We start from the raw sequence: 288,358 nt of genomic DNA, 5'->3' as shown, positions 1-288,358 counted from the left end.
TCCCTCTCGTAACTTATATCCTGTCCACAACTCCCCACTTCCCATCTCATATCCTGGCACCCCTCCTCATTACAGAGCAATTTTCTGCCCCCGCATCAAATACAAACACTCTCCAAGCTTCCATCTCGTTCTCTTCATACATGTCGGGTCGTAATTCTCCTGTTATCATCACCTGCACCCCTTGGTACGAGTCTCAAGCTTAGTGGGGACCCTGCATAAGTTAATCCCGCAGTCACACCAGTGATTCATAAATAGCTGCTTCTTTAAAAAGTTTCTTTAAAAAAACAGTAAGGGTGAAACTTTTTGGAGCATATGAACTCAGCTGCAAGCCATGCACGGCTGCTGGGAAGGCAGAGGAGTATCCGGCATGCAGATAGGCAGTGTCCAACAGTCAGATAGACACAGGGATAGATAGCTGGATAGACAGACATTAGAGTGGGGCTTGGTTGCGCTATCAGGTTTCCTCCCCCTCTGTCTCTCTGCCGGGACAGCCTGGCCTCGGAGGCCCTGACACCGAGGCACCACGCAGCCAGCCGCGACAGCTGCCACAGCAGCATCTAATACCAACACACTCCACGCTACGCCACAACTACAAAGAGAAATATCATTTCAAACATGGCATACTTTGATGCTCCTGTAATGATCTTTGTGTTTTGAGAGAATAAGCGGGAGGATGGAGGGTTCTCATGGTGCCTTTTTTATGTTTTGTTTCTTAAGAACAAAGGGACCCCCCCCCCCCTCCCTCTACATAAGCAAGTATAGGACAGTGGCGATGAGACCGAGCAGGATTAAATGAGAAAGTAAGAGAAACACCGAGAGGTATCAGCATGTGGGTGTGTGTGCTTTAGCAACCTTGTATCAGTGTGTCATTGTAACCTTATGAACTCGAGTGCTGGTCTGGGGGTCTCTAATTAGGAACGGCTGATGAACGGCCATACATTACGTGAGAGAGAGGTGGGGGGGGTGGTGACTGCGAGTGTGTATCCCTGCATGTATCAATCTGTGACTATGTGCGGCGGTTGTCAGCGAGGTAGGAGAGTGTCTCAGCCTGGAGAAAGTGCAGGTCTAGCCTTGGTCATGTTGACGGAGGGGCGGCACTTCAGAGGCTCCAGGACCCCATGGCACCAGTCTCCCCAGTCCCCCAGACAGACTGGGAGCATCTGGGCTCTGTCAGCGCCTCTGGCCCCCGCAGACTCCGATCTATATGACGGGGGAGAGGAGTGGATTGGATCAGGGAGAGGGAAAATATGAGCCAGATTCCTCTGCCTGCCTTGTGCAAATGCATGCTTTGCCAGTTCGCATATTACATGTGTGTATGTGTGTGTCTGGTTGTATTAAGGCCTGATAACAGGTCATAGTGATTAATTTTGCATGATGGGAGATGGCGGGTTATTGATTAGCGACTAACGTTAGAAGAAGTCTCTCTATAAAGTCTTCAATTAAGCATTAATTAAAAGTGTGCAGCTAAAAATATGCAAAGCCGGTTCTGAGCGAAAACATCAAGATTGGACCGACAGATATCATTCCAGAGTTTCCTTATGAAAATGATTTGATCATGCACTACCACACGGAAACTGATCCGCACACTTGCCAAGACTAATTAATCCATACACTAAATTAGGAATATAAATTGTGGTCCCAATTTAACAAGGTCAGTCTTAACTTCTCCCTTTACACTTTATTTAACTGTGTTGGGGAGGGAGAAAAAAGGAGCCCTATCAATGTGCTTCGCTTATTATGATTGACGATTGATGATTAAGTCCTCCAGCTGACACACACCACCAAAGCCGGTGAGTTGGAATTGGATGTGACACATACACAGTTCTGCGTGTTAGGTAATTCGTTGACGAGGGGCCAAATTCATTTATGGAACAGCGGTATTGGCAGGCATGGACACTCTCTGCAAAAACAACGATAATCACAGAGGTTTGGCGCGGCGTGACAAGGACTCTTCAGGGAAAGGCCCTTACACGCTGCTTTGTTGGCCATTCCTCCCTAAGATGGAGGGAAACATCCGCCGCTGTTCTTAAGATGAGAGTCGCTCGATCCAGAGGAGGAGCGGAGAGGTTTCACATGAGGTGTGGAAGGTGTTTAAAGGGCTTGATTAGCATTGGAATCGCTGGAATTATACTAGCTGGAATGTGTAAATTTTTTAAAAAACATGTAAATTTAGCCGTGGCCTTCACTTTTTTTTGGTTGGAAGCAATAAGTGATTATTTCTCCTTTTTTTGTGAAATGGATGAAATAAAAGCTCTGATAAATCCTCTGTAATGAAACATGAGGGGGACCCTGTCTCAAGCCATTTAATCTCTTTTCACATTCTCAATTTTTTCTGCTAATGAGCCTTATTGACAATCAAACAGAAGCTGTCATCCCCCAGGATGCAACACTCCCAGCCCCTGCGTGTTTGTCATAGTGTCCTGGCAATCAGAGCTGCCTGCAAGACCAGGCTGGCAGTTAGTGGTTCTCACAGCAGCACTGCCTGAAAATGGCACACTTCCTGTAGAGTTGCAGCTGCCACCTCTGCTACTTCCATTACTTTCTATAGCATGCAGATGTTGTATCAACATTCCCTGCCAAGGGGACTGCAATAACTGTGAGATTCATGCCATGTTTCAGAGGCACGTCAATTTCTCAAGTGGCACAATTAAAGAGGGAAATACAGTACCAGGTTTTTCACAGGCGCTGAAATCGGAAAAGGGCTTTTTCACTTATTTTTTTTTTTCCAAAGGGGGGCTGTTTCATAAGGGTTCAGAAATCCACCCGAATTTTACTGCCCTTTTCCTGAGTTGAGCTGTTCTGTGAGCCTTTGTGCGGCAGACCTGTCGTGACCCACAGCGGATATGGAAATGGGGCTAAGGTTTTATGGGCCAAACGGATTGGACACAGTCAAGCTCAGGGGGCATGAATATTGGATGTTATTTCTGCTCCCTTTTTATGTAATCCATTGCCAATACATTATTAATAGATGATATCATATCCAGAACTACTGGACAAAGCACTACAGAGCGGTGCTATGAAAGGAGCTCTATGTGGTGGAGACTGTGGCAGAAAATACAGTTCGAGTGATATTATTTTATCGCTGTGGACTAACACTCTCTGACTAGGCAATCTTCACAGTGTAGTTTTTTTGGACAAAGCGAAGTTCATAGAGGGGAAATACAGTGGATTCTGTATGTCTATCAGAGGTGAATCCCGTATTTGTGGGTTTGAGGTGCACTGAAACATTGATGAAGTATCAAATGACACCCAAATACAAGTTTAATGGATTTTGAAGCACCAAGATACTTCGCTCATCCTTCTCTACTGCGGTGAGTGAAGTGGAAATCTTTCCAAGGTTCTAGAGGTTTCGTTGCACAGCAGACTCCCAGTGTACAGTAGCAGGGGAGCAGCTTCTTATCTGATGTACCAATTCACAGACAGGAGCCTAATCTGGGACTAGACTTTTTTTTTTCTTTTTTTTTTGGGAAAAAAAGGTCAGATTCCCTGTTTTTGATTCAAATGTGAAATTGTTCAAAAAAGGTCAGAATCCCTATATTGATTCATCGTGATCTCAAAGTTATGATCTCTGGTTGCCAGTGAAGTTTTTATGAGTCACAGCAGCAGTATCCTACTCGTGTGTAAACTTCACGGGAGTTGCAGCTGCCTTTTTTTTTTTTTTTTTCCTCCTGCACAAAACACATCACTCAGCGGTTACACAAATCCTGTCTGTCCGAGAGCAAATCCTTAAAAAGTACTTCTCAGCACTGCCCATCGAGCACAGAAGATAAACGACGATCCACCTTTTAGTTTTTACGGCCCGTCTTAACACTGTACGCGCGCTGGCACGAACATATTATCGCACAAGCATCAATTAAAGGTGAATGTATAAGTCCCCCCTCGATGAGAGTTACATAGGGAGTGGATGCGTAAGGTAATATTCTCTTTTTAAGGTCAGTTTGAATTGTTTTTCCTCATGGGAAACGGCAGATTGATAAAGAGCAAACAAAACCTCTTTTCTGAATGCTTGTCCTCCATGGCCTCAATGAAGGTTTCATTCCTTTATATCATCCAGCCCAATTCCCAGCATGCACGGCCATTGTGGCTCTTTCAACTGGAGCTCTCCATTGACTGGCTCATTGTCCGGCTGCTCTTTTGTGCGCACTATCACCGGAGCACAATCTTTCACCTGAACAGCACAGGAGCGCAGACCTGGACATGGTCACGTAAAAGCTGATTCGCCCCCACAGATGCCAGGTCACGCAATTAACACGCCACTAATGTTTTTATTGCATAAATATATATATCAACTTTTTAAAAAAAATCTTTGTTGATGCTTCTCAATAAGGGGGATATTAGTCATGCTCTGGCAGCCGCCGAGATGTTCAATATTAGCGCTCGGGCTTATATTTTTGAGAGGAGGTTTTTTTGAAATATAACAATGCACGAGCAGATGTTTGAAGCGTGGCCCTCGGCTACACAAGGCTAGTTAAGATCGATATTGCTTTCAATATTTCTTTCCTTTGACAGATAACCAGTACTGAGGAAAGTCTTGATAAGAGTGGCAACATATGGATGTGGCAAGCCTCGCTCTCTTTTGATTGCGTGACCCCCTGACCTTTGCCTGTGTTGGAGAGGGAGGCAGCCACATGGTACGGTGGGGGTCTGTCAGGCTCTGGTTATGGGGCATTATTGACCCAGGATTTATAAATATTTAATGCACACATTAAGATCATGGTGGAGGGTGGCCATTAGAGTTCTCCAATAAAGAGGCTCTCACGATGATTGAGTGGTGTGGCAGAGCTCGGGGCTGCTCGTCGGGTACAGTGAAACTTGCTGAGACGATAAACTGTACCTCCAGCCTGCCTGCCAGGCTTCAGAGCTCTTAAACCTGGCAACAACTGAGCAAACTTGTCATTTTTTTATTATACTTTTACCCTCAGAATATTATATCGTCTTTTTTTTTCTCTCTCTCTGTCAGTGTCTCTCAGTGTTGTTGTTGTTTCTGCGATGAGACAGTTTCCTCGGTTTCAGTTGCTTCACACTTAAGACTAAAATAAACTGCTGTTTGTCATTGAATAATACGGAGAAGGAGCAGTAAGCAAGGCGACAGAGCCGAACCTGTGTATGTGCATCTGAACAGATAATACAATGTCAGGAAGCAGATGTGTGGCTATTGTTATCAGACACATTGGATTATCGAGGGAATGATTTCAAGCACGAGGCGATCGCAGCTGAAAATTAAATCGCTCTTTTGAGTGTATCTGTCCTTTGCGCTATCAGCGACTCGCCGACTATCTCCCGCGCCGCGAGATCTGTGCATGCCGGCTGACATAATAAGCTGTGATATGTTGATTGCCACTCGGGCGGCTGTCGTTTAATTGTGCATTAAAGGCAGAGGTGGCCTCGGACAATGTTGCCTTGATGAGAAATTGACATTTTGTGACCTGCTCAGGATGCCAGATAAGATGCTCAGTTGTTTTTAAGGGGAACCACTATTCTTCCCTCAAACACTTCTATCCTTCTGTTTGACCCACTTGATGAGTATAGATTTCACTGGCCCCCCTTTCAGCGCTCAAACTATAAGAGGTTCAAAACGATACCAGCCCTTATAGACAAAGGATAACCTTGCTCTTTCAATGTATTGATTCTTTATTAACTAGGTGGCTAAATGCAATAAAATGAGGGATTTGAATGAGCCCCATTTGGGGTGCTTTGAATAAAAAGCTGGCGATGTTTATGAATGACTGCAATGACGCTTTGAAGCACCACAGATATGCTGATACAGAGACCAGTAGGAATATGCAACAGTGTCAGAGTGCTTTGTTGAAATAATGTGAGTGAAGAGCAGTTTTCATCTTTTATGGATGTTACACGTTTCCACAGGTTATCAAACAATTATCTCTATGGCAAAGTCATGGCAAACACGACAACTTACAGACGAATCACAGGTTTGTCCTCCCCAAGTTTCTACTGTCTCTGTCCTGATCGTCAGTTTGTCTGCCGGCCAAACTGCACTGGAAACTGAAGAAGTCCACAGTTGATGAGCTATTGTGTTTTTACTGAAAATTTTAATAAAACATCACTTATTCATTTCTGTTTCCATTCCAAATGTTGACATTTTTAAATTTTCTTCCCTGTAAACACATGTAAGCTATGTGGCAGAGTCATAAGTGGTGAGTAAAAATGACTTCTATACATTCTACAAAACAGAAAAAAAGTACAACCACAAATGGAGTGTTTTTTTTATCTCCAAGGTTGTCCCTCATGCACATTAGTCTCTATTGGATCTTAACAACTATCATATGGGTCACAAACAATTTATTTGACAATACAACCAACAAAGTTTTCTCCAAAATGGTCTGTATAGATAATTTAAAATCAATATAAAAATAAACAATGAAGTTTGACTTCCCCTTTAAAAAAATGGACAGAGAGTCTTGACGGAGTAACACAAATTTTTTGAGGATACACATGAAATATATGCACATTGCATTTCATCAAATACAAAAAGAAAACAAATGAAGGCAACAGTTCTTGGCTGAATTATCTGTGCTGCATCACTATATTAAGGGCATGACGATTAATACATACATAATGAAAAGCAATATACAAAATTTCAGAGATAAATACATTATTTATAGTTGATATGTTACAAAATTTCCCTCAGTGAGCGCAAGTGTGTGTTTGAACAGAAATATGACAATGAATTACTATACTCCTACATTCTCGATGGATTTTAATTTTTGTTTTTTAAATGTTTTTTTGTCGATCTAAAAGAACATGAAAAAGACAGATGTATAAATATTTAGCACAAGTTTGGCAATATCACAATAGTCTACAATTTTTAACCACATATAAAACACATAAGGGAGTTGGAGCTAGAAGGGGGAGACTGCTCCTCATCAACAAGAAACAGACTTCACAGTAGCCTAGGAATGCATTAATATACAGTGCTAGCAAAAAAGTTGAAAAACATGGCAAAACACACTTGCTTAAAAGGAAGCTCTAGACATGGAAGTACATCATATTCATCAACAGAGCAGTGTTTTGTACACGTCAGTGTGCTTGTTGAATCAAAGTGGATTTTTTTTTACTTTTGAAGATGATTTCTAGCTACAATAAATTACAAAATTTAAGTTAAAATGCAGGAATGAAACATGATACATCCTTACCCGCCCAGGCCCACCCCGTTGTTTTTTTTTAACTCGTATTTGTTGTACTTTTATGATCAATTTTTCTACATTATATATCTCATATATTTTTCCAGTTGAAATTCAAACTGTCTTGGCCCCTGTGTATTTTTCCTCACACATAAAAATACAAAAAAGTCACATTATAAAGACACACAACTGTTGTGAATCTATTAAAAGAGAGTTGAAACAGAAAAAGGAAACAAAAACAATTTCTGAGGCAAACAAGTTCATTGGCAAATGTACTGTACATCAGTGTTTTTACTTTACAACCAGATGGTGAGTCCACAGAGTCCCTTCCAGTATTGAATGTGTTGGATGATTGGACAGATCCGAGGCCGAGGCGCAACCCGGCAGGTATACAAAATAAACCCTTCTTCATCCCGCGTCCTCTTCAAGGGTGATAAAATTGAGGGAAAAAAATACAGACGACAAAAAAAAAAAAAGTCCCACAGAAAAAATATTGTTCCTTGTGAAATCCTTTTGTTCTGTAGGTGGGTGAAAGTCATTTAAAGGAAAAAAAAAATCTTCTCTTTTTTTTTTGTTCTTCATCTTTAAAAAAAACCAAAACGAGCGGTTGACTATACATTACACCAGCGTTTTTGTGGTGTGTTCAGGGGAGGGGGGGGGGGGGGGTTCCTCTGAAGTGGTAGACTGGTGCTTGAGATGATGAAAGTGCATTTACATTGGAGGGACAACCAGGCCGGACATGGCTGCGGAGAAAGAGAGAAAGAGAAGGGACGTTAACTTATTGGGCTAAAAGAAAGAATTGGATATAAATTAGAAAAATTATTGCATGCATGAATGTGCTGGTGCATGTGTGTGTGTGTGTGTGTTTGTGTGCATGTGTATGTGTTGCTATGTGTGTGTGCAAGTGCAGCCATCTGACAGTGCACAAGTGCGTGAATGCATGCCTTAATGTGCCTGTTTGCGTATGTGCCTGTGAGTGTTTGCCGTGTCCACCAGCCTGCTGCTGCACATCCTCCCTAACAGGCAGAGTTTGAAAACCTCCCTCCTGCTCTGACATTTCAGCCCCCAGCACGCCACTCTTGCCATGTGTGATATTTCTCCTGGCGTTGGGGTAATGGCAAACAGTGGCCCAGACTCCCTGGAGATGCGGCCGTGGTGACGGCAGAGCAACAACACGGTCACTTCCCACAATGCCACAACGCTACAGCACTAGACGCTCCTCAGATTCCTCCTCTCGCTGCCTGTTCCTCCCCTCGTCTCTTCATCCTCCGCTCTACAGCGCATTAGTCCCACACTTTCACATTCCCTAAGACGTTCCTCCGTGTCATTATCCGAGAGAGATTAGGCGAGATCAAAAGGTAGCTTCCGTTATTTTAGCAGGACCATCTGCTTAGGATATCATTAGCAACTGTACCTCACCCTGAGAGTTTATATATTCAGTATTTTCACACGTTTTAACAATTAGGCGACTAGTGAAGTGCTGGGATGATATATTATTATATTGCTCTGAGTATATTTGTAGAGTCATGGTTGAAATGCTTTTAAGTTTGCCAGCGCAGATGATGGCAAGGCATTGCTCATTAATTTCTGCACAACATGTATTAATAAGTATGAACGTGTAGCAAGATGAACTTTAATTTCCCACTTCATTAAGCCCAATGTTATTAATCTTGGGGCACACACTACGGCTAAGCTTGTTTTCAAAGCAATCATGTTGGTCATGACACATGCACAAAACCTAATAAACATAATTACTAAAACAATTCTGGGAAGGTCTTTTCCTGCGACATCAGAGATCATTTGTACGAAAGGGCAACAAGGATGCATGTGTGTTTGCACAGATGTGAGACGATGCTTGCAATGGTGTATTTGTGTTTGTTTGTGAAGACATGCTCAGTATGTGGTGCAGTGTGTGTGTGTGTGTGTGTGTGTGTGTGTGTGAGTGTGAGTGTGAAGTGAAAGGTGTAAATTGGCCTGTCAAAATGCATATATTTGTAATGATTAATCCCTCACCAAACCGGACAGAGGCCTGAGCAGCGGTATCTGACCAGTAGTCCGTGGGGAAGGGATGAGGGGGTGAGGGGGGCTCACCTTGCAGTCCGTTGCCGTTGGCGCTGGTGCAGGAGGGGGGTGGGGAGGCCTGGGGTCGGACCACAGGGGCGAAGGCGCTCTTTTGTTTAACTGCGGAGACGACAGGGGAGGGAAGAGAGAAGGAGGGAGGGCGAGAGTGAGAACGTGCTGTGAGTATGGTGCTCGGGAGGGAGAGGGCAGTTAAGGTAAGGCTGGGATAGCATTTCTGTAAGGGGGTTAGGGTGGGGGGGTACACAATCAGTACTCACAGGCCCCTACCGTTAACATCTTGTCCGGTTGAACAAATACAGGTGGCATATGTTGAAATACACATAAAAATGAATATAACTTCTATCCCAGGATACATGTGTGTCCTCCGAAGTACTAAAAACCCAACAAGCCCCGTCGAATGAATAGTAATATATTATCTCCATTAATAACGTTATAACTCTGTCACAAGTGATTCATAGAAGTGAAAACGAATGTGTGGAGCTGGAATTAAATCAGCTGCAGCTTAGTGCTACTACAGCGTGTGATAGTGGCAAGCTACTCACTTCCATATGGGGAGTTGGCAGAGGATCCGTTGAGGAACCCAGGGGAGCTTGGCACTCCCAGGTTCATACCGGCATTGCCATAGCCATTCATGCTGTTGCTGACGGTGTTGTAGCTCGACTGCTGCGGGGTGCTGCTGGAGATGTAGCCCCGGGGGGACACGCTGCTGGTGTTCCGGCTGTAGCCCACTGAATAACGCGGAAAGATGGAGAGAGAAACTCATTCATACCTTTCACTCTGCACAGTGTTTACCAGGGAAATATTCTCTGGATACAGTAAACGATCATGGACATTTTACTGCTGCAATCGGATGATACTAGTTTAATAATAAAAGAGTTTGGCACCTAATTGGACCCTTTAACTCCCTATATTGCCTATATTCTATCTTTTTCTCTTTTATTTTACCATTTTAATGAGTGAAAAATAAGTGAAATTTAACTATTTCTCATTTTGCTGCAAACCCCCCTGGAATCCCCTGAAGGAAGCCCTGAAGGTCCCTGGACCCCACTTTTGAGAACCACAGAGTTATGGAGCCATATACCCTAAATCACATACCTTGGTCATTCCCTTGTGACTCAGACACATTGACTGCTAGCTGGCTGCTGAAGGAGTTGACTCCCATCATGCCGTGGGAGGCTGTGTTAGCGAGCGAGGGGATCTGGTTGTGGTTGCGGGGAACGCTGTACAGGGCCTCGGCGATGTCAGCTGCCCTCTTCAGAATGATCTCCTGAGGAGCAAAGAGAAAGCAGAGGTTTTGTTATTTATGTTGTTTTTTTTATAGCTTTTGCTTTGATGCATGGTTCATGGCTATATGGTTAACTCACAGCGCACGTAGCCTACATTGTTCCAGATATAGTGGTGAAAATACCCTTTGGTGATGCTATCAGTGAATTTTCAATGGTTTCTTGTTTAGCAGAGGTGTAAGCGCACAGAGCAGCAGCTGTGTGGATACAGACCTGATTGTTGTGGGGCATTCCATACAGGGCTTCAACGAGATCGGCCGCCCTCTTCAGTAACACCTCCTGATGAGCAAAACAGGGAGAGTAAATGTTAAGACCTGACCACATTACGTTTGTGACCCCAGTTGTTGTTACAGTAACAAACAATATCAAAACAACATTACACAGCAGGGCCGCGGAGATATTTCCAAATGTTTACATGTTCAACCACCTCAATAAAAAGCCACCCTGATTTTAGAGGCTGCATTTTTACAGCGGCACCACTTTGCTGCTTCCAACCATGCAGAGCAGTGAATAATGTTCCCTATCTTAATTAAACTGGCATAGTCCTTTAAAAACAACACCTCACCCCTGATTCTAGGCTTCACGTTTGCTCTGGAGTTCAGCGCCGACTCTCTTCAGAACAATAAAGTGAATTAGCTCTGGGTTAATCTAGTTCTGTTGTAATGACATTAAGGAATTTTTCAATTAACCTCTTTGACTGGATGTTGCAAAGGACTTCACAAATGACTTCCCATCCAGCAAGAGCTGGGTGCTTGTGCCTTGGGGACACGGATGCTCAGGATGTGGTCTTATCCATGTCTGCATGCTTGCCCCCGCTTGACAATGCGGATTAGCTGTGTTGCTTTGGCTCTTAACACTGAAAATGAGTTGGCCCCAGATCCTGTTCCCCCCACTCTGTTTCAGGCTCTCAGCTAGGTGGGGTTTGGCCCGTTTGTGTGTCTTTATCTGCTCTTTGAATTCAGCACTTACAATTAAATCCCTCTCAAGCAAGCAGGCTGCTCTCTTTGTTTTCTATAATACAGAAGGCAATATGCTCTATGAAAACCCTCTCGTCCTTTTAGAGTGCATTTAATCTGACAAAGGCAAGTTGCAGACATGGCTTTTGCGTGTGTTTTTTAAAATGCTTGCTTGTTGTCACCTGCTGTAGAGCAGAGATTTGTCGACTGTGCTGTTAGAACCCTGGTTAAAAGCAATGCAAATCTGTCACCAGAAACATCTCAGATGGCGCTTGTTTTCTTCCCACATTCGCTATGTTTTCTTTTGCGGGCCTCGGTAATTTGTCTGAAGTGTTCCATCACTTGGCAATAGCAGTGTGGGATTAAGACGGCAGCTGCCGTAAATGAATGTAAACACAGCCTTCGCGCCTTCAAACAGCGGCCTCCAAGACTTGGCCTGCATTTCCAAGGCACGGCGTATGTAGTGTGTACGGAGCGTGTGTATGGGCCCTTTCATCCTGAGGAGCATATCTACCACAGCCCTTGATTTATCAAGATGAATCACTGTAGAAGCCACTTCCAGCGTATGCCATGCTCTCTTATAGAAACATATCGCTTAATCCACCCCACGTTACCGGATGGGTGGCTCTTAGAATGGGCATTTACCTCTGAAATTGGTGTGTATGCTCAACGTTGCATGCATCTAGTTTGCATACAAATAAAGAATTATGGTTGTCGTGAGGCAGGTAGACTAAATGAGAGGACCAGCTGTCTTGATGTGTTCTCATCAGGCAGAACAGATTTCTCTCTCTCTTGCTGAGTGAGATAAAGTGGTTTTCTTTCTTTTTGTCTGCAGTTAATAATTACCAATAATCTATTCTATCATATTTCAAGATCTCCTACATGGCTCTCAATTTTAAACAACAATTAAAGCAATTAAGACTGTCGCATTCGCAAGCCATGTTTCATTCTCTTTAAAACGTCCTCTCCCTCCTTGTCCATATGGTACTTTGCAGCAGTGACATAAGGACAGCTTGGAAAAAGGAGGAGAGAAAACGATATTGCCTCTCATCCTTAATCTGTCGTTTACCGCGTGGTGTCTTAACTAACCAAGCTGACTCGCAGGGCTATGCTTAAGTGGCAACCTAGTCATATCCGAGGATGATGAGAAGTGCTGCACCCAATCAAGGAAGAAGTTTGTTTTCTTCTGACGAAATGCTTTCATGCGTATCAGCTCATGCTGTGAATACGATTAACACGGAATAGTGTTCTGAGGGCATTTCCATGTAAATCTCAATACTACTCCAGCATAAGTGTAATTGGCTTTCTTGTCATGGAGACATATCAGAACGCACCATGTTAAATTGAAACAATTAAAGGCCTCAAATGATTTCTGTTGTTCTGTGACAAATGCGTGACAGATTTTCTGCTATTGTTTGCCTCGCTTTGCATAAAGGTCCCGTGTTCAACAACTGTTTAAACGGCGCCGCTCAGATGACAGATCACCTCAGATTTAGACGCCGTGTTACGTTATTGCAAATGGGGAGGGGGGGAGGAAGAGAAGGAAAAACCGTAACAAATGACGTGTTATGAAAAAATATCTAACAATAATAACGACGTGGCCTGACTGTGATTCTTCAAGCACTAGATTAACATGGATGTTGTATTTATATTATCACAGTTAATAAAAGAGGGCCTAGGTTATGTAGCTTGGAGTGCTAATGCCATTTTAAAACTGTAAGGCAATTACTCTGTTAGCTCTAGCCCGAGGTAATGAATGCATTTAGAAGCATAGGGCCATTAGATGAAGGTACTTCAAAGAGCACAGGAAGAGAGATTCATTTAAATACATGGGTAATTGCTTGACATGAACACATTTGTAATATTTTCTCCTTGTGGATTACACAAAGAATTGGAAAAGAATGGGCTTATGCTCATTTTGGGGGGCAAGAAAAGAATCCAAAGCAATCAGCTTAATAATAAAACAATATTGAGTTTCCACTTTTAATTTCATAATGAATCTAATTTGTTACAGAAGAGAGAAATTGAGTGTGATATAATGTGATATCCAGTCTATTTGTCCATTACTGCCAGAGGGCACAAAATGGTATTATAAATTGTCTTTTTTATATTATGAATAGAAAATTGTTTTATAACAAGATCTTAAAAAGGAGGGTGAATTCCAAAGTCTCTCTTCACTTAACGCGATGCCCGCAAACCAATCTCCCTTCTCATCACTTGACTGCTCACACTTATTACTTTCATATTCACCCTGGACTTTGCATTGAATTTTTATATCTCCACTCCTCCCACAGGGTCAGACTGTCATCTGCGATGTTGTCTTAGAATTACGAGGTAAACTTCAATCAGAGGCAGCTTCCCCCCTTTTTTTCTCTGTGTAGCAACAATATTAGCGTGCATCCCTTGCTATCCATGAGCACTCCCATATTGGCTTTCTGTCTCCTCACAATTACCACGTGTCTTACTGGTCCCAGGGAGAAGGCTGGTGGAAATCAATAGCGCAGTAATATTATCAACTGAAGGGTGAAGTCATGGGAGGGGGGGTAGAGGCGGTGAGTGGGCCTGGTGTCGATTTGCCTTTCCGCTAATGCACACCGCGCGTCCTCCAGCTTTATCTTCTTTTTATAGAGTCTCCCTACCTCACCTGCACCCTGTAATGGCTGTTCTCTATATGCTGTTTTCTGCTCTCATTCCAAATGTACATGCCAGCCGCTGCACGCCGCGGGCTGTTTTATTGGGAATGTGCTTTTGACCCCAAGAGCTGACCCTCAGATGGCAAGCTTAACAATGACGAATCACTTGGTGGGATCATTTACATGCCCCCTGAACCCCATATTTGGGTCCATTAGAGAGCAAATCAAATATTTATGTTGTTTATTGGAAGTGCAGGGTTTCATCTCACTCTGTGATTGTTTCATGCAAAGGCTGGGAGACCGTGCTATATTAAGTATACGCACACCCAGGAAACTAATCTTGGGTTCGGTGTCAAAATCTGTCTCGCAGCCAGCACCGCTGCGTATCCAAGGAAAGAAGTCAGGCTTACTCTGCAATAGAGCTGTGTTTAACATTGTTGTTCTCTTTGTTTCACAGATGTGGATTTTCGCAAAGACGCTGTGACTTTATAACGTAGAAATAGTGCGCCTAGATTGACCAGTGATGCCCGCGGAGATAGAGGGAGTCGTGTGGATATTAAAGGTAAGTGTACTCAGTTGAAATTAGAGTAACATTTCATGTCTGGGTGTTGTTTCCTGTCTCCACAGGGATTGAGTCTAATTGAAACACTTCATATACTGAACCAGGGACTAGCTGTGATGTTCCATTTCTCCAAGTTGCCTTGGTCAAACATCTATAGCCACCACACAGTCTGTTCTTTATTAAATTGTCCATTGGACCTTAATGATATTGCTGTGTTGCATGCTGGGATTTAATAGATAAGGTCTTTAAAGGTTTTACAATATTATTAAAACTCAGAGGTGGCCGCCACTTTACTACATGCCGAGGGGTTCCGAACGTACTAATCAGTCATATTATTACACCTCACACATCTGGAATGTCAGTCACCAAAATGGTTACTGGCAGGGTGGCAATTAGTGAAAACACACAGATAGATTTTATCAATAGGAAATGAAAAGAGCGAGAGAATCAAAGGGAATGATGAAAAGAATCAAAGAATCAAAGAGTTTCTGCAGTGGAAGGAAATAATAATAATGGAAAAGGGGAAAAAAAAAACCTGTGCACCTTATTTTCATGCTCCAGTCTTTCAATATGGCAGCCTATTTGTGTGCCACACCAGTGTGTCTCAAACTGATGAGGCTTTCAACTCCTTCACCCAGGTTCAAAAGAAAACAATAAGAAAGCCAAAGCATAATAACATGCAGTCTTTGTCTATTAGCTGCAGTAAGACTAGGGGGTTTACGGCACAGGGTTCTGTAAACAAAAGATTAAACCAAATCGAGCTGCAGAAAATGAAAGGAAAACATGAGTGGGGTAATGAGGGCGCAGACGTCGTTTCTGACCAGATTACCATCTCCACAGACTACTGGAGAGGAAAACGCCTGATTGAGCTATTTTACCACACAGAGAGTTTACGCCTCTCTCTGCACACAATACCAATACCATTACCACGCTGGTTAGCGGGTAAGCCACATATGTGAAGCAAAGCTGTTACGGTTTGGGGTCACAGTGCTCCGTGTCGATGGCAATGTTTTCTGTATTTGTCACATTGACAGTATTAAAGCCTCAGACAGCTGTGTCTCTGTCTGCCGTCCTGTGATTTTTTTTTTTCTCTCTCTCTCTGCTGCGGAGACAGTGTACCCACCTTTGGTAACCTCTCAGGATCGCCGGGGTGTCTGGGGATGACCTTCTGCAGCCTCTGGAAGCCGTAGTCGATGGTCGGCTCATTCAGGGCTGAAAGAAAGAAAAGGAAGATGAGAATTAGAAACAGATTATTTTGGAAGGAACTAATTGAGAAATCTGACTTTACAGTACAGAAGTCATTTCAGGATGCCTCATTTCAAAGAAGCCTCAGGGATGAGACGTTTTATGAAACATCAGTGGCAGGCGATAGAAAATGACACGGGATCCTCTGACACTTGTGTCACCGAGTGTTATTCCATTAACAGCCATGATGGCCTACATCGGTCTGAGAATCGTTCACAGGGACCCTCCCCCTTTTTATCTGCTTGGGAATATTGACTAAAAGCAAACTACATAGCAGGGGTCTTTTAATCTAACAGAGCTTTAATAATCTGTGAAAGGCTGTCCACACATTGATCTAGTGTAGGTTGCTGTCATTTCACCCGTCTGCACCAACTGTACTGCAACACTGGGCCTGTGAAATACGGCAACAGATCCCATGCAGCCATTAATCTCTCCCACCCCTCAAATAGTAATCTGGGGCACGAGGCATATTGGGCGATGAATCAGAGGCACAAAGTAAATGAATCATAACCCAGACTTTGGTGAGAGCAGGGGCATTTTATGTCTGACAGTCCTAATGGGTAATTGAAGGCTTCCTTACAGCTCCGCCTGATTCTAAACAATCATGTGTACACTCATAGGCAGGACGAGGCGAGGGCGGGAGGGATGGAGGGAGAGCAGGGGAGAGACGGAGGGGAGGCGGAGAGCAGTGTAAAGGGGGAAGGAACGACTTAATAGAGAACATCACTTCTCAATGTAGATATCATTTTCAGGAGAGTAACTCCACCGAGCAAGGCGCTTCATAAATCAATGGCTTTCTATGGAGACTAATAAGAGCTGCCTGCCTCTATTCATTGTTCAGCCTGTAATTTGGCCCATCACTCATTACTCAGCATGTAATTTCAGCATTAACACCGCACAGCTCGCTGAACCTGCTGAACACCAGAGAATGTGAAAGCAAGCGAACGCCCCCCCACACGCACACACAGGCAGGGCCACTGAAGCACAAGCCGGGCAGTCGCAGCAGGGAAATGAGCATTTACGTTTCTCAGTCTTTCTTTTGTTCCCTCTCATCTAAATACACACACGAGCATGCTCACACACACACACACTGTACCTGCTCACGCATGCATACAGCACACACACCATACACGTGCGCCACTTTTGCCAAAACCTGAATACAGTAATTGCCAGCTCGACCGTGATCAAATGGAGCAATTATGTGTTCAAGCATGGACAATGCAGGGTGCTAATCGATAGCGAGGATCTAGCTCGCAAATACAGTGGTATTCAGCCCCGTTACTCCAGGCACACCTGAATAAACACCACACCACAACATACACTGCTGGAAATCTGATTTGACATGTCATCATGCGTCCCGGAACGACAAAAGGCCTGCTTTGGAATGTGGTGGGGGGGGCGCCATCTTCTCCTTAATAAAGGATTGATCTGCAGTATTGATCGTACATGACAAGGCTGTAGCGAGGAATTTGCCCCCTTTCTTTTGTTATTTCCACCTCCTTTCTTATCTATGCACTGTGGTAGTCTCATACATGTGTACACACAGGAGCATGCATATTGGTGTGTGCGTCTGTGTGTGTGTAAGTGCATGTGCCCGGCTGTGAGAGTGTATGTGCATGTCAGCCCTGCCAGACCCCGCTGCTCAGTGTGATGTAAATTGTGTATGTGTAAAAAGCACTCCATAATCAGGCCATCCATCATCAGAGGCTGTCAGTGGGCTCTCTTAGGGTGATACATCACGCTCTCCTGTCCTCTGCCTCAGCTGGGGCCTACACAACCCGCCAGGCATGCTGGGAACACAGCCGGAGAGACGTACAGTACAGGACGACACCGAGGTTGGGAGAGGTGCTGTGTTTGATGCATCTCTCCAATGATAATGACACTCGACTGTAAATGTAGACCTGTGAAATTATGATCAATGTGATTTGGAGGGTAGGATATCCCGTCGTCTTAAAGTTTAGGATTAAATTCATCAGTTTTTTGAAGTTCATGTGTTGTCTGTAATGTTTGCATATGGGAAATTAAATACGATAAACTGAACAAATATGTTATTCACGCTCAATCTGGGTTTCAACATGGCTCAGGGTTCTGCAGTCGCAGTCCAAACGTCAGGCATGATCTCCACATGTCGACATGTCGCCGTCTCATCTATCATGGAGATGATCTTTGTAACAACCCCGGCGTAATGAAATTGGTGACACAGACCGCCATCTGCTATTGATTTCATGCAAATGCTTTTGACAGCTGATGGAGACTTGCATTAGCGCTAAACGGTGCTGTCAGTTGATGAGTTGACAGTTTTGTAGTCATAGCATGTACACTGGTGCAGACAGACACAGACAATGTCAATAATCCTGTAAGAGCCGCTGATGATATATACTGAGCACTTATATTCAATCTGGACAATAAATGCGTTATGTGTGTATTCATCGCATTGCTCCACACATTTTTTCTCGCGAGCAAAGATTTTCTTTCACCCTCGGAGCTTTTACAAGAATCATTGGGACGACTCCTCTTACACCACACACATTGACAGCACCCTGCCCCCACACACACACACACTTTTTTTATTTTACTTTCACCTCCTTGCCCCGTGTCTTTTTTAATCTTTGCCACATCATTATGTCCCAACTTCACACTCTGTCGTAAACTTTACCCTCCTCTAAAGATATAACGGGCAAATCCAGCTCTGCGATGCACTTGCACGCCAAAATTAGTTTGGCCCTCTCCCTCTCTCCCAACACAATACGGTGAAAGGGAGAGAGAGGGGAGGGGGAGTGAGGGCGTGGAGGGAGCATACACCCCCCCACCCCACCCCCCCTCACATTACCCCTCCTGTAAGGGTTCTCAGACGCTGCATGGTAACATGAAACCCTCCACACACATCCCATAAATCCTGCGCAGGGTGGGGAGTCTAGCCGAGGGGAGGAGAGAGGGACAGAGGAAGGTGGAGTGAAGAGGGGGGGTGACTGGGAGGAGGTATGATGGGGGTGGGGGGTCGCTGGCACGTTCCAGTCACGCCCGCTTCCCGGCCCGCGGCCAATCAATACCACTTTCCTGTTTTAGAGGCGGGTAATTATGAGGTGGAGAGATTGTGTGACCTCTCACCCCTGCTGCATTACTCGCCTGATATTAAGATAAATTGCCTGATTTTGGGTAAACATATGCTGCAATTCAAACTGTCAGCACTGGTTTGCTCAGGGATAATTTGTATTGATCTCCTGGCTTCTTCCCCATTTTGCTTACTGACCTCATGGATAATTAGAGAAAAAGACACAGGGAGGTAAGGCAGGGCTTGCATTTGAATACTTTGCAGGAGAGATGAAGAGCACATGCGAGGAGCGGGGGAGCAGAGGGAACATTATGGACTAATAGAATTTTCATTTTCTCTCATCTTCTGCTCAGATTTAGACAGGTTACATGTTTTGTTCAATTATGTTATTATTATATCTTTTTTCCCTGCTTGTGTTACATTCACAGAGATGTAATCGCTCATAGACTTGTTTTCGTGGTTTGATTTCCGAGATGATTCGAATTTAACAAAAGCGACGAGACAACAAAGTGGCAGCACATATGTTCCAGATTTAAACAGCAAAAGAATTGTTTCCACATATGAGCAGAATTAACATGATAGGTGACAAAGGAACAGACCTGCTGGAGAGTCTGACGCTTTTTTTCATGAAAGAATGAGGGGGAAAAGGATTTTATGAATATTTCAGTAATTTTCTCACTCTGGAGAATGAATGATCATGTTTCAGAATATGAAGAAATGTAATGCATGCCTCGGTGTGCAGCTGTGACCGTATCACTTCCAATTTTGAATATCGCGCATGCGCTCGAGCGCTCGTGGCAGGGCTTCAGTGGAATTCCTCGGCCTGGAATGTGCACTTCCCAGTCTTATTTTGATCTGATGCCTTAATCTGCCCGGCCTTTCATGCCACTCACACATTTTCTCTGAGAGCCCCTTTAGCCGCCTCAGTCCAGCCACTTTACTTAAAATGTAGAGTGGATGGCGTGTACATGGCATCTGAGTGTGGTCTGTTGCTCCTTCTCCATGTTCTCTAGAAATAGGACATGAGTAACCGCTCTACAGGAACAGTGTAACATGGCCGACGTTGGCAGCCAGAAGTGCTTACATTGCAATACACCGCTGTGTGCCCTGGGTCTATATGGAAGTGGATTGAACTCGTGTATTGACTTACAGTATCGGGGTATAAACATGGGGAAATGTTTGAGCAAAGCAGTAAATTTAAGGGAAATTGTTCCTTGTTAAGTCTATGAGCCTGAATGGAGGCTTGCACAGAGTACTAGCATTCCTGCCAGCCATTACAGCTTATTACGATAACTCTATCTTTCCAGGAGATAAAAACCTAGCCTTGTTGCCATTTGCCAGCTATTACTTTCGCTAATTATACTTAACTGCTTCGAGCTTATCTCCACTCCTCCTACACCATTGAGCAGTTATTTTTTTCTTCCCCCTTAACACAAATTAGAGGTGGAGTGGGAGTTGGAAAGGGGGAGACAGATAAACAGCACAGGCAGAAGTTCATTTAAGTGTTATTGCATTTGTGACTTGTCAAACAGTCTAACTGAAGCCTCCTAGGCACCTGCAGTCGGTTAGATGGATGCGGTTCAGAGCCGTATCAACACATGTAATGACCTCATCTGGCTGCTGGAGACACAGACAGAGCAAATCTCTGTCACTGTAAGGAGTTAAAACTGAATACTGTGAAAGGTGAAATACTCGGAAGTCATGCCTCAGCTGCACAGTATGGAAATGTTCCAGTTTTTGCTGAGAGAATAGAAAACATGCATGCAGATGTAGAGACCATCTTTACAGTAAAAAAACAAAAAAAACCACGCCAAATTGGAATTTTCACAGCAAACCCACGCAAAGCAAACCTCATCTGTTTCAACACTGACCATATCATCTCCATCCACTGCAGCCAGTTACCACTGAGTGATTCCATCTCCAGCAGTCTCAAGATGAACAGGAAATTAAAATTTCAAAGATCTGCAGTTAAGATAAATCAATGGAGACAGATCAATGATCATTGAAATTTCATGAACTTTGAGCCAATACAGATGAAAAAAAAAATCGAGACAGTTACAGTCTCCAGCAGATATTGCTCCTGCAACAGATAAAATGTAATTAACACGGTTAAATGGGAGCAATGTTACAGATTGCGGATCCATAATTTCAGCCTCCCTTCATACGGGCTGTATTATTAGAAAGGGCCAGAGACACCTGTTCAATCCTCTTAGATGACATCTAAAGTATGTGTGCCACTTCTCGAAGGACGCCTGCGGACTTTCACACATTACCAGCCAACAGAAATCAAATGGGTTCCCTTCACAGCTGATTGCAAGCGCAAATTAATATTGTAAAATGAAGATCAATACATGGACGGGGCACAGATCGATGACGGCTAAATTACGGCCACGTTTTCCCCCTCATTCAAGATGAGTTGTGTTTTCCTCTCAAAGTCAATACCGCGCTGCCTCCCTCATTCATTTCTCAATAAACTTGCCGATGAATTTCAATCAAAATGCGGCAGCGCGAGGGGTGGGTGGGGGGGTGGAATTCTTTTAAAGCCTGTTGGATGTGGATCATACTGAAAATGGGGCAAGAAGAGGAGGAAGGGAAAAGAGGAGGAGGGGAAAAAACTCGTCTATCAAGAGCCCCCCATCTCCCTGCCGCCTGTGTCTATCTTTCCTGTGGCAGAGGACTGATGCTGTGACTTAGTGACGACAATCCATTTTAAGAGCCATTACAAAACAGACCTCTAACAATACTGTGGGACAAAAACGGGGTCCAATTAAAATTAAATCAATGAATACCATTCCTTACTAGGGGGAGGAAGAGAAAAAAACATTCATGCGTACTTTCATTTTTCTTTTGAAAGATACCCAGAATACGTTTCACAGAGAAATGTAATGGGGAAAAAATACATGCTCAACTGCAAGTACTTATTTCAATCAATTTCCTGGAGCTGGATTTCACAGGTCACTTGCTGATAACACGCTGTGGAATAATGCCACAGTGTGCTTCTCAAAGCCTACCTGACAAGCTGCCTGACAGTGGGGGAGTGCGAGCACGTGTCACGTCAGCCCTCTAATTGGACACAAAGACCTTCCTCCGTGGAACCTTGTCGCGCTCCAAACAAGCTCGCAAGGCCTTCAAACCAGGCCCATCTAACTTGGCAACGAGTGTCTGCTCCACTCCTGTGGAGCTGCTGCTAAATACCAGGGTTGTAATGAGACAGGCAGGTATGAGGATATGGCGAGTGGATAACATGCTTTGACACATGCTAAAACTGTTGTGCCAACTGGTTACAACCCACTTGACTGTGGCGATGACATTTATAAATGCCTATGTCATCCCTTCTTATTGTAGTACTTCATACTGCAGGGGGATTGTTTTCAAATCTGCAGATAAAGTAAAATTGGTTTAGTGGGTGTATGAGGGTTTCTTAAAAAACGGGTAAAATCCCTAAAAAAAAGTGCGGTCAACCTCTTTCCCATTGGCAGTTGGTTCTGTTCTTTTCCCCTACTGAGTCTTGATCAACGCCAGGAACGCACCCTACTGTCTTATGCATTCACCCAGGTGTCATGTTTCTGATTAAAACCTGTTGCCTACTGTCGAGTTACTTGATCCTGGAGTGAATGCAGATCGCGTCCATTCCCATTACACATCAAAGCCAGATATTAGTGGGTGTTAGTGAGTTTTTTGGACCATTGGAAAAGGGGCTAAATCTGACTTGCTGTGTTTTCGAAATACACAGCTTGTGTACAGTATCTAATTTGTCTTTGCGAGTCCTTCTCTCTGATCTGTTTACATACCTCCTTGAATGCCTTTCATTATAGCCTATCTTTGCTGTTGGCCACACCCCATCACTGACCAGCGACCAGTGAAGTACCACACCCAACCCTGCAGGACAGGAAATGAAAAGGAAGCTTTCCATCTGATCTGCTTCTGAGTCTGAGACTTCAAAGTGACGACAGGGCGGGGAGGAGACCTTAGGACAGGCCCGATTCACAGGCCGAGCAGTGCAGGGTCCTATCTGATGTGCCCGATAAAGACGTCTGTGTTTATTTATTTCTTTTTTTTTCTTTTTTTCTTTTTTTTGAAGAGGAGGGTCCAAAACTACAAAACATGTTTTTCCTCTTTCTCACAGTGGAACAGGAAGTGAGTTTAATTTTCGATCTGGGAATTACCACTATTCATATCCATCATTTGCTGTATAAAAACAGCTGCCAGTTTGGATTTGTACAAAGACAGATACATTTACAAAATAAGTAATTGTAGTTGAGGCTTAACTAAAAAAAGAAACCTTACTTCTGCCCTATCATCATCTTCCTTTTCCATCCCTTACAGGACTGACATTTCTTGATCTCCACCAGTATTGAGTGAAGCACACATGACCTCTTTGTCCTTATGTTGATGAATGACTGCCTCATACCCATTTTGTCAGATTTTGGTGCAGTGGAGTCGATAGCGTCACCTTGACGGGAGAAACTTTGTGATCCATCAGCCCTCAAGGCTGTCTGGCCTCAACTACGGCCTGGCAAGAGCAGCTCACTGTATGGGGCATTTGCACCATCCAAAATCCTTCACCCAGTGTGCTGCTGCTCGTGTGAGGTCGAACGAATGGCTCTTATTACTGCCGCTTTACAGTGAGGAGAGCAAAAAAAATAGAAAAACACTTGACTTGTACTAATAGTCGAGAAGCCATGCTGGTCAACAAAGGTCTGAAGACGAAGCACCCTGTCAGTGCCCAGCTTGGGAAATTAGCAAATAATGTTCCCTTCCCCCTGACAAATGTGTGACAGCTCGCCTTCGCCAATCATTCTCTCCTAACGTTATGATGCATGTCCTGGATCCCCACTGGAGGATACAGGCGAAGTTTACTGACCCTCAATTTACCCATGACAAATGGGGTCCCGGTAAATGTGCGTTTTCTGGGGCGCGGAAGGGGTTCATTTTAAGCAATCCTGGTTATGTGGATGTCACTGATTAGGATAAATAGTGGCTGAGTGTGTTAGGACTGCTTGCAGAACCATATTACCAAGGGCCTGCATCGTTGCCCCTGGAGGGGAGCTCTCGTGGAAACTAGAAAACCAACAGCTCTGATGCAATTAGGAGCTTAAATTGGATAAATTGTACGGTCAAAGTTTTTATTTATGATTTACTCTTTCATAGAGTGCTGTGACTATGCAGCAAAAAAAAGGTTAGGAGGCTGCAAATGAGGGTGAAAACGGAGACTTTTCCCTTAAAGAATATCTGATAAATCCGGCATGTGCTGTTTGCAGGGCTTAATAAAGCATAAAGTATAATAAAGTATTGACTCAGTTCAACCAGGACTTTCTTCCTTTGATTTTCTACAACCTTGCTGACAGTTGGTTCTACCAGTTCTGTCCGGACCAATGGATAACCAATACATGGATTAGACAGAGGACAAGCTAGCAACCTCCAAGGGACAGCACTTTGTTAGAAGGTAAAAGGTAAAGACTGTAAAATAGCAAAACATAGCTGACATGTCATTCCTTTAAAAAATGTGGCAATTAAAGTCCAGATATAAGCTCCTTGAAGCAGTCAGTAAAGTACAGCCTAGTAAAGTTTTATATGTTATATCTGTTTGTCTCATTACTGTTTTAAACGTTCAATAGTCAATGGCTACAGGATTATTTGACGTACGCCTCTCTTTCTGAGAATGGATTGTGAGTTTTGGAGCCGTTCCAGGGTACTAACCCGAATGAGGACGTGTCCCTCCGCTGTTCGAATCGACTGCAGTCTACTCTGTGTTGACTCTTGGTAATTTGTGATAATTTCTTAAATTGAGCGAGGTAAATCTCCACAATTAGGGTGGTGGTGCAAGAAGAGTCAACATGAAAAAAAGCGGGGTCTAAAAAGGCCCTCCTCTCAAGCCGCGCTCTCAAGACACGCTTGAAGCCATATGCTTTGATAACTAAACCTTTGATATGCACATGTTGCTCTCCAATATGACACTCTGTGCCTTTCAGACGGCACCGTGTTGCTGCGTGCCCTTTTTCCAGCCCATGTAATTTGCTATTGTAACTCCAGGTCATTTTCAAATGCCATTTGTTCAAGTGCTGTATCACAGGCAGAAACGCTATGGTTTGAAATGAGCTGTTTCACTCTTAAATACCTGATCCACTCAATGTCTGCACTCAATGCATCAGCCCATTCACTTTTTAATGTGTGAGAGAAGTAGCTAACATCCTTTCACGTAGCAATTACTGTACATATGGAACTCAGCGATGCCCAATTCTGCCGTTATGCATTCTGCTCTCTTTAACTGCCTCTTTCTCTCGAGCGTCAACCTTCGTACAATCAGGGTGAGCCACACAGGGAATAACAGAGCAGAGGAGACGGACCTGTCTATTGGTGACTTTCTCTTTTAATTCACCGCACTAATCAATTGTACCACCGTTGCCTCCAGGGGTAATTGTATCTTTATACTAACTGGAAGTGAGTAGGAACCCGGGGAAGACAGAGAGGAAGAATTGGGGGGTGGGATCAGCAAAGATAGAGAGAAGGGGACACGTTTCCCCAGTAAAAACCTGATGGTAATCATCCCAATCCGCTTAGCCTCTGTGACTAATGGGGTCTGTTCTTAAGGGACCTGGCACTTTCACCAGGGTGCTATAGAAGCCATTAATGTCTTAACTTATACACCTTCTCAGGGCTGTGCAGTAACATATGTACACACACACACACAGGCGGAGCGCACACACTTCTCTCCCTCTCACTCGCTCACACAAACAGACACACATGCACTTAACGCAGCCACACTACACTCCTGTTTCATTATCCCGGTGCCTTGTTGGCCTCTGCTCCGCTCCTGCAAGGGAGGTTAAATGCAGGAGAGCTGGGCCAGACTGCACGGTTGGAGGAGAAGGGGACGGATGGCTGGGGGTGGTAGCGGTGGAGGTTTGGGGAGCAAAAGAAAGGGGGGACTTGATGAGAAACAGCTGCCCCAGGATGGAGGGGTCTGGACTTTTTTTTTTTGAGGGCTGGGGTTGGGGGGGGGGTTAGCCCTCACTTTGCAATTCTGAGGTGCTCAAGGCCACGGCTGCGCTGGAGGCCTGGGGGAAGTGAGAGTGCTTTGACTCGCCCCCGTTTCATTCTGCCCATCAGAGCTAGAACAGACAGAGGCTTCCAGGTCAGACAGGCTCTGACCCCTGCAACCTCTGTCTCCTCACCAATGATGACAGATAAGACCACCACTTCCTTCTGTTAGCCAAGATAATCAGATCCCTTACTTATAGTGTGACACACACACCCTCTCTCTCACCCCACATACACATCTTTGTCGCCTCCACTTTCCTTTGAATAACTTTGCCCACACTCATGCCACTTAACCTAGGTATTACTTTTCTAATCTGATTCATAAAAAAAAAACAAAACCACATGTTGCCTCAGAAAATCGGAAAAATAGCAGAAAGCATTATCTGTCTCACAACAGGGCAGATTAAGAAACTTGGCAGAATGAGTTATCCTGACAGCTTGAGTTTAACAGAGCTTGGCAGCGCCCTTGTACGATGGCAGGTCAGAGGGGGATCGAGTTGCACTTGTAGGAGCCCCTCCGCGAAAACACCTCTCTCGCTAGCCGTGCAGATCTCACACATTTAACATTCAGCAAGCAAGGCACTGGTTAGTCCATTAATAGCGCCTGGACTTGGGGCTGAGGGTTCCATCAGACGGGGGGAGGAGAGGGAGCCTGTAGAAAGAGAAGGGGTTTTTTTTTTGACTCACCAGTATAGACAAATCTCCCAGGGGCACCTTTGCAGAACTGCTTGGACTTGTAGGACAGCGTGACTTCCACAACACCGGGGATGTGCCGAGGTGGAGTCTGGACGCGGATGGCGTGGGGAGTTATGAGCTGTATTACAGAGGAAAAGAAATAATGAGCCTTCTGCAAAGAGTTGGCCGTTGTCTATGTTGGCTAGAAAGTTTGTCTCCGCAGTTTTGACAGTTTTTTGAATTTCAAATTTTCCGACTGGGTTTTAGTAGAATCTGAAAAAATAAAGTCATCATACCTCACTCCATACGAGCATGGTGCCGAACACGACTTGTAGGCCATCAAAGAAGTTGTCCCCTATGATGATGACAGTGGCTCCTCCGGTGGTCCATCCCTCACTGGGGCTGATAGCCTTGATGCACGGGGTGGCTGCTTATCCAAGACAAAGAGAAGAGCAAATTCAGCATCCAGACTTCAACAGTCGGGGCCCATGTCTCTTTCCACATAGACACATTGCTGCATCCCCTCCACATTCAGCCCACCATGTCTCTCTCACAAAGTCATATCATGGAAATTGCCCCCCGGAAAAAAAAAATGATGGATTTGTCCTTTAAGGCATGAGAATCAAAATCATTTATCAGCGCGCTCGAGTGGTGTAGTTAAGCAGACCCTTCAAATGGTCCACTTCACAAAGGCTAAACGCCGGGCTCGCCAGGAAAATGATTTGATGGAGCAAATTATGTGTCAGGGCAAATGTAGCTATCAGAATTGATTAAGCATGCACCGGCATGTACAGTAAAATTTCAAAGTTGAACACATCTTAAATGAGTCAAGGATACAGGCTGTTAAAGTGGAAATGACAAGCTAAAGCTTTGCTGGTTCATGTTATTTCATTACCTTTGTTCTGCATATGCTGTACAGTGCAGGCACAGCGACTGTAGTCTCAGGTTTCATAACGTGAAATGCACTCATGAATTATTCAGTTTGTTGGTTTTTTTCTTTCTTTTTGTGATCGATTCAATCCATTTCGTATTGTTTATTACAATGCTTTTCATCTGGCATGACTTCTGCAACGCAGCTCTGCCATTCATCAACAGTCTGGGTTGTTATTATAATCTAATTTGAGTGATCTGGTGCCTCACGTTCACTGTCATTTGATGCATTACCTTAATATGGTGTTCAGCACAACACCGTGTTTACAACAGAAATAGCATGACAGCCTGCCATAAAATAGCAATATCAAATTTAATCTATTTCCATCAATATCTTTTAACGCACTATGAATTGTGCATGTTTTTCCGGCTCTGGTAGAATGTGAGCAACTATTCTGGCAAGTTCCTTTTCACCTTACAAGCTCACTTCTAAACCTCTATTATCCTTTCCATCCAGTAAGTAAATCACAGTGGGCCATTGTTGTATGAATCACCTCAGACAAGACATCTCCCTTTGTTTGCCTTGCTGTTGGGTCTGTTCAGGTCATGTTTGCTCTCTCTCCCTGCCCATAAAGTGCACACACACTCGCACTGACACACACACACACATTGGTACTACAGGGAATCTGACTTTAACAGGCGCTGTTGACTTCATGCTAATCACCTCGTACAGATTTTCATTTGTGAGGCCTGGAGGAGTGACATTTGCTTTCCTTAATTGCGAAGCAGAGCGTCTGAAAGAGGACCAACCCTCTATGGGCATGCTGGGCCCCCTCTAAGGGCCTGACCTTCATCAGTGCGGACGATTACAGCAAATAATTCACCCTTCAAAATTACTGTAAACAAATTGACTTTGGGGATGAGAGAACGAGGGGGGCAGGAAGGAGTAGGAGGAGGAGGCAAAAAGAGGGCCTGATGGCGACAGCGACTGTTGGGGGGCAGCTGCGGCCTGAAACCTACGACAAGCATCCACAATCACACACACGGGCACACACACACACACACACACACACACACACAACCTCGGAAATCCCAGTGCCCCCTCCCACACACAGAAAGACCCATGGAGAGGCAGCAACTGAGGCCCTAAGCCGTCCACCCTTCTGCCTGGAAATTTGCATATGTCTCAATGCACAGACAGAGAGGGGAGCATGTGCTGAATGGGGACCGTGGAGAAGTGGATTACACAGTCAGCACAGGCGATCTGATGACAGACACGCACAATGCCCCCTCAGCAGATGATAGGCATCATGAGGACGGATGAGGATGCAAAGAGTGGGCCCGCCGCTCTGAGTGTTGCATCACTGAGTCTCTGCAAACTTTGGTCTACAGAGGAGAATGACACTATTTTGGATTCATATGTCTCTTCTGTGATGACGTGTCGCCTTATCTATTTGTCTGCGTGCTCGTGTTTATCTCTTGATCGGCAACACCGTGTAATGACCCCGGGCAGCTGATCTGTGATCTGTCCTAATCTTTTTCCTCTCTGGTTAGGGTTGGTTGTAGAGGACGTCAAAACTGATCCGAGATCTGAGCAGAGGAGGTTCCAGCTCTAGTATTGTGACACTCAAACAGGTCTGATGTGGCCCCACGAAGCCGTCCTTTGTTCTGCCTGCTGAAATGTGTTGTAATTGTGCTGTGGGATGTCCAGATGGTCGGTTGATAGTGCAGCTGATGGGATTATACCTTTTACCTCTCCCTGGGCCATCTGTTCCCTTTGACTCTCTCTCTCTCGCTCTCCCTGCCTCTCCCACACTCTCAGCCTCTCTCGCTCATAGTCTCTCCTTCTCTTTCTCCTTTCCTCCTCTCCTTTTCCCCCCTTCTCTCCTCCCTCTCTTTCTTCCTCTTAGGCCCAGCAGTCTGGATTCACTTGTCTTTATTGCATAAACCCTAACAGCATTACAGCCACTTGGCATGCAAATGAGGCAGGCGCTGCAGGCTCTATGCTGAGTCTCCTATATTGTCTGGGGCTCTATAATGGTGGAACTGAGCTAAGGAACGTGTGTGTGTGTGTGACAGTGAGAAAAAGAGAGGGAGAGAGAGTCGTCTGTGTGTGTGTGTGTGTGTGTGTGTGTCGGTGCTGTGCCGTTTGTGTGTGTGGGGGGTGATGCTGCATGTGTGTGAAAGACTCGACTATTTGTGAGCATGTTTATGCACCTTTGAGCCTGAATCTATACATGTTTGAGTGACAGGCAGCCACAAAGCACGTTCGTGTCTGAATGCATAATATGCTTGTTGTGTGACAATCCACACAAGTGAACAAAAATGTCACATGGTGGGGATTCGGTCTGTCATCTGAGGGGGGCTGTCCCGCCTGTGCACCAATAGGGGGCAGCACGTCTTGATCAATGCGAGGCAGTGGGGCTGCAAGTGCAGTGAAAGCTGAGAGGAAGGATGCCTCAGTCAGTCAGTCACATATCTGAGGCTTCTCGCCCAGTGAACTCCTGAGGAAGAATGTGTTGCTAATTTAAAGCACGCCGTCCGTCTGCCCGCGAGTTGTCAGAGCGCTACACGCAGGAAAAGGCTGCTATTACTTTTTTTTAGTGAGCGGCCTTTCTCGTGTGTCACACCTCTGTTTATTAAAAGGTGAATCAAACAAAGCGAGTGATCGCTGTTGATGCATGTTAAATTAGTTACGGAGCTTGAGTCACGGAGGGAGGCAGGGGAGGAAAAGAAATACGGTTTAGCAGAGGGAAGGTGTTTTAAAGTTATTAGACAAAGACATGTTCAACTGGGCGGTTGACAATAGCGTCTTTTTCTTGCTTTACGGGGCGTCACTCTGCTGCTTTGAAGAGTGTGGTGAAGAGAGGAAGAAAAGGATGGGTTGGGGTAACCTGTAAAGAACACACACACACACACACATACATTGACACACACATACACCAAACACTGGCGGTCTCGTGGGAGTGGGGGAACATGGAGGCGAGGGCTCAACCTCTTTAATTGCTCTCCTCATTAAGAAACTGGTTGCTAGGCGATCCACACCTATCGTGTCATAAACGTGAAACACACAAACAGAACGTCAGCGAACATAATGACTTTGGTGCTCCGGGCAGGACTTTAATTATTTGATTTTGTTCTCCAGTAGAGGAGTCATTAATAAAGACAAAAACAAATAGATTAGCTTTTCCCCCACTAGGACTGGAGAGCACTGAGATATATTAATTGTCTAGTCGTGTTTTTTTTTTCTTTTTTTTTTATTAGTCGTTGTTGTATTAAACATTACATTTGCTTTTGGTGATAGAACCATTAATGCCCATTAATGTGTAGAGAAGCTTGTTTTAGTCAGTGGTGTATATAAACTGTTTGCCCAGCCATAATTGGCTCTTGAAATCTGAAGATAAGCAATTTGCACAATTGGCCCAAGTCAGTTCTCTCCTTCTTTTTCTTTTTCTTTTTTCTAACAATCTTTCAGCTGTGTGTGCTCCCATCTGTGAGCGGAGGCCACCAGGGTCACAAGGTTATGTTTAGTGCATTTTACTTTTTGGATTTCCCATGGTTTGGTGGTCCGTCTTTTCTCTCTTTTTTGGCTGAGCAGGCAATCAGTCTATCATATGGAATCAGTTGGAGGAAAAACAGTAAGTTCTGTTTTTCTCATAGCGCCCCCCCCACCCCTCCACCTACACACACACACACACACACACACACCATCAACCCACCCTTCCACACACCACCCCCCCTCCTCCCTGTCTCTCGTTCTCCTTCCTCCCCCTGTTTCTGCTCTCTCACAGCTAAATCTGCAGAGCCCAATGACAGGAAATTGACCTCACAGCCAAATTCTTAAGCAATTTGATCATGTTTCACATCGGCTTTTAGGACAAATGTAGGTGCATTAGGAGACTGGAAGTAGTATGTATTTTTTTTTAAAATCACAAATGAGTCTATAGAGCATTATCATCGCCATCATTAGTGATATCGAAATGATACTGAGGAATGCATACTTTTTCCAGTCAAGAAAAAAGGCAGCAAGCATGAGAGAGGCAAAAAAAGCAACTTAAAAAGTTTAAAAAATGAGAGTGATGGAGGAAAAAAAGAGTCTAAGGAACTAAAGGCAGCTACGGTAGGTGTGTAGCTTGTAAAAAAAAAAAAAGTTAAAAAATGGGATGTCTGAGAGGAACTAAAAGAAAAAGCGTAGCAAATTATAAGATGTAAAAATGTGCCTACCATTCTCCAGATAAGGAGGCGTACCTTCTGAAGGGTCGAGTCTGCGAGCCCTTCGCCCGTGCTTGGAATTGTTGTGTACGAACATGTTGTCGGAGACAGCCAAGACGTGGCCGTCCACATTGACGGTCGTCGATACGACAACCTGCAACAAGAGTGAAGGTGAAGCATGTGATTAAGCACGTCGTAAAAGAGAAAACAGATATAAGCTGATATAGTTTCACAGATATCCTCACTGGTGTGCGGGGGTACAGAGGAGTTTGTGCTGTTGTGTCCAGATGCGTCTGTGCACTATTGATCGCTTTTGTCAAACCTTGTGAAGTGGTTGTTCTCTTTGGACATATCGCATTACAGTTACCCTGCTTCTCGGCCATTTTGTTTTTGCTTTTTAGCGTTGCACATTTGTGTACAGCTAATTGACTTTTCAATCGCTAAAATACCATTTCCGTTCACCCACTCTACCAACTGTCGTCCTCGCTGAGGCTCAGAATTATTGATCAGACTCGTCCATCTATTTGAGGACGGAAGGCTTCCCTTTTAAAATATTACTGGAGTCATTACCAGCTGCGCCATATTCCATCCCATCACTCAACAAACATTTTACCAGGATCCGATTCCAAGCCACACTCCATATTTCATAATGCTTATTTTTGTTGTTGTTTTTGCGGCCACCACATCTCCAAACAGTGAGCCGCGTGTGAATGGCCAAAGTGTTTCAGAGCCGGAAACAGAGAGCCCCTCTCAGGTTTGCTTCGCCGGTAAGTGACCTCGGTGTAGCAGTGGAATTTAGGGGGGCGCTTTTTTTTTTCTTTGGTTGGTTTGGGAAGGGTGTGGGGGGGGCGTAGGGGGGCAGAGAAGGGGAAGTGAAAGAGCTCCATTCTTGTGAGCAGGTTCAGAGCTGGGCCAAGCTGAGGATGATGGATTGGGCCCTCTCTGGCCTCCAGCTGGTTTTTGGGGGTAATAAGTGGAGTGGAAGGCATGCAGAATACACAGCTTTGGCCTGAGAAACACCTATGCTGCAGCATCTGGGAAATGTATTTGGGGAAAAATGGCTTACTAACTGTTGGACTGGAGACAAGGGATGATCATCAGCAAAAGAAAAAAATTGGTTGTTTTAATGTGAATGTTTTAGCTTCACAAAAAACAAAGTCAGATGCTACAACTTAGTTCTGACATTCCTTTTGACACATGGGAGTGAGAGGTGAGAGCCTCTTGGTGGCTGTCATGCATCAGTCCACATTCACCCTGAGGGAAGATGTGTGGAGGCAGGGGAGGGCTGATGGTGGTGACATCAGGAGGGGACACCCCTGTCTTGTCTGTTTCATGTCTGGGCTTCCTCCTGGTGGAGGAGGCCGGTTGCGTGTCTATCACAGAACAGTGCTGTCAGTGACGGACGCCTCCTGTAGTTTGTCGGTATCCTGATAGGACAAATCACACTAAACTCTCACTCTCTCACCTTGACCTAGTGGGCTGCTTGCGGTGAAAATGTCTGGGGCGGGATGGATGGATGGTTGGATAAATGGATCAGCGGGGGGGCGGGGGGGGGGGGGTCAATAATTTCAAGGCTCAACTACTTGACACATTAGAAGCGAGAGGGTTAAAGAAGCAGTAAAAGTGTTCAACGGTCATGTCCTCTCAGTGTAAATCGCAGAATTTTGTGAGCCCGCAGTAATGATGGTTTTCAGATGGCTTACGATGGGTTTTCACTGGCTATGCAGAGAAATGCATGTGTGACTTTAAGTGTATGCATATGTGGGTAAGAATGAGTGAGGGATATAGACAAAGCAAATATATGCGCTGCTAGCGTGTATGTGCATGCATCCATATGTGTGTGTGTCCGTGTGTGTGCGTGCCGGCGCATATGTGTGTATAAGAAGGTATGCGTTTCCGCTGCCAGACAGATTCTGAGTTAACACTGTTGTTACATGTGGTTGGATCGTCCTCCCCTCTGCGCTCAGGCTTGGAAAGCTGTCAGGAACACAATTGATGGCACTCTTAAATCCTATATCCTTATTTGTGTCAGATGGTACTCCCTAATAAATATTCTGTCCAGAGCGCACAGGACAAAAAAATATCCCTCGCTTTCTCCCTTTCCCCGGTTTTTGCCTCCTTCAGTGCCAATAATAGAATTGTATACATATGTGAATGTGCATTGAGGTGACTTAGTGAAGTGCAGTTGTGCATTTATACACCTGTACGTGTGCGTGTGGGTGTTTCTGCAAAGAAGAGAGTGAGAGACAGAAAAGACAGATGTGTGAAATAGATTTCAGTCACCTGGAATCTGCGCATATCTCGTGGATTCCCTGCATTCTTCAGACAGTTCTGATTGCACTTGAGAAAGAACTTTAGGAAGAATCTGGAAGAGAGCACAAAACAGAAGAAAAGAACACGTTAATTATACCTTTAAAGCTTAATTGTTAGAGACAGAATATTCAAATAACATCTCTTAAAGACGTCTGATCCATCCACGCACTCAGTCAGACACAATCGTTTCAGTTTGGGGACGTCGCGGTGTTTAATATTCCTTCAAAATCAAGAGCATCAGTCTCTTTGTCATCTCATCTCCTCACCTGAGTTCACGGGTCTTTCCCAACACCCATCTGCCACTAACATACAGGAAGTCACTTGATATTCCACCCACCTCTTTAATCCCAGGACACCCCCTGTGCAATTAAAGTTCTCCTGTTCAATAGGGAAGCAAATGAGGCCCACCTGTGACCAGGTCTTGTTTGAAGAGCATCAGGGATAAAGGACCTAACAAGGTGAGAGCGCGCCACAAAACTTATAGTCCTGTCAGGCAATTAGGCGGACACTCCTGGGACTGCCGTATGCCACACACACAGACACGCATACACACACCCATGCACTTGTGGGTGGGTGAGGCAATTATGCCACAAATTACAACCTGGCTAATCGTCTCTGAACAAATGTCACGTCTGAGTGAGATCTGGGCTTGGTTAGTTTGTAAGCTGCCTTTCTCCGCCGCTTCCTCCCAGGTCTCGCTAAATTTACCGATAAAACTCCTGGATTGAGAGCTGCACATGTGAGCTGTGGTCTCACAGACATAAAATAGTTAAAGAGAGGAAGATTAACAACAAGGCCCAAAAGAAAAATTGTCTCAGATGTTGCCTATTGTGTAAAATCTTACACAACCACCCAGAATAAACAATGAAATCGACTTGTTGTTTCTGCAAATTCTCCCCACAGAATCATGACTGATTGTTCCTTTGCTTTCTCTGATTCATTATAAATACCACGCAGTTATATTTATTTTTCATCACATTGCACTAGCATTACTATATGCAATACTGTGGTTTCCATTGTAATACGAACTTGGCTCGCTGAATCACAGCAGCTCATTGGATTACCATAGATTGCACCATAGATTGCACGGCCATTTCATTCAGATAAATACAGTGGCTTGTGTGGCCTGCCTGCGAGGACGCTCTCACAACACTTAAGACTTCTCGTTCACCCAGTGGGATCCTGGCCAAGCCATAAATCAGAGTCTGAATGACCCCTCTAACCCTGGCCACATTAACACATGCACTGGTCATTTAGAAGCGTTCTTCGATAGACTCCTATACCTTCACCACGAGGGCCCAGGAGGGAGAGGAGAGGTGAGAAAATATTTTCACTCCACATCCAAGAAGGTTTGGCTTGGACATCAATAAAAGGCGTTTTAACCCATGCCAGAATGCTGATTGCCTGTCGGTGTGCGGCGAGGCCATAAAAAACCTGACTTGTCATTAGTGCATTTCGCTTGATTGTGTTCACTGTGTTTTCGGGTTGCATCTGTTGGCTGATCATCAAAATGACCATTATGTACTCTAATTCCCTGACCCTGTTTTTATTTCCCCAAAGAGTCATAATGTAGAGCAGCAGACATCTGCGGAAAGCAGACCTGAAATACGACTTTTATTTGTCTGTCGCCTCTCATACAGATTGGGTAAGGCCAGTGTGTGCGTGTGTGCACGTACGTCTACACACTAGGGGCGTGCGCGTATGTGTGAGCCTGTGTATGTACATGCATCACCCATTGGTAGACAATTTACTGTATGTCAAAACAAGAGATAGAATACATTTCCCAGGCAATACGTTGACTTCATAAAAGAAACAAATTACTTCCAGAGTTAGTCTTGTGTCTTTTCTCAGACACTTTAAAGCTTTTACATACTGCTCCCACCACAGTGAAACCAAAAGTTAAGAAACAATAAACACGAGAAGCCGAGTGCCCACGCTATCATAAAGCAGCTCCTTTATGTTTACTGTTATGAAAGCAATTAAGCACACTTTCTCCGCTAAAAAGATAAGCTTAATTTTCATAGTCCACAGCAGCGGCAGTGCTATAGCATCCATTACATTTGAGTTGGTTAAGATTCTCCATGAGCACGGTGCAAATTGGTCCTTGGTGAAAAGGAGAGCAATTAAGACAAGGCCCCTCTCTCTCTGTTTTACTTCTTAAATATCTACAGAAGTTTGCGCTGGTGTTTTGGCACGCACGGAGACAAAAGGAGGTTGTTTAATTGTTTTTTAATGGGATATCAAGTCGTCGCTGCCATTAGATGTTGGCAATGGAGGGCAAAGGGGGATAGAGAGAAAGAATGAACTGCAATTAGGTTTGATTAAAGCTATCCTTCTCAATAATCAGCTGTTCTGACAGGACAGGGGGACCCTGGTGGCCGCTGAGATGGAGGAAGGTGTTGAGTGATATTAAGGCCAATGAAGGGGATATTAACATGGCTAATTAAAGCTCTTCCAAAGCCGGGAGAGGAGGCTCTCAGTGGACCGCACTGGATGAAATAATCGGCCAAGGCAGCTATCAGTTGGAGGAGAGAGAGAAAGAGAGAGAGAGAGAGGGAAAGGAGGGTGCAGGAGGGGTGGGGTGTAGTCCATCTGAGGGAATGGGGGAGTGGAGGGAGGGATAGTAGGAGGCGTAAAGGAAAACTATGAAGTGTGAAGAAAGACAAAGAGGAAGACATCGACAGGCATATAGAGAAAGACTTCCAGGGCAGCCACGGAAGCTCATTTTGACATCAACTCTTTCTGTCTGCATGCCCGAAGTCTGCCAGTATAACTAAGACCTGACATCGGCTTTTATCTCCGACAGCTCGTCATACAGGTCCACAAATCAACGCTAAAACAATCCTGCTCATGCCTCGGTCCATGGCAATTAATACGATTCTGCCGTAGTACCTCCATGCTCGCCCACTGCCGAAGCTACTAATCATGCCATAATGATTTCTCTCCCTCTGGTCAAAGGGGAAATAGATTGTCTCTTTAGTAATGCAGCAGGCTCTGCGCCTTCCACTCCCTGGCTTCACAGACCCGGTAATTGAGGAGAAAAAGGCCGACTTTGGCACTTTGACTGATTTGAGGGCTGCTAGACCCTCTTATCTTTACTCTGATCATTTTAGGCTGACACTCAAAGGAAGACCCATCGCCCTAATTCTATCTCACCCTCTCCCATCATCAAACGGAGGGGGAACAGAAAAAAAAGAAGAGAGAGAGGGGAAAAAAACAAACAGACGAGGTGAGGAAGGCCCTCTCTCATTTAAATGGCCAACTTAATTGCCGGGTTGATGTCACTCATGCATAAATGTCCATCCCTTTGATTTGAGTGAAGAGGGCAAATAAGGATAATGTTGTATTATTAAGAAGGCTCCATTGGCACTAGAGGCTAGCTGTCCTGTCCATTCCACTCCTGATTTTATCCATTTATTTTACGATTTTTATTATTTTTAATGACTTGTTTAAAAAAAGTTCGACTTGAACTTTTTGAAATACCTTAATGTGGGTGTATTTTTTTCCTTAATAGCACACCTTGTTCTTATTGTACAAAAGAGCTGCCCAACATTTGTTTAGGCCGTTACACAATACACTGACAGATGGCCACAGTATCTGTAAGAGTCAGGTATTGACAAGTCTAAGCTCCTGATTGGTGCCCCGGCACTAATGACTAGCATGCAGTGTCCACAGCCGGCAGCCATGACAGTGAGGTCATCCGTTGCAGGGCGGTGAGTATCGATCACCAACCAGCTCCAGCCCATCAGGCCCCAGCTGCTTCCCAGACTCAATGGGCCCCTGTTATAGGAGCCCTGTAAGAAACGGCTCCCAACACCAGACTACAATCTGCTGACACCAGATCTCTACGCTGAGATAGTAGTACACGGGTCAATAGCATATCGGATTTCCAAAACGCCGGGGTCTTAATGTCAAGCCTCCTGCCTTCCCTACCTACTGCTCCAGTTATTAGGCACTCCACTGAACTGCATTCAGATCCCTGTTGTGACAAGGCAGAGCAGGTAAAACGAGAAATAGAGACACTTATAGATCTTAATCTTCCCGTACACTTATTTATGCAACTGAGTGGGCTCGCATATATGTGCCAGTGAAGTCCCTGGGAGGCCGAGCCGAGCTGCACGGCCGCTCCTGCCATGTTCTGGTTCGCCACTGTCTTCTCTCGTCAAGCAGAGCTGTTTTTCTCGCCTTAGCTGAAGTAAACCACAGCACATTAACAATATTTGCTCTACCCCTGTACAAGCACCGAGGGACCAGACCCACAGATCCTATCACTTCTTTATCAGGGAACAAGTGCCTCACTATCCAACCTTATTGGGTTGGGGAGATTAACCCCTTCCACTCACGGGCTCCTGCCCATTTCCTCTGAGAGCAAGCAAGGCAGATGTCACTGTGATTATTATTGTTCGACATCAAATATCCCAACTACATGTCTCGCAGAATTTATTGAGTATTTCCAAGGCCTATATTTTGTTTTTATTTCTTTATTTTTCCAGCTGCTATTGTCAGTTCATTTTGTTGTTTCATATTTCATATTTTTGTTAGCGGTGTGTGTGTGTGTGTTGCGGAGGTGTCACAAATAATTTATGTGCTTCCTCTCCACCCTAAGATGTAGCTGTGTCCCTCCATTCATCCCTCTTTACCCTCTCCTCCACCATCCCCCCTTTCTCTCTAATGGGCAGAGTGGCATTGACATTATTTCACTTGAGGATCCCTCACTCTGTCAATCCCTCTTCATTTACTCCATGGCTACAGGACTCATTATGGTATCTCTTCCTCCTCCTCCTCTCTCTTGTACTCTCACTCATTCTCCTCACCTCCTGTCTCGCTCGCTCGCTCCCTCTCTCTCTCTCCGGACACTGTTAGTTTCTTACTTAAGAGAATCGCTCGTCTTCACAAATGGTTTCACGTCAAACCCACTCCTAGCTAGCCCCCACTGATTCCCTTCAGGCTTTGGCACAGGTTTACTGTAACAGATTAGACGAAGACTCTGAGCTCCTGCTAACTATCCATCACTTGCTAACGGTGGACCAAGGCTGTATGCGTTATGCAGCTTTTAGCTCCAGCCCGCCACATACTGCATGTTTAGCCCCGAGCTTTCTCTCTGCCTCTCCCATCCCCTCACATCCAGATACTGCTGAGGCTGTGTGCTGTTGCACGCTGTTCTTTGTTTTACTCTGAATACAGCTTTTTTCTCTACCAGGACTTTGAACACAATATAATAAGACACCAAACATAAATAATTCTGCGTTGTTTTGTCTTGCTCAGCCCCGTTGTAAAAAGCAAATCAAAATCGGGGTTGCCGCTGTAGAGCCAACATCATCTACATCCAAACTGGTGTTCATAAATATTATTGAATCATCAGCGGCACCATAAAACTCATATGATGGTGATTGCTGATAATGGCCATGACAGTCTCAACGATGTCAGTCATGAGGGTTGTTGACATTATGAAAATAATCACGTACATCAACAATACGGTTCTCGGGAATATTTACTCTGCTCGCCAGCTGGACGGCAGAGGGGTATCTCCAGGTTGTTTTTACGCAGGAGGAGAAATATGGTGCTTTGATTACTGGTCAGCGTTGGAGCTTGGGGCCTTGAGGAAATACCAGTCAGCACCTCCCTGCACTAGTGAGATGGAAGATAAGCATATGTCGGAGTTACTGGCGAGGGTGAATAGTTGTATTTAGGGTGTTGGACGTGGGGTTCTGGAAGGCCCCAGAGCTACAATGAGAGCCATACAACGCTGTCTCACTCCTGTGGCACCTTGGAGTGATCAGACCCAGGCAGGACGCAAAGGAACGCAGCTGTTCAGGGAAGGCCAGCAGGGGGGCTTTGACCGTTTACCGACAGCCATGCTGGATCTAGCAGGCCGGTGGGGGCTTATTTGCATGTGTGTGTGTGTTACACATAGGTCTGTGAGTCAGTGGTTTTGCTCTCTGTCCATGCATGCTCAAATGTATGTGTGTATTTCTACATCATATTATTACTAATGTATAATACATACATCTAAAGTGGCTGTCAGGACTGGTCAGTCATCATAAAACATGAGGCAGCCACTCTGACATGGCCGCCACATTAACGTGTTCTCAGAAGAGGGGGGAGAAAGGGGAAAAAAAAAAAACCCACTGTGGACTGTCATGTAGGCAGGGGGGGGATAGAGACAGAAAGACAGAGAGCAGGTCGGTGCTTAAAGCTAACAGGTAACCTTTCTGTGCACCTAGGACAAAGGCAGGGGGAAAAAGAAAATGTCAAATTAAGAGAGGCCAGGCAGAGAGACGTGGCTGCCATATTTGTGTGAAAGCCCAGTGCTGTTGGCAGCAGAGATGGCTGCTTTCTGATTCATCTGGGGCCGTATGGCAAAGCTTTGTCAGTCTGTGCGAGGTATAAATAATTCAGGGTGAGAGATGGCAATTACAGGGCCCTGCACAACCAAAATGAATATTTTATAAGGACTAAAACTGCCCTGGAATGAATCACACACATGGAGTCACACACACATACACACACTCTCTCTCACACACACACACACACACACACACACACACACACACACACACACACACACACACAAGCATAAGTGAATGTGTGCACACACACACACAAAGGTAGCACATATGAACCCTTAGCATTGCTGTTGTATTGTTGACAATATAACTATTATATAAACCCCTGCATTGTGGGTTAATAATTTTTAATATGCTTGCATGTGCAGTTTCTCACAATATTTGGTTAAGGGTGAGCGAGTGTGTACGACTTCATGTTCCGTTTTGTTATTCTCTTGTGGAAAAAAAAAGCATTTCATAATACATTTAACAAATAAACCCACATGTGATCTTATTTAACTATTAAATAGACCATATGAAATACATCAGAAGAAAATAAAATTAAAAGCAGAAAAAGTGTTGTCAAAATATAGTAAAGATTTTCAGAAAAAGCAGTCCCCAGAGACTCGAGCCTTTACTTTTGACCCTGTAAATATGGTCTTTGTGTGTGAGCAAGGAGGGTGGGGGCAAAATGCTAATGGGAAAAGATTAAACCCAAAAGCCGCCTGGAGCATTTACCTCTAAAGGGTTTTGTCTGTCAGGTTTCCTGCAAAACTCTGTCTTTATAATTCTGAGACAAAAAATAACATTGTTCCCTGGTCCTGAGGAGCGCTGTGGCTCAGTTGAATGGCCATTGTGTGCGCCAAGCTAATGATACCTTAGCTTTTGTGAGAGGGAGGCCAGGTAGGTCTGTGACATCAGCGCCACACAAGTGCCTCTCTGTCCGGATGTTTAGGGAAGGATTTCGTCCGTGGTGGGAAACGGGTACGGAGAATAAACAGGTCCTGTTTTAGTGGCAGCTTTTTGAACCCCTCTTACTGAGGTATCCTGAGAGAAAAAAAGCCTTTAAAATAGCGGTTTTATTCTGAATCATCACTGCTTCTTTTATTTAATTATATGAATATAATATATATACTCTTCTCTGGAAGATCTTCCTCTGCAGAGACTGATGTAATTTATTCTTTTTTTTCTTCCTTTTTCTTTATTTCAGCAGGAGTGTAGGTGTTTTATTTGTCAGTCCAAAGGGAAGATGGCAACCCTCTGAGGGAGAGGGAGAGACCCCAAGCATGAAGACACAGATCACATGTGTTGGAAAAAGTGACAGCGAGGCAAATGCTAAGAGAAAGCTGCTTCCTTACCGAACCGCACACTGTTAGCGATACAGCTAGCTGTTGTGAAGGCAGCTGACAAACCCGTAGCGTGGCATGTCTCGCCCCGTTTGTGCGTTTTCAAAGAGTGTGATTTGCAAATAACATGAGTCTCTGGGCATAGACTGGGCATGTAAGTACGGTGAATAAAGCCCCCCTGCTCTGCTGAGGGAAACCCTGACTTGTCAGCTCAGTTCTTTGTCAGGAACCTGACAGATAAATAGACAGTGTTTTGCCGCTCGCTCCTCCTGCCTTATGTACACAGGAGCGTGTGTCTGCCTCCACATACAGGTTGACTTGCTTTAGGGGAGGTATCGGTTGAAAGACGCCCCACCGCTTCTCAGGGCAATGACTGAAAATATTGTGGGCCACTTCAGACAGCCTCAAACAACAAACAATGGGGGTTGATGTGTAACCAGATAAAGCACAGATCGAATAGCTGGGTCTAAGCACCACTACAGGGCTTATTTTTCATGCAAATTACTACTAATGAGCTTCCTGAAATCTGACTAATTATATCAAAGTGATTTCTTTAATTAGTTTGTAATAATTCCTCGCATAAACATCATAGTAAACAGATTAAGCTATATAAAAATATCAATTTGTCACACTTTATATGAGATGCTGTGTGGCTGACGCTAATCTTGCTTCTCCAAAATGCCAAAGCAAACATTTATTGAAGAATTAAATATGTACTTGGGGAATGTTTGGTAACAGTATAGGATGTATATCTTATATAAGCATATTAATATACATATTATCCACAATTATAGCTCTAACATATAAGGAAGAACTTAATGACTTAATTGGTGCGCAAGCAGTCAAGTTAATAATTCAGTAATGCCATATAAAATACAATATATAATTCAATAATTAAAAGTTATAAATTAGTGTGTGACTATCTAAGTCAATCACAGCTCTAGTGTTTTTTTAATCCGACATCAGCGATAACGCCACTGAGTGACTGGAAATACTCCACGTCAAACCCAAACACCTATTTGAAAAATAACAGACAACTTCAGAACAGATAAGACGTTGCATTTATCTACCACTTTGCACCTCCTGTTAATCCAACATTTCACAAACCCCTGAAGAGCAAAAATATCTAATATACTACCAGTCACAGGAGAACTCATACGACCACCGATCTTTCTGATACCCTCAATCTGCACTGAGATGGATTAAACATTCAATTTGTTACTCACCAGACTACCACCTAGGTTCACCACTTACCATACAAATGGAAAACACGCTAGTAATCTATTAGCCTGCCCGGCCTGACACTGTATTATGTTGTATTTGTATTATATTTACTTCAGGGAAATTACGATTCAAGTCATATTTATCTTCATGTGGAAATGTGTGTCTAAATGGAAATCACCTATAGTGTGAGGGTGGATGCAGAGCAATACTAATGTGATCCATGAACCGTGCGATTTAGTCACCCTCTATGGATGCACTATGGGCTGATTCTACATATCAAACATGCTCTCCCCCTGTTAAAGCCCGTACCCAGAGCCCCCGATGCTGTTTGATAATTATTACGCTTACATTACAACACAAGACCTTGCCTGTGGAGCTGGAAGAGCCACCCCTCCCGCCCCCTTCCCCATAAACACACACACACTCACGTTCACGCGCACATGCATTCACGCACACCCTTTGTCATATACAGTAGTAAACAGCTTCCCAGTAAGCTGTTTGCACTTCACTGCCCGCTCTAGGAAATAAAAACAAAGAGCAAATTGGGGGTTTTGCGTCTCAGTGAATAAATAAGGTTGTTTTACTCACAGAATCCATTACCTTTTAAAACATGTGCCTAATGCGTTGAGCCTTTTCATTTTACAAACAAAGCCTAAATTAGGAATTAAATACATTCGTATTTAGATAACGGCATTAGCTTTATGACATCAATGTGGAAAAGTTGGACACCATCCATATCGTTCCCATGCTTCCATTGTTACGTTAAATTGCAATATTAATCCTGGCTCAAACCGAGGTACTGTAGCTTTTATGCGGCGCACTTGAATTATGCTATTGAAGTAATTGATAGTGATTCAGTCATTGAAGGTACTAATCCCATGATTCAGTTCATCTCTCTCAGTGCCATTTACCTCCAGATGTTTAGAGTTTGGGGTAATCAATAAAGAGGGAATAAAGATTGGCATTCACAATACTCCCCTTGACAAGCTCCAGCCGAATGTTTGTCAAGCAAATTAAACACACTTAGACTTTTCACCTGCTCCTACAACGACACCACATATGGCCGTGAAGTTAAAAATAAGAAACTGTGCATACATTACCATGCATAATGCACAACTCCCTCCATTTAATATGCAAATTTTGTAAAATATTACTGAATACCTTCTGTTCGGAATGAATAAATTTGAATTGCAATTAGAATAATCTTGTATAATTAATGAAAACTGTCAATTTTGGTTCCGAAGTAATTTGATTAGCATGTTGATAGGACACTTATCAAGTTCAGTAAACTGTTAGATTAAGAAGATGAAAAAAAAAAGATTCTAAGGATATTTTTCTCAACGGCTCTGACATTTTCCCTTGGCATTGTAAACAAAGACAGTAGCTGGCAAACTTCCTGAATCGAGGGGCGAGAGAGGGAGGGTGGAGAAACAGAAAAGGAGAAATGGAGACGAGGACAGAGATAGAGAGCCTCTTGAGATAATCTGTGAATCTCAGTCCGCAGATGAAAAGGAGTCTATCGTCGAGGCTCCTGAGTGAGCTACTCATCTCTGCCCTCTGCTCTCCAGCTAAGCCCAACTTTATGGGATTTATCTCGTGAACCATTTGTAGTTCTCACATCACATGATGAGTTAAAAACAGCACACAGCTTTTCTAAATGTTTCGAGGCTATAAATGTAGAGTTCTCCGCTAAAACCCACAGACAACTGATCCCAGTCTGCAATTCATCTGAGAGTAGCTATCTATTAGCGATCAACAAATTGATGTAACGCCATTGTTGTACTGTATAAAACAGAACCATCTGCACTGTCTACAGATGAACAGAGCTGGTGACCTCCTTTCCCCCTCTCTTTCTCTGCTCATTAGCTATCCTGAACCTCTTTCTCTCCTGCTTTCAGTTTCCAAACCCCCAAATGAGACCTAAATCGCTTGCAATACAGGTTAGCTCGAGGAAGGGGGGGGCAAACATCTGTCGCGCTAGGTACCCGCACGCAGCTCGGGGTATCTCCTGCGAGGAACTTTGGGGATGTTTAATTCATAAACGCTGTCATCCATGTAAACCTCCTGATTTCATAATGACTAACTCTTGGTGGTTTAATTAATTTAATAATGCCTTTCAGAAGCCATAAATGAAAGGGTCTCTGAAGTGGTGCATTAATTAGCCGGCGCCGATGCTAGCCCTGTCAGACTGGTGGCTGTCAAAAAGCGGGGCAAGGCGGAGGATGGGCACAGCTGCTGTCCCGGGGTCAGAGGTCATGCCAATCATGCTTCTCACCACACTTAATGACTCATAATTTGTGTCTCGTATACACATGTATTAGGGTCAACCTGTGGTCATGTCCATATTTCTCTCCCCCCTGCTAGACTACATGAAAATAACTGGAGGGGCGACAAGCTAGTTACATTCCCAGTAATAAGCTGTGGCATGGCCACATTATGTTGCTACTTGTATTTACATGGCAACCACCCCAGAAAATACAATCCATCAGAGCTTCGCCTTTACCTTTTAATAACGCAGATGTCGTTACCGTCTGCGTCTCTCGCTTTAATTACAACATTATGGCTTCGTCGCTCACAAGGTTATAACGTATAATAGATCAAACTTCATTAAAAGTCTCCGCAACTCAACGCATGAGCACACAAAATCATCACAGAACCAACCAGATTATATTCCAAACTAACTCCATGCATCTCATAAGGAGGTTGTTTTCCTTTTTCATATTTCATAAATATGAACCAGGGAGGTTTGTGTCTGTGCCTGTCCATTTATTACCATAAAAATCAGCTGACTGAAGTATCTCACTATCTGTGGAGGCAATTAACTGTTTTGAGAGAATGCGTAATACGGGACTTTGTAATGGTATCATTTGGAGTCAAGGCACAGATGCGCCGTGCGGAGCCATACTGTAATTAGAGAGAAACGCTGTACAGGTTTTCCACTAATTAGCAAATTATGCTGAAAATAGCATCAAGCTAATTAACAGTTATTATGGCATTTTTGAAAGTATGACTTTAATTAGCAAAGTCCTGACGCAGGCAATTTCAAACTCGTCTCCTAGAAGATGAGGGAAAAAAAGAAAAAGAAAAACATGGGGCATGATCAAGAAGATACCCAGATTATTATGATGCCATCAAAAACTAAAGGAAGGGGAGAGAAAAAAAACAGGAGGGGGAAAAGAGAGACTGAGTGAGGGAAGGGAGGAGGAGGAGGCAGAGGAGGACCGGGGGGGTAAAGCTTTTGTGTGTTGTGTCTGAATCTCCATCCAAATGAGGGGACATGTGTGCTGTGCCACGTTGCCAAGAGGAGCCCTGAGCCGTGTGCCCAGTGTCAGGTGGCAGCGGCTCACCCCTCAGCTACCAGGCGAAGACGAGAGTGAGCTCAGCTGGTGCCCACAGCCACTCACTTATTCTACTCCGCTGCACATTAAAGGAGCCCTCGAGTGGAGCCAAGCAACGCCAGCCAGCCAACCTGACAACAACACACCTCCTCCTCCTCCTCCTCATTTCCAACAGTTCCTCTTAGCACTTCCAGGGACCCACCTTGGACCTAATGATGGTCGCTGACAGCCGATAACCCTGAAGAGATCTGCATCCTCATAGTTAAAAAAACTATGCCTCTCCATCATTTTGGAAACGCTGTGTTTTGGAGGAATAATCATTCATTAGCATCACAATTGTTGATACTAGTGAGCATTGGGGAAGTGTTTCATGGAAAATGTGTTTTTTAAAGGCCTCTGTACAGAACCTTTTGAAGGGAGGAAGTGTCACCAGTGGAAGTGGGGAAAAGAGTAAAAGAGGAGTGGAAGAGATGGAGGAAGAGAGGAAAGAAGGAGAGGGGTGGACTGAAGGGTCTTTGAAGGCCCAGTGTGCGAGAGAGAACAGAAGTGTGCCTAGCCCCAGGCAGCCTACGGCTCAGGCCCATTAGCTAGACTGACCTTGCCCGCGCCTTTGTCTTTGTGCTCTCCTCCCGCTGCTTCCCCTTCTCAAGCATTCCCTTTTTGTTGTCTCCGAGCGAGATTGGGAAGGGGGCCATATCTTTCAGCTTTCTAAACCTCCCAACCCCCCATACCACTCCAACGCACCCCCCTCCCCGACACACACACACCCCCCACGTCTTGCCTGGAGCTCGTGCCCCAGAGGGTTCAGCACAGTGACACCCCTAGCCGGTGGCCACCTCTGCCCCCGACGAGAACTTGGCTGGAGTGGTCAGTGCCCCGGAGACCCCCAGAGAAAATGCAACATATCAGGGAGCCCAAAATCATGGCGCTTGTAGGCCTCGCGTACGTGCACCCACTCTGGGCAGCCTGCCTCTTTATTGCCTGCCTCTCATTTGAGAGGATGGAGCCTGGCTGCCAAGTTTTGACACCGCCACATATGGCCTCCTCCATCAATCGGACTAATCAAGCATCAAGGGGAGGCAGGACCAGCTTAATTGCCAGCCAGATATAGCTGCTCTCACTTGACGTGCAACCTGAAATAGAAACAGGTCTGAGGAGACATGACAGAAGATAAATGAATATGGCCATTGTTCTAGTAATTATATCAAAATGCACTTCCTTACACTTAAGGTCTTTGCGCACCAAGTTTGTTTTTTTTGTATGCATTTTTTAAAATCCATTATCCAATAAAAATCATCACACACAGAAACCTTGCATACTGACACTGTCCGTTGTATTGTTTTTGTTCTGTTTGAAAATTCTCAATAGGAGAAAAAATGGAGTCAAGCAACAGAGAAATTTTTTGGTCCACTCCTTGAAAAAAAGTAAACTTCGGGTCCATCCAAACCTGAGAAGCCGTCAGGAACAAGGAGAATTTCATCTTCTGATCAAGGAGCAGCGAAATTATCTCGATCGCTTCCAAGTCTATTTCAGGATGTCAGCGGTCCAGGTTGAGATGTTACCAGCACTGAGACCACGTATCAAAAAGACGAAAAACAAATTTCTGTGATCCAACTGATCCCGGACAGCTCAAACATCTCTCTGCAAGGTCTTTGACAGATGCAAAAAACGCAGCCAATCAAACCTGTTCCGAAAACTTTAATGATGGAAAAAAGTTTCGAAGTCTGTAAATATAAAAAAAATATGGAATTGGTGTGCGAAGACCTTTATTCTTCTTCTTTACTCTAATGCAATGAGCGTTCTTGCCTCAATGTGACAAATCAACACTATTGCAAATATTGCCTTAATATAGCATCATCCACTCATTAAAATGTGGATTATGTTCACATTTGTAATTTTTGATACCTCAGGACAGAGAAGTGTACAGTAAGTTTTTTTTTCCCATGCAGGCTGCAGCGCTCTGCTCCTCCAGAGTCCTTGAGGCGTTCTGTCTGCCTCTGCCTGCCTCTCTCAACTTCCTGTTTCCCTGCACCCCCCACTGGGGCAGCAGCCACGGAATAACTTAGCACATGGAATGAGGAGGCGAGATCAACAGCAGCGATCCATTCATCTTGAGTTTCTCCTGTCACTCTCTCTTTCCGTTTGTAAACACTGAGGGTCTGTGGTCAGAATGGCCTTTTGTCCACTGTGTTTTTCCCTGCGTCCCTCTCTCATTCACTTCAAAAGGTAACAAGTGACAGATGTCTGTCTTCTCTGCGGTCTTAAACGCCGAGGCTCCGCGATAGCATCTGGGCTGAATGTCAAACTGTGAATCTTCCCTAAGAATGTACTGTGGTTATGCCAAGCTCATTGTTATTAATGTCAGGGACACTGCCTACAGAAGTATTTAAGATACTCCCTGTAGTTCACAGCAGGGTGAGCGTCGGAGGGGAGGCGTGTGGGGGGGCATGTATGTAAAAATGATGGACAACAATTATTAGAAAAAATATTAAAAATGAAAGAATAACAACAAAGTAAAAAATAAATGGATGAATGGCTCAATTAGATCCATCACAATATTTCCTGGTGGGTGTGCGACTTCCCAAAGAATCTGACTCTACATGAATCAATTTAGCCACAGGAGATGACAAAAAAAAATAACGAAAAGGGGGGAATGGAATATATAATATGGTAAAACAGAAGTTTGGCTCGAGCAAAGAGTTCCTTAGAGTTTCAGGAACTAAAAATAAAAAAAGTGGCAAAGGTGCTGGTGTTTCCAGCTTGTAATCACAGCACGGTGTTGTGTTTATTTAACTTCCTCGTCTCCATCGCTGCCTGCTTTTGGTATTTACATGTTTAATTGAGAAGTGTGCTGCCGGTTTCTTCTGCCCATCTGCTGAGTCCCTTCCTCTTATCAGACTCATTCCTCAAACTGACAGCTCTCTCTTTCTGCATATCTCTCTTTCACTCCCCGTGCCACTACACTGCTAACTCTCTCTCCCCCTTATCCCTGTCCCTCCTCAATCTGTCAGGGCCAAATATGAGCAATGACAATGCATTTTCCCTCAAATCAAACCAATAAGTAGAAATATGCTCCTGCAGCGTCACAAGTAAATTCTCTACCGGGGGTTTCGCATCATGAAATTCAGTTTTTTTTATCCAGGTTTTTTTCTTCTTTTTACCCCACGTCTAAATCACCGCCTGTCAGACGCAACATGTGTGTCATTGTATCCCCATCAGCGTGTTTCATTGTACACACTACCACCTCTGAAGAGCTGCCTCTTATCAGTCGAGTGTCAGAGAGCCCCCAGCACCGCCACCTCCTCCCCGCTGCCTTTCTAAATGCTTTTCTATTAAGAGCAGTGTTGTGTCCCTGTGATAGCAGCAGCCTCTCCACTTCATCATTCATAATCCCAATGGGCATCAATGGACTCTATAGCCTTGCCATCCACACCAAAGGCTTTGTCATTCAGCGCAAATGAAAACAACCTAAATGAGAGTGAGAATCAGAGGAATTCGCTCGAAGGCCCAATAGACCCGAGCACTCCAGTCATGAATAGTCCACTTCACAGTGAGGCACCAGTGATACCTCACGTGTTTAGAGCGGGGTAATGGTTCATTGTAATTCTTCCTGAATGGCATTAACCCATAGAAGATATTTTACAAGAGTAAAATGGCTCTTAAGTGCTTTGTCAACTTGTACTTTAACCAAACTGTTCTATTTCAGATTTTAGTGAACTGCATGGTTTGACACAGAAAAAAAAGACACCATCAATTCCCAGAGGTAGACAAGCGCTCTGCAAATCAAGGAACGAGTGTCGTCTACGAGAAAATAAGCGTGAAAAGATTTCCTCTGCTCTACATCATAGCGACGGCGTAGGCTAACTTTCACCAGCTCAAAAAGTCTAAAATGATGTTCCCGCCCTTCGCAGCATGCAGAAGTCCCGCTGGGGGCCTCAATGTGATCAGCAGCATCCCCACCACGTCTCCTCATTATTGAGTAAATAGGTTTGGGCATGTCCTCAGTAAACAAAGCCAAGACTGACAGTTAAGGGAGTGAGGGGAGTGGGAGGCAGCCTCGTTCCCAATTAGAGTCGCCTCAGGCAAAACTTTAAAGAGGAGATCAATCCTACAGATCGCTAAACTGATCCTGTCACAGGCTGGGGATATTTAAACCGTGGTGTAGAGCGGAGCGGCGCGGGGCAGTTCTCAGTACAGTTTGACTGTGTGTGCTAATGACTTGGGGGTAGGTTCTCTCACCAGGACACACACCCCACAGCGAGGCGGCCGTGATTGACGGGTGAAATCGGACCTCAGCTGCAGTTCTCGGCACTGTAGGGGCCAGATGGGGAAATAGTGATTTGCGTTTTTTAGTATGCAGCTCCTGCACTTACGGATATTCCCTAATTGTCTCCCTTACTTACCTGTGAGGCTGTTCCCATCACAGATGCAGAGTACATTTCAAATTAACCCAGGTTGTTTTGATTTTTTTTTTTTTTCCCTCACCTGACACCTTTGAAGCAGACTTATTAAAATGTGCCAGTAGGGCTCATCCCTGTCCATCTCCACCAGGTAAAAAAAAATTGGTCTCACTGATGTTGAGACAAAAATAAAGGGAGTAACATGCGGGGAATGAAGAGTGGTGCGGGTGACACCTGAGTTTAATCGCAATGTCAATCGACGACATCCTGCCAAAGCAGCAGATACTGTATCTGTGACTACAAGTCAGTGGCTGGCACACTCCAACTCCCAGGCACACATGGGTAATGTGTAATGAGCTACCAAGCTCTGTGCAACTGCAGAGGAACTGAACATTTAAATGAGCGAATGATGCATTATGTATATCAGCGAGGTTCCTGTGCAGGAATTAATCATGATCATAAAAGTCAACGACAGAACAACATACTCAGGCCCCTGCAAAATTGTTGTGATCTAATGCAAAACAAATTCATTTTTCATGCCATTAAAGATAAAGAAAATCTTAAAAGGTTTGGTTTTGCTTGTCTGCGTCTCTTATTGAGAGTCATTCACTTTCAACTTTATTTGCGGATTATTGCAAATCCCCGGTACAAATCATATCATGAAATCATGTAGCTGGGACATTGGATGTGTTCTGCTAATGCTCAAGGAAGATCCCCTGAGGGAGCCATTGAGTGGGGGAGAAGGGAGAGAAAGGAGGGAAAGGAGCGAGGCAAACAGAGGGAGAGAAAGTGAAGGAGAGGTGGAGAGCGAGTTACAGGATGGGGGAAAGGAGGGAAAGGAGGGAAGGGCGGGAAAGAAAGACAGAGAGGAGGGGAGGGCGGCAGCAGTCAAGCTGCACTTTATCCTGACAGATCTCCTTTACACACTAATTTCCTTGTTAAAGAAGAGAAAATGGCACTCAATCCGGAGAAATCCTTTTCTCCTGGAGCAGGCCTGTCAGCTGAGGGATGAGTGGATACAAGCAGAGCTTTCCTCCTCAGGCTAGCTCCCCCTGGCACACAGCAGCCGGGCTACAGCTCACAGCAGAGCTCTCTATCTATAGCCGTAATTAATACACCATCGGAATATAATGAGCCATACCATGATACATGAATTTTAGTCGACAGCAGTCATTTCACAGCTTTCTGGAAAATCAAACGCAAAGTGAATTGATTTCTTGATCATGTCATCTCCATCACAAATGGCAGTCTAATCGTGTACAAACATTTCACGCTCAGTCGCTGTTTATAAAACATTCCCCATGACAAAATAGAACTCCACCCCCCCCCACCCCCTTCCTTCACAGTTAGTAGCAAGAACGATAAAATCCAACAATCTCTCACAGCAACATATTTATCGCTGAATTTGTAATTCACCAAAGTGTATTAGCTTGGATTTGAAGAAGGGGCAGAAAAGAAAAGCCTCTTTTATTTTAAGTCGGCGGTGTTAGCTGTTCAGTCTGGATGTTCTCATCTCCCAAGATTACTATTCGCAGGGTGTGTGTCAGGACTACTTTTCAGAAATCTCGGTAACAATTCAGATGCGATCGATAAGGAGTGACAGTTTATTCTAAGGCTTAGCACGGGCCAAGAAAAGAACGACTGAAGCATCAAGTTTAGAGGAATGAATTTGTTTTGTATTTGATTTTTCCATTAAATTTATCACCACTTTAACTCTCCCCTTTTTTTCCCACCCCTCTCCTTCTCACTTTCTCCCTCGCTCTGTCACTCACATCAACAACAAGGCTGTAAACGGCTGTCAGTTTCTCATCTGTGATTTCCATGTCTTCACTTTCATCCATTTTTGATTGCTTCACACCCTTTACCTATGATGCTTTTAGTGCTCATCTGTGACCTTGTGAGACGATGGGGAAAATTATAAAATACATTTTCAGTGGCAGAGTGCCGATGCCCTTTATAACACTTCATCATATCTGCAGTGGGCAGAAAATAGTTGAGACACATTTTCTTATGAAAACTGCCTGATGCCGGTTTGGCGCAAAAATCACATGGTAAATCTATTACCACTTTGTCAAGAGAAACCACTTGAGGTTTCCCACAGTGTAGCAGCAGACAAAGTGGGAAATAGTAACCCTGAAACTACTACTGTCCGATTTCCCTTATTAAAGTGTTTTCAAAATCTTCCCCCTTTTCCGGATTTAAGGGTCATTGAGAAAGCCAATCAGAGGGACAGGCCAGTCAGAAAGCCAGCGGCGTGAACAGGACAGGAACCAGCTGATGAAATTCATCCATACTTCTCACTTATGATGACATGATTGATTTTCCCTCAGAGTGCTCAAATGTAGGATTGTCTTCCTACCCCCATCTCCTCCTCCATCCCGCCTCAATCTGCCCACCCACCCGCCAAGCCAGCAGCTAATGGATAAAGCCTCTGTCTGTCTCAGGCATGGCGGAGAGTTGACGAGTGGAAGAACAACTGCAACGAATGAAGGGTGAAATCTGAGAGTGCAATTTTCCGTCTGTCAATCTCCCTTCAAGAGAACAAGTTGACCACCAATCAGCGGAGTCGATTCAGGCACTGGCGGTGGATGGGAGCCCTCTGAGTGACAGCGTCATGTCACTACATTAACACGGCAATGAAAGACGTAAAAAGGAATTTTTTTGAAGAGGCCGGTCAGTTATTCGATTTCTGGTTGTGTGTGTGTGTTGGGGGGGGGGGCATATTTTTCCGCCTTAACAAATGAACAAACTGACAGGTTAATGCATAACATAGCACTATATAATTCATGCTTCTGAATTTGGGAGACTCCTATCATCCACTCGGTGCTTCAAAATACAACCAATTAAACTTTACTTAATTATTAAAGGTAGAAAGTGAGGGAGAAACATGCCTTAAAAACTCCTGCTTGCAGTCAATTACGATAAAACTTTAATGAGGCTGGATAGAGAGCCATAAAAACTGATAGCCCCTCTGTCATGAATTATATATCCATATCGATTTTGTTTCTTTGCTATAAGAATTGCAGGTAATCGTATGTTACCACATGTAAAGTGCACTTCCCTAGCGAGGATAAATATTAACTATCAAATATATATGAGGTGTGTGTGCATTTATGACCAGGCTCATGTAGAAAATGAAGAGCAGAGATGTCGAGGCAAGGGCCATTGGGAATGGATGAAGGGTGCCATATCTGACAGTAAGAGAGACCCTTAGCGGTGCTGGCTTGATATGTTACCTAGTTAGCGTCACAGAGAGAGGAATAAATAGTTCTTTATTATTTGTGGTTGCCATCATGTCTCTCCTAATAGACAGGCTATACTGAGTTTAAACCACATTATCCTCTGCGAGACCATCGCAATTACTCTTGAGAGCTGGGTCTGATGTGTGGATAAGGCAGGTCGCCCATGTCTTAATGAACACAAACAATGTGAAATGGAGGAAGGAGCAGTGGGGGGAAAGATAATGGCAGGGGAGGGCTTGTTTTAATAGAGACAGCACTAAGTTGTTTGCTATGATCTATGCGAAGTCGGAGAATGCTGAAAACCCCCAATGTTAGTTTGTGGAGATCTTTTTTCATGATCCTATTACCCAATCAATCCACACCCTTTTGTCTGCATTCTGCTGGAGAGCAGCAGGCGCAAATCCTGTTTAGAGCAGCTCCGCTTGTGGACTTTGTGTGTGTCTTGCTGTCATTGTCACACAGTCCTGCCTCGTTGGACACTCGCGGAGGTTAAAGGGCACCAAACTGGATCACCGTGACACCCGGCGCGAGCATTATCCCCAGCATAAATGGCTCAGTGCTGGGTTAATTGATAAACTGCCGCTCCACTTCATTAGTCAGACAGACCGGGCTTAACGAACGAACACAGAGAGAGTGTCACTCTGAATATGTTAATCATGACTGGCCATTATGGGGCTCTTCCCTCTACCTTCTTGTCTCAATCGCTGGTGGACTACAAAGACGAGGGACTCACTTCAAACTCCGTGTACGCTTGTATCGAGCAAGGCTATTTATCAGTGACAATAGATAAAAAACAGGAGACAGACAGACGCAAGAGTGGTCCTTGGTGTTATTGAATATAAATATATAATAACCATGTAAAAAATGCATCATTTGGCCTTTTCACAAAGGCAGTTGTAATATAGCGCTAGGTGAGCACTGTACTTGACGTACACACTGGAGGTGAGGGTGTCAGGGGAGAGCTCGCTGGAGCGAGAGGAGGTTTTATTGTTGCCCAGCCCTTCCGCTTAAGTGCACATGGCTGGGAGGAAGCCGGGACCTCCAGCTCTGACCTCTGCGCATGTATATTTAATAGGCCATCAGTTGGCCGGGGCAGCGCTCTGATCAGGATTCAGAGAGGGGCTTTGAACACCCCTGTGTATTCCTGAGCGTGCAGCCTCAAGCTGCTCTCCCCAGCTGTGTCAATCCGACAGCACTGTTACAGGCACCCAGACAAGGCGCTGGGCACTCCACTGCTACCGCCTAATGACTACAGAAGAAAAAAAAAAAAAGCAAAACAAAAACAATAACATTTGGCGTATGGAGCTATGCTACCATCTAATGAGTGGTTTTAAAAACTGAAATATTACGCCAGCTGATATAGTGTAGGGTGTGTGGGATGTGTTTGGATTACATCAACTTCACTATACGATGCTATGTTCCCCTTAATAATAACAAAAAGGCAATCTCACGGTGACTGCACTACACACGCCGGTAACGCTTGCAGAAACAAGACGGCAAACAGAGAAGTGCCACTCGCGTGTCTTTTCTTCTAACAAGGTATCACTACTCTTTGAATCACATCGGCTCTGTGTGTGTGAGCGTATGAATGTCACAGTGCACGTGTGTGAATGTGTGAGTGTGTGTGTGTGTGTGTGTGTGTGTGAGCGTCTGTGTGTGTGAGGGCAGCTTAACGAGGGTGGTTCATTTGACAGGCAATTAGTTTGCGGAGCTGCTATTGACAGCCCCTGTGCTTGTGTTTGTTCAACAGCTCTGGGTGAGTTCCACGCTCCCTGGGCTACGTGACAAAGCACCTCCGACAGGGAGCTCCTGATCTCCACCGAGGCTCGGAGGCTCGCACTGTGAGGGGGGTGGATATGTGACAGCCAAGCAGAGAGAAGAGAGGAGAGAGAGACGGGGGGAGATATACAAAACCCACAAGGGTCTATTAGGGGGTTGTTGCAAGTTAATGTAGCTACAACACACTTTTTGTGTCGTATTTTGAAAGGCCTGAGCAATGATGTTGTCATTTGTTGTTTGATTGCGGGGATAGCGGAGGGTAATCTTAGGAGACACCCGGGCTCTCACACTACATGCACACACATAAAAATGCAGAGAGCGAGGAGACAAGGAGGTGGGGGAAAGCTAGAGGGAGATGGAGGAGAGGAAAAATATAACAAGATCCAAACACTCTTTTATCCTTGAAAATCCCATATTCTAATGCAGGGGCCCATCCCTCTTTTAGTTGCAACCGTTTCGTTTGTAGAGCCGAGCTCCAATCAATATCATTATTTTCACAGAGGATCGAAGCGCCTTCACCGAGTTAATGGGGGATTGAGGTGGTAAACGTTTACCCTCTCACTGTCAGCAGAGCAGTGGTCCATAGTGGGCCCAGATGACAGCACTGGCCCCGCTGTGGACACACTGTGTGGAGATGTCCTGTGGGTAGACAGGCTGCATGGACTGTCAACCGCCTGCCATGCCCTAGATGGCCTAACATATCAGCCACTTGAGTTAGAGCAGCAGCATGGGCTTCGACTTCTGCTGGAGCTAACAGAAACAAACCGGCCAGTGCTGGCAGCAGCATTACTGCTCTGCTAGAAAATGTTATTGTTGGTGCAGGAAAAAAATGGAAATACCCCGTTATTAAGTAAAATATTAAATAACATGCTGCGGCATCATAATAAAATAAAACAGCTTTTGGTCAATGTTGGCTGTCGTCGACTGTGGATCAGCTGTTCTGTTGGATTTTTGAGAAATGAAGACTAATCTGCAGCTGGCAACAGCAAATAAAATTCTCTCATATAGCAGCATATGCTAAATAGCTCTTCAAGCACGCAGATGCATTGCTGTAAAATACTTCTGTCTGCGTATCTGCATCTCCCAGATGGGTCCCAAGCTGTGCCAAACTGCATCTCATCAACTGCTATGAACTATGGCATCACATGACCGCAGCAGATATGTGGAGTCCTATTCTGTCTCGCCTTGGCACAACATGGTCAAGCGATGCATCATCAGGAAGCGCCGCACTTTGTCAAAATGGAGGTACCTAGTCGAGGGGGGGGGGCAGAGGAGGGAGAGAAGAGTGGCTTTTCTGCTCCGGGTGCTGAAAGTTCTCTTCAATAAACACGAGAAAGGAACAAGGCTCTTGTCCGATTTCCCTTTTTCTCACTTTGGAAAAAAGACTAATCAGCAGAGTTCGAGTTAGTTTGGGTTTGCACGAGGGTGTGACTAAGGGGTAAGAGATTTCATGGGACGTTGCCCCATGAATCATTGAGTTATTGGTTTCCGCCCTATTTTAATCGCTGGCGGGCCCGAGCCAAAAAATCTCAGAGGATTCCGAAGAGCTCTTTTCTCCACCATTCAGCAGAATGGAATTTGGTCTGCAAGTGCCTCACGTCATTCGAGGCGTCCTTCACAGTTTCAGGGGCCCTAATTCAAACCACATGGAGGCCAGCGTCCGGTTACGGACCTTTGCAAAAAAAAAAAGAAGGACACGTTCCCATTGGCTGCTCCGGGATGGGAAATGGGGTGTCTTGATGGAAAAAGATAACAAACACATCTAAGTAGGAGTCACAACATAGCCAAAGCACACACACATTCACATGCATAAATATACATACACATGTACATACATGAGGACATACGCAAATATACACGCATATACACAAATACACACACAGACTGAGAAACATACACTTATGGGCCTGCAAAAGCTGTTTGCTTGACATGATGGAAGAATGAGTAGCAGGCTCTGTAATATTGCTCCTATTCTTCATTGACAAGCATATATATTTTTGCTGTTCCCAACTGACTTTGCAGCGCTGAACTCCATTTATGAATTATCTGACATATTTCCTGCTATTTTTTTGACAGGAGTACTCAGAGGAAATTTCAAGGCACCTTTCTCCTGACAAGTAGAAATATCAATATTTGAATAAATTGCAGATTTGGATCTCCTCACATGGATGCTCTCCAGCAAGAGTGTGTGTGTGTGTGTGTGTGTGTGTGTTTGCATGTGTATGTGTGTGTTTGTGTGTGAGTGAAGTGAATGGGAAGGGGTTTGTTTCATTCTGTTACCACGGTCTTATCCCCCTGAGCCCGCAGGCAGAAATCTGTATGCAGCATTTCATTAGGAGGGAGCTCGACTGAGTGACATGTGAAGCACACCTCGCCGTCGACTTGATGAAGTTTACTTCTCTCAAACGACAAAAAGCCACTTTGTAGACTAGCCCTTTTTTTCCCACAGAGGAAGAGAAGGGGGTGATGGCTGAGCACCAATAAAAGAATCATGAATGTTGTTTCACAGAATGACAGGCCTATCTGTACACAAATATTTCTCTTCGAGAAAAATGTAAGCTTCAGAGATTTTTTTCCCTCTTCTCTTTTTTCAAGCAGATTTGACTTGATAGAACTGACACTGTTCAAAAATATGATCAGCTAAAATCTAAGCCTTGTAGAAAACAGCTGACACGAAACACAAAAGAGAGCGTCGGTTCTTATCTTCTAAAAGTGGCGAGGAAAGTAGCATTTCACCCAGTGAACTAAATAATTTACAAACAAATACACCATTGTCCTACAACCTTGATAAATACACCATCTCTATCTGAGAGGTCAATGTCAAGCATCCATAACACTCAGCACTGTCTTCTTAAAGCTCCTGGTGTTACGTATGAGAGACTTGTGCCTATCTGTCTCACTCTGTTTAGCTGCAGTAGCTGCCATGCTGTCTGCATGTCTGCTGCTGCCGCTGATAGATCACTCTCCTGCCTACCTCTTCAACCTCACCCCCGCCACCGCCACCGCCACTCCTCCCCTCTGCACCCTACCATCATTTCAGGGAGCCTGAGAAATGGCTTAGCCATGTGAGGTTACTCAGGTACCACAAAGGCTGCGACCCCGTGACCCCCAGCGCTGACCTTCCTGACCTGAATGTCATACTTTCTCCCTCTCCAACAGAAAACAAAAACAAATCTTATCATGCGCCTCCACGGCTCTGAGGGGGGAAAAAGAAAGCCCTTATATCAACGTGGTGCTTTGACAATCATCTATCCACATGACCTGTGATTTCTCCGACAGGGTCTGCTTGACACTTACAACAGAGAGGTGACGGCGCGCAGGTTGTCCATCTCTCGCCTCGTCTGCCCTTATCTCCTCTCTTCTCCATCGCTCCCCTCACTCCTCCTTGTGTGCACAACTTAATAAGCAAGCAAGGGGTAGATTCCCATTATGGAAACCCTGGAAAATGGCCCGGACATTTTCCCCCATATCTGGGATCTCCATCTGGAGAAGGCACTCGCGCTCTCACTGCCCCCCTCGTCCAATCTCTGTGTGTGTTCTGGTGATCCTATACTGCAGAGATGGCTTTCACTCTCCACTGGCTACAATGAGATTGGCCCACCAGGTTGACTCTATTCGAATCGACAACCCATTTCAATAACGTAACAAAACAGGACAGAGTGGTGATGTTGAATAAAACATTTTTGAGGAGTGCCCAGGGAGAAAGATGGGTATCTTCAATTATCTAAAGGTGTAAGATTTTGGAGCATTTTAGCACAAACGTGCATTTATCCAGACATAATATAAAATAATCAGTTTAGTGACGGCATTAAATTTGGTTAGGTTCCCCCTTGGTGTTATTTTAATCTGTATGTCTGTGTCACTGCTCCAACATCAGTTATTCATAACGAGAGTATATGGTTAACAGACTAATAAAGATTACACTGAGGTCAGCAAGTCACTAATCCCCGGCATTATTAGTAAAAACAAAACCTACAGCTTTACGCCATCCACCTCATCACATCTGAGTGCCTATGCACGTGCATAGGGTCCGAACATAATATGGTGTGATTCAAACCATACAATGAGAAGAGAAAATAAATATGCTAAGAGCAGCAAGGGTGGACCGGGCCAGGCCTCTGCGGACCTATGTCATCACTCCCTCTGGTCTCGGCAGTGCTCCCCACCCGAGCGAAGGCTCAATGATTACGGAGGCTCAGCTTCCCTCTAAGAAAGCAAACCGGAGCTGCAGTCCAAACAAGGCCAAGCCAGCAGCGAGGGAGCACTGCTACACCAGGCAGCTCGGGTTTACCGTCGCCTCCGACCTGGCTGGCCCCCGGGCTTGCATTAGTCCCCCAGCCCAGCCTCTCTAGGACAAACAAACAACCACCACTTACACAGTCAGGGACAAGCAGTGAGGCAGGGAGAGCCGGTGCCACCAGCACTGTGCGGAGGGGAACCTGACCCAATTGGATTTGCTTTATCACCCCATATAATGACTCCCAGACTGGTGTGTTACAGTGGTAGAAAATAAAGGATTACAAAAAAAATCTGCCTGCCCGCCATTCTGAGTTTGGCCCAAAATGGGCAGCTTCCCCAAAACAGATGGGGAGGCATCTCAAAAATGTTCTCTGCCTCTGGGGACATGTGGTTTTCCCCATCATTATATAACTGTAAACTCCTGGATGTCAGAGATTGGGGATAATAACTTTCAGATGTTGGCAGCCCAGGCCAAAGCTGGGACCTGCTGGATGGGAACGGTTATTTGGCAGAGGGGAGGAAGTCTGAGAGATTAAGACTAAGATGTGACGGAGAGAAAAGTGGATCTGGACAGGAGCTTGAATGGGTCGCCTTATTCTTTTTTTCAGTGTGTTCGGCGATCGCACCGGGCCCCGATAATGGCCGTATGGGAGGCACAGGCGCGGCAAGTGTGTGTGTGTGTGTGCGGGCAAGCGACACAAATTAATATCAAAAACACAGGAAATCATGTCATCGTGTTAACACGGCAAAATCAAGCTGAAGTGCTCCGGCTTGATCCACCACTTTTAGCATTCAATTTCAATTTTCAGACAGATTTGATATGACAGCTTTAGCACTCCCCATTGCAGTGCAGATGTGCCACTAATTCAGAAACAGACACACCTCCTTCAATAAATGAGTCCTTATAGAAGTGTCATCCCGTTAAACCATTTTTATTGGTTTGTCTCACATGGCGGGAGAGGATCATTGTTCACTGTGGACGTGGTCGCTGGTTTGCTGCTGTGGTCAAGGTTTGGTCACTTAAACTCACTGTCCTCTAATGAAATGAAGCATCTCCTCACATGTTTTTAAAAATTGCAGCTGGTCACTGTGGTAAAAAAAAAAAGCTTTTTTCTCCTCTTCTTTTTAATTTTTTTTTCTAGCTTTTGCTTTAAAGTATTGATCGCGGTGCTGAACAAGCAGAGGAGTGTTTTTTATTGTAAATCAATACTGATCGATCGGCAGCCTGGGTGTTGAATATGGATCAATATCACACCAGGCAGTGGAGGAGATCTGATTTCAATTGGCAAAAGAAGCCCACAGCAGGTTTCCATCAAGCGGTAATTCAAGACATGGGAACATAAGTCAGATGGATTGATATAGACTAGCCAGGACCTTTCTTGCCACTGAACCAGCACAAGGAAATTTCTGTCATATATCATTAACGCAGTCGGGGCAGGCAGTAAAAAAAAGAGGGGGAGCAGAGTACCTCAGTGACCCTCAATGAAGAGCAATGGTCAAACATTGAATAAATACTCCATTATTAGCATGAATCTTGTGTTTTTTCAATATAAAAAAAGACTCCAGAATAAAAAAAGTCAAACCAACACAAACACTAAAATAGACGCTGAGGCTCTGCTGTCTCTGCACACATGCTCCATGGTGTGGTCATGTTCTGCAGAACTTCTGGAACTGATTATGCGGAGGTCAGCTTGAGATTCATACTGTAAAAGCTGTTATTCATTTACTGAACAAATGTCCTGGAGAAAACTGGTGAATGGTGAAATATTTTTATTACACTTATCATGCAGTCCATCTTTATTAAACTTGCACATTTGGTTTAATTTAAGCAGCCCGACAACATTCATAATATAATTTAATGGCACACACGTCGCCAAAGTGCATCAAGCATGCGTATATGTTAAAAAAAAACCTCAGGTCGCCTCGTTCATTCATCACTTGTTTGTGATTCCTGAACAGAGGGGCACTGTTCCAAACGACAGCATTGTAAAACAATAAAAACAGAGCTATAGTTAGAAATAACTTGTCACTTTTAATAAATGACACTGGTTCAGGGCTCTTTCTCTGGGGCTTCTCGTCCGATACATCCCAGGCACCCCTGGGGCCAACAGAGCAGCCAGCAGACCAGCTCGTTTCCCCGAGGTAACTGATGACCCTCTCCCTGAATTCCCGCATCTTTGTCCTGTGACCTCACACCAGTGGGAGCAGGACCATGTCCGATGAAATCTTCAGACTGCTTCCCATCCTAATCTCGCCCGTGTCACACTACAAATTGCTACATTCAGAAAATGGAAATAGATGGAGGTGGAGATGGAGGGAGGGACTGACAGAGGTGGGGAGAAAGGGAAGGACGGGAAGGGGGAGCGGAGGAGTGTGCATCGACATCCAGTCCCCTAAGAAAAATACTTGAGGAAAGAACGACTCGGGAGATCCCGACAAGGAATCACATCTCAGCGAACATATTGATCTGATTTACAAAACCTCCACTCTAATGCGAAACAAATGGCGTGGGCGTGAACTGGTACTTAACCATAAAACCCCAGCATTACTCCGTCTCCGATGAAATACCACATATATCCCTCACCAGGGCCTAATGTGCTGTTTTACGGCCAGATACGACTGAGGTTGACCCAACAGTTTGTTTGACAATTAGGGGAAACCTAATAAGGATTGAATGGGAGTGAGAACATGCCAAGAGAAAGAAAGGAGACCCTTTTTCACGAGAAGAAATGGCTAAAAAAACACGGGTCTGAGTGACCTAAATGTGATTCACAGAATCAGGAGCCATTCGACAAAGCTCTTGCGTCATTAATGCTTCACGAAACCAAACAGCGTCTTCAAAACAGCTACAAAGTTTAATTATAAAAGAGAGCTGCTAAATATTTGAGAAAGAGTGGCATGTTTTATTTACCTCAGATTTAATTTCAATAATGTAAGGTTTTCTCCGCGGTGGCTTGTTGCAGCAGCGTGTCGGGAAAAGTGAATAAATCTTAAAAGATTGTTTTCTTTCATAATATCAAAATAAATCACTCACATTGCCCCACAGCCACATTTCAGTCACATTAACGCAGCGCTAAACCCAAGTGTGATGAGGACTGAAGATAGTAAACTTCAACAACATATAAAAACATACGCCAAAAAAATATTTGATAACCTTCGCTTATTTCTCTTCAGCATGGGTGTGTGTGTGCAACTGCGTGTATATACAAGGTCCGGTGTTGCTCTTGGCCCAGCATTCATCCCATCACCCCAGCTCTGGCCTTGTTTCTGTCAGCAGTGAACCAGGGGAGTAAAAGAGTGGTGGGGGGAGAGGAGAAGGAGAGGAAGAGAAGGAAAAAAGAGGGAAAGAGAAGGGGGTGGTGAAGGGGGGAGGGGTTGTCTCCATGGACAGATGGACTGCTCTTTCTCAACACATGTGGAACCATGTTTCGTCTTTCACTGCCGTCAAGCTGGAGCCGAATCCGTCGCTCTGTTGGCCCGCGCCACTCTTTCGTACTGCACACCTCTCTCTTTAGCAAAGCACACACACACACACACAGAGGAGCGCGCCAACACACACACACAGAAAGCACACACACCGCACAAACATCTCCGTCTTTCTCTGCACACATGTTAAAGTCATCACCCCTGCTCAGCGCTAGTAAAACACAACACCCCCGGCTTCTCTGCTGTTGTCAAGTCTTGCCATTAGCTGATGCCACTGGGGAATCCTACCCTAGTGAGGTGGGTCTCCCTCGGGAACGTCAGGCACCACGTTACGTTCAGCCGCCACTCATGTGAACCCAAACATGTGAGCATAATTTGGAAAATATCATTTATACTGTGCGTCTTTGTACGTGTCTTGACATTTACAAACTGCGATAAAACCGACATGAGGGAGGAGGGAATAGAAAACAGGGCGAGAATAATTTGAGGTAATGTTTTGCTTAGTGAACAGTATTACCCAACGCTGGATGTTGGAGCACTGGGAAGGAGGTTCTGGCTCCGAGGCTGCAGAGAGGGTCTGGGTTTCATTTTTCAGCAAGTGCAAGCCAAAGGAGAGCTGCCAAGTACAGCTTTCGCTCTCAACACTTCCTGCTCTTCCTACTCTGGCTCAGGAGGAGACAGGCTTCACTCAAACATCATGTCGATTTAGGCAGGGGTGGCCAGTTTATTCTCCCATTTCTCAATGGGAGTCAAAAAATCTCACATCTGTCTGGTGAATTACAGCGGCCGGGGAAGTAAAAACGCCAGGATTGACATATTGTTGAGCCACAAATTAAAGGTGTGGTGCACGCATGGGTAAATACGGGGAAAAAAACATTTCCTATTCAAGTTACCAGCTTTAATTGACTCACTAAAGCCTAGAAAAACACTGCAGCGTAGGTCCCTCAGCGTAAAGTAACGTACAAAATCCAGAAGAAACACCTGCAGCAATCAACTCTCAATCACAACAACAGTGGCCCCATCCACTGCATCATTTTCATTATGGATGGTGAGAGCACAATGCTAGATTAACACTACCTACTGAGTGCCATCTTAATTGCCCCTCTGCAGATGCAGTGAAAACATGTCATTTAGGTACTTCATAAACAGACTTCTCCTCGCAGGTTATCAAGACAGCCGCTCAGTGAAAACACACCCTCTTTTTCAATGCTGATGTGCAATTAAAATGGTTTTAGAAATCCTCTTTGACAGTCCAGGGCTTAGCCAAAAATGTAAATGACATTAAAGGAGACAATGAATTTAATTTTGTTTAATGTCCCCTTTCACTGATTCTCATTTACATCACATTTCCACATAAAGGGCTGACCTTATAAATACTGGCATTTGTTCAGCTTTTGGAGGTAATCACGGTTTTGCAAAAACCAGATGGGAGCGCACAAATTTTCCGATTTGTTTCTTAGAAGGCCGGGGGAACCACACACGAGGCGTTCTAAGACTGCAGCCTTTGTTTCTGGTAAACAACTTGACAACAAGTCAAGTGCACTCTGGGAAATGACCTCGTAGGTGTTCCGCAAATGAACGATAACGCGCGGTCGTTTAGAAAATACAGGCTCGCTAATGAGGGACATAACAGAAAGCTAAGCAAAATTTACATTAGGCCAAAATTTAATTGCATTAACACACGAACAGGTGCGGTGAAGCCTTTATAAATGAGCTAAATGAATAAAAGCATCCCACAGCACAGCCATGTGTGCTGACCAAAAACAGAGACAAGGGGAAAAAATAAGGGGAAAAACAAGTCAATGTCATGAATTATTCAGTGGCTGGGCTGCACTCCAAAGGTCAGTGCTCTTTGACCTTTGTGACAGGAAGTGAAAGGGAGCACCGCAGCCGCTGGAATAAATGGAGCTGACATGTTTAGATCTGGTCCAGAATCTGAATGGCGTGGGTAAATTGACATGGGATGTTAAACTGCATGAACATACATTAAATTCAAAATTCATACATGGGTAAGAATACACACGCTGATATCTCATTCCCTCCGTGTGTCCGTCTCAATTCTGCTTGCATAAATTTACCCGGCTTCCCAGAGTAAAATGTGACCTCTGAACTCCTCGACGCACAGAACGAGTCATTTTCCCTCCACTTCCAACAACATGTGCCGTCTTATTACAAAATCCATGCGCGAGCCCGGACGATGTATCTAATCTTTCACACTAGAGAAGACAAAGTCAATATGCGAGAGAGTGAAGACAGATACCAGACAAGTAGAGTCATCAGAAATTGAGTTATGTTTGACTATACACACTACATGCACTGTAAATGGGAAAACCATCTAATCAGATATTGGTGCCTCATTACTATAATTCTAAAGACTCAAATATACCGAGTGAATAAACCTGCACCCCCCACTTACTTTAAGGCACCATTAAGTTATAAATGTGACATCTGTAGCACTGCTGGATTTATACAGGGGGAGAGATGATTACACTGAACTGCAAAGTGCTGCGGTCATAGCAACAGTCGCAAAAAAATTACTGCTTCCTTTTACTAATGTGAGCAGCAATAGACTTTGACATTTCTAATCGGGTTTGATGTGGGAAGAGAGAATAACGTACCCTCACGCTACTGAGGACGATTTACTTTCATGCGAAAATACTTTCATGCAAAATACCCTGACTTTCTTAACAGATATTGAAATTTGAGTCACAACACATATAAAGCCGCCCAAAATGCAGCAAAACTAGGGCCTTTCTGCATCCAAAAAATGAGAATGAATAATGCAGGGACATCAAATGTAAGTGTTGAAATATTTAAAGACCAAGCAGTGCTGAAACTTTGTGACAGCTGTTGGGCCTATATCTAACCAACTTTTTTTTTTTTTTTTTTTTTTTTTTAAAGCGAATCCTTCCTCTTCAAAAAATCTGAGTGAAAATCTGTATCAAAACTCTGAGAGAAAATAGGGTAAACAGATGTCTGGCTTGACCGCAGGAAAATAGGACACATTTGGAATGATAAGTTTCCCAAACTCCGTTGGATATGCCAGATCCATGGGAACGCCAGTTAATGTCTCGCTAGATGCCAGCTAGCTGTGCGCGCTCTCCCCTCTTGCCATCTGGGAAAATGTTGCAGCGAACGAACGCCATCAATGATTCACTCCAAATCTGTTTCTTAAGGTTCGACCATGCTACTGTTTCTCCAGGAAATGTGGCAGTGCTAGCCCTGGTTCTCATACTGTAATTGTAGACAGATGAGACGTGCCTGATTCAACAATCAAACCTCTCCTCGAGGTTTATGTCACTCAACTATGTTCTACTCAATTGGAAATAATCAGTTTCTGCCAGGAGTGACCGCAGCACAGGTGCCTGTAATGATGTGCATGAGAAAATGACAGATGTAACAGAAATGGCTGTAAAACATGGAAGCTTTAACTAAAAGCTTACCCGTGTGCACAGCGGGACACACTCGGGTAATTGCAGTAAATAATCTTACGCAGCAAAACCTGCACCGTGCTCTGGTCGTGTCCGTAACTCACGCTAAACCCTGCAACCTCTCACAGGCACCCCTTCTCTGCAAGCCTCCTCCAGTCACTGGGAACCTGTGTGGGTCTGTTAGGGTGAGCTGACGGGCTCATAGTTACGACATGGAGACAATGGGAGGGTCTAATGAGGAACATATGCTTTTGTGTTTCAACAGAGCCGCTCATTGTGCAAGGAAAGGGATACTCCACTCCTATTCAGACTCATCACAATGAAAATTCGAGCCCTCCCTGAGCCAGTTGAGCTTACAATATCCATCCGCTTCTTTTTTCCCCTGCTCTTTTTTTTCCCACCCCTCTTCTTGACTTTAATTCTCCGTGCATTCATTTTGCTTATTGTACTTATGTTACATGTTTTGTGCGGCAGATTGAAGAACAATGGTGTGCGAAACCCTGAGCAGTAAAAGGCAGCAGAGCGACACAAAGCAAACATGAAAGCAGCGGAAATTAGGCATCTCAAGTTATATGTTAATATTCGCACTTCACTGATAAATGCACCTGACTGATAAATGAAGCAGCCCACTTGGCAGCGGATGAAACAAACAAAGAAACCTCTAACCTTACATGGTCTAAACACATCAGTACTTTTTTCATACAGGCACTGTGACTGTCATGAGGAATAAAAACATTCAGCCAGAGCAACAGCACGAGCAAAATACAAGCAGCATGCATGAGGACGTGCGTGCGTGTGTGTCAGCCTGTCTGCGTGTTTGTGCCCTCGTCCGTGTGTGTGTGTGTATCTGCATTTATCTACGTGTGTGTCTGTGTGAGTTTGAGTTCAGACAGCAGTAGCTCTGGTAATCCATCCAGGCTCCCAGGGCAGCCAGCTCCTACTTCCTGATGCATGAGAAGCCGCTGGAGTGGAGTGGCAGCAACAACTGCTCAGCCCTATTTGATTACTAATAAGAGAGTTGTCCCCTCTGTCAGATACCAGGCATTCTCCACTAAGCAAACAGTGATTCCGGCTAGTCAAACATTAGCATTGCTGTCTCTCCCTACTACGTGGTGAGAGTTACATTGAGATCGAGGCTCAAACGAAGCCCCCTACCTCGCCCTTATATCCACCACACGCACATGCACGCACATGCACGCCCACCTAAATATATTCACACTGACCCGGACATATAGTTTCACAGTGTGAGAAAAATGTCAATGCCGAAAAGAAAAACCATTTATTCTCCCTCTTTAGAAAGTGATGAAGGTAATATAAATGTGGCAGATGTAACTTTCCTGAAGGTGCAGAACAAAACAGCCGACATAAAATGTTTATCCCCTCTAAAGCGCAACTTTAATGGTGTCAAGCTCACAGCGAACTTGAGCGAAGGAAACAGTCAATGGAAAACAAGTATTGACAGTGTAAAGCATCACTGTCGTAAACAAAGAAAGGAAGCCAGCCAAATAAATCTGAAGTTGCCTAAGCTAATTAGGTGTATTCCCAGCATGATCCTCCAGTGATTGAGCCACCTGTGATTGAACAAACCCTATCCAGGTGGTGACCGCCCCTCAGTGCACAGGTACCTGGGAAAGACGCCCCTCAGCCGCTCACACGGGCTCACCCACGGTTCCCACACTGCGGGCCGCGGAAGATGCAAGTCAGCCCAACTGGGCCGTCTGGCACACCGGGAGGGGACTCATTTGTTCACCAGCTCACCCATGTGCCTGCTCATCCACTCAGTCAGTCACACGCTCACTCATTCATTTACTCATTCCCTCGTTCACAAACACAGAAGAAGGAGCTGCTCACGAGCCGCCTACCTGTCAATGATCACAGGGTCTGATGGAGTCTCGTTCCTGTTTCCACAGCTTTTCTTGTCACAGCATCGGCTATAGGAAGATAAGACACGTGTGTGAGTAGTGTGTGAAAGAGAGAGAGAGAGAGAACAAGCAAGACTTTGCTAAATAAATAAAAAAAAAAAAATAATGCACACAAAACCACATACATTTATGAAGTGCCTCGGAGTGGTTTTTGATATTGGGAACAAAATTGCCATGAGATTTCCTTCACTCAATCTATCCATTCCATTGATGCTGATGGCTGATAAAAATGGTGAAAACAACATGTTGTGTTGTTTGGCTTAGTGTTGGAGGGGAGGGGAGTGGGGATTGGGCCAGGAGGCAGGGGAGTCACTTTTCACAGCTTCAGCTTTTGTTTACCTCTAATTGCCAAGCTGCTATTTCTGAGGGAGATGCAAGGTGCCACCCTCAACCAATATTTCTGCGGGGCATTTATCAATTATGGCCTCAAAAGCACTAATCTATCTTCCAGCACATGTTTCAAGCATCTCCTCCCCGAGCCTATAGCTAGCTGCCTTTTCACATCTTTGATTAGAACTTGAATCAAAACCGCAAAAAAAAAAATAAACAAATACATCATCCGGCTTCCACGTGAAATGAAAACATATAAACATATGAGAATACGACTGATTTATGCCATATGGAGCAGAAAGAAAAACAAAGATTTTTGTGCAAAGCTACTGTCAGTCATCCGCATGCTATTTAAATATGTGTGATTTACATGACTTTCCAGCAGCAGCAATAAAGATGTGTTTTACAGCGAAGGTGCTGCAAAGTATTAGAGCAAATATATAATTCAAAGCCTGCTGTTGTACAAGCAGGAAAAAAACAAGATAAGATTAAATGATTATTCTTATTATAACTGCCCTTATTATGTATATCCACTTATCTGATAATAGGCAGCAGTTAAAGTAGTTCTTTATTCAGCAGCAAAACACACTTCCTCTTGACAAAAAAAAAAAAATATTACCTCCAGAGCACAAGCATATTCAACGTGTCACAAATAAGTGATGGATGCATGTATAAATTGAGCGTGAGTGATGAGTTTATGCATGGAAAAAGACAAATCATTCTCAGCTCTCATGCTGCACTTGCTCTCAGCCAGTAACTTGAACAATGCACCGGTGCAACAAAGGAGAGGTTAACCGACAGTATCCGAATTCAATGTTCACAAAGCTCATGCTGAGCTCGACAATAACAACAAAAGGCGTTTTTCCTTTTAGTATCAATGACACCGCTGAATAGCAGCGCAATCCGAGAGGTTGAGATTTATGTGGTTAAATGACGCTAAAAGGCTCGCTGATCATTGTTGACAGGTGGGATCAACCGAGAACTGACTCTCAAATTAAAAAAAGAAAAGCTGATACATGACATGCAACGTCTATGCATAACTTAACAGAGAGCACATTGTCTCTGGCAGGCATCAGTGATGACATGCAGTTGTATGAAAGACATGTATGAAAGATAAATACAGTGAAAATTAAAAAACATAACTTATGTACTGTGTCACTGACTGTTTATTATACATGCAGTGTCCCTTCACTGGAGGAGACAGTCAGTACGTTCTCACTGTCACATTCATATTCATATCAAAGTTGAATCTCAGCATATCAAAAGTTAGAAATGACAGCAGCTCTCTCTCTCTCTCTCTCTCTCTCTCTCTGTCAGTGTGTGTGTGTGTGTGTGTGTGTGTGTGTGTGTGTGTGTGTGTGTGTGTGAGTGTGAGTGTGAGTGTGTGGGTGGACCACAGGACAGTCTGGTTTGCTGCATCACATCATGAGTGTCAAAACTTGTACTTATTGAATGGGAGGGAATTACTTTTTGCCTGGATGTGCAAAATGGACAGAGCAATAATAAAAAGGAAATAAATAAATAACACTTACCTGCACATAATTTCATGAGTAAGAAGAACTCTGCACATTTCTGGATTCTTGTCTTGGCCCTCATAAATTATGGCCTTTGAGAGGAAATGAGATGGGGAATAAAAATAAAAATAAATCAAGTGAGAACACACTCATCTCTTAAACACATGTTAGTTCCCATGAATTCACAAATAATTAGAAGAACACAGCTGCTGTTTCTGACGATCACACAAAAAATAATGATAAATCAGGGCAGGAATAAACATGATGTTAGGACAATATAATATATTAGATGAGTCCTGAGTAAGAATGTGGTTAAGATCATTATATTAATTTATATCCACATCAATTATCTCCTCAAATAAACAATTACAACAATAATTATAATTGTAACAGCAGCAGCAATAATTTTAGTGGCACTGAGTATAAAAAATTAGTATCAAAAAATATGAGTATAAAATGAATTGTCGTGGCATTGATTATAATAATTATAAATTGTATTTTTTTTTTTTTGTATTAATCTGGATAATATCCCGTGGCTCACACAGACAGACAGGGAGGTTTTCATAAGGAGAGATCCAATAGAAGTGTCATCAATATGCTTATAATCTGGGGATATTTGGGGGAAAGTGTTAATGGGCAATCTGTTGTTTATTTTGAGCCGCTAACAATGATCTTTCTGTGGATAAAAAGCGGTGTCTGGCGGTACGGTTGAGTAATTTTTGAGCATTGGCTGAAACAGATGGCGTGGAGCTATCAGTTCTGCCGCTCTTCTCTCCCTCCCTCGATCCCTCCCTCCTTCTCCCATGTCTAAGGATAGACTCTTTACCTCCCCTCGCACTGAGCCGGCACCAAGCACAGCATCCCAGTATTGACTAAATACTTAAGGAAATAAAAAACAGGACGAATAACAAATAAACAAATAAAGTGTGACGTGTGTTTGTGTTTTTGATGGAATAAATAAATCCTATAATTATTTTATTTTTTGTTCCTGGCACGCTTCAGGCCAATGTGGGATGAGAAAGTGACACATCTGAACCAGGTCGCATTGCTCCTATTTAAAAAAATAAATCTGTCCCACTTGAACCGATGTGTGTTTTTTTTTTATTTCCTTTTCTTTTTCCTTTTTTTTCTAGGAACAGGGCGATTATCTATATTGGTTTGATTTATGTCGCCATTTGCAGCTGTAGAAACAGAAATCCATAAATTGCTTGTTCTGCATCATTGACTCGGATCATTCGCACAGGAATGTGACCAGTGGCCCAGGCTGCACGGCTCTATCCCGGGGAGCCTCTGCCCAAACCCTCCGTTGGAATAAATTCTTATTTGCCCTCTTTAGATTTAACTTTAAATGTTATTGTTAAAAAGCAACAATAAAAAAATATATTTGCATGGGCTCTGAGGTCAGTTTCCATGTTTGTGAGGAGCATGAGAGAAATGCACCTCTGCGAAAGAAAACATTAATATTCATATTTATATATTACATTTTACGCATAATTTTTAAAATCATCTTTAGAGCGTCACCTCTGACTCTTTGCAGGAAAAAAGTCAAATCAGATCATATGGAGCAGACGTAGCGTTTAATTTTTAATGTTGGACAAACTGAGCTTACAAAGAAGCCCCAACTCGAGCAGAGTAAGATTGACTTTTGAGACCTGCAATATGATATGACCCCACGTAAACAGCAGGAACGGAGCCTGTCTCTTCGTGTTTCAGCGATAATTTGATTTTTAGTTTCTGCAACAACTGCAGATTATTTATTTGTATTTTTGTTTGTTTGTTTGTTTGTTTTGTGTTTGCATCTCAGGGGTGTGATGGCAATTTTGCACGGGTGTGTGTTTGGAGTTTTTCTTTTTTTGCACAAGTGAATCGTGCATGTGAGCAGAGTTGCACGGTGCGTTTAAAGTGCACAACAGCAGCTTACCTGCTTCGTCATGGAATCGATTAACCGTATGTAAAGATCCTGTTCTGTTCTGACGCCTGGAGAGAGAGAGGAGGAGGAGGAGGAGGAGAAAAAATAGAAAACAGGAGCACTTGTGAATTTTGAGGAATTACAGGCGATGAATTAAAATAGCAGACAAAGTCCTCGGAAGAAAAAAAAAGTTTGGTCACACATAATAAAAATATAGAGTTTAGCCTCATTGCATTTGCAGAATTATCACACTGTGTTATTAATATAATAATAATATTTTCCACTGGCAATATTCTTATGATTATACACATTTATTATATGTGGCGTTGTGCATGCTGGTAAACTCATTGTGTTTGCAATAAATATTATTGGCACTTGAACTCACCATTGCTGTACAATAACTGTAGTTTGTAATGAATCCCATTGTTAGTTTTTTCACTGGTTGGTTCCTGCAGAAGACAAACAGTTTGTAAAAATCAACATCAACGACTGCGTGTCATTAGCACGTGCCTGGGTGTTTGGAAATGTATATTTATATTTATTGTGCAAAAGATGAGCAACACCTTCAGTTGTTTAAACGACTGTGTCATCAACGAATTGAGTGTTTTCTCTCTCTGGGTTTTTTTTCTTTAAATAAATCAATATTACACGTGACTCCCCCTCAATAACCCACTGCCATTTCACTGAGCTTTACAATTTGGATGCATGTGCTGATTATGTTGCACGAAAGGCTCGCGTGTGTTTTCTGAAAAATGCACCGCTTACTTTTTCCTTCTCCACAAAGTCCACAAAAGCTGTCCTTTCGATCTCCACGGGCTGACCCTGCCTGTCATACAGCGCCAGGACGAAATGGAAAAAATTGGATTTTCTGAGGTTGGAAGGGGGCTGCTTTTCATAATGTGCCCGTGCCAAGCCGACACCGCTGCGGGGAGAAAACAAGAGACCATCTCGGTTAAGCACCGGACACCGGGGATAGCTGCTGAGATGATGGGAGAGAAGCTGATGGAAAACATTGCAGATGCAGAAGCACGTTGTCGGGGGGGGGGGGAAGAGGAGAAGAAGAGATTTCTTGATTTGTCACAATAATGGGTAATCTCATGTAATGAAAGAAGGGGAAAAGCCGAAGGGGGGGCATTTATTGGGAGACCGTAATTGATACAGAGTATTCAGGGGATTGAGGGGTCGATATGATGAGGAGGGAATGCGTGTGAAAAATCAGATGCTTTTGGCATGCGTACCTTTGGGCGGCTGTGTTTGCGTCCACCACCCCAGCTGTGTGCATCCAGGAGCGGACCGAGTTCAGTCCACCCAGCGGTTCCTCCTTCATCGTCGTCCCACCGCGCGGTATAGTTTCCTGAATCCCAAACATTTAGGACAATTTGCGTGGAAAAAAGAGCCTCCTGCGAAAATTAGCGGAAAATAAACGTCCAAGCGTGTTTATCCTTCAGGGTTGCTTCTTCTTTTTTTTGTTGTGCGCGTCGCAGTTGTCACGGGATAAGCAGCCGATTCACAGTTGCGAGGGACAAACCCGGTCCACAGGTCTTGCCTCCCTCTTCAGTCCGTCCGATGTGAACAATTCTCAAAGTGCTGCACTTAGTTAGAGCGATATCCACAGACTGCAAAAGTGAATTGTTCAATAGACAAGGTTTTTTTTTTTTTTTTTTTTGTCTTGCTAGTGTTCCTCTTTGTTTTTTTTAAGGTCTTTTTCTCTTCTTCTTTTTTTTTGTGCTATTCACAGAAAAATCGATGTGAGTTGTTTGTGTTTGCGGGTGATGATGCTGCTGCTCTCAAAGTGCCCACATCCCTGAAGCACCCGCATCCAAAACCTTCAGGACTTCTTGTTGAGTTAAAAAAAAAAACCCCACTCCTGCAGAAAAGGTGCTGCTGCTGCCGCTGCTGCTGCTTCTCCGCAAGACAAACACGGGCGAAGGCTGATCACCAGTGGAGGTGTTCCTCGTACACAGGAGAGGTGGATAAGGGGCCCTTTCGCGTCGTGCAGGATGGATGGGAACATGCAAAACTAAGCCCTCTTTCCCCGAGGACTGAAATCTTTCCCGGGAGCCAAAACTCTAGACCCACGGGAGAGGCGCTGTCAGAGTGTGACGCGGTGAGGGGCGTGGTTTTGCCCATATTTGGCGCGCTGACGCTTCCTGTCGGGCAGCGCTGCTCCGCCGTGCGCGTTCAGCCCCAAACAGCCGCAGCTCGACTGCACTCACTCGCTCCACTTTCCCTCTTGCTTAGGCCCTATATGTGGTGAGTTTGATTTTTTTAACCATATGGAAAATCGGCTGTAACCATCGCACATAACGAGGGGGAAAAAAAAGAAGAATAATATACATGATAGTAATAATAATTTAAAATTCAAGATTACTGCTGATTGGTTTTTAGCTGGCCTGATGATTTGCAATTTGCGTGATTAGCTGTGTTGATGTATTTATTCGATTACATCTGTTATTACTTGTTTGTTCACTCATGTATCGAAAGCATCACTTGGCACACACGCCATAAATCACATTTCAATAACGGCACATCTTCATTTTTCTAATTTCTATTTTTTTTTTAATGTTGTGCACTTTTAACTCCATGCACGCTGCAGCCTCTTCATTTTTATTTTTTATTCTGTGATTAAAATGTGATTCACATCAGGCTGGTTTCTGCCATCACACGTGATTATTCAGCTATTAGTCCTCATCAACTTTGCACTGGGAATTTATCAATGACTTCCACTTGTTTTGTGGCTGTGCAACCGCGGAGCTGCTCGTCTTATTTATGTGCTGCATGAAATATAAAGAGTTTTGTTTTGTTGGAGGAACCAGGGGTTTAATTTCGCGGCGTCCATAATATTGATGTGAGGAGTGATCAGTCACTCACAGAACATGAAGCCACATTTTCTGACCTCTTTAAAAAAGACAGAGCCATTACATGTCTATCATGACATTAAACAAACTTGCAGGAAAGCTTGTGTGTCTTCTTTATTTCATGCACGTCCTGTATACATAAAAAAAATCTGCAATAATCAGAAACATCTTAATCATTTTTAAAGAGCCAACTGATGCCTTACATGTCCGACTTTGTCCGAGAGGGACAAGCAGGCAATCCGGTTCATTAGTGGTGAAAAGGAGGAGAGGATGGAGGGAGAGAGGGGAGGAGGGTGCGAGGAAGAGAGATGTGTGCTATATCCTGAGCAATCTATCTAGCTGGTGCTGAGGGTTAATAGCTGCTGCCAAAGATAAGTGAATTATAAGCTGTTGCTTTCACCTCTACACAATCTATTGCCAAATTGCCCAGTCACAAAATGAGGGTGAGGATTTTCTAAAAACTTTTTTATATTTTAGGAAAATTAAAAGTTTTAATTTGTGGGAAATAAACAAATAAGAGGGAATACTCAAATGAGGCCTCTGTTAAAAAATATATTTTCCTTTTTATATAAAAGCAGTGGACATAAAGGTTTTTGTCTGTTCTGCAGAGATTGCAAATATCTTTTTTGCACAGAACTGCACCCTGCTTTTTTTGCTCTGTTTCAAGTCGCTTATTAGAACTTAACCCCTGATTACACGCACCAAGGCGATTTAAATCTGATTATCAAATTAGGAGACTTTGAGACAAATCCTCTTAGATCTGATACTGTTGACTGGAGAGGGAAAATGGATCTCCACACCCGTCACGTAGGTAACGATGCTGTCCTGAAAGGGAGTTTTAAACCGTATTTGACAACAAATGCAGCTGCCCCGCTATTTCAGAAGATATTAGAGGGAAAATGAATGCAAATCTGTGTGCAGGGGCCATCTGGACGTGGAGAGAGGGAGTCAGCTGCTGCGCACACTGAGGCGCGGAGCCTGAATCCGTCTCAGCTCATTCTGTGGGATCATCTGCGTGGTGGGCTTACACCGTGGAAAATGCGCTCTCCATCATTAGGTGAAATGTTAGCATCAAAATAAAAGGAAACGCTGATCCCCGTTGGTTTTAGTGGCCGCGTGCGTGGGGACTTCGCACACGCGCGGAATTAGAGGATCTCATAGTCACATTTTCTCATTTATCACTTTTTTTTCATGAAAATTGTGTTTCTCAGGAGGTAAGTGATGGATGACAGGCAGGGAAACAAGTGCAAACTGTTTTTGCCTGATCTGTGCGTCTTTACGCGCAGTGCGCACTGGGCTCAGTGCTCGTTTAAATGACCGGTTGATGACACAGGAGCCTGTTATCTCATGCCTCTATTCAGTGACCACAATGACTGAACCCCCAAAGATTTGGGCCTGTCCAGTGATATAAAAACCCAAACTCCTCGGGACGCGTGGCTCCCAATAAAAATGTAGTACACGGTGACTTAAAGACCTCCAGTCTCGACGGAACGAGCCTCCTCCGTATTGAGGGTGACGTCTTCTTTTTTGTGTGAATTTACGGGGCGAGGCCCTCATGATCTCCTTAAATTTGCATGTAAATGGCGACATCAGCCTACACGCGTGCCAGGGGCCAGCGGGCCTCCCAGATGTCAAGGCAAAGTCAATCAGCCGGCCGCTGCCCAGCTGTCCATCGATGCACTTTGCTGGGACAAACACTTTCATTATATGCTCACCTGCATTGTTTCCTAATGGATTGATTGGCAAAAAAGAAAAGAATAAAGAAAAAGGAGCAGAAACCTTATTAGCAGCCACCAAGTTATTCGCTCACGGCTTTATCACAGAGGCTTGTTTTAAAGTGATCTTTTTTCGATGAAATATTAATCAAATACGCCTACAGTTACGCATCATTTCAAATTCCATATGGAACAAATAGGCAGACAGCCCACTTATTGTTTACTGCAACTCACGCAACGTTGTAAATTCTATTGTTTGTGCCTTTAAAACTTAGGAGAAGGTGGCTGAACTTCAAATTTTATTTATTCATGTATGTATTTTGTTTATGTGACATGTGCAATAACGCTCCAGAAAAATATGATGTGAGAGAAAAAGCCATTGTTTTTAAATTCCTGTCACTTGTGGCTGCATTTTATAAGAAATCATAGTTGTGTTTTAATATTTTCTATGGTTTTTCTTATAAGTTGGGCAAAATTGAAAATATTTAAATTTTTATTAGATTTTCTGAAATTAAATTAGTGTGGAAATTGCCTTTCCTTTACAATAAATGCCCACCTAACAAACTTTTCTTTCCACGCGCTGCTTTATACATTATTGGGCCTAATAAATGCACGTCCGGAATTCGATATGACACATTCAAACATCACATTAAAACACACTTAACACTTCATTTTTATAATTATAGGAGTAAAACACAAACGGCCACGAGTGATGAGATCAATCATGTGGGCTGCTCGTGTCAGCTCCTGGTTGTGGAGCTGATAGACGGACAGCGCCCCTCGTTGGTTACACTTGAGATCATTGTGGCGATGTGAGGCAGCTGTGGCTAAACATGGCTAAATCACAGCATAGGGTTTGTCCAACACCCCCTGAAAACTCCCTTTGCCCCATGAAGCCCCACCGAAAAGGAATATTTTTTATTTCTTTTATATATGTAGAATTAATTCCCTGAAATAATTAAAATACATTTTTGCAAGGGGTGTTTAGAAAATTAAATTAGATATAATAAAAATACATATTTATAGAGATTAAATATTAACTGAAGGAGAGCACATTGTGGTTTTACATTCATATGCACAAGATAAATAAATTGTAATATTATTATAATAATATTGTTATTATTACTATTATTTTTATTATTATTATTATTTGGAGTCCAGTTTTTTTGGAGCGTTTATTGTGGACTGCATGATAAATACAATAAAATCAGCCCAGCCATAATATATGACACGCAGCTGCTGTGACCTCACATTTCGTCACTAACTTCTGAGTGCTCATGTTAATTGTGTGCAGTGGTGAGTTCTGTCAAGGGCATTGCCCGTGCGCACAATTTGCATTTCCATTCTGCTGTGGAAATGATGAGAGAGTTTCTGCGCCGGTTTAGAGCCTCGCGGCGCAGTCTGTGGGCGAATTACATTTAAAGAAGGCGAGAGAAATTAAATAAGAAACCGAGACCACTTCAGGGCTATTAACATCTAAAATATCCCCTGGAAATTTAGACCAAAATACACATGACCAAATACCCAGGGTACCTTTCGCTCCCATGCAGCAGCAGCCCCCCGTCTCGATTGTGTCCATCACTGTTTTGTGGGCCCATCAGAAATTCTGTATTTAAGAGAAAGTTATCGCGCCGCCTGCACATTTCTCAGTGGCGCTGATGGAAGCGAGGTGAATTTGATTATTCAGCCCTGAATCGCAGCATATTAACTTATAATGTGGACGCCCAGACTCCAAAGAGAAGGAAAGAAAATATCTGACTGTGAGAGGTCATTTACACATCTCATCAGTGGGCATGATGCGGGCACATGTTGCATGGCCTCCAAAAAAAAAAAAACCCGGAGTCATCAGCTTTAACCTTGGGTCTGGCGGAGCGCGTGCGTGTGCGTGTGCACGAGGGCTGCAGCCTTTTTGCCTCAGCACTCAGGAGAACTTCAATTTGCCCGTTGACCCCAGTGATGCCAGCTCAACCCGCAGCCACACTGCCCCACCTGCAGGAAAACTCTCAAGTCACATTAAAATGTACATTTTCAACATGTTGCATCAGTGCCTCTAATTTCCTTCCACAGGGATTATACCATCGTCAAGGAGATGCAGATTTCCTGGCAAGGTGTCTCGTGCTGTATGTGAGCAGTGCAAGAACAATCCAGTTCCAACTCTGAATTTTGATTTTAGCCAGAGATCCTTATTAATGTTGAACTGTGCTACTATTAACAGAAATGTTAATTATGATGTCAAGATGGAGAGAGTCAAGGTGAAAGCTGCACAGCAATCGCTAAAAATAATCCACGCCAGCTCCAGTACAGTGTGATCCTGCAGAGGAGTGTTACTGGCAGGGGACCTTTTTGCTGCAACAAAGAGGTGGAAAAGAGGAAGTAAATGAATTAGAGTACAAGCCAGATTTTGTCTTTGTTTCATCCACGCTTGTCCTGTCCCTATTTTCTCCAACCTCTCCCTCTTTTTCCTTGCCATTGGAAGTGCTGCAAATTGTATAATGCTGCTCTTTGTTCTACAGAGTCAAGCCACATGAATAGCCGTCCCGAGCACACACAAAAACACACTGACAAACTGATCATCTTAAAAAAGCAACGCCCTGGTGCTCACTTGGCCTACTTTCCACGGCAGCGCTGGGACGTGGGAAGAGGAGTAGAATTCAGGGGAGGATGTTCCTGCACGCTGGGAAACATTCAGTATAGCAAGTGTGATGCACATAAACATAGCCTTTGCATTGTCAACCTTAGACCGCATTTGCCCCAGATAACTAGTCCCCATGTGCTAGACTATTCTCTTTGACTTTGCAATTGAAATCCTGAGAAGATTATGCCAAAGCTAAAAGAGGCAAACTCCAGGGTGGGATTTCAATTGTCAATTCCTGTTGGATTTTATAGCATTATGACATATAGTGCACCATCTGTTACACTTCCTGTGACTAGGTCTACGTCTGCACAAGTGGAGCCTATTGACGTGAATATCATTACAACTGTGGCTCTGAATGGACGGCAATATTCAATCACCAATATTGGTTCTCTCACACGCTCGTTAATGCAGATGTATGACTAAGCACATGTCACAAAACTCCAGGGTAATTAGGAAGGTGCAGGAAAGTAACCGCTCCTAACTTTAGCTAAACAGACTTCCTGAAGCCGCAGATAATCTGGGGCTTCTATGTACACCGCCTAACCAAATGTCGACATCTGTGAGGGTGTGCATAAAGAAAAGCTCCTCAGAGAAACGGGGGGGATAATAATCTTAGTTCCCCTCACCTTCAGCTCACCCATAGGGGTTTAAAAGGGAGATGAAGAAATCCTATGTAAACACGCCAAGTCAAATTTTCACTTGAAATGTGACGTGGAGGCAAAGGGCAACTCGGCGCATCACTAATGTGTTTTTTTTTCAGTGCCCCTGGATGTAAACAATTGATGTATTCAGTCCGAGGCTTGAGAAGTGACTCACGGTGCACACTTAGTGCGTTTGAACATCTTTTTCATCCGTGACTGTATGTTTGGTGCATAGGTGAAGAGCCCAGAGAAGTCAACACAAAGCTGGTACACAATCAGAATCCCTGTACCCGATAGCTTCCACCAAAGTGAGTTTTGCTCTCCTGAGAAACATACAAAGTTTGAGCATCTGTTCCATCATGTAGTCTTTGTTGAGAAATTAAATATTGAACTGATCTAGTGTACCATGAATGTTTCACTCACATAGTGATTAGACAGACTGGAGAGGCAAGACATCGCAGCACTTTACACTCTGCTTTAATATATCCTATTTGTTGCTCTTGCCTTTAAGTGTTTCATACATTGTTGTCGTAAGATATGGTTTTTAATGTTGCTGCAATTAGACTCAACATGCATGTGTAACTCAAGTACACATACAAGCAAATTTACACGTGTGCACAAACACAATCATCCACTGTACACAATGAGCATTATGAGTGTGGTCCACCTGATGGTGCACATCAATATAATTGGAAAAAAGCTGAAATTAGACTTTTGATTTTTATGATTCAATTATCAACATTACTTTTTTTACACTTTTATGGTCGTATGCATGTATTGAAAAAGGTGCCGATTTAAATTGTGTTGTTTGCAGTTAAAATGCATCTCAGAATAAAGGAGGTCTCCTCTCTTACTCCATCGTCCTTTGTGTCTCCGGAGAGAGCATTTAATGATTTTATTTTTTTGACGTTAACATTTCAGATTAGATGAGCAGACGGAGGTAACATGCGAGTCAAGAGAAGGAAACGGTATCATCACAGAGATCATAAAATGGTGTCGTGAGTAGTCTTTTGTCCGGGACCATAGGAGAGTTCTGTTGCTAAAGGGAAGGACAAAAGCACAAGGCGCCACGGGTATAATGTTCCCCTGAGCAACAATGCTGAAAGTTTCAACTTGCAGCACATGGGTGTAACTTTAACTGGAATACTGTGGATCAAAGACCCACAAACAAAGTGGGTGGAAATGCTGGAGGAGTGTCTGTGCTCGAGTGAAGGACAGGTTCACTTGAGAGAAAGCAGGAGAGACCATTTATGGAACAGACGAGGCAATCAGGGCTAATTACTGAGACTGTGTTTTGTGAACTCAAATGGCAGTGTGATTCAATTAACTGAACTGATATGTGTTAGCACTTTTATTCATTTTATAAATAAAATTACCTTGACAAAAGCTCGGGAAAAAGGCTCATCATATACGAAACAAATCAAAGCGAGGTTCATTTAAAAATTGAACAAATAGATTGAAAACGTGTCGATGCTCCGCGCACGCAGAGGATAACACAATGGATTTTGTCTCAAACATTCATTCCGTGCTCTCGTCTTCTCCTGTCATCCTTCAGAGAGCCGGAGAATTATTCAGTTCTGCTTCTTTAAATAAGAAACGCAGCCTTGAAATTTGTGGGGCTTACGGCAACTCATCAGGTTAGATCAGTACAATGTGGATGTGTAACCTTTACACTGCAGTTGAACCTGCACATACAAGTGTTATGAAGGGTCCCTGTGGCACTGTGCTCTTCTGACACGGATTTGAAGACTTGCCACTTTATTAGCTGCTAAGCCCCCAATACTTGTTCTATATAGTGGAGGCCTATGTTATGAGCTGGGATCTCATTGTCGTTATTAGAGGAAGAGTCTGCGGCACTCTCTTGTTTCCCCCTCGAGACAATAGCCTGACTGTTTGAAGGGAAGCTACAAGTGCAATTTAACCCATCTTATTTACAATATGATCTGTTACAAGGACATCATCGCTGCGAGGAGTCACATTTAATACAGTATATCCCCTCAATGTGATTTCTCTCTGTGTCCATTGATTCTGGAGGGGACGGGTTTTTTCTCCCAAAGTTCACTTAAGCCTTTAAAGGATATTCTCTGCATCTGTCAAGTCAGAGAATTCATGGAGATAAACTGTAAACTTTGGTTATCCGCACTACTACGATTCCATTCTCATATATGTTTCACTTTCCATTGCTGAAGTTGAAACAATTGCTTTGCATTTAAAGGTCAAAATAGTTAATTAATAAATGCATATGGGGTTCCTCGTGATGCCATTGACATCAGCTCGGGGAAAACAAGCTGTTTGTGATCATCCCTTCTGTTAGCAGCACACACTTATCCTCCAAAATTGAAATCATCCACTTGCATTGAATAATAAGTGCCATAGTGCCATCTAGTGCACACATATGCACACTGAAGAACCAGCCCCTGTATATCAAATATACACTGTGTCTTACATATGAGGGTATACAGGGTTTACTAGAGAGCTACAACTGACATAGAAGTAATAAAAAAACAGTAAAGGACAGTGTACTATTTACACTCATCACTTGTGCACTTCAGTGTGAGGTTTAACTACACCGAATGACCACACTGAAAATTTCCACTCAAGGGGGAAATAAAGAAGGAGGCAAAGGTTTGTCTTCCGAGCAGGTCTCTGACAACCCTCGGTTGTGGGAAGCCGCAAGGATAATCTCCCTCACACAACGTCGAAGGCTGTGCATGCAAATTATGCCGTGCCATCTAAATTACAAAGACATACACAGACCTCAAGTCATCGGGCCTCATATCTCACTCATCGGGGCTCCTGGCGGTTAATTTGCCAGAGGATGCTATAGAAACAACAGAACAGAAATAATAAGAAAAAAAACACATGGGCCAAAACAAGAGTCTTGAATAATTGATTGTGTTTGTCTTTGCTGTTTGTGTGTGTGTGTGTGTGTGTGTGTGTGTGTGTGTGTGTGTGTGTGTGTGTGTGTGTCTGTGTGTCTGTGTGTCTGTGTGTCTGTGTGTGTTTGTTTGTGTGAGTTAAGACCAAGGGTCTGGACAGAGCTTATGCCCCTGAGCAGAGCAGACACATCCACTGGCCAATGGTTTTTTTGTGTTAAAAACTGTCTGATGGGGGGGTATGTTTGTGTGTGTGTGTGTGTGTTGGGGAGGGGGGGTAGGGGTGTAAATTCCTCTGTGTGTAAATCCAACCTGAAATACGTAGATGAGGTCATTATCAAACAGAAACTTGAACCTGATGAGCTCACGTTAAAAATCAGACTTTAGTTGCATGAGAGTGAAACAAAGGAAAGATTTCCAGGATAACAAGCGCCTGTTGTTAAATGGCTGAGGAATAGGTGTGCTGTAAGATGTTAAAAAGTCAATATACCTTGATTTTGTCTGTGCTGGTAATGAGCCATGTTTTCTGGGGGAAATGGCTGCTTCTCCGGAGGCACCGTGTCTACTGAATGTGGCCCTGATCCTGGATAAAACAGAAGGCTCACCAATCAATCTCTCCAGGTTGCCCACAGCCAGAGAAAGCAGCTGCACCACATGTTTGCCTTGCGCGATAGCGACAAGTTAACATACGGGCAGCACAGTAACCATCCACAAGCAGCCTCTAGCTGTCTTATAATGAATTCCCACAGGGATGGGGAACTATCAGAGTCAGTGGTGTTACTGGAGGCTCGGAATAAAGTCAACACCTCTCCTTATACCTGATGAAGCTACGGCACAGCACCACACACACACACACTCTACACACACTTGTGTAAAATATGAAAAATGTAATGTATACAACCATTTGACTGTGTAGTTTATTAAATCACAAATTAGGCCTAAGACTCAGGTTTCTCCTTCACATTATCATGGTGAACACAGTGTCTTTTGTTTTTAATTGTATACTATTAGTTACCCCAGAAATGTACAACAATATATCGTTAACAGAGGCTAAATAAAACTAAACTAAAAACACAATGTCCATTTCCTACAACAAATAACATATATATATATATATACTGCAATATATACTGCAACATATTTTGTTCCACTTACAGACTGAAGCTCTCAAAGTATAAAACACTGTAAACCCATTTGTCGCTGTGTGTAAATACTCTCATGTAGAAGTCAATGGGGTTTTAAAGGGTTCTTACAATAATTCTGATCTTACAAAACCCTTGTAAACCATCAATTTCAATTTAAGGTTACATTTCCACGTATTTAACAACAAATTGGATCAATACACAAGCTTATTATGGTGTTTAAAGTCACAATTCAACACTATCAATAAGTATAACATATTCCTCTGCATGCTTGTTCTTATCTATGAATAGTCCTACACCAAACAATTTGTACCAGTACTGCAGGCACAAGTTACCCACCTTTATAAATATATATATATATATATATATATATATATATATATATATATATACACGGTGTATACACAGAGAGTATAGATCTATAGATATAGATATAGTCTTGCTCACCTCCAGGCCTCTGCTCTGCTTCTCCCCAAGGGACGCTGAGTGAGTGATGAGGGGGATGTGGAGCCTGGGAGATACCGGAGAGAAGGTTTTGGTGAGATTTGGTCCCGGTCTTTCAAACAACATCCTTATTCTCTTTATTTGCCACCTCCGGGACAATGTGCAGATTCAGAAAACAGATAAAAGTACAATGTTCATAACACCATTAGTACCTCATATTGAAGCTTGGTTAAAAGTATTATTTTTTTATGATCCCTTTTCAGGTCACTGTGTTGTTTAAAGATACAGTAGAATTGTATTGATGATACAATACAATAATGATAGCAGCTGCACAAATATATAAGATGTAAGTTGACTTCTGGTTGGAATAAAAAAGTCTCTTCCTATCAGTCGGTGCATTGAAAAGAACATGCAGTGCAGCATTTCTGCTTATTTTATTTAATTTACTGAAATGTGCCCCAGATATTTAACATTCTCACACTTCATCAGAATTTGTTTTTTTATTATTTTGGAATGTGACTTTATTTATTTGCACAATCGGCCCCTGTGGGTTATCCATCTCCTCCCAGTTCTTGACAACTCCCACCCTTGAGGGAGCGCTGTTTACACAAAAATAAGCACAAGACTAAAAGCCGCTACCACGGCATTAACATCTATTTTTGTATGTTTATTTTGCGCCAAAAAGTATGTGTATGTGTAGTATGCATATTATTTGAAAAATTCTGAGCAGAGCATTCTTCAAAGTTTGTTTTCTATGACAATACTACTCAATATATAAAGAAAACAAAAGAGGTAGACAGATAAGATAAGATGAAATAATATAGATAGATAGATAGATAGATAGATAGATAGATAGATAGATAGATAGATAGATAGATAGATAGATAGATAGATAGATAGATAGATAGATAGATAGATAGATAGATAGATAGATAGATAGATAGATAGACCTGTATACTAATATATAAATACATAAACAGAAAATGGACAAAACACATTACATTGCTCTTACAGGCTTACAGGATATCAGGATATATAAATTAACTGCTGTTGAAGATAGACTCTAACAGATGCGCCATTCCTTATTTCTTATGGGTTAAAATCCCGACTCTAAAACTAAATTGTGGTATTTGAACTCTTAAACAATACCTGTGATGAATCAGACTTTACAGACAAATTAATAAAATGTGTAGATACTACAAGAAGCATCTGGCAGTACTGTGAAATGTCTAAAAAGACATAATGACAATCCCTTACATAATAACATTTTGGGATGTTGCAATAGAGAATGTGCCCTGAAGTAAAGTTTGGTCCTTAACCCAGAAGTATTTTCGAACTAACATATTGGGAGAAGTTACATTTAGATTAATTCAGAGGTTCTACCCTGTAAGATCTCTCCTTCAAAGATATAAACAAGATATTGAATCCAGTTCTTTTGTAACAATTTGAGTCCACAAAACACTTTTGGAGTTTCAGGCGTAAACAGCATTGCAGCCAAATCCAATACAGTTGAAGTAAATGGTGACCACTTCATCAAACGTAAAAACGAGTACACTTACACCAAGTTTTTATTCTAAATGTCCTCTGTTATCCTTCTCTGGAGCAGCATTCACATGTGGATCACAGTGAACATTTAGGCTAAAAACATGGTGTAAATGTTCTTGTTTCAAGTTGAATTTGAATGTCAGGGTATATAGAAACTTGGATGACACCACAGGAGCAGTATGGAGGCTTGTTGGTTTTTTCCTGTCGATTTTTTTACATTTGAAGAATTGGTCACCATTGACATCAATTGTATTTGATCTGGCTGCAACACTGTTTACCCCTGAAACTCCCAAAGTATTTTGTTGACTCAAACACTTCACCTGCCCCTCCATGGGAGTAGATAACGAGTGAATTCAAATTTTTGGGTGAACTATCCTTTTAAGGATGGTTTTTGTGTGTGTTTGATTATAAGGTTGATAATGAGTCTTTAGACATGACATGTAGCCCTGGACTTTTTGTGTTTTCCATCCTTTGTGATGTGTTTTATGTCGTGAAATCTGTTTTTAAACTGTGATCAAGCAGGACGTTCAGCTTGTTTCTCACAGAAGAACAACACACAGTGAACATGAACCAACAAAACATTAAAAACAATATTGATTTTCATCGCTCTCTCCACTAGATGTCACCCTACGACCACACAAAACAAAGCAGGGGTGCCTCTATAGTTTGAGGGGTTAAGACCCACATTACATCCAACAGCAACAATGACAAAATCATAAAAAAAACCCACAAAAATAAGTTTAATCAAGCCTGTAAATTGTAGTAAATATAAGTCCATCCTCACAAAGCCCTTACCAGTCATCCATATTATATAAATCACCTGAATGACACTTAACTGACCTATAAACACAAGAGAAACAGGAGGTTTTTATTGCATGTGTGTTTTCGTTTGTCTTAGATTCATTGTGCTACAGCTGCTATGGCTGCACCCAGATGTGTCACATGTGCCCCCCCTCCATCAGAGCACAGCTGGCCTGACTTCAACAAGCTAAACGTGTAGTTTTGAACACGTAATGCTGCAGAGTTAAAGGTGAAAACAGGACGATCAGGGGCTGGATGCAGATTTGATGAAACGATGCTCGGGAGGATGGAGGCAGCCAGGATGTGGCATGTGTGCATGACGTCATTTCTCTATGTACCGTGCGCCATTTTGGAAGCAAAAAAAAAAAATCACGGATAATTTCCGTGGTCCTGACAGATCCGAGTCCTCACACTGATTGTGGATGCTATCTGTCCCCCTCCGCGGAGAGCTGCGCTGTTCGATCGGGCTGTTGGACGCTGTGTTCAGCCAGAGCTGCTAAATGAAGCAATGGCGGGTAAGCTGCTTTGTGAAGGGGGAGAGGGGAGAAGAAGGATCCACCTCACTTGGTGTGTGTGATGGCCTGAATACTGCAAGTTAGCCTAGCCGAGGCTAGCGCTGGCGAGCTAACGATGCTAGTTGTCAAACTGTGCCGCTGTCGGGGGGTCGCTGTCGCCGCCACGCGAAGCCCGAGCCGCACACCCGAACTGACGCTGTGCTCTTTCTCCTCCACAGGGGTTGCAGGAGGTAATGATTTCCAGTGGTGTTTCTCTCAAGTGAAAGGAGCGATAGATGAAGATGTTGCGGAAGGTACGTGGCTAACGCTAGCTCGGCGGCTACATCGCTTGGGGAGCTAGCTAGGTGGTGTGATGGTGGGGATGCTCTGTGGGCTTCGCATGAGATGCACGCTAGCTGGATGCTCGGATGTGATTCAGTACGATGCGGCTGTCGTGGTTGGTGCGAGTGTGTTTGTGGATCGGCTGCACAAAACGCCCTTTTCTCTGTGAATGACTCCACCGCTAGCTAGCACTCTATGCTAGCTGGCGGCTAAGCCATTAAAGGGGAGCGACCGTGTCCATGACGTCAATGTGCTGCGTCCATAAATTGTCAGAGTGACATCATGCGTGTTTTCATTCATTCGCACATGAACTTGTGTTTGTGTGTGCGTGCGTGCGCTTGCCACGTTCCCCGTGAAATGGAAATGAATTAGCTCGATTGAACATCATGTGAAGCATCATGGAGGAAGCTGAGCTGTGAGGTCTGACTCATGTGTGTCCATTTCCAGCTGACATTATCTCTACAGTGGAGTTCAACTACTCTGGAGAGCTGCTCGCAACTGGAGACAAAGGAGGCAGAGTAGTGATATTTCAACATGAACAGGAGGTAAGATGTCACACGGCACACGGTCGCCTTCATGTCACACGTCAGGTCCTGACTCTGTGCTGCAGCGATGATGTTGACGCTGTGTTTTCCTGTCTTTCTCTTTCAGTCTAAGAATCGTCCGCACTTGCGCGGGGAGTACAACGTCTATAGCACTTTTCAGAGTCACGAGCCAGAATTTGACTATTTGAAAAGTTTAGAAATTGAGGAAAAGATAAATAAAATTAGATGGCTACCCCAACAAAATGCTGCTCACTTTCTACTTTCGACAAACGGTAAGAGTTTGATTGTTTTTTTGACAGATATACGTCGAGGATATTAGAATTTCACATTGTCTCTATCACATTCTTTACCTGTAAAATGTGTTTCTGTCAGATAAAACTATCAAATTGTGGAAAATAAGTGAAAGAGATAAACGGGCAGAAGGTTACAACCTGAAAGATGAAGATGGACGACTCAGAGACCCCTTTAGAATCACCTCCTTACGGGTTTGTAACCTGTCTCATACTTAAACATGACTTTTAACAGGTTTTATAAAATCATGTCTTAACGGTGCGTGTTGCATGTTTTCAGGTACCAGTACTGATGCCAATGGATCTCATGGTAGAAGCAAGCCCACGGAGGATCTTTGCAAATGCGCACACCTATCACATTAATTCCATTTCTGTAAATAGTGATCACGAAACGTACCTCTCCGCAGATGACCTAAGAATAAATCTATGGCACTTGGAAATCACAGACAGAAGTTTTAGTATCCTTGTCCGTCTCCAAAAAGGAGACATTAGATATGTTGTCAATTTGTTTTTGCATTGTGTGAAACATAAGCCTGGAAGTTCCTTAACAGTGTGTTCCCAGATATTGTAGACATCAAGCCTGCCAACATGGAGGAACTGACAGAAGTAATCACAGCTGCTGAGTGCCATCCACACCAATGCAATGTTTTTGTGTACAGCAGTAGCAAAGGCACCATCCGCCTGTGTGACATGCGAGCGGCGGCACTCTGTGATCGGCACTCAAAGTGTAAGTACCTTTACCGGGTGTTTAATCAATTAAGTATTTGATCTGTGGAAAAGCAATTGTTTTAAAATTCTACCAAATAATTTATGAAAAGCTACGGATGCATTCTGGGGTTTTTTTTTATCCCCATTCCTGAGAATTATTAGAAATAACAGTTAATTTGTTTCTCTCTCTTTAAGTCTTTGAGGAGCCAGAGGATCCGAGCAGCCGATCCTTTTTCTCTGAGATAATCTCATCCATCTCAGACGTGAAGTTCAGTCACAGCGGACGCTACATGATGACACGTGACTACCTCTCCGTCAAAGTTTGGGACCTCAATATGGAGAACAGGCCAGTGGAGACGTATCAGGTGCATTGACATTTTTATCAAGTGACTTCATATGCAACTATTAACTTATTCAAGTGTTGTATAATTTATTCCTAATTTAAAATATATTTAAATTCACATTTGTGAAATGAAAACATAAAGATACATAAATAAATATGATCCAATTGATGAATGACATGCATACCAGTGATTCACAAAATCTCTCCTCAAGTGTGTTTGCTTAATTTAAGAGCAATTGTGTTGAAACCAGAGCTGAGGCTGCATTTTGTGTGTCTGTCTACTTCTTTGGTGATGCAGATGAAGACAATAGGCTGAAGTGAATTTTCAGGGTTAAGTCCTTTGTTTTGTTTCAGGTCCATGAATACCTGCGCAGTAAGCTCTGCTCCTTGTATGAAAACGACTGCATCTTCGACAAGTTTGAGTGCTGCTGGAATGGCAGTGACAGGTATGTGTTCTTGCTCTTGTCTTTCACTTACTATTACATGTATGATATATCTGATCTATGGCACTTTTACAGTGTGTCCATGCAGATAATCAGTGTCTTTCTCTTGTCCCTCAGTGCCATCATGACCGGCTCCTACAACAATTTCTTCAGAATGTTCGACCGTAACACCAGGCGGGACATCACACTGGAGGCGTCCCGGGAGAGCAGCAAACCGCGGGCCACGCTCAAACCCCGCAAAGTGTCCACTGGCGGCAAAAGGAAGAAGGATGAGATCAGCGTGGACAGCCTGGACTTCAACAAGAAGATCCTCCACACTGCCTGGCACCCCAAAGATAACGTGATAGCTGTGGCAGCCACCAACAACTTGTACATTTTCCAGGACAAAATCAACTAGAAGATTTGGGGCTCCAGAGGATAGGGCTTTTACCGTACCTGTGTAGTTAAGCCTACTACTTGTCTATCTGTATAAGAAGAAACAGCCTCGTTGTCCTCCTGGTGAAGAATTCGAAAGCACGTGTCTACTTTTTTTGCCACAGGAGGTTGATCCATAGGCCTGTTTTATTTTGAGTCTGAGCTTAGGTTGTTTTTGCCTTTGGCACCAGGGCAATCAACATGCCCCCCTGACCCAGAAAGCCCAATTCGGGTCTAATTGACGGAATGGCACTCCCTAGAGGTCAAACTCTTGAACGTTGGTGTTTGTGTTGACATTTTAAGCCTTCATTTCATGATTTAACAGCAGAACTCTCGGAAGCCCTTAAAATGACGTCTTGTCAGAGTTGTAACATCATCTCAAAGATTTCGGGCCCTCTGAAGCACGGATTAATGGCCAATAAGCCTAACTGTAACATTCCCCCATTGGTCATGTATTCAGGCCAAACTACTGGTGGAAGAGGCCCTGAATTTGGAAAGTGGACTTGTTTCTTTTCTTCCTCCCCTCCCTCCTCTTACTTTACCCCCCTCCCCTGTCAATACGGTGACATAATTTCACTCACTGTATCTACTCAAGTACACCTTGTCATCCACATAATAAAAGAAACTAAAACTACAGATGTGTTTTTAAATTTAGATGTATTAAAACATGTTTATTGCTTTGCATGTTTTTATGTTGTAGAGAGGTGGAAAAATGTTCAGTCAGACCACTGTCTTTTTTTTAAGCAGATCTCAATCAAACTTGTTACGGAAATACGATTTGGGGCTACCAGTCTCAGAACCACTGTTGGAGACGACCAATGACGTGTTTGTGTCGAGAGATTAATTTCTAGTTTTTGACCATGTTTTAGGAAGCAGGCCGGAAACGTCATGGCACAAGATGGGGCCCAGGACAAAGGGAATCTGCAGCCTTAATACCTACTTCGATCAGTGACAGCTACAAGTTTATGTCCCCAAACGTTTTACAAACCTCATGTGCATTATTTGTAAATCCTATTTTATAGTTATGTCCTCATATACTGCTGCTATAGGTGGCTGTCTATGAAAAACACAAAGGAGGAAAATTGCACACGTACAGTTTATGTGACAGAGTGCCTCCAAATCATGTAACGAGTAGGAAAATTCAGACAGGCCTCATACATGTGCCCTTATTCATTTATTATTAGGGATGTCACCCAAAATTTGAGCCGCGTATTGCAAATGTGGATCTTATCTCCGTAGTTGTGAATGCCGAAATGAAAGTTGACTACACGAAACATATACTGATGACATTAAAAACAAACACATAATAATGCATTGTCTTTGTCCATTGATTCCTAACATGGTGGCAATGTATTCACTTGTTTATTATTTTGACCAAAGTTCAATAAAATTTTAATTGTGTTCCTCTGCATGTGATCCTCTCCTTTGACAGTCAGTTACATGTTGTGTGCGTAACATTCATCAGGGGCCATTTAGTACATGTGTTTCCTGCTTTTATTGTGTACGTTGAACAAAATAGACCACAGCTGTGCGTAAAAAGGTAACATTTGATTTTCTGCAGTTTACAGGTGATCAAAGCTCTGTCTCTCAAACTCTAAGCTAATGATCCCTAGGACACAAAAATCATGTTTATCCACACCTGATCTGAAAATTAAAAATACAATAAATTCCTCAAGTGAAATCTCATCGTTAAAAGAAAAAAAGGCAATGGCGTACAATATATATCAGTTCCCTAACTTGCAGATTTAAGGAGCAGGAAGCAGCATAGCAGTCGTCTCCAGGGCGGGACAAGAGACGACCAACAAGCAGCATGAGGATTGGTCAGTGTTGTGTTCAGGTGTCGGAAGCCACAGACAGCAAAGACAGATCCTTTACTCTCCAAGCTGCTCTGGGGCAACATGAGGCTCTCAATCAGATTGGACCGTGGCACATGGCCACATCTACCTAGATCTTCCAAAAGGTCCTGTTGTAAGGCATGCCAAGATAATCACATCAAGGTGACAAGGTGTCGCAACACACCACACTTCTACTTAGTAGGTGTTGTGGGAGGTTATACGCTTCCCAATGTATATCCTGAAAAAAGAAAGATAAACGCATAGAATTAAATAGTGCTGAAAGTAAAATAAACAAAAAATAGGGGTTCATTATTAAAGGTCACAAATAAATGCGCATTAAATAAGGAGGGTGTGTTTTGTGTTGGCTGGTTTGCCTTGGCTGATGTATGTGCTCTACAAATTACTGAGGGTGCTTAACAGACAGCTCAATATCCCTTGCTGCCCATGGCAACCTATCAGAACAACTGCTCTGTGATTGTATTGGTCAAAGAATTATTAATAGCACATTACAAAAGTACGTTACAGTGGTGTCACTTCACTAAAATTCAAAAGTCAAGACTGTAATCTATCAGGTAGAAACTAATTGTTGAGACCTTTTAATACAGAGACACACACTCAACCAACACTAAATTATTCATGTAGCGTTGGTGCAATTAAAGGTGTTTGGATCTGTGATGTTTATAAACGGGAGGAAAACAGGTCTACTTTTCTATATATGCATCAATTGTATGTTGCCAAATCTTCAGGTTTTAAGATTTATTTAAGGATCGTCCTGCAGTTGCATCTAAAAGTTGCTATTAAGTTTTTTTTCAGAGTTAGAGCTACTGTAAAAAATACCAGAGTTAGCAATTAAATAATGTTGCTTACCCTAGGCCAACAGCAAGTATGTGAGAAATGATTAATGAGGGAAGAAAAAGCTTCAGAAAGTCAGCAGAGAGGATTCCTCCCTTCTTCATGACGCTGGTGTTCCTGATGCTGAGAGGGGTCGACTGCTTAGTGTGCTTCAGCAGGAACTCCCTACAGAGGAGCACATTAATTTTTCATTGTGTTGAATTCATTAAAATTGACAAGTACCAGTTTAATGTCACACTGACACCTCACACACACATTTTAAATGATGTGAATGAAAGTGATAAATCATATCTTAAAGAAAATAAGCTCAAACGTGTATTAGCAATGGTGTTTAACAGTTTCCCTGGTATCCTTTGTATTGATTACTTGTGAATTTAAACTGTATTCATTCAGGCATCAACACATTTGGTGTCAAATTTAATTAAAAATAAGAAAACTACATGCATTATGAAGAGGTAGCAAATTAGGGAAAGTACTTCGGTGGATTGTTCTCAGGTCGACTGGACCAGTCCCAGATCCAATCAGCATTTTTCTTCATCAGGTTCTCTACTTCCCGTCTTGTTTCCTGGAAGTCTTCATCTGACTGTAAACACACCCGGCGTCAAAATATATATAAAAACAACACTCAGCTGTACAGTATCAAACTAACTGTAAAATAAAAACAAGTTGGATTCATAGATTTTGATACAGGTCAGTTCAGATCAATGTCACGTTTTGATTTCTCACTATGCTTGCACAATGCAAAAGAATTATATTGAAATATATAGGTCTAAACTTAAAAAATACATTGTGATAATTGCTGCTATTGTTTAATCACCCAGCCCAAGTTCAGATATAACTCTACCTGTGAGCTGTTGCCCTCCGAGCCCCTCCACAGAAGAAGTGGGGTCTGTGCTCTGAGTGGGCTGATGAGAAAAAGAAAAGGAAGACAAAAACATTTCAATTAAATTTGGAATACCACTCGTTTACCATCTGGATTACACAATGCACAAGGGACAAATAAGCAAATGTTTCCCAGAGACCTGTTGCACTGAGAGCTCCCCCTGGAGCTGCTCCTCCCTGACTCGTGTTGTGCGTCCAGCAGCATTTTCTCCACGTCACCCTCCAGGCTGGACGTGGGGATCTGCTCCTGACTTCCGTGATGACTTGTACTTTGGGAGACGTTGCCACTGAAATGCAGCTCGACCCATGAACCTACACAGTAAAATAAACATGTCACTGGGCTGACAGACTGTCACCGTTACGTTTATGTTTATATAGATTTATATTTCTTATGTCTCTAGTTTTGTATTTTAAGATTTACTGTTCCACTATTTTTACTTTTTTGAAATACACACACATCTGCTGTACAACAATTGTACAGGCTGTTAGTCTAATACACAACTTTGTATAGATTCAGTTATTTATCTCTCTCTCTCTCTCTCTCTGGGGCTTGGAGGCATTTTAGATAATAAAACAGTAAATGTATTAATCTACCAACTATAACAACAAGCTGCCATTTTACACTTGTGCCTTTTATGAAGCAAATCGAAATATTAGATTTCTCCACTTGTTAGCTCTAAACCTCGGCTCAGGCTTCTCTCACACAGCTAGCTTAGCACAGCCCGTGGTTTGCTGTTTACAGGCTAACGTTAGCATGGACCGAGCTGAGCTCCAGGCTGTTTTTACCTTGTAAACCCTCCTCGGATGAAGCGTCCCTCTGGAGCGACATGGCGCAGCTGCAGCGTCGCGGCTCCGCGCTGTTTGCGCAGCTTTGTGTTAGTGAACTGTGTCGAAACCTGCGCGAAGCCGCTGGAAAACCCGACGTCCACAATAACAATGACGCAACAGCGTGTTTACCTGAGAGGTGATTGGCTGAGAGAGGAGGGCAACACCGAGCGCGTGTCCGTCTGCCTGAGGAGCAGGAGCGCTCACGTGACACACTTCCTCAATAAACCTCAATAAATGTGACGTAACCTCGTGTCGCCTCAGTTAAAACAACAACAAGTATATCCATCTATCTATCTATCTATCTGTCTGTCTGTCTGTCTGTCTGTCTGTCTGTCTGTCTATCTATCTATCTATCTATCTATCTGTCTATCTATATGTCTATCTATCTATCTGTCTGTCTGTCTGTCTATCTATCTATCTATCTGTCTATCTATCTATCTGTCTATCTGTCTATCTATCCATCTATCCATCTATCCATCTATCCATCTGTCTGTCTGTCTATCTATCCATCTATCCATCTATCATCTATCCATCTATCCATCTGTCATCTATCCATCTATCATCTGTCCATCTATCCATCTATGATCTATCCATCTATCTCTCCCCTCCACAGATACTGTTATAACAATAAAATCAACAGGATTGTATAAATGTATAATCAGGGTAAATAAGAGCTATTGTCAATCATGTATCTGTGCCTCCTCCATGTATTGATCAGTGTTGTCCTTCTCATCTGCAATTAAATGAGTGCGTTCTGTTACACACTTTGTTTCCAACATGCGTCTATTGTTTGTGACTTCTTCGAGAGACAACCCCAAATTTGAGGCTGGCAAATTTAATTACGTTTGTTACCATGGAGATTAGTATGACTGATTATTCCTGCAAAATTGAATTAATTCTACAATTAAGAGGGCTCATTATTGTGAGGTATGGCCTCCTTCCCGGCAGAATGTGGTTTACAGGGAATGTGCAGCGCTAACAAGATCATTTTCCAAAAAAAGAGATAAATTAGTTGGATGACCAGAAACCAGGTTTCGTCTTTGGCAAAAAACTAAAAATTTAAAATAATATTAATTAAATTCCCTTAGGTGGGGCATCCGGGTTTTGTTTTTCTCTATTTTTCTCTCTATTTTGTTTTAAAACTGATAGCATGGTTAATACACAGACAGTTTGAAGGATGAATATTGATAAAGCTACAAATGATAATAATTCTGCTCTGTCTGGCAAGGGAGAAAATACGCCTCATGCCACACATGAATACCTGAGTATTCACTTGTAAACCAAATGGATGGATTATTCAGGGGAGACAGATTAACAAATAAAGGGCAATAATCACTCTTGAATTTCAAATATCTTGTCGAAGCAGTGTCATACTATTGTATATTTTTATGGAACTGGAACTGGAACTGGAACAGAAACATATTTGGTTGCAATTTACATATGTTTTATACTCCAACAAAAGGCCTGTATAGTCCAATAACCAAGCTTGTTGAAGGTTTTATGTTCAGTCAGTGCAGCAGAAAATACGATATAAATGTCAGTGAAATTGATTTGATCAACAATACATACATCGTCCCGTGCTCAGCAGCAGATAAATACACATTTATGAAAACATAAAAGAATTCATCACAGATGAAATATATGAGACAATATCAAATAAAATCCTGTTCAGATTTTCCATGTTGTGTTGTGAGAATTTACGATGGAGGCAATATTGGGAGTAATTTTGTTAAGTGTTATGAATGTTGTATTCCACTCCACATCCCGGCTCTGAATTCAAAATTACAAAAATGCCCTCGCCAGATGGCACATGTACAACAATGAATACATTACACAATATATCATAACATATAAATACACTGGGCTATTTACCATGTATGTGCAGGCTATGGATGGAGTTGTATGTTGTTCAATGTGGAATCTGATTGATTAAACATCCAGTTATTAAATTAGAAATAAAATTAAAATTAAAACACACATTTATCCATTGAGTTGACACATGTTAAAAACGTGATATTATCAACATCTAAAGCAGGATAGCGTGAAGAGTTTAAAAACGAACACTGCATTGGTCCAAATCAAGAATTAAAATTAGGATGGTGATTCGTCTCAAATCTCAAGGAAGGAAATTGCCTCCCCCTTCTCAAGCCATCAAATTAAACCTGAAATTAGCATCTGAGAATCAATCACCATAGATTATCTGATGTTAGCTACCAGAAGACTTCCAGGAACAAATCATTTACATCCTGCATCACATCGGCCCATCCCAGAAAAAAAAAAGAATTAATGAAGTAAAACCTGAATACTAACAAAGGAACACTGCCTCCTCTCAGGATTCAAGCTGTGAGCTACTCTCTTGTAATCAGCCATGTGTTGGAAATACCCAGTCATGCAAGGACGCCCGGGCCGGGAGCAAGAGGTCGGTAATCACGATCCAACATTTCACAAGAACAAACACTTCAGCTCTTCAGTGACCTGGTGCAACCTATGAGAATGACATTCAGCTCTGTGCTCTCCACTGTGAACATTCCTGGTGAGACCTTTATTAGAACCACACAGAGAAACAGCACACTGTGCACCAGGTGTAATTCATCTGCAGTTGTTCACGTTGTATATTATAAATGTCACTTTGGGAGGGTACTGCTGAGTCTTCATCCACGGCTGCGATCGTTTCCATTTGTCTCTCTGACACTGAAGAGTTCGCCTCATGAAACCACATTCAAATTCACTGGCTCTGGAATTTGCTGTGGATCTGCACACACTCATAAATATCTGTCCCTCAAACACGCCTGATTCTTGTTCATCAATATCCATGAGTTATTATCTGAGAAATTAATGAAGGTGTTTTATTGTACTTGAGTAGGTTATTTTTACATATATTCTCTTTCAAAATAAATATATGTTCCTTAAATAATTAATTTATGAATATTTGGCCCAAGAGGGGCCCTGCACTGAGACACAAACTGGCGGCTGGGGGAGGCGTTCTGTCACACTCTGCACCCAGCACATATATAATTATATTTTATTCATATAAGCAGCTCATCACAATATACATTAAGGCACTTTACATAAAAAGGTCAAGACCTTACTTTAAAAAACACAGTAGTTCACATAGTGAGCCAACATGTCTTGACAGTGGAGAGAAAAACCCAGAGTCCAGAGATCAACAACATTTTTCAGAGACAAACAACAAAGAAACAAATCAGCTGAAACCATTCAGTTTCTCAGATGTTACGACAGAGACGAGCCTCCGTGAAGTACGCACTCCTCACCACGGGGAGGCGCCATCATCAGGTCACGCCATGTTTGAAGTTAGAGAGGCGGGATCAGGTCAGAGCAGGACGCGATCTGATTGGCTGAACAGAACCAGGTAGCGAGGTGGAGGTGGGATTGAAAGTTACTTTGGGAGGGAAAACACGTTTGTTGCAGCAGATCACCGAAGTGAAGTGTGGACACGGATGAGACATGTGATTATAAGCTCTTTTATACTCCAATAAAAAACATGTAAGGTCTTATAATACTACCAAGAGTGAAGGACACATGTTTTCAAAATGGCTCCAGACTATTTCAGGTGAGGCTTATTGAGGAAATGAATTTAAAAAAAACAAACAAATTTTTTACATGAGCTATTTAAAGGAGATCATGTAAATCTGGTTTCCTTCTACAATAACCAACCTGAACTATTTAAATCTATCTATCTATCTATCTATCTATCTATCTATCCATCCATCTATCTATCTCTTTACAGTTCAGTGTTTAGAGACGCTGTAGGTTAGGTTAACGTCTATCGTTTCCACTACTCTCACTCAGTCATAAGCTCAGTACAGAACTTATTTAATATTCTGTGGTGTATCTATGACCCATATTTGACTCTGCATTTGCTCATGAAGCCATTTTAGCTGCTTTTTCAACCTAATTGAAACCAGCAGTTCAGTTTAGCTTCAGTGTTCAATTTCTACTTCTTCAGAAATCCACTCATCGATTGTTTGCTTGATATGTCACCCAGCTAGTTTCTGTATAATTAAGATAAGTCATTTCCAGCAATATCCTCAACAGGGACCACTGACAATACCAACAACAGAGTGATGAAAAATGTTTTCTATCTTTTCAGCATCCAAAGGATCTCCAGGCAACTCTCCACTATTCTCATATGTGAGAAAGGAAAATCTTTTGATATACATTTCCTGGAAAAAAGGAAAATCCCACGCGGGACATCATCTGCTGACCAGTACAGGTACAAACACACTCATCAGTGGCCACAGATCAAACTTCATGCAGTGGAGTGGTGGTCATGCCGTACATGTGTGAAGGAGAGAGCATCATTAACTGTGTAGACACTAACAGCCTGAAAACACGACACCTCATAACTGTAAACTGATCACCAGCCTGAGACAGACCAGTCCACCATCCACTTCAATACCTGGAAATATATGGTAAACACACGCCAGACCGGCTGCACTCACACCACTTCAGTAAAATGCTCTTAGAGGTAAACTACACCCTTAAAATAAAAGCTTTATTTTGAGTATATTATTTAACATAGTGTAATATCGGTGCCCTGTAGCTCAGACTGCCTTTTTTCTTCATTTTATTGCATTTTAAAAATATGGCATTAATTTTAACTCATCTTTCATTCACACATATATAATGTATAATCTTGCATGTGAAATTGGATTTAATCTATATGCAAAATATAACTTTCAACCATGGCTGACCCCCTTCATTAATACGAGTAATAACCTCATATTTTAGTCCGTCTGCAAAACATAATGCTGTCGTGATCTCACTTAATAAGATATTGGGCCTGATGATTGCTGTGTGCATAACACTGCTCACAAGGTTTTACTTGTTGTTTAAGACTCTGTCAGAAAGAGGAAAAACAGACAACGTTGGCACCTTCGCAGTGGATGACAGGTGTGAACAGGAGAAGCTGAACGTCCATAGAGACGTCACAGTTTTTAGAGTGATCCTGCTCATCCTGTCTGTGTGGAGGTGTGTGTTTACTCGCAGTGTATTGAACCGCAGGATGATTTGTTTTCTGCTTAGGAAAGATGACGCACAGTTCTGGTAAACTTGATCAGGAGGTTGTGTTTACTTTGTACTGTGTGTGTAGCAGAAATCATCCGGGAATATAACAGTGCGATGGAGGGGTGTGATGTGCATGAGCTCGTGCATGAGGAGTGGAGCAGACTAGACTGGAATTGGTACGATCAATAGCACAGACAGGACAAGATGGCTAAGGAAGAATTATGTTGTCCAGAGCAGTGCAGAGCTTCATTGCTACCAAAGAAGATTTGCTGCGGAGCCTAGAAAGCATTGCCGTAGATGGTGCTCGGAGTTTCACAGATGGCAGCAGTATTTCTGCTTTTGATGATGATGAACACTGTTCACTTTAAACTATTTTTAAATCAAATGTTTACTTATTTCGACTTTGAAGGTCACAGATCGGACAGATGAGTAAGACCCACAAACGTCCCCACCTGTTTTCTTCTTCTATCACTCAAACACACACACTTTTACACATTAAGCACTTGTTGCTACAAGCTGGTCAGAGAACCAGACTTTCTGTGTGTGTGTGAAATAAAACATTAGTTAATTTGCTCAATATGAAAAAACCAAAGAGACAGATGGAGCTCAGCCAAAAAAGCTTTTGCATCTTATTTTCATGAACGGGAATAACTCAGTTGAATAACACTGCTGGAATAACATTACATGGAATGTGTGTATGGCTTTTCTTACATTGGTAATTCAATCTGATCCTTTTTTATCAGTAATATACAAAGAAAGAGGAGGTAACATATATAATATATACATTATATATATATATATATATATATATGATATTAAAGCATGAACGTATTTTTACAAGAAAGCATTTGCTGCCCCAAAGAATGAATTTGTTGAAACCTGTAGATACTGTATATAGATTTATTGGTGAATTCCACTTCATCTAATCCTTTTGGCTTCTGTTGATCCAGCAACGTTTGACAATGGCCTCTAATAGGTTTGGTCTCATCAAGCAGAAAACACTGGACATTTCAAGTCATTCAGGAAATATCCACATTTCTTAAGAAGTTTACAGATATCAACTCTGGAAAATGTCCTGAGAATTGGATCCAAACAATTCAAGGAGTTCCAGGAAATGTTGGGAGCAACTGATGTTTACAGACCCCCAAGAAAATGTCCGGAGTTCAGTGCATACTTGGTCATTTAAAAAATATTTATTCAGCCAGAAATGTGTGACGAAATACATTTGAAAATTGTTGCTCAAAGTAAAATGTTCTATTGCAGATGCAACAGTGTTCAGAAGAAGGGAGAGTAACACAGTGAGATTAAATTAAACAGGCTCTTCCTGCTGGTTGCATCCTTCACAATGTCATTTGATTATCTTGCATCCGTATCAATTCAAGAGGGAGGACGTATTATATGCCCCAGTGTACATGATGCATCAGCTCAATCCATAATGAATGACCCTACATTCAATTAAAAACACTCTATTCATCCCGAGCTATGATTTAAACTTGTTAGTATGGTCTCGATGCCCTCGTCTGACTGTGTCTGGGATGCAGTCTGCTCTCTTCGGTCTTTTAAGTTATCCGGCCTCTTTAGAGGGACATGACGGGCGGCTTTGAAAAGCACTTGAGATGTAGGCGGGAGCAATTAGAAGTAAATGCAGAAGACTGAGTGGAGAGCTGTGAGAAAGTTGTAGGAACTCCAGCCAGAGGCAGCTTATAAAGCATCGTTTTATAGGCTGCGGTGTCACAGGCATAAATCGTGATGCTCTGAAGTGGCCTTTAGAGAGGGAAATAAATCACTTACTCAGCAGTGTGTCTGTGTGTGTGTGTGTGTGTGTCTGTGTGTGTCTGTGTGTGTACATGATGTAAACATTATAGTAACCACTTGTTTTTACGTTTCGTAACTACCAATAATTTACACTGACATGGAAGGAGGCGTAGAGGAGGTGAAAACTAAAATGACTAACACGTGACAACATTTATTAAGACAATTAATTCTCTATGTCACCAGCGTTACAGTTAACAAGTCGACTCTGTCTCATTGAGTTGTTTTCTGATGAATTTTGGGATTGTAATGGGTATTTTGGCATTTCATGTCTCCATTACTGGGTGAGTGTGCACCTAACAATATAATGAATGCATCCTGCTGCTCAAGCACAGTGACAGAGCCCAATAAGGCTGTCGGTTTTTTAATTAAACCATGTATAGAAGGCAATCACTGCAGTTTAATCTCAGGACACACATTGGTGTTCCATGAATATTTGCAAATATTTTATGGTAGTGACTACTACATAATGTTGACTTACTATAAAATCTACTTCTCATTCGAAGTGACAGTTTAAACTGAACCAAATGTCAACATCAAAGCTTCAACAAAGCCTATTAAACCACCTTGTTTAATAAAGGTGATAAACAGCTTTATCTTGGTTTATCTCCATTCACATACCAGTAAACCTCACATACCAGAGTTTTACCAGTTTGTTCGTGGGAACTCCATCAGCGGTTTTTTACTATTTGTGGTGAGTAATACAAATGTTGTATTTTAAGACTCATGGACGTGGTTGAACCCAAACATATTAACCACCGGAATCTGAAGCACCAGAGTCCCACAGAAAAAGTCATGGGAATCACTCTGCTATTTACTGTATATGTATAAGAGGTAGTGGTTGTCGGAAATGTTTGCTGAGTTAAAACTATCATGTATGGCTGTGTTTGCTTTAGTTTAGGTTCACATAGTGATAGTGGTTCTAAAAGTCTATTTGTTAAAGGGGTTAATATAAAGGCAGGCTATGGTGCAGAGGAGACTGAAAAGTAAAAGAAACAGAGTGTTGATAACAAACGAGTCTAGGAACACCACACATTGATAAGATCGTGTGGATATTACGCACACTGTGTAATTTGCAGCAGCCACTCATATTTCTATTGCTCTGTGATTCCTGTTTGACTCCAGGGGAGGATTTAATGACATCCTGATATGAGAGGCTATAATTCATGATAAACTGCATTCAGTATTGTTGTGCCACCGTGCACCTCCCAGGCGTAATTGTCTTTTCACATAATTGTCTTGTTCTTGTGCTTGTTATGAGAGACGGAGATATATACGCTGTGGGGGAAACATCAATTTGGGGCACAATTTGCTTTCATGTTTTTTTTTTGCTATTGTTTGAACTCTTGTATAAAGATTATTTTTTTAATTTCCATGTATTTTCTGTTGCATTTATAATGATCTATTTTTTTAAATATCTGGTGATGATTACAGGAAGAAAAGAATGTGCAAAAATTTGGGCTAATTCTTTTTATCTTGCAAAAAAAAATACTTATATACGCTTGTCAGTAAACACATTGTTTTGCCATGTTTTTTAGAAAGTTTTGACACTTCAGTGGATTTACATCATTTGTAAAATATAAATATAACATTATATATATGTGTAAGTCTACAAGTTTGACTTGTAGTTGATTGATCAGTTAAAATATAATCCCAAATACATGTAGAAAATATATCTTGCATGTTTGTCACTGTTGTGCAATGTCAAAGTATGCAGTCACAGGTCATCACGGTAGAATACTAGCTGTAACACAGACTGTAGATATTTGTACATGATTTAATCTTACAAAACAAACATTTGCCAACATGGAATACACAAAATCTTAAAACACGTTTAAAATAACCAATAAATATCTTCTAATATCTGTTTAATGTAATATTTACACTGATGGGAGGATCGAAAATGCATTATATATACATATATATACAAGTGCATACATAAAAATTGTATTTATAAACCTCTTCTGTCTATTTTGCAAAGGATCTTTTTAAAAGACCTCCTGAAGTCATTATTGAATATAGTGTATATAACAGGATTTAGTGAACTATTGCAGTAACCCAACCAGAAAAACATCTTGAACAGTGTCTCTGGGACGCAGCAGGTGTCGCACACGGCAGTGAGCGTGTATGTGAAGAAAAAGGGGAACCAGCAGAGAACGAACACTCCCATGACCACGGCCAGAACGAAGGTGAAGCGTCTCTCTCTGTACTGCCGTCCTTTCCACCTGCTCCCTTTCACACAGGGCTGCACCTCCGGCTTTGGAGGCGCCTCTCCCTGCACCGCCTGAGTCACTTTGGCTGCTTTGAGACTCCTCTTCTTCTTCAGGGAACACAGGACGATCTCATTTCCATCAGAAGAGGAGGGTTCTTCCTCCATGTCAAACCCGTTGACCTCTCCGCCATCCTCCACCTCCACCTCACTACCTTCCATGTCTTTTCTCTCCAGGGGTTCCAAAGCGCACTTTGTGTCTCCTAAGTTTCCATTCTGGCGTTGTTTCTCACCTGGCAGGGTTCTTGTTCTTTTCTTGGCAACTTGGTAGATTCTGACATACACCATGATCATGATGACGCAGGGTGCGAAGAAGGAGGCAGTGCTGGAGAATATAATGTACCACTTCTCCTCATTAATTTTACATTCAGGTCTGTCCTCTTTGCCTTCGTCCTTTTTCATTGTGATAAGTGGAGGGAATGATATTATGGCCGCCAGCACCCAAACTATGCAGATTGTGCATTTAATCCTGCGTGGCGTCCTCCTCACGCTGTACTCGATCGCCTGAGTTACAGACCAGTATCGGTCCAGGCTGATGGTGCACAGGTGAACGATGGATGAGGTGCAGAAGAGCACGTCCAAAGCCAAATAGATTTCACACCACACTTTGCCAAAGTACCAGTAACCCATCAGTTCATTTGCTAAAGAGAACGGCATCACCGAGGTGGCAACCAGAATGTCTGCACACGCCAGAGAGACTAAATACAAGTTCTGAGGTGCTCTCAGGGCTCGGCTTGTAACCACAGCAATGACTACCATGACGTTTCCAAAAACAGTCATCAGGAAGAGGATACCCACCAAGACTGTCAGGGGCACGGAGGTCTGCAGAGTGTACGGGTGCCTGCCAGGCAAAGTCTCATTTCCACTGGTGGAGTTAAGACAACCCATCAGGATGAGCTGTGGTGAAGCTGTCTGAACAGCGCTCTGTGAAGAGGAGGCTCGGAGGCTTTGCTCGCCAGCAGTCTGCTAATTTTATCCATTCAAGAACGCAGCATCAGAGTCTTCTCATTTAGTTCACTGGGAGACATTGTTGAAAGGCATCTTTGCTTCTTTCGTCTTCATTAGTGAGAAAACAAACACCAACAGCAAAAGCATTACAAGACAAGTGTCTTGAGATTTAAAGACGAAAAAGAATTAAAAGGAATAAAAGGAACTTTGATTTTTTCTCTGTTCCCCACATCAAATAACTTTAAAAATTCTATACTTTAAAAAAAAATCCCCCCTCCACTAACCTTATAGAATAAAATCTTGCAGTTAATTCCCTCAGAAGACATTTCATGAAACAGACTCACTGCTGGATCAGGCAGATCTTTTCATCTGCTGCAGCTGAAGTGAAGAGTGCGTCTTTTATATGGTCCTGATCTGACGCTGACGAGCTGTGAGGCTGGCTCCACTTCAGTGTGGACGGGAATGGGGCGGGGTTCACAAACATGCTGCTGGAGATTTAAAAGCAATTTGGTGTCGAGTGGCAGACCTGGAAAAAAAAAAAACATTGGCTGATTATGACATTAACAATATTTTCTGATTTATAGAACTAATAACTTCAGTGTATTCAATTACAATTGATTAAAAGACTCTATATGGTTTGTAGCTATTATTTCCTGGACCAAATGTTGACGTATGTCCTGAGAGAAAAATGGCTTGAAACAATATCTGAATCTGTAGGGGAAGATCAGAGCCACTTAATTTAGAGATCAGTCACTGAAGGTATGAGAGAACAGGAGGAGGAGTGTGTTTGTAAGAAAAAACATTAAGCTAGACAAACATTTGAGTGAATAAAGTCAAGATTATGAGACAAATTTTCATTGAGTAAACCAGGCAACTATGGGAATAAATATGACATTTGTAGAGATTTGATTTTCTTTCACCATAACCCATTTTGTGAACACTCCAATTACTGTTCCCATTGCATTATAATGTTGTTCTTCTATTTACTCGTGTGGTGTTCTATTTCAATACATCCAACCCTTCATTTTATTCTTCACACAGCACAAATATTTGTCTAAACCTTTATATGTATCCCTTGTGTTATTAAAGGGTTTGTTTTTCTATAGAGGTTTATTAGAAGCTGTCTATTATCATACTAAAGTGCAAAGTCTTGTATTTGTACTTAATTAAACAACATTTGCTGTTTGAAGAGAGGCACACCTATATGCTCTCTTGCATGGGAACTGCACAATATTTTGTTAAGACAGATTAAAACATATATTGACTTAAACATGGATGTTGTTTAAAGAGTGAGGTGCCTGTTCAAATGTGACACATTTGACTTGGCCACTGATACAAGATGGAAAGTACATTCTGTATCTAAAGACAGACGCCTCCACGGAAGTGAAGATGTTTTCTTGTAAGTTTGATTTTAAATCACTTATTTTATGCAAGAAAAAAGGGGATGAAAAGGAATGATTGGCTGCTGACTCCCTATTGGTTGAGCATGTGTGTCAACAAGCCCTTGATACCGCAGCTCCGTCTCTGATCGCTAATGTGCAGACTCCAAATCATTTTCCTCTGCACAAGATGCTATCTTTCGTGTCTGGGATATTTTTTGCTTTATCTCTGAATATTGAGAGAAAGTTGAGGCACACAATAACTCCTCAATTCATTCACAACTCTGTCATTTCAAAACAAAACGGTGTCTTCCGATCGATGTTGTAAATACTGTTATTTTGCTCATCTATTGCACTTCTACGTGTGATGTCAGGCAATGCCGCTGGGGACGCTATAACGAGACGCTCCTTGTGGACCTGAGCGAGAGTTGCCGTGTTATCGCGAGAATCTGTCGCAAGCTTCCGTCTGTGTATTTGTGTCGGAGGACCGAGGCCCGACGGAGAGCGAACTGTTGTGAAGCCTTCGGACGATAATCGAGGAGGAGATTTGAATGTTCGCAGTGTTCACAGAGCCGGAGCATTAACGCAGAGGTGAGAACACACGGCTACAGGTGGTTTTTTCGTGGTTTCACCTCAGCTAGCGCAAGCTAACAGCCGTGGCACGCTAAATTGACGTCGACGAGACAGGGCCCATGGATGTTGCTAACCGCTCTAAGCTAGCGCTAATGTTAAGATATTTAATCTGAATACTCGTCTGTTCCCTTTGAATATCTCAAGTTGTAGCCATTACTGTTAAAACACAGATTGCTCTAGTTGTCTGTGGTTAGGCTAATGCTAACGTTGGCGAACTCACGGCGAATGTTTAACTCATTTAACTGTTCAACATCATCGGTCATGTGCTAACACAGCTAGCCTACAGATAACTTGTTTTGTCCTCGCGCAGATGTCGGACGACTTGGTGAAACAGTTGAGCAGCTACAAAGCTCAGCTGCAGCAAGTGGAAGTTGCTCTGTCGACCGATCAAGACAATGAAGATCTGCTTAAACTCCAGAAAGACTTGCAGGTTCGTGTCTGTGTGAATGACATCAACATCAACAATGTGGACAGCGAGTGTTACTGTACAAAATGGCAAATATCTGTTATCTCCATATTTCTTCATGTGACTCTTATTTGTTACAGATGATCTGTTCTGCTGTGATCAGTTCTTAAGTCTGTGAGCAAAGTTAAATACCTTAAAGCGAATTTAATTATTTATAATATTTTAAAGCTTTGATATTTTAAATTTAATATACGAATTTTAAATAAAATTTCTTTATGGTACACATCAGTTGATTAAGTGATTCAATGAATTATTCTTTTGAATAAATAAGTTGACTACAGTGCTCAAATCCTTTGTTTTCAAAGATTTGCACAGATTTGATACACTGTCATGTGTGATGAAATATATTCTGAATATCAAAGAGTAAAAACATTGTTGGATTTGATTTTGACTTCAGATTAGTATCGTCACAATGCCTTCTTTATTGGTATTTGTCTTGGGGGAAGAATTGTCTACGCTCTCCACGAGCATCTGACTCTTTTTTTGATGGTACCTTTTTACAGGAAGTCATCGATTTGACTAAAGACCTCCTGACCGCACAGCCCAGTGATGGTGCTTCCACTACCAACGGCTCCGACACTGTTCCCGTGAAGCACAGCTGGAAAGTGGGAGACAGGTGTATGGCTCACTGGAGTCAGGATGGACAGTGAGTATCACCAGGCTCACCTTGTGACAGTATTAGCATGCAACTGCATGTCTGTTATAGCATAGAATTTGGAGCACACATTTTATGGATTAGGGTTCATGTACATCCACATTAATTGGTTAAGCTGCCAAATTAATGTGTGCGTGTAGTTCTAGAGAGATAACCCATGTGCATACCATATCTCCTTTTCATTTTTTAAAGATTTCTATAAAAACCTATATAAAGTCAATTTACATAGCGAGCTGAGGCCTTAAGTAGAGCACTTTTTTGTCTCTCTGTTGTGGAAATGACTGAAATTATCTTTAATGTGTTGATTCAGTTCCAACATGTAAAAGTTATGCAGTAGCCTGGTCTAATTATGCCTCCAGGATGCACAGGGAATAATTTATTGAAATAATGTTTGTTTAGCTTTGAACAAATACCATTTTCCCTCAGTTTGAAACTGTGAAAGTGAAAATGCAAACTAATTTTTTTATTTCATGAATGATTGACCTTAAATAGAAACAAAAGTTTACTTTGTGGGGAATACATTTTCATATTCTTGTCAAAAGTGTCAAGGAATGTGATTATTAATTATTTACATAGTACGTATTTATGTACGTAGTCTTTCACTTTGTATATTAAGTAGAGCTTGAGTCTTTGGCTCATACTCACCTGCTTACAGACGTGATTCTTTGGCAGGGTGTATGAGGCTGAGATTGAGGAGATAGACCGAGAGAACGGCACTGCAGCTGTTACCTTCTCTGGATACGGGAACGCTGAAGTAATCCCCCTGCAGAACCTCAAAGCAGCAGAGGAGGGGAAACGTTCTGATGAGGATGGGAACATGAAGCCAAAATCAAGGTATGAACCAAAAAAACTCTGAACTCATCCAACACCCAAGTCTGTACTTAAATCATTCTTATTAACATTTAATGAAAATATATGAGCGGTCTTAACTCTGTTTGCCTAATTAGACACATAATTGGTAGTAATCTGTAATGTGGTTGGTTTCCCACTCAAGGGAAATTGAGCACTCCTAATTTCTGATGTACTCCAGATTTTTAATTAGTTAATCTTTTCATGTCACGTAGGTCTTGATCTTTACAGTAGCGATGATTTTGGTATCAATCCTTGTCTCTTTTTTTTCAGGAAAGAGCAAATAGCGGAGCAGAGAGAATATAAGAAGAAGAAAGCCCAGAAGAAGGTACTGAGGATGAAGGAGTTGGAGCAGGAGAGGGAGGAACAGAAGTCAAAGTGGCAACAGTTCAACAACAAAGCCTACTCAAAGAACAAGAAGGGACAGGTACGTTTGCTCTATGACCAGTAGATTTCTTTTTTAGATTAGAAAAGATAGAACTTTCCGGCTTAATATAATTTCCTGCAACAGTGGTTCAGTGGTGAATCCCCAAAATTGGATCAAAATAACCAGGAAATAGCTCAGTGATATTGAAAAGAGACAATTGGCAAAACAAGATATCTATCATGTCAAGATGTCCCTCTTAAAGGGATAGTTCAACAAAAAATTAAAATTCACTCATTATCTACTCACCACTATGCTGATGGAGGCGTGGGTGACGTGTTCGATTGCAGAAAACACTTCTGAAGCTCCAGGGATAAACAGCTTTGCAGTTGAATACAATTGAAGTCATTGTGACTGCTTCTTCAGATGTAATAAAACCGAAACAAAAACTAACAGGCCTCTATACGGCCCGTGTGGTGTCATCCAAGTGTTCACAAGCTCAGACATTCATATTCGACTCGAAACGAGATCATTTTCACTGTGTTTTAAGCCTACAAGCCCACCAGAGGTGGCTAAGCTGGTGCGTGTGTCCATGTGTAAGTGAACGCGTCTCCGAGGAGGCCACCAGAGGACATTTAGGCTAAAAACACTTGCAGACACTTAGATGACCACACACAGGCAGTATGGAGGCATGTTATGGTTATTCTGTTGGTTTATTGCACCTGACAATGCGGCCACGATTTACTTCAATTATATTGGATTCGCTGCAACACCGTCTCACACACTTCACCCACCCCTCCATTGGCATAGTGGTGAGTGGATAATGAGTGAATTAAACTTTTTCTGTGAACTGTCCCTTTCAACAAGATGGTGATGTGAATTCAGCTGCTCAACATGACGATTCAATTCTAAGTGAAAGACAAACTGTTGGTGTTTAGGGGCCTAAAATGTAGGCGTTGAGTTCAGAGGGGGTTGTAGAGACATGTTAGTAGCGACAGAGGTATTCATCATGCATTTTGGGTAATCTAATCTGTGTTGGTTATGTGTATTGGTCTTGACACAACTACTGCGTTTACAGATGCATGAGTGAGCAGGTTTTGATCATATTGGGGATATGGTGTTTCCATGGAAAGTTGAGAAATCAGATTATTCAAACACATGATGAATGCAAGTATCCCTGTTACTAGTAAGTGAGTGCTGTTAGCGCAGGGGTCCCTGGACTTTAATGTTGCCATGGTTACAACATGGCCTGTCTGCAATTTTGATTGCTGTATGGTGGCAACTGAAAATGAGGCTGCTGAGGCAGCATGGTTTTTGGTTCATCCACCTTGTTGCCAGTCATGGGAGACGAGAGCAACAGCGACTATTAAACTTATCGTCCACTTTGGCTGGTGTCGGGCTGTCACTGCCACGGCATAGAACCAGGGCGCAGTGGAGTGGGGGCAGCATTTTACCAGCTGTGTGTCAGATTGAATTGGGACACAGGTTTATCTAAGATAATGGATTTGATGTTTATATGCTTTAAAACGATATAGGATACTTCAAAAACCTCATAACAACCTGTGATACTAATTATTATGTAAATGCTTCCAATTTAAAAGGCCACTAACTGTTTAATTTGGAAGTTAAGCTGTGTGGTAACAGTTTCCCAGCAGAGATCACTTAGATTTTATTTAACCTGTATTTCTTATGGGGACCCAGAAATTCAGATAAAGTTTGTCTATTGTTGCTAATTCTGTGTTAACCATGATGCTTGTTCATTTAAAACCATTAACATGGTGTCTCTGTTTTTCGTAGGTAAAGAGGAGCATCTTCGCGTCTCCAGAGAGCGTGAATGGAAAGGTCGGAGTGGGAACATGTGGTATTGCAGACAAGCCAATGACCCAGTACAACGACACGTCAAAATACAACGTCAGACATCTAATGCCCCAATGACCTCATATATTCTGTACATAAAAAAACCTCACTGTATACCAGCTGTGTCAGTGCTTTCCATTGTGTTTATACATGATTTAAGTTTCTCAAGTGAAGAAAACTTTTAATTGCTTGCACACCATTGTTAAAATATTGATGTAGTTTTCTTATATATTATGTAGGTACAACAACAAAAACATTTCCCTCTCTGCACTAGAACAAGGTCACATGTTATGTAAGAACTGAATGTGGTGTTTTAGAAAAGCCAAAAACAGTTTGCTCTTTGTGTCCAGGTTCCACCAAGACACCGAACTGCTTAGATGTGTATAAACCTGTGGACTGGGTGTGTAAATTTGAGGTTGGATTTTCAAGACTGACCAGTTCTTTGTGTGTCTAAACATTAATAATGGTGTTGTATATATATAACAGTGAAATAAACATTGTTTTGTTTTCAGTTTTTTAAATAATTGCCTCCACCTCATTTGGACCGTTATTTTACATCACTTTTTCATTGTGGTTCTGTCACGTCCTGCAGGTGGCAGTAAAGACTATCATGAATATATTATAAACTATATATTCATGATAGTCTTCATCGGTCATAAGCAGCAATCTGCAAACTTTCTATACAACATTTTACCATTGAAGTTTGATTTATTTTGTTTGATATGTTTTACTTCCTTAGTTTAGGATATTTAATCACCTCTGCTGAGGAGCATATGTTTTCACTCTTTTCTGTTTGTTCGTTGGTTTGCAAGTGAGATTACGCAAAAACAAGCCAATTGATTTTCATGAAATTTTGTGGAAGAAATACCCATTACATTTTAGCCCTTTCAGGATTTTCCTTATTTTTACATTTTGAAAGTTGTTGGGTTTTTTTGTTGTTGACATTTTCATTTTCTGATTTCCCAGTGGATAATTAATGGATCCTGAAAAAAATCTGACATTAAGGGGACTGATATCTATGAGTGTGCTGCTTCATTGGTTGTAAGAGGACTATTATTGGGCCAATAATAGGAAGTTTACACTCTACTAGTAAACAACTACAGTGCGTCGTTCTAATTCAAGACATTCAAGATTATTATCTAAATATTTACTGAAGGCAAACCAAAAAAAGACCACAGTGATTTATGTCTGGGTTGTAGAGGTTTATTAAGATTCTGGGGACAGTCATCAGGAACTGTAACAAAGTATTAGCAGGGGACCAGCAGTGCATGTTTTGCAAAAAAGTCACCTCGGATGGCTGATTAAGCACAAGGGGAAACATTCTGGGGTGTGCTTCATCATATTCTCTTCACAAAGTCTTTTATCATAGTGCATTTCATAGTTTCAGGTTGAGGGGGGGGGGGAAGAAACCTGTATCAAGAACTTTGTGCAAGAGTCGTACCCATTTTAAGACACAATTTGGTGGTGATGTACTTGTAGGACTTGGATCAGGAAAATGCAGATGTGATGGGTCATATTTTCTAATTTGTTCGTGGGTTTGAACGGGTCAGCAGTGCAATTGAATTATTAGCGGGAAGACTCCAAATTTAAAGGATTTCAACTTGTACCTTTTCTGCTGCGATACAAAAAAAAGAGAACATATTAAACATTGAAGTCTAAACCAAACTGATCATTCTGTAGTGTTTACGTTGTTCATGCTACAGACATGTTTAAAAGACTTGTCAATCCAAAGCACATTACAACATGGTTAAAAAGGCTACATTCAACACACATGCACCATAGCTTTTTTGTCTTTTCTTTTTTCATACAATCATTATTACTCCTGATTATTAATAACTGACACCACTACTGGAGCAAGTGGAGAACTAGCAGACTCATTTGGTGTTGGACGGACAGAATATTGTGCCATCAATACAGCGGACATTAAAGATATGGCAAAACTAGATGTGTTATTGCTCGAGCCTTGTGCTTGGACAAGTGCGGGTATAGCTTATTACTGTCTAAATGATAAGGAACTGAATCTGCGTACAGTGAAAGGAATGCTTCATTCTTTCATCAGACAGTGGGGATTCATTACAAGTCATTTGGTTAACATTGGGGGGGGAAAGCACTTTTTTCATTCAAGCATGACTAAGACCTAGCTATAGTACAATTAAATATACCAAAAATAAATACTATAATCATATGGAAAATAAATTAGAATAACAAGGGTGGACGACACCACCTGTTTGGATACGAGTGTGTTTCAGTCACGAGGAGGGACGCCACATGGATCAGTGATGGTTGTGGGTCCTAAAGCAGAGGTTATAGAAGTGTAATAAATGTTTTGGAATGCAGACATCGAAGCCCTTGTCACTGGATTGTTCACTGACAAGAAGAAGTGTCATGTGGATTTTTTCTCCAGAGGAAAAGGGCCATTTTTGTTGTTTTTTTTACAAGGCAAATGGCGCAAACGTTCCCAATAATGTGTTTCTAGCTGGTACTGGGTGTTTTTTGTGTGTGTGTGCGTTGCTGGTTTCAGAGGGTCAACTTGACTAAAGGTAGAGTTTCACCTTCTCTCTACAGGATCAGTGTTGAGTGCAGGTTTGTGTAAAGGGACATTCAGGTGATTGGTTAAAGTCAACTTTGAAAACGAGGAGACTTGTATATTGCAAGAGACGTTCAAATTGAGGCTGTTGTGTTAAACAGCCCCTCGGCTTTTAGAACGGAGACGATTTCAAACTTTTACTCTGAGTGGAACTTAAGGCTGGTTCTTCGTGTTGGAGCAGATGTTTTCATTTGTCAGGTAAACGTGGGAGGATTGAGGCTTGTTCTTCTGAAGACGAGTTAAATCTAAACTGCAAAGGAGGAGAATGGAGCTGTAGGCTGGTACTTGGAAAAAGGTGAAAGCCATAAGAGACTGCAGCTGAAGTGAATGTATAGGCTGGTGCTTCAGGCAGAGAAGGCCAGTTTTAAACTGCACGTAGAGTAGCCCTCGTCACTGGCCGAGCTCAGCCGGCTGCTGTGGTCCTCCAGGTCACTGGCACCACTGATGCTGACACTGTCCATTTCTCCATGGGAGAACTCAGTGCTTTCCACATCCACTTCAATTTCTTCTGTTCAAATAAAAAACACCAAATGAATACAGATTAATTATCAGAACCATGTCTTAAAATTTTTCCCCCGTCAAGGAGGGTATGATTCACCCCTGTAACCTTGTTTGTTGGTTGGTTTGATTTCTTGTTGTAAGCAAGATTACACCAAAACCAACCTGAATGAGTTTCTGCAAAACTTGGTGGAAGGATGAGGTATGGTTTAGGGAAGAACCTACATAATTCGGGTGCAGATCCCAATTTTTTTTTTTTTACATTACAAGATATTTCGACATTTTCACAGTTTACCCAGGGATTCATTAATGGATTTCAATGAAAAAATCAGGCAGGGACTGTTGAGTTCTGTATACAGAGCTTAAAATCAAATTACAAACACTGATGATGCTGCAAAGTTTAAAGGCTCTGACCTCTGTCAGACTCGGAGCGGTCTGAGTCCATCCTCGAGCCCAGGCTGTCTGTGCGGACCCTCTCCCTCTCTCCATGAGGCTGCAGCTGGGAGAGCTGCCTCTGCAGGTGCCTCTGCTCTCTCTCTAAGTTCTCCAGCTGGTGCTGACTCCTCCGGTCCAGCTCTTCAAGTTTCTGAAAACAGGGACATGTATCAGTTAGTCTTACTGTAGCAACCCGAAGCTGGTCACGACCTGTGAGTAGATCCAGTGTGAAACTAAAGAATGAGGTTTTGTTAACACCATTTTGACTAAACCTCATAGGTGGTTGATTGCGAAGTTAAGCCTGTTCACTGTAATGTGATGTTAATTTGTCGTTTTCTGCCACACCCAAGCCTTCTCATATATTATTCAACACAGAAGGAGAGCAAGTTGCTGGTTGGATTCCAGAGTGATAGCTGGTGTCTCAGTGTGGGGTGGAAATAGAAGAGATCAGACGTCATGGAAGAGGCAGGGTAATTGTTTTACGAGTTTCAGTGTAGCAGTGAAAATAAAGGTAATTCTCTGATGCTTTTGGCAAATATTATTAATTTTTCGGGAAGCTTGAATAACTTCCTCACTTTGGACATTGATTTTAATTCATGTGTAGAGTTGTATAGTAGTTTTGAGTAAAGCCTTTGTTTGGTAAAGCTAACAAATAAGCAGAGTCCTGCACTCGATGCAACATGAACCTCAGTAAATCATAAAGTGGAAAATGATCAGATCATTTCACACCAATCATGACATTTGATCACACCATAAATAAATAAAAGGTTTCAGCTATGTAATAAAGTCCTTCTGTTTGCAACACTGAAGACAGTGAACCAGCTGTAGAAATACTTACATACTAAATATGACATATAATGTTCTTACATAGCAATAACATTTTTGTAACTGATTTATTGTTCAACCTTTCATACCAAAATACATCCAACCTGGTTTGGGAGCAAGATTAAATTATAAAAGCTAAGACTTTGTTGAAACTAAGTGTTGCCAATGTTATTTCTTCATTTTCAGTATTACAAATGCACAAAATTGACAGCTTTTAAATGGAGTTTGGTACAATGTGCACAATAGATTTATTTGTTTATTTGTCCTGAACTTCCTGCATCCGTGAGCTTCATGCTTGCTGCACCTGCTTCACCCACTACTACGCAGCCTCTGGTTCTAAAAATGCAACCCATGCATTCCAAAGCCACATTTCCTGGGGACTTCAGACAGCCCAAGTCCAAAGTCAACAGTTGACATCATAGATATGTATCTATTATCTCCCCCACTGTGATAAACAGACTGCTGTCAAGAAAGCTTTCATATCTCAGCCCTCAGTCATCGCTCAGCTGTTTCCCACGACAGGGGCCTGCACAGATCGGGCCCAAGAAAGTTGAATATTTCGATTAAAAAAAAATCTGGCCTGGATTGCAGACATCAGGGGAGTGTTGAGGCTTCGATGCTGTGATATACAGAATCATTTGAGCCTGTTTTCAGTCTGATGAAACTCTGACTCACTCGGTGGTCCAGATCTGATGCTCTGCAGACCGCAGTGCAATATTCTCACATTTTCCTATTGTGTGGGAGCCAATTGTCCAAATCACACTTGTGAAGAGAGATTTGTTCAAAGGGAAAGGAAAACTGAAACAACCAAACAGCATTATGTCCTAACGCTGATGCCAAAGTGCCCTAAGCTGCAATTCATTTTATGGTTCAGAGAAAACCAAATGTTTCGGAGTGCCTGGGAAAAATCCTGACGTCTTTGTTTCTGTACATAGTCAATGTTTCATTTGAGGCAAGGGTTGGTAATCCTGGGAAAGCTAGAGCAGGCTGCACTTTGAAAAAAAAATGCTACCTGCCCCAAATTAAATGATTGGCTGATGGAATTACAAAATGGTTTTGTTTATTACAGCTTTTTTTCTTACTTACAGAGGACTTTATTTATTGGTCGACACCGTGTGTATGATTACTAAACAAACATCTTTTCATCCGAGGGGTTGAACAAGCTTCAAATGGAGGACAAATGTGGAGATCTATCTTGAGGAGAAAACAATTGTTGACTGGTGAGGCTCAGGTTTTGTTTGCTGTCACTATAGCCGCTTTCAGACATGCAATGAACTTTGGATATTATCCTGAAAGCAACTCGAGAGAATCTCCGGCTACGTTCCTCATATGTGAAAGGCAAACTCTGGATGGGTACAGACGTGATCCAAAGTTCATGTCTAAAACGGCTTATGTTATCATAGTTGACTTTATATGGAAATCATAAAGTATAGGAGCTGCCTTGTATATCAGGGTCATCTTCTGTTGTTCTGCACATCTACCACCCGGGTTTCGTTAGACAACCACACCTTGATATGTGCTTTGGCCTTGTTGAGCAGTCCCAGCGTGGTGTGCCGACTGCAGTCTGGTCCCAGAGGGATGAGGGACTTTAACCTCTCCAAACACAGGCGGAGATGTGCTCGTCTGGGGGAGGAGACACAATCAAGAAGAGACATTTCTCCTTAGAAACAGCTCACATGTACATTATGGAGTCAGTATTTTCTCATTATATTATTTTATTGTGTAATTGTAATAGTTAAGGCAATCAGCTATTTGATAGGTCCCGATCAAATCTAATTATGATGCCATTATTCCATCTGTAAGGACCAACATCATTTCTTTATTTATCTATTTATCCATATTTGTTACACATGGATCGGTCTGGGTCCAGATTTAAAATCTGCTTAGGTCAGTCTGATACTGTGTTTCTGATCCTCTGAGGCCTGTGGTCAGAGGACACGCACTACCCTTTCAAAAACCCAGTAAAATGTAGGTCAAGTTGTGATGTCATCTCTCCTCCCTGTGTTGGCTTCCATTTTGTAACCGAAAAATCCGACATGAAATAAGCTTTTCTTTTAAAGATGCCCCATTTTTTCCCCTCTTTCATCTCTTAATCTAAGATTCTCCCACACATGGCTACGCATTCATTTTTTTGGGGTGGGATAAATGTGTCCTGACACATTTTACCACTCCGAGCAGAAAGCAGCAGTTGGATTTGCAGCTGAGAATCTCTCAGGAAGGAGCCCTGTTGTCTGGAAACAGAAGGTTCCCGTTTGCTGACTGGGGAAATGTCTGCAGGTCCTCCAGGAGCAATGCTGCTACAGAGGCTGCGTTACACCTCCCTTTTATTTGCCTTGCAAAATGTACAGTGCCGTATAGGAGGAGAATTTCCAAGCTATTGATAAAAAATGCCATTTTGAATTCTTACTGAGATAAGCTGATTTATAGTCCTGAGGTACATCTGGTTTTGAAATGGTTCAGTCAACATATTTCATTTGGGGCCAAAATATGCAAACATGGCAGAATGGAGAAAGCTTTTGGTTTATCAGCATGAAGCTCTAGGTTTAGATAAACTCCCTGTGAGGCTCATGTGCTACAGCAGATTAACACTGTGGAGATCCTGTCTTTGACTTCTGCACTTTGTGAGACTGTCACGCATGTGTGACAAAAAAACGATCGATAGACAGAAGTAGAAATCTGATGAGGCCCTGGTCACAACACTTCACTATCTTCATTATCCTTTTCTTGCCCTTAGTGTTCCTCAATTTATTGGTCATAAAAATGCACACAAACCACCTCTTCAATCTTGTTTTACTCACCTATTTTTTTCCAGTTCATTGTGTGCTGACCTGTGGAAATTATAAATATTTAAACAGTGTCAGTAATTCAAAACATGATACAAATGTATATCACAGAGGATTTAAAAGGTCACATAAACACAACGTCTAGTGTATTTCATTCAGACATTTTTAACTCACCTATTAAGAATATTGTCCAATTTCCTGTTTTTGAATTTGCGTTGTTTCTGTTGATGTGCGCTCTGGGTTGCAGGGTATATGGAGGCGTAACCATGCTCACACTCTGGTGATGAAAAAGATTTAGAGGATTATACATGTGAATATTGTACAGTTTTAAAAATAAGCTCATGAACACTTGGATTTGACCTAATTTGGCCAGAGATATGCATTACACCTTAATATGTGAAGTGTAGCAGCACAAACAAGGATCTAAATGAAAAGAATGAAAATATTAATATTAACACTTTTTATCATTATCACAGATTGACATTTATTTAGTAATTACGCACAGCAGTGGCCTTGTAAGAATATTCCCTCACTTCCTTTTTCTATCTACAGTGTGCTTACTCTTGCCTACATTTCCCATGAACCCTCCCTCCCAGTAACATGCGACGTTAGACGTGAAGTCTCGTCTGATTGGCTGAATGCAGTGACTCCGTGTCCCGACCAATCAGAGCTTCCCAATTTGTTCCATGTGGAAACCATGTGAACAACACACACAAGGAAGCAGGTGCTGCCTCGGATAAAGAGCTGCTGGGCTCTGAATTAAAACACTTCGAGAGGAAATCAAAATATTAATCGAAGCGTTTGGATGCAACAGGGATAATAAAGTGGATGCGATGTGTGTTTTATTCGGGAAAAACGCGATATTTCACGGGATTAGACGTGAGGGAAGCTGATGTGGGAGATTTAATGGGACATTTGGGGTCTGAAACTATAAATGTTTGCGTGTATTAACTTTAATGTGCACGTGTGTGATGATGCATTAAAATGATTATTCGGTTTATCATCCTAGTCTTAATGACGGGGATCATTTAGCTGCAGGCGGTTATTAGTCTGGTCTCGTGCTGCGGTTCCTTAAATGAAACAGACACAGGCTATTTCCTGACTTCTTATTAAATGTTAATACATAGTGAGTGTTGGAGAATGGTGCTGTGCATTTGCAGTGACAGGGTGAATTATCTCTGGCTTTCTGAAGGGGCCACTTCGTGCGTCCGCTGCGCGTCTTTTGTCGCCTCTATTGTTGTCTGCTCGGCGCATTAAAACCCACACACACACACGTTTATTCCTTCTCTTTACTTACTTCCGTTGCTCTTCTCCACGTTTTCTATGTAATCTGCCGCATCCAGCAGCACCTGCACGTTCCTCATAAAAGTGCCGATCTGGTCCATTGCGGAACATTTGGAGTAGAGGACGTCGCTCAGGGAACAGTCGGACATCATCTCTCCGAAATCCTGCGGGTCCACGGACGCGTCGGACTCGGACAGGAGCTCCTCTGCGGGTTTCAGCTCGCTGTGCTGCCGCATGTGCTTCACCATTTTCACTTTGTAACCTTTTGTTTTTCCGGGCTTTGTTTCCTGGGAGTCTGCAGCCCCTCGTCCCCTCTGTGCGCTCAGCGGATGACTGAATGGAACCAGGCTGGATGGAATTGCAGTCCTTAGCCTCAGCCACTTGCCCTACTTGGTGGATAATCCCTCCCACTAACGCATGCACATTGCATTCATTGTCAACTCGTGCCACAATAAATCCTCATTATCAATACAGCGAGGAGAACAAATACTCCCTCATGCTCAGGGACATATAGAATTACTGCAGGTTTCCTTTTGCGACCTGGCTGCTTTATGTTAGTACTAATAAACTGGATAAATAACATGTCAAAGGCTGCACAGTTAATGTTTGAGTTTATGTGAATAAACTTAAAAGGTGACCACATGGAAATATATTACAATAGTTTAACCTGGATATCAGGGACAGCTAATGTCTGGGTTTATCTGAGTAGACTTTAAAAGTGACTACATGGAAGTAAATATCAGGTCTGGTCTCGCAGACATAATGCAGCATGTTTTCTTTTGTAACCAGGCTGCTTTATGTCAGTTTTAATAAACTTGATATAGAGCAGCTGTCCGTCATGTGCAGGTTACACAGTTCATGTCTGAGACTAGAAGTGAAACCGCATAAAGACAATTATGATGTGTATATCAGGTCCTACCAGTAGTTCAACCTGCCTATCAGGGACATGCTGAAATCAGGCATGTTTTCATTTGGAACCTGTCTGCTTGAGTTCAGTGTTAATGAACTGAATAAATGAGCCTCTGGGCTGCACAGTTAATGTCTGAGTTTATGTGAATAGACTTTAAAAGTGACCACATGAAAGTAAATATCAGGTCTAATCAATAGTTTAACCTGGATATCAGGGGCAGCTGCCAAGGGTTGGCCTCAGTTATAAATATGTAATCACTTGAGGCTTGTGTGTTGTTAAAGGCCCCACAGGCAGTAGAGCTAGAATGATCGCACCACAATAATATCATTAATACTGCTCGTGTTTGTAATCTGTAATTAACATGTCTTTACATTGGCATTTGAACAAGTCAGATGGTGCTTATGTTGCATTTCTTCCTAGTTGTATAGTGATACTATAAATCACCATCGAGGTTTGAGTTTGAGTATGTTTGTTGCTTTTTTGTTTATTTGTTGCATGATTATGCAAAAACTACAAAGCTGATTCCCACCACACTAGGTGGAGGGATAGGGCCCCGGGCTTTCCCTAACTATGTGTTATGATAAATTAATCATTTAGGTTATATATTTCTACTATAAGAACTATTGTGCATATATTATTCCCCGGTGGACATATTCGCTCTGTGAGTTTCATAGTTCTTTAAAAAACAGTAAAATTATGTTTTTATTAGGATGAGCACCGGCCATTCCTTATGTTGGGTGTTTAGATCAGTGTACAACACAATTTACATGATAGTGAAAGTGACCATACTTAACAAAACCCTTAAAGTCATCATCGCATAAAGAGAAATACAACTAACCTTGAAATTGAATTTGCGTCTGGCATGATGGTCAACTTCTGTTGTCCTTTGAGGGATTAAGAAGTCATTTTCCCCCTCGCACTGTGTGGGATGGAGGAGGACAGAGGGGAAAGGGCCTGCCTTTATGAATCCAGCCATGCGTGCAGGGCTGTGTTGTGCCTCTGAGACAATGGGTGCAGATGGCTGGCCCGCTGCAGATGTGGCCAAGCCTGTAACGGACGCCTGTGAGAGAGTACACCCTCCCATGGAGTCTATTTCAGCTGCCTGGCAAGGCCTGACAGAGACACACACACTCACACACACGCTCCTGATCTGGACACTGAGGCAGAGAAACACACTTTTGGAATGGATGCAGATGCAAAGGTGCTTCTTAAAATCTAAGTCTGTTTTTGAAATATGGATGTATTTTTCATTAAAGCTGGAGCTACTGGAGCATCTCCTACATATCAAACTCACACATCATCTACTGGCCCCCATGTGCTGAGCAGGCCAGTTACAGAGTCAGACATGCACAGAGAGCACGGTGGGGGATGGAAACTGACAGTATTTTCACCAGGAAAACGCTTGTCTGTGCTGTGAGGCTCGTGCACACTTTGAGTGAGGGAGTGTGCATGTGGCACGCTGATGGCGACATTGTGGAAAGCTGACCCACTGTAGGTTAGTGTATAATGTGACCCCAACTGGAGTAATCTGAAAAGCCTGAGGATTACACCAGTGGCTCGGCTGTCACACAGGAACCAGAGTCACACACTGCTGCTGGAGTGTGTTCTATCCAACCATCCATCCATCCATCCATCCATTTGTCCCTGTAGCTATCTATCTCTCTATCTCCTGCTCTATCAGTCTGTCTGTCACATGTTGGTGGTATGAGATCAGGAGGAGGGTCTCAGATTAAGTCTTGTGACAGCAGTTCTCTGGCTGTTGTTTTAAAACAATGGCTGCCCTTTGGCCTGAGGTCGGAGCAGAAGGACTCCCAACAGACCAGACGTGTGTCACCTGCTCCGTCCTCGCCTTAGCACGGTCAGGACATGGAAGCTTAGTCATTCATTCACAGTGTGAGGGATTGTTCAGATAATAGGTTTAGATCCTGGCCGACCCTGAAGGTGTTTTAGGGAAAGTTGATGCAAAGGCCTGCTCTTTCAGTATTGATTCCCACTGTTGATTTTCATCAACTGCCACAATTTGTCTTAAATCTCCATCTGTGTCTTATTTGAAATATTACAGCATTATCCTAAAGAAATTTGAATGTGTAATTAAATGCCCTACCTTTGACCTCACTCATCCTCGTCTCCATATGTCATCTCATATGAGGTGTGTGTGTGTGTGTGTGTGTGTGTGTGTGTGTGTGTGTGTAAAAGATGGGGGTGTTGAGAGGATCCTGTCACTCCCCCAACATGAACACCTGTTGGAGACACCAAATCCCCTCTTTGTCTCCACAGCCCCCTCTCAGTGGATTACCATGACAACACCCATTCATATCATGGCTGCAGACTGATTATACAGCTTCACACGGTCAATTATCATTGAACAGGGTGCATTGTTTTAGGGAGACGCTGCTTCTTCTTTCTTTTTTTTAAAGGAGGAAGCTGTGCAAGTAGTAATCTAGAAAGCTTTTATTTCATACTCGCGTTTGTTAGAAATGGATATAATCATCTAAACACACAGCAGAGCAGAATGAAATGTAGCGTGTGAAATAAATGCAAAGTACACAACAACGTCAAAAGCCTGCTTGCATTCAAAAGTATGTTTGAGGGGATATAGGCGGCGATAACATCAAATATCTTTCTAATAAGCAATAATTCAGCGATGGAAACGCATCCCAGCTTTTAGGTGAAAGGCAATTTTAAAAGGACTGTCTTTGCGGCAGGGTGACTTTCATATAAAGCACGCCGGGGAAAGTAAGAAAAAACAGGAAATACAAGCACTAGGCACACACACCTTACACAATACCGTTTTTAAACATAGCTTTCAGTACGTGTTCAGTTAATAAGGAGCTTAATTACGGTGGATAAAAAAAGAAGTGTTAGGTTTTGTAATTAGATTGTACTGTCACATTTCTATGTTTTTAACATTTGGTGTAGCGTCACAAAAACAAACTATTTACAAAGGCAAAGAGTTCACTCCCTTTGGGTCAAAAACAGATCATTCACATTATTGACTGGGATGTAAATATATTTATGGTCCTCTAATATACTTTATATCAAACTCTGACAGTGGCTACGAGGAAAAGCTTTTTACTGCGAATCACCATTAACAGACTATTCGGACAAAAATAAAAATGAAAAACCTTCCATCACATTCAACGTTCTGTGATTCAGGCTCGGCACTTTCATTGCCAACGAGCAGTGATCATCTGTCTCTTCTGTAACATTGTCACTCATACACCACAATCATCACTTTGCAGAGCCCCTCCCGTCGGTCACAGTCGACTCCTAGTCACTTTTACAATAAAGCAGCAACCATGGCAACAACACCACCAACATAAATGTAAGAACGTGGATTATTACTGTATCATCAATCACAGCATGTTTAGTATGAGTTAGTTTATAATGTAAATATGTAAAGACTATCATTTATTCACCTATCAGCTCACTATTGTAATAGCTGTAATATAAACACATGTATTATTACAAGATAGTATAGCTATGAGTATGTTCAGATAGAAATCGTACTTCTTATAAGGCTAAACGTTGTATAGTCTTAGTTTGTCCAGCCACCGTTACACTAAAAGTGTGATTATTACATTATTTTAAAATTGTTAAACAATTTTTTTTAGCTTTCAGTATACATTCAACAATGAACTTGTGCAAAGAGAAAAACTAGTAACAGGCGCCCCCAATCTGACGTGTTCAAAAACCTTGTGTCCTACGATACCTGTTTCTGTGAACCCATTAAAAATATGGGTAGTAAAAAAAATAGATATGAAGTTAAGCATTCATCTTTTGCTGAATTTCTTTTTTCAGAGCCCTTCAGAAGTGGTCAATCACAAATACAAACATTAAAAACAAAAAATCCATGTCATATAATATTGGCTGTGGATGAGGGAAGATGTCTGATTGTCCTGGGAGATTTTACGACTCAATAATAGTAATTTCTCTTATTTCACTTGAAAATTAAGAAGGCAATCCAGACGTTTCCGAACAAAACACATCATTTTACAGTAAAGACTCAGGCTTCTGTTTTTTCCTTCTCCTCCTTCTTCTTCTTGCTCTTTTTCAAGAATGAAGGTGTACGGAACTTCTTTTTCTTTTTCTTGGGGGACTTGCTTTGGCTCTCTGGGGTCTGAGCTCCGTCCCCCATCTTCTCCTTCGTCGTTATGGAGATTTCCACTGAGCTCACGCTCAGCTTGGATACCTCGATGCTCAGGTCCTCCTCCAGCTCTGACAAGTGGTCTTTCCCGTTGGGTATTGAGTCTGTCAACAGATGAAACCAAGTCAATGATGAGGGGTGTAAATGAGGCTCTAACAATACATCAAATCATCATTTGAGGCGTTTCTTGTGTTTTAGTTGGCAGCACATCAACACCAGCATCAGTTCTTTTCTCCAAAAGCTTCCTGATCTCATCGTCTTTCAAAGTTGACGTCTCTGTCTGCGTCTTCTAGTCTTCTAAGTGTATGGCACCTTTCATTCAACCTGAGATATTAGGATTCTTTTGGTTTTCATTTCAGTTTTGCATCTGCAGCGTGTTGAAATGGGAAAAGGAATAATTCACCTTTCCCGCCGTGTTAAAAAACTGTATATCTGCTAATTTTGGTGTAAAAGAGGTTTGTCTCCTAATAACTTCAGTACCCAATGACCCGCTCTTTACCTTTAGCTGGCGTCATTAAGGGGGAGAGGGAGAGGGAGATAGTGGAGCCATCAAACGTGGTCATCTCATCTGCATCAGTGGCATCATCATCTTCTGTAAAAGAATTAAGTCACCAGAGGTCAGTCATTCTAATGTAATATGCTCACAACAGTAGAGCTGACAGGTAACAGTCATTATCACCGTCTTAGTTTGCAATGATTGTATGCTAATATTTTCTAATTAGTAAGTCCCTAGAAAGGGGAGATGAGGTATTATTGCTCGAGATAATGATTGTATCACAGTCAACAATAGGGAGCCTCCCGACCGACAGGAATTGGGTTGGCGGATGAAGGGCATTATGGGATGCAGGGAGTAGCTGAGGTAATGGTTTTACCTGTGAGTGCTGCTAAGTTAATAAAGAGCAGCGTTTTTGATTAACAGTTTGTGTCGAGTACTTATATTCATTCTGAAAACACAAAGTACAGCGGAGGCAGATACGAGTGTGATTATTCTTGCAGATATTTGGACAGAAAACAAATTACTGGACACATTACGACTTGATGATGGTGTTTGATAAAAGGTTCATAGGTCCACCAAAGTGAATAGAAATTCTTCCAGGGGGGGGGGGGGGACATAAATGTCAGGACCTAATTCCATAGTAAAATAATAATATTAATAAACTTTATTTCTATAGCGCCTTCAAACCAGAGTTACTAAGTGCTTTACAAAATATTATCTAACTTAAAAAATCAAACTAAGCAATGCAATGAACAGAAACAGGTAAAAGAAATAATTTTAACAATAAAATAAATATATTAAAGCTTCAATAGTTGTCAAAACATTTAATACAAAACCTCAAGGTGAAATTAGAGGAAATGTGAGTGGATCAGGAGGTCAGCAGACCACACTCAGTAGGAGTCTTCCTCTAGGCCACAGATTTCATGGCATTTCATCACATAGTTGAGATATTTCTGCCTGAAGCAGACCAGGGAGTTATGCTGCTCGCCTGGCAAATCAAACCGAGCTGAGCAGGTTCATTCATCTCTATTAGCTGATGTGTTCCAAGACTGACTCACAATTGTCACAGTAAAAAAAAGTCTATTTGCAGATTGTAGTTTTGTTTATTTTGCTAGTTTCTTGTAGTCTGTTCTTAATTGTATGTCTATCTGTGTAAGTACACTGGGCTCAGTCCAATTCCTTCATAACCAAGACATGAGTAGTTTTAAGAGCCGTGTCGTTGCAGCTCATCTGTCACCATCACTGAGCCGACTTCACGACCCACTGAAGAGTGAAATCAGGACTGATTTTTTTCTGACATTTTTGTCCTGATGGAATTTTTGGAGGAAGTTTCTTGTTTCTGAGAATATAGTTTCCATCATTTGCTCCAGGCGCGAACTGAGTACTCAAGTTGGACTAATTACCAGCCAGGGCACAGGTTTTTATGCTGATGAACAAGTACCAAAAACTTAAAGCAATATAGCAGAAGTTGGAGATAAGAGCCAGTCAGTTGGCCTGAGCCTCTCACAGACGGTGTTGGTATCCATGTTTATATTTGCCCATTTGAAAACATTTGTTTTACGGATTCAACTAACAGGACACTCAGTACAGTGCATTCCTCCCCCACGGCCCAGCAGTCCCCCTTCAAAACCACATTAAAGTTCACCAGATCCAGATTTTTATTTGGATCTACACCAGATTGCTCATGAATTTTTGTCATTGATAAATCAGGGAAAATGTTGAATAACATTGCCCTGGCAATGGTTAAAAAAGTGAAAAAAAAAATCCTGCATCCATAATCTTGCGTAGGTAAAAAAGTGGAGGTAACAATCCAGACAACTTGTGCATTTATGTTTAAGTTTTACATATCTATATATTCGGTTGTATTTGTGTTTTCTTATTATTTGTAGTCATTTATAATAAAGTTTATGATTGAACTGATAAATATCAAAACTCAACTACATTTCTTTGATTTATATATTTGCTATATAACATTTAAAGGTCAGTCGGTCAGGCTCTACTTGAAATATTAGCAATATACCCAATTACAAATATATATATATATATATACAAATCAGATCATGAAACAACAACTCAATAGTGTCTAATATATATGTTTATCAAAAAGTCAAACAAGTTAAATTCGATGTCATAATTCTCCAGTGATTTGCATTTAATGGGTCATACACTCTAAATGTAAATGTCTCCCTGTTGCCCTGGTTTGATTTTCTGAAGTCAAATTTCGCTCCCACTCCCTGAGTTCACCTTTGTTTTTGCATCTTAATTTCTTTCATGATCTCCGTGACCCCGAAGGATTAACTTCCAAACATCATACAGTCCTAATCTATTTGGGATTAATTGAGATATGAACCAGTGTAAATCCAAACAGGATTAACTCAAGCGGAGGTTTTCTGTGTCTCTACAGAGCAGTGGTGCCTTGATAGGCTTTGTAGTGGAGAAGAAACAGTTTGACCTCTGTCGAGTGTAAAGAAAAGGGATGAGTACCTTCTTGTCCTTGCTGCTTTCTCTCCACCATGTTCTTGTACTCCTCCAGCACCTTCTCTGACAGATCACTGAAGGGGTTGGGGGGCAGAGAGCGGGTGTGCTCCTCATCCTCAATGATGAAGGCCTGGTAGAGCATGAAAAAGACATTGTGGTCACCTGATGTCACAGTATTGTTATTGTCTATTTGCAGTAAAAAGTCATTTCTCAGATGGAACAATGAAAACTGGTTCTATATTTATCTCTAGTTTAACAAAACCAAATGCATTTCTTGTGGCTTTCATACATAAATCCGCTGCATTGGTCCAGTTATCTTCAGTTTAATTGTTTAACAGATCAAAATCAATTGCACTGATTTCAACAGCAGCAGGATCTACATGCAGTGTGTGGCTGTAGCACTCTTCCAGTCTCATCGATCACTCAAGGCGTTTTACAGCAAAAGTCACATTCACCCATTCACAAGATTCTATACGCAGCGCTCTTATATCACAAACCATTCATCGTCATAGGGGGGCTCATTATCTTTTCCCAAGGACAATTCACACTGCAGAGGTTTTATCCAGTGTCACACTGACTATTCTTCATTATAGAATTGGAAATCTTGTCTGTCTTGAAGTATATAAAAGAGACTTTAAATCAGTTTTTTTCAGAAATCTTTGTAGTTGAAACACTTGGGATTTAATGTGTTTCTGTAAACTCAAGTAGCAAATAGCTCTGATTCTTCTTTTTGGTCCTTGGTTGGGCGCTGTGTTTTTTCCTTGTTTTAAAAGGACACGTTGCTATGGTGGCTGAATGAGTCATCGCATTTTGCAGGACAAATGTGTTGTGCTTAAGCAACTGAGAGACTCAACACAATGACACATTCAGCACCAATGCACAGTTGTTCTGCCATTTTTTACAAGATATACTCACTGGTCCTGGGATTGTGTCCACCACGATGCCTGATAGTAACTGAGACTTTGGTCCGGAGGTCATCTGGTCCCCTCTGTGCTGTTCTTTTATCTGGAATATTAGGAAAATTTGTACAATCATATTAAAACTGGTTCAAGATGATTTAAAATTTGCATTTGATACTTAACAGCATTCAACACTTGTCAAAATGATGTGCGTCATGTGTAGTTATAGAAACACTCTGCAGATGACAGTACGGCTCTTCAGTGGATCATGATTATCTGATCCATGTATGGAAGTGGAGCTTCTATGCTACAGGGTTTCTTGTCTGTCGAGATGACATTTTTATAGTTAATCAACGAAAAATGAATTGGCAAAATTTAAATAATCATAAAGTTGTTTTAGTCAAGTAGAAACGCTAAACATTCAGTGATTCCAGCTTCTTAAACGTGAGGACATGATGCTTTGCTTTGTCATTTCTGACAACAAACACATTATTTGGATTCTCTTTTATCTTGGCAGGCAACATTGTCAATTTTCACAGTTTTCAGTTATTTTCTGCAAAAGCAATTCATTGATTAATCAAGCAAATTGCGGTCAGAGTAATAAATAATGAAAATAAACATTGGATGCAGCCCTACAAATCTAATACCAATTTCTGTTCTGTACATCACAAAGTGTGCAATGTTTATGTACCATCCGCAATTATGATGAAGTAGGTGCGACACGAATTAATAGAATTAAGTTTGTAAGTCTTTGTGAGTCTGATGATATTTTAAACTGACCCGGTTCCTCTTATCCAGAACCTCTGTGGGATTAGTGTTGAGTGGGACAAACTGGTTGGGGTCCTCAATCTTTATCGGGGTGCCCATGCTGTTGCCTGGCTGTGAAGACTTCATCCACTGAGGGAATAAAAAAAGTGGTTTGTGAGAAATACAATAATAAATGCATTTATCAAACTTGCCACAAGAGGGCAGGGCAATCTAAAGAAACGGCAGCTCCCATGCTCTCAGTGTCCTTCAGGGACCAAAACAGAGGAGGATCAGATTATTAAATTTCATGTTACGGTTTGACATGAAGTTCAACGCACCATGGTTTTAGTCCTGGGGCTGACGTCCCCGCTGGGTGACTGTTCAGGAACACTGACTCTCAAGTAGCTGTTTGGTGAGTTGAGCCAACGAGTCCGTTCTCTCTGCTGTTTCTGCACCATAAACTTGAAGGGGCTGCGCAGACCCAGCTCGCTGTCCTCCGGGGACACAGCAGACACTGTGGCAGGGATCTCCACGTCGTTCTTGGAGCGGGGCTTTTCACGGACTATGGGGTTTTTGTAAGAGTGGCCTGTTCTGTATCCCTGGAAGGTCACACAGAGATGGAACCTTAACATACCTGAGGAGTTATCAGTCACAGATGAAGCTGTTTTATTGTGCACTGTTCTTCAGTCGTCTCTTATAATCCACAGAATAGAAAATATCAACTATGTAAGACACACAATTCAAATGCATGCACCAAATAAGATCCACTTACACAATGCTGTTTAATATTTAAACAACGCTGTATATACAAGCAGCATTTCTGCAGACATGCCCAGTTTCAGAGGGAGAAGATGAAACTTTGGTTTGAAGGGGTTTGTTGTGAGTTGTGAAGAATACATCAAAGACCTGGAGAGACGACTGGAAATCTACTGATGGGAACTTGCAGTGTGTGCACAGTGAGGTTTGAAGCTGGCAGTACACCACTGCAAGCAAAATGAAAATCGGCGTTTTCTCACAGGCAATATGACAAGTTTGCCACAGGAAAAAAAAACCTTTGGTCGTTACAATGTTGTACAGTCACAGCTGCAATTTAGAGGCTGTGTTTACATCTGCTTGTTTGTCTGCTAGTTAACAGGATAACACAAAACCTACAAGACAGATTGTCACTAGAACTACAATTTAATGGGGATCTGGCTTTTTTCCCTTTCTTTAACATTGCGAGACAGTTGTTTTCTAACATTTTAATTAATCTGTTGATCTTGATGAATCTGGCATATTAAGGGGAATTATATCTATGAGTGTGTGAAATTTGTTGTAGATCTGAATACAAATCTGGATCTAGTGAATTAAAATATTATTTATAGGCTTGACTTTTCTTTTTAAGAGTAGTCAGCACCTGTTAGAACCTTTCAGATGCAAAACACAGAATGCAGAATACCGACCTATTACCCGAAATGATCTCCAAGTCAAATCCTGACCCACTCATATTCGTTAACATATGTTCCGTGATCCGAATCGTCACCCGTGAATAAACACACATGCTGCATACACAATCACTCAAAAGCAGCAAAGCTACCAGGAACGTTATTTGCACTGATTTGGCCTTTGATAATGTGTTATCCATAATTTGGTATTCACCACTGCCTATTTCAGCCGTTATGAGATCCATTTTCATGTACTTGCTAGTTGCTGTTGGCAGTGACAGTTATTGTTTGTGTTTTTTGAAGGGTTATCTCTCCTTGTTTCGTTTATGAAAGTAAATCACCAACATCTTTCTCATTTTTGTTGCTGTTAAATGTGAGTGTGTTCGTGCAGGTCCATCTCTAAATCATCTGCTCCCTCCTGTATTATTAGATGTGACTTTTACTGCAGCCAAGACTCATGTTGTCTTTTTTGAATTTCACCGTTGGGATAAATTTCAACTTGATCTTTCATCAAAACTGGCAAACTCCTCTGGCTTGTAAGACCAGACCTCCTGTTGCAGCGAGTGTAATGGCATATTCTGTCCACCCTGCACTAAATTCAACAGCGTGTGAGAGAACACCAGATTTTTTTCCTACTCTGACTCCACTGGAGTCCTTACAGTGAGTGATTGTGAGGTCTGCGTTGCTCTAACTGGCCACAGCATGCCTCGCCATCTGGAAGCTATGATTGAAAGAGTGGGCAGGCTGGGATCACACAGAGTTAACACAGCTGCAGCCCACTCCAGCCACAGTTGTTAGAGAGTAGCTCACTCAAACAGACACAGGCTGACATCTTGTGCGTCCACGGAACACGTCAGCTTCTGGTCATTAGCAGTGCGGTTTAGAATAGCAGGGTTTTAACTGCAGCACAACACAGAAATAGTGAGGGAGTAGCAGGAGCAGATGACAGCTTGTTAACCACTGACAAACATCCCAGTGGGCTTAGCAGGTTCTCATGATAATTACATTATTCTGTTATTGAAGTGAAAAATGTTCAGCAGCTACCACAAAACAATACGATTCGATTACACAAATCATTTTCAGATTAAATTACCAAAAATATACAATTTCATTGTGTTCTCTAATCAGACACTTCCTGAAGAAGCGCCTGAGATGGGAAACCCAGAGCATCATGGGTAAAAGGCACGGGTGAAGGTTCACTCACCAGGTTGTCCAGCATCCTCATGAGGGACTCAAACTCGGCCTCGCCCACTTTCCACTTGACCTCACTGTCCATCACAACCCCGGCAGCGGCCACTCTCTGGGTCAGGGGTTTGAACTTGTCCCGGTCCAGCAGCACAAGGTTGTCCACGCCGCCGGAACACCCCAACGCACTCACCTAAAAAGAACACGATTACAAAGTTATTGTACGATTCTTACTTTTGGAGCCAAATTATTATTCATAGCAAAGCTCCTGACAATTTCATCAATGCATTTGCTAACTTACTCAGACAGAGGACGTTCATCTCTGCATTTTAAATACTTTCTTGTCAAAGATAGCAGGGTTTTCATTTCAAATAGAATTGTAATTATTTGCCAACAGAGCTGTCAATGTGTCAAAAACAATAGAAAAACAAATGCAGTCCAGACACATCGGGATGATGGGAAAAAAAAGCGCCCAGCTGGAGAGTCTGAGAAACACTGCAGGACTCCACCTGGCTCTGACTGTGAACACTGCTCTATGACTTTGTTCAAACATACTGGATGTTTGACTTCAGTTCTGATTTCATTTCAGCCTCTGCAGTAACACTGACTCATTTGTAAGAAAGACAAAAAAACATCTGGTGAAATGTATCAGTGATTCATACACATGCAACTAACATAATAATGTGTAACACTGTGTATTGGTATCGTATCAGTACCGTTTAAATTTACAAATAGTTTTGACCAGAATGGTGCAGTTACACTTCATTACCAGGCGGAGGCAGTGTCAAAAATATATAACTCCAGCTTTCCATCATACCTGGATTTCACAGGCTTGCTGTGAGTGGTACACGTAGTGAAAAGCTTCTTCTACTGTTTCTCCCAAAGCAAGCAGCCCGTGGTTCCTCAGGATCATCACCTGTAGAACACAAGAAACCATTAAGATGTGCAGTGTGTGTGTTACAGAGGGGAAGAGAGTGGGACGAGGAGAGACTGAGTAAATCAAGGAATTGTGCTCAGCTCAAAGATGAAGTGAGATTTGACTCATTTGAGTCAAACAGTAAATTAAAAGATAGAAAATCAATATGCGGCGATCACCAATGATATTGTTGCTGTGGCCACTAATAAATCATCATCTGGGAAACACACAAGTCTAAAGATCCGTGGTTGATGATGAAATTGCAGCAGGTCAGAGGACATCCTTCATATGTGTCCCCGGACACATTTGTGTTCACACTCATATTTTAAAAGAAAATGTTTATGGTTAAAAAAGGTGGTTAGTAATAATAATTTATTTATTTACATTTACAAACCATCAGGTATAAATGGCCTAATATCAAATCCTACTGGTGCGAACAGTATGAAAAAATAGCTGGCTACAATTTTTTTCCATCCAGTTGTTGACAGCCAGCTTTATCTCATGTGAAAGTGAGTGTGTCACTAATGGAGTCCCTTGGTTTGACAGTACCTTGGCAGTCGGGCCCAGAGCTTTCTGAAACTCCACCTTCTCCTCTTTATTATCCAGGCTGCCATGGTAACCAAAGCAGCTCACGTCTCCCAGAAGCAAAGCCTCCTGGGAAATGGGCAGGATTCCACATTTCATCGAGGACACCTGTTAGCGTGGGATAAAGGCAACAAGAGTCTGTGATGCACCGACGTCTAAATAGAGGCAGTTTTTTTTCTCTCTTTCTTGCTGTCGGGCACAAATAAAACTTAAACACAGCAACGTTCATGACATGCTGTGCATTTTACAGCCGAGCTTCAAAGGAAATAGTAAGAGCGTGTTAAAGGGCATCTGCATCTAAAATAACTAGAGGCAGGGGGCTGCTTTTAATTCAGCCCCTCTCCTCTGGTGCAAAATAGGCATTTAGCCGTGACTTTAAACTTTGATTACGATGGAGCTCATTTAAAATGTGCCCGTAGTGAACTTACAGCAGCTGTAGCAGGAGAGTGTATGTGGATGATGCATCTCACGTCCGGTCGCATGGAGTAAATGGCAGCATGAGGCGCAAATCCAAAATGGTCAATCGCCAGATCGGTAGAACCCTGGTCCACCACTTCACCGATTATGTTCACTTTCACCTGCATGTGGGAGGGAGACGAACAGATGAAGCTTCGTTGACAGTTTAGACTCTAAATAAAGATGGATGGACATGACAGCTCCCAAAAGTGAAGCCAAATCCTCTCCATCAACCCCTAGTGGCTGGCTGCAGTCTAATTCTAAACCCAGCTTCCTCCATGTTAGCAGATCTGACGTGGACCAAACCAAAGACTGTATGTGATGATCAGTGACACAACATCTCCCAAAGGTGAAACCAAAACATCTTGATCAAGTTGTCCAGGATATTTTGGCTTCATTTTTGTGTTTCGCAGCCATTTTTTGTTTATTATTAGTTAAGTAGTTAAAAGGTCCCATCTTACGAAGACAAAGCTTACGATAATTCACTGATAAAACGTGTTGTGTCCCTTCATTTTGGAACCGGCTTTGTTTACATCTGGCTCATTACTACTCTTCTTGCTTTATTGGCCACATTAGTTTACCTTTCAAGGGTATTTACATTTAATGACGCAAAGGAAAGTAAATGACATTAGACTCCCATTAGGTTCTGAAAATGGGTCACTGCACTTCCACATCGTCCTCCTCCTCTCTAACGTTTTCGAATTTCAGCGTTCAGTGGATTTACATCCACACTGCTTGAGATAGGACCTCATGACAACCCCTGACACGACAATGCATGGTGACTCATAATTGAATCATGACAATGACACACACACAGCCATTGTGCTTACCAAATTTGCTGCCGTCACCTCAGCGAAAGACAGACCCCGTGGACTAATAAGTACATGGTCCTGTTCTGTACTGACACGCACCTGAGAAAAACAAAAACAAACCAGAGCTCGAAACATGTCGAGATTCAAATAACACAAATAACATTTCACCATTATAAAACACCTGCTATGTTACTGCTGATAACCCTCACTGTTAAGCTCCTACAGGAGGATCTGGGACTGAGATATACAGACAATTTATTTCTGACTCTTGATGCCTCTGTAGGAGTGTCACCCCCATTAAGTCATTCTTTGCAGGGTCGAGAATCTTGTTACAAAGCGGAGACGCTGTGGGAGACCAAATCTTCAAACTTCAAAAAGTTTGATTGGGTTATTCAGTGCAGACACATTTCACAGATTCAAGGGTAAAGGAAACTCTGCTCCCACACAGGAAGTCTCTCCTCCCTCTGAAAACCCCAAATATGTGGGTGTGGATGATGAAACTTTGTCTTCAGGGGAAAATCTGAGCTGCTTCACATCTTCATCATCTCAGGTGTTTGCCACATATCTCATTGGGAATTCCTCCCATTGTGGATGAATTAATATTCTGAGATTTTATTTTAATCTCCCAAACCATAAATAATATGATATAATTCCTGAAAATAGAGAGGTGTTCCCCTTTAAGCCTTCTGGGAGACGGCAAGGCTCAGGTTAAGATCCACAGTGCTGCATACATAAGCAGGTGTGCACTGGAGCGCGATTGTGGAGTTGTACTCACGGTAATGTAGGAGCTTGTAAAACGAGCCCAGCTGAAGAGGTCAACAAGCCTGTAGAGGCTGGCCAGCCTGCAGCGACCCAGTTTCTCCCCTTTAGCAAACGTGGGAGACTCGATGCCGTACAAGTCGTTGACGGGACTCACCATCCCATAGCCTACCGCAAGACAGGACCATCAGTAGTTATTCTTCAGGCGTTTTAACGTAAGTTTTCATGGTTTGAAATGTGAGACTCTGCAGCTGAAGTTTAAAAAAGGACTTTCTCAGAACTCTGAACTTGAAACTGAAGGATATTTTGGACTATAACGCCATATAAGGACATTTAATGATACAGGACCCTATCTTTTTACAGCCACTTAAGCTTTTTAAAAGAAGCAGGGCTGCCTTGGCAACTGCACAGCCTTTAATGTTACTGTGACATTTCCCAAATATTTACATTTCTGATTGCCAGACGTTTTCATAATTGATCTTTTCAGATTCAGGATTCTTTCAGTAAAATGAGGCATAGAGATTATGTTCAAATAATTAACCCTGCAAACTGCTCTGAATCACGACCAAGACTGGCCGTAAGGGCAACCTAATAAAACGCTGACTGTGAGGAATGCTGTCAACATCTTTCTGGCTCTGCCACTGTTTCAGGGTCGTTCAGTGTCACAAGAATCCTGAGAATTCACCCTGCGACAATGAAGATATTCAGTCTGCATAATGCACACAGAGAGGGTATACACGCTGAATGACAATCAGGCCCAAAGGGAGATCGATGGAGACGTCCACACACACATTGAAACAAACTGCCACTCACTCATGGGCGAAGTCAAAGGGCCCGCCCCCCCCAAGGTGCTGGCCATGACGAGGTCGGCAATTTGTCTCAGAGCCAGGAGACCTGTGGGGTGGTTGCCTTTCGTCATCTGGTCCTGGATCAGGCCTTCCAACTCATCCTTAAACACCTGAAGACAAAAAGAAAATAGTTTTTTTCTTTTAGGGTGAGGTGAGGTGACAGGAAAGGAGAACAAACCCTGTTGTAAAAATTTGATAACCTAACAAACTCATATTTACACAATGTCACTTTGACCTTGTTCCGACACTTCCTCAGGATGAGTTGGGGCACAGCGCGTTTCCAGACCCTCCTTATTACTACAGTAGACAAATCACGAAAAGACCACTGATACCTCTGTGTGTGTGTGTGTGTGTGTGTGTGTGTGTGTGTGTGTGTGTGTGTGTGTTTGGGTGTGAGAAAGTTGTTTTTCATTAGAACCAGAAGCTTTCAACCTCACTATCAATTTGAACTATTAAGTGCAGCCTGTGAATCTTGAAACAGAAAGCTACTTTCCTGTGTGTGCTGCAGCTAAGCTCCAGCATTCTGCTTCATCCCACCACAGTTCCCATGGTGATGAGATGAGGTGGACTTGTTGGGGCTGTTACGCAACCACAGATGAGTGTGGGCTCGTCTTATTTCCATGCACTTCGTTGGCATGTTTATTGCACCTCCTCGTATTCAATCTATCTGCAATAATCTGTTTATCATCCTCGTGGTTTATATTACACTGAGATAATATTGGCTATTAAATACACTAGGCTGTGAGTTTTTAGGTGCATTAATAAGCTAGGACTGACACAGATGCTTGCAATAAATCCTACTATCACAGAGGTGAAACAGTTTCATCATTTTGGAGATATCACTTTGTAGTACTGTTGAATTATATTGCAAAACCAACAGAGTTATACTATAATAATTTCCTGTTTAAACCATCTACAATACAAGTATGATGTTGTTCAGTATATTAAGTGGAATTAAGAAATAACTAAATCCCATAAAAACTAGTTAACAGAATAAACAATGCAAAAAAGATGTGTACTTATATCTACACTTTTTAAATAAAAAAGCATATTATATATTAGAATGTACTGTATTATGATGTATTTTTTAATTAGTATTTTTCATTTAGAAATATTTACAATTAAGTTTATGGTTGAATTGTAAAATATCAAGCCTCAATCCCGTTTCTTTTTTTTAAATATACATCGGTAGATATATCAGTATCTTTCAGACATTTTCCTGAATTTTTCTGGGGGTGCGTCAGAGTTAGTTGCTCCAGAACACGCCTGTAACCCCCCCCAGTAAAATGTCCAGAAAACGTCAGAGTAAGCCCAAGTGAGAAGCGAGTGAGTGGGTGTGTCGATGACGTTTCTAACATATGACAGACCTCAAACTGGAAGAATATGAATATCTCAGGATAAAAAGAGGTTCCATACATGTAGAACCAGCTGACGTCAGCTTGGAAAGACAACGAGATCTGAGGGCTTTTGGCCGATGTCGATGTTAATGTGCTGGAAATATCTAAATGTTCCCTACATTTTCCTGTTGTTGTGAACGTGTGTCATGCTGTGTGAAAATGTTGGGACCCAGTTTTAGAGGCATTTTCCAGAGTTCATGTCTGAAAACGGCTTAATGTTGGTATTGGTCCCCAAAGACTCCAAGTCGGTCGGGCTGTAGTTACAATACTAGAAACAGATAATAACATAAATTCAAACTGACGTGTCACTATTTATAAACACATTGCACGGGACTTTCTCTGTAACAGAAGCACATTTCATCAACGCTCTGTCTGCACTCTACAATAGATAGAGAGGCAAGAGAGGCAATATTTACACAGATCTAAGAACAGTCTTCAAATTCAACAGGAGAAAACAGAGCATCTCAGCCTGTCTTGAGGGAAAATCACAGCATCGCATATCTCCGGCTGCTTATTACTCACACACTGTGAAAGCTAGTGTGTAGGTGGACAACTTATATGGAGCTGTGGGCTACATACTGGACTCTGCAGGATCTGCGTGACCCTCTTCTTCTGCTCCATCATGTTGAAGTCCTGCCTCAGGTCCGGCGACATGGTCCTCTCGTCCAGGTGGTCCAGGTAGCGCTCCTTGTGGTCGCCGCTGGACAGGGGCAGGGTCAGGGACCCCGGCGACTGCCTCACCTCCACTGCACTCATGTCCTCACCTTGCGGCCTCCTCCTCCTCCTCGCTCTTCGTCTGAAATCTGCACGAAAAGACAAAAATCGCAGCACGCTTCACAATCAGCCTGTCAGGGCATCGAATGAGTGTTGTTTCAGCGAGAGCAGATACAGCGTGGATGCAGCTGTGACTCATGTAATTACAGGGAGACAAAAGAGTGGAGACATTGTTGTATGAGTGATGCTGCTCTGAGAGCGGTTGACTTTGTTATGGCAGCTGTGAACATTGGGAAAGATATTTAACAGGAGTGGAGCTTGATAACAAAACTACTAACGTGGACATGTTACCTCTCCACAAACACTTCTTTCTCTATTCTCTCACTTTTTTAGAGGGGGTGACTCTCTCCTTCTCTCCACAGCCCATGGTTTATAGAGACTGAGATGAAAGCAACAACAGTTCCCCCACTTCTACAACTCGGCCAGAGGCTATAAAACACTGTCAGCAGTAAACAAAGGTAGGCCTCGTGTAGAAATGGGCCAGTTTGAGCAGCAGTTAGCGCCTCTGGAGCTCCAGTGTTACCTGGATGTGGGGGTTGGGGGTGATTCAGGAGACACAGGCAGGGGCCTGGAAATCAAAGTTTCACCTCATCTAACAGAAGCAGCTCTTCCATTGCTGCCTCTAACACTCGAGGCATCTAATTACAACTTTCAACCCCCTACAGCACTTTAACTAACAGGATGAGGATGTAGTAATAGTAGTGAATGAGTGGCGGAGACCTGCAGGAGCTTCGCAAAAACACAAAGCCCCGCGCGTAAAAAACTGTTGGAGCAAGTTCGGAAATGTACCTGAAACAAAGTCCTTGTGTCTCCCCGGGACGATGTGAGCTCGACTTTCCCCGACCGGAGGCTGCAGAAACGTGGATGAACCGACGTGAAGCAGACCGCTGCTATTTCCGAATCGGATGCATTGTGCGTAAAGTGTAAAAACAAAACAACAGCAAACAAACAAACAAACAGGAGAAAGACAAAAGCTTGCAACTTGGAGCAGATACAGCTCCAGACGCAGCAGAGCCAGGCTGGAGCTGTGGAGAGTTGAGGAGTGAGAAGAGCCTGGATGGAGGAGGATGTGGGTGTGTTTGTGTGGGAAAAAAGGAAAAGTGACCATGTGACTTATCCACCCACCACCAGGCTTTAGATATTCAGCGGGAGAAAGAAGCAGCCACTCAGGAACAGTTCAGAAAGGTGAGGGCCTCACCCCCACCCTCTACAATCACACTGCAGCTTTCCTACGTGTGGATTTTGGCAACCTTACTATTGTGGGAGTTTGTTTCCACTTGTGGAACTTGTTCCAGGTTTTGCCACAGTCTGACAATGAAGATGCATGGCTGTGTTACAGGACTACTACACTTTTTAGAGAGGATTTGATTAATCTTCTTCTCTCTGTCTCTGTGCCTGTGATTCATGAACTCCTGCAGCTTCATTTCATAAATAACACATTAACAACCAGGACGCCCAACAGTCCCCTTCTGAAAGCACATTTAAATTCACTAGATCTGGATTTTTTATTTTGAACCTGCCTGATTGTTTTCATCAAGATCCATGAATCATTCTGAAGAATCAACAAAAATGTGAAAAAACTTGCAAAGTTTGAGAAAAAGAAAATCTTTCGTGGCCCATGCTTCATCCTTCTACCAAGTTTTGTGGTAATCTTTTGCTGACAAACAAATACAAACCAATCTGCTAACTAGAATGGCACTCAGTAGAGCATATACTTCCCCCGAGGCCCAACAGTCCCCTCATGAAACCACATTTAAATTCACTAATTCACGATTTTTATTTGAATCTGCACCAAATTGGAAACACATTAATACCAGTCGCCTAAATATGCCCGATTGTTTTCATCAAAATCCACAAACCATTCTCTGAGACATCAATGAAAATGTGGAAAAACAATCTCACAATGTTCAAGAAAAAAATAGGTAAAATCCTGGATCCTCACCAAAATTCAATGGGCTCTTTCCTGACCCATGCCACACACCCCCACCAAATTTTATGGTAATCCGTCCCGTAGTTTTTGTGTAATCCTGCTTAACAACTAGTCAACAAACTATCATACAAACCAGCCAACAAACAAAAGTGCAGTGGTGAAAACATATTTTCATCAAAGCTACAACGAAGCCAAACCAAGTGAGCAGTTCCACCAGAAAAATGCATTTTCCAAAATATAAGATGTTTGCACATATGAAGTAATGAAATCCAGATGTTCTGTCGAGGAGGAGACATTATTCTAATTAAGAATTCTTGTAGTCACATCACATTTATTCCCACATGTAGCAAACCTTTACATCACTGCATATTGTAATGTTTAAGTGTACCATACTTACTTTGGATTATTTATCCACAGTCTCCTCACTTTTAAAAGTATAATAACCGTCGCTCAATGTTGGCTCTACCTTTTTCAGACCATGCTGCGCATATGTTCACTTAATGATAATATAGTGGTAATACCACCGGCTAATGGAGCCTCATGCTGCCACGTTTCAAAAACACTTGCACACTGCTTTTCTTCAAGTGAGTTAAATTGGTTCTCTTACTGTTAAAGGGAAGTGAGATCAAGATGAAAGTGAATATGAAGCTGTGCAGTTTTATCCTACTAAATAGAGCAGGCATCTCTTTTCTCTTTCAACTCTTTTCTGCCTTGCTGGTCAGCCTCTCCAAAGAGGATCTTAGCATTATTCAAATGCACTCCATATTAGGGGGCGAATGCAACTCTGGAAACTCTCATTTTCACAGCGCCTTGCTCCTGCTATAGAGTTATTACCCCTTTAATCACACGCAATCAGACACGCTCACACAGATATCTAGATATTAGGGGAAAGAGACAGAGGAGAGGCAGGGATTGGATCACAGACTGACACAACAATTCCAGGAAACAGAGTGGAGTCTGGGAGGCAGAGCAGAAATGTGGACATATGGGTTGATGTAATGAAAAGCAGAACCTTCTCACTCCAGAGCAGTGTGACCCCCTCAAACTCTGAAACCCTGCCTCCCTGTTTTTGGCAGAGTTCCCACGGAAACAAGCTTAAATGTCTGCGCACACACACACACTCACACACACAGACGCACCATGCCTCCCACCCACCAGCCTCCACATTCTTGCTGACTGTTTGAACTTTTCAGCGAGGGCAGTCTACCTCGGAGGCATTGACCAAATGTCAGATGTCATTAGTTGACATCTCATTCATAAATATGACTACAGAGGATACTGATGTCCGCAGATAAAAGCACACCTTTGTTTTGTCGCAAACTTACCCGCTCCTCTGGAAATAATCTCAAAATGCAGACACACACACATGCTTCCCAGATAAATCAACGAATACATTAAAATATAGAATTTGGCACTTTATAATGTCAAATCCAGGAAATAGCATAATTAAAAACCAAATAATAATGCAGCAACTCAAAGTTTTTGGATAAGATCTGCCCTCATTCTAGTTTATTTTATCAGTTCTTATGAAATCCTGCCGTGTTGAAATTACAGCTTTGAAATCCTCCTGTTTTCCACAACAGTGCCTCGCATCATTCAACATAAGTAGGTAATAATTTAATATAAACACTGAAGGCTGGGAAAAGCTGATTGAAAACCACCAACTGAGTCGTGGACGGGAAACTGCAAAACTCATCAGACGGAACAACTGTTGTTTCTCTGCAGAGCGAACTCAAGAAACTATGGCAAAGCAAAAAGTCACAGCTCCTCCATCTGAGAGGTTTAGGTGAGAGCTGTGAATGTGTCATGTGAGATGAAGATCCCGTGTGAGAACCGTCGTAAAACTGGTGACAGAGACCTCAGCATGGGAATGATGAGTGGTGTCATGTTGTGGTTGAGCTTTGAGATGAAGGAGTCTGGAACTATGACAGGCACTGACGGAGCATGTTGTAATGAGAAAGAGTCGCTGGTGCGTTTTCATCTGGTTTCTCTGAACAGGGAAAAGTTTTGGCAGGAACATGACGTAGTTACAGACAGCGAGGGTGTATAGAGATAGCGATGAGGACATTGAATGGTCATTCCTCCGGGCTATAGTCTTATCATTAAAAGTACAAATCTGGCTGTGTGCAACTTGAGAAAGACCAAACTCAAAAGTTAAATGCTCAAATGATCAAATTAGTTATATGATAATATAAAAACTGGGGAAACATCGTAATTGCAAATTAAGACATGATTGATCCAGTGCATGTATCAGCTCCACCCCCTGAACGCTACTGTGGTTGAGTCGTGTCGGCCATCTTTATATACACTGTATGGTAAACATGCAAATTTGAGTCTTAAAGCTAGAACTTGTTCCTTTTTACTTCGTTTAATGTTATTCACTTTTCACGTTTTTACTTCAACCAGCATTTTACCATAGTTGAGTTCTTTCTTTTCTTTCGAGGTCATTATAATTTATATAATTTCAGGCCAATCTATCACATGACTTTTACTAATGCCAGACGACATCAATCCACGCTTCAGTGGATGTTACTATATTTAATGTCTCCTTGTTAAATCAGATGAAATCCTCTCTTAAAGCAATACAACTCTGTGAAATGAAAAGAAACACTTTTCTTTTTCCACTTTTCTAAATTCAGCCTGAATTCTCAAGAACTACATGTCAGGCACAAAAAATATACAGCTTGTTCAAGGGGTTCTTTTTTGCAGATGTCCTCTAAGAATATTTTAACATTTAGAAACTGCAAACATTCAGTGTCAAATATTAAAATATGAAAACTTTGCACAGGACTGTATCAGCATGGTTGCTGTGGTAACCATTGCTTATGCTGGCTCTTGCCTCAGGCAAAATTAGGAGGAGGGGGATAGGGATAGATAGATAATGTCCACTATTACAGATAAGAGGGGAATATCTACATACACAGGGCACAAAAAAGTTTTTTTTAGAACTAGACCAGTACATGGAAAAAAATTATAAATACTTATCATCATATTAGAAATGATAGCACTAACGTGAATTGTCAGCCCCATGTGATCATGGGTCGTAGTAGAGTAGACCACAGTTTACATGCCTGCAAAAACCCTCAACATCCACAGAGTAAATGTTCTCAAATGCTCAGTTATCTTTGTGACAGTTATGTGTTAATTTCCAGGAACTCTATCATGCAGACAGTTAAATTAGGTTGAAGTAATTTAGACTGCTGTCTTAATGTCTAACTTGATGGATGTTTGGACAATTTAAATGACTGATCAGTACATTATGTAAACCTCCACACTGCCAAATTCCAGGGAAAGCTCTATTTCCAAAACAAAGTCACTGAGCACAGAGGAATGGAACGGCATTTCCCAGACTGAAACATGAACTCGTTGTTCTCCAGGAACATATTTTAAATTTGCAAGGACGCAAGCTTTTGCAAGGAAGTTTTTAATTTTTGCTGCAGAACAATGCCACTATTTTGATGGCTGCACACGGAATATATCTCCCCACAATTTGCTAAAAATGGTCCTGCTCCGCTCCTGCAGCAGGGTGGGTGGTGGCAACAACGCACATTTTAAACCTAAAACAATTTACATTGTTACAGCTGGATCAGCTCCTTCAAATTCGTGTGTAGAACTGCACTGGCAAACACACACAATCATGTAATCACTCACACAAGAACGCAGAAGTGGTGAAAACGACAGAAAGAGACAAACTTTGTTTACCTAAGAGGAGAAGCTGGCTGTATTCCCTACTGTGGTTGTCTTTGGCCGGCCTCCATGTTGGAGATCTGGTGGTTAGTGTGTGGTTCTCTTTAACTGAGTCTGAGGAAGCGGTCTGGCTGTAACACATTCCTTGTTATCACGTTCAAACCGAGACTGTGGGAAAATGAAGATGTGATTTTCACTTTGGTAAAGCTGCAAATTTCCTATAAACCGCACATGTATTTCCTTAAACTTGACCTTCACTGCGAACTGGGAAACATCCAAATTCAGCGCAGTAAAAGAATAACGTTAATTATTTTAATAAAACTCATTTAGTGAGGAGGCGACGACATCGTAAAACTCAATCTAACACAGAATCCATAAAATTAAAAACAGTGCAAACTGGAACAGGAACAATCCATTGCACGGGTGAAAGGGTTTAGGTCACAACCCGCCTTTTAGGTTTTTACGGCCGTCTATAACTCACATCACCAGGCTACACATATTATGAAATCCTGCGCTGCCCCAGCCCCACATCTAAAGTCAACAAATGCTTGTTCGGAGTAATGCTTCCAGAGGGCGACAGTAATTGAAAGCAGCTGTTTGAAGCCTCTGCAGCTGGAGTTGACAGTGCAGCTGCAGACGGGCCAGTTTAACAATGAGGATCTGCTGCGAAGTTAAATGCTACGAAAAACAGACGCAATCAAGTCTTACTTCAACAAATGCATGTGCACAGTGTCTTGATTTTTCACAATATACATCTATACACAAGGAAAGGAAAAAAAAGAATGTATCACAACTTGTGGCTAAGAAATTCCATCCTCAGAGATCATAACACTTCCTTCATTGAAAATAACCTTGCACTCTGCAAAAACTTCAAAGCTCACACATCAAATATATATTCTTTGATCACAGCTCAGATGAATGCCTGCAGATACAAATCTTAAAAAAAAAAGACTATAACTTACACTTTCACACTTATCCTGCCGGAGAATTCCTCACGTTTTGCCCCAAACTCCCTCAGTTCCACCAGTTGCTGCACGCAGAGCTGTTTACATTATCACTTTGAAGAGGTTCATCTGGTTTCCCAGAAGAGAAGGCGACTGCTGCTCTGCCTCCTCTGATCTCCTGAACTCCCTCGGTTCCTCTGTGACAGTGGCTGCCTATTCTCACAGGAAGGCAGGGAAACGTGTCAGACCAGGCTCTCAGATGAGGCTGGACTGGACTGGGAAATAAAGAAAAAAAATGGGAGGCACAAGATTCCACCCCAACATATTTAATATACTGCCTGTGATTCAAAGCACTGCAAAACTAAAATTTGTGAAGTCAGAATTGAATGTTTTATGAAGCAGGAATCAGTATCTAACCATACATGGAGGGAAACTGCAGTAATCTCAGAGCAGGCATATTTTTTCTCTGCATATTGAGCGTGCCTCATGTTCTAAAATTTGCTGTCGAGGAGAACATTGCACACAGTGAAAGCTCGCCTGCTGTCACCTCCTCCCACGTACTCTGTTACAGTGAATGAGTGGGATGTGCTGCTCTCCCTCCTTCACTGCGCCACCTGAATTCATCAGGCTTCTGAAGAGTGTGTTGCATTGCTGCAGAGAATTAAAAGGAAATTCTGTGCTGTAGGCAGTGGGTTAACAGCTTGTCTGGGTGAAGCAACACATGCACGAGTAATAAAACGCCATATATATATGAGACACAGCAGACCGTGCATGCCTCTGATAGGTGGGTCTGTGTGTAGTTTGTCTTATAAACAATACAGGAAAGACGTTAACTTCTTGTGCTGGCTCATCCTATCTCATCAAGGCTAAAATATTTATGCTCTCGACAAACATAGATATTATCAATTTAAAGAAAATCCAGATGTTTTGAAAGGGAAACCAGCAGGAAGCGCTCCACTGATGATTTTATTTTCCTTGGCAGCAGCCGATGAGTTAAAATTAGACGTTTCTCTTTTCCCACCCACTACACTGTTGTTGTCTCTGCGCAGGCTGATAAAACATTAATTTCCTGCGCTTTCCGTAATGGCCGAACCACACCCACAGGACGGCCCCAGTCAGAGAGCACACCCAGTGAGGTCAAAGGTCACGGTCTGATGACGGCACGTTAGTAAAATAAACTCCCAAATGGTGAGGGACTGATGGTTACTACTTGCCTAACCCTAACATAAACCTAAACCTAACCTGAACGTAAACCCAACCTTAACCTATTTATAACCTTAATCCAGCCTTAACCTAAACCAGCCCATAAACCTTATCCTAGCCTTAACCTAACCTTAAACTTAACCTTATCTAAACCCAAAAATAAAACTGAACCTAAACCTAATCACAATCATAATCCCAATTTAAGGCTGATCCCTAACCTAAAACATATGAGAACTTTTTTTGTGTTTCTGTCCCCAGGATGTGACTGCACACACACGCACGCACGCACACACACGCACACACATGGGGGAGGGTGGACCAGGAAAGTTTCCAATGTCATATCTGGTGAAACTTGTCAATAGATATTCCTACACTACACTGCCATCTAGTGAGGACTCAGCAAACATAATGAGAGTAAAGATGTCACCTCTCCCCCTGCGTCCCCTCCTGTCACAAATACTCTCGTACACTCCCTCTCTCTCTGTCTCTCCCTCTCTCTCTCTCCCTCATTTCGTTTTTGGACAGGCTGAAGCAGCTATCTGGAAAATCGGGAAAATAAGAGGCTCGTGGCCGTGGAGGCAGGGAACGTCACTCTGTGGTTGGTAGCTTAAGGCTGGGAGGTTTCGTGTCAGACGGTCAGATACTGTCTTGTTGTTGTCAGGAGGGGAAGAATTATCACAATCATAAGTGTGTTGATTTCAAGAATTGGAACTGAATTGGTTTAATGAGAGGGCACGACTAGGAGTGACAAAGTTCCTCAGCATCCAAGCAATAGTGAATATTCAAATGTGACACAAGTCTGTTAGATCTGTATATTAAATTGTTCAAATATGGACTCAAACATATATATTAAAGGTCATAAAAGTCAATCATTGTGCTATATTTTCTGATAAATACTAAAATGTCTTTTACAGCAGTTTCTTCCATCAGTATTTTGTAACTGAATATCAGAGTCATGACTCTTTAAGCTCCAACATGGCTTCAATATAAGAAGGCTCCACTTCATATCGCAGAGGAATGTGGTGACATGATCACAGAAATTGGCCACAACAAGACATCAGTCAGTGTACGAAGGAACTTGTCAAGTATGTTGACGTAGCAGCTACAACAAAAAAATGACAAAAATAACTCATCCGACATAGACTGTTACATAAGCTCTATGGACGATCTTGAAACGACTGGCTGAAATTAATACGCAGTGATGAGCTTAACCTTTCAAGGAGTAATTAAGGTCAGGTGGAATACATTTTCTGTAAAAATGTAGGTCTGATGCCTGATTTTCAATCCCAGAAAATACTAAGTGAAAAGAAAGGGGATTGTACTCCATGAGACATCATCACTGACGTCAAAATGTAATGTAATAGGCAGCAACAGGCTATGAAGCTAAAAGACTAGTTGAAAGAGGGGCAGATTTTTCTACAGACAGTTTACACAGGGAAGCATTTGTAGTAGTGACTGTGACTTGTCAGAGGCGCGGGCATCAAACCTGAGCATGGCTTCAAACCTGAGCATGGCTTCAAAACATGTAAACAATCACACACTCCTTTGAAAAAGCGGATGCGTGTGCGGCATCACCTTAATCTCGCCATGGAAGGATGATCATGTGATGGTGGTGGCAGAGATAGTCTGGGACAAATGAGCTGCCTCTTGTCAGGAGGAGATGCCAGGAGATGAGAGCTCTGGTTCTTTTTTTTTTTTTTTTTTTGAACCGCTTTCCTTTTGGCAACAACGCGAGCATGCACCACCAGCGCTTGACTCCTCTGCTGCTGCTGCTGCTGTAACTTATCACAGAGCCCAACAGTTTGTAAATAAATCAAAGCATCTCCCTTGGGGCTACAGGGCTGTGCTCTTTGTATTCAAGAATCCTTGCAGTGTGCCACTCTTGTGTTGTGCTGTTGTTATTCAAACACTTGCAAAGACATTTGCTTTGGTTATTTACACCGCCAGCAGTTCCTTGCGACGGAAACGATGAAGATAGGATGCAAATGTTAATCAGGCTCCACTCTTTGACTGGCCAGATCCCCCTTGGCTCCATCTCTTGACCAGGGTTCAGCACTCGCCCCGCTCGCCACAGTGGGACAGAAGGATGGCTGTGATCTGGAAGGCAAAGCCACAACTGGGGTTTCACTTTAGGCTGGAAGAAGGATGCGGTGCTGTCAGACCGACTTCCCAAGTACTTGAAGAGCCTGTCTCGTGCACAAAGCAATTAACTGTTGTTGTGGTTGTGACGAAGCAAACTGGGATGTGCTGCTTCCTTAATTATAGACAGATTTTGTTATTTATTGAAATTATCAGCCTTCATTTTCTATTTTTTTTGCTTTGTATATTTTTTTTGTATATTTCTTTGTTTATCCTCATGATATTTGGGGGGAAAAGAAAAAAAAAGTATTTCTATACCTATGTGTTCCTAGTAATTTGCTTAAAAACAGACTATAGCATTAATATAAGTGGTAGAGGACTCTCTTGGCAGATATAGTGTGATTCCGTCTGCAGCACCATTATAAAGATTAAAATATCCCCTTTCTTTAAACAATTATGTCTCTGTCATCCCAAACAATACCAATGGAGTCAGACAGGTCCACTCAGGAGGACATGAGGCTCTTCTCCTAAAACTCTGGCACTGTGGCTTGCAGCCCGTCGTTGAACCCTGTAAATAGCTCTTCATTTCATCACCCACTTCGCATTAGGCACTGCCCTCGAATTCCCCTCGTTTAATCGGAGGCTCTACCGTCGCCAGACGTGCACATATTGCCCCACAAACACAGTTTCCCACACATATTACCCTCCACACTGATGCAGATTTCCAAAAGCCAGCTGGCTTGAGGAGCCACGCTATCTCCTGAGGTGACTCCAAACCTTAATTACCCCAGGAACAGAGGTCTAGATGGATATGTGAGACAGCAGCTCGCTGTGCTGCCTAAGAAACCCGGCAAATAATGAGGAGGCAGGGGTAAAGAAAGGAAAGCAAACTTCATTAAAATGAAAAGCATTAAAAATACCCCTCTCTCTTTCTTCCTCCTCCTCCTCCTCCTCCTCCTGCGGTATACTGCAAACCTGGCCAAAGCCCAGACTCATTGAGGCATCAGACTCAGTGGTATCTAACTGAGAGGGACATTAAGACCAGGATTTGGAATCAAGCCTCTATCTGCTTTTAATTCCTTGTTTGGGATTAAAAACGGTAATTGTCTGGTGGTGGAAACACCAGATCTGGAGCTCGACCAAAATGTAATCAATTGTTCTTTGGCTCACGGCCTACACCTGTTCAGCTAACAGCTATCATGTAAATCCATTAATTCATTTCTGGTTGAACATAATAACTAAGAGGCCCAGACACAACTCTGTTAGTGTAGGTAATAAGAGAGCTGATTTGAGCTAAATATTTTATCTGTACGGAGAAACTTTCTATGTTTTCTAGGTCAGTGGATGGTTCCTTACATTGGCTTTTAAAACAAAATTATTTTCTAGTTATTTCTAGTGTAATAATAAGAGAATGTATCATTAAAAGTTACTCTCACTGTGACTTTTAATGACGCGGGTGATGTGGATGATCACTCCACCGTGAGCTCTAATACTTTGATATTCCATATAAGATGTAGATCTAAGAGCAGTACAAGTACTTTACAGAGAAGAAATTTAACTTCAGGGTACTTAAAGCATGTTCTTACACTGATTTTTTAAATTATTTTCTTTTTACCTTTTTATCGTCCCCAGTGCTCTTGAATATTTGTTTGATCTTCCAGTGCTTTTTAAAGAAGAAGAAGGAAATAGGCCTATTTGTGATCTGAAATACCACACTGTGTAACTCACATCAGGTTATTTAGATTCATAACCGACACATCAAAAGCTGTTTTCAATAAGGTTCCACATGATAGAAAAAAAGTGTATTCAAGAATATATTTGTCCCCTCAACACAACATTTAAATAAAAATGTCTCCTTCTTACATTCAGTGCAGAGGCACTTTACCAAATAAACTTCATTGCATTTGTCTCCGGTCATTTTCTCTCCAAGATCCTTGAGCACACATGTGAGTCACCGGCACATGTCTACCTCGCACCCCAACTCGATCCCTGTGTGGCCTTTATGTGATTATTGAGGCTTTTCATTGTGCACAAAGACATAATGTTACTGTGGCAGAATAATTCAGCACTGGTTTGCAGGGTACAGACATAAATGGCTTTTTCAACCTTCATTAAGAGCTGCTCTTCATCAGCCTGGTACATCGTCAACGAAACATGAATACGGCAACGTTTTTTATTTGTTTGGTGTCATGCAAGGACATCTAACCCACTTTACTTTAGTGAGACTAAGAGTTTACAGACATGCTAGCAGGTCTGAGACAATATAGGCTATAGACTGTATATAAAAACAAATGATGCATCTCCATTTTCTCTGTTAGAAACAATTGGGAGAGTCAATGGATTGATGGCACCACAGTATCAAGGCTGTCAGTCTCAGCTGTCAATCATGATGTCTCATTAAACATACCTTTGTGCCCTTGAACATACATCAGTGTGATAGGAACTACCTCAAATGGCAGAAACCATGTGTACTTTGACATGGCATTGGCAGGTTATATCTCCTATACTGCAACTAGCCACTAGAGGGTAATCTAGTTGTCCTGGCTTCATTTTTAGCTGTCATGTCGTCCATCCACATCCTGGTAATAGAAAACTGTCATTTGCTCCCAGTTCAAATGCCTGTGCAGTAGACAGAGGTTTTTTTTATCAGCTCCAGCTCCGATTGACAGTAATGAAACGAGACAACCCGGTGAACTCGCTAATTTGGCAACACAGCGAGGTGAGAGAGCTTCTCATTTTTTCGTCGCGTCCATTACATCCAACATGACACACCCGTGGTGTGAGCTGAACTCCTGGCCATGGTAAAGAAGTTTTAAGCGTCGTTGCTTGGGTATACCTGCTAATTATGGTGTAAAAGGGGTAAATGTATTAGGGACAGTGATGCTTTGAGCTAAATGCTATCAACAACATGCTAATATGCTCACTCAATGGCAATGATCAGGTATATCAGATGAGGTATAATGTTTGCCAAAGTACAGCTGAAAGGAGGTTTATAAAAAACTAAAACTAAAACATTTTGAAAACTTGATGGTGGCGGTAGATGAAAGTAAAGTCATTGCAAATACTTTTATCCTGAGGGGACCGTGTGTGTGTGGATTAAAATTCACAGCAAACTATCCAACAGTTGTTTAGACAATTTGGCTAAAAACCAAAAGTGGTGGTGGTTCTTGTGGAAAAAGAAGAGCACCAAATCAACTTTTTGTCCCTGAATGTCTGTATGAACGTTGTGCCTGTCTATGTTGAAGATGTAGAGATATTTTACAGAGAAAGGCAAATTATCTGACCTGCCAGCGATTTAAGAAGCAATTTCAGGGCTTCACGACTGTCCATCCAAAAGATGTTGAGATATGTCACTCTGGACCAAAGTGATGGACCAGCATTACCAAAGAAATATGATCGCTTGAGTTTTTCTTTGAGGACCCAAACTGGTGTCTGCTAAACTAGAAATAAAGGTGAGCCATTTTGAGAGAGGTTATTATGGTTGGGTTTGGTTTTAGCTTGAGCTAATTTTGAGACAAGCTGCTGTTCATACTGCTAAGTGATCTGACCAGCCTGAGCTCCACTGGTGTAGAGGAGGTGCTGCACAGCCTCTGAAAATCAAATTCAGTCGACTTCTGAACTGCTGTTGCAGATGCAGCTTTAAAGATGAAAGCAGTGTGGGAGTCACGTACCAAGATAGAGAGAATAGGACTGTCAATGCAGAATGCAGCAAAGACAGTCTCCCGAGCTCGAACTTCACTTAACTTTGGCCACCGCTGACAGTTTAGATTCTCAGATACAATTAATTCCTGGTAGCTCAGTGTTGCACACACACACATGAGGGGAAATGAGAGAATAGGCTTAATGATTTTTTTTTCTTTTGTTGACAGGATTGTTAAATCAAGTGAAGCCATTCGATATCAATATTCTAGAGGTTTTCATTATACATAAAGCAATTGTTGATGCAGCTGAATTGTCCAGGATGTAAAGAAAAGGCTTTATCATAAAGGATACAGAAATGGAAATTTCTACTGTGGCAAAACCTATTCTGAGATATCTTTTTTAAGAAACACAAAGGGTGAATAAAAACACATTTGTTGGACGCATTATCAGACAATGCTCAGTCATCCTTTGGAAAACCCTGTATGGCCTCTGGGACGTAAGCAGTGTATTTTTATACCTCAGCATTTTAGATATATTGTATTTCAAGACAACAGCAGTAAATAATGTATTTTTTGATTCTATAATGTTTCAGCATTTCAACATATAATGAAATCTTGTCACAGCTGTGTGCAGGCCATAAGTGTGACTCATGGATACAATTGTTATCTGTTTTTAAACCATTCAGACGATCTCTAAAAATATGGATGGTTGTTCCCTCACAAGAATGTGAAATCAACTCAGTTCATAGCAGTTCTTAGAATAGACAAGTACACTCTGTATCCTTGTAGACCACAGCTCCCTGTAGAAAGTTGATCAGACAGCAGCTTATTGAAAATGCTGCTGTGAGTGTCCTCACACAATGCTGCAGAATATCTACCCAGTTCTGAGATCATTGCTCTGGCTCCGTGTGTGTCAAAGAATTGATTTTATAACTCTACTACTGGTTTTGTAAAGCACTGAGTTGTTTATAGCCAAAGTGTATTTCTGCTATGTTGTTAAGTTTGCTCTCTGTCTCCTGAGTCAAAACTGAGCATAGAAAGGCAGCGCTCCATTTATAAACCAAATAACCACACAAATTCACAGTTCTTTCAAATCAAGTTTTAATTAAATTAAACATGAGGCTGTAGATTTAATATGTTGAAAATGTTGCCAACCTTGCTGCATGGCAACATGGGTAATATTGTTGAGCACTTTGTTTCAAACTGAATTATCTCTATTGGATGGATTGTAATATATTTTTTACTACCATTCATGGTTTCCAGAAGATAATCCTATAACTATCTCCAGCACCACCTGTTTGTGGTTTGAAATAGCAAACATTTTATTATTGGGTTGATGTGAAAATATCTCGTTGTTGATTTAACATGTAGTTATCCCTTGAGCCCAGACAGCATCTTCCTATATACTGTTGGGATCCTCAGACAATTTTGCTCGAAAGTAAAATTTCTGTTGGTTGGATCCCTGCAAAACTTAGTGCATGCATTCATCTTCTGTAATTGTTTTGAGGTCGTAACTTTTCAGCAAGAGTCAACATTTAATGCTGTCCAAACTTTATGACCAAATACCTGCAAATTGAATGATATTTTTTTCAGTCACACCCGTACTTCGTAGTTTCTAATTTACCAATTAGAAAATGTTCACCATCACCATTAACATCTACCATCATCATTATGAGCATTTCAGCATGTTGGTGCAGCATGAATTGATATTTCTCATTAGGTATATTTCTGCCATCTAATTCATGGCTTCAGGATGATGATGATAATAGAGTTAAAAACTGGGTTTCATCAATGTTGTGCGCTGCTCTGTGTGTACTGCATCTTTTTACTGACTCATGCTCTGGAAAAGTGATGTAGAAATGAATTTAACCTTACATTTACCTCACTTTTTTATTTATATGGTCTGCGACTCCACTCGCTTTTGTTTTGTACTCCCTGGTAAAAGGAAAGGTGTAAAAGAAAAAAGTTCCTACAGAAACCTGAGGGGATCTTTAATCATTACTCACAATAATGAATGTAATAGATGGAAATGAAAGCCATTTTGGTTTGTGAAATATAGGCCAGGGTTCAGCGCTGTACCTGGTGCTCTTCGTTGTCATTGTCATTATCAAAGAGAGAACACGGCTAAATGAAAGAATTAAGGTCATGACTTCGGTATCTTGGCTCTGATTCATGTTAGCCTGATGTCCATGGATTTGAACTGTAGCTCTTTGAAGACCAACTTCAATCATTTTAATGAGTTCATCATATTGCTGCTGCCTGAAATGTCCCTGATGTCACTGCAGGGTCTACTCTAAATATATTCCATTGTTGTAACCATTGATTTTTTTCCCTCTGATACATTTTTTTAATGATCTACATGCTCCTCTGAGGATTAAAAAATACTGTAGGATCCCCAGTGGTGCCCAAACACAGCAGAGCTTCGATGGGTTAAAGGTTGATAAATCCCATAAAATAGGCCAAAAGAAGAGCTGTGCACATTTTAACAACAATCTGGTACAAACCAAATCAATGCTCATGCTCTTCATGGTAATAATCATCTGGAAATAGCCCCAGGATACATAAAAAAAGCAGCGTAAAAGCTACAAATGATGTTTTGAAACAGGATAATTGCTTGGATGACACATTTTCTACTGAAGGAAGAACTACAGGAGTATGCTATGATTGTGAACATTAAAAGTACATAAATTGCTGTATTAAGAGTAAAAAAAGTGAGCTTGGGTATAGAAATATAAACGTTGGTTCTGTCTTGCTTCTGTAAAGTTGGCAAAAATTAAAATGTTTGACCGGCAGCCATGATGGAGTATTCTGCAATATGTATTAACATGCTACTCTGTGAGGCTGTAGTGTATGGTCGTGTCAGCATGCTAACATGCTTTCAAAGATAAATTCAAGTTTTGCTCCTATCATGGTGCTAGATGTAAAATTAAAGGACTGACCATAATTCCTCCGTAAAGCATCCCGATTATGCAAACTAAATTTCATGGCAACTAATTCCATAATAAAAAGTCGAGATGTATCAGACTGTCAGGCTGACGTGCAAACTGACTGATACTGTTGCCTCATTCAGGAGCCATTTTGCTAACACCACTAATAACCTCATTAAAATGACATTGCGTTTCATTCAAAACATATTTGCTGTTGTAATAATTTAGCTAAGAATATGAATGAGAAATTGTTTTGACATTTTTAGTCAGTGTATAATGAACCTTTTTTCATGAAGGAGCAATGGAGGAGAAAACCTGTTTTTCATGTAATATAGATCATCATAAAGATGATGCAGACTTATTATTACCCCTACAGAGCTCACACACTAATGGAAATTCTCCTTGACTTTGTAATTTGGTGTTTTAACAGCTCTGATTCTGAATCATATTAGCCTTGTTATTGTCCGTCATTACTTACAGTGTGTGACAGCTGCTGTGACTAATATCTATCCGAGCAAAATTAATGACTTACCCATTTTTAAAAGACTTTATCAAAAACACCAAGGGCCTGGAATCTAACAAACAAATGAATCAATTTTGACTGCATCAAGACGTAATTAAACCGTCATTACGGCTCTAATTTAGAAAAATAATGAGACCAGAACATTAAGAAACTTCACTTTTGTTTCAGTTCTTTAAATCAGCGCAGCATAGGCGACTCACAGATCCAAGCACTTTCAAAGTGACTTTGACAACTTTGTTTGTGTCTTTTTTTCCTCACAAAGGATTCATTTGAAATCATTGTAGAACAAGACAGACAGTGTTTCTTTTTGTTGCTTAAGCACACACATGTGAACGTCATAATTTATTTATAAATTCTGAAAAGTGTGCCACAGAGAAAGCTTGGATTGCTACGTCAGGCTTCAAAAAACTGGATGGTGCTCATAAAAGTTTCAGCTCCTTTCAGAATGGAGAGTTCAGACATGTTGTCTTTAATCATTTCATTTCACATTAAAAGTTGGAAAACACACACTCTATATTTCTTGGTGCAGTCAGAGGTCCCTTTTTCATAAAACATACAAGAAAGGTTGGCAAGTCTCCAGTAACCTTATCTGACGGGCTCTTATGCTGAGATCTGATTCTTGTTTCTATCAGACCTAAGCAAACTTATTTCATGCTAACCCTCTGTTTTCATACTTGTAATTTGGCTTTCATCTTTAGTCAGATGCTTTCACAACAGGAGCAAGACAATTTTTGAGAATGTGAGGGGTGGCGTCTGCGTTGTGCAGCAGGAGGGCATGACATGACGTATAAATTCTGCTGCGGAAATCACACGATCACCTAGCATCAGCTCTTATCACTAAGAGCTCTCAAATCTCATTGTCTCTCCAAGTTTACCTCTTCATAGGCATCATCTATGGGGCCGCATTTTAATACTGGAATATACGTTGTAGTCTTCCAGTTTTGTGTCTGTCTCATGTTAGAAATGTAATTAAAACAGCAACTCGCTCGCTGTGAAATTTCCCTACATTTTCCAGCTGTAATCTCACCTCATTTGTACATTTTTCAGACATATTACCCGGTGGATGGCAGGAAACGTTCCAGAAAACATCCATAGCAACTGACATCAGACATTTGCTTTATCACATACAGCCCCTCTGGAAAATTTTAAGAAAGTGACTATACTTCAGTGCATGTCTGAGGCAGCTATTCACTACAGTTATGGAGTTGAAGAGTATTTTCAATGCAATGTCAAATGGCTACTTCAAAGTCATACTCTGCTGCATGTAGCGCAACCTTCTTATACAAAAGCCCCCAGCGAACTGGTCCTTGAAGATTCCTGTCTGTATTTCAGACAAGATTCTGGTCTTTGATTTAGGAACTGAACAGTAATAGATGCATCTTTGATGTTGCATTTAAAGACGTCACATGTGCCTCTGTATAGTTTTAGCGTTGACAAATGCATGGTGGAAATTTGTGAAAACAATAAAGCTGAAATTCATTATCAGGGGGAGTTTGCCCCATAATTTACAGCTTTGATGCCAACAATATTTCCAATGCCGTCACATCAAAAATGTTCTAAGCAACTGCTGAACTCTGATGGCATCCCATGTGAGATGCTCGTACCTCATTTTTGGCGTGTTTCTTATTTCAGTCTTTTCACAACAAAGTATATCAGGAGTGAAGTTGGAGGATGATCAGATCATGCAGTTAAATTAAGTATCTGTGTCATCACTCCAACACCGAATACTGATGCTTCCATAAATAGAGAGTCTATTGACGTCACAGTTAACTCCTAACACATTAATTTGAACCTGCATAAGGTGTGTGAATACGTTACTGATGGCAACTCTCTTCTTCTCTCACACCTCCGATAAAACTTGACTGAGGAGCTGCAAGCCTTTGTGTGTGCGCCTTTCACAGAGGCAAATCTCAGCGGAGTAGCGGCACTTGTGCTATGACAGTTGAGCTTGGGACGTCGAAGTCTCGCACTTTTCTTATTTTCTATGTCTTTTTATTTCTCTCCTTGGCTACTGTGAACAGACTGAGTCTTCCCAATTAGCAGTTTTCTGAAGAGTTGTTGTGACAGGCATGGAATACAATTTACAGTTGTTAAAGCTTATCAGAAGTTGCTGTCTGTGTCTAAAAAGGATGATATTGATAATATTCTCGAAAACTACATGAAGAGAAGTATTGTGATGATTGATTGGATATGTTAGATCAAAGGTGGCCTAATCCTTACAACACATCTGTTCAAGCTGCTTAAACGCCCCTCCTGAAATTTCTATCTGCTGCCAGATAATGGAGCCTGGTCACAAATCACACCTTGCCTCTTGTAAGCTGGTGGGAGACCTGTGCAGCTTAGCCAAAAGCAGGAAGACATTTTCTGCAATGGGGAGACCAAGAAAAGAAATGTAAGATTGGTGCTATTGTTTCCTGGAAGTGCAGCTGCTACATTTATTATTATCTGATATGAAGGAGGCGATGAGAAATGTGTGGATGAATAATGGAATCCAGTGATTTCACAGATCTCACAAACTTGCCTTACGTGAAGTGTATGTTATGTTAATCATTTAAAGTTTATTATTTATACAAAAACTCCATGTCTAGCGCCAAGAAACTCTGCAAAATGTGGGTGATTTTGAGGTTAATTCTTTCTTTGAGCCAAGATCTGAGAGAGTTAGTCGTACAATACAGGCTCCTTTCCTTTTCCTACATTTTCTTTAGAAAATAAAATGAAGGAATGACTGGAGAGAGTGGAAACCGTACTGTCCAGTCAGCGTAGCAAGGTTGACTGCAGGTGATCGCATCATCTTTCAGCAGCATGCAGACATTTCACAATCTCATCTTACCCTCTGCAAGAAAGTGAGTTATTCCCAACATGTCAAACTTTTTGCTTCAAACAGGATAATTAGACCATACCTTCTGATTGAGGAGTGTGAGGCAACACGAGGAAATAGCATTGTATAGCAGTAGCAAACCAAGTTAGCTGAGTTTTAGCTAAGTAATGAGGGAATTTGAGGTTTTCTGTCTGCTTCCAGGAGACAAGGTTAATAAAACACATCCCACTTTATCTTCTACAAGCCTCAGAGCTTTTCAGATTGTTCATTGTTTCACTGTAGCAGCAGAACCTATAAAGTAGAGCTGAGTATAAGCTACATTAGGTTATGTTGAGTTGTTTGATCACATTATCCTCAAAGCCTAACAGAATGTTTTTTCCCAGATTCTTTATTTCCTCAAATTCTCTCAGTAAAGCGAGGGAAAGGGGAAACATGCAAGCTGCTTTCAGACATGCACTGAACTCCGGATAAACCTGAAAAGTGTCTGTATAGAGGACACAAATGTCCGAGTCAGTTAGTGCAGACACTCTCCAGTTTTTTACTGCCAGCCCCCAAAACCTCCAGAGAACGTCTCAATGAGCCCATGTGAGAATACAGCTGGATAATGTGCGGAGGATGACGATTACGTTTCTCACACCGGATGGTCGCAAAACTAAAATCTCAACATGAAAAAGAGATGCTATACAAGTAGTGACGAAGACATCAACTTGGAAAACAATAAGATTCGAGAGCTGTTAGTGATCAGGACTGATGTCGATGGGAAGCTGCACTCAGAACCCCCACATGGCATCATAGTGTCAAGAATATCATTAGTATTTTCTCAGTGCTTGAAAGAGGAGAACGATTTCTTCCATTCACACCAGGTGACCTCATCATACCTCCTGGGCAATGCTACGAGGGGGCCACTGTCACATCTTGCCTGTGGCATCGGAAGTGAAAAGACTCAAACGTATTGATTTCTAATGGTGGCTTTAATCTTAAATGGCAGCTCTCTGTGGGTGCCATTATGTGAAAGCTGCTCCAATGAACTGCATTGATTTTGTCTCTGGAAATGGCAGCTGCGGGTCCAGAAAGTATATTTCTTTTATACTGATACTGAGAGTCGATATGTGGCCTACCACACTATTGTTCTCAGTTTTCTCAGTCAACCATTTCCACACAGCGTTTTTGTAGTGACGTAGCTAGATAAAAGTCGATCGAGCAAACACTGACATGTTCTAAATAGAGGCATGCCTTCTCCCTCGCTGTGGAATAGATTTATTTCATTATCTCTTTATTCAAATGCATTTCGTGATCTTCACCTGTATCCTTCTGAATACCTCTGGCAGATTCTCAAAGCCAAAGCATTGTGAAAATGAGCACACACACTTGCAGCAAGATTTTAGTAAAGCATGCTGCACTGCAGACCGTCCCGCTGTATCACTGAGAATTGGGAATAGCAGTGAAGGGACTGACCTATATGAAAGAAGCGTTTTAGACCTTCAAGCCGCTGAATAAAAACCTTCATAAATTGATTGACAGCACAGTTGCAATCTCTGCTTGGGGATTGTTGGGGATAGTGCTGCCAAATGCTGTACCTGCGTCTCTGAGCTGCAGTGCAGGGTCAGCGCTGGGGGTGGCCACCTCAGCTGGGTGTAAAATGACCAGTAAATCACAGGCGAGACGGGACAGGACAGCAGCTATGTGGAGGTGTGGGGGTGGGAGGCTGTAGAGGATACGTACAATATTTTACATCAGTATTATTCAGCCTCGGAGCTCTGTCCTCACAATGCATGCCTGATCAGCCAGGAGGTTATGTGCATTCGGGGAGCAGCATACTTTTTGTGCTCTTGTGAATGTTTATGTTTGCCTCTGCCTACATTTGCATGTGCGTTCATGTGTGTGTGTTTGTGTGTGTTCGTGTGTGTCTTCGTGTGTGTTCGTGTGCAGGTCACCCTGAAGCTGCCAGACCAGATGTGCAGGAGTCTGGATTGTGTGGAATGATGAGTGGCTCCCTCGCTGACTCTGCAGACTTGCAACAAAGCACACAGGTCTCTCCAACTAATGAGCTCTCTATATAGAGAGCACGCAGCGAGAGCCTCCTCACTGCCTACAGTTTCAATCAAGGCCTCCATATCTGGGGAGCAGAGCTTTTTATGCTCATGCTGGCACCGGACCAAGGAACTTGATACAAAATGCAAATCAGCATTGAGCACCTGAGGTGGTTGTAGTTTGTTGGTGTCACACAGTGGAGTCACAGTTCCTTTGGAACAAGCTATGGAATGCAGAGGAAACTTTCTAAAGATACAAATAGGATTCTGTTATACAACACTTTCCATTAGAGCCTGACCCATTTGTCACTGGACCAATAAAATCTAGCCTATATGAGCTCTTCATGGACATGTCGGTACCAAGCTTTATGTTTGCAGAAATGTACAGATAGGAAAAATTTCATTTTACAGAATCAACAATGTAGAAAAATGAATTGGCTGTTGGAAATTGTGTCAAAGTGTATCCATAACAAATTCTAGTTTGTTATTATTACATTTTTAGATTTTATCAAAACAAAGTTTACAGATGTTTACAAGCAGAAAATATTTGAATTTATGTTTCTATATTATGTAAAAGAAATTTGGTCCAATACATTTTGTTGTATTTCATGTTTTCTTTGTATTTATACTTATTTATAATACATGTTATGTTTAGACTATAAAATATCAAGCCACAATTGCATTTAAGGGTTTGATATCAACATCTTAGGAATCATTGACAATTTATTTTTCAAAAATTCAGATTTCTTTTACTCCCTAATATTGGTATTGGCCAAGCCCCATAAAAAAACATATAGTTTGGGTTCTATTGTTTTTATTTGTCCCTATAACAAAAACCATAACTTCAGTATGTTGTGTGGGTACTGTATCACATTTACGCATCGCAGCACAAGAACAAAGATGAATCATCTGTTTTAACGTTGCGAGCTTGTTGTATTGGAAAGCTGTGCTCCCCGATGGGCTGTTAAAACCCACTCAAACAAATATAGGTTACAGAGGTTTGGAGAGTGACGCAGCCCCCCTGGAGGCAAGTGTCCAGACTTTTTACTGAGAAATGACTCTACATTATTCATTTCAGCCCTAATGTCTTTGTTTTGCAACAGTTCAGAACAGGACAAGACCACTACCTTAGCTAAGAGATGCCCATAACTACCAATGCGAAGCTGCCAAAAAACATTAGATAAATGTTCACTCAGTTCAGTGCATTGACAAGAAAAATCTAAAAATAGATAATTATTTATTTGTCATCAGCGGGAAATATACAAACAGTGCTATGGCAACAGCATCGTTATTAGAAACACCCACATGGGGGTGGGCGGGTCTTTTTAATCATCATGGTAGCATTCGGCAGAATGAATCACACCTACTATAAAATCATCACAGTGCTTAAAGTGGCTGTAATGAATCAGGCTTTTAACCCAGGGTAAATATTTTTACCTGTCTTGTGGTTTTTAACCACAGGGGAGATGATAGGAAACACCATGCCACATGTTTTTGGACTGCTTTGTGCATTATGACTCATCTAAGGTTGGTAATGATGATTTTTTTTGCACAAGAAGCAGTTTGGAATGCAAATCTACTCATATCCTACCAATTATAGCCTGGTAGCAATATCATAAAATATTCATTTTCACAGGAACCCTATTCTGTGGCGGTGCAAAATCCTCTGCGTCTGATGGAGAAGTACAAAGATAGACTTGCATACCCTACAGTGTTCCTCTGCCATATCATGTACCTGTCAGGGAAATTACAAAGACTCGTGAGCTTGCGTCAGATTTCAAACACCTAACCTTTCTGTCTTAGGTTTGTGTTTTTCTGGCAGCGCTAAATATATGAGATGCCCTCTAGTATCTCACGAGCTTGCTGTTTTGATCTGTGAGGTTGTGATATAAGCTTTGGTTAATAATTGATGTCTGGAAGGATGTCTCTCTCTCCAGCTGCTTCATAGAACTCAAAAATGACATTCCTGAAAATAAGAGGGGTCTTCTGCAGGATGAAATACTTCACTTTGTGAATTACTGATGCACTGTGTGGGAGTTCCCACCCCCTCCCAGCTCCCTTGTTATTGTGCAAAGTTCAGAGTTTTTAAGTTTGCTGTGGCCTTTAGACCAGTAAGGAGAGGCTGTGCTGACCTCATTAGTGGTTCCTGGCCAGCACATTAAGCTAGTGATCTGTGTCCTAAAGTTCCTATCTGTATGCTAAACAACAAAAATGACCTTATCTGTTTTTTCTCACATGTGTCTCTCCATGACTAATTAAGTCCGAGAAACGAGGGACTAGACGACAACTGCTCGGCATTGAGAAACATGAGAGGAGCATGCGGGTGCCAAAGCTAAGCTGCCACCAAAGAGTGTGTAAACCCAGTTCACAGGAAGGATTTGTCAATTTGGGGGAGAAGCTGATCTTGCTAGAGTTACACAACATGATAGATACCACTCTTGTGTCTGCTACTGTCAGCAGGTGGTTAGTTTGGCTTAGCACAAAGACTGTAAACAGGGGAAACAGATATATGGCTTGCTTGCCGGCACATTCAATCTCCCAATGCTTTCGCTATGCTTTGACATGTTTGCTCAAAACGATGAGCAAAGGGCTTCAAGGTGCGTTTGCTCTCATTTGGTGGGTATGTCAGTGGTGTGGCCCAATCGGCAGTGATGTGTATATAAACCCCACCAAATAAAAAAAAAAAAGGCAGTGCACACAGTGGATTCTAAAGTTCTCTACAAATGCAGCAGCTGCTGTTTGGTGTTGGCACCTGTAGAGTCTGCAACTCCAGACGGCATTGTGGTATAAATACAAATTAGCAGTTAAAACCATTGCAACTGTAAACAAGATCCTCAGTTTCTCTGTTTAATGCTTATTTTAAGCTGCTTTAGTCTCATAAGTTGTTTCTAAATGTAATTTGAAGCTCTACATAAAAAAAAAGTGAAAATAATTTCCAATCAAACAACCCAGTTTATATAAGATTAAAATTTTACACATGAATAGAAAAAACAAACCCGAACCTGCATGGTGCCCCATGCCATAGTTTAATTTCCTTAAATTATGTGCTCAGACCTATGACACAAATTTCCACTTTAGTTTAAAATTAGTGCATTTTACCCCCTCGGCAGGACTGAAATGAGGAAAAACTTTTGCCCTGTTGCTCAAAAACATTAACCTCCTAACGCTTTTTCCCATTGTGTGAATAAAATGTGGATTCATGTAAATTTGTGTTCATATTAAGCTGCTGTTGATGTTCTGAGCAGCATTGAATTGTGAACACTGAAGGTTAAGTGAAACATTAGGAAGAATGGAGATTTACATAAAGGCGAAGAAGTCCTTCAGTGGGGAAACTCACCTCACTTATTCCTGAATCTGTGCTGAATTAAATGTTTTTTAGTCAAACCTTATGTGATAGAGTGAATCAAAAATAAATAAAACAAATGTCAGAGTCGCATATTGTCATTTCACCGACAACACATCAGACCGTATCACATATGTGCAAGATAGCTGAAGGATTTGAGACATCACATGGACACAGAGAAGTTAACGTGTATTACATCTCACCATATCTCTCGATAACGTAATTGACATCATCATTTGGGAAGGCCATTTTCTCTCCAGGTGCCCCAGAGGTGTGTTCAGCACTAATTGAAGTGGATGTCTCAGGTGTCCATTGTTTAATTGATCGACTGCTTCCTCAGCACGAATATTTATTTAACTTGTCTGCAAGAGGCCAAATTACGAAAACCTTCACATTAGTTTCACATTTTCTGTTTCATTTTTTGAAGAGGAGGGGTGGGTACAAGTAACATTTGCACGCAGGAATAAAAGAAGATACCTTTTCTGCGGCTTTTGTCATACACACATATTGCTTCTTATACTCAATGCCAAGCTGCACTGAAGGCAGATGTTAGCTTTTTAGGAGGAGCTGAAGTGTTACACAATGTGCTATGCATGACTAATGTCTGCAGTGTCTTTTGGTCCTTTTTAAAATGTTATGAGTACTGCAGTAATCAGGGTGGTTGTGAAAGTGAACCAGACATCAATGTGGAAAAGGTCTAAAAAAAAATAGAGGCTGGTATAAATGCTACACTGTCCTCCTTTCTTCTACCACTGAGTCCAATTTAATTAGAAGCAGCGAATAATCCTCCAACATGGATCGCTGTTGTCTCGCTCCTTTGTGTGCTTGTCACACTGTCTGCTCACAAGGTCCCATCATAGGAGTATGAGCTCAGGGAGCATGGCACAGTTTGTATTCAGTCTGTGTGACAGGCGGGAAAGCAGCAATCTTGTCTGTGGAAAGACAATAATTCCACTCAGCGGCCATGTTGTGCACACAAATGTGCTATAAGATATCCGTGCTGAAATCTGTCACCGATCAAAATGAAATTTAAAGTCTGTGAACATATCAGAAAGACCCCCCACATACACACACTTAAGTCCTACCAAAGTCTGCTGAATTTCATGTATCTATTTTTATTTTAACATGTGATTTTGAAGCTCTCAGCCTATTTATATATTTTTTAGAAAATAAATTTCAGTCAGGAAAAACATGCTCAAAGTCTAGAAGGGTACTGTGAGAGCGCCTATACCTCCATCAAGGCTAATGCCCTATCTCATCGTGTCAAAGAGTGTTTTTCATTAATTAGAATTAACTTTGGCTGCTCGCCATGTTTTGATTTGTCCCACCAGTTTCATAATGTTAAAAAGATGCATCATAATAACATAAGCGATCTCTATCATGGTGTTTTGCTTTATAGCTGCATTACAGCGCTATTTGCTGCATGCTCGCTCACATTATTATCCAAAAAATTGTTACCATCCCTGCAGACAGTCAGACCTCATATCAGTTGCAGTTGTTGCGTACCCGCAAGTGACATGCAATACAGTTCTCTCTCTCACGTGAGGTCTTATTGTTCACCCCTCAGTCTGTGTCAGTCAAAATCCGTCGTTGCATGAGAGAGATGCATGTATGTGCAGACGGGAAAATTCAAACAAAATTCCTGGATCTGTCCAATTATTTCGATCCGCACCAAAATGTAATGTGTTCTTGCCTGACCCGTATCGTAAGCCCTTCCTTTCACCAAAACAAAGAAATAACATCCTTGGTGGGGGGAATAAGACTTTGATGTTGAACCCATTGATTGATGTACAGAGATAGAGACTTGTGAATAGCAGCCAGCCGGATATCCCCATGGGAGCCTTAGATGAGGCCTTGACCCTGGCGGTGGAGGGGTGAAGCTGTGAGAAGCATAAACTGCAAAGACAGCAGAGAGAGAGAGAACATGGGTGAGGCTGTTTAAATATTCCTCAGTTGAAATAATGTAGAGGAAAGTTTGAACCTTATACCTCGCAGTGGATAGGTGGAGATTCAGTTTGATGATGAGGGAAGGCTGGCCAAGAGCTCTTTGTGCTTGAACCCCCCCTGACCCTAACGCTTTTACACACGATGATGTTTACATATCTTCATCCTCCCACTGTGGCTTCACTCAGGAATCTAATATCTTAACTGGAGTTTCGTCCTGAGTTTCAATGAGTTTCAATCAACTATTTGATCAGTCAATCAAATGAAAATGTATCTGCAACTAGGTGATTAATTGCTGAGGTAATTTTTCATGCAAGTCCAATTCTTTATGATCCTTTTCCTTCATTTATATTCTCATGAATTTAATATTTCTGGGCAGTTTTTCTTGATAAAGCAACAACTTTGACAATTTCACCTTTGTCCCTGGGAATCTGAATTTAAAAACAATTAGTTTGTTACACAAGAAAATAAAAAGAGAAGATTTTTATTTTTATAATAATTAGTTAGTTGCATCCATCTGTGAAAATATATTTTTCTATCAAAGACATAAAAAGACAAATTAGAAAACCAGCTACACACAGCACGAACCACTTGTGCACAACCATCCATGTCTAACCTAAGCCGACAGTTCAGACAAAAATCCATTATGATCATTCCACAGTGTCAGTGCAGATGCATCCCTGACAGCAGTGAGTAAAAAATACATGTAAAAAGTTGAATATGTGCCACACACAGGCTTCACTTTCTAGGTCCTCTGCATTGTATTAGTTGGACAGAGCTTTAGGTCTGCATTACAGTCAAGACCTAAGCTTTTTAGCCATTGTTCTCCATGATTGAAATTCTCAGTCAGCCATCAATCTGCATTATAGACTGGTTTCCCCTTGTCTGGTGGGGGCTAACTGAAACAGATTGAGACAGCTCTTGCTCACTGCATCACTAATGGCTGCCAATGAAAGACGAGTCTGTGCAGTTGACCCGTATGTGGAACAGGATCACGTCCCAGCTTGGAGCGATGGGGAGGACACAGCTCAATATAAGCAGTCTCTTCAGCATCAGTCACCAGTCAACAGCATCCTCATCCTATTGACGAAATGTTGCCCAGAAACAGAATCTAATCACAGGGTTTGGACAGGCTCTAGTCCTCCTAATGGTTTACCATTAGCTGACTGGAACAAAGCCCAAAGTATAGAGAAATATAACAACATATTCAAGGGTGTCTGCGATGCATGGCAGTAATGACTTCTCGATTATTGCCATGCATCTGCATACCCCTCAGTGCCTATATATACAACTGAAAACCATATACGAGGTTGATAAATGACTTCTTGCCCACATCTGGTTTGAATCCCTTTCATTATTTTACCAGACAACCTGCATTAACCTGAAACAAGGCACAAAAACAGAAGCAAAAATTTGAGCAATATGCTTTTTTTATCCATTAACCTGTGTTAAATGGATTGTACAGCATACGGCGCGGCCAAAGTAAAACAATTTCCAGGCCATTTTGCAGGCGGGTCCGCAACAGAGTCATTACCTGCATGGCATAATTGACAGTGAACGCAGGACATCCTGTTAATTGATTACCAAGGCCTGCAGTAATGGAAAATGCAAAGGCTCATTGTGCCTTCTATAAAGCCCCCGTCAGGAACATTTCCTCACAAAGACAAGAAGAGGCAGACCCAATAATGTCTCTTCTCAGGGGGTGCTAACATCTGAAAACCTTTATTAGGCTGTTTTAATCCAACGCATATTTATCAATGTTTTTAATTTGTTCATTCATTCAACCTTTATTTTAACTCCCAGAGGTAGAGACCTCATCTACAATACAGCCGAGTACACAAAACACTCGGAAAACGTAAATAAATAAGAGTAAAAGTAGAATAGCAAGAGCCAAAGTAAAAAGCCATAGGAATAAAGACAGTATTTTAATTTAGAGCAAATGAATCAATTAAAACAAATGAATCAACTAAAACAAAAACAGCTGGAGGTAAAATAAAGTGAGATTAAAAAACTTAAATTGCGCTGAAAGGATAAATATAAGTTGAGGTTTCGATGATTCTGTGTGCCATGATTAAAACTGTATTCACCAAGCTCAATAAAGAGTTGGCAGCTGCAGTGATGATGATGGTCAGATAGTGACGTGATGTGCAGAGATGATTTAAAACAGAAGCAGGACCCCAAGGGGAGAATGTTTCTCTTCTGGAAAATAACTAAATTAACAGTTGCTGTGTCCCCCCCCCCCCCCCCCCCCCCCCCCTCCAGGTTGAGATGTGGGCCCCTCTCTCCCCTCTCTTGCAGGATTCAGCCTCCAGCTCCTCCTCTGATGCATCGTTTGCATCAGTACTTTGGAGCACTTGTCCGCGCGCTGCTGCACCTCCTCCCCACAGTGCATTCACGGACTCCACTTTGCCAGGTGATGACGGACACGCGCTCCCGAGTGAGAATGGTATGTTTTTAAACATCGGGAAATAACGTATGATGGAGACGCGCCTCGGTCACTGCCTTTTCATCCTTTTCTACGAGTGGATCTGGCTCTTCACCCTAACTTCCATCCTGGGCGGAACAAAAGCGGAGGTGAGGTGCATTCCCTCGTGTCAGCTGCCGCTCGTCGCTGCGTTTCCCCGGGAACTCTCGACGCTGGATTTTGATCATTTTGGCGAGGCACCGGCGGAGGAAGTCGGTGGATTTTACGCGCGGTCCCCGGGCGCCACAGTCACCGTCGCCGGGGATGAAAAGCACAACGTTGCGGGATTAACCACGAGCGGAGAAAGTTCCAAAGTAGAGGCACGGTCAGGGGGAAATAAAACAAGTTGCACCCAGAAGGACGCGTCATGCGAGCAACACAAACTTTCCCACTCGGAAGTGTTTATTGATCCCTTTCCTGATGACACAACCGAAAATAACACCGGGGATGCTCAACGCTTGTACGGAGAGGACGTGGAGCAGGTTGACGTGACGGTGGACGAGGATGTGGCCGGTTGGAAACGGACGCGGAGGAGCGCAGCAGAGACTTGGTCCGGCTTCAGACCCCAGGGCGAGGACGAGGGTTCGTTTTCGGACCAGGAGGAGTTCCAGCTCACAAGTTCCACATTTGCACTGAGCGGGGACACGGCTCACAATCAGGCGATGGTGCACTGGTCCGGACAAAACAGCAGCGTAAGTTTTTTAGATGTGCGCCAGGTTTTACGCACGAAGCTGGTTTGACGCAGTGTGGTTATAGGGTTCACTCACATGTCTTTGTGCGGTTATTTTAAGGAAATTGAAGATTAGGTCTTGACTGTGAATCAAACACACCTACACGCACACCTCACAAAAGACCTGATGATTTAGTGATTTGTTATGGGGACTTAATTTGTCCCCTTGAGGGCCGTAAAGACATGTAGGTCCCCACAATGTACACGCACACATACGGTTAAGTTTTGACTGTGAATTACACACACACACACACACACACACACACACACATACATACACACCCCTTGATGATTTAATAATTTGTAATGGGGACAAAGCAAGTCCCCATAAAGACTGAAAAGTCAGAGATGCAGGTTCCTAAAACACACACACACACACACACACACACACACACTTCACCCAAAACCTTTATTGATGTAATGATTTGTTATGAGGACTTTTTTTGTCCTCATAAAGACTATCAAGATATTTAGGTCCCCACAATACAAGCCCCCCCCCCCCCCCCCCCCCCCACACCACCACCACCACCACCACCACCACCACACACACACACACACACACACACCATCTTTGCTAAATTCGCTGATGTGATGATTCTGCAGTTTAAAGAAAATAAATGAGAAAAAAAATATATAAATGCAGTGTTCTGTATATAGAGTTTAAAGGGAGTTCTGTCTTCTCGTATCTCCGTCACTCTCTCTTCCACTCACATCACTCGTTCATATGCACTCACTGAAAGGCACATTGTGCGTTGGCAGTTGGCTATAGGCATACATCAGTTAATAAATTAGATCAATAAAAGCCACTGATCTTCTTGCCTGAGCTTTACGCTTTGCACAAAATATGAATGACGCTATAAAGGTTTGGTATAAGCTAAAGCTCGGTGACTGCTGCACTGTGGTCTCAGATATAAAAGTTAAGCAGATGTTATATGTACAGGATCATACAGCAGACAGGTGGAAAAATAATAATAATATAATAATATACTGAATAGTCTATATCCACAGAGAGAGAATAATTTCCCATGTTAAATGACGAGGTGAAATCCAACAGAAATATCAGTTTTTAAGCTGTTTTTAAACCTAACCAACTCGTCCTCCTTGTATCCAGGGGACTGGTGGTCCACAGTTTGAGAACATAAAAAATGAAACGTCCCATGTCTGTGGTTTTGAACTCCCAGCAACCCACACTGGAGGATATGAGTGAACGTGAAGGCACTTAAAACAACAGGGAGTCTGCCATGCAAGCTCATCCATTAAGTGCTCTATGTACAAGCAATGGGACTTTAAAATCAATCCGAAAAGATACTTGGAACCATGACAACTTTAAACTAAAAACCACACTCACATGCTCCCTCGTTTTTATTGTTTTGGTAAGGAGTCAAGCAGCAGTATTTATATTTTTTGTAGTCCCCAAATAGACATTTCAGTGAGACCAATGAAATGTGTCATTGTCTGCATGTCCTACTTGAGATGTAAGCATGAATTCTTTTGGCTGTGGGTTGAAATTTCCTCTCTGGCAATATTTTTATGTAAAGGAGCGCTGGTCGTCTTGTGCTGGATCTCAGGAGCCAGAGATCTGCTTGCACAGCGAATCTTTTTGTCCTTGTGACCGAGCAGTAGTATTTTGTCTTTTAGAGCTGCAACAAACAGTTACTTTCATTATCAGTTCATATGCCTATTCGTTTGCTTTTTGTTTGGGTTTGTAAATGAAATGAAATTGTGGACTATTTTTCGCTGTAACGTATTCTGTGTTTAATCTGTGCACGTAGAGAAGTCGTGGTGTTATGAGGCATTTGAATGCTGGGACTGTTTATTGGCTTCCTCACCTGTTTCCCTCTGTTTCATTATGCTATGCTATTTACGCTAATCACATGCTAGATTTAGCTTAATATTTAGCATACACTCATGAAAGTGGTGTCCATCCTTCTTATTCATTCAACACTCACCAAGCATTTTTACCTATAATAAACTAATTTTGAGCCACAAAATCAAAATGTTCCTACACGTTTCCACTTCTTCCCACTGTACAAAAAGAAAGCCAACATAACCATGGTGCGGTGCCGCCATCTTTGGCTTTTGATGTCATTTGGAACCAGAGTGTACACTGGACAGACACCAGTGTAATAAGAACAACCTAAAATGGGTTAAAGTGATCTTCAGTTTGGTCCATGTCCCTTTCATTAACATGAAGGATGCAGGGATTATGAGCTATACGGTAGCCAGCTACCAGGGGGCGATCAAGATTATTTGGTTTCCCTTTTGTGGAGCTGTCATTTCATCCATCTTTATGCACAGTCTAGTTTGGGGGCAGTCTCAGAGTTATTATCCATCTGGAGCAAATTAAACGTATCTAACTTTTATCACAAACGTGATTACTTCATCATGATTGGACCAAAGTTGTCATGTGACACATGCAGATGGAGGACAAAAGAACTGTTGTAATGTATGATATAAAGTACACAGCTTGCCTCGGCTTTAGATAGAATCATAATCATATAATTTTAGGGTGTGTGTATTGTGATTTGTGGACATTATGAGATTGTACCATTGTTTCGGGCTTGGTTTCAGAACCGTTGCACTCCTACCATAAACTGAAAGAGTGGTAGTACCCTGGGGGTTGTGTGTAAGGATCAGCAAGTCATACAGCACTAATACAAGTTTCTAATCAGTAGCAGTCAGCATTGTAAACCCGATGTTCAGTTATTTGTCTTAGATTCGAGTCATTTTTACCAGGATGATGGCAGTTTCTGTGTGTGTTCCCACTTCTGCGACATGCCACACCCTCTGTCACTGTGTAGGTGCAGGCAGAATCTAAAAAAGGTTGAACACAACTAGGCACAGACCAGTAGACCTGTCGTACAGGCTGATATATTTTGTAAAGTAGATTAATTGGACATCTGCTATGAAGAGGGAAGAAAAGGTTTGAGGGTTGGTGAATTCTTGCATTGTTCAGATATACGTCATATCTCCCCTGGCTTGTTACTGTGACTCAGTTTGTGGGGGAAAGTGCTGCTCCGTCTTGACACTTCAGATGGCTGCCTCACATGTTGACTTTGTCATACATGAAATCAAAAGTGCGTGCAGCCTCGTGCAATGTTTTTTTTCAGTTTTTGCAGCCTGATAGTTGCTTTAAAGTAAAACACCTGAAGGAAAGCAGTCGGTTCATACATACAGCCTTTGAAACACATTAATTGAGGCTGATATTGGCTTGTCTAGATAATTAGTCCAGTTTCAGATTTCATTTTGTCATTCATTTGCAGCTGAAGTCTAGATGGTGGATTTTATACTTATTAATTAATTTATCTATCTAAATATCACAGTTTTAAAACTAGTGAGTGTTTCAATCAACACAAAAACAAAGAGAAATGCATAAGAGCACTCAGACAATGTGCTGCTTCCACTCTCGCTCATGGGGTTATTATCTAGTGAGTTCTCACTTCATGTGAACAATTAAAATTCAGCAATAAACAGACATGCTTCAAAGATTTCATAACAATGAAAGAAATTGTAACAAAGCAATATATTATTTCATAATTAAAAGCAAAACGGACAAAAACCAGATAGCAATGCTAAGAGAATAATCATCGCACAGACTAAGGCGCCCTAAGAAAAGGAATCTTGGATTCAAACAGCATCAATGGCAAAATTAGTTAAAGGTTTTGCTGTTTGCATTTTGTATTTGTGTAAGTTTTTATTTTTGTCTGTTGTGTAAAGTCATGCTACACACTTATAATTGGCCTTTCTTCTCAGCCAAAGTTTGATTTCTGAAACAAGACCACAGCATCGTCGACGAAGAGATAGTTGATTGCTTAGAAGTTGTTATATTGTGGGTTTAAGTTACAGCTTCATCCGAACAGTGTCTGCTCGACTTTACGGTGACGTTATATGCATTTCAAATTAACAGAATAATGTTAATTATACAACAAATTATTTAATTATAAGACACGGGTTGCATTTCAATTGATTTTAATGAATGACATGTTTTAAGTAATTTGAACTTTCTCTTTTGAAGAGAGGACTTCCATGTGCTGGAAGGGTTTTATTCAGGTGCTCTAGATTCCTCTCACAGTCCGAAGACATGCAGGTAGGGTGAAGATGTCAGGATTGCCAGTGGGTTTGAATGTGTTTGTCATTCTGCGTTAGCCCTGTGAGACTGTCAGACTGTCCTGCCCAGGTGCATGCTGGGAGAGGCTGCAGCCCCCTTGACCTTGAACACATCTGTCTTCTTTTGTTTCCATTTGATCCAGCTGTTTTAAAATTCACATGTATAATGTTGGATCATTTAAAAATGTCCATAGAACAAACAGCATACAAGCAGCACACTGTTACATTTAAGAGATATCACAGGAAATAGATATCTTACAGAAATGATTGTGTTCAGAAGCATGAAGTTTCATTTCCTTTTTAAAACCAATTCCACAACTTCCTATGAGCCGTGTCAAAGGGTTGGAATAAACAACCAATGGTTAAGGTTTGCTGGGTCTCACCTCCAGGCTTCTCAAGACCCTGTATGTGGAACCTTTGTTGACTTTCTCCTACTCCAGTAAAGAGCTTCTACTATTGGAAGATATATTTCTCTGCCTTGAGCAACCTCAAGACACAGCTGCTCGATCCTCTATCTTTCAGCCAGTGCATACTTATTTCCTTGCTCATGGGCGCTCAAGTCCGTGTTTTGTAGTGATTTCAGCTCCTCCATATTCAAGCGGAGAGCTTCCTCCTCTTCACAGACCTTGTGCTTGATAGGTTGGCATGTAGCTTCTCGTCATCTGCCTCACTGAGACTTGGTAGAATATCTCATCTGCCTCTGCAAGCTGGAGATGGGCCATGTATACTCTCAGTAGTTTCATCCAAATCTTGGTTGCTTCTCCCTCACTGAGCAGCGGGTAGAAGCAAAACTCTACAGGTTAAGTTTTTTGAATTCTAGATATCATCAAGAGGCTTCCTCAGTTCATTACTTACTTGAAAGGTCCAGTGTGTAATAGATAGATCATGATTATGTGTTTATTTGATTGTGTGTTCATTTGTAACTTTCAAAATTGTAGAGAAACCCAACAGTTCTAACAATGAGCAACCACTTTGGTGACTATGGAGAGAAAAAAAACTCCTTCATTAACTCGAAGAAACCAGAACTAGTGTGGGCGGACATCTGCCTTGACCGGTTGGGGTGAGCAGAAAAGAAAACAATTTTAGTTGAAGAAAGGCCTTTAAAGACACTTTAAGTGTTGTAAAATTCCATATATTTTTTACATATATAGTAGTGTGATACCTTTGATGAAAGGGTGCTGACAACCCTTGCAGTACTGCATGTTGCATTAGAATGCAAAGAGTATGTACTGTGAGATGAACAAGCTGTCGCTACATCTTCTGTCCATTCACAGCAGACATCTCCCCCCATATCACTGAAATAATTCAGTTTTATTCAATTATTAATCTGCACCGTCCTGTGAAAAGCGAACAGCTGCCATACGTTTAGTACACGTGCTCGAGAAAACTGCCATTAAAGAAAGCACTTCCACAGATATTTAGGTTTTCTAATGCCAGTGTCACTTGTCAGAGGGAAACAGAAGTAAATGATCAGTTGAAGATCAAACAGCATGGAGGTTATTTCAGGATGGAGAAAAAGATAAATGTAGCTCATTTCATGATGTCATTTCCTAGAATTTCTTTTGATTCTGTCAATGCTAAGTCATTGTGCCGTGCGGCTTAATGGATGAACTGTCAAAACTGTCAGTGTAAAGTTAGCTTTAAACTAAGTTACAGCGATTCCATCAAGGCAAGATGGGAGACATGTTACTTTGAGGTAAGATAATTAAAAGTAGTGAGTGATGTGCAAAGATAATGGTTTTCAACAATGTCAAATACAATTTAAAAGTAGCTTGTGGAAATTATTCATAATTAGGGTATACAAAAACAGTTACAGTAAAAGTAAGGCTTGAAATATTCTCCGAAAATAACTTGCTGGGTTTGAAGAACTTGAAAGTTGTGTCTTCTCTCTCTGTAACTTGCTGGTTCCTGTTTTTTATTTATTTATTTTTGCCAGAGACACCACTGAACAAGAAGTTCTTAATCACAGTGAGCACAGTACGTCTGCCAGAAGTACGACTCATCAGCCGTGAGGAAACAGCACCTAAACTGGTTGTTATCTATTTGTCATTAAATAATTTACCTTTTAATAATGTAAAATTCATATTATTTTGAGTATAACACTGACCTAACAGTGTTAATGCATCTTACTTAACAAGATGATTAAAGTGAGGCATGGTGGTGCAGTGGTTAGAACTGTTGTACACAAACTAAAAATCAATAAATGTCAAAACACATAAGCCAAATAAACCAGAGCTAAGTTCAAAGCTACATTTATATGAATTTAATGACTTTTTATTTGAATTGCCAATTACCTTGGCTTGTCTTTAACGTGTTATATAACACACATTTGTTTAAATTACACCATTTTACAATTCCTTAACTAAGGAGGATTTTGTACATGCAGATTTCTTAAAGTGTCTTTTGTGGTGACACAACTGAAACCTACAGGATAAACACAGAGTAACTAATTAAAATGTTGTATATGGTTTGCTACAAAGTATACTGTTATTATGCAATTCATAATTGATTCCTGATTATATTAATCCCAATATAAATGTCCTGCTGTCCCAACCTATAGCAAAAAGAAAATTGGGACCATTATATTCCAAATTGCCTCTTTCCCTTATGGCAGCAATATCTAATTTAGTTGACTGTTATGTTCATGTTGGAAGTTATTAAACCAGTTCGTTCCTGGCTCTCTGTGTTCTACCTTTTTCTGGGTTTAGAACGGATCAATAGTTTAATTCACAGTAGCTCTTCCAGCCCTTTTTATTATTTTATCTTCTCATACCTCCCCCACCTTGATTCTGCCTCCTCAGCATATCATCACAAACACCAGCGTTTTGGCCACTGATTCATGTAGTTCCCAGCATATCGCTGTGCTGACACACTCAGACAACCCTGCGGCCGCTGCTCCCCTCTCTCCTAGGTGGCTGTGATGGACAGGCGGTGGAGGGGGGTACTGGTGATGTTTCAAGGAGTGAAGCTCACACATGCTGCTCTAGAAACATAAATAAATTCATGAAATACATAATGATAGGAATTCTTCCACAGCGATCCAACCTGAGACGACTTAAAGACAAAGAATTTATTTGGCGGACATATTTGTGAATGTGGCATTGCTTACATAGCATGGATAAACAGGGGTGGAGGGTTTTTAAAGCTCAGCGTGAGGCTCTGCATAGAAACTACAGGCAGGCTGAGTTTAGCTCTGCCAAGCCACCAAGCTTTCCTGTGGTGAAGTTCTCCTTGAATGCCTTGAAATCCTGCGGAGTGTTGTGTGTGTGTGTGTGTGTGTGTGTGTGTGTGTGTGTGTGTGTGTGTGTGTGTGTGTGTGTGTGTGTGTGTGTGTGTGTGTGTGTGTGTTACCCTGGGTTTCCTTCCCTCTCCACTGAGTGCTGTCTGATAGAGGAGAAATTCCATAAAACTCAGGGAAAGAGATTTCATTCGAAAAACCAGGAGAAATTGAATTTGGCTGGAACAATGTATAATAGGATCTTACCTTATTTCTGTCATGACACATCTTTGTGTTTGCAATTCTTTGTGATCACTGGAATGAAATGTGTTGGCAAAGATTTAAGAAAATCTAAGGTTTGAAAATCGACTTGACAACTAACAGTCAGATGATCACAGTCTTTCAAGTATATTTTTGAATTCTCTTCTGCTTGGTGTGTCAATGCTTCATCAGTCCGTCTCTGACACAGAAACGTCGCTGGCTGTTGCTCGGTCGCCGCCTCATTCAGTGTTTCAGAACACTCTCATTTTACAGTGGCCACCTGCATTACTTGTTCACATGAGTTACACCATCTGGCCGGTGCAAGAAAGAGCCCCACATTCAAAACCATAACTTTGATTCACTCACTGAAGTTTCCTCTTTGGATTTATAGTGATGCATTTTGGCAAAAGAGGAGGTTTCAAACACGGCTGGTGAGACTAATAAGACATATGGATGAGAGAAATTCTTCCCCGGAATATTTATCATATCAGCTGTTTCACTTTATTTATGTCAGATGAAGTGTAGTGTATTAAAGAGTCCAGGGAGCTTTTAGTTCGTCAACACTCGACCAATCTTTCACCATCTCGCTTAGCGCTTCCAAATTTTCCCGACAGAGTTGAAGATTTAAAAGGGTTCAGAAGAAAAAAACACATCCTTGCACAGTGGCAAGTTTTTTGGTTGGTTTGAAAAACCTACCCACTTGCTTTCTAATCTTTCCTGCATTGATCATCCCCCCTGCTCGCGCGCTGCTGAAGCTTCCAAGCCCAGCAGGCCGCCATAGCTCATAGCTGCTGAACTAGCCCGCTCTTTCATTTGTGGTGAAAAACAAATGATGTGGGAGTACAGGCCTGATGGAGGAATCCGTTTCACTTGACTTACCAACCGATCTGCTTCTTTCACTCAGGGTCATTGTCTCAACATGAGGAGTCCAATAAAGTCAGACACTTATTGTTTCTGCTTGAGAGCTATAGCTGGAACATGGAGAATGTGTTTGCTGTCCATTTACATTCCTGGTTTGATGTTCACAGATCGATACTATGTATAAAGGTAAACTAATGCTTCATCCATCATTTAACACCTAAAACTTTGAATCTTTCGGGCTTAAAACGATGACAGGAAATGTTATATTCACATTCCCCCAAAACTTCAGAGCATTAAATCAGTGTGAGTTCACTCCTCCTCATATTTACATATCAGGTTTCATCAGTTCACTTATACTTTATTTTGTGTGATATTGTGAAGTCACTTTATAATTTATGATTGCAGTGACCTGCTATACATTGGAGAGCCACCATCTCTGACTTCAAACAACCGAGCTTCAGCACAACATCTGGTCTATGAGGAAACGCTGCCTCTGTTAATGAAGTGATATAAATTGATGTGGCAGACAAAAGCCTCCGTGCATTATGTGTCTCACTGAGGTATTGAAGCGCATACGACGATGTGCTGTCCTGCAGCCTTTTGTTCCAGTGCAGTGAGTTGCTGGGCTGTAGATGATGCGATGTAAATAATTCTTCCTTTATTAAAAGTGTAAAATGATTCAAAGCAGCCCTCAAGGTCTTTGAATTTGATTTCCGAGCTTTTTTCTTTTTTCACTGAAAAGCTGCCACACTGTTAACACCTCTGTGGCAGGTGTTCTCACCCTTCTCCTCCCCAATTAGTTTGTCTGTCACCAGTTACCACTCATGTGAATATCAACATCACACTCAGGGCTTTATTTTAACAATAATTGCATGTTCTAAACAGCATGGCACCAGTGTATCCAAGGTGTCTCCAATCCACTTCTCAGTAGGTGGAAAATGAGTTGCTGAGCCAGGTGCATGCTTCAAGCGAGTTGTGCTCTGTCTCTTTATTGGTTGTGGGTGTGTTCTGGGTACAACATGCAATAAAACAATCAAACTGCCATTGCCCATCCCCTTTAAAAACCGGATATGCTTTCACTTTTTTGCTTTATTATAACCGCAGATTTGCCAAGTAGTAAGGGAGGACGCTCCTTGGCCAAGGAAACATTCTCTCTCTCTCTCTCTCTCTCTCTCTCTCTCTCTCTCCCTCTCCCTCTCCCTCTCCCTCTCTCTCTCTGTGTGTGTGTGTGTGTGTGTGCGTGTGTGTGTGTGTGTGTGTGTGTGTGTGTGTGTGTGTGTGTGTGTGTTTGTGTGTGTGTTCAAAAGTGCAATTGCTCTCCACTGTCTCAAGATAGCAATGCGCCAACAATGATCCCGACCACATTAAGACCAGTACGCCTGTGGGAGCACAGAGAGGTGCAAGAGCATGTGCTATTTAAATGTGGCCACTGGAAGGAATAGTGACAACTGTGTCTGACTGAAACAAGCAAAGACACTTGCGTCATGACTGGATGTGCGTCAAGATGTTGGGCTCAAGGGGGCGCCCCATATGTGACCTGGCTGTGCCGTCGCCCCTCTAGAGCCCGGAATGAACTTCAAATCTTGACAATTAAACCTGCCATAACCATTTTTCATATGTCACAGAACTGCTTGTGTGTGAAAGCTGTCTCTCATGGAAATGAACGCAGAGTGAATTATCACCCAATTCTCCATCTCCCCTCAACTTGACAAAGAGTTTTGAAGTTCCAGCTCATTATATTGGTTTTACGGCCCATAACTAATGTTTTGCTTCAGTCTTACCATTGTAGATGCAGCAGATGCCAGCTGGGTTTTTTTGTGTGTGAAAAAAGCTCCTCAGTGTACGTTACCTGCCCAGCACCAAACAGCAGACGGACACAGGTAGCGACTATCTGGAGAACACGATGGAGCATTCAGCAGATATTTCCCTCAGGGGTTAGTGCAGCCAAAAGGAGAGCGAGTATTGTACCTAGTCACCCGACTCCGAATGAATGATAATGTTGCTCCATGTCTGCGGGATGTGTAAATTAGCAGTGGTTTGCTTACACCACTTCGCCATTTCATATATTTACTGTATAAAGTGATAATGTGTCAGTGTTGTTTATAGCTCCCTGCGCTTCTTCCAAATTAGCAGAAAAAAATCAGGAAATGTAGATTTAAGGAAAACAAGTGGTGATTAAATGTCCTGCTCTGTTTCTCTGTGGATTTTTTAATTGTCAAAGGGTTACTTCACCCAAGCAATTAAAAAAAAATTATATTTCTACAAACATACTCTGGATTATCACACAATGTCTTTTTTTATTACTTTCAACCAAGTGTAGCTTGAAGGAATTTGTTTACATCGGAGTCTGTGGATCATAGGAAGGGTAATACTGTATGTGTCAGGATCGGATGCCATCGTGTGCGTTTGGAGCCAGTTTGTGCAGAAGGGATAGGGGGATGTAGCCGTGGCAGCGAGGTCACACCAATTCATATGATTGACCAATCGTGAGTGAGTCTCATCTGTCAATCATGACATTTCACCCTGTTTTTATAGCATTTAATGACTAATTAAAACTTAGCTTAAAACATATCTGGAAAATAAACACTTGAGCAGACATCGTTGTGATATGAAACTACTTAAAGAGAAAGGGCCATCTTAAAAATGTTTGATGACTACTTTGACTTTGTCTACTTTGACTTTTTAGGAGGCAGGGTTTATGACCTAGCCACCAGGGGGTGATTGAGACACTTTGGCTCCACTTTTGAGGAGCTGTCTTCCTTCTCCATATACAGTCTATGGTCAGGTACATGGATCTAGACTGTGCGATACACACAGAAATAGAACACAACAATATCATAATGAGATTTGCTCAAGATTTTGGATCCAGACAGAGTGAACCTTGGGTTCTCTTCATATTTGTGTAATATTTTGAGTTTCTTCTCATTTAAAACATTATTCTTGAAATATGAGATTTATTTCTACACCCTCATACTCCATTGTAGACTTGAGAGCACATGATGATTTGGTTAAGCAGACCCTTTAAATGTGTGTAGCATCCTAACCCAACCTTCACTGGGCAATGTCATGTAAACATCTTAGACACGTTGCTATGTTTTTGCTGTTTTTTTAAATATGTCATATAGGTCTTTATTATTAATATTCCAGTCAGTAGCTCCTGTAACAATTGCTTTCATGGAATCATCCATGTGTTTAATTGCTGTGGCTTAATGTGATGACAGTATTATTGATGAGGCAACTTAATTTCAACAGCTGATAAGGCTGGATCATCGGGTGGGGATGAATTGTAATGCAAACTCTGTCACTCCTTCCATTTGTTCATCCTTCAAGAGCAGAATACCCCCTTTTCTGCTTTATTCATACGTCTTCCTCAACCCTTTCTCCTCTTCAGCCAGCACAGTCGTTTTACACCAGTAATCTCTTCACCTTAAGCCGCTCTAAGTCGCCATTAAGCCTCCATTCTCTCATACGTAATGATCAAACTCATCAGAGTCCATTTACCTCCAAGGTTTAAGATTTACAAAGGATTACAGGTTAAAAAATCAATTTGCTTGCTCTTGGATGTCAAGTAATCCAGTTTGGAGATAAGTTGGTGCTGCTGCGGTCTAATGGGCCCTGCGCTACATGGTAGCTGGCATCAAATGTGGCCCCCTTGTTGATATTCAAAGGGAGATGTATGCTAATACATATATGACATTATTATCTAAGTTATGCTATTATCCGGTGGGTGGTGAAAAGAAGAGCCCTTAGCCTGCGGTTTCAAACAGCAGTTTAATGGCTTTTGTTACATGCTGAACTTCAAACACCTGTTCCGCACAGAAATATCTACAAAGTGAATAATGTATCGTTGTATTGATGCGTTAACCACAGCCACAGAGCTTCACCTTCACTTTCAACATCCCTCACAGCACAAGACACTTTTCCAGCCGGCAATAAGGTGGATGCAAATCACATCTGACCGTAATCCTGGATCTTTACCAAGTAAATGCATAAAGTTAATTGCCATACAGAAGGGGGGTGGAGTTGGGGTGGGGGGGTTTAATTTGTCCTAATTTTCAGACTGCTGTAGGTTGTTTTATTGTGTATGACAGTGTCCATGAGGGTATGACTTTTGGAAGGTATAAAGGCCATTTTATTGGAAGGCCATAAATCTCTGCAACCCAGTCTGGACACATTCGGCACCATAGTTATAACAAGCTCTGTGGATTATCTGTGAACTGGGCCTCATATAAAAGGTTTCAAACATTCAGCACAAAGTGGGAGCACAGTCCGAGTTTCCTCAGTCAGCTTATTTCTAAAAGAGGCAGAATAATTAGGAAATAAACCACAACTGTAAGGTTTATATTTATTGCCGTTTTTTTGACAGCAAGAGGTTATTTGAAGACTTCACAGTGTGGTACATAATGACATATTTAATGTGTATCATGCAGGTAAAGATATGTTGTTTTATTAAACAAAAAATGTTATATGATGATAAATGTGCACCATACATACAGTAAGATCTCTTTGGCACAATGGATGTGTGACTCAATAACTGTTTTTAGAACTTAAACAATTAATTGATGAACAGATACACAGATCATTAATCAGCAGCTGTTCTAATAAAAGTTTGGAAAACTCTACTTGCTACAAACTTAAATTTTGAGGATTTGCTACCTTACTGTGCATCGTTAATAGATAATATTTGAATTTTGGACGTTTAGCTAAACAAAATAAGATGGTTAGAGATGTTGTTTTAACCTTTGAGGAACTGATGGGCATTTTCCACCGTTCAGTATTTTACAGGCAAAATGAAATCATTATTTACAACCCTATAACACGATGTATGTAATAAAAAGCTCATATCATAACTGGAGCCTGACCAATATACAGTTGGCAGATAAAAATTAGCCAATAGGAGCCTTTCCCAGATACTGCATATTGGTATTTATGTTTACCAGTATAAAACATATAATTGGTTGTATTTTTGTTTTCTCCATAGATATTTATAATAAAGTTTATGGTTTAACTGTATCAGTACATATTAGTATATATATTAAATATATTGGGTGATATATCTGAAATGTTTTATTCATTCATATTGATTTATCTGCATCAGCCACAAAAAAATCCATATCAATCCCTCTCTAATCAACAGGGGTTTCTGGATGTACCTTCAACAAAAAAAGGATTTATCATTAGTTTTCATTGGCTGTGGAATGAAGAGACTCAGATAGTGAGTTGCCTATATTCAGTATGGAATGATTGAAGACCAGCGTGTTGTATAAATGAATCAGAGTGTTAATGTGTTTTATGTCGTTGTACCAGTGAAGTATATCAGTTAAAAAAGTCTAAATCATTTCTGTCTTTAAAAGGAAAAAACGCAATGTCCTTGTAATTGTTTTCAAGCCAAATGATGGAGTGGGTTGTACACAAATCACCTGCAAGTGCCTCATGTATGCACGCAGCATGTGTATGTGTCAAAGTTCAGTGTCACTGAAGCAATTATTTTTTATGAGCGGGCAGGCAGACTTTTATCTGGCAGATGCGAGCAGGACTGACTTTGATTCGAGCGAAAGCCTGGAACATGATTTCTGTTTTGAAAGCAGGCGAGTGAGATTTTTAAAGAACAAGTTATCATCTCTTGTTTGTATGATGAAGTTCTCACTTGTTAACAGAGAATGTTACCCCCAACACTCATAAGACTTGATAATTAGAAGATGTGTGTATGAAAAGTTGAACACAATGCCCAGGCAAGTTTCCCCAGAGGGCTGTATGATCTGCAGGTTTTATGATTGCAGAGTGCAGGCAGTGCACAGCTTTAAAGATTAATTTGTGTGAAGGGTGGAGGGCACAAGGTGAACAAGTGTTTTTGTGTAAGAGTTTTAAAAATTCATATAAAAGACGACTCTTGGCAGAGGAAATCCTTCTTTTGGACTAAAGTTATCGTAACACTTGCACTTCTTCTTATTTTATTGCCTCACATGGAAAATAGGATATGCAAGTAAACAGGATGCATAAACATATGACTTTGATTTAGAGTCTGATATTTGGTCTTCAAAATAAACAGATGGAAAAAGAAATGACCACATCCAGTTGTTCATTAATATCTGGAGTAATTTATAAGACATCTGGAAATCTACAGCTTGTCATGTTTATTAAGTAAAAGCCTGTGCATTGTAAACCACACAGGACTAAGACACTTTTTACGATCTCTTCAAAGAAGGTGTCCGTGATATTTACGAGCTCTATATTTCTGTGCCTGGAGTGAGTTATTGTGTTGACTTATTTAATAATTTACTCGTAGCTCACCAGTGGTAGCATTTGCCGGTCGTCGACGGAATCTTAAAAATCATTACATCTACATACGTTACTGGCGTATCCTCCCAGAACATGCACAAGGTTTGGCTTTACAATAAACGTGGGCAGCGGGTTGACATGCGTCAGAGTTTAGTTGGGGTTTTAATGAAGCCGTGTCTGTCAGGGAGTCGACGGCTCAGCTCCTTTTGTTTCTGACACTTCATTGCTGCTGTTTTCTTTATTTTTAACCTGATGACGCACTCCTTCAAAGCCAGTAATCTGTTTGATGTATCTGTTTTTGTAGGTGATCCTCATGTTGACGAAATACTATGACTTCAACACCGGCAGAGTAACAGAGAGTTCTTTGTGGAGGTAAGATCGCCTGTCTGCTATTAATCTGGGAGCATTGAAGCCTCTGAACCATGTTTATCTCTCAAAACACACTGAACAGTGTTTTAACAGCTTGTTGATATTTCCTAATTACTCTCAGATTTTTATTCATGTAAGAATTGTCCCATATTATCTATTTGTATAGTCACAGCTTCTTCATAGGTTGTGCAACAGGGAGTTAGATTATATCGTCACAGATATACTGCATCTAGGACAATATATTGAACGTCTCTTTGTCATTACATGATATTTTGGGAAGACGAAAACAAAATCTTATCATGTCCCGACATACATCAGTTTATTTGAAGCACCTAGTTATACCAATTATTGTTAATTAATTGTAAACGGCCTGTATATGGTGCTTTTCTAGTCATACTGACCACTTAAAGGTTCAGTTTGTAGAATTTAGTGAGATCTAATGGTGAAGTTGCAAGTTGCAGCTTAATACCCCTCACCTCAGCCTCCCCTTCCGAGAGAACCTGTGGTTGGAGTGCAGTATCTTGCATCAAACAGGAAGAGCACGGGATCAAACCACCAATCCTCTGCTCCTCCGTCCTGCGTCCATCCACGAAGTAAAACCAATGTCATCGATATACAAGAGTTAAATAAAGACTAATGGCTGAATATTTTACAAATGCTTTTAACAAATTAAAGAATAAAGATCCCATAAAAATATCCAGGAAACTGCAAATGTGTTTTATACAGTGCAGTATAAAGCAGTGCATTGATACTCACTCCTGAAATGTCACCAGGCAAATATGATTGATATCTATTTCTTTGACAGTAAATGTCATATAAAATTAACTTAAATATCCATGGTTTAAAAAAACATGCAAAAAATAAATAATAATAATAATTAGAATAGCTCACTCACTCGCCTTGCTAATATTCTTGTATATGATTCGATTTTTGATGATTGAAAAAATCTCTATCCCTCTGGCAGATTGCCTCATGATGTCTGTTGTTGCAATTTTCTGCTTCCCTGATATGCTTAATGATACCATCAGCATCTTAACTAGTTGGCGTTGCGCCATTCTCCTTTACTCTCCAGCACAACCTATTTACTTTATCCTATAATTGAATTTTAGGTCAACTGATTACGGCACCACGTATGAGAAACTTAATGAGAAAGTTGGGCTGAAAACCATACTGAGCTACTTGTACGTGAGTCCGAACAACAAGAGGAAGGTACGTTTCTGCATGCATGTCATGAAAAGTCCTGCCTGTGTTGAATAAATCTGTCAATTACTCTCACTGTGTTGCAGAGACACTATTTTCAATACGCAGCCGCAGCCCCACAGGAATCTGCACCCTGGGTTTCTCTCGAGCGTGTGCATTGCATAAGCACACTTAAGCCCTGTGGACTGGATGCTGTCAAGGTGGCTCACTGATTCCCCCGTCTCATTTCTCGTCTCGTCTCAGATCATGTTGCTGACTGACCCGGAGGTGGAGAGCAGCCTGCTCATTAGCCTTGACGAGGGGGCGTCCTATCAGAAACACAGCTTAGCCTTTGATATCCTCAGTCTGCTTTTTCACCCAGAGCAGGAGGACTGGATTCTGGCTTACAGCCACGACCAAAAGGTAGAGTGTGTGCGTCGCTGTCAGGTGGCGTGAAATAGCTGGAATAAAAACTGAATATGTGACACATCGAAAAAAAAATCTCTGGGTGGAAATAAAGGTTGTTGCATATGGTTAACCTGCTGGTTGTGATGCTAGCTGGGTTTGAGGGCACTGCCAGATTGATGTTAGATTATACAGCACAAGCCTGTTGGGTAACAACACAAACAATATCCCTATAAAATTATACAAAACATAGGTTCCTACAAAAGACAAAAGCTTTTATTCTGATGATAGTGGCTGGCTCTCAGGACATGGTCATCACGAGCCGAGACATCTGCCACTCACACCAGAGCTGCAGTTGCCAAGGCATCGAGGCAGCTGATAACCTGCCCCCATAAACAAGTCATGAGGTCTGACTGCGGAGCCAAACTGTGAATGTGTCCTAGAGAGCACAAGCAAAGTCAACAAGTGAGACACACCCAAACAACACAAAAGCTCACACACACAGTGGCATAAACACAGACCCTTCATTACTCTGTGTGTGAGAACCCCGCTGTCTGCTTCACTCAACACCACACACATCACTCGGCCTCCCGGCCCGCTTTTGGAAGACTTGACTTTCCCAGAGAAAAACAGTCAAGGTCTGAGAAGTGAAATAAATGGTGCAGGGAGGAGGATGAAAGCTTTCGTCGAGAGCCAATCAATGGGTCAAAATAGAGACGCTGGAAAGGAGTTTACATTCTGGTCTCTCTGGATGTCTTTGTAAAGCCAAATTCCATCAGGGTTTTTTTTTTCCACTTTTATCACTGACAGAACGAAATTAATCTGTGCTTGGTTTCATTTTACATGTATCGATTGTCTGCCATGTCTTTTCAAAAGACGAAGCTCTTAGATGAGTGAAAATGATGTTGCTTATCCTTGTAAAGCTCTGAGCTTAAGAAGCTTGCTCCTCCATCATTATGGCAAGATGACAGGCTCTGTGAATGTTTCATACCAGGACCCTGATCTTTGCTATTTTTAATTTGATTTTTTTATTCTAGAAACATGGCTTCAGAGCATCATTGTATTATTTATAGGAGCTGATGCATTTTCACAATGTGCTCCGCAGTGAACTATTCACAGGAACATTAACACATTGATGCCGCACAACCTTGACAGCTCCTTGATAATGAGAGTTGTACATAAATCTGGAAATAGTTCTCGTTGGGTGATTTGACTCTGAGAATTATTCTTCATACTGTATCTCATTTGGTTAATGCATTCTTCTCATTTTTCAGCTCTACGTCTCTGTTGAGTTTGGCAGAAAGTGGCAGCTCGTGCACGAAGGCGTCGTCCCCAACAGATTCTACTGGTGAGATTAACAAGCATTTGAAGCATGCTTGACTGTCAGGGAGTAAAATGCAGGAATATTTTTGATATGTCATAGATATATGAATAATAACAGTTATTATTTAAAATACCTTCACTGTGCATAATCATGTTCTTAGACTTTGCATGTGCGGCATGCTCTTTTAAAAAATAGTTATTCAATAAAATTAGAAGTAAAATCACATCTGTTATTACAGTTACTAGTCGAAGAAATGTTCTGGCTCAAACTTAGATAAATGTACCAATATACCAATGTAAATCCAGTCTGTAAAAGTGTATTTATGTACTATAAGTATTATCAGCAGAAAGTTATCAGCAGAAACCAAAATGAAAGTTTCACAATGTGAGGTACTTTCCCTCTTTGACTTTATCAAAGCTGACATTATTGAATAGTTAATATTAATGCATCAATACATAAAGATCCTTTTACTGTTTAAGCTGCAGTGGAGCTGGTTTTTAATGCTTTTTCCTGTGGATCTCTGAGGCTCTCAAGATAAATCTGAGGGATCATGAGATGATTAATGAAAAAAAAAAAAAAAAATCAACAGCCTGAAACTCAATTTAGTATTTATAGTTATTTAAAAGAAATAATCTGGGAGGATCAGAGGGGAAAGCCAAACATCTGAAACACATGAGGTGGTTATGATCAGGTAAGTATTAAGTATAAAGCACCTACTGCCTACATAGAATCTGTACTTTAATACGATACTTGTAAATGTCCTTAGCTGCTTTCCACCACTAATTATAGTAAAAGTAAAATTTGAGTAAATGAGATATTACACATTTAATGGAATCACTTTTATCACTGAATTTCATCCAGGCCAGTTTATGTGGAGGCAGAGGTCATACTGATAAATCACTAGTTATATTCACACTCATTCAGAATGTGTCTCTTGGTACAGACTGCTCGGACTGAAGTAATCCACTTTCTTCATTTGAATTAGCCTCTGGGGTCAACGGCCAAAATTTAGGAGCATCCGGTGTAGAAAGCGAATATCTGGGACATGTCTTCTGTTCGACTGTTGTCTTTTATCACACCAGTTGAACGTTTGTCCAAACAAAATACAAACAGCCAAACTTTGAGGTGTTTTAGGTCCAGGTGACATCTTGGCTTATCTCCGTTAATAGCTGTTATATACATATGAAACCAAACGCCACACGGACCGTTTACCTGCGGGCAGCTGAAGCCTGCTCAGACGTAATTGGTCAAACTACAAAAGGAAACCAGAACACTTCCTGCCCGAAAATCTTCTCCTTGTTTGTAGAGATAAGCCGGATCTAAAGTTAGGTTAACATCTCATGCAGCCGCTCTCACTCTGTCTTTAAACGTGGTGAGATCAATGTCACAGGTCACAGTCAGGGGTTAAACTCTGCTACCGTCCATTTATCACAATGGACGATGGAAGTGCTGGTTATAATCACACTTCCAATTATCATCTTCAACTTGGTGTTTCTGAAGATGTCACAACGTTCAAAATGTGCCTGTCAGCTGCCTGATGGAAGCCTGATGGGTTATATTGACCACCTGACAAAAAAAAATCTCAATGATGACATAGAGAATAAAGATAATTAAACCTCACTGAAAACCTCGATAATCAACACTGCACTTCCCCCTCAGGTACAAGATGTTTGAAAGAAACATCAAAAGACAGACGAACAGAGATTCCTACATTTTTTAATCTACTTTTTAAAAATAATGCTTGAAGTTTTCACATACAGATTAATGCTGGATTCACTGAGAGCAGTCATGCTCATGGACTTTTGTTGAGATAGTTTTGTTTGGAAACCAGATTGTATCTCAAATCAAATAATATTCCAACATTATCCGTCAGTGTTTGAATGATTCTGCATCGTATCTGCTGTATGTGGTGCTCAGAATCAGGACTGATGATGTAGCACAGAGCGTCGGGGTGCCTCTGAGCATTTTAGCTTTATTAGCGTTTGGGATTATGGCCCAGGATAAATCCTTAATTTATAATGGTTTTTATAGTTTCTGGCTGCAAAATCCTTTTCACACTCTTATCAATAGAATTAATAATAAAACAGACCCGTGGATTAATAGTGGAGGTTGGAGTGACCTACAGTGCAGATATATAGGTGGTTTTAAAGTGGTTTAGGAAATAAAATGTTAATAATATTAGTTTGAATAAAAATCACTTGAGTGAAGAGGTGATGACTGAGATGATACTTGACGCAACACAAGCACAAAAACTATCTCTTGTTTAATGAAGCAGATATGTTTATCCTCACAGGAACGTGGATGTTTGACACTAAATGCTTTTCGAGGTTGAGGAGTGATCATGCTCCAGTGGTGGCTAATTAATTCCCCCTGATTTGTACAGAAAAAAAAACATCTGGATTCAAAAAGTGTGCAGGAAATAAACCTGCAGCAACAGATATTAGTGAGTCTTTAATTATGTGTGGGCTTAGTTTGTGAGGTAAATCATTTATTGTGTCAAGATACACGTGCAAGTTTCCAGCGCACGTTGACTCATAAGGCATCAAAAATACAAGACGAGAGCATAAATTCTTATATTCCAATACTGCAGAACAATGAAAATAAAGAACTGCTGTCCCATGCTCTGCAAATAAAACCTGCCACAATAAAAACTCAAGGTTTTTATAATCATCCAACGAGCCAAACTCATCAGAAATGCACAAAATGATAGCCCATAAATCCCAGTATAATGAGCAATAAAGAACCAAAGGTATTTCATCCTTAATCGCACAGAAATCACACAACAACCTCCAGTTTCTGTAGCTAATGGAAACGAACCCGAGCTGCACTGTGCTCACACAGACCTCTGACTTCTTTCACTTAACTTAGCTGTGATTTAGTTTTGTTCTGAGCATTAACAGCCCTCTCTTCTCGTGAACCTTTTTCACAGAGCCATGATTACACTGCAGCCTCTTTAAAATAAATATAAATATAACAAATATAACTACTGCAGCAATGTTCATGCAAGATTTCTCCTTTAAAGATCTTCTGGCGAGCTGCTGTTCCCAAGTGAGACACAGTGTAAATTCTGAGCATCTACAGTATCTTTAATATCAATATATATTTCTGAACACTATTCATCATTTACGTCAATATGCATAGTAAGGACAGCGGCGTATGAGATTTCTTTGAAGACAATCAATCAAAAAATGTTGCTGATGTTTTAAATATGTTAAACTTCTCTTTTGTCCTCCAGGAAATAAGTCAACCGGAACAAAAAAAAAAAAGATTCACTATCAGAGATCCACTATGAAAGAATTACTTTTATTGCACCGTGCACTGCTCATCTCATCTAAAGAAAATCTGACAAACGTGATTTACAAATAGAGCCTGTTAACTGCCCCCCCCCCCGTCCCTCGCTCGGCACATGCAGTGGTATGTGTTAGTTACGGAGGGGGCCACTGTAACATTGCAGGGGGGTTTATTTAAGAGCAAAAGGCTACTGCTCACTGATAGAATTGGATGAAGTGTTTGACAGAAAGTCCATTAAAAGAGATGGAGCTTTGAGGCAATTACAGAGTGCTGAGAGAAGCAGGACGGGGCCCTTTTATATTACAGTTCAGACGTGGTATGGAAAATGGGGAGAAACCCATCTTGTGTCACAACAGCTGCTGTTAGTATAACAAGTGGTCAGTGCTGTCGCTCCGCACTTAACAATGATCATGAAGAATCTCTGCTGAAAGTGAATGAAACGGCAAAGTGCACCTCAGCCATAAAGAGCAGCGCAGGTCAAACGTCTGTTAGGCCAGAAGGTTGTTGTATTATTGCTCCACAGAGAACAGTAAAGATCACAGCTCCCGTGTTTAATTGCAAATTAAAAATTTAAATCAAACCAGTGATATTGCGCTGTCGGAAAGAGAAATGGTCACTGTCAGCTGTGGGCAGGTTCTTCAGCTTTATTTAGTTTTGATTATAATTATTCAAACAGCATCACTATGTCTAAATAAACCTTGAGTCAGCAGCAGAGTTGTTGAATATTTTTGCCTCAGTGCCTAATTAAGCTCCATGTCTGAGATAACAAGAAAGTTCAGGTAACAATTAAAGAAGATGTTTATGTCTCTTTCTAAATTATTATTTTTTTAAACTTCAAACTGGTAAAAAGTTACACCATTAAAACATGATGAATGTCTTATCCTTAAGTATCGAAACTGCCAACAATAACATGTCAAATATATATATAGTACTCATGTAGTTTAGATTGAATGGTTTCATATTAATTTGATGCTATAATAAGGAATTGCATTAGTTTTCATTGTACCATATTTGATCAAATCACATAAGTGTGATTTAAAATCTCCATCTCCTGATGTCACCTTCTTTTTGAGTCTGGAACAGTTTGTAGAAGTCTTTTTAAAAAAAAAACAACATAAAGATTCATAACGAGAAAAAAGAACATTTACCACTGCAAAAAAAGTTGAAAGAGAGAAAAGTGAATGGATGAAAAATTCTCAAGTAGAGCTCATGTTTTGAACAGACCTCAAGCAAACAAACAAGAGTCCTTGTTCTTGAAGGAGTCACAGGGTAACAGGTTTGGGAACCACTGACCTGAATGTAGGTGGAGGATGTGATTATCACTTGAGCTTTGTGTTGAAGTAGAAATCGAATGTTTCACGTGATGACGTCATGCTTCCTGATGTTACAGGTCCAGACTGGGTTTAGATAAAGAGCAAGGAATGATTCACCTGGAGATCAGTGTCTCTGATGGACGTGAGTATTAATATAACCACAGAAAAGATCTTGTTCAAATCACATCGTTATCTCTTGTTTAAATGAGACATCACATAAAATAACACGTTTTTCTTTCTCTAACATTTGCTGTAATTAAAAAACAGCTACGAGGTTACAGCTTCTTTTGTTGTCTCCCCCCCCCCCCCCCCCCCCCCCCCCCCCCTCCTCTGAGCTGGCTTTGTGGAGACTTTTCAAACGATTAGACTAATTCATTTTTCAAGAGCCGGGCTATGACTTGGCTCTTTTCTCGGCCAGGACCCAGAGAGAGAGAAAGGGGGGGGCGGCGGTTCCATAAGGCCCCGTGTGTTAATGCCCCGTCCCTGGGGAGTCCGCCTCATTTGGCTGACGCTAACACACTGGGGCAGCTCTCTCCACTTTCTCTACGAGTGAGAAAGAAGATCGGCCTCCAAAGTTGTGCCTATGTGGCTCATGTAATACCATCAGGTGGTTCGTGTTTTTCCCCTTGTTGTATTTTTAGCACTCATATTCTTGCTTACCCACAGGGTCACAGTACATAACTTGCAAACTTCAGAATTGCTCTGACGGAAACAAGGGCAAGCCTTTCCCCGGATTTATCATCCCCGATTCCCTGGTGGTTCAGGACGAATACGTTTTCATCCAGGTGGGTTTTTTATTGCGAGCTTTGGCTTCATTAAAAGACAATTAAAAGCTGCACCGCCGCTTTCAGTCACGTCCTAATGTACAGTCGTTTCATTAACTAAAAGACGCCATTATCCTGGGAAACGATGGCGTGAAACTGAAATTGCGTTGTTGTGTATTATACTAAAGCTCTACTTTGCCTTAATGCACAATATCCTAATTACCACAAGCTCAGAGTTTTAATAGTGGTTTAAATTGTTTGATACATACTGTTAGCAATCAGTGTACACAGTGAAGCTTAGGAGTATTCACCTTTAATGGAAATCGCTGTGTTACTTTTCCAGGTGCCGATAAGTGGCCAGTCTGTCCACTACGTGTCCTACAAGAGAAATTCTTTCTACCCGATGAAGCTTCCTAAGTACACTCGGCCAAAGGTGAGGGTGCTGCAACACGATGGTGCTTCAGATGAGCTCACGCAGAGCAACAAGCAGCCAAACAATTTCTCTGTGAAACGGTGTGCTTCTCCCTTCTGGCTGTTTTTCTGTTATCATGACGAATTATTGTGGGTTGATTTTTCCAGCGATTTTAAATAACGCTGTTCCCACGAACTCATAATGTTTGCTGACAAATCCGTTAAATAGTTTTCACCACATTAATATCCGTCTGAAAATGGATTCGGCTTTGCATAATTATATCTTTAGATCTCGTGTTTATTTAAGAGATATTAGTTTTTAATCAGTTGCCCTCCCGTCTGCAGCCACAGATATTTACTTCAAAAATATAAATCTGGAGTTGCACAGTGTTTTCCCCTGGAACTCGGAGGGAAGTTTTTGAAGAAGAAAACGTCCATTTGCATCTGCGCAAAACAGTGTTCTGCCCCAATTTCCATTCAATAAAGGCACAGCAGGGCAGCTTGCTGGTTTGAGAGCTTGTGTCATAACAAGAGTGGAAATTTAGTGCCCAATCTATCCATCCAACCATCCAACCATCCAACCATCCAACCATGCACTGTCAAAATTCTGGTAAAAGGGACTCACACCCCCACATGTCTGGCTTCCCTCTGGAGAAGGTATTCAGTGTAATTAAATGAAGCATGTCCTCCTTTTCAGAGCGCGGCATGAAACGAGATCTAATCGCTGCTGATCCCAAATGATGTCAAGAAGTGATGAATTGCTACACTGCTATGCACATTGTCCCTTTTTGTTGAGAGAACTCTCTTCAAATCAGTTCTTGTAAAAGCTGCTTTGTTGTCGCGGCGACATCCACTCATGATTCTCGTATATTCAGGACCTGCAGATAATCAGCACCGATGATAACCAGGTGGTGGCAGCGATTCAGGACTGGCACCAGAACGACTCCTACAACCTGTACATGTCCGAGTCCCGGGACCTGTCCTTCACCCTGATGCTGGAGAGCGTTGTGAGCAGCGGAGGGCCCGAGGGCAACATCATGATAGACCTTTATGAGGTAGGCAGCGACAGTGCTGTCAGGGTGATGCTGTCGTCTGTTTGCATGTTTCTAGCTCATTCAGGCATGTCAAGCGGGACCAGGCTCAAACCCCATGTGTTCTGTGGCTGCAGTAGCTGAAAGGACAACGTGTCATTTTCAATCAACTAATTTGTGTAATAAACATGCAGGTTATTTTCCTTTATGTGTTTCATTCCTCATGCCTGCATATTCTGCAGGCTCCAGATATGCACATACTTAATAGATTACATTGATTTTGCATTTGCCTAATGATGAAATCAGTTAAAAGTTAAATCATTTGACAGAAAATCTATTTGCTACTATATTATAACATAGTTTATCAAGCAAAATCAACAAAAACTAGAATGGCAGTTTTATACCTCTGGCCAGGTCCAACCGTCCCCTTATATTACAATTCACTCGATACAGTTTTTTTGTTCTAGATCTGCACCAAATTTCAGTCATAAATATCATTCACCTAAATATGTCTGAATTTTTTAACCCTGGATCAGCTTCCAGATCTGGATCCTTCACAATGTCTCTCACAATGTCTGTGAGAGTAACATGCGAACAGAGAGGTTTCAGTGTGTATCTAAGAGCACCGTCCTGCTTTGAGCGCTGTCTGTGGCTTTGACAACTAAAATACCAACAGACTGCTGAAAACTTTCTGCAGTTTCTTTTCCCCTTGAATGCTCTGTATTCAGACGTCTTTAACATCCTCAATATAACTGGACAGATGTTGGTACACTGCATTTTGTTCTATGGTATGTGAGTTTCTCCTTTATACTCTCTGGCTGTTTTTATTTCCTTTCTCATTTGACATTATTGTGGCATAAAGGTTTTAGTAAGTTCAGTCTTAATGCAGCTTCACACAAGTTCAGTAACCCTGGTTTCGCTGAAAGCCCACAGTCACAATGCAGACGAAATAGCAGCTTTAACTTGTGCCCTGAACGCGTCGTATCCAAGCTGACAGATGTACTATGAGGTTGCTGTGGTTGCCCATGAACGCATCACTCTGGATTATCCTCATCTGCAGCCAGCAGTAAAAGCACCACTCTGTTACCAACATGCACACCTCAGATAGTCATCAGCGGTGGCTACTCACACCGCTCAGTGACCTAAACACACACACACACACACACACACGAACACACACAGAACACCCAGACCTGCAGTGTTGAGCTGTAATGAGCGACCTGTAGAAAATATGAAACGGCCGTTTTTCCCTTCATAAAGACTCTGTGCTCTGCAAACGGAAAAGAAATGTGAACTCCAGCTTCTTCCGACAGTCTCCGTCTCTGTGAGCGTAAATACAAAGAGGGAGAAATATCTCAGGGCTGCGCCATATGTTGTTTTGATTCTACACAGTCCTACAGATGGTCCAAAATAGTGCTCCCTGTCAAAAAAAACTCACTTTCAGACTTCTCTTTCTCGCAGAACCAGGCCTTCCGCTTTACTTAAGTTTGAATAATTTAAGGTGAATTTTTTTCTGTTATGTTTCCTCCTACCGTTCTGCGTCTCTCATGTTTGCAGGTTGCCGGGATTAAAGGGGTGTTCCTGTCAAATAAAGTTGTTGAGAACCAAGTGAAAACTTATATCACATACAACAAGGGAAGAGACTGGCACCTTCTGCAGGCTCCGACAACCGATCTCCAGGGAAACAAGGTCTATTGTGAGCAGGTAAGTGGGCCACTGACAAGAGAGATTTGACTGTTTGGATATCAGTGGTGTGCTGAAAAATATCTGGCACCGAATTCTGTCACACCACGGTCAGAAACCAAATCACCACATTTCATGAAGAGCTACTTTAAACAAGTTAATGTACCTTGACAGTAATGGAGTATGTGACGCTTGTGTGGACTCCATTGAGACGAGCTGCTACAATGCTGGAGCTCATGGGGATCCTATGTAAAAAAATTAATTCAGAAAACTAAAGTTTATGTCGTTCATAAAATTGTCCAGTTTGGTAAACCTCACTCTTAAAGAACAACTAAGTTTTCTCATCTGCTTTTACATTCATATTGATTATATCTATTATTTCTATTCTTAGTGGCGTGTCTTATTTTATCAATATACATTGTACTATGCTGCATTGCATAATATATTGTATCATAACTACTGGGAAGATTTTAATGTTTTTGTTTCAAGACTGATGATCTTTCTCTTCCCATCATGTAAGTTATTATGAATTTATTTATTTTTTATTAACTTCCTGTTACAGATTTAGTTTCCCTACTAGTTACTCATTTCCTTTATTTAAATTCATGTCCATTTAAAGTTTATTCATGGCGCCTGGTAACCCTCAGCAAACCCGTAGCTTTTTAACAGAGTAACACACATACTCACAGCTTCATAATGAATTCAGGGCAGTTTGTATGACTCATATCGTATGTGAACCATGTCTCTATCTACGTCTCTACCAGACTTTTCATTTTCACGTTCTCACCGCAGCAAACTAATCTGCTCTTGTGTTCCTCAGCCGTTCTGTTCTTTACACCTGCACCTTCATGTGTCGGAGAATCCTTACACCTCAGGAAACATCGTCAGCAAAGACTCCGCTCCAGGAATCATAATAGCATCAGGTGAGGAGATTATTTGATTTGCACATCCAAGTCTCGGCTTTAATGCTGTGCCTCAAGATCCAGATCCCTCAGCCACCCCCCAGTCAGATCCCTTCTCTGGTTCTGATGAAAACGGTCTGCACATCTGTTCCATGTTACTTCAAAGGATAAAACATGTTGTCTTGTCTGAGAAAATACACATTTGAGTGTGTGTGTGAAATAGTGATGATTAAAACTACTGCTTTTCTGCGTCAGGTGTTGTTGGACCTGAGCTGACCAACACTAATGTCAGTATTTTCATCACATCCGATGCTGGAAACACCTGGAGAGAGGTAGGGCACAATAACAATAATGATACAAGTACTACAGAGTATGATAATGTTTTCTATGAAATTGTCCATGCTACAAAACACAAAAATATATATTGCTTTAATGAAGAATACAAAAGGTAAACAAGGAATCAGGCTTAGTATTTATTGCCAGCTTTCAGTTCAAAAGATTATAGAATTGAGGTTTGACACCCGGTGCATCTCTGATCTGCAGCACAAATAAACCAAAAGGAGGGCACACATTTTTTGCCATCGGCTCAACTCAGGAATTCAACAAAGAGAGCAACACACGCTTGATGTGTTTTTTATCTTTTCTCACGACTGAGACTCTTGTGTAAAGACAAGTTGTGGTTTCATGCTTTAATGTAGGTGTAAGTGTGCCTGTTCCTCGTGTCGTAGACTTGAGTATTTCTCTGGTGAGATGATGTGATGCTGGTCGTCTTGTCTGCAGGTTTTTCAGGAAGAGTACAGTGTGTTTTTCCTGAATCAAGGAGGATCTCTGGTGGCCATCCGACACACACCTCTGCCAATTAGACACATTTGGTAAGGTCCTCCGAGGAGGCACCGCATCTTTTTTAGCGCCTGCACTCAATCTTCAAAACAAGAGGAGAGACTGCATTCCTGCTGAAGCTCTCTCGTACTGAATTCAGCTCTATTTGTGGCGAGTCTGACTGTGATTCAACCGTTGCTCTGTCCCTCAGGCTGAGTTTTGATGAGGGCAGAAACTGGGACAAATATAGCTTCACCTCCTCTCCGCTCTACGTTGACGGGGTGCTGGGGGAGCCTGGAGAGGACACCCTCATAATGACGTAAGAACTGAAGGAACCATAAAGAGCTCATGTGGTTCTTCTTAGTTAATTACTGCACTGGTTAATTATATATTACTCTGATGAAGACTTAGAAGTGTACATGAATATTCTTGAATTAGTTTGATCTTGGTTTGAAAGGGTTTCATTAGCTTTCTTATGAGAAAAGAGGAGTTTCTCAACCTTTTTTTCTCAAATCTTCCACAGTTCACTTCAGTTTTCTCTGACTTGTTTGTGCAGAATATTTGGTCATTTCAGTCATCGGTCCGAGTGGCAACTTGTCAAAATTGACTTCCGGTCCATTTTTCAACACCGATGCACATCTGAGGATTATCTGACATGGCAGCTGCACAGTGAGGTAAGAGGGTCTTGCTGCTACTTGACTGCTGAACATCCCCTCATTGATTAAACTGAAGTGAATTTGCTTTATGCAGTCGCACAATAAAAGAAAAGAAAAGAACCTCTGAAATGTTTATGATGCATTATTCATCACAGGGGGAAGTGTGCATCATGGGAATGAAGAGAATCCTCCAAAAACTTAAAACAAACGTTCGATGTGTCAAGGCCAGAGATCAGTATATTTCCCAGATGTCGGAGTCTTGCTCGTGCACAGAAGCAGATTTTGAGTGGTGAGTTCCCTGCTCTGCAGCTACTCCTTTCACTTCATTAAATCCAATGCACAACACTTTATCAATCTCCAGAGGCAGAGTCTGTGAAGCAAACCTAAGGCACAACAGGACAAGTGTTTGAAGACTGTTTTATAATTCACCACGTGTTATTCTGATTCAGAATCCGTTGTTTTTACTTTGAGCTTATTTTGTCACATAAGATTGGTTTAATCAATGTCCCCTTTTTTTCTAAATTTTGAGATATATATATATATATATACCACAAGATTGTGAATGTGTCTAAAATAATCAGAAGGAATCATAAGACAAAATTGAATTCTTGATGTTATTTAATAATGTTATAACAATCATCTGTCACTGCTTTATGTTTTTTCGTACATCACGTGCACCTGACTAGATTTACCTTAACAATTACTCTGATGTGTCACTCTGTGCTTTTTTTTACGACGACGACGACTTCATTAAGTGTTGCCTCAAGTTAGGACTTCATGCACGTCACTCCGCTCGGTGTCATACTTTCTTTTAACTGTCTCTCAAGGTGCTAAATAATCAGCACTGACTATGCTATCACACGCTTAACACCACTTTATCACTAAAAGACTCATTAAACTTTTGCAACTCTGGCCCCTGAGACTGTTTCCCTGATCGCCATGAAAGAAATATGACTGTTCCCTCTGACTTTGCCAAGGTGTAATTACAGTCAGTGTAAACACGAGCGATGCTTTTTTCTGCTTCAGAAGTTTGGTGCATAAAACATCAACTCTTGAATACTCTGGACTGTACTGTTGTGATTTCTCCAGCATTAGAAAACCTCTGTTCAGTGTAAACATACACTTATTGTGTGTGACTCAGGTAAACGTTGATATTTTGAATCAATGATAACTAATCTTAAGGACACCCTTGCGGATCTTTTTCTGTGTTTCTGACACAGTGACTATGGGTTTGAGAGGCAGATTGATGGGAGCTGCTCTCCGGCTTTCTGGTTCGTTCCTACAGCGACAGTGAGGGACTGCGTCAAGGGGGACAGTTTCCTCAACACCACAGGGTACCTGATTGCCCTTGGATACATTTAAACTCAGCTCTCTTGAAAACCTGCCATTTTGTCGGAAAAGTGTTGTTATTACGCACTACACATATTCCATGCATGGTTGATAACCTTCAGAACAGATGAGAAATGACAAGCACACAAACATATTTTGCTACCTCTGACAAATGTTTTCCTGTGTGTGCAGCTGCTATATGTATTGTTGTATGCATGGTAGGATGTCTGTTTATTCACTCGTGTAATGTTCCTCTTTGTCTTTAATGAACTCCAGATATCGCAAGGCCTTGTCTAACAACTGCACCGAAGGAACTCTGCTCAAGTACAGCCCCAGGCGACAGAGGTGTCCCAGTCAGGCCCCCAGGGGCCTCCAGCTCTTCACCAGTGAGGGAACACTGGTTGCAACACTGGGGAAGAATGTCACCTTCTTGGTGTTTCTGGAAGAGGTGCTGACTTCACTCAAAACAAGCAACAGCATTGTGTATCACAGGGAACATGGCTGGTGTGTATGTAGCACAGTGACTGGAGCACCAGCAGCTGCAAATAAATATTCAGCTAAATGTTTTGCCACTTGACCTTGTTCCAGAAGATATTACGGAGAATGCCCTCTGACAGACAACTGGGGCTACGGTGTGAGTGACAATATATTATTTTCTTTGTGAAGGGTCTTGGCTCCACGACGAGTATAACAGTGGACTTTGGAGATGGGACGGCCATATCGTACGTCAACATAAGCTCCATCGACGACGGCATCAAGCACATCTACAGCAAAGTCGGCATCTACCATGTTTCTGCTACAGCGAGCAACACGCTGGGCTTTGACAGGGTGATACTCTATCTTCACATCTCCTGTGAGTCTCAAATCTGTTACAAGATATAAAATGTATGTCCAAATTATTTTAATGTGAAAATATGAGATGAGCTTTTTTTTAAATTATCATCAGCATTATTTTAATCACTTGCTAAATACCTCTTTACCCAGAATGTGGATTTACTATAAACAACTGACGCGTGTATTTCCAGCCTCATGAGAAGGTGAACAAACTATTTTTGTTAACATCAAAGGGAGAATACATTATAAGCTCGTCTTGATCCTTCATCAGCTAATCATAGACTGTGAGATCCAGCAGCCTCAAAATAGGTCAAAATACTTCAACTTTTCTGCCCTTGGAAAAAAAAAAGTAAGAAACACAGTGAATGTGCTCATGACTCTTCTGGAACTTCAAATGGGCTCATTAAAGAGAGACTCCATTCGAGTTCTCCATCCAAAGCTTTGAGTGTCACTCACTCGGGCTGCGTAGGCATGAAAGATGCCTGTTTGTTGTTTCCTCATTGACAGAGAAGAGCGGCGTTTGTCAGTTTGAATTCACCTCATTATAATGGAATCCAATGGTGACACTTTCATGGCAGCAAAAAGCATCAAACTATCCACAGGCACTTGTCAAACAACAACTTCTCCACCATCTCTCCCTATCCTCACTGTGTTCCACATAGTGGCTGTTGTGCCAGATTTCTTTTTTGCCTCATGTGTCTTTGGCTTAAAGTTTGAGCATCCTGGAAGCAGGACTTTTCGTCTTATGTAAGAAAATTGTGAATTTTTTGTGTTTGTGTCTTCAGGTCAGCTTGAGCAGGTCCAGCTCTCGTCTCCTTCAGTGGTCGTCAAGAACAAAGCAGTGAACCTCACCACGGTGTTACGGCCCAGCGATGTGGGAACAGTCATCTATTACTGGTGGTTAGATAACAAAACTGAGGTAAATCTTCATTTCTTATTCTCAGCCACACTTTCACTCAATTTCTTGAGTGAAATGATAGATTCATGAGTCTTAGCACATTTCCCGCTCTCTGCCCCCCCCCCTCTCTCTTTAGCCTGTTGTGACCCTGGACGGAACCATGTCCTTAACTTTCTCCAAAGAGGGAAGATACACGGTCACCGTTCAGGCATCAGTTGGCAATACTGTCCACCAGGACCAAATGACTGTAGCAGTTTACGGTGAACCACATATTCTCATTTTACTTTATTCACCACATTTAAACAGTTTCTGAATGTAACACAGTCAAAACTCAGGAGTCAGTTTTGTGTGTTTGAAGTAATAGGTTAATAGAAATGCTGTGAAATTGAAATGGTTTCGTTTCCATATTAGCATCTTGCTATAAGAGTAGTTGTATAAGGTTAAGTGGGACCACATTCCAACTTGCAGATGAAGGTCACGAGATTTGCTGAAAGCTCAAGGCCACAAAGAAATGACAATTGTTAGACTTAAGAATGATTTAATTTGATAACACAATAATGAATTAAGTTTATTAAACTTAAGTTATAATAACCAAATCGCTAACTTGATTAAGTTCTTTTTATTCAGTGTAGGTGAACTTTGTAATAAGAAATCTTTTATTGAGATGATATTTTCATGGTCACGAACTTTATATAAACTTTGAAGCCCTTTATTATAATTAGCTTGTAAAATAACACACAGTAAATTATATTTTCTTAAGGTATGAAAAACATTTCTTTCTCTAATCATTTCTGTTAAAATGGTTTTGCTCTCACCATTAAGGTACAGAATTGACTCAGCCTATAACCCCTGCAACATAATGTAGTAGCTGTTATTTGATGACTGAAGTGGATTATTGTGAAATGGGATTCCACAAAATGAGTCCAGAAAGAAGACGTACATTAGCTGAATTTAATTTCTATCTATTTCAGATTATTTCCGGTCGCATGTTTTGGCCTTCTCTTCTAATTTGGATGAGCTGAACCCTGGGGTGTCTGAGTGGAGAGAGGATATCTGCCGAGTGGTGAAGAGCTCCATGGTTCAGGTCAGTTTTCAGCTGCGAGCTGCTCCTATGAAAGACATAATAAGAATTGAATCAAACTCCAGAGGACCTCGTTGTAGCAATTAGGAGCTTTGCACCAGCCTGGAGAGAATAGCTTGAATCTCTGTGTACTGAGCCGATGACATTTCCTTGCTTGGTTATGCTGCTTTTGTAATGTATGCATGCGGCCTCGTGTCAAGTGTTGCACTTCGCTGCTTGAGGTTTCCTTAACCTCCCTTGCTGTGTAATTAGTTGTTCACCTCTGTGCTCTGGGTGACAAATGAAAGGAAAACCCTGAAGAGTGCAGTCATGACAAATGCAGATGCATCTTCTCTTGCTGTATCCAGTATGGAGTAAAGTCATGGTGGAGCTTTTGGAGACAACGTGTATTGTGGTAAATCTACACTTCCCAAGCAAACACTTTCAACACTGTTGGTTTTAAAACCTCAATTCTTCAACACAGCTGTTGCGTTTCATTTTGGCAGACCCAGGCACACTAGATATGGTTTAGTGGTGATTTATTAAATGTCTTAAGTTTAGTGGTTGGATCTGGATCTCTAAAGGGAGCACAGATGGAGACAGGCAGGTGTTGCTGTAGGTTGCTAGTGGACGCAGCGTGGCAGGAGCTTATCGGCCGGCGAGCAGGCGGAGGTGATTGGCGGCTAGTGCGGAGGTACTGGCAGCAAGGACGCAAAGGATTAAATGAGCACATGGAGAAATTTCAGAATAAACACTTGAGTGGCTAAGAGTTTAGCCTACTGTGGAATTCCTGACAACATGGAGGTGGGTAGCTGGAGTTCTTATACTGCTGGTGATGAGAAGATCAGGGGCCAGGAGTGGAGGTTGATCAAGAGAGTGAAGCTGCACCCACGGCACCCACACAAATATCGGCTTAATCCCAATGTCCACCCGAAGGAATCAAACCATGAACCCTCACAGACTTCAGAGATGCTTCAAGGGCTCAAATAAATAGGAATGGAACAGCATGTTGCACCATTTTTATTTTACTTTGGCAAGTTTGGGACTTTTTTTATGTTGTGTACTTTCTTCACGGCCAAAGTGCTTGAGGGAGCGACTGCCTGACATCAAGGTCCAGGCTCATGAAATACAGAGAGATAATTCTTCAATAATTAAATTAACTCTTTTTGTAAAATAAATAAAAAAATAAAAAAAGAGTAACTACAAATATTATAACTATGAATTAGCATTGATTTCTGTGTTTATACTTACATTTTATCTTGTAATGGCATCGTCGGGATTGGTTGTTTAACCGCGTCACAACGCTTTGAATTGTGGGTTAATCTCTTTGGCTGCAGAAATGCAGATTTAAAGGTCCAGTGTGTAAGATTTAGGTGAGAAGGGACTATTGGCAGAAATTTTATATAAAATTATCACTAGTTTTTAATCATTTAAACAGTACAAAATGTTTTTCTTTCACCTATGGGCCCTTTATATTCAAAAAGGTTATATTTACAGGAGCAGGTCCTCTCTGTACACAGACAGAGGGGAGGAGGAGACACTATGGGGGACAGGGTGAAACACAGAGACACAAGGGAAACCTGGAGCCATGGCTGAGCCGAGACAAAGGCTTCATCAAACAGCCTTCAGTTTCCTGGTCTCAACCCACCTCAAGTTGTGAAAATACAAAATAAAATAAAATATGTTTTAGTTCATTTTTGTTTGTTTGTAGAATTCAGACTTTTGGAGAATCAATGAAAGAAAGAAATTGGGATGTTTTTGAGGCTCAACATGCAACAACATCTAACAGAGACTTCATGTTGTTTTTTTGCATTCATTTGTCTCCCATCTGTAGCACATCACCCAACATCATGATCAACAGCACTGTTTCAGATGAACTTGTCAAAATAATAAAGGTCAATAACATTCCTGCTACGACAGCTTCCATTTGCTTTCAAAGAAAACTAATGCCGGTGCCTCTAGAGAACGCTGCAACCTCAAGTAACGTGAGCCCACCGTGGTTAAGTGCATCTGCGTTTCCCTCCTATACACTGCGGGGATGTCAGAGAAGCCGCAGGTAATGAAAAAGAGCAGAACACTGAGCTCTATATATAACCTACGGTACCCCTCAGTATGAAACATTCACTTTGACCTTCTGTCTTGTCAGGTATTACCCGGGTTTACACCTGGAAACTGACAGCAGACCTCTGCTTATGGCGTAAATGCACTAAAAGCATTGGCCCTTACAAACTGTCAAACTGCACTTGCAGGTTTTAGTTGATCCGTGCATCATATCTGGACAGAGGCTGGTACTTATGCAAATGATACGTGAAGCAGGGAGGCCGCGGTATTTACTCATTGATACAGGCGACCCCCCCAAGAGTCATATCTCAAGGCCCAAAGGTTAGAATGTCACCCAAAACATTTCCAATCAAAAACCTGTTTAATGAGGTTCTGTTGTTCTTTATTAAAGGTCACAGGAATCAGCGCGGATCAGCTCCTGGTCACCGTGCTTCCAGGTTTACCGACCACGGCGGAGGTATTTATCGTGCCTGAGAGGAGGTCAAGAGACGGAGCCGCGGGTGAAAAGTGGGCGCACCTGGATCAGGTACCGTCTCATCAAATCGGATTTAATGGCCCCTGGCAGATGCTCGCCCCGATGTGGTGTTCTGTGTAATTAAAGCGGCATAAAAGTGAGCTGAGCGGGTTGAGAGGCTCCAGAGGGAGAGAACGTCCCTGGAGAACATGTTCTTTACTTTAGAGTGTCACACAATGCTTCTGAGTTATGACTTTGAGCTGCTGTTGTATTAAAAAGGGGACATACTGTATTTTATGATGTTTGAACACTGCTCTCTCTTGAAGGCTACATTGAGTTTTGAAACTTTCATATCGAGTGGGTTCATGTGAAAAACATGATACTTGCACAGAAACGTAACTTTTGAGTGACTTATAGGGTTGGTTACATGTTATAGACAGATTTCATTATATCACATATCATAGTCTTTTCGTAGATACAGTTGTTTCTCCTAACAGTTTATTATTAGACCAGTCATCCTTTGTTGGAGAGTTTCCCTCCAGCTTCCCGCCTGACAGCGCTCAAAACATAATCGTCCTGTGTCATGAGTTTATCAGGGACTTCAACCCTGTATATCGTAACTAAAGAGCAATGAAGCTCTGCCAATATTTTCTTCTATTTGTAAATCTTTTTGTTTGAAAAAGAAGAAATCCCAGAGACCCTCATTTGCTTAATCCATTGTAACTTCTTTGTATACAACTGTATATAGCTGCAGTCAGGCTCAATTATATAAAGCGATGTTCATGACGGGTTGCCAGCGAGTTCAGGTTCAGACAACTCGAGCTGCGCTGCTCTAATCGTGTGACATGTGCCTCGCTCTCCACAACCCGGCAGTCTGTTCAAGCTGCAGACATTTCCCATCTCTCCCCTTGCTCATCAATGCCCCTGCTGCCCTGCTTCAGTATCGCCCGTCGATTCAGCTCCTCCATCGACCCACCATCCACCTGCAGGCTCCGACGGGAAGACAAAAGACATTTGCTCATTATTCCACATTCTATTAATTCAATCATCTCAGGGGAAGGGATGAAGTTGGAGCAGAGACACCAAAGTCTCCCTTCTGCTGCTGCAATTAACAGTTCAAACGTGACTTGTCTGACTGAACTCGTGAACAGTGGCGTTGCTTTTTGGATGTTCCGTTATATAATCATGAGGATATTAAATGTTTGTTGTCTCGTGTGCAGCAGTGAGCAGCTTATTTACTAAAGTCATCACTGACCTGGAGGTGTATGAAGATTTTTCCTCTAAGCATCCATATGTTCCAGAGATGTTTACATACAAGTATCTGTTCATTGTCTTTCCATGTAACAGGGAACAGATACTCAGATACCACAGCTTTTGTTTTTTCTATCCCAGGCCCATTTTCCTCTATCTGAGAAACGATATCACTTCCACATGAGGCTGATCAACTGTAATTTGCGTCATCATATGTAAATCTTATTACATTTTTGGGCATTTCACATACATCAAATCATGTTTCCTTTCTTCCGGGCTGCCACTGGTTTCTGTTCATTTCATTCTTGTGTGAAAATCCACTTGTGGAGTCTTCAGGCTGGTTTGGGCGAGGTAATACATCCCAATGAGCCTCACGTCTGCATATATTTTGTCAAAGTTACATTATCGTTGCTCGGTAACACAGTTTTAAGTGCAGCTTGATTCAGGAAGTCTGTGCTCCATTGCCATGCAACAATAAGGTTAACTTTGACAAAAATAAATGCAGACGTAATACTTGCCGTGATGAATAATGAAAGTTGGCCGGGTTTTTAATTCTCTGCGGATGTGTGTTCATACCACGGTGAAATGAATGGACACCACAGGCTGCATGGTAGGAAGGGAAAACACTGTTATTTCTCGGAGAAGGTCAGCGGTAATGACGACTGTACAGTTTTTGTTGTAATTGGGGTAAAAAATGCAAAGAAACCCTCTGGAGTGGTTCATTAAGTGAAAATACAGAGAAGAGGAGCTGGCTGCACTGTTAACATCATGCAGGTACATAAGATCTCAGCTCGTATAACGCTTTAAAACTTCTCACTCAGTTTCTAGATTAAACCTCAAAAACAAAGAATTGCTACTGAATTCTACCTTATTCTGACTTCACAACACTTTAAACGTGCAACACAAACTTTTCTTGTTCATTTAGCGTTGTTTTCCTCTGCCTCTTTTCCCCTTAATTGCACTCATTTGTTTCTCAGAAGCTCAACCTCTCTGAAATGATTTTGTGTCTTTATCGCTTAAGTGCTAAATGGCTTAATGTTCCCAGTGTCCCCATGCGCTTTGTGTTCGAATGAAAGAGCAATGCACAATGTGGACACCAGAGGGCAATGTCCCCCCACGTAAAAGCACAGAATCCATCAGTGTCTCAGTGCAGGACACCTCCAGTTTAGATACTTGCACAAACCCTCAGATAATAACACGACAATAATCGTCTCCAGCGCCGTGCTTCGTGGTTGTTATTATTTTCTTAGAGTAAAGTAAGATTCCTGGATCTTCACAGTTGATCCCTTATCGAGCTGCTCAATATGTAAACAAAGCAATTAACCAGAGCCATTTTTTAAAGCACCAGCGAGACAGGCTCATTTATTCATCATAACAGATAGGACCTCGATGTATCACAAGTAAACATCATTTTGCTGGCTCATAGTCAGTCTTGAACTAAGTTAATAGGTATTTAATTACATTGATGCATCATATAATTGGCAGCATCGGGGAGGGAGACAAACTGGGGCAGGCGGCCTGGATTGGGAATTAAAGAGATGTATTTATCTAAAGCCTGTCTGATTACCTGGCAGAACCTCACAGACAATAGGGTAATAAATCTTCAGTTCACTGTTCTCATCTCCTGTGAATGACTTGCAATGTGGATGCACTGACTGAGTGTGTGTGTGTGTGTGTGTGTGTCTGTGTGTGTGTGTGTGTGTGTGTGTGTGGAGCAGCTTATTAAAATGTGTAATAGATTTACTGACCCTGATATGCCACTAGAACAAAAAGTAATTATTCATACTGTGTAGAGCAGTCTAATTTTAACCAGTGGAAAGATTTTAGAAAGAGCGAGATGGAATTAGTGAGGCATTGCTAAGGACTCAAATAGGCTCCAGGAAGGCGTTTTGCTCTCTTGTTAAATGACTGCTTCATCAAGGTGTGAAAAACAAGAGTTACTTCTGGAAGAAAAAATTAAAGTATAATTTTATTATAGTCGGGCATTCTTTGATTCACAACAGCGCATCCTCACTGGACTTTTACATCACTTAATCATGTTGTCTTGAACTGATGGTAAACCTGAGGAGTTCCCTGTGATAGAAATAGCAGGATCCATTTTGTTAAATGTCACCTCCACACCATAAGCCCGCCGCCCTTTTCCTCCTGATAAGGTTTCCGTTGCCGTTTAATAGCCTGCTGCTTTCTGTGCAGCAGCTTTGGTTCTCCGTGTGTCATATCAACATTTGCACCTCTTTAGAAAAGAGGCAAAAATTCTGATTCATAATTTAGGCTGTTGGATGAAATGACTCGCAGATGAAATATTGATGACTGTGGAATATTGCTGTGCAGCCGCGGCTAACACGGTCCTCTCTGCTCTGTCACTCCTCCTCATAGATTTCCCAGGTTCTGCTAAGTGCTCTGAACCAGGACCTCATCCAGTTCACACTCAAGCCGGGGGTGCAGGTGAACGTATATGCCACGCGGCTATCTCCGGGTGAGTCTGCCCCACTCTTAATGTTAGCCTGATCCATTTTGGGGAAAGAGGTGCCTTTTGAGTGGTTGTCTCTTATTTTGGGCCACACATTGTGCAAGTCTTCCAGTCTGGAGATGAAGAGAGTTGGTCTGCAAGCAAAGAAATACTCTTAATATATGTATCCAGGACTCCCCGCACAGGAGTAATGGCACCGAGTGGATTTTCCCGGTGACAAAGTAGCCTAATCTAACCCGTAAAGAAATGTTCCACTGCTGCCTATACTTCATATTTTACATTTAGTTTACACTTACTTAGTGCTGAAATCAGTTAATAGTTCAACCAGTTGAAAGAAAATCAATCAGCAACTATTTAATAATGTAGTTCATCAAGCATAAATGGCAATGTTTGATTTATTGTTTTAAGTCATTTCAAACAGATTATATTAACTTTTCAATAATTGGCTTCACAAAATAGTAAATACCAAAAGTCAACTTATAAATAATGGATGTTTTTCACTATTTTTGGATATTTTACTGACTAAAAAACTAGAATGTACACACCTCCACCGAGGCCCATCAGTCCTCTTATAACGCTGCATTTAAATTCACTAGATATGGATTTTTATTTGGATCTTTACCAAATTGCAAACTCTCAAAGATATCAGTCCTCTAAATATGACAGATTTTTTAGATCCCTGATTTATTACCTGGGAAATTGGTGAAAACTTCAAAACAAACGCTTTGCAATGTTAAAGAAGAAAATAATTGTTCCATTTCCCCACTGATCTGGAAACAAAACCTCCTGCACAGGTTAAACGACTCAATGTTTATTGGACATCAGCTCTCCTGCTCGTGGTTCTCAAACATCGTCAGTGATGATTCTCCTCCATTGCATAATAGGATTATTATAGAATTTATATCCATATAAGATGAAAAAAAAAGCATTTGCCCTGAATGTGCTCTCATTTTCTCTTTCACTCTTTCTCCTTCAAAGCTCCTCTCGTGGACAGCAGCGATAGCGGCCACAGCGGCACTGCAGTCATCCTGCTCGTTTCAGTCGTGCTGATGGGATTGGCTGTGTTTGTAATATATACGTTTAAAAGGTACAGTATACTGGATGTGATATATTACAACCACAGCCGCTGGGAAAACAGCTAGATAGGTGTGAAAGCACATCGTCGAGAATATCAACAATAAGATAATGTTACTGCTGTTTTATTTGTGTGTGTGTGTGCACGGTGTGTGCACGGCGTGTTTTGCATTTGCATAATGGCCTTATATAGAGTCGGCCCCATTATCTACAAGCCAGCACCTCGCTGCTGAACTCCTTAAAGTTTCCAGAAGTATTCAGACTCCATATATCTCTCAGTTATGGTCATCCGCAGCGCAATAATAGCTTGAGGAATAAGACGATTCCCCTCTGTCTCAATCTGCAGAATATTACGGGGAATGACAGTCTAATCAATTCTCCCAGAGAGCTGAATGGGTGTCATAGTCCTGCAGTTATCAATATTCATCTATCTGACAATGTGAGGGTTGACCTTTCGGAAATGCTAAACACAGCCATTCAAGGTGAGGCATACTCTGCAGAATGGCAGAGAAGGTTGAGGAGATAAGTCCTGAGACAACATATATTATACAGTGAGGGACATACAGTAAATAGCATCCTCCTCCGCAGGTAATCCCACATCAGTCACCGGGGGGGTTCACTTTGTCGGTAGTTTGTGGAATTTTAGTCATTATAAAGTAAAACACCACTTAGCTTTAACTTTCTGGATTATAATTACTACATTAAGAAATCAACGTTGAGTCTCTAAAGCTGCCTCAGATGTCACAGCACCAGCTGTGGCGCAAAATCACAGGGGGCTGAATCTGAAATTAGAAATGCAAGATGTTAGTTTTAAGCAGAATTGGAGGGTGGGGGTGCATCTGAGGGAATGAAAAATTGATTGAAAACTGAGGTGAACAATATGAAAGTGAGAGAGCAATGCCCAGTGGAACGCAAAATGCCCCAGTTTCCAGCTTTCAAGAGCTCCTCTCTCATCCTTTAACAGTTAAAAATAGCGGGTGACACATTATGCTGAGTGAAAACATTAGTGAAACAGACCTGATGGCAGGTTTCCATTAAGTTTTTTTAAAATAAAATCTGCTTTTTTTTTTTTTTTCTCCTTTTTTTCTTCCTCCTCTGCACGGCCTGCAGGAAGTTCCCGGGCATCAACACTTACACAGCGGAGCAGCCTGACAAAGAACAAGAGGTCATCCCGACAGTGACCTCCATAGCCGTCCCAGACCCTGAGGGTGACAAGCTGACTTCACTGGATCATGTGGATGTACAGCTGGACTCAAAAAGCAGAGGTACTCATTTATTTCTTCTTTAAAGCTACAGGCACACCTCAGGAATATACAGGCTTTATTCAGATTGGTGGAAAGTCAAGGTTGTTTGTCTGACTGTATCAGTCAGTCTGTGGTATTAGACCTGTAACAAACTCTCACTCCATCAACAGAACGATCAGAGCTTCCAAGCGACCCGTGTCTTGGCAACTGGTCATAAAACGATCAGAAAAGCTCAAAAACAATGTCATTTCATTTTTGTAGAATCCAGAGGTAGAGGTTTGGAGATAAAGAGATATCTTTGTGATATCTACTGCTGCACCATCACAGTGGAGTCGTATGAAATTTCATTATGTGTTCTGATAGATTTTGGGAAAATGCAATCGCATTTTGAAACTTCAACATCGGCACGTCTTTCCTGCAACAATTCACCCATTACTCTTGATCATCCGTAGAACGCAATGTGAACTGTTCAATGTTGTTCATGTAAAAACCGTTCAGGGTGACACCTGTAAGAGTGAAAACATAAAGGTAAAGCAATTTGAATTTTCACTCTATTTTCCATTAACCTAAATTGAAGTCGATTTCGTTTGGACTTTTTATTCCAGAGTTGCAGATACAGTGATGCTGTGTGTGTCTACGTGTTAATTCACTCTTCATCATTCTAGCTGTGTACTGATTTAGCTTTTCATATTGCAGAGATTTTACCAGTTACTGTTAGGAAGCAAAGGAAATTGTATATAAGAAGAAATTTAAACTTTTCTCCTCTACTTTTCTAACTTTTGTTCATAAACTCTGTTGCCAGTTTAGGTCCACTCACAGACTGTATATACAGACGGACGACTCTTCTCCACCTCCTCTTATTATCCAGAAATTAGGCCGAAATATCCTGGATACAAATACTACTGTCTTTCACATTTGGAGCCAGAATATGTTTCACATCTGGGTATGGAGCTGTGGTAGCGAGGTGCCGCCGACACACGCTCTCGGCCAATCATCAGTGTGTCTCAGCTGTCAATCGTGAAGTTTCATCCCGTTGTTATAGCATCAAATTACTAATTCAAACCAGGCTAACAAGAATAATGAGCACTTGGATCTGAAATGACAGAAAGATATTGTTATTATTTGACATGTCCACTAAAGGGATTTTTGACTTATACAGCAGCACAGCCACCAGGGGGCGATTGAGACTCTTTCTGCTTCACTTACGGGGACCGGTCATGTCATCAATCTTTAGAAACAGTCTATGGCTCCAACTGAATACAAATATTTGATTCTGACACACACAAATGACAATGAAAGAAAAACAATTCACCATCTACCAGACCAGGAACTGCAGCATCACTGTTATCAACCACTGGAAGTTCCAAATGTTTTTAATGCTCTGATCATCACAAACCTTTCATTCATCTCATATGTGTTGGATTTATGGCAGTAAACACAAATAAAACTCGGTGAATAGCCAGATACTACAGGGAAAACAGGTTTTTTTTGTAAACTTTGCAAATATAAACCAGGTTTTCACTTGTTGTGAAGCGCTGATGCTACTCGTCCCCGTTGTGTTATCATTCAAGCTGCCAAGATACAGTCATTACTGTGCGCTGTACTTATTTGTCAGCCTGAGTTTGACATAGTGAGGTATTAGTATTCACAGGTAAGTGAAGCAGAATCAAATGCGAGCTAAAGTGATGAAATGTCTGGGTGAATTATTTGACCCAATAAAATAATTAGTGCATCAGGAAAGTAGCAGAGTGGTGAAAGCATTTTCATCAAGAAATATCTATGAGGTTCCAGCTGATTTACCTCCACCCGCAGCTAAACAATCGACCCATCCAAGATAAATGTGTTTGCCTACAAAAAAATAAGAAAATACACCCACATGCAAATGGCTACATAAAATTCCTCCTGTCTTTTTTCTCCCCTTTCTTCTCCCTCGCCAGGCTACCTGCCATCTCACACAGACATCAAGCTCTCTGATGAAGCGCCCCATGTGTTTTAATGTTGAGAGTCTATGACCGACTCAAAAGCAATACATCTTCTTTGGCAGTTACTTCCAGCAAGCTATGAAACCACGGTCACAATGAATAGTCTCGAGTGTTTTGCTACCCATGCATGGATGGACCAGTTCACACTGTGCTGCCTAATCCCTCCGAGGAGACTGTACAGATTTATACTCGCTTCTTGGAAGAAAAAAAAGAGGGACACTTTTTGACTGAAAATACTTGTATTTTTGCAAGGACATTGATCTTTTTATGTAAATAATAACATCCATAATGGAGGAGGTAAGAGTTATTTGTCTCAGCTGCGTTACAGCTGCGTCTGCTCAAATATGAAAATATCAAACGGGGGAACAGAAGTGATGTGTAATAATATCTTGGAGAAGAAAAAAAAAAATGCTTTTATTCCTGCTCTTTGGGGCTCGTGTTTGTGAAGTTTACTTTGTTTAACTATGTGGAAGTAGCTTATCGGAGTTAAGACAGTGAGGGAAGCAGATTCATTAAGCTCTGTACAATCAGTTAATCTTATCAGCACATTCTCATCAAATGAAAGCTTGCAATATCCAGGAGATGAAGGAGGAGGGCCTCTAGTCCCAGATCTGAGTATTCCATCAAGTCTGTCTCTCTGCTGCTCCGAATGTTCTACATGTCATAACAAAAATATCAAAACAGAGGATATAGGTGTAGAGAGTGGATGAGAAACGGAGCAATCCCTCTTGTTTAGGAGACTAAAGTTGTTTTAGAGACACTGGAACAAAATGTTAAACCCACTTTAAAACAGATTATGCGCAAATCTTCTAATCTAAATCATGCATATGGATTAGAGTCGCAGCAGCAGCCTTACTTTTGATTTGATTTACAGACAAACAAAAGCCATGACTTTTTAAACTTGCGCTTCATATTCATTTGTTGCCAGGAGCATTTCTTGTACATTCTGGTTTCTAGAAGAACAATGTTTGATATTATGTTTATTTCTCTGCATGAACAAAGATGCCACATTGTGCAGCTCTTCAATGGTAATGCAGCAAGAAAAAGAAGAAAAAGAACAGTTTTAATTAGTCATTAGTTCAAGGTTTATTCACCGGTAGATTTAGAGACTGCAGCTTGAGCTCAGATCCAAAATATCTGACGTGTTTTTGTTGTTTCTTTGAACTGATCTCACTGTGAAGGTTGTGGTGCCCTCACTATAACTACACCAGGTTGGTTGCAATGTTTTATTCATTCTCGACTGTTTCGTGTTAACCACAATGATACGAGCAGCTCCACATGGTTTCTCCTCTCAGTTTACAGTAAAAGCAGAAGGAGCTTGCGGTCTGTTCTAGGTTCGCCCCCCCCCCCCCTCGTGAGGACGCAGCGGACAAAAGGGTGCAGAATTGTTCGTCTCCTTGGCTGCGAGGGACGCGCGGATAGAGAAAGACGTATCTTCTGTCAATAAGGCTCAGCCTACACACAGGGCTTTGGTCAGCCGCTGTCTCTTTGGGATAAGTACTGAAGTTTTTCTTCATCAAACTTTTCTTTTTAAGTGTTGTCAGCATCATATGTCAGGAAGACAAATTGACTAGAGGCCTCTCCATACTTCTTCCCTCCAATCCTCCATTTGAGCCTGAAGCATAAATAAACTTGTGCTCACGATCAGATGAACTCTGTCTCCCCACACCGATACATCAGAGGAGTTTTTACTCGGTGCTCGACATTTATTTACTCAATTCTTTTTGTTGTCCCACTAATCAACCTGTGAATATGATTGTGAACATATTTGCATGATGCTTTTATTTTTTTCTATTTCAAGTTACTTGAAAATGTGTCTTTACTAGCAGAAATGAAATGTTAGAAGTGTGAACTGCAGTATTCTCCATTTCTCAAGAGGCTAGACGAGTCATTCATTACAAGTGATGTGTTTAATCAGTGGGTTGTTACTGTGTTTTTCATCTGATCTTGCAAAAAGTAACCTTGGTTGCGGAATAAAGCGAAAACACAGCATCGACGCTGCGTGGCTGGTTGAACTCACTCATTTCTAAAAGCATGAACAGCTCATGTTTGCCGTCTTCTTCGATCTGTTGGCTGCAGCTTTTAGTTTGACTTTTGATTTAGTCGATCAATTGACTTCATGAAGGGCAAAACTGTTCGACTCCACCTCAACTGAAGCTTTGCTCGAGAGACGCTTTCACTTTGTTTTAATTTTTGCTTTTCCTGCTTTGTCTCTAACAAGTTATAAAAGCGTAAAGTTTCAGTGGAGCGACAGTGGGGCTGAGCGGGAGGACAGTGAAAAGCACCAAGTAGCCTGGAGTGATTCTAATGGGCTCGTTGCTCGGCTCTCCCACTGTGCTACAAATTAATTATCTCCTCCCCGGGAAATCGACACACACACACACACACAATCAAGGAAGATTTTCCCAGACTGGGTAGCACCTTGAATGAAAAATGTCCCACAACAATAACCCACAGCAATATTGTGTTAGCCACAGTGTGAAATTGATGAGCATGTTTCCTTTCATTGAGTGTTACATTACAGTGTCTGGCTGCAGCGAATCATCCATTAGTGATTGTCACCGTTCAATTTGATTGTGCACCGCCGAACATCCCAGGGCAGTTAGAGAGAGGCCTTGGTGTTAATTCAGACTGAGAGCAGGAGCAAGAATAAGACTCTCGGGGCGCTGATGGCTGCTGGAGTGATGAAGATTGGTGTGTGAGATATGAAGCTGCTGAAGTGGCAAATAAAATGCAAAACAGAGAAACAAGGGCCTGGTCGCTGCTGCGCTCGTTTGTATGTGTGTGTGTGTGCGTGCGTACGTGCGTGGTTTCAGCCAATCCACCACACAATCCTGTCCTCCAACCTCAGTGTCACTTTGCCAAGTTAATGTGCAATACTTTAAAGTACTAAAGCCAGAAATTCTCCTTTACAAAATCATGTATCTCATCACTCGACTACAGCCGCGGTAATTGTTCCCATTAAATAGAAACCGCCCTTAAATGGTAACATGAGTGACGGAGTGACGGGGCTAAAACGAAGCTCGGTCTAGGTGTCAGATGGGAATCTTCACATGGGTGTTATCACACTTCTGTCCATTAAATTCTGCCTCAGAGCCTCTTTGGGATCATTAAAAGTGGTTTGCTGCGATGATACACTGTCTGCTACGAGGCACCTGCGTTTCAGATAAGACCGCCTCTGTGTTGTAAAAACAAAGCTTCATGAGCCCATTTGTTTCCAGGTTTATGGTCACGACGACACGGCCATTTCTCACTCACTGACAGCCCAGAAAAAGGCTGCTTCTGCATCATTCTGCTAAGGAAACAAAAGCAAGAACCATATTAAAATCTGAAAATCTGCAAAGTGTACTGTAGGTGCATGTGACAGAAAAGATGACAGAACAGGGTTCCATATAAAAATACATTTATTTTGAACAATTTCAAAATGGCCATTTGTTCACAGTAAGAAATATGATTAAAAACAAGACGATGTTTCTTATCATTGACAAAAAGGAACAATATCATAGATCATGCACAACTTTTTTGGCAATTGCACGACTGCACTATTAGACAGGGTGTGTTAATAATTTGTGTAATGTGTAAACTTTAAAATCACCATGATATATATATTTATATATATATATATATATACAGTACTCGCTCACCCTAAGTTAATGGAAAGTCTTATCACAGATAATTAGGGCATGCTACTGTAAAAAATACAAAATAAAAAAGGATGTACAGATGAAGGTCGTGGACACATACTACTGTCTGTGTGTTCAGTGGTTTGACTTTACTGTAAGGTAAAATGGAGCTACTGTATACATTCACATCCCATCTCTTTTTATATACAAGTTGCCAGACCCTCATGTCCAAAGATGCTTTTTGTCGTGTACCATCAACACTGAAAGCACCGTGTTTTCTTACAAAGCAAAAACCAAACTACACATTTCTATCTTTGAAGCTTTCACATTAGTCAGTTTTTGACATTTTTACATATATTCATTATATTTACAACTCTATGACCTCTAGTTATAGGGCAGTAAATGTTAATGTTCATCCAGAATTTATGCTGAGTGAGTTAAAAATGTCATATTGAGATAATGACAGAACCTAAAATGGCCTATTAATTATATTTCTGTCATATGGATTTAGCACAACATGTGTTCTCCCTTGTTGACAACTCTTTACTCTGTATCGTAATATAAAGGCCTGATATAATTAAAGTTTAATAAAGTTTATTATAAATATCCACAAAGAAACTCATGAAATTTAAACTTACACAGATAAACTTTCACATTCTTTCTCTCTTTCTCATTTACATTGCATCAATATTTTTATCTAACCCATTGTCAATTTAATTTCAGTGACTCAGCCTCCTACCCGCATATTATCCTAATAAAGAACCTCACTGATGTCACAGGGAGCGAAATAAATTGTCAGTATCGGCTGAATATTCATAACACACCCAAATTAGCAATGTCACATCCATTGCGGCGGTAAAGAACGAGGGATTCCTGATGATAATTGGACGTTTTGTGCCGGGCGCTTTGGTTGTTATTGGCCAATTTCAGCAAATTCACCACCCTCTAACTAGAGGTCTCTGGTTCAACATATTGATCTTCCTTAGGTTTTTTAAACTACATACTTATTCTATCCATGTGAGTTAAAAACATGACTGAACGATAGCAGCTATGATCGTGAAATAAATAAATAAATAAATAAAAAAACAATGCAGACAAAGCAAACTATTTCAGCACAATCGTGGCACAACACTCTGTCCTTACTTAGACATTTGTACAGTTTGGAAATTCCCTTGTTACAATTCTCTCCATGTTTCTTCCAATTCCTCCTGAAAAACATGCAAACATGATTAGAAAACACGGAATAAAGTCGACTCCTTTGTCTGCACATGCACATGACACGTTTCCAGCATCTGAGATATTTTGGCTTCATCTCCGTGACATAGAATTTGGGGTGAAGTAATAACTGCTTCTAAACATCAATCAAACAACTGAAAAATTCCATCTAAATTTCTCTTATCTTTTGACTTGAAGATCAAATGGTTTTCGTGCGTGTTTTTACACCGAATTATGAATTCATCACCCAGGCATTTTGTTTGAAAAGCCCCCTGTTGTTTCAACAAAGGAACGTGGCTGATCCGAGCATGTGTGAGCTGCTGATGGAGGCTCGATAAGATGGGACCGCTGTGACAACAGGGGTCGTTCAGATTTTAGCAGACACTGGGTTTTTCAAAAGGTGACATTTTCATCTTTCTATTGTGTCAGAAGTTTAAATGGAGGGATTTGTACGAAGCTGCATCGTACTCATAAATCCAGAGATCTCTGTCTGTCCTTTGAGCCCATCCGCTCTTCTCAACAACTGCTCATCCGATCAACCTCAAACTTGCTGGGATTGTTAATGAAGACCTCCTTAAGTGTAACATTGACTCTGAAATGTTTTGGATGAGCAGTCGCCAAGACCATGATCAAAGTAAAGATCTGGCTGTCGGTTCAGATTTGTGAAAGAAAATATGATTAGTGAGCATATGGAGCATAATTAAAGACTGAGTTCAATCTATGGTTTGTATTAAAATCACAGTGTGAAAAGGCAAAAGGTAAAATACACTTTAAAATAAAGAAACGAGGCTCCTCATCCAATTTTTCTTATTACTATTTGCTCTTGAACTTCAAAGTAAATTTAGATGCTACAGCACGGAGACACTGACTCATGGTTGGCACCATCAGAAACATTTCTCTGGGGTTCCTCATCTACCAGCTGCAGGATTTCTCTCTTGTTCGGCTTTAGTTTTTTATCCATTTCATCCCAATCTATATATTTCCTATTTTATTCGACACTGGAAATATTGAACATGCAAGAGCTCATTTTTTGTGCCCACTTGAAGTCAGTGGAAACACACGACACAATAGAGCAACAGTTTTTTCATTTCATTGCAATAACATTGATTCAGGTGCGTTTCTGGACCATGAATTTAAGTCAAATCTTTCATGCAGGGTTTTGGAGCAGATATCTCCTGACTGTGAGTCTCTGCTGTTTGAGAAAGTGGTGCACAGTGGGCTGTTAGAGATTTTCTTTTACTGAAACTCATTATTAGGATCCATAAAGCCAAAAGGGAGCCGCAGATTCATTTTCTTATTCACGAGCGTTCCATCGTCATTCGATACATTATGATTAGGCCATTAAAATACTTGGTACTATAAAAATACCTAAACATAGTTAGTACAACTGCTCGAAGCTTTTTTCACAAATAAAAGTGTTGATTACAAAGGTTTTTGGTGAATAATTATCACTGAGTAAGACTCATCATTTATGAGCTGGTAAGTTGAAGTAACTCGCTGGATAAATTTGTTTTATATCTTACACTCAGACATTTTTATTCCGTCAGATCTTTAGCTCATTCTTAGGAATAACTCTTATAAATTGAATGAATAATAAATAGTTTACTTCCTCCCAGCACATGAGCATTGTGGGTAATGTAATGAGAGACTGATAGCTGAAGATTTGATTTCGCAGTCTTCATTTACTATTTCTAGGTAGACCTGTTATGACGACGTCCTGTCTGGTGCAATTCATCATTCAGAAGAATCCTGCCCTTTTTCACACCTTATTTATTTCCCATATTATCTGACCTGCAAACGTCTACTTTATTATGAAACATGAGCCCATGTGAGCAGTCATGTAAATCATTCAGAACCATCTGGTATTAAGTCAAATTAAGATCCTAAATTTAATTTACTTTACGTCCAATTTTAATTTCAATCTGTCAAATGCTGCATTTAATCTCCAGAACTTCATTTTAACCTTCATGAATCGGAACTATTTAGACTTGACTCTACAGCCTGAAGCTGCGTTGTGTCAATTATCGACCAGTAGCAGGTTCTTCTTCTTCTTAGAGCTTGTAAAACCATTTGGACTAAAATGAGAACACATAAAATCACTGAACCTGGACACTGATTAAATTAAAACTGGTTAATGTTTTTTTCCTCTGGTAGGGGGCATGTTCCCAGAGGCTGGAGCAAGACCTGAGGAACATTTCACACTTCCTAACAAAAAAACTGCAACTCAGACAATATTGTATTTAGAAAAGGCGTGTTTTAAATACAATTACATACATGTCAATCTGCTCCCAACAAACCAGTGAGAAATAATGATCACTGTTAATTGTTCTGTGAGTGGACAGTGACCTGCACTAGTGAGCTCATTTGAAAGCAGTTAGCTAATTGTATACTTCTAAAAGGGATTGAAGTTTTGAGGGAGCCTTTGCAACGCAGCCAAAGTCAGACGGCATGAGAATCAAGTCACGCTTCAGAATATTAATGAAATCTTTAAACAGCAGGTATTAAATTCATTTAATCTACCGAGGCTCCAAATCAAAGGTCTCTTGCTGCTCTGCCCTTTTGCAAATAAACACTTCTGAAAGCAACCGAAACCAAGTTAATTTGTTTCAGATCAGCAAGGACTTGAGAAGGTGGAAACAGCTGAGGGATGAGGAACGGCCAAAGTGCTGAGTGACCAGAAAAAAGGCCTGTAGCCCACACATCTGTGTCAGGAGCACTGCAACACTACTTTTGTCAAATAGCCCACAGCGTCTGCAGGGACCGAATACTTCTCATCTAAAAGACATCACGGCGGATGTCAGGCATAACGATCAGAAAGTTCACTTGTCACCATGACGCCTGGTGACTGTGTAGATGCTGCAGTTGTGCGCGTGCTGTGGAATTAGCCAATCCAAAAAAAATGTTTCATGCTGCTTCGGTTCCAGTATCTCAGCTGTGAGTCATATTTCAAAGTGCGGCATTCCTCAATCACAGAGGAGCCTTTTACTTCATTTAAATAAGACTGAGACATAGATGTCTTTTTATGACTAAACCAAATACAGTTAAATTGTATTCAAAGCAGATGCTGTTTTGATGTGATGTGTTTTGAGGCAATAAAATGTTAATCAGCATCATTCTCCTCCAGTGACAGTGATCCCTTAAATCCTGTATTAGTGTGTCTGAGTAGCGCACTGGTATAAATGCTCTGTGTATAATTTACACTTGGCATCAAACCTGTTTCACAGCTGCTGTAATATTTTCTTAAAATACTGTACATTGACTTCAAATCAGTGGTGGCACAAAACAGTACATTTACTATTATTTATATTTTATATTACTTTACTATTTGTGCATTCTAAAGGGAACTCTTAGGATTTTTTAACTCCACTAAATACAATGCATTGCTACAGTAAATTAACTATAAACATTTAAAATTAGCTTTATTATTAATTTAAATGGGCACAACATGGTTGACACGTTACTATATCTAGTCATGTTCTGATACCAGCATCAGAAACTTAACTGCCAGAAATGCTGGGTGTTAGTGTGAGTAAAACGTGAACTGTATAAAAGACTTTGGACAAGTTTCCACTTGCAATAGAAAATACAACAATAATGGTAACCATCACTCCACACAGGAGAGGAGCATACAGCTGATAAAATATTTTATACAAGCTCTTGTTTTTTTGTAAATGCACTGGTTTCAGATCAGTACTCAATACACAAAGTCTAGTTATTGGAATCATGAAGGGAAATCTTACTGTATCAATAATAATGATCATATAGGATAGTATATATTAATAGTTGTAGTATTAGGGGTAAAAAAAATGTGTCAGTGATGTACCTCTGCTTCTGGCGTCCAGATCTTTTGCCATGAGCTCGTTCGGAGACGGAAAATCACTGAGCTTCACTTTGGACATGTTGTCGTTCTGACCGACCGTACTGATCACCTCCGGTTCTTTCTCGTGGCTGTCCTCAGTCTGAACGTGGATCCAAGGGATTTTCCTGAACACAAGGAGAAAGATTTCAACATTTAGATCTAAAGTTGAATTTATTTCATTTATTTTTGAATCTGAGCAAACAGACCTTTTGAACTTGTAGATGAAGAACGCTGCGATGCCAACAAATACCACGGAGAGCAGCATCAACATGGCCGACCCACTGTGGATGGTGTTTGAATCCACAAGTGGTGCTGAAAGGCAAACATGTCAAACAGGCGTCACATTTAAAACCAAGACAAATGTGTTAAAACCCTTTTCTATTTTTTTTTTCTAAGCCATGTCTTATTTCAGGGAGATTACGTTTATTATCCCGTGTCATGCAACAACTGCCAGCACTGTTTGAAGAGCGGCTCTCTGCACGTTATCCCCTCTGGGTATTAAACAGAACCTTTAGGAGGTCCGCCACCTCTCCCTGGGGTTCATCGTGCAGGTGAGCTTATGCATAGTCATGGCTTTTTAAATGCTGAGACGCAATATTTCCCCATCCCTGCCCATCTTTCTCTCCTTCACACAGAAGCCTGTGAAGTCTATGACCTTTCTCGATCATTTTAAAGGCAACCCAGACCTTTGTATGCAGACACAAATGAAGACAGATCCGCTGGTGGATGAAAAGGGTAAAGCCACGCGGGGTTGATCGACACGTTTTTGCAATATGCTCAAGACATGATGACCCGGTTGATTTCCGCAGTGCATACCAAACGCCTTCTTTGTCAATCACGCCATTGATCGTCTGATTTCGAAGTGAGCTGCCAACTTACAGCCTCAGGTGCAAAAGTGATGGACTGTGAAGGATATTAAAATCCTGTGATATACAGTATGATATGAATCTCACTCAGGGAATACTGTTGTCTTTACCTTGTTTCATTTTTCACCATATGGGTGGAACTCAATGTCAAATCATCCCAAGGAAAGATATGTGGTTTATGTTTTTCACATCATCGAACAGAATAAATGTTTGTGTTGACATACTATAGTAAATTGGCATAAATTAAGCCCCAGGCCTTTTTTTAGCATGATTTTATTATGGAGCATAGGTTTTCAAATCTAAATATTACGCTGGTCCAACTGTGCAGGGATCAGGAGGTAAGATTACAAACAAACTTACCCAGAGTTTGCTGAGTCATGTACACAATAATGCGAACGTCGGTTTTCAGCTCAAATTGGATCAGGCCTTGATTCAGGGCAGTGACAAAAATATCTGATATCTGTAAAAGACAAACAAAAACATTATGAGATGTACTGCAATAAAGAAAAACTGATCTCTCTAAGATTAAATACCTATGGACTGGTTATTTATAGCCATGTCTCTTTTACATTAAACACATCAACAAATTTGTTTGGTTCAAAATCGTCTTTTAACAAGATTGCAAAAGTATCTGAGCTTGAGCTGGGCGGTGATTAGCTTAGCTTAGCATAATGACTGGAAGCAGGGAGAGTAGCCTGGCTCTCTCCCCAGTTACAAATTCTAAAAATTGTCATCTTGAAAGAGAAACTGAGCCAAAACCAATTAATTTCATTATTTGCTGGTGGACGTGTTTTGGCCAGAGCCTTCATGTGTCTAATCACATCTTGTTATTGAAGGTGTCGTATCACTTGAAGTGGCGACGGATTCTTAATCAAAGTTCACATGGAAATTAAACTCAATATTTCCAGATTTCATGGTTCTCACCAGCTCCAGAGGCTCCTCGCTGCTTCCTTTGTGTTCACTGGATGTGTGTTCATCGGGCAGGATGAAGAGCTCCGCTGTGGTCGGAAGTCCTCGGTACAGAGAAACCAGCAGCTGATCTTCAGGAACCCCCGACACCTGCAGTGACGGGACAAAACAGCGAGCAGGTGTAACTCCACAAAAGAAGTTCATTTAGCCCAAAGTTACAAGTTAGGCTGTTTCCTCTGAGACTGTCCCATGACTAACATTTCAACACTGGTCACAGGTAAACCATAAAAGAACAAATGTCTCACATGGAGCCATAAAACATCATGTCTGCAGTATCAATACTGCAAACAGGTATGAAATAGTAATGACCCTGAAAGCCACTGTGGCTCCAGGAAAGATCTCCGAGGGATAGGGACGAGATGTACCTGTGACAGAGCTGTCCGCACCACACGGCCTATGTCCTCCCTCCACTCAGAAATGTCAGGATTGTGCTCGTCAAGCACTGGTGAGAACGACAACAGGAGCGACCTGAAGAACTCTGGGAAAAAAAAGAGGTGCGGTGATGTCCGTTAGAATATGAATGCTGCCTCTGGTTTAGTTTCCCATTAATCTGATGCGCGGTTTTGTCTTTTTTCATTTGGCAACACACCCCTTGAAGTTAATTGCTCCTCAAGATTTCGTGTTCGTTTACTGTGACATTTTATTCATTAAATAAGTCCATGTTGACATCAACATGGCTGCTCTCGCGGCATTGGACCGAGAGGCATCATACTTTACCTGAGATAGCGCATCGCATATTCATGTGACGTGTCTCGCACCAATTTAAGTGATATGAAGTCCGTCGCTGCCACTCACCTTTAACTGTTATAACTTTTGAATCCTGCATTACGGTGCTCCCAGAAGCAACCTGGACGGTGACCTTGTTTATTCCCTCCCTCTGAAACGTGTATGAGATGCTTCCCTCTAAGGTTATAATGGGCTGGATTTCAAAGGAAAAAAACAAAGAGAATTGCACACAAAACCACTTTTCCTTCTCTGCCGAATGTAGAAATGCTGCCCTTGACATACTGTATAATGAAGTGTTGCTGCAGTGAGCACAATCGAAGTGATAAATAAATATGACCAGCCATCTTAGCTCTTCTCGAAAGACACTGAGCTGTCACGTGCAGTTACATTTCATCTGATTTGTGCTAAAGCCCAATAGATTTACAGCAACACAAGGATATGAACAGAGTAGCAGGAGAAAGGAAAAGACCTCAGGAAACAAGACATAAAGAGCGTGTTTGTGTGGAACAACAGTAGTAGGAGGAGAAGCTTCTCACCTCTGAGCTGTTGTCAAACCACCAGAAGAAGGTCAATGTTCTGGTGTGACTCGGCCAGACCACTGCAGTAAGGTTAGCCTCCTTCCCCCTGATGGCTACAATAGGAGCGGAGAGATATACGCGCTCCACTGGACCTGGGGCAACGCACACAACCATCCATGAATGCATACACACGTGTGCTCACATATAAACCCACACAGAAATATTGCTGCAATCACAGCTGACGTATATTTAGCTCTAGGTGTGTGCTTTTTGAATTTTCCAACGCTAAAATGCATAAACGTAATGCAACCGGGACTGAAATGAATTTCAGCAGTGTTGGAACGTGTCTATCCATGAAAGAGAAGGCGTTCATGCTGAATGCACTGCAGCGGGAATGAGTAATGATGTTTCTTATTCACATACTGGTGATGTGTAAAAACAGTGTGCTGCTGTCAGATCCCTGGCTGTTTTCAGCTGCGGCCGCCACTCGGTAAATCCCAGTCGCTCTGTAAATGTGCTTGATGCCATCATCAGTCCTGCTCAGGTTGGAGTAGATGATCCTGATGCCGTCCCCAAAGTCTAGCTGGATGCTGGTCCCCGGCGAGTCTCCCTGTGGACAGACAGTAGGACATGGCACCTGTCACCACGGCTTAGGTCAGGATGCTTCAATTGGTCCACATACAAGTGAGGTAAGGACAGTCCACTACTAAAGTGCTCGGGCTGAGAGGTTGTGTAAGCCATGTCACAAATACTTTGTAGGTGATATTGAATGGAAAGAGACAAATTCAACTCAGGAAAGAAGAGGAAAAGTAAAGAGAGTTACAAAGGTCATTAAAGGTTTCCTTTGGTATCATCTTCCCAAACGATGAAATAATCTAAAACAATCAAATGTATTCTGATGTTCGTTTTTAAAAAAATAAAAAAAATAAAACACATTTTCTTTCAAACCCTCAGGGGCATCTAACCATGCAGATATCTTTGGTTTTATTTACTCATGTTTTTTAGATATCTGGTTAAGCGGGCCTTCATTTGTAGTGCTGGCAGCCATGAAAAAATCAGATTTAAAGAATCAACAACAACTTGTTTTCAGATTCAGCGTCACAGAAGACACTGTCTGCAGTTTTATTTAGTCTGTTTTTCAGTAGGGAGGTATCTCCAATAGAAAGTGTTCACAGTGAGTTCTGAGGATTATCCAGAGTTAATGAGGACATTGTTTGATTTGTTTTTATTTCACCACAAACTAAATTCCGTTCATCCCCATAGTATTGAGCTGGAGGCAGAAATCTTAGTGATATCTCACAAACTGGGCAAATAAAAACAAACCTATATGCAAAACAAGTTTTAGCTATGCCAGTTACATGGATCCAAGGATACAGCAATGTCCTTTTAATCAAAACTGAAATGTCTCAATAACGAGCATTATAGTTTGTACAGGCCTGGATAGTTTCCAGGAAATGTATCATTGCAACGTTGCTGATTCTGACCTTTCCCCACAGATACTCAGGAGCTGCAGCCTTCACACCACAGGCCTTCAGACTAATACTGTTGTATTTAGGTTTTCCTAATACTAGAGCTAACGCTTCCTTAAACATTAAAAATAAACGTTGACTCACGTCGTCGAGGTAGACATTGAAGGTAACGTTGCTCCCGACAGTGGCACTGAGCTCGCCCTGATTGGTGGACAGCCGTAGGCCTCGTGGCGCTCTGGGACGACACGCCTGCCTCCTGGGTGAGTAAACGTTCCTACCTGCCTCCTTACAGTTATTGGACAAAACCTTCCGATACCTAAAAAGATTGAGTTGAAAACATCAGAGATGCATGTCGTGTTGCAGTTCCATAGCAGACAGTACATTTTAATAGTGTTTAATGAACATCAAGGCAGGTTTACAATTCTACTGTCGCTTTGACTTCACAAAGTGACCTAGTGTTTCAAACATTTCATGCTTTCCCTTGGTTTTTTATGTTCTTGGACCTGTTTCAACACAATCAAAAAATATACTTGAATTTATTCCACATCTGAGCGACTCCACAATTTCCTCTGTGCTATTATTTGTGGAACAATAGTGTCCATCAGCAGCACACAGACTTAATATGCACACTTGCCTCTTTGCGTATTCTTAATTCTGTCACTTTTCGAGTGTGAACGCGCTGCATACTCAACACCTGTTTTGCATGATTTTGTGGAGTTTAGACAGTGTTTCACTTTTTCAGCTTTACTCTCTGCCTATTTGTCTGAACCACTGAGGAAGCAAACCATCATATTTCTGTTTGTACTCTTGACAACATGACAAACAAACTGGAATGGAATAATATTGTTCGGTGATGGGTTGAACATTGGGGGGCACTTACCCTGTGCTGTTAAGGAAGCTTTGGCTGCTGCTACAGCTTTTAGCTGCACCATTTGGATTAAACCAAAAAGCAGGGGAGCACTTCCCGTCCGCCTGGCGCTCCCACCCATAATCACTGCCAAAAAATATGACACTTCATCACTTCAGCTACTCAAATAATCGAGCTCCTACAAGCTTTTGTAGTGGGGCAAATGCTTCGCAGCTGGAGATTGGTGGCATATTTTAAGACCTTAACTAGAGACATGATTGTCAGACAAGCAGGATCAAAGAGAATTTCAGACAGATGGATAAAAGATATTTAAAATTCATTTAGTAATTCATTATTAATTGAATTCTAATAAGTCACTTGACATTATGCAAATTACAGTAGCACAATGAAAAGTTCCTAACTTCCAGTTAAAAATTGTAATTAGGTTGGATGAATAAAGTCATATTGGTTATCCAGTATATAATATGCAATGGAAGATGGCTATCAAGGCGTACGAAATTCAGCAAGCTGATACGTCTGTTATTGATTAGAAATGTCTACAAGCCGCTGTTAATTCAGAACAATTGAATTAGACGTTCAAAGGGAGAGCATCTGTTTTGTAAACATGTAATGAAAGAAATTACGGATCACTGGGGATAAAAGTGTGAGTTACAGTTTAGTCCCAGTCGGGGAAAGCTGAGAGATGAAGTCATTACCATTCAAAATCAAAGGCTGTGCAGAGGCACGGCTCCGAGGAATAGATCCTGGAATAGTCCTGGGCCAGCATGCAACGGTTGCCTGGTCTGCGCTTCATGAAGATCTGCTTCTCACCCATCACACACAGCTCCCCCTGTCAGACAAAGAAAAACATCATCTGGTTTTTTACACGTGTGAAAGAGGGTCGAGAAAGAGAGACAGGAAAGAGGAAACAGAAAGAAGGATGGCACTCAGTCGAGCGCATACCTCTGCCAAGTCCCGACAGCTCCATTATGAAGATAACGAAGATTTAAATTCACTAGATCCAGATTTTTATTTGGATCTGCACCAAATTTCTCATAGTCATAGATATCAGTTCCCTAAATGTACCTGTTTTTATGTCAAGATCCATCAATTATTTCCAGGTAATATGGGACAAATGTTTAAAAAACACCAAATCGCAATGTAAAAGAAAGGAAAGGAAAGATCCAGACCCACACTAAAACTGTATGACGTCTTCTCTAAACCATCCTGCATCATTTAACCAAGTTTTGTGGAATCGGATAATTTCTTTTTTGTAATCTTGCTTACAAATGCCAAACAGACCAGAGTGAAAACATCCTTGGTGGAGGTAAAAATTCTTGCTCATGCATTAAGCAAGTGTACTGTGTCTACATGGACAGCGGACAAACATGCATCTCTTGGTGTTGACAATAAAATCAATGATGTTTAATATTGCTGTTACCTTGTTGTGCAGGTGCCATGTCTGATAATCCCCATCCATGCATCTCCTGCTAAAGAGGCCCATGTAGTCGATCTTGATCAGCTGCCACTCTGACCGATGGCTGAAGTGCCCAAAGAAACTGGAAAATGATTTACCGAAATGCAAATATTAGATAAGACCATCCCGAGATACAGATATACATGTTTCAGATATGAAACAAAGAGCGGCTGCAAATCTGAAGTCTGGCATTTATTTTGACAGACGAGATAAAATATCCTTTGGTGAAAAGTCATTGGGGAGAATCACAGGAGAAGCTAATTCCTAAAGCCTGATATTTGTTTTATTTCTCCCTGGACTGTACGTTTGTGTCTGCTTACGTGATAATGTGATTGTCAGATTCTGGCTCCATCAGGACGCCATCCACAAACAGAGGTGCCGCAGAGAAACTGTGACGGTCCCACTTCTTTCCTTCATCGAGACTGATCCTGGATTAAATTTTAGAAAAACAACAGTTGTTAACGCCTGTGCTTCTGTTCCATCTATCAGTTTTTATCTATCTGTGGTGGATAAATATATTTCTTCCCAATGAACAAACCATCAAACATCCCCGCCACACAGGTTGAACAGGATTCTGTCAAATGTGAAAAATTATCTCGACAACAGGCTGAACACCAGAACAAATGTTCCTCGGCCCAGGTAAAATTTTGAAGGTGACAAAACAGAAAAAGGAGAGATATGGCTCAGAATGTAACATTAGACATTTGAGGGGGTTTCAAATCACCTTTCTCGGAGCTTAATCACTTTTGACAGGGCTGTGGTGTGCAGGGACATCAAAGTAGGTAGTGTTACAGCGCTCCCACAATATGAGGGAGTTATAAGGGCATCCTCAGTCTCATATTTCCACCCTGCTCTACTTTGCATTTACATAAAAGCACTCAAACCACATTTCCAACAAAGAGAACAAAGCTGTGACAGACTCTCCTCTGTTGGAAATGATTCTGACTCTGGTTTTGAAGCTGCAGAGGCAATAAAATAATCATGCAAACTTGGCCCATCAGCATTTCAAAACATAAAGTGTAATCATACACTGCATCATCAACGCCCCCTCCCCGAAAAGTATGATTATACCCAAGTAATTTCCCACTATAGCTCCACTGTCCATATCCTACTCACAGCAATTATTACAGCAGGTACAGTTGGAGGGTCGCTACACCTACCATAAGTGTCGGATCGGCGTCGGTGCGTGCAAGACTGCCAGCAGAGCGCCGCCATTGTCGAGAAACCAAATGTTGTGCTCTTCATCAAAAATCTGCATTGATACACAGTGAAAACAGACACATTTGCTCCACTTATGACAACACACTTTCAATATGAATACATCATCCAATATAGTTAAACATGTGCAGCGTGTAGACCCAGATGGCTCTCACCTGTCTCCAGCTATTTCCTGCATCAGATGTTATAAACATCCCAAGGTTGGTGGAGGACAGCTCTGTTCCGATATTCCCTAAGTACAAAAACATGAATAATTTCAGTGCCTGTGTATTTACATAGAACAGACTCACAACAAACCCATGTGCACAAACACCTGATAGAATGGGAAGAGTTATTTTGTGAATCTGTCCTCATTCTCCAGCGGAGGACACTCCTGCCACCTGATCATCTCAGTGAAAATTGAAAATGTATCGTTTGGGAGTTGAGGTTTCAGTGTTGATGACAGAAAGAGGGATTGTGTTATTAGTGTGTTGTGTTTTGCTACGACACATTTACCTGAGCAACTAAAGGTGCATCTGATGTTCTAATATTATCAGTTTGATCTACTAGTGCAGTGTTCGGTCTAAACATACTTCTTTGCTGTTTGCTTGGTCTGTGGTGATGCTGCTTGAAGCTTTTTCTCTGTAAAAATGACCTGGGCTAATTGCGCCACGGAAAATAAAAATCGACTGCAGGATTCAGTTCACAGAAACCTGAAGCTGCACCACCGCTGCTGCACAAAGAGCCGTTCACCTGTTCATTCAAAGTGCTAGACTCGGTACGCAGAAAACCAAACTGGAGAATCCGTTGTCATTGTTCTGAATGAGTCATTGTCGTGATCAACAGATGCCGCTGTCATAGAGCCATGGTCATTTCTCGCTTTTTAAAGTTTAGTCATATTGATCGTATCACGTGTACAAATCACACCAAATTCAACACTAATGACCTTGGGTCCCATACAGTACGTGGACAAAGTGTGAAGCCAATAAGATGAATGGTTATCGAGATATGTCAGCCACATACAGACAGACGTTAAATACCTTCATGTGACCCTACCTGTAGCTATAATGATTCCAGGTACAGACTTTTTGCTGGTGATGGGTCCAGACGTGTAGGGATTCTCCAACATCTCCAGATGAAGATGCAGCGAGCAAAATGGCTGTCAACAAAAAGACGGATCAGCACAGGATGAAACGAGTCACACAGATCTTAACGGGAGCAATTATAATTGGCTCTGCCATCAAACCATTCTTCCCATTGAGACAAAACTGTGAGCATTTTCAGTCCATTTATAAAACAAAGATTCTTGCTTCCCCTCATTTGCGCCGGCAAAAAAAGAAAGACAGAAAGAAAGAAAGAAACAAGGCTGAGAGGACGCAGAGGGCATTTGAATTGGTTCGTTCTACAGCAAACAAGGCATGTAATTAAAATTCCCCAAGATGCACTGATAAAACTGGCAAAATTGATTCAAATCATTTCACTCATCTCTCAGTCTAAAGCACACTGAAAAACATCAATAAGGCTTTTCAAACAGCTGAGGCTGCTGGGCGGGGGGTCGTCGGTAAGCAGAAGAGAGCAGAATGGTCAACTATATGTTGAAGATTGTAATCTGCTATTAACCAAACAATATACGATACACGTGGCAGCATAATGAAATTCAGTTTAACCTGAAATTCATTAGTCCAAAGTGACTACAGGTAGTAAATGGAATCACAGAGGTTAATGGAAAGTCTGGACCCCTGAAACTAAACATGATGACACTCGCTGCCTTATACTGATAATGAGAATATTCCCTCCGAGCATCTCCCCTGCCAGTTAGGAGGCTATGAAGCCAATCTGCACCTGGGCTTTGTGCTAAAGTGTCCCTGAATAAAATAAAAAAGAGCATTCAAAGCACGGCTGATGAGTTTGAAACATTTGACGAACGACATATGTCACGAGCTTCATTTCGCATGAATAAGAGCGTTGGCTCTCTGCAGCCCAGAGGCTGGAGCTCACCAGAATGCAGTGGAGGTTATTTCCAGCCACATCGCTGGCAGGAGCTGGCAGAAGGGCCCACGTCTGTCCCTTGTTGTAGGTGATAAAAGTCTTGATGTGATTATCCACCAGTTTGTTGGTGAGATACATCCCATTTATCCCCTCAACCTGTGGAGGAAAACACAATCAGGATGATCAGTTCACAAATGAGTGCTGTTTATTTTATTAGTAACACATCGTATAGTTTCTTTTAAGGGACAATAACCCATTACAGGTGCATGTCCTGTTTAAGGAGCAGGTCCATTACTTTTTATTTTTTACTTTTCAAAAACATTTCAAAATTTTCTTTTCTTCCAAACTTATAGTTGAGATCTATGAATTTGTGCAAATCACAAGACTACTTCCTTTTTCCTTTTATTTTTTTATGGTGAGAGCTAGACAGACGTGTGCAGTTGTTGTTTGGCCTTGGCACAGTTAGGAGCTAGTTTATTTCTGTAACTGTACGTTTGAATAACGTTTCTGTGACATTACAGACATATCAGACAGTAATAATGTTTTCCCCTCTGTCTGTCTGTTTGTTTGTCAGCAGGATTACTCAAAAAACAACTGGAGAGATTCCTTCAAAACTTGTCTGAAGGATGGGACATGGGCCAAGAAAGAACAATTTCAAAATTTTGGGGCATTTTTTCTTTTTTACTTCCATGGATTTCCCAGTGAATATTTCATATTTAGGGGACTGACATCTGTGAGTGTGTGAGATTTGGTGCAGTTTGACTGAATATAAGCTGTTAACTGAGGTATGCATCTACTGAGAGTCATTCTTGTTTGGAGATCAAATTATTCCTTGATTATTATATTATCATATAACAGATAATTAACGTACATCTATTTGATACAGCTTGAGTACAGCTTTCATAATATTTGCATTGCATACAGAGGCTGAAACAATAAAATAATTGTTATAGTTATTACATTATTATCAATTCATTTACACGATGTAGCTGCTTGATGTAATAATTAAATAGACTCAAGGGTATTGGACACTGAATGGAGGCAGCTAATGAAAAAAGACCCACTACGCACCTTATAAAAGTCGACCAGCAGGTTACCGGCGGGTCCTCGACTGGTTCTCAGATTCTCTAACGAAAGGGTGAAGTAGACCCCAGGGGAGTCGGAGATATACAGGCTGTAGGTGTTGTTTTGATTCCACTCCTGGACTGCAGCGAAAACCTGCTTCTCATCTGTGCTGATGATATGCATGTCCTGGAGGGTGAGGGGGAGAGACAGAGGGACAGACAGGTGGAGAGAGAGGACGCGTGAGGATGACAGGCGAACACCAGCAAACAGAAGAAGAGACTTAGAAGACCATGCACGGTTGAGCTTTTTAATTCAGTGTGACATTTATTTGCATAGAAAACCATTGTGTGCTGTGAATTCTACAGAATACAAATACAATCATCACGTTTCTGTATAATTATTTGACAGTTATTTGGTGTCTTACCTTTGGAAGACAATACTTAGGTAGTTTCATCCGCTTGAAGGATTCCCTCATGTAGGAGACAAAGTAGCTGGCTCGTCCTGACCTGGTTACCTTTACAATGAAGATGCTGTGTTAAATTTTTTTACAGATCATATATTTACATTTTAATGTCACTTCACCCAACACCTTGTTTTTCTCTATTTTCAGAACAGTGATTTGACTCATGCCATGAGTATGATTTCTTATTCCTACATGGAGAGGACTATGAAAATAAAGGAAAAAGGAGGGGGGGGTATTTACATGATTTGCAGGACTCACACATGCCGTGTGGTGTCAACTAAAATTCTGCTCGTTCACTTGAACAGGGTACATCATAGTTCTGCTGCATTGCTTTGCTCACACTGCGTACGACAGAGGTGGAGCAGGGTTCAACTTTTCATGCGGCATCAGAGGCACCAGCCAATCATATAATGTTTAAACAAACGCAGGTGCTGGCAAATTGATTCAACTTATTACAAAAGAGAAGGAAGAGGCAGCTGGTGAACCTGGTGTCCATCTAGTTGGGGATTTCATTTCCTCTATACTTCTCTGTAGCATTGCTCGAATGGCACGTCAGCATGCTGTATTGTGTTATATTGTGCTGCAAGCACTTAGTAATTTAATAAGTCTAGTATTTTTCAAAATCAGGGGTCATAAGGGGCCACAATTTACACAGAGGGGTCAATTATATGTCCAACACCAGTCCACAATTCATTTAAGTTATTCCTTGGCTACCGTTAGCTCTACAGCATCATTGAATATTTTGAAAACATTTCCTTGTACTTAAAAAAAACAACATAGTAAATAAAACATCTTGACCACTTATTTATTCTTAGTAGTTGTTGTTGGTATTGCTATAAGTAACTCGTAAATAAAAAGTGACAGGACAGGGGCACTACAGTGCCGCCTGGCCCCGCCCCTGGATTCTGCCCCAGCCTCGAGCATGAGCCTGTGATTGTTGTCCTGGGGATGATGGTGTGAGCACAGAGCGTCGTGCATGACCACCATCGAGCGTTAACGCTAAACGTGCGTGTCCTGTGATAGAGAACGTGAAAGAATGAGTGACTAAATGTGACTCTGCAGTGAACTGAGGACACAAAGCTTCAACATTTCCTGAAGAAAGTGTGTTAATTCACAACGCATGACTGACTCGATAGAAATGTAACGTTTTCAGCAGAGTAAAATTGCAAAGACAACTGAAATAATTATCATGATCTCAATTAGACTAAAGCTGAGAGACGCTGAAGATTGTTTTGCCTTTATCCACAGTGCGGCTTGAAGATCTTAATGCACTACCACTTTTCCATCAACTTACACTACTTGATTGCTTATTTTCTAATCAAGTAGAAGGATGGCGTTTGTCCCCCAACACACTACATTAGTGCTCTAATGGAATAATCTATCGAAAATCAATGAGCTGCATTTTCCCAGGCCACATTTTTGAGGATGTTGCACTTGGCTGTTCTTTCTCTCCCAAGAGACTTTGGAGGTGTTGAAGACTGCTTATTTCGTTGTAGCCCGATCGATAACCTCATTACTCTTTGTCAAGTTAAATCCAACTGCCCCGAGCAATGAAAGTCACAAGAAAGTCATCTGTGCCACCACAGCTCCGCACATGGACTCTCCCTCCCTCTGTCCTGTTATTTTCACCAGCATCCTCCTCATGTCTGCCTCCACAGTCAATCTCATCTCAGCTAAATGCAATTTGGACATTTTATTGAATCACCATTTCTGAATCATGCTTTGACGTGTGTATATATACACACTGTATATATCTTTTTTTTTCATACATTTCATTCTTACTATGCAGCCATTTCAATCAAGTCTGTGGATTAAGTGTGTGGTGAGTGAAACTGGGTCACTGCTAAAGTTTTGCTGCTGCAACATCATATCGAAAGATTAAATCGCTGGATAAATAAATTAAAATCGAACAGCAAACATTTTAGCAGCTTTTATTCACACTGAACGAGTGCAGAATGATTCACTACAAACACAGAACCGTCTACTACCATTTGATTCTTATTTTCCTGATTTGTTATATCTTTTCCAAGAACTTTCTTTTTCCAAATCCAACAGGACTGACGAAGAAAGAGAAAAGTATTTGGCCGAGGATGGAAATCAATGACAGTTGAGGGCATTTGAAAATTGAATTTCTGATAATGACCCTGACGGCCGCTGTCTAATTGAGAGTCAAAGTCAGAGTGAATGGTAATAAGGACACAAACCCGACTATTCACAGTTCCTCTGCCGTGTGCACGCTCGCAGTAAGCAAACACATTTTTCAGGCATGGAGCTATGTTTGTGCGGAAACTCATGCACCGAGTGTGACATGAACGAAGCGGAACATAATCAAAACACACATTGGGCCCGGTGGGGAACAGGTGTGTTGGGGGAAACCCATTATGAGGGTTTTGATGAAAAAGCATGAATTGGATGTACGAGAGACCAAAATAAAAACAGCACAAATCCAACTCCCCTTCTTCTGAGGAAAATCCAAGTTCAGAGAGACAGAAAAAGATGGAGGCAACTGGTTTACTTAAATTCAGAAAAGAAATCCATCACTGAGCAGACCTGTGTGAAAACATATTCATCCTGCACAACCAGCGAGTTGGTGTCTACGTCTCCAGGAAAGGGGTACTGTCTGTTGCCTTCTGTGCATCGCTGGGCTCTGCACTTCACGTACTGAGCGCCTGCGAAGAAAACAACAAAATGAAATCAATCAGGAGTAAATTAGAACCATTTGCTTTCAGACAGCAGTTTGTAAGCACTGGAGCTGCTATGCAATAAGTTTATGATAAATACATTTCTGGTCCACTGCTCTGAAACAACTCTGAGATAGAGGAAGTGTATGAAAAATATAAAGAAAATCTTGGTCCACAACGATTAACTTTTAATCAAAATGTGCTAAGATTCAAGACTTGTTGGGCCAATAGTGTACAATACTATTTGTGTATGTGGAAAGTTATGTAACTGTATTTCAATCCATTTGTGCATAATCTTGTAAATGTGTAAAAAAAAATTTAATGTGTAATGTGATTTTTAAGTGTATTGAGATTTGTACACGTTTAATCAAATCTGCAAAGCGAGCATATATCTGTGCATAAGTAAATCTTTAAATACAAAACATAGATATATTTAAAACTGCCCCATCTTCTTTTTTTTGCTTCACTTCTACAATATCTGCAAATGTGTGTCTGTATCCACCGGTAACCACAGTTTTTCTTTAACCCTAAGTTGAGGTATGGCAGCAAACATTGTGGATACGGACAAATTCAGACATGCATTTGCAGATCTGCCATGTGTTAAACACATGCAGTCACATTTAGATTTGTCTACACATTCACAGATCTAAGCACACATGTCTAGATGTGTCTACAAATCTCAACACAATAAAATACAAAACAGCAAACTTCATGACACATTCACAGATTTTTTGAAGGCTCACACATCTGATTATGCACACGTAGACTCTGAATACACATTTGCAGATTCCAGAACACATTCGCAAACATCAGCACGTATTTGCAGATTCTTTTACACAAATCTGATCAAACACACGGATTAAGATACACAACTCTCGACACACGCGCACACACAATTAATATTACTACAATATTGGCCCTGGACAGACTGATACAGAAGCTTTTGCTTGACTCAAATATTCAAGCAAAAGACTAAAATATTCAGGATCTTATTGTGTGAGACAAAAAGAGTTTGAACACTAATTCAGATTCATATCTTCTCACAACAGAAGGAAGATGAGCATCTTTTCCAATTCACGGAAACACTGTAATTGGTATGACAGAATATACCATGCTGCTTAGAGGAAGAAAGTTGAGGTTTCTGTATGAGACACAGGGGATAGATTAAGACAAAGAAACATCAATCAGCCCGCAAAAACTCTCCGTTTTTGTCGAGAGACACCTATTCTGCTTTACTGGACTGCAGGGACCAATCTGAAGCGCAGAACAAGTCTCATCTTCCCCGTGACCTCGCTCTAAATGAGAGGCAAGGGGTCCTGAGGGTCTTGCTACTGTGGCGGACTGCAGCTCTGCACTCACGGCCTTTTGCGATGCGCGTCTCGATGTGGATCACGTCTGATTCTTTGTCCAGCCCCATTACCGCCCTTGAAAGAGCGAGAGGAGGAGAAGATAGAGAGGAGCAAAGAGAGATTGGTGGGGAAGAAAAGGAGAATGAGAACGAGAAGAAAAGCATGGGAGACGGACATACCTATACTGTTAAATGGAAACAAGATGTCTTTTTAGTCCTGTAAATAAGTCAGTGGAGAAGCTGCAGCACAGGCAGCAAACAATCTCAATTCACCAAAGCGTCAACAACAAGAGAAGGGGTGGGGGTAACAAAACATCAGTTATTACCATAAATATCCACCATAGCAAATATGTGTTATTAAAACGTAGGTTGCTGCAACACCAGTTTGAAAAATAACTATTTGACATAATGTGCGTGAAGATACGGTTCTCAGGAGCACAAATAATGCATTGTTTCGGGCGCCGCTACACCCGCTGAGCACTTCTCCTCTATCAAATGTCTCACTATTCATGCATGTGGAGAGGATGTCCTCCAACCGATGTCCTTTCTTCCACAACTAAAAACACTCTTGGGTTTGACACATACCATGACAAAGAGGGATAAACAGGCTCACATCAATATTCACTGGCTTGTGCGCGAGCAGTCAAGATTATTAAATGACAGCGACAACAAAAAACAGCATGTCATGGTTGTGCTATGGAAATACAAGCACAATATTCCTTCAGGTCTACGTGACGTGGATATAATCAGTTGTGTGCTTGACTGCCATGGGGGGGGGGTTAGATCTGTTTTTGACATGAGGTCACTGGATGCTCCCGACAGCAGAGGGTCACGTACACTATCATTATGCAAATTACAATCAATCACTGCTAAAAGACAGCTCAAAAATAGGATCTACATAATCATACCAGTAGAATCGGCCCGGCATCACGTCATCGTGAACCAGCTGCCATTTCCTCCCAAAGTCCATTGAACTGTACAGCTGCAAGAGAAAATTAGCCCGATCTTAGTCACACTAAGAAGTTCCAGGAGGAGAAATTCTGTTAATGAGCCCCATGCACAGCTATCATCACACCCACAGCAGTGAAAATTGAATTTTAAGATGCTTGTTCAGCATCATGTATGATCTTATCACCGCTCTAAGGTTTATCGTGGATTCACTCAGAAGCCGCACCTTGCTGTCGTGACTGTACGCCAGTATCCAGTTCTCCTGTGATGGGTGGAAGAGCAGGCTCAAGATGTTGAAGTTAATGGGATACTTCTCATAGCTCGCCCCTTCATCTGAACTGATGAGAACGGCGCTCTCTACCTCTGGATCGCTAAGCATCATTATCTAGAGTACAGAGGGGCCACACAGGGGATACAGCAGTAGAAGAGGGAGAGATGGAGATACAGTCATTTGATAATAATTTGATGTCAGGAATAAGAGAGAGACATGAAGTGATGGAAAAAAGCTGACCTTCTGTTTGTTGGTCGGGCAGACGTACAGGTAACTCAGGACTGTCCTTGAACCCACTTTGTGGTTGAGCTTGGTGTAGGTGCTTCCGTAATCGGTGGATCTGGTTGCAGACAAAATGTTCCATGTTTGATGAAAAAAGTCGATTAGAGACCTGCTTCAAACACTTATTGCAGCAGCGGTTTGAGATGTTTTAGCCCATTAACTGCAAATCAGTTATTCTTTACGTGACTGCACCTCCGGAGCATATACCATATGTGCTCAGATTGATTTTCTCCCATTCAGACAGCGTTTGTGCTTTAAAGGGGGAAATCAACCTGCAGAAACTAGCTTCATGCTAATGTATTTTTGTTGGTCTTTCTCGAGTAAACACATTTATTTTGCAATGCTGCAAGAAATATGCTATACATCTTCATGCATTACATTAGCAATGTACACACACTGATACACTCGCAAGTCAGCACCAGAAAAACTAGTCTATTCTACAAATTATTTATTTTTCGTCAGTGTGCAATGCTGGCAAACATTTTGTTCTAAGATGTTACACAGCATCCCACCACTAGATGGAGCTGCAGGCTCCCTCTGATCACCTGCACCTGGACAGACGACATCTTGTAAAACCAGCGATGTTGAGGTCTTTTGATTTAGAAAATGAGAATAAGGTTGTACGAAGGCTTTGGCAGATTAAGATGCCATATAACCTCTTGCTCAGAGCAATGCACAGGCACACGGCTGCTGGTGCTAATGCTGCTAACATAGATATCGTTTACCCACAAATGCTGTGCTGACAATTAAATTGTTGGCTATTTTCTTTCTTTTAGTATAGTCGGCTAGTCTAAATTTAAATTTCAGTTTCAATGACACGTGTCATTAGGAACATCGCAAAGTAGTACACAATATTTTAAGTGGATTAACTGCAAAATAACACAAATTACACTCACAATTATTATTTTTCAAGCTACTATTGCGGCATCAATATACATCTAAATCTACTTCTAATTTCAAAAACCTTATATGAAGAATATTGATTAGACTATGGAAGTGAAGAAGATCCAGACACTAAAGCAAACTCATATTGTAAACTCTGTGTAGGCCTTTATCGAGACAAAAAGGGACATTTCAATTCTTTATTTTAATTAGAGGAGTTATGGTTTTTCAAAAAGTTGTTAGAATTGTCACTAGCTACTTTTTTGGGAAGAAAAAATTGTCTAAAGTTTCCAAATCTAGTGAGAAAGACGCTTCTCTGCTAGATTAAGGATGCACACGTACATGCACACAAGTGACGAGACACACATCGAGTGGAGAAGACAGGACTGCAAATGTAAACAAAATACAGAGCGAGACCAAGGTGAAATTCTGGAAGGTGCAGGGAAGGATGTCGGCTGCTGAAGGTGAAGCAGCAGTTAAAGCAAAATTGTCTATCAAATGGGGAGGGGCTACATTTTACCACTGATCATTAATTGGTGACAGTGACCCAGCAACGAGCCAGACAGAGTGAAGCAGAACATCTGCAGTAATGTAAACAATCCAGGTTTCACACTATTCCCAAAATTGACCTTGCAGATGTTTTATGAGGAGCAAAAAGCATTCAACAGTTTAGTAAGTCCTCAAGGATGCACATGATGCATTTTGGTGAACAAGAATTTCAAACAAACTCCACAGGGTACATATAACATATTGCAACATTTTAGATATTGTCATTGTGTGGTGATGTATAAGAGCACAGGGGCAGAAGAAAATTCTTCTTCCTGCAGCCTCTCACTTCTCTAATGCTCTTTTACAACCAACAAGAAAATATGGATATCAAGAGGAGCATCAAGCAAGTGACATTGTGCATTAAAATGGTTGACATATTCATTATAAACCACAATACCATTCAGCAATAACTATGCTTTGACAAACACAGTATGCAAACTAATATTTGCTGCTTTACATATGTCAAGCACCTTCATGCTACACTGACATGTAATGAAACCCTGCGAGTTGAGAAATAAGTTTTTGTATTTCAGGTATGCTTTGGAAAATAGTCAGCGTTAAAGTAAGTCACAGGAATTTGTAATTAAAGGGTTGAAACATCCAACATGGCCATAGTCCTTGAATATATATCGACACTGGGAGAAACATTCTTACATTAACGGTATGTGCAGCATTATTGTCCTTTTTCTGCAACTAGATGTTCTAGATTGAAGAATGAATTTAAAGATATCCTTTCCAGAGCTGTGGTGAAATCCCCTTTACATTTCAAATTAATGCTTTGTTTTCTATATTTCCAACTGATTTAAACATCTAATTTCATCCTCTTGTTGTTCTTTTGAGCTGGTAAAGTGCAACAGTTTTATTTTTATTTTTCAAAAACACTGAAAACAATTAAGTGACATTTTTTTTAAAAAAGGAAATGAATGATAAAATACTAATTAAACAACATGTAGTTCAATACAATAATTCAGATTTGTTATATAAAACACTGGTTCATCACAGAAATGTGTGTCAAGTTCATGCATCTCCCATGACAAGGGTAGATGTGTTTGTCGCCCAAGTCTTCATATTTTTTCTCGCCGCAAAAAGCCAATCCACACTCTCGGTTCTACCTGAGTGCCTCCAAATGTAATTTCGCTGCATAATTGGATAGATATCCCCGAGTCTGCTATCGTTGTCTATGCATTAATCTGAATTGTTCCATTGTTGACATTGACTTACCCCTAAACACATTTGTATTTGTGCTTAAGTACTGCTTTCACTTGGCGTAGCTGTCTGTGGTTGTGGGCGTCGGCACAATGCCTCTTAAACGAGGTTATTTCGTCGTGAAGTTTCTTCGGCAGGAAAAGGCGACCATCTCAAAACACAGAGGGACTTGATGCAGCCTTCGATGGCTTCTGCTACAGTCATCCCATTGATCTGCACATTGCCGCCAACAACTGCCCGGAGCTGTTGCCATAAATCATTTATTGCGCCATCGCAGAAATCATTGACTCCCGTTTCTTTTCATAACATTCAAATTTCTGCATTTCTAATACCCACACTGAGAGACTCGGCGCACCCCCTGAGGTGCACTCTAATTCACTCATGGTGCCAATGTTCAGCAGCCACCTTGATGATGGAAGACCTCCTGTACACAATATGGGATTTCAAAACATGTCAAGTCGGGTGTAAATCTTGGTGGCGCCTCTGGTGAAACAGATATTAATTTGAGAGTCTGTGCTTGGCGGACTTATGGTCTCCGTTTTAGGTGTATTTCAGAATGAAATGAGTTCTCTGAGAAAAGAGGCACTGGATTAGGCTCGATGGTAAAATCCTTAATGAATTCCATTCTTATTTATGACCTGACAGGGCACTCTAACTCACCTCTCAATACCTACTGAATGGAATTACTACAGCTATACAGTAGCGATTGCATGCCAATTGCCTCTGAAACAAAAGGTTACGGTTGACAATCAATCAAAAACTCCATCAGGAAGTTTCTAGGTCAGATGAAACGGAGCCGTAGATCCAATCAGAGGATCCCACAAGTAGGTCTTCTAGTTTTATCTGTCAAAGAGTCTTTCAGGAAGTTTCACTGATGATGGTGGACAGAAAATAGGTTGGGTCTCTTCATAAAGGTTGCTGCACTGTCATTTATGGGCCTGCGAGGAGGATACTTCATTCTGCACTGCTTCAGTTTGCTTTATTAAAACAGACTTCGTATTGGCTTCCAGTTCTGACTTGATTGTTCATATCCCAGCAAGGAGAAACATAATAAATCATACTTAGAGTATACTGCAACCTCTATGAATATATTATTCTTATTGTTTTTTGGGAGATGCGCTTTTGCATTTTTATAAAATCTTTCTTGCGCTGATGCCATTTAGACAGAAAAGGAAAAATAGCAACGATTAAAAAACAAACTCACCTCCAGAGTGAGCTCTCAGTAACAGCCCCCAGGTTGAAGTCATGCAGCTTAGTCAAGATCAGGATCACCTACAACATAACAGCAACAGACACATTTAATCATATGCCGTGGTCTGCACTAAAAAGCTTTTGCACAAGTGCCTCTCCTCGCATACATTACCTGTCTACACCTAATGACGTGGAATGAATACAACATGTCCGCTACACCCTTATACTAATAAATATCAGCCTTGTACAGTACGTTGTCACGATGACAAGAGATCCTCGTGTTGTCAGGAGATGTCAGTCTGCTGGTGGCAGGATCTGAAAAAAATCCATCTGGGCTGTCAAGAGTTGTGTCTGTATTTCATGTGGAATGATACCTACATGACAGCAAAATCCGAACATAATTGTTCAGTGAACAATGAAAAGAAATTCAGTCAGCAGCTGCACCACACCACCCTCTCTCACCTCATTCCCTTACTTTTTTAAAAACACTTTTCTGCTTTTACCTCCAGAATATCATGAAGTAGTTTAAAGCTGCAAAAGCACCAACAAATGTTGATTTTAAAAGGCTGATGGTGAAGGATGTGTTATTTTACTCACTATTAGACGTCCACTTCCAGCTCCAGTTGGGCTAAATGCTTTTGCATGTTATCTTAGGATGGTTGGACAATGTGTTTCTGGGGAAACAAAAATGTGGCCCATAAAAGCCTGCCAAGGCACAGAGGGCAGAGTGAAATGGTGTGCAAACGCATTATTGTCACTCCAATGGCATTATAAATGACTTCCCATGGGGACGCTCATAACTCTGCATAAAAAAGGAAGGGGGGGTAGGGTAGAGAGTTTGGGGCAGGGCATGGAAGGAGCGAGGAGGAATGGTAGACAATAACAATCAAGGAGCAGAAACATGGCATAATATGAGAATTTTTTTAAAAGCCTGAAAGATAGGTCAGAAGCTCAATTACAGTGAGTTTAAGCACATTAACCTCATGGGACCCGCGGAACGAGTCATTAAATCGAGAAAAGCCACACAAGACTTGGAGGAACAAAGACATGCCTCTAAGTCTGCTTTGAAAATGTTAAAAACCCAATTGACCCACAATTTAGCCATCAAACGGCCACTGTGCACGGCTGGGACTATCTGCGTTACAGGTTAATTAACCAATCACACAGAGAGATAAGCATTTGCATAACGAAATGCACCATGTCTGCGAGGTCCAACACTGGAGTCTGAATCAATTTGGAGTGCAGACTTAGTTAAATGGCTGTGATGTTGGGCCTAATTGCCTGCTCTGAAAAATAGATACAAGAGAAAGACTCTGCCAAACTGTTGATGGTTCGTCTCCTCACTTCTCTTTCACAAACAACAATGACTCTGTGTCATGAGACATTATAAATACTATGAGGTAAATTGAATGTGGAATTGATTTTATCAGCGTCAAACCAGAGGCACTTCGTTCCTAAGCAAAGGGACTCAAATCGCACGGCAAATTAACAGAGTAAACAACAAATAGATGATCGCAGTTTTATGAGTTTCAATCACTTGCGCCATTTCGCACACAAATTCAATTTAATCAGACGCTCACAAATTTAGACAAGGATGTAAAATAACCTTTAAAAATAGCCCCAAACGGCAAAAAAAGCCTCCTTGCCCTTGGGAGCTTTGTCTTTACGGTTGTCAATGTGTTTGTGTGGTTGGCTCATTAACAAAAGCTGACCCAGTGAAACGGGTCAGTGACGATCTCCCCAAGGGACCAACAGACAATTTAGGCAGATGACTGTTTGGATGATTTGTCCCTAAGTGGATACATCAAGAGTACATCACTGTAGCCACGTCTTCACCATTATTGATAGGCTGTGCATCTGTGGCTCACGTCAATAGGGAGCAACACTGAGGCCAGTAGGGAGATGAGCGACACCATGAACACTCGACAAATTAAGCGGCATCAAAAACCCAACATTTTCTCAGTTTGTGGTGAAGTCTTTCATTTATGTAAATACTAATAACACACACAAAATGGCTTCCAGAATTATTTTGAGCCTCCTAGGTAAAAACAATCCTCCATGCATATCATCACTCACTTGCATACATGAAATTAAGGACCCTGGAAGGCCAAATGCAGTGCATTTATTCATGTTTATGTTTTATTGATGTGAGCAAAGAGAGCTTTGCCCCAGGAAAGTCAACCAATCATTTTCCAGATTGGCTCTCACCCTCAGAGGAGTTGGGTTTAGTCATCCTTTTATCCCAACACTTTATTCTTGTCGCTTTTTTTCCCTCCTTTGGTTCCTTTTCCTTTCTCTTCCTTTTTTCGTTTTTCTCGATTTTACTTCCCTCTCTCTTTGTTGCTCCTATTTTTTTGTGGATGTGATGATTTCACAAGGAAAGTCGAGCCGATAAAAAAAAACAATAACAACATCACAATCAGGTGTTTGACCATAGAAAGAGATGGACCCGCTCAGAAGGCTGAATAAGCAGTCGCCATGGCAACGCAGCTGTTACGGACATAATGTCATTGTGATTTACTGCATCCGCTCATACCATAGCAATGCACATGCACCACAAGCATTCAAGCATGCGGCATATGCATGTACTGCAACATCCACAGACAAAGACCAAATTAAATCTTCACAAATGTCCTTTTACACTGCGTCTTTATTTCTTTATCTATCTTTTATGTGAAATACTGAAAGTGCTTCAGTGGGCCGTGACATGAGAGCCATCTCAACACCACGTTGGCAAATAGAAGATTTTCTACCCATTTAGCAATTTAGGTGTGAATCATCACAGCGTCTGTACTGTAATATGGATATTAATAAACCCAGATAGACTGCTGCTGCATATTCTGCACAGTTTTACTGGGCTCTGTAACGCCACACTTCAAATGGGAACCTGTTGCATATTCAGCCCCCGCGGTAAAACATCATTAAGGCAGCACCTGTCAAATATTATCTCTGTCTAATTGGGTAGACTAAAAGGGACCCTAACTCTGCACATCACACCTCTGGATTGTTGTTTCTTCTCTGCTCAGGAGTCACACATCATGTGAAGCAGGAACAATCCTTAGAAATATGAGAAATGCAGCCACTTTCATGTGGATCCGCCTCTGTTTTTTAACCTCACCGGAGGGGACAACTGAAGGATCTAAATTAATTTCCAAGGGACCCACAAAGTTAAAAACAGTGAGTGATGTAAAGGCTCTTTGTAATAACTGTGCTAATGGATCATGCTCAGAAAAAGCATTGACATGCATCTCTATTTTATTTACCTTTAGCATCCTCCCTGCTAAAATGACACACATTTACATCCTCATGAATACACATAAGCTTCAGTACAGTGCAGCGCGAGGGTAAAGACATCCATACACAGGAACGTCTCCTGGGAGCAACCGCTGTCAGTTTTCCCCCTCTGAGACTATAACCACAAAATCAAAATGTCGGATGGCTGGCTGAAATGTGTCAACACTAATTAAATCATTCCTTCAATATTTGGAATTCAGTTCATAATAAGCTGGCTTTTACTCAAATATGCCTTTTCTTTTCTGTCAGCTGTCTGGAGGTCAATTTCCAGACCTTATCAGATTTGATAAAAAGAGTCAAAGTGGGTTTTGAATCCATCAAGTGACGGAATCTAAATCAATCCTTGAGTGCAGCTGTTCTTCTTTTTACTTTGTGCAGGTGCACTTGTGAATATTTGTATAATTTTTTTGCTATTTTAATAATTGAGAGTCATGTCGTGAAGATTTGCTGCACAACAAAATCATTATAGCATAAATATATCATTATTATATCTCTGGTTCAGGAGTGATTTGGCCACAACAGCAACTGCACACTGAACATACAATATTCAAGCTCCCCTGGTTTTTACAGACCAATGAATCAGCTCATCGATTAGTTGTCTGAACTGCAAATGTACTGTTTTGGTTCATTCTCACAGCTGTAACTGTGCAGTTTATGGTAGCAACAGATTGCACAAGACAGTTAGTGACCACTTGGTGAAGAGAGTGGAGCATTTAGCAGCTAAAGAGTCAAATATTTCCCTCAAGAACTGCTAGAGACCAAAAACATGAGCTAAAAAAGGGTGACATCACACATTTATGATCACATGAACACAAACAGGACTGCGACTAGACTTAAGGACTTTTTTTATCTATATCAATATGAGCCTCAACAATTCTACATTGATCGAGCTATGACGGAGGGAACAGTAGGCTACTGTTAAACATATTTAACAACAATACATTTCTGTAAACGTGATTAAATAATAGCAGCTATGTGTGTGTATGTGTGGAGATAATCAGCAAATATATTACAATTATTAAGAAATAATCAAAAAAACATAGGTGACCACAGTTGATCCCAAAATTCTGAAAGACATTAAATAGTTAAGAAAGATTTTTGAGTGGCCACGTTAAGCCCAACCTTTACATTATTTACATAAATACTGTATAGTTGTATCTGTGTTATAGGGTACATTCCCTAAAAATTAAAAGTAGCTGCTTGGTGTTACATTGTGTTCAGGTACGCACTTATTGTCCACTGGCAACATATGATATTTATCTTTTTATGTAGAAGTGAAGTCATTTGGTTGATTTTCACAAATCAGTGGTAGTACCCACACTCGTGAAATACTAGCTATTAATACTTGCAATCAATCAGAGGCTACAATTATACAGTCAGTGTTTCAGCCCTGCAGTCACATGACGAGATGACGACATGGTGGAGGATTTGTGGTTTTAAGTTCAAACCCTTTTCCTGTAAAATAACAGGAGTAATCTGTAACACCGGTGTTGTCAAGTATTTATTACCAGGTGGGAACTTTCCCACACCGTGACATCCCTATGTCTTTGTTCTCACTGTTCCAACGAGGAGCAGAAGAATAGGTTTCAAAGAGGAAACAGGCTGAGAAAAAAAATGAACACAGTGAGCCAAGACTATGAAATAATGCAAATCTGTGGCGGCGCCCTAATGCATCGTGGCCATTATCAGACACCAAAAGCTACCATATCCCTGTGAGAGGAGCATGCTGGGACTACGCTCTTCACCTCTTTAAAATGCAACTCACCAGTCGTTTCACACAGATGCAAAAATAAAACCTGTTTCATTTGTTGTTAGGCTCATTACATTCTCAACTTCATTAAGGGAAGGAAGACAGGAGCCAAGGGCGAGAGAGAGTCATTTGAGTAATTTGACAAATACTGTTTTCTTAAAGGGAACCAGCTAATTAATGTCCTAGATCTCAAACTGAACATTTCACCTCTGTGGACTTTTATGTTCCATTTCTTGAGCAAGAAAGATCCAGAGCCAAGCACAAGAAAATCTTTGCAGAGCCAAACACACTTGGTGGATATCTACCAGCGTAGACTCAGAGAGTGATGTGTGTCATAACACGCTCAACGCTGGAGATATAAATTTTAACTTTGTTTCCTTTCTCTCACAGGAATAAAGATGAATATATTCATGCATCCATTAGAAATTATCTGATGCAAACACCTGCAGAGAAAAGAAATACAGTATTGGTTGCAAATTTGCATGATATTCTTTAAGGCTTGACAGCAGTGAGGCCAAAATCTAGATGCACAAAATACAAGTGGGTGGAGTAGCAGAAACACGACAGGTTGATTGTGGCTGTGTGAGGATGTCTCTGAAGTAGAGCACTTAGTAGAAGAGACAAACGTCTTTTAAGAGTAATGGTGCGGTCGAAGCAAGGCCTTACTCTGTCCTCATCTTATCTGTGCACCCAAATTGATTGTTTGTACTTTTGTGGGTGAAAACGTACTCCGGGGGGGGGGGGGTTACTTTCATCAAGTAAACCCCAGAGAAAGGTCCCCTGTGCATTAGTCTGCCGGCTGTGTGTTTGCTTTTCCTCTTCGACTCCGGAGCTTTGGCCATATAACCCTGGTGCTTTGAGCTAGAGAGGTTTCAGCAATCAATTTGGTCCATTATGGAAGGGAAATTAATGAAATGGGCTGAATATAAAGGGGTTTCACTTCAAATACAGCTCTATTGTGAGGGTATTTTGTGGGTATGTTATGTCTCTCGGCTGCTTACAACAATACAATAAATTGTACTTCTTGCCATTAGCGGGAAGAAAGACTGCGATTGGTGCACTTTACTTTTTTTTATAGAAAGCTTGAGGTAAAAAGTGAGTGAAGTAAGTTGTAATGGACTAGGTATAGAAATCCACTCTGCACCTCCTGTGTTTCAATGTTGACTTTGCTCCGTGCCCTGAGGTTTGCACAAAGAGGTGAAAAACAAAAGAACATCCAAGGACAAATTTTATGGCAATTTTAGAAGTAATTTGAATGATTTGACACATTTGACAAAGTTTTAGTCACATCCCGTGCATTTTAAAATTAATTTGATGCATTGTAAGTGGTGTGGAGAGCCAAAAATACAACATTAGCATCTTACTTATACAGGTTTTTTGTATTCTGGGCCCCCCTTGTTTACTCACATTTAGTGTTCAGAGGTTGAAGGTACGATAGCATGACTACATTTATTCTTTGTGTAATCATGTTATTCATGACGCCGTGGAGGACGGTAGAGAATCGGAAATCTAACAGGATGAAAAATGTTTATATAAAATCTTAGGAGTTCTCATCAGGTTTGAACACTTGTTATCATCTTGGAGAAGTTTTAGTAGTGAAACATTGTTCAGACATTTCTTCCAGTGACTTCTGTTTCTCCTTTGGCTCTTAATGGCTCGGCTTCTGCCCGGGGGGGACGTCTGAGGTGGAGCCAAAGGCAGGAGTGGGTCCAAATTAAGATTTTGGAAGAGAGAAGGCCTCCACCTAAAATGACCCCCTTCTCTTCCAGAAGGGCTGAGAAGCAAATCTTTTCACGCGTCGCTTATTTGCATTTTTCATAATGTGAAGAGGCAGAAAATGGCCGATCTAATTAGCATTCACTTTCCTCCAGAGAGATTATAAAAATATAGTTTTACCAGTTATGTTTAGAGGTAAATATTTAATTCTTATGATGGACAAGTCAGAAGAGATGGTCTAGTTGGGCAAAGTAAAGTTTTTTCTTTGGACATCTTGTTTCCACTCTGACAAAAAAAAAAGTTGAAGGTAACATCCAGTGCATCAGCCTTCCCTCTTGTACTCCAGTATTCTGATTCAGTCAAACAGCACCAAGTTCAACAGGCAGCAACTAAAAACCGATGGCCAGCAAAATCAAATGTCATTTCAGTGAGACTTAAGCCTTTTGAGGCATGAAAATGTTCTGACCCAATTGTTCAGACATTTTCCCGACTTTGCCTTTCCCGTATGAAGAACGCAGCAGGAGATGTTTGGGTCGGACGTGCAGGAGGCAGGATGTATAAGTGCGGCTGTGGAATTTACACGATATTTGTATTTCAGTTTTGCATCTGTTGCCTGTTACAAATGTCATCAACACTCCTACTTGCTCAAGGTGAATCACCTGGACAACATCCTGCCATATTCTCACATCGGCTCACTCAGTTTTTTACCACAAACGTATGCATGAATGCAGCTTTTGTGGGAAAAACCTCATCTGAAATATGTGTAAATATGTTTTATCCAATACTCTAGTTTTGAATTATACTTATGAATAAAGCAGACCACTAACTTGCACTTGTATCCAGCCACAGAACATAACATGAATCCTATGGGCCAAAGTCTTTTCCACCACAGGGAAAACCTGATCAAGTCTGACATAGATTTCAATGATGAAAGGTTCTAATTGCCATCTAGCAAATCTGGTAACGCGTGCAGGACTTTGATACCAGAGTTCGGGGATTGCATCCTGTAGTCTCACGTGAGTTTAAGCAACAAAAACAGTTTGGTTGACATTCACGGAAGAGTAGACATGTAGTGTCTAGTGCTTCTTGACTTTTTCAAAAAAGAAAATCCTGGAAGTTTAGCTTTTATTCAATAGGACATGATTAAATGTGAAAAGGGGAGAGAGAGTAGAGGAGACAGGCAGCGAATGAGCGCCAGATCAAAATTAAACCTGTGGCCACTGCAGGAGGATTTAAGCTGCGATATATGCCCACCGCCCAACCAGGCATTTCATGGCCGTCACCATAAGCTTTGTTTTCTACAAGCCAATTTTCTGTCGTACAAAAGCAAAGTGTTGTCAGTGAGCGTGTTGCTCTAATGTTCAGCATCAACTTTTTGTGTGCGTCCGATAAGTTAATTAACATTCCCTCATTTTGTAGAGAGAAAATATCATCTCGGCTGCTGGGTTTATCTGATTACATATTCATTGAAAAATTCATGGTACAAGCATTTTAACGTGTGTATAATGTGACACCTTCAGCCTTTGATCGTTTGTTCGCCGTCGTCTTTGTTTACTTGCTTGTTTGGCCACGAAAACACAAACATTTTCATGCTTGACGAAAAAGTGAGGGGGGACCACTTTTCGAGCATATTAATGTCAGAGCCTGGCTGCAGTTATGTCTCCCGGCTACGTTTAAATCTCCATATCAGAGGGAGACATGTTCGGTTGAAGAAAGACAACAGCGGCGCAACTAAAACACAACATCTGATGAGATGAAATTTCTGCTACCTGTGTGGAATACTGAGCCTCCGAATGAAAGAGCAGGCATACGCAGTGAAGAAAGACAACATGGAGGGGATTATAATCAAAGATGGTTATTTAAACATTGTGAACAGCACAATTTAACTGTTGGAGTAGCAAAGCACAGCATGAAATCAGAAATTAGAATCTACCGGCTCCAGGTTTAGACGCTGTGTGAAACGGTAGCTGGAACACAATTAGCTGGTATTCCAAATTCAGTGCTTAAGTTGTTATGATTAATTTGCAGCTTCCTGACAATCTTATTGATGACAGTTCGCATCCACTTCAATACGATCATTAACTCATGTAAATGATGTGCAGTGTCTGTCAGGTCTTACCTCTGCAAAAAAGTGTGATGAATATTTTGTCATAACTTTTAACTATAACTCATCTTTTTTTTCTTCTTCTATTTGGTTTGAAAGCAAAAACAACCAATCATTTTAAAGGATTAACTCCCTGACACCCATTGGGTATTCTGTTTTCTATATGTGTCATTTCGTGCTTTGGAAGTTTTCCATCATCTCCATTGATTACGCATGCAGTGTGTATGTGTATATGTGTGTGTGTGTGTGTGTGTGTGTGTGTGTGTGTGTGTGTGTGTGTGTGTGTGTGTGTGTGTGTGTGTGTGTGTGTGTGTGTGTGTGTGTGTGTGTGTGTGTGTGTGTGTGTGTTGTTTTAGGTTTGGATCTTTGTGTCTCACTGGATGGGGGGAAAAAAAAAACATTTTCCCCAAGAACTAATACATTCCTGTCACTGTAAACTGCCAAGTCCAGCCATTATTTAAGCCGACTGCCACCGGAGAAGTCCCAGTCATCTTTAAACATGATAGCAACTGCGGCGGCGCTTCAGGCAACGTGCTGCTTCGAGGTATAATGTCACTGAGCCAGGGTCATTTGCTTTGCTTGATATTGGCAATAATGAAAGTAAAGAAGAAAACACAACATCTCCCCATTTGAATCCCAATTGTATGATTTTCCGCAATCAGAAAATGCATAAATTTGTTTTCATTACCCAATCACAGCTATGGTACGTGTCTACCACAGTGCGACAGTTATTAAACTAATTAATCACATGCAAACTTGTCAAATATGATCCTGCACAGCCTTTGTCACTTTGATTAAATTTGAAACGTAAACGTGTGAGAGAGAGAGAGAGAGAGAGAGAGAGAGAGAGAGAGAGTGAGTGAGTGAGAGAGAGAGTGAGAGTGGGGGAGGTAAATAGGAATCAAGCAATGACAGTGCTTGAACATACAAGTGACGGCAGGGACTTTATTTGCTGCTTAAAATGCACTTTGTGGAGCAAAACTACAGTCTGTGGAATTACAAGTGCCAAAGAAGTGCTGGGAGCCCATGTTGATGTGATGCATTATGGTCCCCGAGCACAAATGATTCATGAAAAAAGGGCACACATGCATGTCATCTGAGGAGTAAAAACTGGGATTCACTGAATTATTACAACAGAGAGGGTGAAAATTGAATCCTGTGCACCATGAAATAAAAGTGAGGCAAAAAAAGAACACAACAGGAAACGCTTCCTTGCTTCTTTTTCCATAAAATGTTTGAAAAGAATTTCCCCATTCAGGCTTCTGAGCGATTGTTTTGCTTGTAGTAACCAGCAGTCCACACTTTCACATATAGCACACAGGATTGCTGGCGTTTCTATCAGCATCTTACAATCACATCAGTGGACAGTGCATCCCTAAAGGCTTGAGACAGGCTGGATTAATGAACAGACGTATGGTGCTGACACCCCGGGGGACAGGGAGGTAGAAGACAAAAATGGCTGGTGGGAAAGAAATTATCTTTATAGATGTTTTATTTCCACTGGTTGCTACTTTAAAATCCATATTTAATAAGTCTGAAACTGTAATAATAATGCTGCATTAATAGTAATATAAAATAATAAAGAGAATTAAGGGCTTATGGGCTATCTGAAATTAGACATTTCCAAATGTCGAGGTGCTACAAAAAATTCAAAGCATAACACAAGGGGAAAACAATCTGAAATGTTAAAAACTTCAAGCACCTTTGATTGTCTTCAAACGTGGTATGGCTCACAATCCCCTCAGGCAGCAACCAGGGGGCCGGAGGATGATTAAAGTGCATGAATAAAAAGGTTTTACAAGGTCAGATATTAGCCCCTTTCCCTCATGTGACTCCTCTATTAAAGGGTCTAACCAAAAATTATACATGCATAAAAAAAATGTGCAGTGGCTGAAGAGAATACGGACGAGACATGTGTGAAATTATCAGGAGGAAAAGAAAAACAAAACCACTAAACTTTTTCCTTTGTTGCATCTGAACACCTCAACAGTGGCAGCTTTTTAATGCACTTTTCATCATCCTGTAACACCCCCACAAACTCTGGTAAAATGCCTCTGTGAATTGGGAACCCATTCCATTTGATTTTATGGATCAAGGAGTTTCTATGCAACCAGCTCTGGCATGCTAAATGGAATGGCTGTCTATCTAATGAACTGGTTTTAAACGCGTGTCCCCCAGGGCAGTGTGATTTCCTCTTTTTTATTGTATATTTATACCGATGAGATTACGTGCAACAATAGATGCCTCGTCCCGATTAGGCGTGAGGACAATGTGGCCCAAGTGGCAGCAACAAAAAAAGACGATATAACAGACGGGTTTGTTTCTTGTCACCATAAGAGGAAACCAAAATTCAAAGAGCCAAAGGTTTGTACTCCCTGGCAGAGAAGGATATCTGGTGTCACCAATGTCCTGCTCCTCCCGAGGCCAACGAGGGGGAATACACCCTTATTCCCATGTCACCATCCCAGCGACATCCAGCATCGCTTCAGCGGCAGGAGCTCGGGGGGATGTGATGTCAATAAAGACGCTCATTAACTGTCATTATATTCAACACAGTGTCCTAGTTTGGTCAGCTGTCTCAGGGGACCCTGCAAAAATGGTCAGTCAGGAGCCTAAAAATCATTTGGCTGCCAATAACTCCCTGATCACCAGCTGGCTCACACACTAAGACTTGTGCCTTCTGGGTGGGGTGGGGTTTGCTCTGCATCCTTTGAGTATAGGATCTGCTGCAATGGCTGTTTAAAATGATCATCAACAAAGTCCTATCACAGCTTGAACCCCCATGTGGGGGCACAAGACTGAGAATATATGATTTCCAGACAGGACATACCACAGCCAAGAGTCTTTATGAGCATTTTTAATTAGTTTACCTTCTATTTGTTTCTGTATTTATGGTGCACGCCATTATAAATCACGACTCTTTAAATCTCCGTCCCCATTCACATTCAGGACAGACTGAAGCAGGAACATGCCCAGTCAATCAATACTACATGTAGTTAAGAACCATGCATTTTAAAGGGTCTTCTTGCAGTATGTGTTTTTACACCCATGGTTGAGTCCAATCAATGTTATCTCTGTTAAAGTCAGAGAGCAGAGGAATATGACTTCAGGCTTTGATGTCTCATACAATCACAGAAATCAAATAATAGTCGGCTGCTGTTTTGTGGACAGATTTGAGGTTTTACGCGATGAAAATCCTTTATCATATCTGAACTCTCGAGATCCCCCGCTGGCGCTTTCACCATCACCCACTGCATCTTTCTCATATCACTCCCTGTGGGATTTTACACCTCAGCCAGATCACAGGCAACCTCTCGAAGTGAATATTTGATAGAACTACCCTCGACCACAGGAATGAAGTAATTTTCCTTCAAATGTCCTTTTTAGATTGGATTTATTATCAGTCATTTGGATCTAATATAGCCTGAGCTCTAACATATAGTCATAAAATGCCATCAATTTAAACTACAGTTTCAGTCGCACTTTTAGGACCACAGACAGAGATTCAGGCTGTATAAATCAAAACTGTTGACTGGCTGCAGTGACAAGCCCATCAGTGACGACCCACTGAAGAGTGTTCTGCGGTACGAAAGGCCATCGTTGGCGAAGACATCTCGAACCAACAACATATTTCACAATAAATCCCACAAATCAGATTTTATCAGGTGAATTTCTGGTGCGTTTCTGCAGAGACTGTCTACGATGATACATCTGTGTTGCCTCTAACATCATGATATGAAAACGCACCAGATAAGAAAAAAAACAACATTGAATGATAAAATCCACCAAGTGAGATATATGACCATGGATAGCATGAATATTCTCACTGTTTCTGGGACACGAACATCTGCAGATGTGGACCCAGATTAATTTCTCTGCCAGTGCCACACACTCTATTGCCAAACAAATTAAGGTGATCTGAATTACCTGAAGTGAAAAACAGTAGCTCTTTCTTTTGTACAACACAGTTTGTGTTCATCTGTGTGCCTGATTAATGCTGGTGCTTGCAGACAATTTGGCAGGGTGTATACCTAAAGTAAGAGATAAAATCTCCATTGTGGAAACACAAATGGGTGTGTGCAGCTGTGATGTGAGTGTCTGTGGGGGGGTGGGGGTCTGAGTGGCTGCTGCAAAGTCTTGTTGTCCATTTCATCTGTGCACATTCACACCAACCTGTTTCAAAGTGCAAAGCCTGGCAGCTTTTCAACAATAAACATGTTGCAGTGCTGTCTGCAGCCAGGTTATTAGACGACTATGAACTATGTGAGCCAAATGTCAACGACCGAGCCACGGCTCATTTACCGAAAGGTCGAACTGTGTCTCATCAGCGTCACGTTAAGGGCCAGGTTGGACACAATCCTCTTTTAATTGTCGCTATACTGCACCTTGATGACAGACATTACTTGATTATATCATAAATAATTAATGTGTTGTGATTGCTGCCAAAATGCCTGCGCCTTCCCGTTGCGCGGTGTCATCCTCATTTACCTGGGGGTTAACTGTTCATTTAAAAGTTCAGGTGGCACACAGTTTGTTGAAATCAATGTTTCTACTCGAGTTTGAAATCCTGCAGGTGCACAGTCTCATCCACCAGGCGAGCACACAGACAGGAGCGCAGTGCGCGTAATCCTAATCTCCATTTATACAGCAATAAAATACATAATCATGGATTTAAGAAACGAGGCATTGTTGAATTCAAGACTCAGGCAGATTGAAATGATTCATTTGTGGGAAACGAATTCCCCTCGTTCGCACTGAAACAACTGTGCGTAAAAATGTGACAGATTCATGTATTGTATTCAATGTATTTTATAATTCACATATAATGGAGAAAACGTTAATTAGCATTAAATCCAGTGTGTGGAGTATTTTTGTGTCCTCTTAAACCCTTTATGATGAGATGAAGTGTGTTGCTGTTGGATTAAAACTCACGCTGCTGTTGTGTCCGGACCAGTGCACCATCGCCTGGTTGTGCGCAGAGTCTCCCGACAGGGCGAAAGTAGACGTGTCCACGTAAGGCTCACTTTGTCTCGGGTTGGACCCCCTGGTTTCCTCCCCGGAGCGCCGATGCTCGCCTCTGGAGTTGGAGGCACCTTGGACCGTCTCCACAAACCTCTCTCTTGACTGCGCTCCTGCACTTATACTCATATCCACATTCTCGCTGAATTCTGGACCCACACTCCTCTTCACCTTCTTCTGTCTTTGAAAAATATTCGCTGTACTTCGTTTTAAATTGTCCTCGGAAACGCTGTCGTACTTTTTACCAGGTATTTTGAGACGATTCAGGCAGTTTGGTGCCGTTTCGACGCCGATCGGTGCCTCCGGTTTCAGTCCCTTCTGTTTTTCATTCCTCCTTTTCTTGCCACAGCTCGGTTTCAGATCACCCTCTGGTTCCGTTCCAAAAACTTCTGCGCAATTGTCGACTTTGTTAAAGACTTTGCCCTCGGCTGGTTGTCGGGTTCCACATGCTTCCAGCGGCACAAGCTCCAGCCGATATAATCTTTCGTTAGCTCGGGGTGAACTTATTTCCGCTTGAGCCACAAAGTTGAGGTGCAGGGGGCAGAGCAGCGAGAAAGCCAAAAGAGAAAAACTCCAAAATGACCACAGCTCCATTGTGTTCGTCCCAAACTGACAGTTTATCAGACAGAGGGAAACATGTGACAGAGCTGTTCAACTTCTCAAAAACAAGAATTCAAGGCATCATCTTCACGCGGAGGAGCCGTTCTGCAGACCTGCTCGCGTCCAGGACTTTGTCAAAGTGAGGAACCAGTTGGGGAGGCGCTGCGCGTCAGGCGAGCGCGCCGATGGAGAGTGACTGCGGGAGCGGTTAGAGCTCATTGTTCACGGGGATGCAGCTTTAAAATATAGAAATCATTCTGAAATTATTTCACGCTCTCATTTCCGTCTGTGTATATTTTAAATTATTCAATCACGTCTCGTCTGTTTTTGTAAACACGTAGAAGTTGTTCCAAAACAGCTCTCTGATAGACTCGGTGCGGTTGACAGCAAAAGTAATTTTGTGCTTTGCAGATGTCTTCACGCTGTGGCTCCATTTTTTTGCCTCTGAAACGATGCAGAAATACAAAATATAACATCATTTGTTTGCATCAGTCAACACAGGATTCACCTGTCAACTGTGTGCACGCGCGTGTGCACGTGGGAGAGGGCATTTTGGGGGATTTTCAGATGGTCTTCTGACGTGTGAACGTGGCTTTAATGTGCAGATCTGCAGAGGTGCAGGATTTTCCACCTGTACATCTGATATAAGGCTTTTTTTAATTAGGCCAGTAACGCAGTGTGCCCCAGGCCTTCTGCTACATAACAGCCCGGGAAACAAGAAAAGCTTTGAAGTCATACTATGATGTGTTTGCTGTCATCCTCATGACACACACACTAACACACAACAACAACAACAACTCCATTTTAATCTTAGCACCTTCAAGTTTCTTGTTATTCTTGCAGATTTGAAAAATGGAGCTTTCTCCAAATCAATATGCTTTTGAAAGGTATTAGTTTCAATTAGTGGAGCCAAATGGATCCTGAATGGCAATCTCTATTTCCTGCTGACAGAGCTCCCTGTCAGTCTTGGCAGAAATTGTATGCCAATCTTGTTGAAAAGACTTTATTCGGAACATTTATTACGATGCCTGGTGATAAGCAGCTAAAAACGCACATTAGCTGTGTTTATATCCCAAGGGAGAGCCATAAAAACATCTCCATCTTCTTCAAGGACAACAAGCACATGTTTGCATCACAAGAATGTAACCAGATGCTATGGAAAGACGTTAGGCATATTGTGGGATAAGGAGACAGCAATTTCTCCAACCTGTCAAGGTTAAACCAATCGAGCACCTGAGGATACTCATGCACACTTCCACACTTGCATGAACATGACAAGTAGTGCTGACTGTTGAGAAAAACTGTAAACGTGAAGAGACTGAGCTGCAAACCTCCCTGTCTTACTCTTCATTTGATCGTGAAACAAATATGTGAAAACAAGTAAAGTCACCTCACCAACATTTTCAGAATTCATATTTAGGATTGCAGCTTGTTTCTGTGGATGATTCCTATAATGCAAAATCATGCATCCGCTGAGCTGTAAAACACAGAGCAGAACCGAGCGCAACACTATCCACTGGAAGGATTGACTTTGACACGAGTTCATTGCACCTTCTGATCGTTCACAAGTCCTCAGACAAAGCAGTGAAAACAGCAATCAGAAGAATAGCCAGAAGTGGCATCAGCCTCCTCAGTGACCTCACTTCTTGGTCACTGGTTTTTGGCACGGCTGTACCAACAAATTGAGATTCATACAACTGAGGGCTCCGGGCAGCAGGTGCTACTGTTGCAAATCCACCTCACACTAGACAGCTCACTCTCTCCGCAGTCATTCCCGCCAGAACGCCTCTGCAATGAGGGGGTAATTGGACTGATCACACTCTGTTTACCCATTATGCTGCTAAAATGAAGTGGGTTGTTCCCAAACACAGTGTGACAGGCCGGGGAGGGAGGAGAGGCCTTCTCCATCAATGACACATCTTTTAATCTGCACTAACCTTGGGCCGAAGGAGCTCTGTGCAGATTTCTGTGTTTGTGTCTTTTATGCGCTTGTTTGTGTGAGAGTGTGAGTGATTACATGTGGAGGAATATCTGAGTTTGTGATACATGTGTGTGTATGTGTGTGTGTGTGTGTGTGTGTGTGTGTGTGTGTGTGTGTGTGTGTGTGTGTGTGTGTGTGTGTGTGTGTCCATGCCCCACATCCTACGTGTGCTTTAACTATGACAAGGAATATTGCATATCTTCCTGGGTGGAGGACATCTCAGATTCTGCATAAATCTGAGCCAGAGTGAAAGAGAATAAGAGAGAAAGCGAGATGAGAGGACAAGACTGAAAACTGTGTACATCGGTGTAGCTCATTCAATTTTATGTGCTCGCCTCCCCGGTGTAGATCATTAGCAAGATTATCAGATGTAATCAGCTCATTCTGGTGGCACACAACTCAGACAGTCCCCTGCAAACGGCACTGTTCTCCCTCCTGCTTCCTCTGAAGACAGGGAGCAAAATTCTGAAGCTTTCAGGACAAAATCCCATTTGTGCATCCGCTGTCTGCATCCCAAGCTTGTTAGTTCCAACACTTCAGTGATCCCGGCGGAGCGGACGCACAGGCAGAAGCAGGAACCATAATGGCCATCACCCAGACAGCTCACACTCGCATGCAGGAGATGAACAGCGAGGTGCACTCCCCGCTCGGCTATGCCACTGCCATTGAAGAGAGAAACTTTCTTTTATTGCAGATGGCAAAACACTTATTTTGCACCTCCTTCATTGTGAAAGAGAGGCTTTTTAAGATCGCAGTGGGAGGAGCAGTTTAGAACAGTTTGCCTCTGTCACTGCAAATGCACCTCTCCCCATATAGGTGAGTCACTGCATGTATATTACCTCTTTGATATCTTTGCTCTCGAGCCTCTGCCTGTACACGTTGAACACGGGGATGAACCTGTCAAGACATCAGTGCAATTTACCTGACCTCCCACAGCTGCAGCTCATCCCTCACACACAGTTGAGATGAATCCGATCGAGGAATTCCCTCAGCCGTGCTGCAGTTATAAATTTATAATTTTTGTTCCTTCACCCACATATGCTAACGTGATAAAGATAAGTCAGACCTTGGACTTGATATAGTTTGGCCATTATATTTGTTTATTATGATGCCGTTCATAATAACTGTTGTGATTGGCGGCTGTGGCTCAGGAGATGGAACAGGTCGTCCTCTAACCAGAAGGTCAGCGGTTTTATTCCTGTCTCCTCCACCCCGCGTTCCGAAGTGTCCTTGGGCAAGATGCTGTTCCCAGCTGTGCATGGGTGATGTGATAATAAAAAATAAAAAACACTGCTGCACAAAGAACTGTGTGTGTGAATGGGTGGATGGCAAAACTGTTCTGTAAAGTGCTTTAAGTGGTCATCAAGACTAGAAAACACAATATAAATACAGACCATTTACAGTTAAGCTTCAGTGTTTAGGCTTTTAATCTTCATCTAAAAACATTTTCTGTAAGTACAACATACCTGTAAATAAATCGGCATACATCGGGATCGGGTCCTCTCTACAGAGGCCGCCATGTTTAGAGGCTTTAATGACAACTGAAGGCTACCACAGCTTCTCTCTCGTGTTTGGAAGGGGAGGGTGAGGGGTATTCAGCTGCATAGATAAATATTACAAAATAAAAAAACAACTCATGTCAACTCAGGCCACAAAATACACACAAAGCTCTTCCTTTCCTCTCATAAATGTAATTGGCAAAACAAATTGTTAATATGTGCACACAATTTCTAGGAGACAGGGGTTGCTCATTGAACAGGATACTGAGTGTTTGAGAAATGGTTTGTTTGAAACCTCATGTGCACATTTCCTGCCTTGTCTGACTTGATGTCACAGCACAAGACTACAGATGTTAGCATCACACAGCTACAGAGAGAACAATCCTTTATCAAGCTTTGGTGCTGTGCCTTGATGGAGAGCGGAGTCACATCTGCTTTACATGGCTCGGAGTTTCCATCTATACAGTTGTGAGTTAGCATGTTCTCACAATTCCACTCCTACACGCAAGTCTGGGGAAATGTATGCTTGAAATTGACATACCCATGAATCTGTGTGACGGTCTGTCGACTCTATGACGGACTGACAACCTTCGCAGGCTGGTTTCCTGTCTTGCAGCAAAAGCAACAACCCTTAAGTAGAGTTAATATGAGAATCCAATGAACAAATATGTCCTTTTATTTAACCAACTTCCAAGAGACAAGGTTTATGAACATGAATCTGACCCCGGCAATTATGACCAACAGATATATTAGCACAACTAAGCAGCTGCTCTGTTCATGTCTAATAAACATGTTTGTTTATCGCCACTGAGCGTGAATACCATCTGTTGTCAAAAGCAAATTCTTTGACCCACTTTGAAAATACCAGATTTGTCTCTTAAAGGGAAATGCCGGCAGACGAATGCAGGAGGGAAGTTTCACTTGCACAAAGAACATTTCATCGCATGTGAACCTGAATCCATATGTTAGAAAAACTACCCCCCCTGCATGGGAGACGTGGGCACATTTCGTCCTCAGAAAAGGAACTTATTCTAAGCATTAAGAGCAGGAAGAGGGTAGCAGCTCAAACTTGTGAAGCCACTCTCATGTATAATGAACCCTTCTACAGACAGTGACACCACACTTATGCATAATTGCATTACAGTATGTCAAAGAGTGAAATTAAGAAGGAATCAGTGAGGAGAAACAAAGTAACTGTAGCTCATCTGCTGCCACTTCCTTCAGTGAAAAAGGTTTTTATGCCGGAGAACAATTGGTTCAGTACTGGTGCAGCTTATTTAATTTTTATATAAATCCCATTTTTCTTTATGTTAAAGTTGAGGCAAATACAGCCTGAATCTACAAAGTGACCTCTGTTTTCACTGGAACAGGATCCGTAAGATGCCGTTATATCATATATGGACATAGTGTCTGGTTTCTAGCTTTAGGACATGTATATGTTCACTAGAACGTCAGACCATACTGTGGGTGTAATATATGCACGCATATATTTAAAAAACAAGTGGTATTCTTATTTAAGTTAGTGGCAAACAACAACAGCAACAGATCCGATTTAAATTCATCCGTTTTCTCCTTGTTTCTATTAGCATTTTGTTTGGTGAGATTTACAGCAGGAGAACATGGCGTGTACATATTTTTCATGACAACTGATTTAAAAAAATAAAAAGCTCATCCCCTCCATCTTCCCTGCTCCGACATGATGAACAAGTGATGCTTGCATCAGTTCACTGTCGTGTTATATTTTGTGGTGACAAGAGAGAAGTCAGAGGAAAAGGAAAAATGTCTCCCCCATTATGGATTTTGTCCCACACTCACACATTTGCTATGTAACTCGGACTTTCACGGGGCTTCCTCCAGGCTTCCCTCGCAGACTGAAAGGAAAGTCGATACTGTTTAAAACCCTCAGCAACTTTTCCAAGATTTTTTAAACGAGCACTTGAGAACTTGGCCAAAGGTGATGTGTTCTTTACTCCCGTACCTTTTTGAGTCCATTGGCAGGCAATTGCTTACCACCAACAGCCTTTTTCCTCCCACCACACATGCCCACACACACACACACACACGTTCACACACATTTCTCCTTTTTGTCTCCCTCTCTCTTGGTCTTTCTGTCTTCCTTTCAAGTATATTCCCACCCGCTACCCCACCCCTTCCTCGCTGTCTATGTGTCTCCACTTGCACTTCCTCGCTTCTCTCCCATCTCACCCCTTTTGAAGTCTGAGACAGCTCCAGATCCAACTACGTTCTTTTTTCTTTGGGCAGCCGAGGGGAAATGGTTCCGAAAGAGGGGCTCAAGTTCGATAACGGCTGTTAATCTAAAAATCTACACTGTCCGGCGTGATGTGAGAAATGATTTTTGGTTTCAATCTGTCAAAGGAACTATGTGTTACATGCACAGAGGCGCTGTATGAAGAATATCATACATCTACGCACACTTACTGTCTGGGCAGGATTAAAAATTGAAAGTTCCCTTCACTTTACAAACACACTAGTGAAGATATGCAAGAGAGGACAAATGAAAGTGAAAACAGAACAAATACGCCACAAAATGTCCAAGCTCAAGCTATAGTAACATCTCGTTCACCACACAGATATAACGGTCGTGTGCAAACCCTGGATTGTCTTGTTCAATGTTGTAGAACATTCACTCTCAATGGGATTTGCCATCTCAGGGTGTTAAAGTCTTTATGTGTGAATGAGGTCTTAGAATCTGATTCCTGAAAGAAGGCTTGCAAATAGCAATCACGCAAAGAACGCACAACATATAAATAGTGCCATTGAAAATGTTCAAATTCAGAGACGTCACTAAAAGGAAGTCTTAAGAAATACAAGCAATCAAACCCCCGAGGTCAACAAGTCCTCATCAACCATACAGGTAATTTTCATTTGTGACCTATGTATAGGAGCATCTCCTGAAATAGCGCATTGAGCGAAATAGTGCTCATTGGGTTTTTCCACCAAAGCCAATGTCCTGTCTCACCATAAAAATAAAGAAAAGAAAAAAAATCTTTATCCAGATTTTCTCAGAAATTGAATGGGTTATTTTTCAGTCATGTCCCTCCCATCCATAAAGTCTTAGGTAAATCAGTTCAGTCCTTTTTGAGTAATGCTGCTAAGACAGAAACACAGATAAATAAATAGTCATGGTTTTATTGTTAACACCAGATCACCTGATTCCTTCCTTTGCTCCTGTCATTATTACATTAAGTTACATTAAGTTTGACTATGGTGCATATAACAAGGTCTCTGTATATGTATATGTGTAGAAAGGTCAGAGGTCAAGAGACGGCCTTTAAACGTGAAACTTAAATAAATAAATTCAGTGATAGTGAATGCAAATTTAAAAAAAGAATAGAATAAAGTAAAAATGAAATACCATGAACAATAATTCGACCACAGGTATTATAATAATAAACTCATACAGTAATAAAATTAGAATTTATCTGTCGACTAGGTTCAGTTCTTCTACAGCTATAACAGCTGATGTAGTTGAAGTCAGGTCCAGTATGGATGCAGAACTGATCCAATGACAGTTTGATGCTGATTGGTTGAACAGGAGAAACAGAGCTACACAAACACAGAGCTCTGGTTTAAAGAATTAGAGCTGCAACAAATGCAACCTGGCAGGTTTTACCCTGACCATGACCAAATCAGATAAGACTGTCCTCTGCAGATTCGAGCCAAGGCCAGTTCAGCCATTAGTTGGTTGGAACACAACTCCAGGAAGAAGAGAAAGAACCTATGTATCATTTGAAATGAGGCACAGAGTTTAGACGTTTCCCAGTTATGTTACGTGACATCTTCAAAAGCTTCTCTGTGAGGACGCAGTAGCTGCAGATTGTTTGTTGTCTGAAACACGACAGGTTTGACATTACTTGACAGTCGCAGCATGCTGTGTGGTTTTCCATTCACACAGTGAGAGATTCCACCAAGGACTCTCCATGGGAGGGCATCCCATAGAGGGTGTGATTTGGAAAGGACTCAAGATCAGATTAAGACCTGTAGTGTGAAGAAAAGATTTTTAAAGTAGAGAAAGTCCAGTGCAATGAGAGAAGTAACATATAACAAGAAGACAAAATGAGTCACCCTGCAACCAGGAGACAATTCTGGTCTGGAACATCAATAAACTAGAACGAGGCAATAAGATCATACCGAGAGAAGACTGTTCAAAACAAGAAAGAGTGGCAGACACTCAAAAACAAGGTGACATGAATGACAACTCACAAAATAATTCAGATGACGACCCAGGTTCCTAATTAGGGATACCTGCAGGAAAAAAAACTGTCCATGAGCAACTCAACAGTCATCAGAGGAATCCCACCAACACGTGCAGGGAGCGACACACACTCTGTGACTCTGTGTCTGAACACACGCTACCCTGGTACCTGAGCAGAACAGACCAGAGTGGCAGCACTTAGCTTCTGCAAATCAGACGCCGGTGGACGAGGAAGTCAAACAGAGACACTGATGAAAACCCACGTGTCCTCACCGGACATGAGGAAGAAGATGGAAAAGCTCTGTAGACCCTGAAAGTAGTAGTTGTAATAGTAAGAACACAATAAATAAAGATTTACAGAAAATACAGTTTACCCTAACTGAATAGTGTGATCAACATCTGTTACAGTGTTTATGATGAGAGGAGGAATTAGTAACATTAGTAAGAGAGCAGATTTCTGGTCTTGTTCCCAGTTTCATAATTGTTACAACACTCACACAGATTTTCTGCACAATGGAGGATTGTTATCAACATCAACTACCTTTCATTTTCAACTTTAAATAGACTGATTCAGTTTAGATGATTGAGCGAACTGTTGACTCTGTGATTTCTTGCCTCGTTGGCAAGTTTCTATTTCCCCTGAACTCAGCTGGTGATTAGAGGTAAAGTGTCGTTTGGGGCAAACTCAATGGTTTTAGTTTGTATTTATATAGCACCTTCCAGTCACTTTTACCTATTCACACATTCTCTTCACAGCTCTCTCACACTAGTTCATACTCTGCCAGCACAGTGTCTTTCCCAAGACTGGATGAGCCAGGGATCAAACCTCCACCAGCTAGTTAGTGGATGACCCACTTAAGCGCCTGCACTGGAGCTGCCAACATCCAAGTAACCAGCAGTATTATTGCTAGTATTCAAGCGATCGAAGGTTGGTGCTGAGTAATTTAGAAACAATTGAATATTGTGAAAGAATGAGGACATTAAAATGTTAGTTGCTGTTAATCATCATTCTACTATAATATGATCAGTATCAGTTTTAATATGGTACGCAAACAATACAAACATGGGCACTAGGTGGGGCTGCAGACTAGTTGCCCCGATGCAAATTTGATTTACTTTTAGCCAAATGCTGTTGATGCCACCTGATCAAACTTGCCAGAAGTTTTTCTTCTTATGAAAGGAACTGAGTTTATCATGAATGAAGTGGATTCTTTTCTGCAGCAGGAATCTGAAAGTTTTTCTCTTGATGAAAAATGAAACACCTCAGTGGCTACCTGCCGTGAGACTAACTGCTGATGAAAAATAATGCCAGATTCTAAAGTGGAGAAATTCTTGAGAAAAATTGCTAGCTTGTCAAAGTTAACAGCTTTCTGCCTCCCCTGCGACGTATTCAGAGGCGACAGTACCTGGTCAAGAACACACTTTGAGGATCTCAGGCATCTCTCTGAGAGGATTACTGAACATGAAGCAGCAGTCATCCAGACAAGGCGGTAAACCTGGACTTGCTAACGTACTCTACCCTATTACTACTCTTATTGGACTTTCACTGAGTTGAATGTATGCTGAAGATGTCAGCATTCATCCTCTCAGGCTGCCACCGCTACATTTTGCTACTGCATCATTATCCCATCTGGCATAGTTCCGCTATCTTTCATGATCATGCACTGGAGTCGACTGATGGCGATGAATTGCATGTGATGAGACCCTCCTCTTAATAGTCACTGTTGCCTTTACTTTTCAGTTGGAATACCAGGCTGTCATTTACAGGCTCCACAGTGGATTTCACAATAAAACCGTGCAGATAAAGAAAAGTGAGAAAGATGTTTTATATTTTTTTTCTCCTCGGTTCTCGCAGCCTTTCCCACAGTAAAAAATGCAAACTATACCTAAAGAGACCAGATCAGAACAGAGCGCAGCATACCCACTGCCTGGCACGTAACAAGCTCATTATAAAGTCTGGGTCAATTCAAGCAGGAAAACGGAGACAAAGAAATGGTAGAAGGATGAAGAGCGCCTGGAGGGATGCTACAGACGTATGCAATCATACAGTCACTAACTACACTCACTGAATCATTATGATAAACACTTTAATTCACAGCACTACATTACACGAAAGGTTCGCACTAATATTTTGGATAATATATTTCTTTTCCTGTATGAATGTAAAGCGTAATAGAATATCCAAATGCTGTTTGAAGGATTATCAGGTGGCTTTTTCAGCAGTTTTGTTCTGGGGCTATTTACATGGATAAGCTTAGCCTCCTTCGTTCCAATTAATGGAAATGCTAAACCACATAAATATCCTGGAAACATAACTGTTTGTGCTGTTTTTGGAAATAACTTTAATATCTGAATATATACGTGTTTATTCTTTATTTTTGTTTCTCCGTTGGCATGTCTGCGCAAAAACGTAATAATGCAGGGAAAAACTGTCTCCTACAAATTATAAGCACTGGACAAACCTCACTGATCTGCTATTATACAGATTTGTTTGCAAGCGTCAATTACCAGAGTCGAGTCACAACTTACACTGGAAACTTGTTTGTCACAAAACTTTCCAGTTAACTACTGGTATTGACCATTTGAAGACAACCCCCCAGTGTTTAGCTTTTAACTACGCACCATTAGTTTTGTCTCTGTGAGATTAGACCAGCTCATTTGGGCAGAAACTGAAGATTCAGTCTTGGGGTGGACAGCTTTATGAGCCACGTCCTTCAACGGCTTTAATTCCCTGAGTTTGGATACAAGAGTCAGTGTCTTCATCTTGCAGATATACAGCGTGTGTTCATTTAAAATACACAAGACATATGTTGAATATAAATATTCACATCTTAGATAAATTCAGATTTTCATTTTCCCCAGCAAAAAGGGGAATCTTTTATTTTAATCATATTTTCATCTATGAGTAACACACTGTCAGAATGAACGACCAATTTCATACACTCACTGAAATAAGTCCAGTGGTCCAGGTAATATCAGTTAAGGCGTCCTTAAAGTGCTCTGTCTCATCTCTCTCCCCTCCTCCCCCTCCTCCCCTTTCCCCTCCGTACACTCAACATACAGTTTACAGCCTCATAGTCTTTGTCCGAGGTTTAAACATTTCCTTTGTTAGAAACATTTCCAGCATAATGACTTTAGTAATCACTCTTCAATTCATCCCCTATAATCTATAAAACTGACAAGTCACTGTAATTGACTGAATAAATCAAAGTGCAAACAACTTGACAAATGATGCAAGAAAATTTAATGTTTGAATGACAAATCCACATTTATCTCTGCTGCTCTGTAACTCACAGCATTGTATTTTTTCACTTTAATGATTGTACTTTTTATGGAGAGTAGTCTTTGTATGCCATACGCCTGCTTGGACATTCATTATGAAATTAAATTGTAATAAAATACCAGTAATGTCTTGAAATATCAAACAATTAAGGTCCTGGTCATGATCCAGATAACCATGAATCATAATGCAATTTAAAATGTTTAAATTTAAAGCTGCTCTTATCAATATTTTTATAATAACAATAGATGAAATGACCGCATGTGAAGTACAGTGATTAACCCACAATTAGTTATCACCTTGATTTCTTTGAGAATCAAGTTTCTTTGAGAATCTTTTAATTTATTACCCACACTTATCGGCTTCACTTGCGTTTGTCTGTTTTTTGGTTTATTTTCACAGGATTATGCAAAAACTACTAAACCTATTTCAATCAAACTTAGTGTAGGGATGGAGCCTCAGTCTGAAAAGAACCCATTAAAGTTTGGTGCAGATGCAGATCAAGGAATTATTTTCATTTTTAAATTGCAGGCATTTTTCAACATTTATTTTTTTTCGCAGGATAAGTTAAAAAAAAAAGATCCATAGCTTGTGGGCAAATATTTATGAGTGTTTATAATGTGGTTCAGATACAAAAAAATTCTGAACTTAATATTTCTACGGGGGTTAGTCTGTATATTAGAAACAAGACTAAAAACCTGCAACTACCACCGATCATGTGGATTCAGGTCAATAAAAACACCACTGATGAATCTTTAGTAAGAAAAGAGCATATACATATAAAAACTGAGGAAAACTTTGATCATGTGTACACAAAAAAACTGATATATTTCATATATTATAATAAACGAACTTAAAAATCATGAAGGTTTTTGGTCTTGGTGGAGGTATACACGCTCTGGACAGTGCCAGTCTACTCGTATAGATTTTTATGACCACAGCGTTAATGCTTTGTTTCATTATCACCAGTCTCATAGCGTTGTTGCTGTTGTTGCTGTTGTTGCTGTTGTTGCTGTTGTTCTTGTTATTGTTGTTGTTGGTTGCACTCAAAAGAGCTAAAACTGGTGGGCAAAGTGAACTAGCTGTTAACATTTCACTCTGGAGTCGATAGAGACCAAAACAGAGCTGGAAAGAGAGTGAATATTGAGCGAGGACACAAAATGACTTGAAGTGAAGGCCACTGTTGCTCTGCTGGATGTTTGCGAACATGTTTGCCATGATATCACTGTGTTTGCAGTTTGTTTTTCTGCCCTGTGGCCAAAAATCTAATAATGCAGCTTCAAAGACCACTGAACACAACAATTCTAAATCATTGAAAATCGAGTGTTTACAGATGACAAGAAAAATGAAGCTTTCTCTGCAAAGGAAAAAAATGGTGTAAATTCAGTTTTACAATTTGGATTTTCTGGATGCTTTGTAGATTTAAATGTTTTTTCACATCCTCACTTTACATTACACATATAAGTAGCACATATGACAACTTTATTAGAGACATAATTGAATCCAGACGTTCAATAACCTTATGTGTAATTTAAATCCTCTCTCTCAACAACTAAGTCCAAAACACTGCGATAGGAAAAAAATTAAGAATAAATGAAGGATCACATTTAATTTTGTGTTTTATCAAAGCGCCAACATTGTCATTACAAGCTAGTGGAGTAAAACGAATTGGTAGTGCAGAGTTTTTCAGGCTGAGGGTACAAACACGGTATAAGAGTCTGGTGGGCATTCATAATTTCCAAACTTTAAACTGCCTCCTGTAGGGCCAGGGGCTGAGTATTATCAGGGATGACATGACTTTTACTTTCTGAATCCCCCGACTGCTCGCTGTTGTTAACTCTAATGCTTTACAATTTTTTAACTCCATGCTGAGGAGAAAACGCACCAGTTAAGCTGCAAAATGGTGACTGAGCAGGGATACTGGCAATGAGGGTATATGTTCGTACTCATTACACAATCGCTCCATGTCACAGCGGATCTGATGGCGACGCTGTGATGGCAGTGAACGATGTGAGAGGGCAACGTGCGGCTGCAGTGCCTCCCGCTGCGCTCCATCCCCGGGAGGATAGAAGCTTTAAGCTTTCCTCTGTGACTAAATTAAAGGATCTTCCCCCTGTGCCCCAGCTCCTCTGTGCCACTCTCCCTCTCTGTCGGGTGGCTTTCACCACAATGAGATGGAAATGTGACACAGTTAGGTGGCACTCCTGTCTGGGCCTGTGCAGAGGAATGGAGGTGTGTGTGTGACATATTTCCAGCGACTCCTAGCTGCTCCCAGAACAGCTGCTGAGGACTGTTATGACAGCTTTCCACTGAGAGCACAGGAATCCATCTTCTCTCCACGACACTTCTATTCCAGTTCAGTCATTCTCATTTTTCCCTTTTCCACAGTTTTTGCCATGCTGTCATTCAAGCGAGCCTAGATTGGGTTTCAGGGAGGCTGAAGTGTGGTAGAAAGCATTACTTTTTTTTAATAACACTTGGCAGATATAATTACTCACTTCTTTGAAACCTTGATAATACAATACAGAGCTCTGAGTGCTCACACTACTCACAGCCAGATATTAGAAAGACAGACTTTGATCATGCAACGTCTCTAACTATCCTTTCATGAGACTTTCGACAGCTTCATCAAATCGGAGTTAATGCCTTTGCACAAATCTGGGATCAGAAGGAGACAACAAAGCCAAAACAAAAACTCTTGTATTTCCTTGTTTCCTTTCAGTTCGTGCCATACCAGTGTTTCATTTGATGCACTCGGTAAAAAAACATATTTTGTACTTTGCATGAACTCTGCGGAAAGGTATGGAGTGTGTAGTACACTTCCAACTGGTTCACTTCTACTAATCTCAAAACGGACACCTGTTTATCCTGGCTTTGCTGTGCAGCACCAGCAGGAGAGCAGGAGGAGACACGTTTTCTGAGCAGCAGCTTACGCATAAAGCTCTGCTGCAAGACACCAAACGTAAAAGTAAAAATTAAAATCCTCCTCCCATAGAAAAAAAAAAAGCCTAGAAAACAATGGTTTAGGATTTGGTATGTTTGCTGTGGGCATGTTCCGAAGGGCACCAGGCAAAATTTTATTTCTTTTAATAATCTCTCTGAAACAGATGACATTCATGTTCCACTGATATTGACTAGCTGTAGGTTAAAGGCGTTGCATATACACAGTATGAAGGCGGATGAGTGAAGAGGTAGAGTCCTGAACAGTCGGGCTGTTAGTCAGGCGGCTGGTCCTGCAGCTAGTGAGCGGAAAGAGTTGAGGATTGTTTTCAGTCAACAGAAGAAACTTGACGCTGACGGTTGCTGGGGCGACCAACAGTGTGCACAGAGAAATGATGATAATGTGCAGCGGTGAAGGATTTGTCACATCAAGTGAGGACAATAATGGGACTAAGGACACAGGGCTCTGACATGGGGACGACACAGGGTTGTTTTTAACTGTAATATTGATTTTTTTCGTACTTACTGGAGTTTTACGATTTAAAATGGTTGAATAGACCCTAAAAGGATAAGCGGTGGATGGATGCATTATTGATTATTATTTTTACATACAGATAAACTGTAAGAGCAAAAATGTTTTGAAGAAAACAATCATTCATTAACGGTTCAGTGTGTAGTATATAGTGAAATCTAGTGGTGAAGTTTGGAGTACTTTAAAAAAAAAAACATGGCAACCTGCGTAGAGCGGACTCAATCCAGTTGTAAATATATATATATTTATATATAAAGGGACTATTATAGGGTAAAGAAAACAACAGTTCGTACAATTTAGATGAAACAAACAAGTGAAAACATCACTAGGATCCAGTAGATTTACAGTGAGGTGGTTGGGGTGAACTTTCGGAGATTGGATCCAGAATCCTGTGTGTTGTTAAGGTTAAAGAAAATGGCAGGCAGAGATTATAGTTTTGTTTAAATAATTATTTTAGTTTATTTCAATGTTTTTAAAAGGAAAAATAAAATAAATATATATTTTTGTAAAATCACAAAATAAGAACGTGTGTAAATATTATTTTTGACCACTTGGACCATAAAGTCAGGGGCCATTTAATAGAATCTGCCCCTTCTCAACCTTGGCAGTGATTATTCTCCAAAGCAGAACGCTGCAGTGCATGACAATGTTGCATGTGCAGCTTTTATAATTTACTTGTGCATGAAGGTGGTCTTCAGGCTGAGCTTGATGAAGGTGCTATCGCCCCCAGTGAGAGGAATAATTATCAGAACAACACATATATGAGTCTTCTATTAGATTAAGGGCCACGTTAATAGACCTGCAGTAAGAGTGGGAGTGATGTCTTGATGTAATTGGTTACAGGACGACACGCAGAGGGAAGAGTCACAAAAAATGAGGCAGATTTATGAGATGCTCAGTTTTGACATTTTTTTCCACCAGCTGTCTCCTGCTGAAGCTTTATTTGACCACTCTAATCGCTCCTGTGATCTCACAAGTGTGTCATATAGATGGCTGGCGCATTCTGTTTATTTTCCCCCATCCATAATACATAGGGTATCTAAATCCTGCTGGCGTGTGCAGGAAACAGAGAGGGGGAGAAAGAAAGGTGGGAGAAAGAGAGGTGGCTTGCTAATGGTGTGCGTCATAAAAGCTCAGAACAAAGTGGCTGAAATACATACACATAAGCCACCAAGAGCCGCAGAGGCCCCACACTGTGGTCCGCTGGGTGAGGTATATGGTGATTTCAGAGTTCGGAGCTTTAAAAAAGGCTTTAGGCAGAGTCTGATCTGTCTCTGCTCGGGCACTACTCAGAATCAGCTGCTTGACTATTGCCTCATGTTCACCTGACTGCAAGGTCACCCAAAACCACATTTTTAATTTTCGTTCCTCTGGAAAGCATGAAACACGCTCCAGTGTAACCTTTATCTTTCTTTATCCACCTGAGAACTGTTCGTTCCACGCTGTCATCATTTATAGATGTGGGTTATTGTGTCAGGAAGAAACACACGACAATAAGAATATGTTGTGTTGTGCTCCTGTCATCTGTATTTAACTGTAACCTATAGATAAGATAAAACAATGAGACACGTAGGCCTGTAGGCAACAGAGTGAATCAACTGTCTTGGTTATTTAGGTAATCAGTAATTACAGATATCTGTGTTTTCTGTTTAAGATTCAGGTGAAAAAAAAGGGGATGTCATGTATTTCTGTGCACTCACATAAACCATCTTTGAGAGAAACATATGTGAATTTACTTTGACCAACATAGAGGAGTCACACCAGGAAGCACATGAGATGCTTGGGATTCACTTTTGGGGAGCAGTCATGTCGTCCATCTTTATGAACAGTTTATGGGTAAAACGTTCAATGAAAAATAGCTTTAAATGTTTTCATCTTTAATTGATTGAAGGTTAAAGAGAAACATCAACCAGGTTTAATGTTTCTTTTTCATTCAGAAGTTGAAATGCTGCATATGGAAGGCTGATAATATAATGTAAGATATAGTATAACTGTCCAAATGTAGTCTAAATTACAACACTTATAATTAATTTGTTTCAAAATTAAACTTTCTTTTTTATGTACGTTGGGGGGGTGACCCACTGCTAAAGCTGAGAGGGAGAGCTTGGCAGACTAACCTGGTGTTGCCTAAAGTAATCTATTGAATTGTGGCAAGCAGTGAATTTAATGAGAATTTATCATCCGTGACATAGATTTTTTTTCTTGGGTGTCTGCAAACTGTAAAGGTTTCACCCTGGGACAGAAAAAGTTGTGTGTGTGTGAATGTTTCCTAGAAACGATTTATGGCGACACATCTGAAGCAAAAAAAAAAAACTGCCTGAAAAACCCAGTGAATTACACTGTGTCTGTAGGACGTACACAATACCAGATTTCATATCATTCTCAAAACTTCATAATACCAAAGGGCACTGATGATAAGATATCCAGGAAATTCGAAAGCCTGCTGAGAAAATTACACATATCCCAACAGCAATATCTTGGCCAAAATGAAAGTGATAAGTGTGTAACCTGGGTGAAAATGAACCTATGAATATATCAGTGTGTTAGGTTGCAATTTTTCTGATTTCCACGAGAATGAGTGAGTGTCTGGTGCTTTTGACATCATTGATATGGATGGAAAAGGACATCTATGGCGACAGTGAGATGGAGCAAACAGCCTCAAGACAAAACAGCAATCAGTGAGACACCACTGCTTCTGGCAATAATGTCTGCTGCTCTTTTCTATATCACAGCAGAGACACTTCATGTGGTACCACAGGCTGCGTCCTCACTGTTCTGTTTTGCAGAAAAGGAAATTCAGCTGAGACTGTAACCTAGAGTATGAGACAGGAGGCACAATGGAAAAATATCCAGGTTTTATTTTTCCCCACCCATTTGGCTTTTTAAGTGAAACACATCCAGGATTTAACTGCTCTCCTTTCACACTTTCCTTTTACAACAGTGCTGCTTTCTTCCAGATTCAGCCCGCCTCACTTCAAGAAAGGTGAAAAAAGTACAAAAATTGTTTATCTTCTGCGTCACACACCCTCTTACAGAGGAGGAGGAGGAGGAGGGGGAGATGGATCAAGGTCCACGATGCTACGAAGAACTGCTCTATTTGGCCCAGACGCTGAGCCCATTTTTACAAATACCAACCACAGTGTTTCCTGTCAGCTGCATGACAAACAACACTCAGGGGCCCTCAAACGCACCAACTTTCCGAAGTTGGATAAAGATGAATTCAAGTTCTCATTTATGCATAATTCATTATCATTATTCTTTCCATCCTGTCAGTCGGCAATGTGCTGGAGTTCAAGGGCAAAGATGAAATGATAGTACAAAGGGGTTGGATAACTCACAGTGGTAAAATGGCATTATATCTCTTCCTTAATGTTTAATCAACGCTGTCACTGAGCCCACACAAGGCTCAGTCAGACTGCTCAATTTCAATGACTGCACAGCGTGCATGTGTGTGTGTGTGAGAGTGTGTGTGTGAGTGTGTGTTTGTGTGTGTGTGTGTGTGTGTGTGAGTGTGAGTGTGAGTGTGTGTGTGTGTGTGTGTGTGTGTGTGTGTGTGTGTGTGTGTGTGTGTGTGTGTGTGTATGAGTGTGTGAGACCAGCTTAGAAGCGAACATTTTTTCTGAAATGTCCTAGAAACTTTCTCTGTGTATTTTTGGTGCAGAATGAGAGCTGAAAATCACCAATTAAAATGTCAATGCTAAAACCAGCAGTCAGGACAATGGACAGACCCATGCAATGTGTTCCACATACATATTTCATAATTGCTTTTACGAGTTAGATTAATGAATTCCCTCTTTTCATCCAAAGAAGCTGCGTCCAAACCTGCGGTCGCCTCATCTATATGCCTGGACCCATTTCAAGGAAAACTAGACCAGTGGGAATTTTAATTATTACAACAAGCTGAAACACGTATCATGTATTTTATGAACCACTCGCCACTGTTGGTGAATTTTAATTATGTTCAATAGAGGGTGACAAAATCTCAAAAGTAGGGGCACTATTTTTCAATGTAAACCCTGTAGCAATTTTGTTGTCGTTTACAATCATCTATCATCATAATGCAAAGTACAAGTAATAGCTTTAACTTTCAGTTTGGCTATGAGAAACCATTTAAAAAAAGTTAATAATAACAATGCATATTCTCTTTCAGGTGATTTCCTGCTTTCAGTATGTGCCTTTAACTAAGCTAAGGTGAAACCATCATTGTACATTATGCTATTTTATAATTCTGTGTAGATCCATCTATTTTATTTTTATTATTTTCCCCTCTCCTCATTTGTAAATTTTGATACAGATTTATCCTTTTTATTTCATTACCTCTTTTAATCTTTTAATGTCTGTTTCCTACTCTTTTTAATATTTTATTTAGCATAATATCCATTTTAAACTGTGTTTTCAGATCTGAAATAGTTTTCTTTTAATTTTGTCTCTGTGTTTATTTATGTATTTTTCAAATGTCCCTGAACAGCACCTTGAATCAGGTCATCCTTGAGTAGAACTGAATGTTTAGTCAGATGTAATGAAATTCCCAATAAGTGTTCCTGATTCTGCATCACATTCACTAGAACATGGGGTCACAGTGACCTAGACCTTTGACCTCTGATCACCAAATTGTAATAATTTCATGATGGAAGAACAACGTGAAAATATAATTTCTTGGCCCACTGGCTGATACTGGTACAAAAAAAACGAACAAAACAAAACTCCCTGATTTTCCTGTCTTGTAGAACTTCCTGATCTTTTGGTAGAAGTCTAACATATCCCAGTTTCTTGGAAAAATGTCAAATCAATGTTATGAAAGGTGATCTGTGCTTGTTGTGTTCTCCATAATGTTGAACAGTTAAGTATTTTACTGGAAGTTGATTTCTTTGATTTTTAACACCAAACAAAAATCAATTTGAGAGTTGAAATATATGCATTGGAGTTATGAGTGTGCAGGTTTCTATTTGTTTCAGTTTTTTCATACCTGCCTGTGTGCCAGAACCTCACTGTGATAGCTGAGCAATTTCCCTCGCTCTTTAAAACATAATCTTTAGTCACACAAAGGAGAAACGTGTTGGACTGAGATCAATTCAACCGTGGACCTAACACAAAAACTTTCTCTGAAATCTTTAAAATAAAACAAACTGTCAAACTTATTTATTCTGTTTCCTTTGTCAGTGTTTTTGCATTGATGAAATACAATACGTCTGTTGCATGATGTACATTAGACTGCTGTCCTAAAAATGACGCCAGACTGTCTCACTTTGTCCAAACAAAAGACTCTTATGATAAAATGATGAGACAGTGAACTTCACTGTGACTCTGCAACTGCTCTGGACCCATGTGACTAACCATAAAGACCACTGAGCATTGGTAATACAAACTACAACACTGTACACTATGCAACAACCAATATCATTTTCTTTGAATTTACACTGTAGGAGACATTGAAATCCATGTACGTGCACAGACATGCACAGTAAGTTATTTTAGAAAACAATGAGTCTGTGAATTAAGGCTATATTTGAATAAAATGTGTATATTATTCTGTCTTCTTAAACTCAATAAAGAAAGGGTTTCTCAGTTCAGTAATATTCAGTCACTGTTACATTTGCACAATAATATCTCTTTAGAAAAATAAGAAAATAATAGTTTGGGTACTTCAGTACAAACATTTTTCATTTAAACTAGTTACATATTTTCATATGAGAAAATAATGGGAGCAGCAGGGAACTGTTTTCACCAAAAGCTCTGACAGACCTTCTGTGCACTACGAGCCCAGCACTGAACTCCTGGCAGACAAACTCTGTCATTAGCTGGTGAACATAGTGGAGCATTTAGCAGCTAAAAAGCCAGATATTTCCCTCAGGAGTTTCTGCAGAGCCAAAGAGAACTAAGATCAGGATGAATGAAAGTTTGAAGTCATCGGGTCGCCTGGAACATGAGTCTAAATGATTGTGAATGTTGTTCTATGTCAGCTGCACATGTAAATAGGCAACTGTTCACCAACATGTGCATGGGGCAAATAAACCTTATAATATGGTAATACAACAATATTGTATTTACAGCCTGCATTGATGCCTTTAATACTTAAAAGTACATTTATACAGGCTCAGATTCGTCCACCATTTTTTTAAATGTTTACTACCTTATTGATTAGCAGGGAGAAAAGATGGAGTGCACAACATGGAGGTTGTCTGCAGGATTTTAGAGGCACTGGTGTAAGTATACTGTATCATAATGTTACAACAAACTGACTAGCTGTGTTTGCTAATATCAAAAACACCTCTCGGTTGGCGTTAGTGGGCAGGTTCAGAGCCATGCAGCAGAATTGTTTTTTATCACTTTCTGTTAAATTGCAAATTCTTTTTCTTCTTTTTTTTTTAACATTTCTACTGATTTTCCAGTAAATAATTAATAGACCTTGATGGAAAAAAAATCAAAGTGAAGAGATATCTATGAGTTTGTGCAATTTGATGCAGCTCGATTGAGTTTAAGGGGACTGATGGGCTTAAGCAGAGGTATACACTATACTACGTGCCCCTCTTCTTAATGATGGATCAGAATGAACCAAGTGAAAACAGTGAAAAGAATAAAGAACCTTCTGTAACAGGAAGAAATCTCGAGCAGGACCAGACTCAGAGGCGGGCGGCCATCTGACTCTGAAGAGGGGGAGAGAAGAGAGAAGGACAAGGAGCAGTTGTGTTGAACTCCTGGTTGGTATTGAGACATAATAGATAAAAACAGTGATACCTATAGATGTAATAGTAATAATAACAGCAGTCTCTATAGTGGCTAACACCCGTGCAGCCTGATGCTTATCAGAATGCACGTCTCTGTTGCAGACCTTTAAGATTTCCAAATGGGAAGTCATTACGTTTGACAACAAATCACTATCATTTCCCTTTCAGAGCAGTCCGTCGAATGCAAAACAAACAAGCCACGGCAGCACAATATAAAAGGCCTCGTGGAGAGAGAGGAGGACGTTCTCTTGACAAGTCTTATTTAGATGTATGCATTAGAGCACATTAGGCCCTTTATTTACTATCTCCTAAGACATTTCAAACACTTTGCAACCCAGAGCCGTTGCCACATCCACTACCATGCTGATGCATGTTTTAAAACTCTGCGTGCCACAAACGGGTCCAATTTTCACTTCAAAAAACATTATCTTTTGTTGATTTAAGTGCATATCACTATAAATTCTGCATCATATCCCCTTAAAATAAAAATCAGTGATTACGAGACGTTAGATTTTTGAGATTAATCGCGCACGAAACTCTCCCACGCTCTTGTGAGAAGGAGGAGGGGGAGATCCCACAGGCTATTGCTCCTGTTTAATGTCATGTAAAGTACATCCATCTGAGTGGAGGCAAATAATCTACTACTACAAGAAGCGCCTGTGGCAGCAGACCACTCTCCTGCTAACAGATAGCACTGGGGTGTTCAATCAGCAGTCAGGACTGTAACAAGAGTGAAATCCTTTCCTGTGGTGTCTAATAGCATAAGTCCTTCCATCACCAACAGGGGACAGAGTCGGGGGCAAAGGTGATCCCGCCTCCCGTGTTACCAGAATCAAGGCGACAGATCTTCAGCAGACGTGTGTGCTGAATACAAAAATAGCTTCGATTTTAATGACCCGGGCAATTCCAAATATGTGTCCCACCCTCTGTCTATGGAGTGTGAAAGTTATCTGACTGGGGGAAGATGTGCTCTCTCTCTCCCAGACCCCCAGTCAATTTGTGTCTGGAGTCAGGGCCTTTACAGATCAAGCTGTTTGATCCGGCTCTGTTGACTCCGCCATCTGCTCCTGTGCTTTGCAGCTCAGTCCATGAGCAGCTCTGGCCTATTGACCGAGGCAGCTGTGTCGCCTGCACCAGCCCAAGAATTTCCATTCAGTTCATCTCAGTTTGAAAAAAGAATCCTTCAGCTCTGGAAATAAGAACATGTCAACATTGATTCATGTCAAAAAACGATTGGATCTATGTCCCTGATGAGTGTGTGAGTTTGTGAGACAGTAAGAGAAAGAGAGAAAGAGAGAGAGAGAGAGAGAGAGAGAGAGAGAGTGTGTGCATGTGTGTAAGTGCTGGTGTGCTTGCGTGCGTGCATGAGCTCTATTTTACTTTACCTTGATATTTAACCACTGAATTATACTGCAAAAGCCAAACTGTATCACTTGAGCTTGAACTCATTGAACACTTAGATATTTTAATGTACACCACATGATGTTTATGTTAAAATAATTCTCACAATGAAAATGGAAAACTGTATATTTTACATCATATTAACAGATTTTCTCAGCTTGTTCAGTTTTACGCTACTTTTGACTCGACTATACTCCACATCACCTCAGGGGGAAATAGATTTTTCACTTCAGTCTGATAGACAGTTGGTCGACAGGTAGGCCTACACCTATCGCTAAAACTCGAGTAGTCTATTACAAGTCCTGCAGTAAATCACACCTACCCGAAGATTATTATAAAATGTTTCTAATGTCACTAGTGAAGTAAAGTGTTGAATCATTTCTATGGCTCATTTTGGAGGATGTTGTTTGTGGTCCTGTTAAATGAATTGCTTTACAGAAAGCTGTGTCTGTCCTTCAGCCCACCCTCAGTGACTAGAATTCACACCTGCCAGTTTGATTCAAGTCATATTGTCTTCACATTGTCATTTGAAACATAACATGGAAAAATATTGATTATTGGAATAATAAATGTCACAATAAATGTCACTGTCAACAATAAGCAAACTAGAAGCGGAATCACCAAAATTCGGGCAAACACACACAGAAATCTGATGCTGCCTTTGAGAGGAGAACTTTAACTCCGACTTTATCTGAGGCATTTACATTCATTTTAGATTTTTTATCTGACTGTAAGATCTCCCTTTCAGTAAAAACATCTAAAAAATAGCCCGTCCTCCCCCTTTTTTCTGAACTCCCTTCTGCTCCTATAATTTGTATACTGTCCCTTAGAGCAGCAGATTAAATTTAGAAACTAAGGAAATTGAATTACTGACAATCATACTTTCCCCCAAATTAGGGCCAGTTGATGAAGTCAAACAGCGAGCCAACAAAGTGTTGACAGCACATTGAAGATCTAGAGAAAGGCATGTTTGAGAAGGGATAATAAGAGATTTCAGCCTAATGTGCTGGATAACAGGTTGTGTCAATCATAATCTATAATGGTGAAAAAATCTGTAACATACAATGATTAAAGTAGTTGTCATTATAGTGTAATTATAGCAATTACATGTCATCTGCCTTAGATTCTTTTAAATTTAACACAACAGTGAGCAGGTCTTGATTTGAGGCTACTAATTGCTTCTGTGACAATATAGTGTTCCAGTGGAGAAGTAGAAAAAAAACACACGCACTGTCAATACGTCAAGCAGAGTTAAACGCAAGTTATCGTCTTTCAAGCACACGAGAAGCATCCCCAACCAAAGAACGACGTGAGAGAAGCTTCAGAGGCTTGAAACCATTTTGAAGTTGTGAAAAGAGAGAAAGGAACGAGGGAAGGTGATGGAGGAGGGCAGAGGGAAAAGAGAGGGAGTTTGTATGTATTCCTGTGTTTGTGGGATGCATCACAGGAGGCCTTGGCTTACATTGAACTAAAAATGAATGCCAGATGATCAAAAGGATGAATGCTTAAGTGATCGCTACTGCGCTTTAATGCACCGTTTGAACATTCGCAGTGTTTCCAATAAATTAACATCTCCTTTGGTAGGCCTGTGCTTTGATTCAGCGGCAGACAAAGACCTGACAAGATTATTGTGATACTTCTCATGATTGTTAAGCTGCAAACAACCTCCGAGCTCAGAGACTGAGGTGTGAGAACAATCTGTAACCACTTCAATGCAGCAGGTCAAAACACAGAACAGGTGTCTGGCTACTTTTGAGAGTAAACATTTGTAAAATATATTCCATGTGTCCATTAAAACATGGAGGAGATCTTCTTGTAACCGTGACAACTAAGGTCCCCCTATTCTTAATCAATTAATGAAAACTATGTACAGTTAGCAAAGGTTAACAGTAATTTTCACTGTTATAAAATTAACAGTATACAAATATATAAAATTGTTCACAGCTATAATAAGACAATTATATTAAAATGTTTATGAAAAAGGAGAGCAATAGTTTGAGAGAGAATATGTTAGCACCATTGTCCAAATACATTTTCATTCAGCTCTGTATGTGTGTAATGGTGCTGAAATGACTTTCTATGTTTCTCCTTAATAAAAATAAAACTATGTTAAAATGTTTATGTAAAGATTAATAACAATAGTTGATATGTCATTTTCATGTTAACGTTAACAGCCTTAAAAAGTTCTCAGGTATCTGTTGCTTCATAGGGACTAATTCTGCAGGAAACAGTTTCAATGGAAGCAGCAAAGGATTGTGGCTTATCCAATTCTTATGGAAAAACAAATATCAAAAGAGAAACTTAAAGGTTAAGTGTGTAGGATTTTGTGGTTTTTAGCAGTGAACAAATTGCAGCCAACTGAAACCCCCTTGCCTCACTCCTTCGAAGTTTGTATCTATGGTGAAAAAACCTTAAAGTATCATTTTGAGACTGTTTGGTTTGTCCAGTCCGGGCTCCTGTAGAAAGTTGGGGTGCAAGTGGACTCCATGCACAATCCAGTCTGTTTACTTACAACGTACTGCAGAATCCTTCCCCTGATTATTTATAGTTTCAGGGGATTATACACAAATGAATACATTACACTATAGTACATTACAATTATTTAAATCATATTTAATTACTGATGATAGAGCTCTAAATCATACACACTGGACCAGCTGCAGAAAATCTTGTTTTTCTATCTTCTGTTTAACTTCCCACTCACTTCTCACTGCAGTGATGTTTTCAGTGAACTCTTTAGCCGCAGAGTTCCACTTTGTGTTACCATTCCTCCACCACAGCTCAGCAAGGTAAACAAAGATTTTCCTTATCACAGCACATGAAATCTGTTTAAATATTAATTGAACCATTTGAATATGTTTTTAGGCAAAACCTGATTCACGATGTTTTATCACATGCACACTTCAGTATTTATTGAGTCAGTCAAAGAGAAAAACAGTACAGATAATTAAAACAGAATTCCAGATGCACGAGAAGAGAAGAGATAATGTTTGGTAATAATGATGCTGTGTGCAAGAATTTGTACAGAGGTTGTTGTTTTTTTAAAACGTCCTCCTTCACACTTTCATTTCATTGCTTATTACTGATCATACTGTGGCTTGCTGTATATGAATCTGGTAGCTAAAAATACTTTTTTTTCCCAACCTTGAAATAATAGGTACCCATTATTTAAAAAACAAAGCTGCATTATTAAATTATGATTCTGTAATTTGGAAGAATCGACCGTGTAATATAAATTAACCATGTACCCGAGATAATGAAATCTTAGTGGAATTTAGAGCAGTTATGCATAATATCTGTCTGTAAATATCAGAGCTAATTTGTCTCCGAAAAAAGTTCACAACCGTCTCAACTCTCCATATTCAATGCAGTGAAATCATGCTGGAGGAAACAGTTGTACAATAAGCAGCGCCACGAGTAGATGTTAGGAGAATGAAATTGTATAAGAAATAGAGGCAATACTCATCTGCCCAGATATTGCAGGGCACACTGACATTTTGATTTCTTTCCTGCAAGTTTGATGTTAATGATTTGGCTGTGGATGGGGGCCCTTCATGGAGCCTGAGCCATATGAGTGCAATTTCCTTCCTGGGGATGAAAGCACATCGATTGCCCTCTGATGGTTTTTATGGAGGGGGACTGCTTTCATCCAGACTGAGACATTATTGAACTGCATTCACCATTAATGCAGCACTGATTCTCTGTAACTGTATTAGCAGAAGTCCAGCAAACATTCAATATGCTACACTTCTATGATGTAGCCGCTATACAACTGCACACGATCCTTGTTGATTTTGAGCCAATATACACATATGAAAGCGAAGCGTGGATTTTTTTTTCTTCCGAATGAGCCACAACTTCATTTGATCCAGTGAATAACAGGAAGTCATCATGTCAGCCACCCATGGTAGGCATAAAACTGAGCTTTTTATTCTGCGTAATTGATTAATATTGCAATTAGACTTTGCAATCAGCAAACCCTTCTGAATCCTCATTGGGGATTCTTTTTTTTTTACTCATGCTGGTGTGCAGTAGAGAGAATGCTGCTGGAAGCCTCGCTGCCTTTATGAATCCTTCTCTCGGTGTCTGCTTGGATTACGGAATCATCCACAGCTGCCTCTGCTGCGCTGATGGGGTTTGCTGGGGTTAAACACTGAAATGTGCTCAAGTGATTCCCTCATAGTCCAGACCTCACTGCATTGACCCACAAAGACACGGTGGAATGCAAGTGTCTGAGCGAATACGTCTTGGACTTATTGCACACATATGGTTACAGCAGCGAAAGAACAGATTTGTGAAATGAAAAACGATCTAGACTTTAAATATACAAATGACCTTGGAAATGATGCTGAATGTTTGTTTTCCATCCTTGTTAGATGCAGTGTGTATAATCGTAATACTCAAACATGACGTGGCGTGACTAGTGGTCGGATCTAATGAAGTACACTTCGTTACTGTACTTAATTTCATTTTTCATGTAGTTGTTATTTATTTAGGTAGATTTATTTATGTTTGCACTTTTACTTTACTGTATCTGTACCTTCTATTCCACTACACTTTTACAAAGAATTGTATAACATGTTCACCTTGTTTTCATGCATTTGGAAATAATCTATAACAAGGACAACTGATGCTTTGATCCAATCAGAGCGGGCAGATAACATTAGACCCTGACGAGACTCAGCCATGATGATGCGGTAGAGAGTTGCATTAGAGAATTGGCTACACTCTGCAAGTACTTTTATTCTTAATACTTATTTTTACTCAAGGAGAAACATTTATGTCGGACCTTTACTTTAACTTGAGTAAATGTTTGTCTATCTATGTGTACTTTTATTTTATTAATTCCTCCACTGCTGCGTATGACACAGTTCAAAGAACGACAGAAATATTGTTTCAAAAACACACTCAAATAATCCCAAAGGAATTTTGTCTTTCATACTCCTGTTTCTGAGCCATGTGTGTTTGAGTTCTATCAAAGGTTATACTCATGATGAAGAGGAACAAGATGGTGAAATATTCCCTTTCTAACTCAGTTTCTACACAACAATAAGTATTTTGTAAAGTATGACTGACTGACTGTGAGTCTTTTCCTCTGAAAGCACGAACACACATTCAATCCATTTAATCAATTTCAGTGCTTGGCTTAAATGAACAGTTGACTCATTGTTTGCGCTATTTTCTTTGTAACATTTAATTTGACTCTTTAAGCTGAAAATTCCCAGTTTGACTCTAAACCAGAGGTTCACAAATGTTCAGCCCCTGCCCTCTGAAATAAATGTGCCAGACATTTACGACCAAAACAATGTTGATTTTAGCAAGTTTAAAAAAATCAGTCACATGTTGGTGCTGTTAATGAAGCTGGAGCAACTGATCTCACCTATCCGTCATAATCATCTCAGGAGCCATGGAGACAAAAAAAATCTGAAGGTTGATGATTATTGGTTTTATTCTAAAAATAATGTTATAGCTATGGAAACAACTATGGTTATAATATGATGTCAATAAAAATAATTTTAATTGCATTGGACCTCTGAAAGTTATCTTGTTATCCTCCTTCTGCGTCTTACGATTCTCCCATGGGTTCCCGACCCCTAGTTTGGGAACCACTGCTCTAAACTGAACCAGCAACGGGGACAGACACCTGCTGATATTTAGTACCCAACACAAGACTGCAGAGTCTGCATTTTGCCTGAAGGAGAGGCAGTGACCTCTTGGCTCTTTTTACTTAATTTACTGTCAAAATATAAATATGGAACATCGAGGCCTCACCTTTGCACTGCAAAGCAGCGCGGCTCGAGGTGAGCTAAAGGGCAGGGGTGACTTGAGGAGTCAGGTGTGTTGGCATTACTGTGGTATAAACAAAAACCCATATGCACGTCAAGAGGTCCAATTAGGTCCTTCATTACAATACTGGGCTGTATGCAAAGATGGACCCAGCTGATTCAGACAGTGTGACTTCCTCCTGAATAATGACCCAGAATCACAAGTCACCACTGCCCACAAACAATGCAGCACATTATCCCCAGTGCTGTTTCCCCTGTTGATCTGAGATCTGCTTATCCCTTCGGTCTGGAGTTAAGGAAGCACGTCAGATTTTTTTTTTCTTGGGGGGTTCCAACCTTAACAACACGTTACACAAAAGCCGACACACCCACAGGACACTTGCATCTCATCCAATCCAATTTGCAGTTTTGTTCTTTAGCCCGCTTGCTCCTTTCTTTTTGTTTCTCGTTTTCTTTTTTCTTCTCTCTCTCAACTAAGACCCACAATCCCCTCAGATCTCAAGAGGCTTAATCAGTGCCTGTGTCAGACTACTTCACAGCAGCCTTTGGCCACAGCGGATATTATCCATCTTTTCCTTCTAACAAATCTGTCAATCCACTCACGGGAAATGAAACTTCTCCCTTTTTCTATTTTTTGCAGACAAGCAAACTGTTTGTCTACACGCAGCAACACACTGACATATGGATGAGAATGCAAAGAGACATGAATTCAGCGTTAAACTCAGAACGAAGAGAGCTCGGAGGTGATGTGAAAGTGGCACATGTTTTTAAAAAAAGGTATATTAGGAATAAAATATTGGTCTCCAATTCACAGTGTTTGCAAAGGGGGTAACCAACCAAGGGAAAGCTTGCTTTGATTTAAGTCAATTTGCATAAACCCTCCCAACTATGTTTTTAATAAGTGATCTTCACCCAGGGAGTTGCCGGTGCATAGCAGATTAGCATATTCCAGACAACATAACCACCGGTTGGTTTATAGAAGAAAAAAAACAGAAATAAAAGAAAGAGGGAGAGAGAAAGAAAGAAAAAACTGGTACGAGGGCGAATTGGAGGAATAGCAGGGGGAAAGGGGGAGGAGGGAGGGGGGGATACCAAACAGACCTGTTTGTTTTGAATTTCATTTTCAGTTTCACAGCAATAAAAAGCAACTGCGGGAGAAATAACCACCGTCTATGACTCCCCTGCTAATTTGCTAATGGCTGCGTTGTTTCATAGTGCCCCCTAGTGGTTTGAAAAGGGTCATCTGTTGTGCTGGAGGAATTGGTTGATCAGAAAAGCAAATGTATGCAACAGACAAGCAGACTCTTTGAGCTGCTGAGGGCAGACGTTAACTGGATCAAGGGAGGGCATCAGAAAAACATATACCACCAAGTAACCTGATATTAAAAGGAGAACTGATTCCATTTATTCTTTAAAACCAGTTAGAAATGTTGCAGTGTTTGGATCATACACTGAGAATGTGTGTTGCACGTATGATGTATGAGTGCTGCATGTGAAGAGGATGTCTGAGGCAAGACTCCTGTCTACATGATCATTTCTTTACACACTAGATGGGGCTAGATCATTGGAAGCAAGTTATATTAAATACAAGCGTGATTATGAGTCTCTGGTCATGTATACTTCATATTTTTACATCTAGAGTGAGTCTTTTTCTCTATCTCTCTTGCTCCCTCTCTCTGTCGGAGAGAGACAAATTTGTAATTTCTCTTGGTCACACATAACAGATAAACAGCTACATCAGTGTCAGCTGAATCAGATATCACGAGTTGGGTCAGGTTAATCCCCTTCCCATCATATTACCCTTGAGAATGAACCAGCTTTGAATGGAGGATGAAATAATGACAAAATAAAAAGATATATGCCGCAGGTCCACACTCCAGTGCCTGATGGGATAAGCTGGAAAGCCAGTTAATTTGCCACAACTTCAATTTGCATGTATTTGAAAAGACAGAAACTAATTGGTATTAGATAGTTTTGTGTTGATGGAGGAGAACTGTCGGAATATCGGCGGCAAAAGGGGGACACAGGGTCCATTGTTTAATTGCCTTCCAGAGGGAGCAAAATCTCATTAATTGACAGAGCGAAAATTTTTGTTCATAATAAAAAAATTTAAAAATCCACCTATTTTAAAAAACGCATTTTGCAAAAGATTCAAAGCGGAGATCCAATTCCAGCGTGAGAAACATCATCATGTTTATTGTGATGTGTTTACTCAGCTCACATCATTATCTGTTACAGAGTCTTTCACAGACATGAGTCCTCTGTGCCTGTGAACACACACTCACACACCAATCATGAATTATTCTGCACTCACACTCGCTGCAATATCTCATCCCTAAAGTGACTGTTTAATGCGAGCAGTATCACAGCTGCAACCATTCTTTCACTCGCATTAAGAATCTCTCTTTGCTTATTCTAAATCCAGACTACCTTCACAGAGATTTGTTATATTTCAATATGCATGTTCATATGTGTCACATGACCGTCCATACACCTCAAAGACATGAGGGCGAAACATAATTTGACTTGTCTGCAACAAGTAGCTCGACTGAAGGAAAAGCAGAATGCTATAGAATCAACATGTGTTGTTATGATTAAACTGAATGTTAATGTATACATGTATTATTATATATCATATATCAGTGAAATAGAACTGTTGAAAAATACTGTACATTAATAATCAATTCATTATCATCATAAAATATCCTTATAGCAGTGCACAACTGTTTATTTAGTTTTGTACAATGCTCGTAAACCTTGTAAACAGCGGGGCTTTAAGTGAAATGTTGCCAATATCAACCTGTTTTCACCTGTGGCCTTGATGACCATTATGTTTTATTATTTGCACTAAATGAATATGAATCTAAAGCACCATAATGTTTTTTAAAGCAAAGGTTGACGATCTTGGTTTTTTCAGAGTTCTGTGTGCTGCATGTATTTCATGGAGCTTCCAAGGCCAAGACCGATTCTGACTAGTTTCCTTGGCAACAGAGTGCAACATCGCCGCCATTTTCTTATCTGTATCCCTGGTGATTAAGCCTAAATCTTATTAGTGTGATTTATGTAGAACAAGATTTAAAAAAAAAAAAAAAATCTAAAATTTGGCCGCTCTTCTTGCAGCCAGACAGACAGAGACAATATTGTTTCCTCCTCTCCACTGACCTCTGTTGTGCCTGCTCTGGGGTTGCATCCTGGATCTTTCCGTTGTTTTAAACAGATTCCTGTTGTTGAATTTGATTTATTTACCCCTCCTCCATCAGTGTACTGTTGAGGTGTCTACAGGGCCTGTGTTGGGGGAAGGGGGATGTGTGTGTGTGTGTGTGTGTGTGCATGCATGGGTTTGCATGTGTGGAGATGATGTCAGCTTTACAGAGTGAGTAAAGACAGATGTGCTGAAGACAGACTGTGTCATGAGTATGGACACAGTCGAGAGAAACAATGCACCGCGCTGC

General features: G+C 41.4%; 9 protein-coding genes and 1 long non-coding RNA gene across 19 annotated transcripts; 4 read left to right on the top strand and 6 right to left on the bottom strand.

Annotated features, from left to right (window-relative positions):
* Positions 1-5,827: 5,827 nt before the first annotated feature.
* On the bottom strand, positions 5,828-74,544 carry LOC109629176 (EBF transcription factor 3). Of its 6 annotated transcripts, none has more exons than XM_069538455.1 (16): positions 73,731-74,544; positions 73,258-73,414; positions 72,878-72,941; positions 72,505-72,560; positions 70,602-70,675; positions 68,680-68,748; positions 34,037-34,118; positions 31,766-31,907; positions 26,968-27,101; positions 26,684-26,810; positions 15,782-15,870; positions 10,721-10,786; positions 10,320-10,491; positions 9,767-9,952; positions 9,156-9,323; positions 5,828-7,885 (listed from the first exon to the last, which is right to left on the bottom strand). In XM_069538455.1, the coding sequence occupies exons 1-16, from the start codon at positions 73,859-73,861 to the stop codon at positions 7,854-7,856; spliced, it is 1,749 nt and encodes a 582-aa protein (XP_069394556.1). In that variant the 5' UTR covers positions 73,862-74,544; the 3' UTR covers positions 5,828-7,853. The 6 variants fall into 6 exon arrangements, with proteins under 6 accessions (XP_069394556.1, XP_069394557.1, XP_019942265.1 ...); XM_069538456.1 differs by having other exon boundaries at positions 9,234-9,323; positions 73,731-74,543; XM_020086706.2 differs by having other exon boundaries at positions 31,790-31,907; positions 73,731-74,543.
* Positions 74,545-87,360: 12,816 nt separating this feature from the next.
* Positions 87,361-92,137, top strand: LOC109633753 (protein phosphatase 2, regulatory subunit B, delta). The gene is made up of 10 exons (XM_020093802.2): positions 87,361-87,664; positions 87,883-87,957; positions 88,433-88,530; positions 88,637-88,802; positions 88,903-89,015; positions 89,101-89,278; positions 89,383-89,547; positions 89,724-89,893; positions 90,226-90,317; positions 90,432-92,137. The coding sequence occupies exons 1-10, from the start codon at positions 87,658-87,660 to the stop codon at positions 90,709-90,711; spliced, it is 1,344 nt and encodes a 447-aa protein (XP_019949361.1). The 5' UTR covers positions 87,361-87,657; the 3' UTR covers positions 90,712-92,137.
* A 67-nt stretch (positions 92,138-92,204) lies between these two features.
* Positions 92,205-95,330, bottom strand: bnip4 (BCL2 interacting protein 4). Its single transcript, XM_020093815.2, has 6 exons — positions 95,084-95,330; positions 94,438-94,609; positions 94,260-94,320; positions 93,892-93,998; positions 93,431-93,580; positions 92,205-92,801 (listed from the first exon to the last, which is right to left on the bottom strand). The coding sequence occupies exons 1-6, from the start codon at positions 95,124-95,126 to the stop codon at positions 92,759-92,761; spliced, it is 576 nt and encodes a 191-aa protein (XP_019949374.2). The 5' UTR covers positions 95,127-95,330; the 3' UTR covers positions 92,205-92,758.
* Positions 95,331-98,542: 3,212 nt separating this feature from the next.
* On the top strand, positions 98,543-161,162 carry LOC138413625 (uncharacterized). Its single transcript, XR_011246029.1, has 3 exons — positions 98,543-98,696; positions 99,237-99,359; positions 160,312-161,162. It is a non-coding gene; the product is annotated as an uncharacterized lncRNA (long non-coding RNA).
* LOC109633396 (alpha-2A adrenergic receptor-like) lies at positions 103,723-105,581 on the bottom strand. Its single transcript, XM_020093233.2, has one exon. It carries the CDS (start codon positions 105,120-105,122, stop codon positions 103,917-103,919), a length of 1,206 nt encoding a protein of 401 aa, XP_019948792.1. The 5' UTR covers positions 105,123-105,581; the 3' UTR covers positions 103,723-103,916.
* On the top strand, positions 106,999-111,906 carry smndc1 (survival motor neuron domain containing 1). Its single transcript, XM_020093255.2, has 6 exons — positions 106,999-107,152; positions 107,505-107,624; positions 108,164-108,306; positions 108,988-109,149; positions 109,438-109,591; positions 111,326-111,906. Exons 2-6 carry the CDS (start codon positions 107,505-107,507, stop codon positions 111,461-111,463), a joined length of 717 nt encoding a protein of 238 aa, XP_019948814.1. The 5' UTR covers positions 106,999-107,152; the 3' UTR covers positions 111,464-111,906.
* On the bottom strand, positions 112,567-120,213 carry LOC109633403 (max-interacting protein 1-like). 2 transcript variants are annotated; one of them, XM_069538454.1, is made up of 6 exons: positions 119,811-120,213; positions 118,688-118,790; positions 118,529-118,558; positions 117,239-117,353; positions 114,885-115,056; positions 112,567-114,477 (listed from the first exon to the last, which is right to left on the bottom strand). In XM_069538454.1, the coding sequence occupies exons 1-6, from the start codon at positions 120,043-120,045 to the stop codon at positions 114,317-114,319; spliced, it is 816 nt and encodes a 271-aa protein (XP_069394555.1). In that variant the 5' UTR covers positions 120,046-120,213; the 3' UTR covers positions 112,567-114,316. The 2 variants fall into 2 exon arrangements, with proteins under 2 accessions (XP_069394555.1, XP_019948804.1); XM_020093245.2 differs by having other exon boundaries at positions 112,567-114,480; positions 119,811-120,206.
* add3b (adducin 3 (gamma) b) lies at positions 123,144-145,523 on the bottom strand. Of its 4 annotated transcripts, none has more exons than XM_069538895.1 (16): positions 145,210-145,339; positions 144,263-144,415; positions 138,436-138,659; positions 136,425-136,569; positions 135,628-135,779; positions 134,871-134,951; positions 134,013-134,162; positions 133,549-133,692; positions 132,901-132,999; positions 132,103-132,276; positions 129,813-130,073; positions 129,508-129,624; positions 128,744-128,833; positions 127,835-127,958; positions 125,354-125,446; positions 123,144-124,958 (listed from the first exon to the last, which is right to left on the bottom strand). In XM_069538895.1, the coding sequence occupies exons 2-16, from the start codon at positions 144,387-144,389 to the stop codon at positions 124,714-124,716; spliced, it is 2,226 nt and encodes a 741-aa protein (XP_069394996.1). In that variant the 5' UTR covers positions 144,390-144,415; positions 145,210-145,339; the 3' UTR covers positions 123,144-124,713. The 4 variants fall into 4 exon arrangements, with proteins under 4 accessions (XP_069394996.1, XP_069394997.1, XP_069394998.1 ...); XM_069538896.1 differs by lacking the exon at positions 144,263-144,415 and adding an exon at positions 139,420-139,480 and having other exon boundaries at positions 145,210-145,312; XM_069538897.1 differs by lacking the exon at positions 144,263-144,415 and having other exon boundaries at positions 145,210-145,523.
* A 6,857-nt stretch (positions 161,163-168,019) lies between the features above and the next one.
* LOC109631102 (VPS10 domain-containing receptor SorCS1-like) lies at positions 168,020-214,423 on the top strand. The gene is made up of 27 exons (XM_020089703.2): positions 168,020-168,855; positions 183,923-183,990; positions 185,097-185,196; positions 185,431-185,589; positions 186,846-186,919; positions 191,577-191,641; positions 192,166-192,284; positions 192,607-192,696; positions 193,550-193,729; positions 195,263-195,409; positions 196,209-196,311; positions 196,546-196,622; positions 197,071-197,162; positions 197,321-197,428; positions 197,666-197,783; positions 197,921-198,054; positions 198,986-199,099; positions 199,371-199,542; positions 199,761-199,947; positions 200,714-200,847; positions 200,963-201,086; positions 201,798-201,910; positions 204,339-204,473; positions 208,029-208,128; positions 209,101-209,209; positions 210,307-210,461; positions 212,378-214,423. Exons 1-27 carry the CDS (start codon positions 168,175-168,177, stop codon positions 212,434-212,436), a joined length of 3,717 nt encoding a protein of 1,238 aa, XP_019945262.1. The 5' UTR covers positions 168,020-168,174; the 3' UTR covers positions 212,437-214,423.
* Positions 214,424-215,817: 1,394 nt separating this feature from the next.
* Positions 215,818-256,746, bottom strand: sorcs3b (sortilin related VPS10 domain containing receptor 3b). The gene is made up of 27 exons (XM_020089295.2): positions 255,860-256,746; positions 242,077-242,144; positions 238,194-238,293; positions 237,909-238,067; positions 237,643-237,716; positions 236,746-236,810; positions 235,256-235,374; positions 232,667-232,756; positions 232,249-232,428; positions 231,187-231,333; positions 230,245-230,347; positions 229,365-229,441; positions 229,152-229,243; positions 228,312-228,419; positions 227,956-228,073; positions 227,231-227,364; positions 226,548-226,661; positions 225,812-225,983; positions 224,622-224,808; positions 224,217-224,350; positions 223,750-223,873; positions 223,320-223,432; positions 222,910-223,044; positions 222,346-222,445; positions 221,326-221,431; positions 221,084-221,244; positions 215,818-217,253 (listed from the first exon to the last, which is right to left on the bottom strand). Exons 1-27 carry the CDS (start codon positions 256,538-256,540, stop codon positions 217,189-217,191), a joined length of 3,726 nt encoding a protein of 1,241 aa, XP_019944854.1. The 5' UTR covers positions 256,541-256,746; the 3' UTR covers positions 215,818-217,188.
* Positions 256,747-288,358: the final 31,612 nt, after the last annotated feature.

This window comes from Paralichthys olivaceus, chromosome 14 (genome assembly GCF_024713975.1).
Source record: "Paralichthys olivaceus isolate ysfri-2021 chromosome 14, ASM2471397v2, whole genome shotgun sequence".
Lineage (NCBI taxonomy): Eukaryota > Metazoa > Chordata > Actinopteri > Pleuronectiformes > Paralichthyidae > Paralichthys > Paralichthys olivaceus.
The sequence above is the reverse complement of the archived record's forward strand: the minus strand, read 5'-3'. Positions and strand labels throughout refer to the sequence as shown.

What these genes read in the sequence shown, in the direction of transcription:
- LOC109633396 (XM_020093233.2), bottom strand. Translation starts at nt 105,122, where the DNA reads ATGGGTTGTCTTAACTCCACCAGTGGAAATGAGACTTTGCCTGGCAGG.
- bnip4 (XM_020093815.2), bottom strand. Translation starts at nt 95,126, where the DNA reads ATGTCGCTCCAGAGGGACGCTTCATCCGAGGAGGGTTTACAAG. An exon ending in CGGAGGGCAACAGCTCACAG is followed by an intron (nt 93,999 to 94,259) that starts GTAGAGTTATAT and finishes GTGTGTTTACAG; the next exon opens with TCAGATGAAGACTTCCAGGA. An exon ending in CCTGAGAACAATCCACCGAA is followed by an intron (nt 93,581 to 93,891) that starts GTACTTTCCCTA and finishes GCTCCTCTGTAG; the next exon opens with GGAGTTCCTGCTGAAGCACA.
- LOC109631102 (XM_020089703.2), top strand. Translation starts at nt 168,175, where the DNA reads ATGATGGAGACGCGCCTCGGTCACTGCCTTTTCATCCTTTTCTACGAG. An exon ending in GGTTAGATAACAAAACTGAG is followed by an intron (nt 200,848 to 200,962) that starts GTAAATCTTCAT and finishes CTCTCTCTTTAG; the next exon opens with CCTGTTGTGACCCTGGACGG. An exon ending in GTAATATATACGTTTAAAAG is followed by an intron (nt 209,210 to 210,306) that starts GTACAGTATACT and finishes CACGGCCTGCAG; the next exon opens with GAAGTTCCCGGGCATCAACA.
- sorcs3b (XM_020089295.2), bottom strand. Translation starts at nt 256,540, where the DNA reads ATGGAGCTGTGGTCATTTTGGAGTTTTTCTCTTTTGGCTTTCTCGCTG. An exon ending in ATGCCGGGCCGATTCTACTG is followed by an intron (nt 236,811 to 237,642) that starts GTATGATTATGT and finishes CGCTCTTTCAAG; the next exon opens with GGCGGTAATGGGGCTGGACA. An exon ending in CTAAGTATTGTCTTCCAAAG is followed by an intron (nt 232,429 to 232,666) that starts GTAAGACACCAA and finishes CTCACCCTCCAG; the next exon opens with GACATGCATATCATCAGCAC.
- LOC109633753 (XM_020093802.2), top strand. An exon ending in AATCACAGACAGAAGTTTTA is followed by an intron (nt 89,279 to 89,382) that starts GTATCCTTGTCC and finishes GTGTGTTCCCAG; the next exon opens with ATATTGTAGACATCAAGCCT. An exon ending in TGCTGGAATGGCAGTGACAG is followed by an intron (nt 90,318 to 90,431) that starts GTATGTGTTCTT and finishes CTTGTCCCTCAG; the next exon opens with TGCCATCATGACCGGCTCCT.
- LOC109629176 (XM_069538455.1), bottom strand. Translation starts at nt 73,861, where the DNA reads ATGTTTGGGATTCAGGAAACTATACCGCGCGGTGGGACGACGATGAAG. An exon ending in TGGGAGATTTGTCTATACTG is followed by an intron (nt 15,871 to 26,683) that starts GTGAGTCAAAAA and finishes TCTTTCTTTCAG; the next exon opens with CCCTGAATGAGCCGACCATC. An exon ending in GAATGCCCCACAACAATCAG is followed by an intron (nt 10,492 to 10,720) that starts GTCTGTATCCAC and finishes TTTGCTCCTCAG; the next exon opens with GAGATCATTCTGAAGAGGGC.
- smndc1 (XM_020093255.2), top strand. Translation starts at nt 107,505, where the DNA reads ATGTCGGACGACTTGGTGAAACAGTTGAGCAGCTACAAAGCTCAGCTG. An exon ending in AACTCCAGAAAGACTTGCAG is followed by an intron (nt 107,625 to 108,163) that starts GTTCGTGTCTGT and finishes ACCTTTTTACAG; the next exon opens with GAAGTCATCGATTTGACTAA. An exon ending in AACATGAAGCCAAAATCAAG is followed by an intron (nt 109,150 to 109,437) that starts GTATGAACCAAA and finishes CTTTTTTTTCAG; the next exon opens with GAAAGAGCAAATAGCGGAGC.
- LOC109633403 (XM_020093245.2), bottom strand. Translation starts at nt 120,045, where the DNA reads ATGGTGAAGCACATGCGGCAGCACAGCGAGCTGAAACCCGCAGAGGAG. An exon ending in AATGAACTGGAAAAAAATAG is followed by an intron (nt 117,354 to 118,528) that starts GTGAGTAAAACA and finishes CTCCTCCCCCAG; the next exon opens with ACGAGCACATCTCCGCCTGT. An exon ending in CCGCTCCGAGTCTGACAGAG is followed by an intron (nt 114,481 to 114,884) that starts GTCAGAGCCTTT and finishes TTATTTGAACAG; the next exon opens with AAGAAATTGAAGTGGATGTG.
- add3b (XM_069538894.1), bottom strand. Translation starts at nt 139,738, where the DNA reads ATGGTCACTTTTCCTTTTTTCCCACACAAACACACCCACATCCTCCTC. An exon ending in AGCAAGCCTGTGAAATCCAG is followed by an intron (nt 132,277 to 132,900) that starts GTATGATGGAAA and finishes TGTTCTTTTTAG; the next exon opens with GTGAGTGCGTTGGGGTGTTC. An exon ending in TGAGGATGCTGGACAACCTG is followed by an intron (nt 130,074 to 132,102) that starts GTGAGTGAACCT and finishes GTGACCTTCCAG; the next exon opens with GGATACAGAACAGGCCACTC.